This window comes from Pleuronectes platessa, chromosome 8 (assembly GCF_947347685.1).
Source record: "Pleuronectes platessa chromosome 8, fPlePla1.1, whole genome shotgun sequence".
NCBI lineage: Eukaryota > Metazoa > Chordata > Actinopteri > Pleuronectiformes > Pleuronectidae > Pleuronectes > Pleuronectes platessa.
Genome location: NC_070633.1, coordinates 21,254,483 through 21,506,975, shown reverse-complemented (window position 1 = coordinate 21,506,975; position 252,493 = coordinate 21,254,483). Strand labels below are relative to the sequence as shown.

The window sequence follows — 252,493 nt, the reverse complement described above, 5'->3', positions numbered from 1 at the left end:
AATTTGAGTTAAACACTGCACACGATAGCGGGAGAGAGCACAGATATGAATATGAGTTTCCCACCGAGGTGTTTGTATATTGCCGTGTTTATGAGGCTGTTTCTTACATGTCATATTGCCTGTCACATTTGTGATGAAGCTCTGCCCCCAGTTCCTCCTAAATAAATTTCCCTCTTATTTGTGAAACGTGTATCCGCCGCGTGCTCGCTGCAGCCTTTGCAGAAGTTTCTCATTAAACACAGTAATGAACAGGAGTATCAGCAGCAGGCAAGGTGTTTTATCAATACCAGGGGCGGAGAAGTGAAGCAAGCTACACAGCCTCCCTTCTGACACTCAGCAGCGAGCTAAGTGAACATTGGACTTTTCCCCTTATTTCAATACTCCAAGTGAGGGAGATAAACAGTGGAATGAGGCTGCCAGTGTATGTGGTACTAGTGGAGCCGCTCGCTGCCTGACTGGACCATGCTGATGAATTATGAATGAGCAGGACAGAGGCAGTTACCATTTGGAGACAGTTTCCTGATGAATGATTACTGGCTCCATTGGGTCTGTATTTGCATAGGAGATGAAAATCTCCGGAGGAAGACACATGGCTGGTACAGTAGTGGAAGCTGTAATACTTTTGATTGCTGAGCAGGCAACTCTTATAATGTTATAATCAACTAGCATGGCTAGCCATAAGAGACCACACATAAAATAGAATAAGTGAAGATGGGTGAGGGGGTGCATGGGGTGCCATTTCAAATGAGACGTATTTATCTGTTATGCCACTAAATCGGTTGTCTGCTCCGGCAGAAATGTAGATTTATGTTTGTACTAGTCTGTACAGCTGTTCTTATAATAACCACATTCATTACCAGGCGACGGTTATTAACGGCGTGAGAAAATCATGCTCTGCAACTGAGGTGAGTGAGATTTCTCGGGAAACACACACCGGAAGAATAATGAGGTTAAAGATAACGATCGCTTTTTGCTGAAAATGAAACAGAACCAGTTGATTCATTCCTTTGCAGACAGATAAAAACCTGACTGCCACTTATTTTCACTGTAGCCATGCCACTGTGTAGCAATATCTTCGAGTGCAGAAGTGAGGCAGATAAGGATTTCATGGCCATCGCATCTCCTCGCAAGGGGGTTGTGGAGCTGCAAGAGGGATGGGGGGGGGGGGGGGGGGGGGCAGGGCCTCTGTCTGGCGCTGCAGGGGGAGATGAAGTGTCCCTGTCAATGTCAGAACTCCTCAGAGCAGCCACCTATGCCACCACTTCTCGCTTCGCCACTCGGAATCTGGCTCGGTTTGATCAGCTTTTCAAGTTGGCTTAATCTTGTCAGGCCTGACAATGAAGCCTGATCTCCTCTGTTCTTCTTAGCGGCGGAATCAGCCTACAGCTCGCCCCCTATTCAAACAGCGCCCAAGATTCCCTCAGAATTCATAATCATTCCTACTAGGGATTTTTGGACGTATAAAACATTCTCAAGTAAAAAGCACTGATCTGCATTCACCCCTACCATAAGCTGTCCTGGCTGAATACAAAACGGCCCTGCTAAATTCTGAAAGCCACCTTTTTTAAAAGTGCCTAAGATATGTAAGGTGGTGGAATGAGAGAGCGAAGTCATCTTCTTTTCTCTGTCGCTGTAAAGAGATGAGGAGACAAGTGTGTTTTAGTGTTCTCAGGGTCAGATGGAGCTCAGAAAAAGAGAGAGAGAGAGGAGATGAAAAGCATGCGGAAGTGCGAAAGAGAGGGGGGGGGGGGAGATGGGAGCTATCACTGCCACAAGGCTACTTGAGGGCACTTAATGGCAGCATTTGTATTAGAGGCTCCCTTTCACTACGCACCGCGTTTGAAAAGTAAGGAGAGGCTCTCTGTGGCCATAGAGTGGACAGTGAATGATCTGCCGTTACAGATATTTGCATTCTTGGTTAGAATAGAAAGTCAAATGGGTTCTACATTGTTTTGTTTAACAATGTATTGAATACTACCTTTCTCAGCCACAATCTGAACCACTCTGCTTTCCATGAATTTAGCTGCACGCGAGACTTACAAGGACACTTCACCATTGAGTTCATGTGAGACTGTGAGTGAGGTGGTTAACTTTAGGCATTACCGCTGGGTTGCTCCTGTAAAGGTGATTCTACATTTTATTATATTATAGCTACTGAGTCATTCATTGATGAAACTCCTGCACAATTCTTCTCTCATTGCATATTAACCATCGATTGAATATCACGATGTAAAACAGGGCTGCTTCCAAAAAGTGAAGCCGCAGCATCTTAATCACCACCTGGTGGCTGGCCGCAGTACTGGTCATAAACCCTGCCTCCCCATGTTAGTGGATGGGATGTAGTGTAAATTGAACGGATTCTATCATTTCTTTTGAGTTCTTATCATACTGATGTTTGATGGCTATTATTTCCTGAAAATTAGAATAATAACAAAATGAATATAGTATTCAATAGGGTTACGGAAATAAATAGCATAAAAATAACCATTAATCAAAGCCTTAATTGGAATTATTTTATATCATTATGTATATATTACTGTATTATATTATATTTTTTGATGTAAAATCTATTGCATGTATTTAAATGAACTCACCGTGTCCTAAAACACTGGCCATGAAAATCGACAGCACTGTTTTGAGAGAAGGCTTTTTCAAACTTCCAGCGTGTAACTTAATTTGACAGAACATGGATTCACGCTTAAACAGATTCACAAGTGGAGATTTGGCAACAACCAGCAGTAACTCTGCCAAAGCAACTCAAGTATCTGCTGCGCTATTCTCTTAGAGAGCATATTAAGTGAAAAATGGAGCACCTATAGCACAAACAGGGCTGGGGCCAAGGCAAAATCTGAAGACAGAGTACCATGGTGCTGAGACAGGTCCTGTTTTATCCCCAGTCTTCCTTTAAACACAGTGAAGGATTGGTATGATCATTTTGCACTCAGGAGCATGACACGTTTATTGACATCTTTTAGATGCTGCAGCTGCAGGTTATTCACGAACATTACCAGGGAAACACAAACTCAAAATCACATCAGTTCTCTTTTAGCAAAAGTAACTAAGTGCACATCTCTACTGCAGACTCAGTGAGTTAACAGCCATTATATTTTAATTATAAGCACGGGGTCCTTCCCTGAATAAAGCATGGAAAATGGGTCAGGATCAAAAGAGTAATTTAACAAGCTCAAGCTCCTCAGGTGAAACTGGTCTTTTGGTTCTGTTTCGCCTATGTCTTGTTTTAAAGTGAGCGAAGAATGGAAGAAATAAAATCCGAGATGGATGGTTAAATCACTGTTTTAATTTAAATAAATTCATATAATCCAGGTAAATAATCTGTGTCCCCATTCAGAGGCCTCCTCTTTACGTCATCAGCTTGTCCTGCGTCTCTGTTGCCACTGTGTCATAAGCGTATTTGAGCGGCTGCACTTATGCAGCAAAGCCTCCCACTGAGCTAGCTTGTTAGCTTCTTCACTCAGGTGCAATGAATTCTGGGAAAGGATGGCAAGAGAAGGTGTTAGATCAATCATATCTCAGGAATGGAATGACTCATTTCTCGGACATATTTAAAGGAGCATTTGAAACCCGCCTAGTCTTGGAAGGATGCTGCCCCTGAATTGGGACACAGTATATAATATATTACATATAGTACTGGATGTCATTTTAATTAACAATAACTGTTTGAGATGGCTGGACAGAGGAGGAGAGGATACAGTTCCAAAACAAACAAAGTAAAGCCCTAAAAAAAAGTTTAATGAGACTGAAGAATTCAAATAAAAACTCAGTGGGCTACACTTTAATTTGTGCCCTGCTATGAGATTCCGGTGATACATTTCATGATTATTTTTTGGCTTTTTTCCCTAACCGATTCAAGACTTCAACCATAAACACTGATCTTTAAAAACAAGCCCATCAGCTTTCATTAGCAAACATATATCTCTTCCTCAGAGGGTGATTTAGCTTCTTGAACAGTTGGCTCCACTAAGCAGCTGCAACTTGAACTTGCACCACCAGTATCTTTAAAGTAACAGATATATGGATTAATGCATCAATAAGCTGTAGTAAACATAACATTACTAAGAACTGTGGATGTAACATAGACAGTACTTTCACTGAGCTATCTTGTGCTTATGGATTATCAGACATTGTGTAGACAGTGTTTACTGTACCTCAGTCTGCTGCAAACAGACAAACAGTTCTGCCAACACAGCAATGGAGAAGAACACCTGTAACATTAGTGACCAAACATAAGATAGAGTTGTGAACTCAGAAAGCTTAAAGGGCAAGAGTTTAAATAATGCGAACTGGACTAAAATACTTTTCATGTTTTGTTTTGACAAAAAGTGGATTTAGATTAAATAACTGCATGGCCGATATGACTTATATGTTTCAAAAACTTATATATTTTTTTTCCGAAGAAGAAACATAATGATGCCACAGACAAAACTCAAACTCGTGGCAAAATGAGCACGACCCCGGTTTATTCAATGCACGTCTCACGTCATATAGAAGTGGAAATCTGCATGATTAATCCAGGTGTCTGGTGATGTGTCGCTGATACAGCAGTATGACCTCTGATATCAGATATTGGCCTGAACAAAAATAGTGCAATCAGTCTCACAGCACCGACCGTGACAGGATGTGAGCAGTAAATCATCACACAGGGAGCCTCTGATTCATTGTGAACTGGGCCCTGGGAGCTGAAGAGGGGCCTCAGCCGTGATAAAGATGATTTCCTCTCAAAGAGATGGTGTTTTGTTGGACTTACCGAGCGATTACTCAGGGTTCTGGGCCGTCACCTCTCTTGTTCAATCTCAGCTCGTCTAATTTGAGATCCAGATCTGGGCTGTGCCCCCTCTCAGTCCTCTCATCTAGGACAACAAGCAGGAGACAGGAGGATGGTGGAGTAGTGAATAGTTTGGTGGTGGAAGTTCACAATCTCCTTCTCACTGTGAAAGTTTGTTGAATGAGTAGTTAAAGTTTTTCAAGAACCCCGGGGTGAAGAACACCAACTGCCTGGCCATGCTGATGAGGTACAAGTGTCAGGTTAGATGTTGTCGTTTAACTCCGGCTGTACAATACAGACATAATGAATGTCTGTTTTGGTCTTTGCACTGAAATATTGCTGGACCAGCCCTGCATCCCTAATAATTACATCAGTATTGGTTGACCTGCACCTCATGATTTACGAGTTAAACCAATGCAGGAAGACGTGAGTTTTTTTTCACAGCGCGGAGGAAAATAGGAGAGTGGAGGTCAGGGTGGTGCAGCGGAAATTATTTTATGTCCCATCGCAGACCAGCAAGAAAAAATGTTTGGCTGTTTATTTAAATCCTTTCCTAAACTCAATTCAAGAGTTTTAGTTTCCTTTAAATACAAGGTAAACCTGCTGAAAAGGTTGATTGACTTCTTTCCCACTGCCAGCAGAGGAGTTGGACTTTCTTTTCCCCCTAGTGAGTCATGTTCGACATCACAAACACAACGAGAACCGAGGCGCTCTCTCTCTCACCTCGCTGTCTTGCCAGGTAGGCGCGTTCACCCAGGTGTCACATTTCCATCACTGCCGATTGGAGCCAGATCTGATTAAAACCCGTGTCGCCTGCAGAGTCATTTGACCGAGCAGTGAGTGCCGATCACATCCATTCCCGCATCAGACATAAGCCAGATGTTAGTGGGTGGGGAATAAGGGCTGAATATTAAAAATGACGGGAAGGTGCAGTGCTGAGAACTATCGTCTCACAGCGAGAAGGATCCCAGTTTGAATGCGTGGGCTTCTCCTCCTACAGTCCAAAAACATGCAGATTAGATTAATCTGACACTCTTAATCTCTGTGGGTGTGAATGTAAGAGTAAATGGTGGTTTGTCTCTGTATGTCATCCCCTGATATGCTGGTACCTGTCCAAGTTGTACCCCACCTCTCATGAGGAGAAGAGCTACAGTAAATGGATGGATGGATTTAAATGAATCACACAATACATTATATACTGCAATGGGAAAATGTTTATACAATAATCACAACAAAATAGAATAAATTAACTAAATTACGATTAAATGGGAACAGGGAACACAGACTACAGATGCATCTTCATTATCTGAATGTTTTAAATATATTGCTGTGATTGAACTAATTAATAGTCATATGACACATAACAGATGTAGTTATGTACTGAAAAACACATTAAACCAATACAAAGAATTAATTACTATCAAAACAAACAATGGAAACCAAGGCAGATGGTGAGCAGTGAAGATTAATGGCGGAAAGGAAATGTTAATTAACGTGAGTGTGTTCTCTGCTAAATGTTATCTTTGGTTGTTTCCTCTGAACTCCTCCACGTTCTTAAAGGAGCAAACACAAACTCTGAAAGCCGAAGAACACCGTGCATGACTCTGCTTCATCACGTCCGTTTGTGAAACTAAATGTTAATATTAGTTGGCTCGGCTTCACTATTACAAAAACGATGTGGTTTCCTGTTGCCAGTCAACAGATCTTGTCTGCACCCGCTGCTGCAAATCCTCTGATCTGCACAGTAAAACTGTTTCACACAGTCGGCGGAGAGGAACAGGCCTGTGCCACAGGTGATTACCGAAGCTAAGGGGTGTGTCAACGCTTTTCCTTCAACGTTGGCCCTTGTTCTGAAGCCGGCAGTCGATGCAGCGCAAGGGAGTCGACTCCACAGGTTGAGCACCGGGGTTAGAAGTCGGAAGCGCGGGGCTCTTCTGGCTTAGAGGCATAGGTCTGCGCAAGCATGCAAAATTGGCTGCGAGTTCAAAGAGAATCAGGGAGAGCAGGGAGTTGAATAGAAACCTGTTATCTTGCGTTCTCGCTCTCTCTCTCTCTCTCTCTCTCTCTCTCTCTCTCTCTCTCTCTCTCCCCGTCTGTTTGATTCTGACTCTCAAGCTTTTCTCTCTCTCAAGCCTTTTCTAATGATGACTCTATCTGCCTCCCACTGGCAGGCACAGGAGCAGCGGCCTCGGGGTCTGCAGCGTTAGGTATCAGAATCACAGCTCATGCTTTCTTCTAGCTCTGCTTTTCATATCATCCCCCCATTTAGCTATTTAGCCTCGAATATGCACACGTGGAATAATTCAGTAACGTACAGAATCCGAAACTTGGCCGTCTTATACTCACCCTTGATTATCATCAAAAAAGCTTTTTTTTCCTTCCTTCAAAGCTGTCAAGTGGATATGGATATGAATGTCAGACATTTGAGGAATGGCTGATGGACTAAATCTGAGCATAGAGATGAGCAGAATAATATTGAAACCAGGCTCATACCTGAGATGGACGTTTTTATAAAGGGAATAAACTGGCACATGACACACATTTTGATCAAATGCACACAAACATGGAAGATGACATTTATCAAAGGGCATATGCCAACACAAGGTCCATCGACCCTTTTCCTGGAGGAAGACATAATGAAATTGTGTTTGTTTTCTCGCTCCATTCTTAGCCAAGGACTTATTTTGTCTATGACTAATTTTGTTTGCAAAATGCATGGGGGTCAGAATTCAACTGAAATCCAATAAAAATCACAGTATGAAACCTGAATAATTGCGAGGGCTCGTCTTTAACGAGTGAAGGCTGTAGAAGGGAAATTAAGAAGTGCTTTCACTTACAGACAAGCATCACACTCAACTCAACCGAGAGAGATGCTTGAGCCCTTCTTTAAGTCTTTGTGAAATGACCTTGTCAGACTGACAGGCAATATCAGCAGCAGGTTCTGGGTTGAGTTATCTTAGTGGGTAGAGAAACACCTTTATCCTCTTTTCCTCTGTGACCACAGCTATTTGAGGGGGTTCAGGAACAAACAGTTCTTTCAAAAGCTACACCCATTTAACTCCCTCTCTGTGCTTCCCAGGACAGTGTTTTTTGTTGAGCTACAGTAAAAGGATAGAAACTAAGTCAAACTTACGTTAAACACTCATTTGATCTGTTTAACTTGAAAGCTAAAGCCTGTAGCCTGAATTTGGGATAACTTGTTTCACCATACAAAGACTGCAGGTTGTATCCCTCGTCTCTTCCAATGCAACGTGTCATTGATACTACATCGTTGTGCAAATGAAATGCAAAAGCAATGGCATTTTGAAGGAAACTCCATTGTGGCCATATTACACTTTCTGCTAACCTAATTAGTGGTTTACATATTTGGAAGTTGCTAATATGATGATTCTGAACAAACCAGTATGATGCTCACTGACACTCTCCCCCAAAACAAGAGCCGATAATAAACGATTCCTCCCTTTGGTATTACCATGCATGACTTGCAAGGACAACAAATCATTACTTGTGTCAAACTTGACGGTCATCACAGAAATGACTAGTAGGTCTGTGTTTGGTTAACTTGTTGTTTCATTGGAAGTGTTTTGCTCACCGGCTAAAACACTTGAGAAAATAACTTGTCTTTGTCTGGTTCTTGCAACGTCTAACCAACAACACACTGGCTGGAAATTCTCTTTGAGAATGAGCTTTCAGCTTTTTAGCTGTTTGCTCACATTGACTGGGTCAGAATGCCGTCTTGTGAAAGCGTGTAGAAAGAGTATTAACTTTATCTGGCCCTCGATCGAATCAAAGAACTCAGACTCGTATAAAAGAGAAATCGGATTCCTATAATTGATATAGTTTGGTATTGGTGGAAAACATTTCTACTGAACAATACAAATTGAAACACTCTTTTCTCTGTTACTAAGAACTATGAATCAGGTTTTCAGAGACGAGTGTTGTCTTGACTTCCAAAAATATGTTTTTATTTCTATCCATCCTAAATGCCTGTGCTGTCTTCCACTGCACACCAACATATGGACTCAACTCCAGAGACACTGCCGACTTCTCCAGCTCCCTCGGTCTAATAATGAGCAGGAAAGAAAATGGTAGAAACACAGTATTTTACCGCTTAATAATACATTGCTTCCATTAGGGTCATTTGCAGCATATGCAGCAGCAGTTAATCCTCAGAGGCAAAGATAATTATCGAAAGGATTTGAACATGATGAAGTGAAAGGAAGTTATCGCTTTCCTATGTATAATAAATATACATTCATACATATTGACCTTAATACAAGCCATCACACAGTGCTGTGATTCAAACCTTGAGGCCCTATATGCATCAGCGACCGTGAAGAGAATAACACATTCTGAAATGTATGTATCTCTCTCTATACAGTGAATATTTCTTAAACAGTGAAATCCCTTTTGGCAACATATAACACAGCACATGGGTGTACTGTGCAGTACTGTATACGCTGCTGTTTGATGGAGAAGTCCAGCCACTAACATAGCTCACTTGTACCAGCGCCTGGGGAATCTGACGGTATTTCAGGCTGCACTACAAGGGCTTCCAGCAGTGCACCGAGCCGAGCCTGTGTGGTTTATGAACAACATGTCTCTGTATTTGATTTCCTACCGCACAGCACTGGCCTCTCACTCCACATCACCTCGCTGCCCTCTCTCACACTCACAAAAGAAGCTACTCCACCCGAGCTTCTCCGAGTCAACAGAGGTTACGTGCTGCATTCATTATTATTGCTTCTGAGGCAGACGAAGCAATTATGTCGTGAGGGTAACTCATTGTGTTAACAGAGTACAGTGTTACTACAGTGTGTGTACTGCAGAGAGTGGGTGGGTGTCACGGTTGGTTTTGAGGCTGTGATGGCTGCCATCCATGTCTTCCCTCTGAGGCAGTGGGAGAAAATGAGGCCTGGTGCTGGGGAGAGTGGACGTGTTGCTTTGGAGCAAAGCAGGGTAGCTGTCAGAGCCAGTCATGGATGGGATGTTACTGTCCACAGCCCATTAGAGAGCTGTTTATCAATGCAGCTAACAATCAGGCTGTGGACTTCATATCTGCTACCTACAGTGCAAGTTCTGTTCATTACATGTGGCGTCGGCTTCACTCTCCCACTCGTAATGCAATTCTTGTGATGTGCACGTAAAGTGTGAATGTGACAAGACTGCTTTTGTCTTGTCTATGCACATGATAACAGGTGTGTGTGTGTATGTGTGTGTGTCAGAGAAAAAGAGAAGGACAGAGGGTTACAAAAAATACAAAAATAAATAAGTCATCATAATTACAATATAAAAGTTAGACACCTCTTTTTTTCAAACTGACATTTGGCCTCATAATAAAACAAACAGGACACTTTGATGATATACCGTCTTCAGTCTCGTTAGAACTGATTCGCACACGAGACAAAACAATCTTCTGAATCCTTCATTGTCGATGTTCAAAGACATTAACGTTTAATCAACATTTCTACTATTCATGTTGTTGATTAAAGCTAAAATACAGCCTTAGAAAGAATAACAAGTTCTGGCGAAACCTCCATCATTGTATTCTTATAATGATCAAATACTGTGCATGTTGCTGCTGTTACAATTCATTCCAGATTTGCTTGATGAAAACATTGATAAATAGGCTGCATTATAAAGACTCTCCGCGTTTCTATCCAACAACAGATCAAAAATGTAATAATTTTAGGTGTTTAACTAGTGTTGCCTGCAATTTACAATCAACCAGTCAACATGGTTTACTGAGGCCAGTGTTCAAGCCATCAACAACAAAATGAATAGGACTTTCAAACAGTTGTACTAACGCTCATTCATTTAAAGAATATGACAGTTGAGATACATTTCCCCTGCTGATCTGCTGACTCGAATCAAAGTCTGTTATTACTTTATTTTAACGTAATCAAAGCTAACAGCTAAGTAACGTCAATCAACGTTATTCGGTACCGTAACGTTAAATAACACACACACTAACTTCAGCTCCAACATTACTTTAAAGTTTCCCTGATCCTTTCGACACATTTTGGCTTGGCTGATTATTTAGATTTCAAGGTTGTTATGTCTGCAAATATGAGCAAATATATTTGGCGATTAGCTAATTCAAATCCACAATCATTAGCTAGTAATGAGAAGCTTTCGATGAAGTGCGGGATTCACTGTTTCAAGGATTATTAAGAAATCCAGGCTGCCAACATTATCATAAACTCAATTATCTTCTGTTGGCTATATTTACATACGCCAAATTTCTTTGCTAATATATTCATTAAGTAATTGAATCATTTCTAAGAACGCTCAGCAAGGATTCCTATGACCCAGGGGATATCTTCTTTACGGAGAAAAGCTATGACTACATGAGCTTTTCTTACATTGGGGAAACTGACAGGAACAGTGCAGTATAGGGAGAAAAGTCAAAAGAGGTTCGACCGGCGAAAGAATAAAAGGTGAGCACATCGGCTTCAACCGGCTATCGTTAGATTCCATCGCTGCTCGTTGCAACTCAACTTTCTTCTGCTGACGAGTCACTGACGCTGAGCACAGAGTGTAAGCACTAATTGAAAAACACACATGAAATGTTGTTTGACCATAAATATTTTCCTATTTGTGCTTTTTCCACGTCAATCAACCAACCGGAATCATTGAGCCAGAGTGTGGATCACCACCAGTGTACTGTGTTCCACATGCGTCTGGCAAATGAATCTGTCATCACTATCACTTGTGGGTGGTCTAATTACATCAGGGATTTCTTGAATTTCAATTTCTGTTGTTTCTCAGCACTTTGCCGAGTGTAGACATATAAATGCAATCTCAGTGGGAATTTAGACCAGGCTTGCAGTGGTTAATAATTCAGCTCGGAGCTGCAGGCTTGCATTGAGGTGAACTATGCAGCAGTCTTGTTAAACATTCATGTTCTCAGCTGTGCCTCGCCCCTGGAAGGCATTTGACCGCCAGAGCGATAACTCAAAAGGTAAAGGCTTCACATAGACATTAATATCAATTGTATGACTGCGGTGTCAGATCTGCCCCATACTCAACAATATGGCGACCAGTGTCTGTCTCTGGCAATGGGCCTCATGTAGGAAACTACTCATACGAACAATTTTTGGTAAATGTGATTTAGGAGAGCTTGCTAGATAGTATTTTGAATTTATTTTTCAAATACGACCACAATTTACGAGTGATCCAGACCTCACATACAAGGCCCATTCAATTTGTCTGGTGTTATTCCAGTTGGTCACTCATGGATAGTAATGTCACCATGAATTATATTACAACTCTACAGATTTGAGCTGTAGAATAATTCAAAAATTATACTTCTACTTAAATGTTGTGGTGCAATGGCCAGGGGATCCGACAGAAATGACGCAGGAGGCGTCTTGTGCATGACACGTGTTTAGATGTCTGGCTTGAAATGTCAACGTGCAAACTGTTTTCCTATCATTTACTAGATATAGCTTATTAAACGAAAAAGAGGAATTTAAGAGAAGAATATGAAAATGTTCTTGCACAAGCCCAATGTGGCCATATGTTTGCAGCATCAGAAGACTTGAGCTAAGCGACTTTCTCCTCCTCTTTCTGCCACTGTGCGATTTTATCTGCTTTCTCAGCCACTCTCTGGGAAAGTCTTGCTCCATCTCTTAGAAGTGCAGTGGCTGTGGCTGCCAATTTGTCCGTCACAATTTGGATGGGGACCTGCCGTCTTCTGGACTTTTATGCCCGGTCATATTCTCTTTGCCGCAGAATCCCTTTTTGTTCGGACTGAACGGTTTTCTTTCATCCTCCAACATATTCAGTTTCTGTGCTTCCCTTTCTCTGTCGACTTTCTTACTGCCGATGTCGTCCAGTCGATGCTTTAAAGAGGCTCTCTGTGACTCAGCCTTTTGTCCTGCCTGATTCCCTCGCCCCTGTGCATACACTTCATTAAACTGCCTGGGTTGATCTCTCTCCTTCTCTATCTGTCTCTGTCTTTCTCTACTTCTTCTCCTTTACTCGTTCCATCTGATATGCAGCCGCTGACAACTCGAAAAGCCTCCTCTGCCAAACTTTATCCTGCTCTTGTTTTCAGAACATCTCTCTCTCTCTTTTAACTATCAACTTCTTTCTCAAGTCTGCTGTTGTTGCCAAAAAGCAGCAGCTTTCCTCGCCAACTCCAGATATGGCACTGTTGAATTTTCTTGCACCGTAATCCTGCAAAACATTTGACATTTGGCCTTGTTGAACCGGCCTGCCATGACCGAGGGCAGGCCATGTCCGCTGTGGCAAAGAGAATTCAGATGTTTCTCATGCGCCTCCATGTTTGCTGCCTGCACCTTTGAGAATATTGTCTTTCTGGAATATTGTCTTTGCTGTGGAAGAAAACTTTCTGCATGATGAACACTTTGGCCCAAACTTAATTCAACTCCCACGATAATTATCTGAACAATTCGCATTTATGATGAACTAGGTTGTATGTACATGTTTTTCTGTATCAAGGTTGCATCTTTCAATTGTTTATTATTTATTTATTTTAGAGGAGGGGGGGGGGGGGTAGATAATATCATAGTGTGACACCATAAGCTAATACACTTTGTGCTCAGCATCATTAGTACCTGATCCCAGCAGGTGGCGCTCTCCTGGCAGGTATTATATAAAAACAACAGCTGCCCTTCACTCATGTGAATGAGAAATAGTTAAGCTTTCATTGTAGTCAACAACAATGAAGAATCAGCAGGGTGGCAATAGACACGCTGCTTGACTGGAATAAATTCAGACTGTAAAGTCACAAGCGACAGCAACTACACATGATTTCGAAAGGCAGCATTTATCAAATGATTTTTTTCAATGGCATCGGCCAAGAAAAAAACAAATGAGATATTTCTTTAGCCTTTTCCTTGGAAGAACTTCTGTACACATGTAAAAACAGGTACATTAATATCAATAATGAATGCAGTTGAAGAGATTAAGGACCACTTTTTTTCTCAGTCTTTTAAAGATATACTGCAGCATTGTTGAACTGTGTCTCCTTTACTGCAACCCAGAGCATGCTCATCAATCATGCTCACGGTGCAACAACACAAATTAGTTCTTTTTGGGTGGCAGTGATTTATTAGAACGGCAGCTGGATATGCAAGACTAAATTGTTTTTCTGCACTTTCATAATTCATTTAATTCTCCAAACAACAATTTTCTAGCAGGTCAGTGCTGTGCTCAGGGTTTGAATTTTTCAAAGTAGTTGTTGATGTAATTGTTTTGTTTTTTTTACACTCTCGGACCAAGGAGCTGAGCCCGTGGCCACTGGTTACAGCTGATAGTTAATGCAGACAATTTCACACAGTCCTCTTTGTATCAAAAGCAGCTACTACTCCTGAACCAACAGTGAGCAGACACTGTATCCCACAGCCACACGTCTGCACCCAATGGGGCAATAACCATTTTTTTGTCCTTGGTCACACGTAGATCCGATACATTCATATGAGTGAGTGCTCATGTTGGCTCTAGTTGTATAAATAATGTATGAAGATCAATAATATTACGTCTCAATGCAGGGGTTTGTCTCTTTGAAAGGAAACATGAGAAAAGAAAATCAACATTTTCCACCACATTGTGAAACTACAGGGCAACATGGTGTCCTAGAAAAGATGGGAAGCACAATTGGTGTCTTAATTCTGTTAATTTGTGAAAAAAAGTGGAAATGGCTGGTTTAGGTTTCAGTTGTGTGTTTTTGGTAGATCAACAAAATCTTCAGTATGATACGGTTTTGTATTTCCAGGGCAGATATTATGACTCTTGGTTCATGTGGGAAATAAACAGCGGTCTCTCGTGTGAAAGTCCTGTGGTCTGTCGACCCACGCACCCCCACCCTCGTCCTCACACTGACTTTGTTACTAAGTATAATATGTCACCTGACTTACCTTTGCTCCTGTCATAATTACTACTACGCCTAGAGGTCCCCCAACCATAAAACGTGGATATGGATTGCAGTGGCCTCCATTCGCAGATGACCTGAGGGCTCGTTTTTTAAAGGACAGTCTTTCTCGGTGTGAAGATGCCGGCAGTGAACTGTAATGTCCCCACAGAGTCCAGCTGAGGATTTGTGGCACCCTCTTCTCCCTTGTTTCCTATAATTATCCAATAAAAACGGGCAATAAAGTCTAATTATAATCTTTAAAAAAAAGTTTCCACATAATGTGGATTAAAAGCATTACATTTCAGCTACCTTGTATTTGCAATGTGCAAGTTAGGAGTGTATACACAGAATGACTACTACCTGAACGGGTTGTTTAAGGAGGAGAAAGGTTGATTTTCTCTCATTTGTGATTTCAAATTTCAAGGAGGTAGACGAGTGCTTAGTGCTCAATGTTTATTGGGCTTAGTGTCTTCTCCAGATGACCCCTTCAAACTAAGACCTCATCTCCAAGTCCCTACACAAAGCCAGCTGACCCTCCAGCTTGGATTATTCTCTCCATCTTGTTTGCAGCCACTACAGATGGCAATTCGGCTGTGCACATATGGTAGGCGTATATCAGAAATATATTCATATGCATGTTGTTTTGAATCAGATATGACTCACATTTAAAGGATAGCTGTGATGGTATTCTGTAGTTGTCTCACTGATCCATGAAACCTATGGACAGGCCAAACCCAACATTGAATTGATTGAAGGAACTGGTTGTGTCCATGTAGACAAAGCCTCATAGTCCACTCTGCCTTAGACTTCCACTGTTGTCCATAAAGTATTAAAGAATATATCAGTGAGCCACACTGTTGTGTGGGGTGACTGGTTCCTTATTACTATGATCATATGTGGTGTACTTTATTTTGAGTTCATCCCAAGTACACCTTCCTGCTGCAGTACGTACTTATAAGTACTAACCCTATGTATCACTGTCTATGTATGTCTGTGTCTAATTCAAATATATTGTAGCATTAACTTTAGATTGCTTTCAATAGGAACAAATATGGACCAGCAAACAACTATTGCTGATAAAAACAATGCAGATTATACACCAGCCTTACTCTTTAAATAATATGCTGATGTGGCGGATAAGAAATAAAAAAATCTGATAATGTTAAGACATAAAAACCTAACACTGCCTATATTCTACACAAGCTGTCGAGCAGTATTGACTTTCAGGCCCAGGTCCTGTTGGAGTGCTTTTGGCAGAAGTTTGGTATTATAGACATGTAATGATCATCATACTGTATAATGGCCCATAGTTGGACCCTGGTTTTATTCACCATCCTTTTGAACAAGGTTTATGGGGGGGACAGACAATGACTGAGTCCATAACGGAGGACATAAAACTACTTCAATTTATTGTCGTCATCATCATCAGCACCATAACTTTAATTCCTGATCATAGACCTTTGTTTACCTCTTATAAAGTTGTTAAATTTATAATGAAAGCAACATGATATAAAACGTCTATGTGGTTGAATGAAGCCGTTGCAGCATGAGCGACTTTAATATATAATTTACATATTCCACTTCCACACTCTCAGCTCTAATGCATATTCATCATTTACGTGTTTTAGAAGAAGCAAGACACGAGTCCTAAAGCAGAAGCTGTGCATTTTATTCATTTATCCCCTGTTCATAAAAGTAAATGTCGCCATTTAATGAACGGACCTGATCTATACTATAAACATGTAAACAATATATATATATATAATATATATCCCAGATGTTGGCCGACGACAGCATAATTTCCGTCTTGATATTCGAAAACATGTATGTTCAGCTCTTTGCGGCGTGGGTGGGAGCATCTGATGGAAACTGCCTGGAAGCCTGCATTTTAACACCAAACCTGTCAAATCCGGAAATGTAAACATATGAGACTTCACACAGCGACAAGGGCGCGAGGGGGAGAGATGCATCACGTAGATGACACCCCAGGATTGTCTTTAAGCTTTCCTGGTGTTGCACACATAAATTAACCTGAGCCAAACTTGGATCAGTCAATTATGCCGGGGGCGGTGATTAGTGTTTGAACACAAACGTTTTGGAGGGGGGGGATTATCCCTGTCAGCCCAGAGAAGACCACAACCTTCACCCCCACAAGGTTAAAATCCTGACTGAAGCAAAAGGTGGAAATAGAGATTCTGCTCATGTCTTCAGATGGATAGATTAAAAGCAGAGCTCTTATATAGTCACTTTCCAGCTGTATAAGGAAATCACACAACATTACGATCATGTTACAAAATGAGCCCTGAAAACTAAAACCTTTCTTTCCATTTGTTTAAACCAACACATTACCATCACTGAAAAGAATGTATTCCAAGCCCCATTATGCCTGTTGAGACGTTTTGTTAAGTAGTGATTACATATTCAAACCATTAGCCAGTTAAAATTAATTAGAAACAATAATCAAGCAAAAGTCCCAACTGTTCTCTTATCGCACAGATTTGTTGTTTGCTGGATGTTTCACATGATGTTATTGTTATTTTATTGTTATTAATGTTATTTGTTACATCTGTTTTCAAACCCTTGTGTGTTTATCTACAGTGAGTCTGACTGTGCCGCTTCTGTCTATTCTGCTCTCTGTCTGGTTTTCTTTCATGGAACATATCAGTGTTAAACTAGAGAGGTTGTTTTTTTCTTCTTCTTGAGAAACTGAGGAACTATTGAGTTTGCACTTCCTCTGCATGGTGTCATTTTTTGCCATTTGGTGAATGTGGGCAGTGTAGATTTAACACCCTCACTCGTTTCTTCGCATTACTTTAATAGCACAAGCTATACAGTGGAGGCCATCCAAGTACAGTGTGGTAATGACTGTAGTCTCTGTTCCATTCAACTCATGGATTTCCACCAATTACTAAAAGGGTTCCTGTGGCAGATGGTGCAATAATACCAATGTATTCACTTATCATCGCTCTGTTTTCTTCTTTCAGTTATTTGCTCTCACCCTGTCCCATCCTTTCCTTCCTGGCTTCTTCCCCGTCTTACAGTCTTCCACTGTCGTTTATCGTTTTTAATCTATTGTACCTGATCCTCGATCTTCCTTCACATTCCCCCTAACCCTCTACCTGATGCAAGGGGAGGTAACTCATGAGGGTATTAACATGTGAGATGTATTCTCTTTATCTCAAGCACCACTGTGCCGCATAGCGCCGCTCCATGCACGAACCCGTCCGGTGTCGTTCTCACAGTGGGCAAACAAGAAGTTTATATAATTAACTTTCAAAGACATTGTTGAACCAACCCTACATTATAGAGGAAAAGGGGGAGCTAAGCGCCTTTCCCCCTTACTGCAGGGGATTAAGGTAATGACATAGAAAGACAGGAGCAGACAGGTGGTCTGCAAGAAGTCTGCACCTATTTCATACAGTAATGAAATTGAATTATAAACCTCGACTAATCCCTATCACAAAGGTTGGGAAGATATTTCCCCATCTGCAGGTCTGGCTGGCGGAGCCGTCCAATCAGCACAACTCATAACGTCTGACTAGCTACCGACAACAGTGCAGTGCCTCCTGCTGCAAACACAGTGATTCATCTGGGATTTTTTGTTTCTGCAGTTTTCTATGTCTACGTGTCTAAATCCTCTTGGTTTTGACACACGACTTAATGGTTTAAGGAGGAAAAGGTTCAATCAACATTAAAAAGTAGAATTTGTGCATTTTATTGCACATTATAAAGCAGTTTTGTCTGCCCTGCCTTAACCTCCATTTTATATTGTGATAGCTTGCCATGGCAGTGCAGCCTGATTATAACCCTTAGCAACAAGTGATGGGGCTATGCTCCCTCCATACGATAATGTCCTCTCCACAAAATGATAACCATCACCCTCACAAAGCTGCATTTTGTTACAGTGCACAGTGTATACTTTCGCCTCTTTATGCATCCACAGGGGGTTGAGTGTCAAGCAGCATGATTCTCTAAATTTAGTTCAAGGCCGTGCCAGTCAAGGAGGTGAGCTCATAACTGTCAGCGCCCGTGAAAGAGAGATGGAAAGGGACAGGGGAGCACCCACAAGCCTGCAAATACTGGCTGCAGAATCCTGCATGGAGGAGCCCCTCAGCATGTTTATACTCATTCAATGAGACAGCTGTGGGCATCTTGAGCCTGCCTATGCCTGTGTTTCTCCTCGGCTCTCTAAGCCAGCCCCATTCATCATCCTCCAACAGCCCTGCTCTAATTGGGCTGCATCCCCACCTGCTGTCACTCACCACCTCCTCCACATGGAGCTGGAAGAGATACAGATGTACCCGGTCCGGCACAGCCCTGTCACAGAGCACCAGCCTCTGCATTTGAATTGCATATGTGGGCAGCCGAGCGCCGGCACCTACTCTGAGCTGATCCCAGGCTCCGCTCTTTCCTTTCCTCCCCGACGGTATCTCCCTGTCCCTCTAGCCACAGCGCAGTGGAAGCCTGGTAATGATGTGGCGTATCAGTTTAACCGGAGACTGGGCTACAACACTCCAGGGCTGAAGGAACCCCATCTCTGGGAACCTCTGTCCCCCCAAAATGCCAGAAACATTAAACATTACTCTTCCTTTGGGTGCTGCGTCTGTTAAAGTTTTGCGAGGCCTAGTTTCATAATAGCACTCGTCTTATTTGAGTGGAGCCTGCCACTTCAGATAGGAATTGCAGATACCCTTTAGCTGCCATGCACAGCAGGAAGATGGCTAATGAGCCTCTGAGATTTCCTTGCTAAACCTACCATAAAATGCCTGGCTTGCATGGAGACATGGTTTCAATTTGTCTGAAAGGAATTGCAAGGGTTCAAGTTTCAGCGTAATAGACAAGACAGCAACCAAAAGTCTCATTTGCTCAATTTGATTTTATTAATAAATAAAGGATTACCTCTTTTTTTCTACGGAACATTGGGTTAAGGTTTGTAAGGGCTTGGATTTGTCTAGTTGGGCTAACCGAGAGGGAGATTTGCACTTCTTCACCCTGTTTCTCTTCTCCAGTCTCCATGTTGTACGGTTTAATTTGTGAATACATTTGTCCATCCCCATTAGTGCCTGACAGAAGCAAGGAGGGGGGGATTTTATGTGAGTGCAGCACATATAGTTTGTTTCTAAGTGACAGCGGCTGATTCCGAAAGCTTGGGCATGCTCAACATCATTTTATGATGTATGTCCTGTTCTGCTTAATACTGACTGAGCTGCATTTATAGTCGTGAAAAAGGTAGACAAGTAAAATAAGACTTTGACAAATTATAGAATGGCTTCTTTGTCCTGATCAGGGTTTACACAAAACTTGTGACAACATGAAGAAAAAAGTTACGAAGCACTTTTACCATCTTTCATTTCTCCTCAGCCCTGTCCTAAAAATAAAAACGTACATATCCGAACATATTATATGAGAATATCATAATGATTTATTTGATTTGACCTCTTTCTATGAGTTTGGCTTGTTTTACATATGGAACTAAATGACAGGCTTTGAAAAAACGGCAGTGAAGAGACTCAGATATCCATCCTACAGTTAATACTAATACTCCCCCACGTGACCATTAGCTGCTGCCAAATTCTGCCCCCCCCCCCCCCCAACTTTTGAGACAGGAAAGTTTGAAATGTCAATTTTTATGTTTCAGGCTGCACAAACACACACACTTGGCTGCTTCCTGGAAACAACATTATGGTTTAAGTGATCTAACCATAATGAGGCGTCAGCTGTACAGACAAAACACAGGATGTTGACTTTGATTGTAAAAACATGGAGCAGTCACTCCATGTTGCTCTGTATTGATGGAGAGCAGGAGAAGCAGCTGCGTCTCCAGACAGCACGACGATGATCATACAGTGAATCCAGAGTCTGTCCCGTTACCTGCAGTTTGTGGTATTTTTCATTAAAGACATGTTCCTGTTAGGAGTGTATGTAAGTGGAGCATTGTTAGGACACAATAGGGTAGATTTAGTAAATGAGGTAGACTCGCAGCAAATGCAACCTTGGCCCTTTTTAATCACAACAGCAGCTACACAGACTATGTCATTCTTATTAATCGAAATCTTAAATCTTTTGAATCAGGAGAATTTTTCCATTTTACCTAGGTCCTGTTTTCATTGTTGCTCATTCAAAACTACCAGATGTATTTACTTTAGCCCGACCAGTATAATTCTATTGCACTTTTTATAACTGTGTGACATCGAAACCATTAATCACCGGGTTGGTTTTCTGATCCTTGTCTCATCCTGTCTGAACCCCAAACCTCCCCTAATTATACAGAACCATATACATGTGATCAATGTGTACATTTGGAAGAAGGACTCTAATAACAGTGTATGTATTCACACTGAATACGACTCATCATGAACTTAATTTATGTTTCTGTCTTTAAGTTGGTTGATTATTGTTTCTCTGGCTAAACCGACTCATGGATTCACCGGCAGCTTGACTGGTGTTCATATTGTGAGATCGTTTATGCTTTAAGAGTAACAATACATCAAGTGAGAAGGTGCTAAGACCACGAGTGCAGGTGGTAGAATTTATGTTTATACAATGATCAAACGGTGGTAGAATATTTCCTTTGCACCAATCTACATCATTTCCATGTAATTACAGTGTTCAATCAAAACCATTTGTGTGCGTCCGACAGGAAGGTATTTATTCCTGATGTCCTCCATTTAGATTTTGTGCCCAAAGGTTCAGCCAACGTCATATAGTATAATTTATCACAAGTAACTGTGTGTGTGTGTGTGTGTGTGTGTGTGTGTGTGTGTGTGTGTGTGTGTTTGTGTGGGTGAGAGCTATTGTTATTTGATTGTATATAGCCCACTCAAGTCTAAACCAAATTAACTTTGTTATGCGTGTAGGAAATTCAATTGGTCAGTGGTGCAAACAGTAAATACACAAAGACAGCTAATAGTACACAAAACAGCAAAAAACAATACATCATCCAGAGATGACAGAGCTCCTACATGTCTCTTAACACACAGACACACACAGAGGAAAGAAACACAACTGCACCAGTTTACCCCCCCCCCCCCCCCACACACACACACACACATACCACACACACACACACAGATAAAGCAGTAGTGCAAACCAAAACCAAAATTATATGAATAAATGAATGTGTGCCAGTGGAACATATGAGACAGTATTACCAAATGCCGACATCAGACAGTGCGGCTCAGGTGCCAGCTGTTTAACACATGAATGGGAACAAAGAATTGCCTAAACCTTGTTGTTTTGGTTCAGCACTGCAGTGTCCTCTGCGTCTCTGACTCAGCTCTAATTCCTGACGTCGAGCATTAGTGGGTCACCGGAGCAGAAGGATCAGACCAAAAACACTTGCTGCTTCCTCCACCCTCCCGTTGCCTGCGTTAAGCGAATGTTTCAAAGACAAAAATGGAACACATACTTTTTTTTTTTTTATATTAATGCAGCAAATCATCACATCTCCGTCCCGGTCTACTCTTTAAAAAAAAGCCATGATTCAGAGATTTAATTATTACAGGCAGTTCTACTGTGATGTCCCTCTGTGTCGGTTGTGACTTATACCAGACAGAAATGGGAAGGAGTCAGTCAGCAGTGGGAAATTGGACCCTGTAAGAAACTCTTCTATATGAAGTGCTGTTGAATGTGGGCTAGTGATGCACGTTGTGGAGATATGCTAATGAGGACATGCTTTGATTGGTCCACCCACGTCAGTGACTCCGGCTGACAAAGGTGCACAAGGCTGCATCCGCCAGCCTCATTAAAGCCCTGTCCAATTATAGAATAGTAATTGATCATCTGCTTTGTGTGTGTTTCTGCCCTCGCCTCCGTGTCTCCAAAGCATTCTCGAGGTCAATTTCAAATGCATCAAACCTGCAACATGGTTAAATCCCCCACAGACAGTCGCTGGCCTTCCTTGGCTTTTTGTTAAGCTCATACATGCACCTGCGTACTAAGTGTTGTCCCTGTTTCCCCAGCTTCGCCTGCGCCTGCATCGTCATTATGAATGTGTGACACTCTGGCAACCCGAGGGAGAAATATGAAGGGCTCCTATTTGACTGTAATGTAAAGAGGGTAAACCTTTGCAATTCTGTTCCTGGACTTGTGGCAGATGGACTATGGGCAGAGAAGGTTTCTGGTTCGTCTCTGGTTCGACTCCACGGAGAAAAAACAAAAAGACGAACCTGGATTGATCTGTCCCAAAATCCAAGAGGATTCTCCCTGCCCTGTCTAGTGCCCCTGAGCAAGGCACCTTACTCCCCCAACATCTGCTCCCCGGGCGCCCTACATGGTTGCTCACTGCTCTGTGTGTCCTTCACCAGATGGGTTAAAAGCAGAGGTTAAATTTCCCTACAATTGCATGAGTGTGCCTGTGCATGTCTGTGCATGTGTTTGGGATAAATAAATGTATCTTAAAAAACAAAACAACCAGAGGGTGAAATATGAAGGGCTCCTATTTGGCTGTAATGTAAAGTGGGTAAACCTTTGCAATCCTGTCCCTGTAATTGAGACCACGATATGAAAAAGGATTTGCTGGAAATGAAAAATGGGAATAAATGGGCGTTTTGTCTTCGACTGAAAATGCTGAAGAAAGTCAAGACAAGTCATTTGAATTAGAAAGTGGTTTGATAAGAGTGTGTTTATCTTGGTGTGTGCAGTTTGAATCACACGGGGGAAACGGAGTGACTCTCAGTCGACCATGCTAGAACCATATTTGAGCCAATATCCCCCCCCGCCTCACCCACCCCTTTGTTGGTTTGTTGTTTCAAACTGGGAGAAATGATTTGTTGTTTTCTTTTAGATGAGACAGGGTGGCATGGGATCCGGAACTCTCCGGTGCAAATAGAGAGGAATAAACACTGAAGCGTGCTTGTCACAGCCACCGACAACCATCAGGATTCTGAAACAACATCGGCACAAACACACCAGGGCCTTCAGATGTCCATATTTAGATACGTGCGTGGTGTGTGGAGCGCGGGAGGAGGCGGCCGACTGTCAACACACTCACAGAGTCTGGGTTTCTGTATTGACAGTGACGACATTATACTGATTCTTGAATCAATCAGTAGCAGAGGTCTTATTCATCTCTCAATTAGATCTCTCCTGCTGTATCGCTTCAGTCCGTCGTGATTTGTATGCCGACCGAGATGGCTCCAAGGCTGCCCCATTATGAATAGAGACAATGTCTTTGTGGTCTCATTATTAAATAAGTAATGGGATGGAGGAGGCAGACAAATGTTTTTAAGCCTTGTCAGATAAGACGCCACGGCCATTAGAGGCTGAGCATTAACAACGGTAAGAAACAACACAAACCAGATGAGGGCGAGTGGGTGGGTGGGGGGTGGGGGGGGGGGAGTGGTGGGGGTGGTTTTAGAAGAGAGCTGGACAAGAGAGAAGGAGCTGTAATTATGGGAATATTGCCACCTTGTTAGAACAGTGTGAATTGCATGAACTCCGAGTGTAGCTGGAAGACGGAGCCAGAGATACAGTCGGTTCACTAAAGCCTCCCCTCTTTCTACTTCTGTTTCTACAGCTTCTTCTGTAAGGTTTTTTTTTTTATATTATAATTCATTGCTGCATCAAAACAAAGGGATGATAGATGACTGTTAAAAACCATCCCTGGACCTCTTAATGGCGCGGCCATCCTCAATGGAAGGACCGAAGGCATTAAATGCAATATGAATTGTCCCTTTGTTGATGCCATCCATTACAATGATGAAAGCGCTTGGTAATTATCAATTTTGTTTAAGCACATCTGAGAGCTTTGTGTGGCGCACTAATGGCCGCCACCGGTGAAGTCAGTCATTCACATTTGCGTCAACGAGTCATTAGGCCGCCTTTGAGGGAAGTCAGCAATCTGATCAATCATGACAATTAATGAGAGGAAGATGAACTCATCAATTTCACTCTCCCCAGCCCCGTGCGTGGCTCTTAGAGAACAGTCGCTGTCTAATCCTCCCGACGCACTTCGCCTGCCACCATCTTTCACCATCTTCACCTCTCCTCCAGACTTTTTTGTCGCCCCGTAACCCACTTTGAACATCTGAGTCCAACTTTGTCACCCACGCCACTTTGTTACTCTGCCTCTCCCCTTCTTTTCTTCTTCTCTCAATCAATCAATGTGTATTTACAAATCTTAATTTGTCTCATAGGGCTTAACGAGGTGCGACATCCCCTCAGACAGAGCCACATGTGAGGGGTCCCTCTCCCAGGAAGAACAGAAGTGCAATAGATCAGTTAAGTAACAGTATTTACAACATTGATTAAAATAAACCGTTGTTAGCTTAATTTAAAGGTGTTTCAATGTTTAAAGGATTTACACTTAAGAAAATGTCTGATAGAAATGAAGAGAGCAGCAATGACAATCGAAATGGAGGAGTTTTTTCCAGTAACGGTAGAATATGTGAGTCAGCATATTGTATTTCAAGCAGTTTTGTTGTAATCACAGTTCAGACCACAGCATAAAACTGTATGAAGCCGTGCATCTTCTGGTCCTGCAATAACAATAACAATTCTATTAAACAAATGAATGGATTTAGTAAATAGACACTCTAGACTGGTCTTACTTTGAAACAAGTACAGGAAGTGTTGCTGTTATATATATATATAGTGACATATGAGACAGATACAGATGTTGAAGCTGTGGTGAAAGATCATTTTCATTGTCCTTTTTGCTGTGAGGTACAGGGAGAAAAATGGCCGAGACCCAGACCCTCTATAAGAGCAGCACAGCTCACATGTGTGGCTCCTCTAACCTGACAACATAGGCATCAAAATGAAAAGCAAGACGTTCCAGTGACCCGGGCTTCACGGCTGCATGCAGGTCACATCAAAACCTATTCATCTAGCAAATGTTGTTAGAGAAACATGTGTGTCTAATAAAATAGTTTTTATTGTTGAAGCGTTTTTTGTTGAATAATGAAAGGTTTGAAATGTAACCCTGAGTTTCTCTCTCCCCATAAGCATTTGAAAGCAAGACAATAGGCCGATAGAGAGCGTTTTGACCAAGTTAATTTGTTTTCCTGTGTTCATCCCTTTCCTCAACAGCTTTCCTTCATCTACAAGGAAATAAACTGCCTCCAACTGCTTTGTTTTGATATGAAATATCTCTGTGCACTTCTGCAGACTCCCCACACAGCCCGAGCTCAAAGGCAACCTTAATATGCGAATGATCATTTAGCCTTTGAGAATTTTCTATCTACCTGTAACCTGAGGCTGCTCCTGAAGTTTCCATTTCCTCAATCTGCCGTTCATCATGAAGCCGGCTGATCATAACCAGCATTTAATGATTCATGAACAGAGAAACTAATGGAGTACGTTACACGTTGTAATCAAATGAGGCCATTATGGGGAAACTAGGTGCTTACAGGGGACTTTGATCAAAGAGGGACTCGGGGTATGATCATGAGATGCATCAGATGTGGAGAGATGGCACCGACTGACTGACATCAAGCCTTTGGACGGAGGTCTGGATTAGCATGTCTTTGAAAGAGGGGGAGAGCAGGCTGGTACACAAGGTCATAAAACCGGTGAAGTTCTTCCAAAAGCAGACACTTCCACTTGGAAGTTGTAAAAAGGTCCTGATCGCATTAGGGAATGTAATTAAAGAAGAGCCAGAAACGAGGGGGCAAAAAGAGACACAGAACTCAGCTCCTCACTTTCATAATGCTCTGGTAATCCTCTTCGTCACTGTCGGGTTTTCCTTTTTTCTTTTTTTGCAAAATGCATTCTTGCAAATTATCGTCTTGGAATGCACGACCCGTATGAGAACTGGCTATGAGCTCTATTTGAACTTCTACTGCTGGGGTGAAGGCATGTTAACATTTACACGATTAAAACTGCTTGGTTAAGAAGAGAGGGTTTTAATGCTTATGAGAAAGAAGTCAACCCTGACTGTTCTGTTATATTTGCATTACAATATGAAATATGTATATATATAAATTGTTGAATATAAAAAAAGAACTTCTAAAAATCCAACACCAATCCACTCTCTCCCTCTGTCTGTACCATAGACTGTAGATAAAGATGGACAATGTGTCTTCACATCCTCCTGTTGTACAAAATTGAAGCCAAAAATATCTATTTTATTCATAATATATGGAAACAAGTTCCTGAGCACAGTAGTGATCCTGGTGTGGAGCCGCGGTGTCCGGGTCCCGTTGATACACATGCTCGACCAATTGCAAGTCAATCCCAGCTGTGACTCATGGTGTTTCATCCCATTTAAAAAACTTCAAACAAGTAATTAAAACCAAATTTAAAGGAAAAATAACCACTTGAGAAAGAAATCTGTGTGATAAGAACAATCTAAAATGATAGTACCTCTGAGGTAATTCATTGAGGAGGCAGGGTTTGTGACTTTTACTGCAACCAGCCACCAGGGGGGGTGACAAGATGATTTGGCTTCGGACTGACCTATGCTAAGCTAAGCTAATGTGCTGGTAGACATGTAGTGAACAAGTGGAATCTCTTGAAGTATTTCAACAAATGAACAAAGCTGATGTTCGTTGTTTTCTTTCAGGAACAATCATAAGAATTCATCAGAACAGACTCTGCTTTGTTCACTACACGCTCTTCAGTGGTGCCACACATCGTTCTGCTGCTTGAGCTGTCACACGGATTTCAAATGAGAATGTCATTTTGATTAAACTGTTTCAAATTGGCATCAAAATCGGGGATGAAAAAAGGCTAAAACGTTATTGGTTCCATAGAGATGGCTTACATTATATGCTACAGTAACAATTTGTGCCAACATTTGATTTAAATCTTATCTCAACTTTGGGAGGAATCATAGAAAAACATTACACAAACTGTAAATGCCAAACGTCATTCATATATTTTCTTTACAATGACAAACATCATGCCGCTGCCGCACATTTACCTCTCTCTCTCTCTCTCTCTCTCTCTCTCTCTCTCTCTCTCTCTCTCTCTCTCTCTCTCTCTCTCTCTCTCTCTCTCTCTCTCTCTCTCTCTCTCTTTCTCTCTCCCCCCTCTCTCTCTCTCTCTCTTTCTGTCACATCTCTAATCCGTGCACCCACTTCTTGGGTGCCAGCACTTGTTGGAAGGAGAGGAGTGTTGACAATTGTCTTCCCCTGCCTTGTCACCCAACAACTTTGTCACACCTCACTGCCAGCTTAATTCTTAGACGTCCCTGTCAAGAAATGACATTTAATTTTCCCACCTCCTCACTCTGCTATTCTTTCTTCCACGAATTGTATTTCCGAGGACACCCCCCGGTGCATTGACTGACTGGCAGTATCGATGTCTCTGACAGTATGGGAGTCTTTAACTCAAATGAACACTCCCACTATCTTTGTCTCTCTTCCACTTGCAAATGTATTATGATGAAACGTAAGTCATCTTTAAAATAGAATGTCACCTGCACACAGCTACAGTGCATCATCTTAGAGGACATCTTACATCACCCTCTGTCTCAGTGTGCATTAAATTAATAATACAACGAGACAATCACCCATTAATCGCTGTTCTACAGGGACATAAACGTATCCTTCGTCTTCTATTTGTTTGAAAGTATTACATTTATTTTTACACTATGACAACATCTCACTTAAGTCTCATCAAAATGCTTATATATTAGAAACCTTTACTGTATGTGATAGATAGATAGATAGATATAAAGATAGATACATATATATATAGATATAAAGATAGATAGATAGATAGATGAAGTAAGAAAGTATTACACATATAAAAACATAACTGCATAATGCACGGCATAAATTGGAGACCAATACAAATATAGCATATGTATAAAATAGAGAATAACTACAGTATTGATGTAAAATAAATATCGATATATAAAATAACTTTCTCAGCACAGTAAATTAAACAACAAAGACTTCATGTCCTAGTCTGTCGTCTCATCCTCCATAGCTTCATAACTTCCTAAGGTTTTCCATTTTAGCCACGATCAATAGCAAAGTGCTCATTGGCCAAAGTGACTCTGGCCCCTGTGTTCAGTCTTGTGAGTGAGCCATAGTTTGCCAGTGCAGCCCACATGAGCAGAAAATAGAGTTTAGAGATGAACTGCTCCCGTCTACCTGAACCCTGTTTACTCTCCACAAGTTACAGTGGGATATGACAGGTCCTTTTCCCAGTTTAAGTAGGTGACTGCAGGGAGCTGATCCAAATGGCCAAAAACCGCCCAGAGTTCATTATCAAGAGGCCTAGAATTTGAGATTATAGGTGATTACACTCATCCATCCCCTTTTCCCGAAAAAAAAAGAGAAATCTGTTTAATCCCCCTCTCTGGTGCAGCTTCGGAGGGCGCCCAGGGACGACTGGCATCCATCACAGTCCTAAAAAAAGCTCAGAACATACGGAACCAGGAGGAGCCCTGGCTCCGGCTCGCAGGGAAGGAGGCCAGTTGGCCCGGGAACAAGAGGTGCTGGGTCTGATCGGGCAGAGGGAGACGCCACTTGGCCACAGATCACAGCGGTCAGTGGGGACATCGCTGGCCCGCCGGCTTGCGTGGGGAGCTCTCATGGAAAATGGGAGGGGGGAGCTGGGAGTTCATTTTTGACCTTAGACTCTGAGCTGCACTCACCACACAGCAGTGCGCTCCCTCCATCCGAGTCCTCACCATCTCTGACAGGCCTGACGGACAGCTCTCAGAGCGGCTGCTCTCTCGCTCTCCAACTCCTTCTGTTGAATTATCTTCACCAACACGCTGAATGAGAGCGAGGGTAATTCACAGTTAATTTGAAACTCATTTGTTTTTTTTCATGTAGATAATACTTTTTACACACTTTGCAATAAAATGTTTTTCCATTTAGAGGAGCCTAGGCTGGAGAGGCTCACAGAGAAAATCCCCCCACTTCACTAGTGTCCGGCGCTACATTGCTTCTCCTTCGAAACCAGTCCTTTGAATCCATGTGTGCACTTATGGAATGGGAGCCTGGTGAGCAGACTCCATTTAAAGTTTGAATTGATAGAACGTATCGATCACCAGAGAGTTCTGTTCTCATTAAATGCTGCCGATCAGGTCGAGTCAAACAGAGTGCCTCCTTCACAGTGATTCCATCTCATCAGGGCTTTGAGCTTTTCACAACACACACACAACAAGGATCTTTTTTTCCTCTGGCAAATTAGCATTTGTTCCTTCCTTCGACGTTTGCTGTTTCAAACATGTCCATAAGGAATAGAAATCACTGGCATAAGAGAGTGGTTGTACAATAACTGCAAACTGTGCAACAAATGAATAAATGTAAAACTCTACAGTTTCTTCCTTATCTGCTCTCTTGTTCGGATCCAAACCAAACCCTGAATGTGTTCTGTCTTGGCTCATATCATGGAAATCCATTCAGTAGATTCTCCATCCTTCTGCTGACTAACAAACAAACCAATGGTCAGGGGCAAAAACCTAATCTCCAGTTGGCGAAGGCAATGAATGAAGGCGCACTGAATCACTATGTTCAGCTTTTGATAGGAAATCATCTTAGTCAGAGTCTGTATGTTAATTGTTCCTCTCATCTCTCACCTGACTGTAGCCTACAGAGGGTTTGGAGAGATGTTTGACTATAAACAACTGCCTGCTACTGAAGAAACACTGAGAGAGCAGCAGAGAGTCAATACAAGTTTAGTTTAAAAAAAAAATTAAATCAGTAAGCTGAGAGATGCTGTAATGATGCTCTGTAGATCTGCTATGGCTGACAATTCTCCTACTGAGTCATATAATCTGTTTTTACTATCAAAATCGTTATAGCTGCTTTAAATAAAGTTAGACTATGGATATATCCTTGTTTAGCACAATATTTTTAATTTCCTATTAATCCTCTCACAACACCAGCAGTTTTTTGTGTGACCTCTGTGATTTGCTCTAAAGCCCCTGTTTTATGTGACCACCATATATGAAAGCCTATTAAAGCAAGAAAAACACATAAAAACCAGATTCGCGCTGCGCAGAAAAAAAGTTCTGTTTGGCTTCAAAACTTTCTCTGACTTGTCTATGGCCGTGACCGCAGCCCTGTGCAGTGATCACCAACGTAGCGCACATCGATTCCAAAAATAGAACCAAATACCTAAGAAATGTTGCATTCTTGTTGCACTGGCATGTGGTGGACAGAAAACCTGACATTCATTGTTTTCAATAGGAGAGCAACAGTAAATCCATAAAGAACCACCTACTGCTCTGCAGACAGAACCTGACAACAAAAGGTGAGTCCTCCACCGTCGACACGAGGCAGGATAAACAAGGGAGGAGGAAAACAAATCTGACAAACTGTATGCAGCTCGATATGTTTGTGCCGTAGCTTTTCTTCTGCTGACGTCCGATGAAGATAAGGCTGTGAACGCACTGAAAAAGTTGTATCTAGAAATATTAGAGCTTCAAACAATCAAAAACTACCAAATCAATGTTTTAGTTTTCAAAGGAATCGATGTACTCTGCTCTTTATCATGCTATAGACTGAAATTCCCCATGAGCTCAGTGGCGTTGTTAATGAAACGGTTAAATTGATCACACTGTTTTGATGTTATGGTAAGAAATCAGTAGAATGATCGTGCCCCAAGATATGAGCAGCCTGACCGAGACATGCTCTGCAGAATTACTTAAAGATAATGAGGGATCTCGCTGATCTGCAGCACCGATCAGAAGACACAGATCAACGCGTCGTTTGTCCTCCCTTAATTGTCTTGTTATTCCGGCACGACAGCACATGATCAAGACCCAGAGGTGACCGACAAAAGTCCCTTTGGTAGCTCACCGTCTCAAAAAAACAACAACCGCCCCCCCGCTCGCTGCCGTTCCCACCTGTCAGAGTGACACAGAGTGAAAGTCAGGCAGGGGCTCTTTCCGCAGGGCGTCACAAACACAACACAGACGAGGGCCCGACCTCACCGCTGGGACGCGGATCGGCCCTCTGACCAAAATCGCTGCTCATGATTCATTCATTACATCGTTAACAGTTTCCAGAGTGTCAACAGCTTGTCTTTGAAGTGATAATCTTATCATTGAGGGTGTCCTTGAATTTCTTCTCTCCATTAAAATGGTTAATGGGAAATGATTTCTATAACTCAGCAAGGAGGAGCTCCCTGAGCCTCCTGTTAGTTAAACCATTTCTAATAAATCTGTGGGGAGAAGACAGAACATGTGGGCAGATCCTAAAAAGCTGAGGGCAATTCTCCCTCACTTTGCATTTGATATTATGTTGTCTCTCATTATATCTACCACTTGTGATTTAATAGATATTTTAGCGTCATGCTGTTTTATGAATATGATTATGTGTCATGATCAGTACGGCATATTGAGTGAATATTAAGGAAGTTTTAAATCTCTGTGTTCACCTCACAGCAAGAAGGTTCTTGCTACTAATCCTGGTTTGACCGAGGCCTTTGCGTGTCTTCATGTTGTCTGTGTGGGTTTTGGTTAATTGGAGACGATGGTATGAATGTAAGTGTGAATGGTTGTTTGTCTCTGTGTGTTATATGCTGGCTACCTGGGGACCACCTCTTGTATGTCCCTTGGAATAATAATTTGACATTTCCAGTGAGTTATTAAGAGAAATGTCTTAGAAAGATATTAGACATTAAATTGATTGTATATAATGTATTGAAGCAGACCCCAGGTGAGAACCATAACCCTACAGGATTTAGCTGTATACTGTATATAATGGGTGTGAATGATGGATGGTTGAATATGAATAAATAAACATCAAAACAGGTTGTTTTGATGTTGTTTATCTTAATATCAAATGTTTTTACCTTGTCTTTAAGAATCTTTATTTTTCCATTTCATGATTCTTTGCACCAGCAAATTATGGACACTAAAATAGCTCGAGCTGCTTGAATTGAAAACATAAATTTGTCTCTGATGGATGAAACTGTTAGATGTTCTATCTGTTCCAGTGTAACATAAAAATGCTTTTATTTTGTGAAAATATTTAGAAATAAATTCAGAAAGACACTGACAAATTACACCACCAAACCATAAAAGCAACCCATTTATTCCTTTAATTTGAGGAACTTGAAAGCAGTTGAAAGAAATTGATGAGAAAACTAAAAACTTGCAACCAAACCGGCACGAAACACACATTCAGTCGCAAGTCTAAATTAGCCAATCAAGTTGTGCAGTAAAAAGAAACAATGTCCACAAATGTTTTCGAGTAAGTCTGTCTGGGTTTTAGAACAGCAAATGTAAAATAAAATTGTTATATTTGCAATGAAAACACAGAGAAACATTGAGAAAAAGCAAAGAATGAAATCACTGTAATTCTTCAGTCGGCTGCAACAGTCAGACAACAACAAACAGTTTCCAGTTTCCTGAGCAAAGAAACAAGAAAACCCACAAACATCAAGAACATGATCCATCTGCTGCCAGAGCCACTCACAACACGTGTATTATCCCACTCAAACTTAAACTTAATTCACTTTTTGTTTCAGTCCTCGGAGGTGCTATGCGCTATGTTCAGCCCCATTCTGCACTGTGGATTATTGCAATTCGCTTTATTTAAAGGTTGTTGTGATAATTTGTTTGTCCCTTTATGGGTCTTTTATAGTTCTCTATTAATAGAAATAGAAATAGAGTTAAAACAACAAGACGATGGAAAATTAGTCTTGAAAAACATAAAATCCCTACAGACAGACAATAACACTATTGTTCAGTGGACACATGTTTTAAACAAAGAAACAAAAATTAACGCGTCGGGGAACCAAATGTTTTCAGAACAAAACATGTTGGTAGAATCAAAAGGAAACGCGGATAATGTGGGAACATCCAGCTTAAACTCAATCAAATCAAGAAAATCTCTTAATACCGGCGCAGTTTATTTCAACTCTCCAACCTAAAACACTGTTATAATTCACTGTGTTGTTCATTGTATGATTGAAAGCAGCCAAGAGCAGTGGTAACGATTCCCCGCAGTAAGCGTAATCCGAGCTTATTTCAAGCTTATGCTCTGAGAGGGGACTTTAAACACCGGCATATGGTGATAGCTTTATATCATACTTAGTGATCCCAGTGGGGGTCCTAATCAATAAAGCACCAGCTCTTCAGATGTACAAGTCTGTGTCTTTGTACGAAATCCAAAACCAGCGCCTTTTCACTAGCAGCGGGGTCGACGCTGTGTTCCCCGTGTTGACATCCTGGGAACCGAACCGGGCACTGTCACACTGTAGCTTTTGATCATTTTCTTATTTATGAGCCGGTATGTGCTGGGATCAGTTGGACTCAATACTGTCTTGTTGGGGATATATGGTATAAAACGCATTTGATCAAATATGATAAAAGGGGCGAGCGATAGTGATCTTTTATTGTCCCCAGTTTTCTTGGAGATATTTTGCTCCCCACAGGACATGGTGTATGTTTAGTTTAGCTGGAGGTAGGGGCTTGATTCAGAGAGCGAGATAAGCTCTGCTCTTCATAACTGGGCCATTTAGTCCCTGGTGACCCAGCCTCGCTGCCTTTGGCAAACACATCATTTTATTGTGACCCCAGCCGGCAGCCAAACAGTCGGCCTATAAGCCATCAGTAATGAAAAGCACTAATTCCAGCCTAGTGAACACAAACGGAGAGGCTCGGTTCATATTCATGCGCCGAGCGTCTTCCTTGCACTCTGTGTCAACCCATTCATCCGTTCACCGCAGTCAGACAACCTCCAGCATATAGAATCCTTAATTTACTTGACAGGCAGAGTGGCCCCTCAAGGTTTGTCGCCACTAAAACAATTACAGAGCCTCGACTGTCGGATCACACAGGACTTGTATGATTACGCTTTCTCTGTGGTGCAACCAACAAAAACCATCGACAAAACAAAACAATAAACATGTTTTTTTGTATTCTTCTGCAGTTACCACTGCACGCTCCAGTAGTTCTTACATACCCAACATGCCATTCACATACAGCGTGTGGCATTCTGCAGAGGTTTTAATAAATTACTCTTCGTCTCATCCAACTGAGACACTCTCACTTGTGCTCCTAGCCCAAAGCTGCAGATTAAAAAATGAATCTACAATTCCCCTGTTAAGCGATCACACGTTTAAAAGGTATTATGCACCCACAGGAGACTTTGCATGTAATAAAGTGTGTATTCTCGGCTGGGTGCATTTGCGGAGGGTAGACGTGCCAGCAGGGCTTCAAAGCCCACGTCTGGGTGATTCCAACAGCTGTTTGTATGAGCCCGGGGAGGGAGCGTGTCAAGTAGGATGCCTTCTGCTGTCACAAGCTCCTCAAGGTGTTTATTAGGAAAAAATGTAATGCCATCAGCACCACACACACATTGAGACTTGGCCCCTGTGACAGGGATCTGGCAGTACCCGGCATGTTTCCGCCGGTGGGATGGACTGGAAGTGTGTGGCGGTTTCCGACGCCCACACGGCAGGAGGTCTTAGTGGGCAACACACTTCACTGAGGTCCCCGAGGCCATAGAGGGTTCACTTTAGATGTTTTAATATCTCCAGAGCTGGGAAATATTGATTGTGCATCCCAAATGAAAGGGAAAGTAAATTGAATATGCACTTTGACACAAGTTGACACACACACACGCTGTTGACACAAACACACAGTCCCTCTAGTTTTTTTCCCTCTGAATTGCGGTATATAATGTTTAACTCATTTCAAAATTCTATTGTTTAATTCATGCTGAGTGCTAATGATGTCTCAGCCAGACGAACACATGGTGCCACACTGATTCAGCCGTGTCAAGGGGAATACCGAGTCAAAGCACATCTCTGGGTTTCTTCCAAAAACTTTCTGGAGAGAAACATAAAAGTCCCCGTTTGATAAGAAAGGTGGTTCATCCAAGGGGAATATATCACATGGCAATTATTATTTTAATATCGTAAAGAATTCTTCAGTTTTACGCCACAAATCTACATCTAGATTTTAATCTCTTTTCTAAATGCGTATTAATCTTAAACATTGATTTTCGAGGAAGAATGTATATATTTAAAGCTCCCAGTCTGGTTTGGACCAGTTATAAAATGACCTTTCAGTGACGTGTGATGGTTATTTTTATATTCAATGGGACTGTGCTTGTTCTCTGTAATCTTCTGTAAATTACATGAACACTTTATTCATAAGTGGAGCATTTGTGCTGTATGTCAGGCTGAGGGCAAATGATGAATACATCATCAACTGAGCATTTGAGATTTGAAAGATCTTTGACTTTAAAGATGTTTTAAGCTTTACTCTCTGCTGAAATCCCAAATTATGCAGTTGTTTGCATCTTTTAAATTCCGTTGAGATAAATGACTCACGGATGAAGGTCGTTTGGACGTGGCTTTTCATATATTTTTCCATTACAAATTTACCTTTTTATATAAATATAGAATCTGCTGCTAAAATCAACTTGATCAAGTTTGTTGAATTCTGTTTCAGACTTTAAAAACTCTTCCTTCTCGATAATAACGTTAATAAAAAAGACTTGTGTTTACTTCCGTTCTAATGACTAATGACTGCACCAGATTTGGATCCAGATTTAAATATGATGTTGACGAGCACGAGGCACTGCCACGAGCAAAGTCATATCACCTGAATTTAAGGGCTGGGTGACAAGGTACTTGACAGGAAGTTGTCCCCTTAGGCTCAGAAGCAGATCACTGCAGGGCAAGAAAACTGGCTCAACCAGGTGCCAACCACATAACATTCATTCATTATTTCTATCTGACTTCTGAATTATTGTGGTGGAGGAATGCAAGCTTTAATTTGTATAAACTGGTAAGATCTCAGCTGCTAGCACACAGTTCCCATAGAGCCCAGTGGTGGAAAGTAGTGATGCGTAGTGTATATATACACACATATATTATTTATATATCAACAAACATAAATACATTCATTCGTGGCTTTTACTTGACTGTTTTCCTCTGATCTTTGATGGTCTTCTTTGCGACTACTTTTAAATCATTTTGGCTGGTATGTATGGTTTTAATGACATTGTATTAGATTGCGAAGATAAATAGATAGAGGGATAGATAGATAAATAGATAGATAGATAGAGATAGATAGATAGATAGATATTTCACGCTGATATTATATACATATATCAGCCACTACATTAAAATCAGTTTCCACTTTTAATAAACTGTGTGGTAAATGCTCTGCACTTATATATATCTAATCCAATCACTTAGAGCCCTTTACACTTCGTACCTTTCACACACACATCCATACACACACACACTCACTCAATCAACCTTCGGGATTTAGGGGTTCAGTTTCTTGCAGACCCGAGGAGCTGGGCATTGAACCACCGGTGTTCTGATTAGTTAACATTCTGCTCTGTAACCCCTGAGCAACAGCGGGTTGAAGCTGATGTGTATACGTACTTTAATGTGACCAATAAAAGTAATTATAATTAGCAGATCATTAGGAGAATACATCACCCTCCTCAATGGCAGGGTGCTGTATGGGTTAATACGATAGAGAGTAGGAACAAAAAACACACCCACACGACACGCACATGCCATTGAGACATGTGTCATTATTGTGACATGTGTAAATACGCTGTTTTACCACTAATGAGAACAGAGAGTAGGCCGTGGAGTTCTCAGCCTCGTCTTGGGCGACCTGATCGACTCAATATTGCATGGCGTGTTCACAAATGAGCAGACACCCTGTCACAGGTAACATGGAGGGTTCATTCAACGCTGTCTGACTATCAGCGCCGGGCTGAGAGCTATATTCATCAGCCCGCCGTTAATTAATGCCTGCATGATTGAATGCGAGAGGGGACACGCGGGAGAGATAATGCACACCTACAGCTACAACACTGGCTCTCCTCAAAGATACCATGATTAATTCATTCTTGTCTTCCGCCCATGGAAATTAAAATCAGACACGCTGTATTTTTGTGTCAAATGCAATGGCGAACAAAAGAAGAGTCATTCAAAGAGTAATTAGAAGCCTGTGTGAGAGAGGCATCACATTTGTGTCATGTAGACGGCTCCAGGACGCAACCCCCCCCCCCCCCCCCCCAAGAGGACTGGAGACAGACAAACATGAACGCGTGTCGTCCCCGTCTCGGGGCTCTTTGATTGTAACGGACTGGAAAGAAAGGGGCCGATTTGAAACTGGGTCTCTGGAACACCGGCTTTGAGGTGAGGGTTAAATGGGATTGCTCCCTTTGACTCGTTTTGATGACCCACCGCAGCTGAGTCTGCAGGTTGTCCTGCCTGGTTTAAAGCGTATTATGTGCCTGAGATTGAGCAGAACTCAGGGCTTATCACACAGGTACACACACACACACACACACACACACACACACAGACATACACACACACATACACACACACGGACACACACAGTGCATCTCAGAAACTGTCTGGGTGGTTGGTGGCAGTATTAGGCAGCCCTCTAGAGGAAGGAGGTTACTTGGGAAACAAGAATGACATTGTTATTTAGAGATCATTAAAAGATAGTTGAGAGTCAATTACTAGGTTTGCTCTGATCTGTTATATTCACAGACTTCCCACAGAGAACAAATAGGCCGCAGTAAAATCTCTCCTCCCTATCTCCACATGTTTAGGGCAAAGAGTGAGTCATCAGAATCATTGATTTGATGCTACTACAGCCATAGAGCTTCTGTGAAATTATTGTTTTTCTAAACCAAAGACATCAATCGACAAATTCCTGCATTTATATGTTTGAAATTCATCAACATTAACAACAGTCATGGTGTTAAACGCAAGAACAAAACATTATCAGTTCACCACACACACACACACACACACACACACACACACACACACACACTGGCACCACCCCTGATTTTAGCTGTTTAACTCCACATGAGCTCAATCTGTACTCAAAGCCTCGGTTGGTGGCATGTGGCCTGTCCATTATTGCTCTATTAAAAGCTGCGTGTGTGTGTGTCAATGGGTGTCGTGCTGCTCCGGAGCAAATATGCATCTTGTATTCTGGTGGGGAGATTAACAACATCAAGCACAGGGACTTCTTTTAATGTCCGTCTCCCTTTGATACTCTGCGCCTGCACTTGGGCACGATCGAGATTAGATCTTACACAAAGTAAGTGTAGGATGACACTGTTTAAAAGAGGGTGATGCCCCTGATGTTTGTAACCGTGTCTTTTGACTATGACAGCGTAATAACTATTTATTGGTTTGTTACGTTTGTACTTAACAGCATGAATTCATTTATTATTCCTGCCAATGCCCACATACTGTGAAGTAAGCTTATGTTTAAATTCTTCAAAGAAATAATTATGGCTTTTAACAGAACTCTGCAGGAACTCTCCGGATGAGCCAAATGGCCTTTTCACCTCTTATAATAAAAGTGTCCGATTCAACATCAGTAACCACCCTTCTCCAAACCACATATAAATGTATTTATAGTTTGATCCACACCCAATAATCATCATCAGCCTTAAAAACTGCTCCGTCACCCCTGGAGCGAGGTTGCCAGTTCATCGAAGAAGCCCCCCCCCCCCCCCCCCGTCTGACCCTCGATGGGAGGGTGACGGGTGAGGCCAGCACCGAAATAACCCCTTCAGGTCCAACTGATAGCTCTGACACAATGCTGTAGGAGTGGGGAAACTTTCCCTCTGCTGTCTGATAAGCGTTAACGTAGAATACTCTTCTGAAATATTTTAAATCCTAGATAAGTAGAAATACCATCCTGTATGTGACTCCCTCCCAAGCACAGTCAGACAGCAAATGGTTTCCTCTACGGGTTTTAAATGAAGTCTTGTTCTCCACATCAGACCGTGAAAACTAAGTTATACACGGTAACAAAGACATAACATATATCGTTAGCTAGTTAGCAAACACAGTATCAATAATAACAATCAAAGTTAAAGTAAATAACAGACAAAATACCTCGTTGGCTGCATGCTCTGAAAAGGAATCTTCTTATCTTCTCTTAATTAACAAACTCTTAGACATGTGTGTAACTACATCTGCCTGCTTCTCTGTCTCTTCTTCGTGTTTCTTCTTCGTGTTTCTTCTCAAACAAGCAGCTCAGCGGAGGCTTCAAAATAAAAGTCTATCTCTAATTACACAGTGACGCTATATATACAAATACAAAATATACATTGGAAAATCTTTACAACATATTAAAGTAATATACTGGCAACAGTTACGCTGTATCCTGTGGATTGCTCCGTCCAGGTTGGCGGTGAGCTGCTGCCCCGAGTGAAGGAGTTGGGGTCTTGTTCCGGAGCTAAGAGAAGATGGAGTGGGGCAGTCAATGCGGCTTCAGCGGGTTATGTTGTACAAGACTGGTATAGCTGAAAGGCAAAGCTTTACGATTTAGCAGTTGATCTACGTACCAAACCCTCAACTGTAGTCACAAGCTGTGCGTAGTGACCGAAAGAACACGATCTCGAGAGGAGATCTAGACCCCTGGGTATAGATCCAGAACATGCTGGAAGGCTGACATGTCCCAGCCGGGCTGCAAACACCTCAGGATCCCCCAGGAAGAGCAGGATCACGTGACGATGCAGGCTTTACTTCTAAATGACTGATTTTGAGAGTATCTTTTCTTCAATTGAAAGTGGTGTCACGATTTTCAAAGATTGCAGAGTTCAAGTTGGAGAGTAGCAGTCTCTAACTCCGGATGCCTTTAACTTTCCTCACGATCTTTTGAAACATTTACTTGTTTTTCTCTCTTCCACCTGCCACTGCCCTCTGTGTTACACTCAAACATTTCACTTGCCTACCTGCATCCACTTGTAGATTTAAAACGAAAACACTTCACATAACACAGTCCGACCCAAACTGACACACTTACATCCACAGTCACAGGAAAACAGACAAACAGCACCTTTATTTTCCTCTCTCTTTCATCTCCCCCCTGTCGCCCGTTAGCCTATTTTTGCCCTCGCCTGTTGCTACCTGAGGGGCAGCAGAGAGGTGGTAATGGACAGTGGACTGAGGCCTGTCACTTCATGCTCCCTCACCCCCCCCGGGACTCTGAGTGGGAAAGTAATGGCCATGCCTTCCAGATGTAGCAGTCACTTTTAATCAAGTGCAGGGCTGTCACGCCGCCTGCATTGATCGCGGCGATGTCCCCGGGCAGCCCGCGATCGGACCGTTCCGACGCCACAACAACTTTCCTCTCACCTTACACACAGCTCCCCGTGTGGCGGCAGCTTGGCCAATCATAATCCAGCTCTGCCGCGGAAAAACAGCAACAACAGAAAACTAGATCCGACGGGTCATCACCCCTGCATTTACTGTGTGTGCGTTACTCACGCGCCACCTCCCCTTGTCTGTGAGCGAGATGCAGCATTGCCATGTAATTCCTGTGTGTGTGTGGCTCTACTCATGCGTGAGTTTGTGTATCTAAAGACAGCATGCCTATAAGTGACACAAGCTGAGCACGTTAGGGTGCTCGAGTAAATCCCTGGATCTCCATATTGTTTAGATTAAAGGTTTTTCTTAAAAATATTGCCGAGGTGAAGCGGCCTCTGTGAATCTGTTTGATTTGTCTTCCTCTCACTCTGCAGGAATGCGTGAGAGCGGGTGAGAGTCAGGATTTGGCACCTGGCTCTCCTCCTTTTTTTTTTCAGAGATCTGTTGCAAGGCTCTGGTTTTATTGTTCATTTGCTGAGGCCACAGGGGCTGACTATTACTGGGTCATAACTCGGCAGGGTGATGAGGGATGAATTCTAATGTGGATCCATCACAGATAGGGATGGGAGGGAGGCGGTGGGAATGAGAGATTGAGGACTCGTGGGGGAGATGGGAATAAAGGGTCATCAGCGCACACACGCAAACATAGAAGCGCACACGCGCACATAACCACAAATGGATTAAGGTGCATGCACTCCTGTAAAATAGAACTATGTTTATGCAGACCAGCCTCAGAGAATCAGGTCTCGGTCTGTAGCTTCGACTCAGAGGAGGCAGTGTAGTGTGGGGGTCACTCTTCTTTCATGCTAAAGTGTTTGCTGTTATTTTCACTCACGACCAAAGCTCCACTTGTGTGTGAGGATCATGGCTGAAGAGGAGAGCAGGGAGAGCAGTCGCAGAATAATCTCTTCCACCATCCAGACACGTGGTTGACTCCATGTGGTAAACCTCAGTGACAGATGCTTAGAGTAAGAGTAAAAGGAAAGGTGTTAGGCAATGACATGTGAAATAGAGGGCAGTCTGTCGAGCCCCCTGCATTGCAGATGTACTCCACTGCACCACAGTGGACAGACAACACTGAAAGAGGCACTGCGAAGACACACTGTTTGAGAGGATTTGGTAAAGGAGGATTTCTTCTGACTTTTCATACAAACTTGTCTTAAATCTTCAGGCTTCACGTGCAGCAGCAGCAGTTCATCTCATGCATGGAACATTTGTACAATAACACAAGAGAGAAGTATGAATTTAAAATGATGCTGCAGTGACGGCTGCAGCTATAAGCGTATCTCACCCAGGATGTAAATTCTCTGGCAGACTTTATGACACCAAAATGATGATTATTTTATGAGCATCGAAACGCAGGTTGCTGCAACAGCGACTCACCATCATCCCCATGCAGCCTTATATTGGGGCAGAATAATTTTCAAGTTGTAGATTTATTTAGTTCAGTTTAGATTAATCTTTAATGATCCCTGTGGGGAAACTGGGTTGTAGCAGCTGAGGGGAATAAGATATAGCTAATAATAATACAACAGGGAATATTGGGTATAATTCAACAAGTCGCCCACAGCTGAAACTGCACAGTGTAATGTGGTAAATGAATAACAATTCTCTGCATTGACAGGTTTACAGGCTGGTGTGGATGATCAAGTACACAATGCTACATATTCCCATTGCAGGAGAACAAGTAGGGAGAAGTGCAGTATATTTAATGCATCCTCATTTGAAAAAGACTTCCAAAGCAAGACAGAGATATCAATTTCCAAATATAAATTTGCGCTGTACGCTTTCAGTCACACCTTTTTTCCTAAAGAACGTCTTATGTGAAGGATATTTCCAGCATATCTCCAGCTCCAGCACAATGCAAGCTATCACACGTGACTTCAGGGAGAATCCAGGAGAGGGGGGGGTGTCTTTGGTATTTGCAACTGAAGTATCGAGCCCTGTTTTCTTACAATACCCTCTTGCAGAATCCGTCTCAATCTCCCCCTTCATGGTGGAACAAAGATGTTGCGCTGCAGCTCACATTTAGTCGGCAGGAAAAAAACAACAAAAAGACATGGCTCCTCCAGTGCCTTCAGTCTTTTCTGCAGGAAACAGACCGATGGCTCTATTAAAGCTGCAGTCCCGTGCACCCAGGGTAAAAGAGCTGTCAGATTTGTCACTTTCAAATGACATACCTATTAGAAGCTAATAAAACCCCAGAGCTAAGTTGAGCCAGCCGGCACAAGTCAAGGATACGATTCACAAGCAGAAGGATGAGGCGCTGAGGTGAAAGAGAGAAGAACATTTCTTTGCTTTTTGCGATCAGCTTTTGTTTGCCTGTTCAGCCCCTGTCAAGTTAGACAATGCGGCTCCCTGAGAGTCTAATCGATGCTGCAAATGTCAAAGACTGGCTATGGTTGCATGAGGCCAAAACATGGCTCTCAGTGTGGTGTTGTTATATGCTGGACATATACTGGGACAGCTGATATGAAGTCCTGGGGTCTGAGCGAGCATCTGCAGATAGTCGGACGCAGATAGTCTCCTCATCCACTCAAAGTCCACAGCCCTAATAGGAGAGGTGCGTTTAATCAGGGAACTCTCTCCACCAGCTGCTTTTCTACGTGAAACACACACATGTGATAGGAGACGGGGGGGTTTCAACAACTGGCAGGTACGTTGTTGTTAGCGCATCATCTGACAAGTATCAGATTTACAGTTTTAGAGCTTGTAATTACTGCTCAGACACAAGTGCCTTCATTACACTGGTAATTATGTTTGCTCTTTGAAACCTTCATCTTATTGATTTGTTTACATGTGCTGAAATGCACACACACACACACACACACACACACACACACATGCGTACACAAAGCCATTGTAATTCAGGGAGCATCTACAATGGAGATTGCATTGTCGTGTCATTAAGACAGACCCCCAAGGGTACCATTATTGTACCGATGCACAGTAAAATACTCACCCACACACACAAACACACACACAGTACACAGCCAGGGTACCTTAATTGGCCTTTCTCCCACAAGAGAGTTGTATTTTTAAAATGCATTGGGTATTGAAGACCAAAATTGAACTCCCAAGCCTTCACTGTTGTGACGTAGTTCCTATATCATGGCAGATTTTATCACTGCTATAAAAGCAGATTGGTCACAGTACACTTTCTTTCCCAAAGCAAATAAAATTTCGGCAGTCTAGAAATTATAATGGGACGTTGTAAATTGAATCAATCAATACATTGATTAGCAGTTATACAACGGCGGCAGACCTGAGCATTAAATGTCCAAAGTGCTAAAGAACAAGGACATGAAAACAGAAGATAATCCTCCACTCATCAACTGCTCTTACAGATTATTACCCTGCATGATAGTGGTACATTTTATTCTATATTTTTAACATGTATCTATGATTCTGTCTTACAGTTTAAACTTATTTTGAATATTTCCACAAGTCGTACCGATTTAATGTGCCTACTTCCTTTTTTACGATGCACTCTTTGTCAGCAGGCCTGAGCTGGCTCCAGACATGGATGTGAAAACTGGTCCTCTGCCAGCAGTGGGTTCCACCAGGAGGGCACAGCACCCGTCCTGCAGGTACCAAGTATCAGACCAGAATCCTTACAACCTGCAGACACACAACCACTTGTGCCTGTTCGAATCGTAGACTGTAAAGATAACCAGGATAGGATCATTGTCATATTGGGTATTTGGAGCCAGCGTCTAGGCCATAGCAGCCAGGTGATGGAGTTGCAGTAGCAGTAGCAGCTCCATCACCCCGATCCCCTGATCGATCAGGGGTTTCAGTTAATGGTTCGAATTCACAATGTGGTCTGTGATTTTGTGAGTTTTCTTGACTGTGTTTATTTATCTTAATTTTACCAATAATTCAAAATTTTACAGGTTCTTCTTCAGAGTGGTGCTCCTTAAAGGAGGGTCCTTGCTCTGCTCAAAATTATCTTTAAAAAAATGTCTTTGACTCCGTTACTTACCTACTCCCTACTTATTACAAATACTATAAACCATATGCTCATGTATGTGTCTAAATGTAAGCCATATATTTTCAGAAACCTTGCCTCAGGATTACCAACTACACGGAAACAGCATCTATTGTCTTCTCTCTCTCCCAGACTCCCAGCGCCGCGGAGAGAAACAACCGGCGTGCTGCCATCCATCTCTTCCTGTACTGGAGGGGCTCTAGGTGATAAATTCCACTCTTACCAAAGCCCACTGGCAAGTCACCAAGCACATGTTGTCCCAGAACAAATGCTTTTTAAGTGTATATTGTTCAGATTTTAGTGCTATGTTCAGTTTCTGATACCTGCTTCAATCACTAGAGTGTTGCATTATCATCTGTCATTGTTTCCCCTGTACTTCAGGCTGGCTGATTACCCCGTCATGCTGCCACACATTTCTCACGAAACTGAAACTTTTCCAAGGACCCACAGATCCCAGTGCTTCTGTTTGTCCCTTTAACACAAAAAACAGCCTTCGTTGGACCAAAGATTTATAATGCACACTTCACCAAGTGTTTTCGTTTATTTTTTACTTTGATGTCCGATAAACAAAAGAAATTAAACATGTTAATTAGCAAATATTAAAAAGTGGTGGTGTGTGCGTGTGTGTGTGTGTATGTGTGCGTGTGCGTGTGTGTGTGTGTGTGTGTGTGCATGACGATGGACAAACATGGCAGCCCCCAAAAAAATGACTGCTACATCTGGAAGACCAAAGAGTCTCAACTATCCCCTGGCTGGCTGCAGAAAATCCATCTGCTCTTTGTCAGTTGATGGGACATGGATGTGCTCATTTTTCACACAGATTTTTCCAGTGTGACCAATTATAGATCAGTATTGATTCCAAATAAACTATTCCTCCAAAAGAAGAGGATTCCCCCCCGGGTCAAGAAAGCTAAATGTGGACTAATCATTTTAACTTCATGTGTTAAAATACAAACAGAGCAAATCATAAAGCTTAAATTACTTTATCACATTTGCTTATTCTGGCCGTGGCCGAGCATATTTGTACATGAGACTTGAAGGAGCAGCCGTGGCATTAGTGTGCTGAACCACACACAAGCTTTTACACAGAAGCGTGTCTAGCTGTGCCTGCACTTAAGCCACCTAACATCTGCCTGATGTCTCGGTGAGCAGACCTTCTTCTCCCTTGTCCATCCTGCAGCAACCTCTCAGGAGACCCCTGGCCACCTGTGACACACACACACAGAGACACACACAGACAAACACAAACACACAGACAACACACACACGATCTTCCTGCCCCACCCTTCCACAACATGAATAATGCATAATCAGACGGTCGGCAGTGAGCTAATGAGTCAATTGCTTCGAGAGCCTGGAGAGACAGACATCCGTGGGCTGTGATGGTTACACCAAGACGTCCCCTTTCTCAGGTTGTACTCAGCACCAGATGTCCAGGGTTCAGACTGATGAATTGTGGGCTATGCCTCTTGCCCCTATTCTGCAGTGTCACCACATTAGGAGGAAAGAACATGTGGTTGTGTGTGTGTGTGTGTGTGTGTGTGTGTGTGTGTGTCAGTCTTTGCTCAAAGATGGTGAAGCATTTATATGCACATGCTATGGAAATGTTGGGATTGTTTAACTTTGATGCTTTCTCTCCGGCGAAGGCTTAAGAAATTCGCCTTTGTAGCCACGGTCTATGTTCTGCTCTGTGAGCGTTTGTACTGCAGGGCATCTGAGAAAAAAAACAGATGTGCTGGTGATATAATAAGGAGCAAAATGCAATCTGCCAGTGAGCATGCAAAAAGAGGGGAGGGGGGCACATGGATGAAAAATGCCTATGAAAGCAGATTTAAATGATTGTTTACACATGCATGTGCGAACAAACTGAAATGTGAATATGTGATCATCTTAATGATGTGTTTTGGTGCAATGCAGTTTTCTTTCATCCTTGAATCTATGTCTTCAGAGGACGTTGGCAGTTTTTTTTCAAATCATGAGAATGAGGACATGGATTTGACAATTTAAATAACGGGTCTTGCAAAAAAAAAAAAAAAAGTGGCTAAAATTTCTCAAGTGATATCCAGCATCTATGATCTCATGATGAGCATGTCAAAATAAAGCTACCAGGCATAAATTACCGTTGAGAGAGTTCAAGTCTGACCAAAGCATTCCGAGGCGGTTCTATCTAAATCACAAGCTCTTGTTACAATTACAGCCAACTCCCTCTCCCAAGTCCACTCAGCCACTTTCCCAGTCTCTCCGAGCAGAGAGAACTTCTTCCAGTGTCAGAGTGAAACACTGGGTAAAGAGCAAGATTTCACTAATAATCCTTTCGAAAGTGAAATGTCTGCCTTTGCAGTTTTAGCGTGATCCAACTGACGGTGAGGGCAGACTTGCGAGGCCCAGTTGTATTTGAGGTGCTTGAGCCAGCATGTAATGCTGCTAGAAACTGTTAAACATGTTTAAACGTGGTCAAGTGCTGTGAGCGTTCTGTTGAGAGATTTTTTTAAACATACAGAACATGGTTCACCGCAGTGGTTTCCCATCACGGTTCAGATTTTTTTCTCAATCTGTGTTTTTTACTCACAATTTCTGTAGCTTTCACAGACAGAGCTGCACCACAAAAAAGGGGAGGAGTCTGAGGCAGCTGTTTTTGAAAATACAACTCGTATATACTGGTCTTTTAATTCACTGTAACGTAAACAATCTTTTCCTGATTTGTTATACTTCTGTCATCTCGACATCCTTCAGAGAGGATGAGCAATCAATCCAATTACATTGTAAAAGCATCAGTGAATAGCATTGACATGGCTCTGAGGATGACCACAAACAGTCTGTCTAATGGCTCCACCATACTCTAACAATTAGTGGAGAATCTCCTCTGTAAATATTCTCTGCGCCAAACTGTCTGGCTCCCCCTGACAGATTTTTATTAGCTTTAGGTGCCAGGAAGATGTGCCTATTGATTATCAACCGCCTCAAACGTCTCCATCTACACTCGTCTGGTAGGAATCAGGAAGATGTACCCACTCATCTTAAAAAATATGTGAATATTTTCTAAACATTGCCGCTGAAATATTCAACTGGACTTGGTTATCCATAAATTTAAAAGGATGTGCTCACCCTGACCTCTTTCTGTATTCCTCTACGTTGCCAACATTTCACAAATTAATTTAGGGAATTGTAAAGGTTTCTCTACAGCCCACATAATTACTCACTATTTGACGAGATTTTTCTTATTCAGCAGAGATTTTCTGTCTCCGGTGATTTCATTATGCATGCACCAGTCATTCAAAACTCACACAATCAACACGGCCTTTATATGTCGACTTGCTTTGATTTTTATAAATGGAGCTCTTGATGCTCCACCACTCTTCACTCTGAGCCTAATCAATGGTCGTTAACGTCATGTGATTCATGGCTCCACTGCAGAGCGTCATCACAGAGGGTACTTTATGTTGCAGCTTCATATTTGTCCTGTACTCAAAGGAGTAGCCAGCAGAGGGGATGTGTCAGTCGTCTCGCACATGGTCGGTGAGAAGTAACACAAAAAGAAGTCGAACCTATTTGCACCACTGCTGATAACAGCAATCTCTAAATTCAGAACTCCAAGTGATCATACAAGTAACAGGTTTGTTTTCAGATATATATATATTTCTGCGTACTTTATACTCGGTCTGTCTGAAAGCAGCATGTAAAGAACGGATATATATTGATAAAGTGTTTTTTCAGTAGTTTCAACTAAAAGATGTGGCTCAACAGCAGGTGAATTTGCAGTGACCTGTTCTTTACTCTTGGTTGATTCATCTTATATTTTGTCGGTGAAGAAAAGATGAATTAATAAATTTGTAAAGCTGGATTAAGAGAAATCTTGTATGACCCCAAACTAACAATAAGAAATGTCAGCTTTTACAGCAATTCTGTGGCTCAAAGTACTATAGAGGCTTAACCTTAACTTTGAAAAACCTGTACAAAGATTATATCATATAATACAAATCATACGATAAATATCACCACACTCTATCTGACACTCTATGAAATTAACTTCACTCTACCTTTGCTGCAGCACTAAGTCTCGGATCATTGAAACTTTTCTGGAAGTATGAATCTTTGCCTTCTAAGCTTTGTTCATCTTTCCAGACCAGCGACCCTCGATCATGCTGCTGCTCTCTTTGTTCGAAGCAAGCTATTCAGTTTCCAGCCATGTGGATATTTGTATTTTATAGCTTTCATGAAAGTTAACTACACCATCCAGGTTATAGTAAGCCTTGCAAAATTGAACTGCTTTACTGTTATTACCTGCTGTACAATCGCCATTGAGGTACAGCCATGAGCAAACTTTGGGCTAAATGATAATGCTAGCATTTCAACATGCTAACGATGACGATGCTAACATGCTGATATTTAGTTGCTTAATTCGTTTTCTAGGTTAACCATTTTATTGTAGCCTGTTTACATAGAATGCTGTGATTTGCTAATCAGCACTTAACAGTAGACAACTCTTGAGGGAATGTCAATATTTTTGACGAATTAGCATTTTGTAATCGATGATGGCGGGTTGGGGGGTACATTGCGATATTGCATACGTTCGTTGCAGCACCAGAACATCCGCTCGCCATAGTTACGCTACGTGAACATGGTCTGGAAATCTGGGATGTTTGGTAGCAATCTATCGTATGGAAGGCGAAATGTTTAACAGGATCCAGTCTGAAACGTTTGTCTCCTGGTTGTGCTACAGAAAACGTAGAGGAATCAAGGAAGTCCGATTCATGAATGTCTGCACTAAATTCAATGGTTATCAATTCAGTCGCTGTTGACATGTTAGTCTTGACTTAAGTGGTATTCTGACTGACTGACAGTTCTATCCTCAGAACCACAGGGTAAATGTGGTTTGAAAGAAAAAAAAACCACAGAGGAGCAATACAAGAATTTATTCTGTAACTCTGTGATTCCTCTCTCGTTGCTCTGGCGCACTGTTTTCACAAAATTGTTCCTTGTGGGTTTTTATACCATCTTTTGCAATTCTTTGAAGAAACCACAGCAATTGGTGCAGGGCATGGATCTCCAGAGATAATCGACAATTAAATTGTAATGTTTTGAATGAAAAGTGCACATTAATACAGAGGGAGAGAGGTATAAATGGATGATTGCAGTAACCCCGTAATACCACTGGAACCACATGAAGTGAAAAGTGTTTTGAATAAGGAACTCATGAATGCTAAAATGTGAGACTGTCCTCCAGTCGGTAAATGTTCCTGAAGTACTTTTTTCTTTTAGGATTCAGGCAACAGATGATTCTGGGTCAATACTTGCCTCTAGCAGTAGAATTTTTGTCATATTTAATGACTTGAAAATAAAATCACTTTAACCAAAAAGTGGCTGAATGCTCTAAACTGCCTGTAAATCTTTCTTTGATATGCCCACATGCTGCGGGATCCAGCTGAATCATTCATGATCAAATACAAACTGAATACAAATGGACATTTCTATTCTCTCTGTCAATTCATCAGTTCATTTCATCAATCATCTTCCACGATGAGCCGTCACTGATGCTGTGTTTTGTATTGCGCTTCAAAGAAGTCGCCTCACGACAGTATTGCCAGTACTTTGATCTGACTCACCACTCCCAAACAAATCAGCATCGGCTCCTTGCCTGAGATTATGAAGCAACCAACAATAATAAAATGGCCGAATTTAAGCAGAGAGCGAAAGAGAGACCATAGGGACAATAATATCAACGTAATTACACATCCAGCATGGTTTATGAAATTTATAGATAACTGTAAAGTAACCTAATCCATAACTGCTTAGCCTTAAGCAATTACATGAGGCAATATTACTGAAACTTACTCTTCACATGCGGCACAAGTTCGGTCAACACATGTTTCCACATTTAAACACACACCTATGATAATATAATTTTCTCCAACTTCACAAATGTTCTTAGAGTTTAGTTTTTCAGATGTAAACCGCTTTATAGTCAAAGCTGCATTTGAATACTTATTCCCTCCCACAAAGGAAACGTGTAATTTTCTTGTCAAACATTCAAATAAACCGATCTTCAAATCGTTGCTTCTTTTGTACTGACGTGACGCCATGCTATCCGCGACAACTTAAAACCATTTTGATCAAAAGAGTCATCTGTACGAAGCTGTTTTCAAGTCAGCCGTGACACACGCCACCTGATGTTTTTCCTCATTTAAGAGTTTATACACATGCTCAGAGCAGCTCTTAAATAAACTATTTATTTTATGGGTGAGACGATGTTAACTTTTCCAGCAGATCAAAGGGATTTCTTTTCACTTCTCTGTCCCCGTTTCTTTGATCTGGTTGTCGGATGCCACCGCCACCATGCTGAGATTTGTAGAGATGATAGTGGCTCGGTGAGGCAACCTGGTGAGAACATAAGTAAATGTTTCATGTCACAGGTCTGATTGTATCTTAATACTGTTCGAGTGCTTTCTCCTGGAAATAACTGAGTAATTGTGTAATTATCACAGGGAATTAGAGACAAGGCTCTGAGATAGAAAACGTCTGCACCATCTCACATAGTGGAGAATAGAAGCGTAATTGAACTGTGTATTTCCTATTAAGCTTTACAACAACAAAAGAACATTGCATGTTTTTTAAAGACACTGGTTATTATGCTCACAAGTATGTATCTTGAGTTATTTATGTGAGGTAGTGAGACAAAACAGTTTTTTCTAATTAACAAATTACAATCCTATTGATGTGCATGCCTGATAACACATACTTAGCAGCTGAGGTCTTAGCAATTCTTGTGAAAAGGGGCTAATAAAAAAATTAATTTTAAATGCAAAACTGTTGATAAAATTATTGCAAATCATAGCCAATCATGTTTGTTTGCATCTTCTAATGCTGGTTAAGGAGGAAATGTCAGGTTTCCGCACTGAAACACAAATCCAGCCTGTATTGTCTGCTCCCTGGTTTCTTATTTGTCGTCCAAACTTACCAGCTTAATCTTTACTGAAAAACACTTACCTTTTCTGAGTGGAAGTCTATGTTACTGATTCATATAACAAAGTTGCAAACCAGCTCATGTCAAAGCTTTTTGGTAAGCTTGTTTTTTTTTGGAGTAGGGAATGTGTTTTCCTGTCCATTATGTCACAACACAATGGTCCTGTATGCAGGGGATAAATAATTATTAATGAACTGACAACAGCAGTGTCTTAAGAAGTGAATTAGCCTGAACCACAATAATTGCTTCAGAGACAACCACAAGTATTTATAGAAACTCAAACCTTAACAGAAATTAGTGGAACAAGCATTACTGTACTGACACAGTGCACAAAGTCTCGCAAATTATCATTGGAAAAATCTCAATAATCACATTAAGTTTTAATGCCATCAAAATGAGATGCTTTCTAATTTTGAATCATTAAATCTCTCATTTATTCCAAAGCAATCATTTTAAGTAATGGAAATAAATTGTTCAAAAAATATTGCTGCAGTTATGAACTTTTTTTTTGTAAAATTACATAACAAACAAAACAACCTGCTAATAACCAATTTATTTCCAAATATCACTGGTTTTCACCATTTGCCTCCACAAAGGTTATGTGAACCAATCATCATTAAATCTGTGTTTTTTGTTGTGAGAGATTCTTCTCCCACCTGCAACACATTACATTTTTTGGGTGAGAATCATCCAAAGTCACGGAGCAGTTTTAAAACTCCTTTGCCACAGCGGTGAATAAAATTCTATTTCATCCCTTCCTGACCACTAGAAGCAGTGATCACTATCAGCAGGGTTAGAGGAAATCATGTTCAGGCTGACGTTGCTGGCCCTTCACTCTGACATGCTATGCAGAGCACCAGCACTGATAGTGAAGAACCTGTCAACAGTGCAGAGTGAAGCCTGAGAAGCATCACCACACACACACACACACACACACACACACACACACACACACACAACAGCCTGTCTGCTAAATCTAATCATAACTTACTCTTTTGATTTGTGATCTATGCTCTAATGGCTGTGGAGTCCACTAAGCTGTGGAACTGTAAGTTGCATTACAGATGGAGCGAATGCATCTGGTGCTAGTGGAGCTGATCATTGATATTTAAAGCCCATGTCAATTTAAATGTTTTCAAACGCCTCCAAAGTCTCTTCTGGTCATTGCCGGCAGCCCTGCCTCCAGGTAACCTCCGGCTCCTCTGATGTGAGCAGCTCATTCATATACAGAGCCCGGGACATTAATACATGGATGGCTCTCAGCTAAGCACGTTTGCCATTTCTGATCTGTGCTCTTCTTCCTCACATTGTTGATGAGCAAGGTCATATTCTGCCAACTCATTGGCCTGATTGGCATGGAGGGCAGAGCGTCTTTTGGGGAGGAATGAGGAGCTCCTGCACATGCAGACTTGGCTCGTGAACAAGGTGTGGAGCTTACCCACATTCTTTGCTGAGGCTTTCAGGGAGAAGAAAGGCCATTTTGGCAGACGGCCCCTTTGACTAAGGCTTCCCCCTGGGTTCAAAAGGGAGCAGACAAAGCATTTATAGCACTCAAAACCTGGCTTCAGTACAAATCCCACAGTGGGACTCACAAGGCATCAACCATTGAGTCCCCTTTAGAAAACAGATAAGAAGTCTGGGAGACCCTGCACTTTGGTTTCACACCCCACCATGTGGCCCATGATGGTGGTCACATGTACCTTTGAGGGGGAGGCCGATCTATTACCATCCAGCAGAGAGTGCAGAAACTGCAATATGATTATCAAACTCTCAGGAGCAGGTCCAGCTCTTTACAGGCCAAAGGCCTATCCGCAGAGAGTCTGGGTCTGGATGAAAGGTTGCTGTCTCTGTGCAGGAGCAGGTCTGAGGGGAAAGGGACATGTAATATAGGAAATCATCTCTGGCCAGCAACAATCTGTAATGTTGTCAGTCTCTGTTAGAGAGCACTGTGGCCTTTTGTGGCATATTACTAGCAGGATCTCATTTGGCTGTTAGCAGAGGTATAATAGCAATTCTGCATTCTTGATTATAAATGTAAAATTTGTACTGAGTCCCTGAATGATTGTTATTGTCAAATCAAATCAAATCAAATATACTATCGTCCCCATTGGGACATTTTTCTTGGACCAAAGTGCTTCAGCTGCTGCACCACAGTACATTATGCATCAAACAACCACAAACAGCATGCAAGGACGTATCATGTATCTCTGTTTTGATTGCTTTTAAAATCAGCCCCCGACCGGTGAGTGAGACGGTCCAGGTAACTCACACATTCATGAGATGCACAAAGATGTCCACAATCCAGAGAATCAGTTGTGTCCTGTAGACGCTTTTACAGCAGCAGCAGCAAACAGAGGCCATCGTGCTCGGTCTGCATACACAAACTTCGACCTGATGTCTCCAGATCATGTTTAAAGGGACTGAAGGAACAAAGAGGACTAACTTCAGCATGGGGGGAGTTCTAGAGGCGAGATACCCCCGGAGGGTTCGGCTGCACGATGTCATCCATGGTCACCCGTGATCCTTAATAAACTCTGGACCTGCAGGAGGGCAGACGATGAATAGTACGCAGTGTTAAGAACTGACCACAGCGGTGAAGACTAAATATTCCTGGTGTAAGAATGAATGAGTTGTAGCTTGAATGTCCTGCTTATAATGAACTTGAATTCCATGGTTTGGCTGTCTTTGTAATTACCAATTAAATAAGTGAAAATCAACTTTATGTTAAACACTTAAAGCTTGTTCTGCATATCTGCAAGCAATTGGTGACGAGTCTTACAATATTTAAAAAAAATGCATTTTGGTTGATAAGGCTTTAGCTAATTGTTATTCTATGCATGTCTCTTTTTCAGTGTTGTTTATGGTTTTATTGTCTGTTGGAATTCTATGCATTTTGTCTGATAACGCGGATGAGATCCTTACTTTGTTCATCTTACCAATGCAAACTCTGTTACATTGAATTTAGAAAAAACCTGAAACTCAAACGAATTGATTCAAGTTAACTGAACTTGGGAGAACAAGTTGTTTTTGTCAGCTGATTAGTTCCACGTCGCTGTCGGCAGATTTGCATCAGTTCTTTTTTTTGGCTCGCAGCTGAAGCTGTTGCTTTCTTCCAAAATCAGTTGAAAGATAAGGCCATTGTGGTTTCTTTGTTAAATCTTAAGTGGAAGGGGCTGGGACTGAAGTCAATACTAACCTTCAGCGAGGTTTTTGTTTTTTATATGATGAAGAGAAAACCCTGTGACTCCTTTAAGCATGCTGGAGACAAACAGCGAGTTTCCGTCATGAATGGGTTCTTCAGACTAAGTTCTTCAGACTTACATCGAGGGAAGAGTCTCTGGAGTTTTAACTCTCCAACAATGGAAGCTGCTAAAATGCACATTTTGTTTCTTTAAAAAAACTTTAATTTTACCAGTTGGCTGAAGTCAGCAGTTCACTCACTCCTAACCCATTTTCAAACTGGAGCAGTCTTCATTTGCAATGCTACCCTTCGTTGAGATGCTGTAGCTGTTGGGTGAAGGACCCGTGATTGACTCGACCAGTCCTTGCACTTCTTCTCCCTGGTGACTGGTGTGTTGGCAGCGTGTTTTGCGCCATCGTCTTGCTGCAGGAAGAAGTTCCTCCTGATTGGGATGAATATTTCCTGCAAATTGGCTGACGCAATGTTTCTGTGGACTCCTGAATTCATTCTGCTTCTTTCATCATGAGTAACCATCAATAAAGATTAGCGAGCCTGTTCCAGTAGCACTTCAAGCCTTGACACTGCCTCCACCACGTTTCCTCTCTTTTTCACCCATATTGGCCTTTTCTATCACTCTGTGGTTTATTTCTCTCATCATAAAAACCTTGTTCCAGAGCTTTGTGAATTCCGATGTGGCCTTCAGATACCTGCTGCTGATGATCCTGTAGTCTTCTTCAAAGGCTGGATAGTGATGCCTTCACCCCTGCCCTGTGGAGGATAGTGACAAAGTCTCTGTCTGTAGTTTTGTTCTTTTTTCTTCACAGCTCCCACAATGTTTCTGTCACCTGCTGCTGTTGTTGTCCTTGGCCGACCCGTTCCATGTCTAGTGCTCAGTACACGAGTAGTTTCTTTTTCAGGACATTTTAAATCTGTTGTATTGTCTACTGCCAATGTAGCTGCAACGGCCCCCATCGATTCTTCCTCTGCTTCAAAATGGCCTGCTTCTCCCCCACAGACAGCTCTGGTGTCTTTGAGTTGGTTTATCCTTTTTAACAACAAATGCAGTCTTCATGGACGAATCTGAAGGCTGAAACAATGAGTGGATGTTCAGAGCTGTTCAATGTTTAAACAATAAATTTCTAATGCAACACCTGGGCAATATGAAACACCTGTCAATCATAGCCCTAGGATTTTTTCTTACTTGAAAACTGGGGGATTAAAAAATGATGACCTGTCCCAAGTTGCTAAACACGTCTTGCTGTAATTATCACATATTCATCTTTTGATCCAAACTCACGTCTTCACGATTCATCTTTTCAATACTTTTTGAAGAGACTGTATATTACAACTATTATATTAGTAAGGTTAGATTTTTATTGGTGGCTACCCCAACCAAACCAAACCTATTTCTATATTAATCTACAATGCAGCGTTAATTGTTACATCTAAGACGTAGCAGTTGTGAGTCAGCAATGTAGAATGTGGGACTGATGACATCTTGTAAAAACAGAACATGTTGGCAGTTTCTTGATCTGCAAAATGAAAATAAGTTTACAGAAGATGTGTCAAAATACAGTGGCATTTAACCACATCACCAGAGCAATGGTTTACCACATTCAGCACAGGCATGTGGACGCTAGCATGGATGAGTGTGTGGGTGCATGTGTGTTTGTCATTTGCTTTAGAAAAAGGGTAAACCCATAAGGAGAATTGAATTGGTTCAAAACTTTATTCAGTATACATTTTGAAGCAAAGCCTTTGAACTTACCATCATTACAGACGCTGCATTAAGGTGCAGCGAGGCAGCACTGCAGCCTGGCAGCCTCACATTTGACTGTGAGTCTTCCTGCCTGTAGTAAGGGTTAGTAAGGGGATGCCATGAGCCATAGGTTGTGCAGGACACAACACGCCAGGATAATTCTGCACATCTTCTCAGGTGTATAAAGGAGCTCGCCCCCTGCTGTGTCCAAGCACGTCCAGCGACCCTTGAGCTGCCCACATGAGCTCTCTATCACGGCTCATGCATGGGCATGGATTTCATATATAATATAATTGTGACACCAAAAGATGGGGATGGAAAGCCATCAATTTCATGGTTATTTAGTTATTTAATACATTTAGTCAATGCATTAGTAAATTAAATATTAAATGGTGAGGCTACATTGCTCAGCAGCTCGATGAAGGCTACAGGATCTACATATTGTGTGTTGTGTTGTTTTTGTTGAGTCTGGCCTTCTAGCTTCTCCACCTGCTGTGGTCATTCCTGATAACAGTGGTATTTTGCACCGTTGCTTCACCCTTGCTCCATCACACACACACAAACACATTGACAACAGATCCATCCGTCATTGTGCGACTTTCCATTGTGAGGAAGATGGAATCACTGGGGCAGGGGACCATCAAAAAAAGCTTTCACTGCGCATTTGTCCGTGTTCTCTAAGTATGACACCAAGAGGCATTTCTGATCAGATGCCTTTATCAGCTGCACAGCGTCTTTCATCTGTGCCTTCAAAGACCATTATGATTCACTGCTAAAAAATGTGTAGGTTTTATAATGCCGCAAGTCTAAGTATAAAAGTATAAAAGGCAAGCAAATACTCCTATTTAGCTCGTTAAGAGCTTTGATGGCAGCGTCAGGATTCCAGGGGTCAGAGCGGGGCACGCTAGACACATTAAACTTTACATATACTCTCAATTGACATGTATAAAGAGCATTAAAATATGTATTCAGGAATATGTGGCACACAGATTGTTGTCAGGGATTGGAGCGCTGTAATGCAGTGGAATGATATCCCATTAAATAATAATGCTGAGCACTGTAATGGAAATGCTCGCAGGCTAAAGTGCCACAGTATAAAAGTTGGGGGGCAGACACAGAAGTACTGTAGGAATGTGTCAAAATGCTAAAAAATAATAAATCAAGCAGAACACACGGAGCAGCGGAGCTCTTTCTTTTCTCACTTTCTTCTTGTTTTAAAGGATAAGTCTCGTTCTCTTCTGGCTTATTTTCATAGTTTTCGCTGCCACGCTTGTTTTTATTTCACTGTACAATAGCACTCAGCGGCAGAGAGGGCTGCGCTCCAATACACACCTCACAGGGTCAACGCAAACTCCCGACAGATAAACCCCCAAAAGCTATTAAAACAAACCCTTTCAACACCATAAGACTCAAGGCTGATTTCACTGCAGTGAGAGTGCGGCGGCGGCGGCCTGGCAGTGAGTGAAACCGCCCGAGCGTCTCCAACACGTCGCTGCAGGGATTGAAAACCTAATTTGTACATCCCACACCTGTATATTTGTTTTTAACCCAATAGAGTCTTTTGTTCACTGCGGATTCATATTGTTAAGACACTTTTTTTTCTGTTTATGTGACCCGCCTTGTCTTAGCTGCAAAAATGTGCTCTTATATGTTGTTGATGTTAAAAATGTCATTTTTCTGTCAGTGGGACTAAGATTAAGTGTAGGTGTTGATTGTTTGTGACCTTTTCCCTTGTGTTGCTGTATGTATATAAGCATGTTTATTTCATTCTTATCTATTTTCTCAATTTATTAACTATTCCTTGTACCCTCGGCGCCATTGTAAATGAGGGTCTTATTTCTCAATGTGTTTTCCGAGGCTTAAATAAATAAATAATCAAACAATTGACATGCTGTGTTTGTCTGTTTACCTTCTGAGACGACTGCATGATGAGAGATCTATTGTCACAAAGTCTTAAGTTACAGCAGGGGGACGTGATATTCTCTGTATTTGTGTTCACATCAAGCAGCCTGCAGAGGTCCGTGCTTATTCTCACTATTATCATCCCTGTAAAGTGTGACCACTTTAATTCCCTCCCAGCCAACAAACACTCAAGAGATATCTCTTTCGCTATCAGGCTGTTACAAAACAAAATTGAACAGTAATCACAACTCGGATAATGACAATGATAATGAAACTGTCATAGACTTTAATCACCTGCTTGCAGCGCTGTGCGCCTTAATATCGGCCGAATGGCGTAAATGGGCTCGGGCTACAATCTGGGCACTTTTTGGTTGTAAATTATTAATAGTGCTATGATCTAAACCTCTTTTTAATGCCTTATTTCTTAAACAGTTAGCCTACAGCAAACATTTTACAAATCAATTTTAATGCACCGCAAATAATATATTCATAGCCTCAACATGGTAAAATTGTTTTTCTGCATTTAACAAACACTTTTGTGTATCGAATTGAATGCATAATTAATTTTTAGTGTCTATTGTCTGATCAATAATAATCAACAGCGGATCTATTTTGTAGCAATAAGGCCGGCACACTAAGGCGTCTGCAAACTCCCCTTCACAGTGTGTTTGCAATAACAAGGCTTCAGAGCGAGGTGGCATCTGAAGAATTAGTCCTTGGGCTTGTCACAACCCAGTTTAACCATAATGCATCCCTCTATCCATACAGCTACATCGTTACCATCCTGTCTGCATGTATTTTCTGGCGGGAAGGTTCAGCAGAAAAACTGTCCTGCCTTGTTTTTAGGGGGGAATATTAGATTAGAATTCCAAGTTTGACTATGTAAATTACAGTTCATTTTGCAAATACGTACAGCTAACAAGAGGAGAACGTGCTGGAAGACTTTTCCTCTGCCGCTTCACTGAGTCACGCACCGTGAAGCTGCATAAGTTTTAAAAGTACTGAAACTACTTGGGGAGGGGGGGGGGGGGCGTCACAAGATCTTAGTTCTTGTGCCTGACTCCTCCACTTCGCCCACCAATTCCCTACAAGGACTAAATCCTTTTGGCTTGGTCTAATTTATTACTGCTCTAACGCCGTCCCAATACATCACCGAAATGAGAGTTTTATTTTTTATTTCCCCCCCCCCCAGCATTTGAAAAGGCGCTGCTGTGATGCGGCGTGGCAGAGCCCTTTCTGACACCAGCAGAGGTGACATGTTCTTCCTGGAGCCGAGAGGGAGATTGCTCAAGTTGGCTGTAAGCGTTCGCCACATTAAAAGTCTATAATGTATGCTAAGCTGTGTCTTTATGAAGGCAGTATTAATGGGTGGGGTCGCTGTAACTGCCTTAAACAAGGGATTAGCCTGTCGCTGATGAGTCGGGGCTCTGTGATGGGATTATTTACATTGCTCTGGTGGCAGGGCGCAGGTGTCATTAGAAATACAAATCCCCTAATAAATTTCTGAAACGTGGGGTGGGGTGGGGGGGGGGGTTCTGAAGTGAGGCTTGGGCTGCAGAGAGCGCTGCCTGGAACAATGATCGTGTCTCGCAGAATTTGAAACGTTAATCTGGCTATATTACGAAGTCGAGAGTTTAAAAGTTTTCGCTTCACTTTATCACACAGACTGCGTCTTGATTGGCTGAAAGGGCGAATTAACAATGTTCTAATCAGGGAACATAATAGCCTGTGCTCCCGTCTGCTGAGGCACCTGAGTTACAAACACTCGCTGGGTAAATACTGTAATCCGATCAAAAGGAGCCCGAGTCCTTCTCCTGTTCTCGTAATGCTCTGCTTTTTCGCCAGGCGCTGGCTCAGCATCACCTCCTTTGGTTAAATGCATATATTAACATTGCTTTAATCCTCAGCAGAGGGGTGAGGGTGGCACACGGACACTTTCCAGAGAGCACTCACCCTGTTTTCTCGAGCTGCACCGTCATCGGCTTGATTACTTCCTGACAGTCCACTAATTAGATATAATGGAGCAACCTTTGTAAGATAAGCATATTTATTTGTTGCATTATCAGCTCGTATTACAACAATTAGTTAATTTGTCTCCCCAGAGCTCATAGCTGAAAGAGGTGGTTGTGTCATTACTGGGTTTTAACACAGTTACGTCACTTTTGAAATAAGAAAAGAAATAAAAGTTGTACTTTTGTGTTTTTTTTTTGTGTTTTAATGTGCATTGTAAACACCACACTTATAATTAATTCTTATAAACATAAAACTAAAGTGATGTATTTATGTCCTGCTTTAATTCAGGTCAAATCAGTTATGAGCATTATTTGTGAACAGATACAGAAATGCAGCTGAATATTTGTTAAATCAGTTTAATTAAAAGTGTCAGGAAATGGGTAAAATTAAAATGTTCCCATCCAAGGTAATGTCCTCATGATGTTTGTTAAGTATGAAAGAAACACAAAATATAATTTTACTATTATGTAAGGAATAAAATAATAAAAGCAGCAAATACTGACATTACAGGAGCTGAGAATTAGCATAAGTGAGACATTTGTGGCGACTTACAGCCACCACCGGACTGAACAGGCTTAGTGACAAGATGGCGACTTTGCCTCATGTAGAAAATTGAGTTCCACACTGACACCAAATGTTCTTAGTTTGCTCTTAAGGAGGTCACGGCTTATTAAACTGCGAGTAAATAAATGGTTGTGGCATCCAGAAAATCACCACGGAATAAAATGCAGAATTCTGTGACAACAACATTTCCACCAACAGCTCAGGTCTCTTGTTGTGTCGCCGCCGCGTTTCTCCACTTTCCTGCGTCCAAACGGGCTCATAACTCAGAGACACAGTGGGAAAGTAAACTCACTTTGCCGGGGCACCTCATGTACTGTGGCAAAGAGAAGGTGGGGTGTCAGGGTGTTTGGCAGGTAATTTACTTCTTTGTACACAGTGTCAAACTTCACTGTGAGAATGGCTCAGACGTCAGTGCTGTGAGTATTTTCCCCTTTTTTTGCAGTTCATGTTTTATTAACTTCAACTCTGCATTTTCGTCCTCTGCACCGGTTGATTTAGATCAAGTCGTCACCGATCCTGGCAACTTAATTGACCCGTTGGAGTTCTGACGATCAGACCGTGCTGGAAATCCTGCAGACTCAGCGCAAAGATAATTCAGAATCATGTACAGTTCGTAATTTCCCGTTTTCGTCAGATGTATCATCCAAATGATCCACAGAAGCTTGTATTAATCAAATGTCCACTGATGGGGAGTGAATGGGAAGTTTAATTAAGCTCTACAGTGAAAAGTGGGACAACCTGATAATTAATCAGATCTGACAGAGGCTCTCATATGAGCCATGAAAATAATGGCTTGTACATGTAATCATGGATTTTCTACAAACATATTATGTTTCCTGGTAAACTGGGATCAGATTGACAGAGTAAAGATTTTGCAAGTTGTCAACACTAGAGTATTAAAATTAAATATCACTTATGTAACATTTAATAATATTAATAATAACTTTATTTGGACAGCACTTGTCCTGAGTCAGTCTCAGCTGTCAATCAAGACATGTCACCCCGTTTTGAGTACCAGAAATGACTGAAAGATTGTTCTTTGACTTTTTGTCCCATTCACTAATATGAAGGAGGTGGGATTCATGACCGTTACCGCAGCCAGCCACCAGGTGGCGATCAAGACGCTTTGGCTTCACTTCTAGGGAGCCTCCACGTCGTCCATCTTTAGTTACAGTCTGTGGGACCAAGAAAGATGACTTACCAGTAAAGTGCTCAACCGATCATGAATCAGTCTTAGCTGTTTCTTTCACCCTGTTCTATCAAATAACTTATTAAAACAAAACTTACTGGGAAAGGCTTTGGATTCACTTTAGGGGAATTATCAAATGAGATAAAATACAGTCTAGATTCATGACAGTATATGTCCGATAATAATGGTTTTCCTTACAATTAGATCAGATAGATAGATAGATAGATAGATAGATAGATAGATAGATAGATAGATAGATAGACTCGGTATCTTATGATTTCGTCCATCCCCCTCCTCGGCTCTTTCCTTGATATTGTATCCACGCTGTCAGTTGCCATAGAAACATAACTTTATTATCCAACTACCCTTTACTACCTTGTGGAAAATATATCTTTGTCTACTTACACTCTAATTATGTTTGTATGAATACTAAGTTGGCTCTTGAATGGTGTCAGACAGCATATATGAAAACTTCAAAATACATTACGGAGAAATGGTGTGTGTGTGTGTGTGTAGAAAGACACTTGTGTATTCATCTCCTTTTCTGGCTCTATCATTTAGGTTTTACTCCACCGGACTTGTCTTATAATTGTAATTTGATTGAGCTTTGTTTTTCTCACCGCGCGGAAGAGGCTGAGTTTTGGTGTAGTGCCACATCTGCTTGTTTTCGTAACACGGCGGCCAACTGTGAAAAAAAATTACACAATACGGCGCAAAGAAATATACTGCACACATTCGTGTTTGCTTCTGCCTCAAAACACAACTTCCCAAATCAGGCAAACACACACAGACTGATATCCAAAGTGTACGGTGGCCCCTAAGGACTAAACAAAAGTTAAAGCAAAGACGTTAGCATGAATTCACTGCATAGCTAAAAAATCCGAAATGTTCAGAAACATGGAGGAGGTGAAGTGATGGACCCAATGTGACCCAGCAGCAGCAGCAGCAAAAAGAAGGTTCTTCTATCGATGCTCATTGGCAGTCAGTACGAAGAAACTCGGGGCAGGAAGCCAGAGGTACACAGACGTCCCAAGAGGGCAGCAGAAGGCAGCTCCACGCCATCTCCTCTCTGAGGCTTGACTGCTCTCTGCTCTGCTCAACAACTGGTTCACCATCTACTTACCACAGCGATGTGGAGCCAATGATAACATTCTGTTCCCACACACCACAGAAGAATATTTTTCAAAAAGCGTACCAACTCCGAGCGTTTACCGAGGAAATACGGGGAAGGAATGTGCCACATTCATGGCAGGTGTGTGTGTGTGTGTGTGTGTGTGTGTGTGTGTGTGTGTGTGTGTGTGTGTGTGTGTGTGTGTGTGTGTGTGTGTGTGTGTGTGTGTGTGTGTGTGCCCAAGTCCGAATACCTTTATTGGAAATTGATGGCTCAGCGAGAGACAGGCTGGCTTTTTGATCAAAGCGCAGCAACTGACATCTCAACATATGCCGGATGAATTATTAAAAATACAAGTGACCCCTTGTGAAGAAATAAATTGCTGCTCCTCCTGCATCCGCATATGCAATATGTCAGCTCTGCAGGCAAAGTGGAGGTTACTTTTTATTAGCTTAAATCAGGATGGCAGCCTGTCACTCCGAACGGATGTGCCATGGAAGGCTGCAGCTTGGCTCCACATCTGTAAAAACCATGTTCACTCACTGTGGGGAGGCAGGCGGTTCAGCAGAGAGAGAGAGAGAGAGAGAGAGAGAGAGAGAGAGAGAGAGAGAGAGAGAGAGAGAGAGAGAGAGAGAGTTACAGTGCCTTGCATAAGTATTCACCCCCTTTGGACTTTTCTACATTTTGTCATGGTATAACCACAGATTAAAATGTATTTCATCGTGAGTTTATGTAATGGACCAACACAAAATAGTGCATCATTTGGAAGTGGGGGGAAATATTACATGGATTTCACAATTATTTACAAATAAAAATCTGAAAAGTGTTGAGTGCATATGTATTCACCCCCTTTACTGTGAAACCCCTAACAAAGATCTGGTGCGACCAATTGCATTCACAAGTCACATTTGCAAGTCACATAATTAGTAAATAGGGTCCACCTGTCTGCAATTTAATCTCAGTATAAATACACCTGTTCTGTGACGGACTCAGAGTTTGTTGGAGATCATTACTGAACAAACAGCATCATGAAGACCAAGGAGCTCACCAAACAGGTCAGGGATAAAGTTGTGGAGAAATATGAAGCAGGGTTAGGTTATAAAAAAATATCCAGAGCTTTGAACATCTCTCTGAGCACCATAAAATCCATCATAAGAAAATGGAAAGAATATGGCACAACCGCAAACCTACCAAGAGGAGGCCGTCCACCCAAACTGCAGAGTCGGACAAGGAGAAAATTAATCAGAGAAGCAACCAGGAGGCCCATGGTTACTCTGGAGGAGTTGCAGAGATCCACAGCTGAGGTGGGAGAATCTGTCCACAGGACAACTATTAGTCGTCTACTCCACAAATCTGGCCTTTATGGAAGAGTGGCAAGAAGAAAGCCATTGTTGAAAGGGATCCATAAAAAATCCCGTTTGGAGTTTGCCAGAAGCCATGTGGGAGACACAGCAAACATGTGGAAGAAGGTGCTCTGGTCAGATGAGACCAAAATTGAACTTTTTGGCCTCAATGCAAAACGCTATGTGTGGCGAAAACCCAACACTGCCCATCACCCTGAGCACACCATCCCAACAGTGAAACATGGTGGTGGTAGCATCATGCTGTGGGGATGCTTCTCTTCAGCAGGTACAGGGAAACTGGTCAGAATAGAGGGAAAGATGGATGGAGCCAAATACAGGGAAATCCTTGAAGAAAATCTGATGCAGTCTGCAAAAGACTTGAGACTGGGGCGGAGGTTCATCTTCCAGCAGGACAATGACCCTAAACATACAGCCAGAGCTACAAAGGAATGGTTTGGATTAAAGAATGTTAATGTCTTAAAATGGCCCAGTCAAAGCCCAGACCTCAATCCAATAGAGAATCTATGGCAAGACTTGAAGATTGCGGTTCACAGACGGTCTCCATCCAATCTGACTGAGCTTCATCTTTTTTGCCAAGAAGAATGGACAAACCTTTCCATCTCTAGATGTGCAAAGCTGGTAGAGACATACCCCAAAAGACTTGCAGCTGTAACTGCAGCGAAAGGGGGTTCTACCAAGTATTGACACAGGGGGGTGAATACTTATGCACCCAACAGATGTCAACTTTTTTGTTCTCATTATTGTTTGTGTCACAATAAAATTTATTTTGCACCTCCAAAGTACTATGCATGTTTTGTCGATCAAACGGGAAAAAGTTTATTTAAGTCTATTTGAATTCCAGTTAGTAACAGTACATAATGGGAAAAAGTCCAAGGGGGGTGAATACTTATTCAAGGCACTGTATACTAGAGATGGAGCTCACCAAGTTGAAAAACATTAAATCACAGTAAGAGTTTATCTGATACATTTCCGCCTAAATTTAAATGATTAAAAACATGTTTGGAAAATAAAAAAATATTTGAACAGACGTGAATTTTTAAAGCCTGTCACCATCTGTCAGTTCATCATTTATGACTCGTGTTTGCACTGATGATTTCTCCTCACTTGCGAAGCGGCAAACGCGTCAATAACAAGACAAACATAGTGACACTGATTCGGCTTTAACGATTTCACACCTGAGGATAACTGGTAAAATTTACTGGCGGCATTTTCAGCCTCAATAATCACATTAAAGCAACGTTAAACTGTAATAAGATATTCTTTGTTGCCCCTTCAATTATGGCGTCATTAAAAGTCCATTCATCCCACTTTTACTTTATTTAACAGTATTATATCCCAAATATAAAAAATAACAGCACTGTGATTGATTTATAACAAAAATAAGCGATCTTTTTATTTAATTGGTGAATTTTTGACTCTAAGTTAGTTGATAATCTAATAACGACCTCCAGGATGTTTGGTCTTTGACTTGTTGGTGAAGCGGCATCACATCATTTATTCAATAAATTTCCCTTCATGTGTTCGGAGAGAAACATGAAACTCAGATTCCATGGCTTACTCATATTTGACCCAATCAGCATGTTGAATTTTATTAAAATCTATGATGGCGCAGCTCCAAAGTGTGGTTTGACCCATAGTGACCCCAGAATACTGTTTAGAAGATGATTTCATATCACAAACTAGCTTTAAAACATCTGAGAACATGATGACTAACAGTAGAGATAAGTGATCCAATAATGTGGGAAACACTTCTGATGCTGGGTTGTACACAAGGTCTATATTTGCATTATAAATAAATCTCCATGTTTATTATGTTATGAATAATTGAATGATAAACATTCGACAAATCCTCTATAAACAGCACATTCTTCAAGTCAATCTCCACTTTATTTAAAAAAAAGATGAGACGTTTAAGCAAATATATATTTCAATAAACTTACCGTGCATCACCTGTTATGAAATGAAAGAAAATGTGTTGCAATTATTACACATGTTCAGTTTCAGGTGCTTGTTGCTTCATCGCCTACACTTCACAAACATCTGCTTTAAAACATCTGTGCAGCAAATGATGGAGTCTTTCAGGACGGGTGACCTGCAATACGTTAAGGATCAGTTGAGCGTTGAATGATAAATGCTGAACAGATTGCTCATAAATAAAAAGTCAAATCAAATCTGGTTTTTATCATGAAGTCAGATTGTCTAAAAAATAGTTTGGCTTTGCAATTTTGCTGCATTTGTTTTTGAAACTTAAGAGCAAAGGTATCCGTTGCGTCAAACTTTGTTGTTATGTCTAATTTATTCATTTGGAGCGTCATGTGTACTGAGCTAAATTTGATTAATATTTAATGTCTTAAAAACTAAACCCTAAAGAGAATATGAAAAATATAAATACCTGTATTGTTAACCATCTTTGTGACTTTAAAAATAAAATATTCTGCAGTATAATAAGCTGATGATTTTTGAAACAAGTGGTTGTTACACCGGTTCCACATTCCTGCTTAACTGCGTTGAGAATAATAATAATTATTGTTTCGGAGCCACAGCTCAACAACCAGAGAACCAAGCGCAGACATATTCCAAATACCCAACATGTCTCGTGAGGTGGGAGCACACAGTTTGAATGGAGAAGGCGACCTCCACACACACACGCCACAAAACTCCCGTGATGCCGTTTGCTGTGAGGCGACTGTGATCCAGAGTCTGTTTATTTATACGCTCGCCCCGTGAGTGTGACTTCACGCAGAGTGGCGCTCTGCGGTGAGGTTCGGGGGGGGGGTCTCATTTGGAAAAAGGCCAGAGATGGAAACAGCAACAGAGAAGAGACAGGGAGTTGGAAATTTCACTTACAGCAACTGTTCAGACAATCACAGGTTGAATTCTGGAGATACAGAAAGATGTGTGGATGTGCTGCAGATGCGCTTTGGTCAAAAAACCCACTAACATCTGGCTTTCGTCTGCAATGGGAATGGATCAGATTCAATCCCGCGGTAAATGACTCCTCCTTCCACACTGGTTTCTATCGGCAGGGCCTCCAACCAGTAGTGATGGAAACATGACATCTGGGTCAATCCTCCACTTTCCTCTATTTCTTTATTTATTTGGTCGGAAGCTGAGATTGACATTACGATTTAAATCGAGCTTCTGAGCTTCTTTTTTTTTTTACATCTGGGAAACAATGTGCAGCAGCAATCTTCCCTACATGTGGTGCACGATCCAGTGCTGGCATCGAGGTGAGAGAGTTCCCCTTATTCAAGGTGGAGAGAAAGTTCAGAGGTTGATATCAGGCAAAGTCCTCTCACTGGAAATGTGATCAAAGTAAATCGCCTTCTCATAGTAGATTGATTTGCTTTTAAAAATCAGTGAATACCTGGTAATGTGTGTGTAAAAGAGAAGTTTATTTACAGTGGGATTCTCCACTAGAGTCATCAAAATAGCCAATACCAAATACTCCAGTGAGAAGTGATTCATGCTGCAGGTAGGAAACACATTAAAAAAAGAATCTATCAGGTCAAGTATAATTGCTGATGTTGGTCTGAGACAAATAATGGTGAAGACACCTTTTCTCAGCTCAGTAAATAAATGTCTGAAACTTGATGTTATGTATTAATGACAACACAAGTAAGAGATCCACAGCACAGGCAAAGAAGTATACCAGACTGTAATTTATGCAAAGTAAAAAAAAAAATTACCATATGTCTGCCATAAGAGCAGTGGTGGATCCTGAGCGTGCTCACAGAGGGAATTGATTGGCCTTCTGTTGTTAATCAGCAGTTGTTTTAGAGATGTCAGATGGCATAGATTCTGGCTTCCTGCTGGATTAATGTGAGTGAGCATAAAGACGGCGTCATAATCAAAACCAAGTGAACCCAGTGAGAGGATCAAAAGCAGCATCTGGTTCAGGGGATGGAGGAGCCCTCACCCCCGCTGCCTCTGGCTGCTTTTTAAAGGGGTGGAACCGCTAAAAGAGCTCCTGACAATACTTCAGAGGGAGCTGCCAAAAGTGCACCTGTCTCAGCCGAGGCGGTCGGACTCCTCGCAGACAGTAGACTCCCCGAGATACGGGTGTAAGTGGGTGCAATTTGTAGCCTTGACTGCCATTAGTCCAGAATGCATCTGAAGCCTCCATCACAAATGATCCGGCTCAAGTCGTCAAATCAGCTTCAGAGGCTGGGAAACCAGTGTGAGCTTCTCCCGGGGCCTCCGTGGGAGGGAAGGCACTCCAACAAATAGACGTGCCATAAATTGTGCGGAGAAAAGGTCTGACAGATGAACAGATGGGTTCAGTATATTACTCTCTCTCTGCCCGTCCACCTTCACCTGATGGAGTGAGGTGAGCGGCGGGAGAAGTGGTGGAGGGAAATGATCTGTGTCAATGCATTAGACCAAATTGGCCCTTCACCTGGACATACAAATGAGGCCCGGTGGCGTGAGCGGTGTCGGAGCAATTAGAAACGCTGTGTTTAGAGGTTAGAGCTCTTCCTGCCTCTGTTCTCTCCTGGGTGCACTGACACACACACACACACACACACACACACACACACACACACAAACACACTTTGATCTTTACTGTAATTGATAAAAGCAGCCCTATTAAACCAAAGGACTAAAAACAAATAAAAAACTTTGCCCAGTTCAGAATACAAATAATTCCGCAGACCGAAGTGCATTTAAACTCCGTGTGACATATTGCAAATTATTTTTATTTATTTATTTGTTTTTTAAGAGGGGGGGGGGGGGGGTAGCAGCTGTTTGCAATTTAATTCTATCAGCGTCTCACTTTGCAGCTCCGGTTCATTTCTGTTTTCAGCCGTGTTTAAAGATTTTTTTTTAGTATTAAAGCATGTGAGCGATGTCGCCGTGTACGTACTTTATTTATTTTATATCGCTGGGTAATTCTTTTAATGCACTGGCTCTTGTTTAAGTGGCCTTCCTCAGGCATTTCTCAAAGAGAAATGAAAACAAACATGCATATACACTTACAAAGAGCATTAACTGACCAAGCAGTCAAACATCTATTAACATCTGCCAGACGGGGAAAACATCCTTCAGACCCACTGATGTGAATTGATGACAACGTGAAGGCCCGACGGCAGCGGTGGAAGAAGGAATCAGATTATTCAGTGTTAGAAGTCACAAAACCACAGTTTAGATTAGGCGTCCCAAATAGAAGTACTGCTTTTTAAATCTTATACGAGTTAAAGTAAAGAAGCACTAACAGTTACATTTATTATAATGAATATCTTACAAATTTCAATGCCTTTCTGTTAAACACAAGCTTGGTGCTTCGATGAAAGTACAAGGTTCTCTTTGGAATTGTAATGAAGTAAAAGTGTGAAGCAGAAATACTCATGAAGAAAAATACAAATAACTGTCCTACAATTATACGAGTTGAAGTACTTACGACAAATCCTAAACAGGAACATCTCAGTCACTGAATAGGATGTTCCAATCAGGTTGAATGTAGACTCACATCCCAATCATATATATCTACTGATACCAACCTGGCAACCCTACACTTACATTAACATGAATGTTACTAAATATGGATTGACTGCTGCAGACTCCAAAAGAAGTTGATGAGCTTGATTTGTATGAATGAATGAAACTGACTGAGGAAAAGAAAATCTGTGGGAGTTGTTACAACAATAAAATAACTTTATGAATCTCGTGGGCTACTTTGGTTCAGGGCAAAAATAAGATACAGACATGTACTGACAAACATCCATTAAAACATTAACACAATAGAGAAGCTGTTCAATGCGATATATTGGAACGTCAAGTGTCCGCTCACAGATGTCGTGAACAACAAGCACAGACGACAGCCAAGCTACTCACGGTGTAAACGTTAATTAGCATCAGTGGATGTGACCGGCCTGCGGCAACATTTATCATTTTAAAAGCAACAGTCAAACTGTCTGATGCTGCTCTGCTCGCTGCTTATACTGCAGAGTGAGGGGAGACTGAGCATTTTGATTCCCGATCGGTTCGCACACCGGAGCTCGCTGCGTGTCTCGCCACCACTGGTGTCAGAACTCACAGGGACTTGCAGCATGTTTGCAGGGACATGTGTGCACAGGAGGTCGTCCCACAGGAGAGCGGCTCCGCTGCAACACGAGCCGGCTGAGTACAGTCAGTGCCTGGATCAGCTCTGAAATCCCCAGGAACAGGTTGGCTCATCCCATCCTGTTATAGGCAGCTTGATGAACACAGTTTAGTCCTGTTCTTCTCAGGGTTAAAGTCTTTTCTATTATATTTGCTGCACATTAAGACTGATGTCATCGTCTCGTTTCGTCTCGAGCACAGCACACGGTGGTTAATTGCCTTGCTCAAGGGCACCTCAATATTTGCTGGTGAGAAAGTGAGCATGTGACTTGTTCATTCCCCCCCCCCCTTCGAGATGTTGCAGGGGTTTAAAACCAATAACCTTCCAATCACGTCTGTGCTTTGGGCTCCAGCGGGCCCCAGAAATCTCAATTTCAATCACTGGGTCATGAAGATGTGTCTCACAGGATTTAGAACCGGACTAAATGTGCCTGATTTCTCTATATTTGTCACATCATTCAAATATGGAATCAGGCGAATTTCATGTCATGTAATCTGCCTGTTACAGTTTGGCTGATGGGCTTTGACAGGGAGCAATGTCTTATCTGTAGCTGACGGAACGGGTCATCATCCCTCGTAATGGATGGTAACAAACGGGAGGGGGTGAGGGGACGCTTTGATTTGGCAACAGGTTGAGAATGTTCAACCTTTTAGAAACAAGTAAATCAGCCCTGAGGGATGTTGAGGTGCCAGTGAACTGAACTCTATAATTATAATCATTTAAATGTTGGTTATTACACAATCTGTTACGGGTTCTTAGATAATGTTGTAAGCTGCGAAACTTCATCATAAAGAATAAGGTAACAAGATGATTCACAATCCTCATTGTGACCGAGCGACAGGTTGATCTTCTGATATTTCCCTTTAAAACTGACAAGTAGCTGTAAATTACGACGTTATCCTCATAATATTTCTTATATTATATTTTACCCTTTGAGTGGCACCTCTGTCGAGCGGCAGGCCGCATAGTTAAAGGTACATTTTCCGATCTTGTGGAAAAAGGAATGTTAAACGACAAAATCAAAACGATGACTTCAATCACTTTGAAAAGGGAAGCGTGCCGTCTCAGTGAAGCTCTGTGCCTCTGAGTGATGTCGCAGGTAAAGTGGAAATGAATGAAACAGTAAGTGTGCGTGTCAAGTGTAAACAAAGGGAGGTAAATATATGAAGGTGTCCACGGCAGCATTGTCTGTCATGGCCCAGCAGTCGGTTATGACGGATCCAAAGCTGAGTGATAAGGGGGTATCGAGAGCGGGGGGGCAGAATCCAGCGTACGCCGCACATTGTGTTGTTCCTCTCTGACATGTCGGGTCTCCTCGGCACTTATCCGGCTGCCTTGACAGTGACAGTGACAGACACCTGATTGTTGAAGTTACCTTTGAACAGAGAGGACGAGGACGGATCCGTGGCATTTTTATAATTTCTACAGCAAACTGTCATTTCCACCAACAAGGTCAAGGACTGAGATAACACTCGATGTTTACTCACAACACAACGATGAATCCGAGGACAGTGGCTCAGTGCTGCAGCTGAATCCACTGTGCTCCGTGTTGAATATTCAATTTTAATCATCTTAACAATCATACAATAAGACCCGTGCAAACATGGGATACACACGTGATCTCCCAGTTGAGCCCTGGCAAGCCCTTAATTATTTCTCTCCGTCATTACCATAGCAGATTGATACAATCACATGCTCTTCTTAATATTCAGTGTACTGCTGTATATATCTGCATGTCATTGGGTAATGTAATAAGAGTCCTTGGAAATCACTTAGCTGAGGCAATAACTCAATTTCGTAACTTAATATTGTGTCTGTGCTCATGCTCAACAGGGCCTCATAAAAATCCGACGTTTAAACATTAAACGCACACACACACACACACACACACACACACGTAATGTGCAAGTTATTAAATTTGTTGGTTTAATGGCTGAACCAGGCAATGACATGTAGTATTTTCAAATTCGCATGTGGCAGGCGTAATGGTAATTGCTAAATTATATCCGGTATTTTCCTCATTTAACACAAGATTCCCAGGACCAGAGATCATTTACTGGCATTTATATGTGGCTTTGTTGGGCTAAAACATATTAATTGTTCTAATTGCAGTGTGTGCCCGTCAGCTCTAATGAATAACAGTGCGTGGATGGGAAATGAACCTTGGACCGTGTTGATTTCTTTGGGTGACATTTACCTAAATGCCACATATCTCACGGCTTCGTCCGTGAGATATGTCGTATGTTAATGTGATTTCTGGCAAATATCACTAAACAGGACACTTTCCTCAGGTTCTTCAATTGTCATTGTGAAATTGACCATTAGTAAGCATTGTGTTGATGGCCGTCATTGAGACAACATTTATTACTGAAGGTAAAACTGCATTAGTGGTCCCTGGTGTTTCTTCTGCAAAACACAACTCTACCTCCTGACTAATCATCAGTTTGTCCACGTCTATGATTTCCAGTCAGGTCAGTCAGTTAATTCATGTTTAGAGTATTTATAGTATCATAAATGTATGGTTATAACTAGTTTTTTTAATAAATAAAACATATTTATTGTGTTTTACTGCATTATCTTGAGACAGGAGGCGTTATACTTGTAGACAATTATATTAATAAATAATACTTCATGTCATTCTGTTTACAGCTACGTTACTATTCATCAAATATTAATATATTGTGTAAATGCGAATAAGGTGGGTTTAAGAGTCAATTGTGAGATTTACCTCTCAAATAATTACGCTTTTGTTTTTCCATCTGCTGTGCCTGTTAACCAGTGAATGACACCTTGGATTAATTTCTTATCTCATGAGGCCTCACGTTGGATCAGATCCTTTTACACCAACAAAATATACAAGAATTTATAAAGTAAAGACACTAGAACAATTGTTACTGAAAGATTTTGCAGATACATATATGTGTGGTATTGTTCAAAGGACTGATTACCTGAAATAAAACAACTTGTGCAAATTCAGATTTATAACGTATTTATTTTAAGAGAAGTACTCCCATTTGATTCAACCCCACACGGACACTCCAACGGCTCAGCTGACACGCCGCGCTGCACCACCTGATGGCCTTATACATTTTTATTCGGCTCCAACCCCCGAGCCAACCGAATAATACGCGGTTAAATGAAGTAATCATTTTTACTGGAGACATCACTCACGGGGAGATAGCAGGTAGGTATATCACTTCCCACCATATGGTCATGGCTGTCAAACGTGAGCCAATCAGGAAGCGACAATTTGCCATAGTGTTCAATGTTGTGATTAAATAGTTCCAAGGACGGCTCTGGCACACGGGAAGGCTCTTTGACCGGACTGATATTCATCTCCGGCTGCAGATTGGAAGTGGTGGTGGCACAGCTACAGTATGCAGCTCTCTCTGTCTGGATTTGTTATGTTATTCTTTCCCATTTCCCCCCACAGGCTCAATGTGCAATAGACGGTTATTTTAGTCTCATGAATATAGAAAATTTCAACATGACTCTCAACTCTGTTCAAGTCATAAAAAAGTACCGAAATGAGGGAGGTATGAATATATTTCCAAGATGGTAAATTACAGAGAAGTGGGCTGTGAATAATGGAGTCCCAGAAACACGGGCTATTATACCAGCAATAGTTACAATTCTTTTATGTAATAGAAATGATTAAATCAATGACGATGTTTTACATTTTTACATATCTTCCCGTGGTTCATGTATAATGCAGTGTGCATGTTTGTGCTGCATGTGATCAACATTGGACGCTAATATGGTAATATGCAATACCATTAACTGGACAAACTGGTTTCTCATGTTCAGACACAAGTGTCACTGTCATGAACCTCAAAGACTCATCCTCTGCTTCTTTGTATCAGAGGCAGAAAAATAGCCGGTGACAAAACATTTCACAGAGCAAATTTAAATCCATTGCTATTGAGAAAAGACATCAGCGGTAAAGGCAGTGACAGTTTAGATTAGATGTCTAAAAAAGATGTCTTCTGGTTATTTACCCCTGAATAAAGAATATATATTTGTGAGATTTGTCAGATCTTCATGTATCTCTACCTTTTCAGTCAATTCTTCCAAATGTTACTATTTCATCAACGGCTTACTCGTTTATATTTCAAGTTCCAAATTGACATTATTTAAATGTGTATATTTACACTATATACATACATATGGGTGTATCCCTGCAGGCCGGTTTCACTCCCACCACTCACATTGTGCTGTTATCAGTTGCCGTATACGCAGGCAGCTGTTTACCACGAAAAAGCTTTGTGGACTACACCTTCTGAAAGAAAGACAAAGTTAGCAACGAGCTAGTGAACCTTTCGAAGCATTTTGCAGGTTAAGAGACAGATATTTCCCTCAGGAGTCTGTAGAGACCGTAAAGATATTGAAAAAATAATCAATATTGGCCTTACATCCGACAGGTGGGGCTCCAAAACACTACTGTAAATGAATGATAATGTTGTTCTGTAACAGAATGTGCTGATAAACACGTGTTTTCTGAGTCAGGTTCGCCATATTAACCTAAATGCTGATGATAAGTGAAGAAGTATACAACTTCTCACTTAGTATGTTTAGGATGAAGGATGAAGAACCAGTCACACATCAGTTAACATCACCTAATGATCATTTTATGGTACAAATAAAAACAAACACGGCACCACCAAGCCTCTCTTGAAACACAGCCACTGAATACTAAAAAGCCAGATCACTGAAAAACACAGATTTAGAAGTTTATGTTCACTTCATAGAAAATCAATTCTCGTATCAAACACAGGACTTACACGGCTTTATCCCTACATGCTCAGCACCAACACAACACACTTCAAGGCCTCGTTATACAACACAGCCTCAAAAACAAACAGGGATGAAGAAACACTCACAAGCAACTCACAGAGAGACTCCTCCAGAAATCACAGACCAATGAGGACAAATTGGGAAATCCCACATTTTTGATACATTTGAATCCCCCCAATTTTTCCCATGATACATCCCCATTCTCTTGTTGCTGTTGTTTGTTTACAGGATTATTCGTCGTTGCAACAACTGACAAAACCAACGCATATGTTCACGTTTTTCGTGTGTAGAATTTGCTCAGAGTCAGACAAGACTGGCTTTACAATTAAAAATCATTTTAACCAACTTTATCTGGCTTTCCTTTTCTAAAGTCAACATGACAGACCATAATATAAGAGCACGACTCCGTGTCAGAACGCACACAACGCTGAGATTCACGACAAAAGAAGCGTGTAAATTGTTAGTCTGTTCGCATAAGAGTAGCTGACTTTAAGTAGTCCATTGAAAGTTGTATGAACGATTCTATTTTTTTTAATGTTAATTATTGATGCATTTTCTCTAAGCATCAGTTTAATGTTTCAGCTGTTGCAAAGCAGAGACTACTTTTAATTGCTTTATATAACGCTGGATAATACATCACAGTTTATTTGTGGATTCTATTTTGTATTAATAATTGGAATCTGCAAGTAAAGCTGTCATTTACAGTGAGAGTTATGTGCCAATTAAATAAAGTACAGGATGAGACAGTAACATAAAAGCGAAGTTGTCTACTCTTCAGTAAAGTATTAACAGGGGACCTGTAATTTGTAGCCCACTTAACTGCAGCATTTGAGTAAATGTACTTAGTTACGTTCCGCCTCCGGATACCTTGGCCCCCCCACGATCCAGATCTGCCACAGTTTTATATATCTGCCTGAGATTAATTCATTCGTCAAACCCCACTCATGTGTTTGTCCTGAGTGCCAGATGATGATTGGTTGCTGTATGCAAATCGGTGTCTTATTTCCGAGGTGCCGGGCTTATTATTTGAAATGGATGCACTTGTGTTTCCATGTTATTTCAGTGGCGGCTGCGTGGTGCGGTGGAGACACTGATAAACGCTGCACAGCCCCCAACATTTTTTGTCTTCTGCAAATAAAGAGCCTCCAAGTCACCGAATGCCACCTCGCTGCTGTCATCGGTCTTTTTTACCACCCACGGTTAATAATCTTGTTCATGTATGCGTTCGTGTTTTAACATCTCTCAAGTCCACATGGAAATGTCAGAGTCATGAAGCACTCCTACAGTGCACTTGTCACTGGAGGGGGGTGCTGCAGGCACAATATCGTTACTCAGAATATCTCTCAGCTTGAATACGACATTAATAGTGAAGGTTTTCCTCAGTTTATCTTTAGTTCAGAAAGTCTTTGTTATAATTCTAAGAGTTTTGTGTTTTATGCGGCACTGCTGGTGCCTTGAGAGACATTAAAAGTTTTAAAAACACAAATTTCGATTTGTCATCTTAAAGGTTCAGTGTGTACGATTGAGGTGAAAGGGATTTGTTGCCAGAAAGTGAATGTAAAATAAATGTTTCATCTAAATTGTACGAATTGTTGTTTACTTTACCCTAGAATGGGCCCTTTATATATAACTTCTTTATATCTACATCGCCAGCAGGTCTTCTCTACGAAGGCCGCCATGTTGTTTACAGTAGCCCGGACTGGACAAACTTAACACCTTTTGAGTTTTCATGACTACTGACGGTTTCCAGAGCTTCTCTTTAACGTTTGAAAGTGTAGGGTGAGGTGAGGGGTATTCAGCTGCAACATGAAACTTCTCCACTAGAGGTCACTAAATTCTACACATTGACCCTTTAATGACTTGGATTTGGTTTGGATTGTGATTTTATGTTCAAGCTTTAGCACCAGAAAAACCTTAAGAAGCATACTGTTAATGGAGGCGACATACTTCATCTTGAAATGCAGTTCAGGAACTTGATTAGAAATATTTTTAAAAAGTAAATTGTGTCCAATTTTTCTCAGCAGCAGGTATCTTCATGTCAACATATAAATGATGGGAGGTCATTCACAAGAACACTTTACTGTTATGGCACGCATAGTAAATGATAATCTTTGAGCCGGTGGCAGCTTTACAGTATAAGAGCACATAAAATATGACAGGATGAAAATCACTGGCTGGTATAATCATTCTGTGAAACCCAGAGATGAGATAAGTGATTTACTAAAAAACTCTTCCCACTGTGTGATGTTGGTGTTCCCACCCAATTTCAATCTAGTGGATTTTGCAGATAAATGGGGGAAACCGCCCCCGACGCTAAGTGAAATGATTTAAGCTTTCATTGGGGCAGTGAGTGAGCATTTAACCTCTGCAAAGACCTTGCTTAATGTTTTAGACCAGATAAGTAGCATTAGCCAGGGACAGCTTAAGAGTTCAGACCCATGCATGTTATTGGAAATCAGTTTCAAGATGATAGGGCTGAGCGGGAATATAGGGATACTGTATATATCTTATCTGTGAACCTCGGGTGTTTAATGCGCTGCATATAGGATTATCGCTAGCCTCAGCAGATGTTCATTTCCAAAACATATGTCAAGGCTTAAGTCCGGTGTAAACACTACCAGTGGACAGAGTTTATCAGTTTTGGAACAGGCTCCATATTTGCAGCCCCTAAGCAGTTAAGCTGAATATGTCAGGGGCACACAGGCCTCTCCAACAACCACCCTGTCACCTTGGCAAGAGTGGGCACGGGTGGGTGAGGGCATGATTCATCAACACAGACTTGTGTATTTGAAGGAACAAGTCTGGTTCATACCGTTGATTCCAGGCGAATTAAGCACGGTTCAAGAATGCAAAAAACATCTATACCATTAGGGTTTTTTGAAGCCAAAGTCATGGTGCAAATGTGTGTATTTGTGTATTTGTGTGTGTGGGCACATGCCGGCTGGGGGTGAAATACCGTACACACGCTCCAGTGAAAGGCTACAAATGAATCATACGACTGAGGACTGCATTTCAGAGATTGCTAAAACCCCCAGTTTCAGATGTTTGCACCAACACAGCCACCTCGGTGCTCGGTGTCATTAACAGAGTTGTTGTTATGTGTGTTTCTTGAAAACCCATTTGTGATACCACAATCGCCCAAATAAAAAAATAAAAAAGAAGCACAGACGCTCTGCTCTCTACACAGAGCCGCTAAATGTTATGGGGTAACCTTTAACGACCACTCAGATGGATGGTCTGGTCTCTCACCCTTTCTCGCTCTTTCTCTCGCTCTCCCTCTCTCTCAAAACCCAGCTTAATAAACACATCTCCACAAAAGTCTAGCCAGTTATAGTAATAATAGCCCATAATGAACAGATAGAGTGTAAGAGATGTACAGAGGTCGCCATCTTAACAGTGGAAGCATTTACAAGCTAATTGTGGCTTTAAAAAAATACAACATTGAACAAAAATGCACGACAATAGATGCAGACCGAATAGCATCTGTCAAAGCAGACACATCACAGGTTGATGAGTAGGGTGATGACGTCGTGAAGCGGCGTGGGATCATGGGAGTTGTTGTCTCCACGACTAAGGACAAACCAGATTGAATCTTCCAATAGAAACTGAGGATTTTCTCCTGATCTTCTCTGTGGGTTTGAACATTGTTGGAGACAGTTTGGATAATGTAAGTAGACAAGTCATAGGTCTAGTTCTTTTTCGACATTTGAATAAATAATTGCTACAAATGATATCTTTTCACCCTGAATCTTAAAGAGATACTTTGACGTTTATTTTTATAGCCAACGTTTCACTCTTGCTGTTGGCTTTTCATTGTCACAGTTCTAGTATATGTCGCTATTGTATTTAACCTCCTGATTTTATTCCATTACTGCAACCTCGTCTATCACCTTTGAGACTGCAACAGGGTTTATTATTTCATATGCTCCCATTCTGTATGTTTCATATCAGGGCCACGACAGATACACAGTTAAGATTAATTCAAGGAGTTTTTTCCTGCTAAATGCATTAGTGATGTCATCACCACTTCATCAGTATGCCATTTATAAACACATATACATTCATTTTGGACATTTAAAGGTCACTGCTTGCATTGATGGTATTAGTCACAGATACACAGATTGTCCTCCACAGCAGCAAAAGACTGCAAATGCTCTTAGTGAAAAGGTAGGAGCGCTTTTTGACGAACCCGAGCACAAACTGTCTCCTGATGAGCACGTCCTGTTCTGTATGGAAACTCCCTTCCTTAGACACTTGTCTTCCAGCTTCATTACGTATCATTCGATGGTTTCTTTACCTTTTCTGTGGTGGATCATGTTTGTGAGAGTGGTTTCCTCACTGAGGTACCTGAGCTCAGAGTCCAGGAAGGAGCTGTCTGCCTGAGGGCGTTTTCACACCAGAAAATCTGAACTAATTCGAATGAAGGTTCATTTTATACATTTGATTGGGTTATGAGAGCGCTCCTAAATTTTTTGTGTGGAACCAAAACTGTTAATATAACAAAATAGGTTGTGTCTAACTATTCCTGACATTCATTAGTTTGCAGAAAGATGTGCGTAGGATGTCGGTGTGTTGTAAATTTGGCACCTTTCGCACCTGCTTCATACGCAAAGTGGGAAGATGCTGAACACACAAAGTAGGTGTGAAAGCGCCTTGAATTCACAAGCCTGTAAAAAGAGGAAACTTTAAGTCAAAGGAACTCTACAGCGAGCATAAATGGAAAACAGCAAAATATGTACTTGTTTTTTACATCAAGAATCAAACACAAAGGTCGATCACCATCTTTATTCTTTATTTTTGTCATGGTTGACAAGTCTTGTGTGTTGCCTTGAAAATGTTATTGCAGCCAATACCTGGTACAGAGTCTGAGCTCGAGATCACGTCAATGAGCCACAGTGATTACACTTGATTTTTGCAAAGTCACCAACCTGCTGCTGTAAAACACTCACCAGTACATCATGTGAATTAATCCACTACTGAAAAGAGACCCCAAAAAATCTTCTTATTAAATTCAGTTCGTGAAATATATCCTGAGATTTGTTTTTGAAAGAAACAATATGTCAGTGGATCAGTTTTAGATTTATGTGTCCAGAAGGAACCAGCGAGCTCATGGCTCAGAAACACAAACAAAAGGTATCGACAGACTGACTCGCACATTGGTCTTTTCATGGAATTTTATCTGGCAAAAAGAAAAAGAAAAAATATCACCTAATCCTGTATTATTGATTTTAAATCACCTTTTGTTCAGACATATAAAATATAATTCAAAAGGTCCACTCCTCACGGTATTTGGGGGCATTTCTCATGTCTGAATTCTAATTCAAAAAACGTATTTCCAAGAATGTCTCACAATTGACAGCTTGACTCTCAGACTGATGAATGATGCAGACATAAAGAATCTTCAGAGAGTGATTCAGATGCCCATTGGGAGGCGTGAGTCATGGTCAGTTTCAACTCTGACTCTGAAGAGGAAGGAGGAAGGAAGCGAAGTTGTCGAGGCCAATGTAAAGTGATCCCTGCCGTCGCTGAGAAGATTAAAACCCAATAACACCAGTGTGATCATGTAGGAGGTTTTCTGTACGATAGAGTTGATGCAATCAGATCAGCTCTGCGGTACAGAGCGGTCCCTTGACTATGCGTTGGTGTTATCGCTCAGTTTCCGTCTGTCACCAGAAGTGTATGTTTCTGTTAGGTTTTTTCTACACGTGATCAAATTATTTCTTTAACACGTTTCAAGATCCTACCACTCGGTGGATTTTAGTGTGAGTACTGTTGAGGCCCCGGGGGCTGCAGGTTTTCATTCCAGCTCGATGCCACCCCCACCTGACTTCACTAATGAGCAGCCGCTTTTCTGACAGAAGGTGTTTAGTGTTGGCATTGAAAGCAAAGCTGCGTACAGGTGGCCGAGGGTGTAACTTGGGGCTGCACGCTGTCTGGTGTGAAAGAGAATATAGTCTCACTTCTTTTACTATTTCATTTCTCATTTCTCTCTCTGTTCTGTTTTGGGAGATTTGCCTCGAGACAAGGAGGTACTGTCTTAAGTGCTGAGATGGAAGATTTTAAATTTCAAAGGGGTCACTCCAGTGGGATGAATCCAAAGTGGAGTATTCATTTGGATATTTCTATATGAGGCTGGAGACGACTGAAGGATCAAAGTCTCGCTCATTCACTCATGTTAAATGCCAAAAAAGAATGAGAGCATCTAATAGCTCTGTCTCTCTGGTGCATTAAGTGCATCAGGATTTGGTTTCTGCTCAGACGCGGGGTAACAGCTCAGTGCAGCATCTCCTCCTCATCACTGAAAACAAATATCTTTGTCTCTGTGCGTCTCTCGCTGTGGGCTAAAGTACAATTCCCCAGTCCTTTATATTGTGGTTCCTGAAATGGTATCCTGTGTAATTTGTTCCGAGAAAGACATAAAACAATGTAATTGTATATAGTTATTAATTTAAATTATGTTAAGCATTCAAATCCCATCCCTATCCCCAAATGTATCCTCACAATACACGTTCCATTGCTTTGTACCCTCAGGGATTTAGCTGGTTCCCTGCCAGTGATATCACAGCTAGTTAACTTGGTTTTGGATAAATTGCAGCAACAAAGAAATCTTCTTTCTCCTTTTTTTTTTTTTTATAAACACACATTTTTAAAATGAATCAAATTCCATACCTACCATGTTTTTTGAAATATCAAAACCACCACAATCTGAGAATTCAATATAACAAGTTGACCATTTAACTGAAGGACCAGCTGAGCCCCAGATACTTCAAATTGGCATTTAGTATATGACTCCAGGGGTTTGTCTTCAAACCTGCTGATGATTTTTTATTTTCCGAAAGTTACGAAGTTATGGCTATCAGGAAATTATGCCACTGCTAATTCTTGTCAATGACAGATGTTCTATAACTAATTTAAACAGAGACACCATCCCCTATGTACGTATAGCTGCCTTCAGACATGCACTGAACTCAAGTCAAGTACATTTCCGGATGAGTTGAATGTGAGAATGCAAATGTCAGAGTCAGTTGTTACAGACTTTTTACAGAACTTTTCCTACCAACCCCCTCGTCAAAATGTAACCGAGCAAAACCGGAACAACCCCCCCACACAAAGATGACAAATGTCTCAGGATGAAAAAGAGAAGTTAATGAGGATGTCAACCTGATCGTTGGTGTGATGTGCTGTAAACTAAAACACATCATTTCTGGAGCGGAATGTATTGATCACATCCTCCCTCCCACATGCTCTTATAGGCACCACCCCTCACCTGCCTGTTCCGGATAATTCCCTGTTGTTGTGAACACATCTGATGCAGACAATCTCCTGCTTCGTTCTTACAATTCGTAAAATCAGACATGAACCATACGGAACATTTTGCACAGATCATGTTGGAAAATGGCTTTTGCTTGTTTGGCCCTTGTTGACCTTCATCACCTATTTACATGAAAATGGGATTTAAAAGTCCCCCTCACCAGCTCTAAGTGTTTGATAAGGGTTGATTCAATATGAGATCTGATGTAGCTCACATGTATTGGTGCTGTCAAACTGTCCAGACATGTCTGAAGTGATGTGTTCATTTACCGACGAGTGTCTTTAACCTTGGGCAGCCTCTCAGCCAAAGCAGTGATACTGATTCATTGAAAGAGAACCAGCCGGATTCACAATGAGTAGATGTCTACCTCCATGTGCAAACTGTTGATGTCTTTTTTATCAGCCAGTGGGACAAAGTGCATACATTTTTAACAATTTAATTAGGCTAAAAATACTAATTCACATAAATTAAATGGCTCTGTTCGTATCCCTCTTACCCTAAATGTGTCTCTGATGTTTGTATTATTCCATGTCGACGAGTTTTATATTACAGATTCATGTCCTCCGAAGAAAACTTCAAAAATATAGAATATTTACTCAGCTTCACGGTGATAGAAATCAAAGAAGGTTTTTTAACTTTTCTTTGAGTTTACGCTACTATAATCATAAACTGCTCTTGGGAAAAAGCAGGAACATCTCATTTCTATTTAGAGAGGAAATTAAACGAACTAACTAACTGACAGTTTACTTATACATCTAAGAATTAAGAAAACATTTCAGTTTTGATTCATTTGAGCAGATCAGTGGGGGAAATCTCCCGGGCTCTCTCAGACTAATGCTCTCTAATGACGGCCAGTTCGGTCTGAGCCTAAACTTTTAATGCCAGTGATCCGCTGCCTCTGAGTGAGTCTGGGTTCCTCTTCTCCCAACACTGGTCTTTGTTCTTGGATTTCAATGCAATTTCCTCGTCCGACTTAAATAAGGATAAAGAGACGTTTAAAAAAAACACATCTCTTCTGCTTGGTGTTGCTGTTCAATACCAGTTCAGAGCTAATCAGCAAGTGTGGCTGGATGATTATTCCAATTCACACGAGTGTGGAATTGGACAAATTGCAGAGTCCTTTCACCCGGCTCAGTGCTTCTTATGGTGTCAAGCTAAAATTGAACTACTCCAAGGCTAATTATGTAACAACTCGGAGCGCCGGCACCCGAGAGCTATGCACAGAATTGAATGTTACAATGGACAAAGACACATAATGACAATCAATTCCACAGCGAAAAAAGTAACACATTCAAATCAGAGTGAGCTGTGGAAGATGACATCCTCACGAGCCCCTCTGATGCTCTTCTATTACAAAACTGCATTAGCAAATGAGAATCTCTCATCAGGATCAATTGTTTGTTCAGTGTGACTTCACACTTTCAAATTAATTCTTCATTGTCACTTTATTCTTGAGAAAGACAAAGGAACAGAGCAGAAACAGTTATTACCCGTAATGCCATGTACATTTCAGCCATGCCTCAGATCTCCTTACATTCGTTTGCAAGGACACAACTTTACTTTAAAGTAAAAAGTCGCTTGAGGAAGAAAGTCAAGAAAATGAATTATCTGGCACGAGGCCACAAAGTAAACAGGAATAAGTGGAAAAGTAAATTCAACCTCAGTGGAGTGTTACTGGTCCATTATCCACCGATTCCAATACAGTGACCAGGAATAGTATGAAACAGGAAATTACAATTTACTGTATAAATACAACATCAGCTATGTGAGATTATTGACTAACTAATAAATGGAAGATGTAGAAATTCTTTAAACCTTAATCATATACCATATCTCCTCCATGATGGTGGACATGGACCAAACTAAAAGGCTTATGTTGAATAATGATTTCTGTCATTTAATGCAGCTCCATTCACATCAATGTATTTGCAAGTGTATCAGGGATATTTTAGCTTAATGTTTTAGCAGTGGAGGAAGTGGAGATGCATCTTCATTTACAATCTATGCCACAATATCACATGCTTCGAATCAGGTCTGATTGCATATTACTACTGTGTAGTCCACATAACAAGAAGTAGCATGTATATCCTCTGTTCTATGGAGCAAATCAACAACTTGTTGTGCAACACAACAGTTGCAGCAGTGTGTGTAAAAACTGTGTTGCCATTCCTTACAGTCATTTGTGCTGTCATATTAAATATTGAAAAAAGAATCTCTCATCAGGATCAATTGTTTGTTCAGTGTGACTTCACACTTTCAAATTAATTATTCATTGTCACTTTATTCTTGAGAAAGACAAAGGAACAGAGCAGAAACAGTTATTACCCTTAATGCCATGTACATTTCAGCCATGCCTCTGATCTCATACATTTGTTTGCAAGGACGGAACTTTACTTTAAAGTAAAAAGTCGCTTGAGGAAGAAAGTTAAGAAAATTAATTATCTGGCACGAGGCCACAAAGTAAGTGGAAAAGTAAATACAACCTCAGTGGAGTGTTACTGGCCCATTATCCACCGGTTCAAATACAGTGACCAGGAATAGTATGAAACAGGAAATTGCAATTTACTGTATAAATACAACATCAGCTATGTGAGATTATTGACTAACTAATAAATGGAAGATGTAGAAATTGTTTAAACTTAAATCATATACACTATCTCCTCCATGATAGTGGATGGGACATGGACTTAACTCAAAGGTTCAGGTTGAATAATGATTTCTGTCATTCAAGGCACCTTCATGCATCTTCATTTACCATCTATGCCACAATATCACATGCTTCCAATCAGGTCTGATTGCATATTACTACTGTGTAGTCCACATAACAAACTAGCAACACAACAGTTGCAGCAGTGTGTGTAAAAACTGTGTTGCCATTCCTTACAGTGATTTGTGCTGTCATATAAAATATGGAAAAAAGACAGTAACGGAATAAGGGTTCATCTGCACATTTTCATAGACAGCTTCAAATCCAGCCAATAACAATGATGGCGCTCGCTTTAAAGGTGGCTAATCATATCTATAATTGTATAGAGGCCTGTCGATGTGATTCACTCAAATCTGACCCTGAGCTCCCCCACTCACGTGTCAATTCCCCTGCAGTGTATCAGCCTGAGAAACTAAACCGCACTTAAAAAAAACGCAGAAATTATGTTAAATTCGTCATTTAGATTTTAAAGCCCATTTTGCGATGTTTTAAAAAGCATGGAACACAATGCATACTGCTGGTTGCCAGGCAATTTCAAGTGCTGCAGTCTTTCCTGCCCACAGAAAGAGAGTGTTGTGTTCTCAGTCACAAAAAAATGAATATACCACTTTCATGCTATTTCCAGTTCTAATTTGAAATTTCAATCCTAATTTCTGGAACAGATTGGCTGTAGAACATATTTATACCATCTTAAAGTTGATGTTCGAGAGGTGATATTACTTTCACCTGCGGGTATTTTTCATCCATCTCCGGTGGTTAATTCATTTTTACCAGCATCTGTGCCGTTATACGTCCTCCGTCTCAAAAGGAATCCAGTCATATCCAATCATTGACTGGCATTTCTATAGAGTGAGATTATATTTGCCTTCTCTGCTTGGCCAATATATTATTAAGGCACGTCTCCCAGAGGACCACTCCGGCCATAAGGTTTCTATGGCTACCACCATTGTGCCAATACCTTTTATTAGTTCTGCGGACGTCACCTCCTAATTACTTTCCGAGAACAAATCCACATTTCAAATATACCAAGCTTTATTTCTAATCATAATGGGAGATGAAAAAAGGTGCGCAGCATCAAAGGTGGGTTGTAAGTATCACAAAACACAGTGCGGCCTGTGGCTGCGCTCAGAGGGGAGACCAGGAGTGATGCAACTGGAAAGAAACTTCTCAGGATTACAAGCGCTGGGCTGTAAACTGCCCTTCAGACGGTCAATGTTACATGAAGGATCACAGCAATGATGCAGCACAGATGATGTGTCCTGTGTGACAGGCTCGTGAAGGGGAGGCTGAAGTCTGCACCACTCCGGTTTACACAGCTTCTCCTTCTAGTAAAACTCAGCTGCAGGTGGAGGGGGGGGAAACATTTTCCTTTTCCTCGTCACACCCACGATGACCCAGAAAAGCAGATGGATGGCCGTGATTGAGTTCACCTGCACCTGTTCCGTATTCACCGAGCTTTTTTGCGCACCCACGTGTAATTGCCCCCATTCATACACACCGCATTACTGTGACACTTAATAGAGATGGAATTGAGCAGTGGGAGAACGAGTTCATGTTTTGCATTTCTCATGGTGATAATAACTTTCACTTCCAGGGAACTTTCAGAGGGATCTTCTGTATTTTCCACATCGTCTCAAACTGCATGGAATGATACAAACGACGTATCCTGCTAATATGTAAAATTATAGTCATACAGCCTAATATAGTTTATTCTTCTGTGACATAGAGATCCAATGTTTCCCAAAAACTGTTTATTCAAGATTTTGTTTTGCATGTCTTTGAATCGACAGTTAATATCTGTGACCAGGTTTTAAAGATCTGCATCTTCAGTAGGAACCACAGCTGAGTACCACATAAATAAAACCAAGAAACCTAACGTAGCTGTTTAAGATAAACACCCCTTTAATGCCCTGTGTTTGATTACAGCTGGGAGCCGTACGCATGTCCTCCCCCTTTCTTCTCCTCCTATCAACATTATCTATATATCCACTGTCTCTGTTGCCGAAAACCAACCCATAAGAGTGAAATAAGGCCCATAAATATAGTGTGGAAACAGTAATTTGGTGAGAATAGTGGAAGTGCAAGCAGGCAGTAGTAGTTGTTGTAGTATGTATGTATTATTATCATTAATCACAGGGAGCCGACTTTTCCTCCTGGGAGAAGAAACAACTGACTCTAAAACATAATCAGCTTCTAACTCAGCTGGGTCAGAACCAAACTATATTGCTAATAATTGCCCCATACAAGATCATTTATTTCACATCCATAACAGCGGAGGTCACAATTCTTTATATTTTTATGTTAGCGAGGGAAGCCAATGGTTAACCTCCTCTGAATATTGGTATCAGGTCGGCTGCCAGCACTGAGCTACAAAGTTCTGTCGAGATCTGCTGACTGTGCTAAACTTTGTAATGACTGTTTCGTGGGGCTTCCAAGTGTGATGGTTGTGTTCTGGCCGTTGGATGAAGTCTCTGACTGGTTCTCCACCGTGCACATTTTGCTTCATAGCCCCACAGTCTTCTCCGACATAATACTGGTGTCACCACTCATACACTGAGCTGCCAATCTCCCCTGTCAGAGCGTTGTTTCAATTAGGATTTTCATGAAAGCGTGGTTGTTCCAGGTGGTGTTGAACCATGCGTTTGTTTAGTCATCAGATTCTCCAGAATGAGTGAAAATCAACAATCAGCATCTTTTAATTAACAGACACATAATTGGTGTGAACTGTTGACATTTGCAGGTGTTTACATGTTTTTCACTCCTGTAACACTTATCAAAATAAAGTTTCAGAGCTGAGATGGAGCCTGGTGATGTATATGTCCCATCCCTCCTCCACCAGGTGTTGACACGCGCTGCAGCTGCCTCTGCAGCTGGGCCCTGGTGGTTGTAATGAAGGGAGACAACACTCCCTCTGCGTCTTCTCACAACCTCATCAGACAGAAAGTCAATCAACAAAAACCTCACAGCTATTAAGACTTGGTTCATGCATTTGCTGCATCTGAAACTGCCGCTCATCACCTGAGAATGAAGAGGTCCGTGTGGTGGACAAATAAACTACAGGAAGAAGGTTCAGGAACCATCATGTCTGTAGCTGAAGCAGGAGAACAGAGCTCAGCAGCAAAGTGGCACGAAGTGATGTCACTTTATTCTGTTTAAATTTGATCCTGCTAGTTTTGGATAAAGGTTGTAATTTATGGAGCGGACTAAAGACTTTTATATGACATACGTACGTCATGTCGTCATTATCTATGAGGGCTGATCTACCTCCACTTGACATTGATTGGTTTGGAGATGGAAGTGCGTCTGACATTAGCTTTGACATTGTCTTTCCAATTGAAAAGAGGAAATGAATGAACTGGTTCACTTTGTTAATTTCGCTGTTACGGTAATATCACTTTGATATTACGACCAACAAAATGAGAATCCTTGCTAAATATTATATAATCAGAGGTGAGGACTACAAGCTGCAGTCTGGCACCTTTCACAACTATTGTCTTAAATTGACATGTTTCAAACCAAACACACTGCACGCTGCAACATGCAAGACGTACTGAAATTTTCAGTATTTCAAAAGACACATACTCTGCATATGGATAAATGTGTTTTATAACCATAAGCCATCACATAACCCCAGCACCTCCATCTTAGTCTGCCACCATCATCACAGCCAGTAGCTACTGCCCTTAAATGCCTGCAACTACTAAGTCAATCACGTGTCATCTATGACAAATGACAATCACTGTCACTTCAGATGAAGTACTTAAGCAGTAATGAGCTACAATCAGGATTTGGTGCAATCAGGCAGCATTAAAGAATCATTTACTTTGATTCTCATCTCCAAATGGCCATTTAGCCTCTTGCACAGGAAGAAAAGATGTAGAAAACTGTACAAATGTTAATGTACAGATAATTATATTCAGAATCCAGCGTTACTCCTTACTGTATGTTATGTTTGTTTTATGTTTGTCATCATAAAAATGTTTAAATAACTAAAAGTCTTCTAAAGGAATTCAGGAAGCAAACCTGCCTGTGTGTCATTTAAAAAACATTTCACAGAAGCAGAACAATTTGACTTCCTCTCTTTGTGCAGGGTCGTCGTCTTGAAAACAAATAACAGATTTCATTCAACACAGAATAAAGCAATGGAAATTTAATTTTAAAAAGTTGTCAGTATTTACATTTATCCTCTGGTTGTTTGCAGGTCTTGTATGTGTGTGTGAGTGTGTGGGTGTGGGTGTGGGTTTGGGGGGGGGGGGGGGAGAACAAAACTAATGAGAAATATTTGAAATTATTATTACTATGTGGGGGCTGCGCCCTTAGGGAATGATAAATAGTCTTTGTAGATAGGTTCAACCTGCTACCTGGATTCTTAAAGAGCCCGGCCCATCTGCATGCGCAAGTGGACACTTATAACTGGCATATAATTATCGACCAAGGATATGGCAACCTTGCCTAGGAGGGTGCATGCTTGGAAGATGCGAGACTTGTGAAAGTCAAACAGCTACTTATGGGCTGAAGGTGTGTGCCAGCTGACATGAAAAATCTGGTTTGTTGGCCTGAGGGCAGCAAAGAATGTTGATGGGGGAAGCTGGAGGCTTGTGATTACTCCCTGAAGCTTGCAGCGCTCTGCATGACGAGCTCCCTCCGCAGGACTCGGACATCACCAGTGACCTCTAGACAATGGTCATACGTTAAGGAGCCGCCTCCGCGAAGCTGCGAGACAGAGACGCTCTGGACAAGAGGGAGGAGGGAGACGTATTCTAACAAGGACATCAGTCAGAAATGTGTGCAACTCCACACTCAATCCACCTCCACATGTCCAATCAATTACTGCAACTCATTCCCGCTGCACCTCAGAGGGTAAACACAGAGCAGCGGGTCCAGCAGCTAATGATGGTATCTGCAGGAAAATGAAAATGTTCTGCTGCTCAATATTCGTCTAAATTTTCATCATTATTTTGTTGGTCAGGGCATTAACACATGACCCCAGCAAAAATCTACAAGTTTCTTCAGAGGGGAAAAATAAGTAGGCTTGTGTTGAATGTGCAAAATTCAACACAAATAAGTGTTTGCAAAACTAAATCTCCGGCCTCTTCAAAACTCAAAAAACTTCAATCACTGTATGTTATTTTCCTTTCTTACTATATTTATTCCATTTCCCTTAAAGTTGCTCAGATTTTACTGCCAAATCTTACAGGGAATATATCATGTCATGGTGATATTGATCATGAAGGCAGAGGGAAAATATTAATTTGATGGAATCTTTCAAACACCCTCGCCTTCCTGTGTGTTGGAGTTTCATCATTTAAAGAATGTCTTTCTTTGGTATTGTCCAGTGTGATGGGTTGCTCACACAGGAAATAACTCAAACGAGAAGGTGCAGGGATGCGGTCGGAAAATTGGGTCTCAGGAGAGTACTTCAGATGCACCGTGGAAGGATCGGGAGGCGCGAGGTGAGTCGATTTCAATACTAAGTTTTTGACAATGTGATGGATGGTGCTGAAGTTGCTGACAGTTCCCATGAAGACGTCACTGGCCACTTAAAGAGCCTCACTGTCATGTCGACCTCCAAAGAAAAACCTCTGGTCGGCTTTAGGCAAACGAATAACCTACGAGCTGTTCAAGTATTGACAAGATAACACTAAGAAAAGTCTAGAGCGGTTGAGCTTTAATTACTAGAGTTGTGATGCTTGGACTCTCGGGACACACAGCTTTATTTGCCAGAGTGAAAAAATATCTGAGAAAATGGAGGAAGAAAATAAGAAGAACGCCAATAAATAAAGCCAGTGTCTTGCTAATCATGGTCTAATTATATCATAGAGTGATTACACAGCAATTACTATTTCTGAATGAGCACATTTAAAAGAGCAAATACATATGAGTTGATTAAAATTATAGATTAGGCGATTCAGTGAGGAAATGTTGTAGAATAAATCCTTTGTCCCTTTGCATAAAATATAGTTTAATCAGTTTAGTTCCAATTGATTAAATTCCCTGATAAATTAGCAGCATGTTACTTCTCTCATGTTCCCGCCCTGTCTTTGTGCTCCTGCTGCACCGCTGTAAGAAATTAACCACTTACAGAGCAGCTGTTACACCTGCTACTTCGGCACAAGCAGCACTTCAAGGTTTGGATTTCTTTCAGGTGTCTTATGTGCTGTACATTATCAATCTGTGCATAAAAGCGTAAGCACCTTGTGGCTTTCATTGAGTCCTGCAATGTTTATGGGTCTATACAATCTGCTGCAGGCCCGGTGAGCTGTCAGCCAGCTGCCAGGGAAGTCATAGCAAAACAACTACAATGACAGAGAGCAGGAAGAAACACATTTTCGGAGCTCCACATGCATTATGAGCGACCTCGTTCAAAAGCATAGCCATCATCAGCAATGTGGTGTTAGCTGTTGCTTCTTTTCCCCCAGCTCGATGGGATGCAGGATGCTGAAGCCTAGGGTCGGATCCTTCATTAAAAAGAGTGATGAGTGTCAGTTGGACACTTGACCAATTGAGGAGGATGAGGAGGGCAAGACTGGCAATAAACTTCCTGCCTCGAGGCAAGAAGCTGTGAACTGCAGCTTAAGTATATTCAACAGTATTTACAAGTAAATGTTTGATTTCCCTATTACCATGACCTAGTTTCAGTCAGTTTTACAAATATAGTATTTCTGCAAAGTCTCACGATTGAATCTGCACAGCATTTTCTCAGTTTCTCATTTTGTCTATTAAAAGTCTGCCGGGAGCAGCAGGGTGTCTCTAAAATGTTAAATTGCATCAGCTAGTTCAAAAGTTAAATATATTCACGAAACAATCGTACAAAACCAACAGAGACAAAGATTAAATCCTCATATTAAAGGTTCAGTGTGTCTAATTTAGTGACATCTAGTGGTGAAGTTGCATGTGGCAGCTGAATGCCCCTCACCTCACCGTCCCCTTCCAAACATGAAAGAGAATTATTATTTTAATTATTAATTATTTTATGAACCCTGGAAAATCTAGCAAGTGTTTCTATATTATATTAATATAATAATTCTTCCTTTAAACATCCAAACCTGGTGTATTAAGGAAAAGAGGGTACAAATTCAGAATTCAATCATAAAGAGAAATAATATTTGCTGGCCACAGAAAGTATTCGTAATCTGTGATATCTGCCAAACGGGCTATAGGGGCTTGGTTGGTCATTGTTACTCAGCACTGATTTAGTAGGTGCCCAAACTTTTCACTCCTAATCTTCACTTGGAACTTCATGTTTCTAAGATAATGATGTTCTTCTTTTTTTATCAGTGTGAATAACCGTCTTTTCTTGCTTCTTCTTTCCTCAGAGTGTTGCATCAGTTCAGATATTGGAGAAACACCGAATTTTTGGTTGCTGTTTCATCACCAGCGTCTACTATTACTGCCCTTGTGCCATCACAGATACGTCTGAACTGTATTAGCCTCTTGTAATAGCTGGAGGAAGGTCGTTTTGATAAAATATTCATAGCCAGTGTGCATTCAAGTTCAGGTAACAGTTGGATACTCTTGGATTTAGCTTATATTTGAGGGGACAAGAATCCACGATTAAGTATCAGACTATTTGTTTCTGTTGAGCTCAGATCTGTGTGTGTCTCCAAAACTTGCAGGCGCCAAATTATTTATGTTTGTTGGGATTTCAAGTGAGTGCAAGTAAAACAAATAAAAACACCTTGAATGTCTGTCGCGAGCATTAGATGAGATGTTTTCACCTGCTTCAACCTTAAGTGCGATCTCCTTCTTCCAGTATAAGTGAGCATAAATAGGAGAGGAGCCATTATTCCATTTTAAGCTGCGTGCCCAGTCAAAAGTGATGAAGTGAATTATGTTCAATTAAAAAAAGTAGTTATAGCATAATGTCCCAGTGTTCGTGTGATGAAAGGGGGAGAAAAGAGACTGCATTCACATAATTCTTTGAATTAGGGTTTTCAGAAAGTAAAGGTCCTTTCTAATTTTAATTTAATAAGATGCATTTATTCTTCCCAAACACAGTCATGCAAAGGCACACTCATGCAGGTAGGGAAATTTAATCTCTACTTTTGACCCATCTGGTGCAGGACACACAGAGCAGTGAGCAGCCATATACGGCGCTAGGGGAGCAGATGTTGGGGGAGTAAGGTGCCTTGCTCAGGGGCACTAGACAGTGGTAGGGAGACTCTTGGATTTTTGGACAGATCAATCCAGGTTCGTCTTTTGTTGTCTCTCCGTGGAGTCGAACCAGAGACCTTCTCTGCCCATAGTCCAAGTTTCTGCCACTAGACCACCAGAATACCTTGTCTGTGGAAGCAAACCATGATAATTAAAACAGTAACTGATGAATAGGAATGTTTTTTTTCCCAATGCAGATAATGAATGTTTGTTTGGTGTTTCTTCCACTTCATGTCCCGAGGTTTTAACAGAAGCGTCTCCCCCATTGACCTTATTCCCCAAAAAAACGTTAAATTGTTGTCTTTAAAAATGTGACTCCATGGTGACTGCAGCACAGACCCTGTTACAGTATGATATTTTATATTTCAGAGGAAATATGACCATTGCTTTGAATCTAAAAAATATAGATTTACACTCCGAGACCACACTGCATTCTCTGGCGGTGTCAGAGAGGGTGTGCCGATGAAACACCACCTGTGGTACTGATCGAGCCGCAGATCAGGGTGGAAGAGTGTGTATAAGCAGCTTTAGGTGTAAGCTCTTTGCCGGACAAATCAAAGTTTCTGCTGATGCTTCCATTCAAAGTCGCTGAGAATCCTTCAACAGATGCTCTCATAAACCGTAGAGAAAAAAAAATTCATGGTGTGCTGCCAAGGGCTGGGCCACAGTCGGAGCCTAAAGCGCAGCGTCCACAGGACAAAAGTGCAGTATCCAGGAATCCATAAGGAAAATAACTTGTTTGGTTATAACACCTCACATGTGTCTCGTTCAGATGTTTCTACGTATTTTACCCCCCTGTCTTTTTGGTAGTTTTTCCTTATTCTAGTTGAGGGTTAAGTTCAGAGGATGTTTCACCTTGTTAAGCCCTATGAGACACATTTTGATTTGTGAATATGGGCTATACTGTATTGATTGATAGGCACCATACATTGGGACCAACAGATTTCACATAAAAATTAAAGGAAAGCTAATTTACGAACTCAAAATTTGTCTTTGAAGGAAACATGCTATGCTTTTTCACATTTTCCATTTCCTCTAGTGGGTTGTATGAGTTGCATTTAAAAGGTCTGCAAAGTTAAAAAGCCCAAGGTCTGAAATAAAGAGAGCTCCTCCCTCCTCCCTTTCAACACTGAAGTTCCTGAAATTGCTCCTCAGTGCTCTGGCTGATTGCTAAATACATAGCGGCTAGTCAGGCACACCCCCCAACAAGGCCAGAACAAATGTAGCAAAACATTCCTCAAAGCTCAGAAGGACGTTCGGATGGCACCTTTTATCTAAAGGGAAGGTTCAGCACACTTTCTTATCAATGAAGCAAAATACTTCGACTACCCGTCCTGCTTCATTTTATTTAAATGCTTTAAAAACATGGCAGTTTGTGGAAATCTCTTTAGAATAAGTTGAGATTAGAATGTTGTTTTTTCATCTTCCGTTGGCACGAACACAGAGAAGCAGCTGCCACATCAGTAAGGAACTTAGGAATCCATTGTGTGCAACCTTCAACCTGGAAACGTTTGAAGCCTGAAGGTGCCCCAGGTAAAGCAGCAACAGAGAACGACATTTACTACATGTGTTGGAAGTGGTTGAACAGAGCGGGCCAGCCGACCAATCAGAGCAGACTGGGCTTTATCGGGAAGGGGGGCCTTAAAGAGACGGAAGTTAAAACCATGAGTTTCAGACAGAGGCTAAAAGGAGGAGCTGCAGCAATGGACAGTATGAGGAAAGTGATGATTTGGAACATGTAAACCTTTTTAAGCAATAACCCAAATTTGTATTATAAATCTGAACATGAGCATCATGTGACATAAGATGTCTCCTACTTCCTTTTCGTTTCTTTGATTCTTTGATACTGAGGTGGTGGAGTGATCAGACAGGTCAAATAAGGTCGAATTTAAACCTAGTTGTTTGTTCCCCCTCGTGTGTTTACCCTTGAATTCTGCAGTAGCAGACATCTCAGCTTCATCAACAGAGCCAGCCTCGTAAATCCATCTCTGCCACTGCTGTTTGCTGCTCCTCCACGTCTCGCTTACGTCACTTTACCTCCAGGGACCTGACTCAACCTCCGACTTTAACTTCACCTATTAAAAACAGACCCATTTAAAGGGTTTGTCACTTCGACAATATCCCAATCGAAAGCTGCAGTATTACTTCGGCATTTGCAACATTTTCCAGCTGCTAAAGGCTGAATTATTCTTCTGTGTACTGGCTGCATCCAGTTTTAGAGGAAATTCAAGACGCTGAAGGACTAAATGAATAACACCGCTTGATTCTAATATGCTGTAATTCAGCCAATGTGCTTGTTAATATGTATTTACTGCCCAGGACAGAAAGCCATTTGGAGATGAGGGGGGTTAATTTTTGTAAAAGGCCAATTTTCAATACAACCTCTGCAGATCCCTGCAGCGACTGAGCAATAGTTGCTTAGGAACCACTCCCCTCTTCCCGTGGTGCCCCTTTGCAGGAGCTCTCTGAACAGCCGCTATTTATTCTGCTTTCCCTAAACCCTGCAGGCTTTAATGTTCTGTTCACCTTGTACTATTTTCATTCTTTTGTTTCTGGGAGATTGTTAGCATCATTTAGCTAGCAGTTGTTTACTTGCGCTTGAGATCCAGATGGGTCCTCTGCAGGGGATTAAGAATACAGGTTGCAATACATGTGCGTAATCCAATTAATGCATGTTGTCAGATCATGTGTGCACACTCGGTGCATGTGTTATCGCACTGTGGAGCCTTTTGTTCAAAACGAATGACAACAGACTGCCAACAAGCTGTGTAATACCAAGTTAGATCTGAGATAAATCTCATTAGCCAGTACTGCATATTGCTTTAATGCAACGTGTTAGATCACGGTTCGACACGTGTTAGCTTCTACACAGAAGCATGACCTGGGCTTAACGGTTATATATTAATGGTAAATGGTCTCTTTTTATTTGGCGCTGTTCTATTCTTGATTACAATTCAAAGCGCTTTAAATTACAGTTTTTATCACAGCAGAGGTTTTTCTCTTCAAACCATTTCATCTTTGTTCTCTTCAGTAGCTCAGTGCTCACTTTCCCCTTTTGTGCCAGTTGTGTCACATTGGTTTATGGCTCTGACCACATCTCACACGTGTGAGAGTTTAAAGCGGACAAAAGCTGCTGCACTTCCAATGACTGCATGAAGCTTTTAAAGTTACTAACTCAGGTGTCTGGATTGTTTCTTATAACGTATTGCTCTTAGTCTACATAAAATAAATTCACGACAAACCGTCAATTGAATTCAAATTTCTACAGTCTGGAAATTGTGATGTTAACCTGCAATGTAAACATGGTACAGTCGCTGTTGCAGTAAAACATGTAAACGTTTCATTAACAACAGTGAGGGAGTTTATCACTTGGTTGTCAAAGAAATAACCAGTCAGTGCTGAGTTTACCGCAGCACAGTGACAAAAACTCTGTATTTACACATCCTGCACGAACACTTCAATATTATCATTTATTTGTCAAATATAGGTCCAATATTTACTCCACCTTTAGCTCTAGGTTTTGGTCTCCTCCTGCTCCTGGGAAGAGAAACCCTCACTGATATGCTGTTGCAGAGTCAGGGATATAAGTCACTATCAAAGACCTTTTTAACATTCCACATACAGAAGTCATTCCATCCACTGTTATTCTAAAATATTAATTATAAGCGCTTTAAGGATTTGCACCGCTGTTAATCTGAGGGAAATCCATTACAACGAATCTTGCAATAGGTTGTAATTGCTATAGTGATCTTCCCCAAGTTCAAGTGCAAAACTACTGGAGTTAAATTCCTATGGAAAGTCAGCTTCAGCATTGGAAAAAGCTACTTTGAGAACGACCCACGAGCGGTTCACTTTGACTGATCTCGTATCGATCGCTGCTGAAGGGATTCATTCTGTTTCTATAATTTTATTCCCAGACGGATGCAGATGAAGCAGCGACATTCATAATTAATGGCTCCATGCAATGAATGAATCATCGCTATTGATAGTAATTAATATATGAATATTTAATGAGTGACAAGAAAAGGTTCTCGCACAGCAACAAGCAGGGGGAAGGTTTTAAAGCAAGTTTTAGAGGGTTCAACTTGTACTTCATGTAAATTATTAATAACTAGTTAGATTGATTACTCTTTTGTTATGAATAAGTATCAATATTTCCTAATGTAATGAGTCTAGGTCGTATATGAGCGTAGGTCATTAGTTTGAGCTTTTTTCATCACCTGTAATTAGGACGCTGTCTCACGCTAATTTATCAAACTGCGGTAAATGAGTGTTTGTTTTTACAGCATTAAATCTGTAATGTCAGATTTGACTAAATAAACTTGTCGAAGTGAAAGATTATGATTTGATATTGTCTCACAGACTAATTCAACTTTTCGGTGTAATTTCTGAGTCTTTACAAGAGGCACTTGTTTGTGTTTGTTGAACAAGACACTGAGCAGAATAACAATCAGTAAGACATTGTTTGTCATGTCACTTCCTGCACACAGAATATCCTCAATCTTCTCTTTTATACCAACAAATGTGCATTGGGGTTTAATTATCATTCATCGTGAGTGACTGCCTACATTTTTAATGACCAGCTATGAGCTCAGAAGATGAAATATTGCGGGGACTTATTCAGTATAAATACATTACAGGTATTCTCAGTCAATAATAAATCATTAAGTAATGGATCACAGTGCTACAGCTGTCCACGAACAACAGAAACTAATGGGATAAGGATGCAGCACGACTGTGAGCAAAGATTCCAGCACTGACTGTGCCCATAATAACTGCAAAGAATAATAAGAGCATAATGAGTGAAGCATATCTTCTGCCCTATATAGAGAATTTCTTCTCCCTCTTCACCAAACAAAGCGTCTGGGGCTGGTGGCTAATCACTGCCCTTTACCTGTTGTCATTCATCTACAGGAGTCAATTGGTCTGCTTCTGCTGGGTGCAGAGGTAATTACGATTTGGCTACGACTGGTGTTTGGCTCTATTGTCTGACTCTCTTGCACACGCGCTGGGAAACCGGGGACTTGAGGCTCAAAGCTCATTCGGGGAAAGTTCCACTCGGACTACACCACCCGATGTTTCTCCAGAGAGTTCCGCCGCTAACTAAACAAAGCTCAGCCGAGATGAGTCCTGATCGTCCTGGTGAAAAAAAAGTACCTGTGCCTATTTTTATCTTCCATTCAGACTTGCTTTATTTGGCGAAATACCATTATCAATGCGGGGGAAAGATATTTTCTCTTTTCGCTGCTCCTGCTCCATTTATGGCTGATTGAAAAAGTTGCAAAGCAAGAAGAACAATTTCACAATATTGCTGTCTAGATAATTTTCACAGATCTGCTTCTCCTCAAACTCGGAATTGTATTAATATTTAATCGCATTATAAATTGGATGAGGAATACAATTATGTAAGTAAATACACCTGTTCCATCAAGCAAGAAATTGAGAAAATCCCCCCGGCAAGTAGCTTTACTCTCAAGGTGAGATTTGGGAAATGAATGTATAAACTTGGGGAAGATTTGCAGCGCCATAATCCAAATTCCTATTCATCTGCTCCCCAGTACTCCTTGGAGATGGTGCATACTTATCCCTAAAACTACTGTTTACAGTCCCCTCCTCTACCATCAGGCACAGACAGCTGGAACCAGTGCGAGAGTGCAGCTAAATTTACATGTACAATGAAATAACCCCATTTTCTGAGAGATGAGCGTCTGGATTAATTGATCTATTGTTAAAATCCAATGCATTTGGATCAATGTGTTATTTTTCTTACCTGCGGGCGACCAAAGCGATCAATCTCCTGATGTAGACAAATTACAACAAATTGGTGAGGCATAAAGCATGAATAATGTGTGTATGTGACTTTTTATTTTATTTAAAAGTACCTAAGCATCATTATTAACGATAAATACTGTGTGACGCTGATCTGAAGTCACTGTATGTTCTGACAAGCGGTAAGAGCAGCAGCTGTGAGTGCTGCTTCTTTCGCTGGGCCTCACTCAGTATTTTGCGCTCAGGAATTTGCAGCAGTATATCAACAGTATGTGTCAGGACTTCGCCACAGTCTGCTGATGAGCCGAGCGGCTCCTGGGAAACGAGGCTGCGTGCACTTCCTGTGCAGGGGTACACTTCCCGCCGTCACCGGAGCATGAGGAGGATCCTGAAAAGATGACGGATGGAGACTCTCAGATCTCTCGTCTAGACCGAGTCGAGATCCGTGACTGCCTCATGATGAGCACGTCGCCGCCTCCGACTCTCTGCTTCCCCCCGGTAATGAAAGACTGAGGTGGTGTAGCTGCATCGAGGCAGCAGGCGGATAATCAAATCACACAGGATGGTGTCGCGTTTGACCTGCATGGACCCGGCTCCGGCTCTCAAAAGTGGGATTCAATCTGCTGAGGTGTTTTTTTGTCTGCCTGTGTGACAGTGGGAGGGGGAGAGACAAATAAATTCTCAGTCCTGCTCAATTTTTTCCATTTTTTCTGCATTTCTATCTCTCTGCCACATATTCTTTGTGCATATATTCTTTTGCTTTAGCTGTGACAGTCTCCCTTCATGTGGGAAGGGGCTGCTAATGAATGTGGATGTGGATGTGGGAAACGAGTGGGTTTCCACCACAGCTCCCTCTGTGAGTGACAGAAGCTTGACGAAGCTTTAGAGGCTGGCTTAAGAAAAAAAAAAAAAAAAGAGCAAACAAGGAACAGCTTTTTTCCAGATGGCCACTGCAAAATAGAGCAATATATACTCGGCAAGTTTGGGAAAGCAATCAAGTCATTTTGAGCAGAACTATCGTTGTCTGATGGAAAACTGTTCTTTTCATATAAAAAAACAACACAGGATCCAACTTTAGTCTATTGGATTTGTAATGGGCCTCGCTGTCGGCCTCAGTCGGTGTTTGCAAAAATGACAAATACAAAAGAGGGAAAAAATTTCTATCACAGATATCGGCACCTGAAGCATGAAGATGATAGAGCAAATGTTTATTCTGCGACTCTTCCCGGTTTGCTACAGCTGCTCCCATCAACCTCTGCTCTAATCTGCCAGTATCTTGTATGCACTCCAGACTAAATTGCTGTTTATTCTATTCTGTGGGTGTCAAAGCACCAGCCTGGCCCTGAATGCTATCAGGGGAATGAGGGTCCCAGGATGCTCAACACTGCTGCTGACACAAACACTATTTCTGAAAGACCTGTCGCTTGATTTACCCAAGCAAAATGTCACGGTAATTGTAAAGATTTATATCAATGGGAAAGAGCTGACGAGGTCCCGCAGCTATCAGATCTGACAGACTTTAATATGTGCTCAAATGTTGTCTGCCACACTAAAGGCGGGAAGGTTGACCAATTTTACCCGGAGCGTTCCACCTCACATGGTATTGACCAAACCCGTTAACCGAGTGTGAAGTGGAAATGTTCAGGTTGTGAAATCGTGGGTTTATTAAGAAAAGGAAATCACTTCAAAGCATCTTATCGAGCTATTAAGGTTTTGCCTTTTGTGCCACCTGAGATGATGTGAAAGAGGTGGCGGTCGGAAAGAAATGGGCTGAACAAAGGTGGTGGCTTTGAAACGTTGTGTCCTTCACTCTGTGGCACAAAGATCAGCCCGTGTCAAGATAAAATATGAAATGTGTGTTATGTTTGATGAATAGGCAGCGTGCTATAAAGGCAGCGTCGGCTCTGCAGCGTGGGAACAAAGTGATGTTCTAATAACGCTGATATAATGACACAATGAGTAACACTTTCCTCATAAGGTACACTGAATACTGAGCTGAGAGGACTTTTCATCATCACTTACTGTGATCCAGGATCAATGTGTATATATTCTCTGTTTACATTTCATTACAACGCACCATGTCTGCTACATTTATCAATATATGAGGATGTGCAATTTCCTCCAATATGTGCAATGATTCTCAGCGTCTGTCTACATCTTATTCATCGACTCATTCAACAAGTGCTTTATGCTCCAGACCTACTCATTCCCTTTCATTACTGAGTCCACCTCAAACAGTTCTGTAATATACTGACACCTTTCCTTTGGTGCGTGCTGGAAGTTGTGCAGAGCTTTATAGAAAAAACTGGTGGTGCAGAGTGAAGTTAGGGAACTTTGCAATTATCGTACCTGGTTTATCTTCATCAAATGAAACAGAATTTGCTTTATCACACATGTGGCTCATTAGTATTCCTTTTTCTTTTCTTTTTTAACTTTAGACCTTTTTTTTATACCTACTTAGGAAACACAAAGCATCTTTGAGGTGGATGCTACATCATTTTGTTCTCCTGACGATTGTCTTGTTTCTGGTCTTAATGACAATAATGTGAATCTTAAATCTTACACGGTGGATCTATTCTGCATAGTTGATAACGATAAGTTAGTTGAGAACAGACTGTGATACGGTGTTAATGAAACATTATATAATGATCGGTCCCTTGATATGTGTCGTTCCACGGACTGACCACTTTCTTAATGAGTTCAATCTCAATCAGCTGATAAGCGGCACAGAATTAATGACTTCTCATGAATTTTTTATTACTTAGATATCAGGTACTATTTTTGTGAGGGGCAAATTGCTCCTTCATTCACCCGTTCATTTAATATTTATTTAAACACTCCAGGAAGGTCCATGGAGAACAGTTTACCCTCTTTTTCCTTGGGCTCAAAAGGACAATTAAAGTAAAAGCAAAAATACAACTAGACAACAGAGCTGAATACTTTCAAGGCTGCGAATGAAAGATAAGGGTAAAGTGCTGGAGGGGTGTAAGAGGGCATCAAACCAACGTTAAATTACATTTCCACACAGGAATATGGGATATAGCCTCCTATAGTTAACTTTAATGATACAGTTTATTCCACCTGAACCGAGCAAAGGTTAATTTATGTATTCGACCTGTTTACTTCAAGATGACCTTACTAACCTTATCTTTTATGATATGGCGGTGAAAACTTCTTTAAATGTGAGTCCTGCTATTTTGGTTCGTCAGTGAGGAACTCGTCACTAGTTCCCATAAAACACTCCCATGTAGGTCAGTGGAAATAAGTCATCAATAATATGTCTATCAAAAATAATGTCTGTTCTTAAATGTTTCAGAATGTTTTATTAACATAATATATGTTGACTGGGCTGATTTTTTTTACTCTGCACATGTTTGGAACTGGGGAAGAATTAACAAGGACCATGCATGTCAGGGAAAGGCAACACAAACTAAATGCAGCTCATATTAACTGTATCCATGAGTCGGGTTTGGACTAAAGAACAGGTTGTCTTTCAGGATCCATTCATTTTCTTTTGAGCTCGGATTGAAAAACCTTGGCCTGAACTATCTACCGCACTTTATTGTGAATCAACAATAAATTGTTAATGGTCCATTAGGTTACTTTTTTAAAAGTTTTATTGAGACTTCGCTTACAACGGACATGTTTTCTTTCAACTTGTAGATGTTTATTCCTTCAGTTTGGTCCATTTGAGAATTAAACATAGAGAACTATCTAACATTGCATGACAGTCGCAGGAATGAGACTGTAATGAGAGAATAACACAAAGCTTTCACAAGGCTTGACATCAGATAACCAGCAGTAACTTTTTGGGAGATATTACCCCAGCATGCTGTGAATTACTTCCATATTGGATGAGTCCGCAGCTCACGATTTATGTGCAGTGCCGATGGAGGAGCAAGTGTGCCCTGTGTGTAGTCAGGCAGAACATAAAGGTCAGTTTGTGGTCTAATTTATGTGTTTGTGGACAGAACCACTTCTGAAGACATGTCGTCCGACCACAAAATCAAAAGAGTTTATGGGAGGCCGCAATCTGATTGGCCAAACTGGAAGGTGGAGATAAGTTTTCGTAGGGGGGGGGTGTGAAACTGTCGAAATATGGAGATATCGCTGTGTGTTCCCAGATGGTCTCTCCAGGAAGACGTTAATATTGTTGCACTCAATTCTTCATATGAAAAGTGACCCAATGAATAACAGGTAACAGGTGTTGCATTGATTCAGGAGGTTATAGAAATGGTTAAACACACAATCTACTGTGAAGCTGGTGTAAAGGTGGGGAAGTCAGATAAGTGGATTAGTTCTCCTTTAATGGAAGATACCAAGGTTTTCATCCCATCACCTGACATTAACGTTTTCCTTTTTATTAACTGTAACTTCACTATTTCTTTGACCTTAACCTTAAGTGTTGCTGTTTGAAGTCACTTCAAGAACCTGGACTGCAAATAATCCTAACCCTAATCCTAACCCTTTAACAGTTGAGATTCTAATGTGATCCTGGGTTCTGCAAAATCGTTTAATAGAGACGAGTTGGAAAAATAACCCCTAACTTTGTTGTTCTTTCATTATGTCTCTGTCGACAACACTGTCTTTAACACCGGAGGAGAAGATTTAAATAGCAGGATGACGATGTAGCAAATTTAGGGTAAATTCAAAAAGACGCGCACTGGAAGTAATTAGGAAGGAATCATTTGCAATGGTTTATGGGAAGTGTAGTTCGTTCACTCTTAAAACCATTATGTACACGGTCATTATGTACAATCTGAATCAAATGTTTTATGGTGACTATTCTTTTCGTATCTAATCGGCCTGGCTCCAAACTCTTTTTATGAAAACAATTTGAAACATTGAAGTAGAAAATAAAAGGGAAATTTACTTCCGGAACTAGAGCCCTTCTAAAAGTGGGCGGCCATTTTTACATGTGATCTTTGACATCCAGTATTTTCTGTCTGACTTTGCTTATTACTATTGCAAATTAAACATAGTACAAAGTGCAGAGTGGTCTCTATATTCTTCTGTTATCAGCTGCAGAGGCTGGAAACCTTGACTCAGACTGACAAGCTTCTGGGAGCCACGGTTGTTAACGAGTCATAGTTCTAGTTAATATTAAAGACGCTCAACCTGAATAAACAAAACAAACAAAAACATGTTTAACTCGCCCCAGCTGTGAAGGAAGAGAAGAAACTGCTGGGATCTGCCTGTTTCTCACCACACCAAAAACATTAATGCCGCTGTGTACCATAGATGAGAGAAATAACCGGCTACCATTGGAGGGCATTATTACGGTTGCCAAGAGCTGTGTAAAGTTCTTTGGGTGCCAATATTTGAGGAGCTTTAGTTACTGCCTGTGTTATTTAACTCCTCCCTCGTGGGCCCCTAAAACTGGTTCAATCCTAATTGCATTCACAAAAACAACTGAGAGGCTTTCCACGAGGAAGTCTCAGCTGGAGCCACGCGAACATAAACAAAGAAAAACATGTAGCGCAGGGTTTGGACATTCAAGGTTTTAATGATCGTCTTGATGTTGTGTTGGCCCCGTTCCCCATGGAAGCAGCTTTCGATGCAGACACAGCAGTTTGTGATTGGCTTCTGCAGACGACCTCTCTTGGAATATCAATGTCTCCCTCACTCCAAAAACTGTTTTACATATTACTTCTTATTTAACTTCACGTGGATGTGTGAGTGTCACTGTGCAGAATGATCGTTTTAAAAATGGAATTCTTATTTCCTATAAGTCCTCCAAACTAGTCATATCAGCAGCTTGTCCCTAAAAGTAAAAGTAAAGCCAAATTGTCTAGAGCCCCTGGTGACTGGCCTCGGTGCAAGTAAAAAAAATCCAACCTCATCCATGTTAGCATATGGGACGTGGATGAGAAAAAAGAAGTACACGTGACATACATTTTTGTCAAAGATGGAGTATTCAAGTTTTGATTTTTGCCGTTAGCCCAACATTTTTTAGGTTTAGTAAGAGATCGTAGATTACGTCCATGCGATTAGAGACATTCATCGAATACAATAATCAACACAGTTAATATTGTAGAAGCTAAATGTGGAAAAAGTTCTCCTCCTATCAGGGACTTACTTAACATACTACCTAACTTACTGCTGCCTCTAGAGGGCGCTTAGCAGTAAAATGTAGCCACGTGTTGTAAAAAGCTGCGACAACCTTTGGACCACTGCTTTACAGACTTTAGGGAGTCAGGGAAGTCATTCATTTATCATCTCCAGGTGTTTTATTGTCTGTATTTAGTCACAGTTTTCTTTTCTTTAGATGACAAACAATATTTTAGTTTTCATATTTAGTTATAAAGTTTAGTTATTATTTTATAAAGGTGAGTAAGAAATGTCTCCTGCCTGACCCTCCCCCACGTGACTCACTGAAGTGCTCCAGGAGACTCTTATAAAGCCAAATGTGAATTTCTCTTTTATTATTTCACCCCCGTGTCTCATTTATTTCTGTCTATGTGCACGAGTTCAAGTTCTCTTGATTTTAGGAGGCTGCTTCTTTCATTATGCTGCTATTCAACCATCTCAGCTCTTGGTTCCTATTCTGATTCATTGTCAAGTGTGAGGACTGAATAAAGGAGGAACTACAGTTAAAGGAGCCGCTTTAAACTATTTTTGATGCCGAAATAAAAAGAAAACAGGACTGAAAAGATGAATACCTGCAGAATATTTTGTATTTCACATGCAAAACTTTGAATCCTCCAAACAGCACTTTCTTGAAAGTTGTGAGCCACTACTGTGTTTTAGATTCAAGCAAAGTATGTAATTTATTCAACAGAGTCGTTGTCTTTCAGTCCAAATCCGTTTGTGTTTTTTTTCCACCTTTGAAAAGGAGAGCAGACCGGCAGGAGAGACATCTGCCTTGCTTCTAATGGGTATAACAAATGTTTCAGTAATTCCACTCCATCTGAAACTTCCCTCCCCTTCAGCACACTCCCAAATTACAGCAAAGGAATGAAACCTTGCTTTGCAGAGCACTAGTGTTTTCCCCCAGCTTTAGAGTATCGGAAAGATTCCTCCTGTGGGCTTGCATCATGGAGACCTGCAGTCAATCCAGCAGTCAACAGATTCTGTGGAAAGATGTGAGTCCATTATTATTCTGTTTGATTTAATGCACTTGACTTTATTGCATATCAATATAAAATAAATTCCATAGAATACTGTCTTTATAAATGCTACATAAAATACATTATATTCTACACCTTAATAACTTTAGTGTAGGTGGCAGCAGCAGTGGGTTAAAGGAGGGAAAAGGTGTGTGATATCTGAGACTTCTATAAAATGTGCCAGAAGTGTGACTTTTGTGAAATCAGAAAAGAAGTGCTTTTTGATACCTCGCTGAGTGATCTCAGTTTTTCTCAGTATAGTAATTTTCCCATCTAATTCCTGTTGGCTTTTCACCTCAGCCTTTCTTCCTTTATTTCCACTCTTACATTCGGTCTCACCTGAACCATTATATTTTCTTTTTATCTTTATATCCCTGCTCCCCACACACAAGCAGCATTCAGATATAGACCAAGAAGTGTCTTTATTGGAGCTTTTATTGTTGAGGGGAGGGGGGAGCACGGATCTTTGGCTCTGAAATCCTTCTTCTTTTTCTTTCTCTCATATTTCAGAACTTGTGAACAATAGAAAATGGGTCCATTTAAAACACTATATTATATTTCAGACATTATTTTATATACTGTGTTTTTATACGTATATTGAAAAGTCAAAGTAAAGAAAGTTTTCTAGTAGATAAATGGAATTGGGGCTCATGCATGGAGAACGAATATAATCAAGAAATCATCTATTTGTGCCTATTTGAGAATTATTATTATTTGAATTTTTTTACAGTTATACCATTTTTTAAGTATGCAACCCAGAGTGATAAACTGCAGCCTCTGCTTGTTGGTTATTTTGGCTTTGCTTCTGTTTTTTCCTTTCGTTTTCTTGAGAAAGCATTGGTTCCATGCATGATAACAGCAGGGGGCTCCAGGCGCTCTTCCTCCCAAAGCTCAAGAGGAAATGCCAGGCTGACTCTGAACTCCTAAACCTTTAAACACTAGTTGGCGGGCGCTTGCACACTCAGACTGCTCACTCTGCCCTCCATCCTCTGCCTGATTTCTGTCTCTCAATCCCACCTCCTCCCTTCGGAGTATTCGATATTCAAAGTGCAGGCAGGGGGAGGTTTGTCCTCTAGTTAAGTTTCCACTGCTTATGCAACCTGCCATCGGAGAGCAGAGGATTTCAGCCACCGTTTTTTTTTTTTCTCTCTTCTTCTTCTTCTCTCTTCCTTCGCTCTGAAAAATTTACAGTGTGTGGAATTTCTGGCTCTTTGATTGTGGCCAACTGTTTTTCATCATGTCTCAGGAATGTAAAACACTTTCATGTGCCTCAGGTTTCTCTAGATACTGTGTCTCATATATCAACTGAGGGATGGTGAGAATTTAGATTTCATTAATGCCGAAGGTGTCGTTAAAACTTTTAGGGGGGTATCTTGAATAATGAGTCCTCTCCACATCCCTAACACCATGCTGCTATTGCACTTACCAACCCGAAATTGAATCCATATTAAAAAAAGACAGTCTATTTATATGTCATTATTCCTAAATGATATTTCTGCCACCTACGTACTACATTTCTAAAAGAGAAAGAAAGACATCAGCTATGTTTTCAGGACTATAGTTCGGGTAATTATTTTAACAGCATACTAAGTCTAAAGGTCACGAAAAAATCATGCAACCATTATTCAAACATAATTCCTACATATTCTACAAAGGAGTCTGCATATTAATAAGTGCTGTTCAATCTGCCGCGGCTTAACCACTGTAACAACCTCAGGCACAATGGAGAGGAGCAGCCGCTTAATCGTTTTTAAAGACACAAAGATAAGCAAGACCGTTTTTTGCTAAGTGAAGTTGGTTCATATCTGCTCTGCTGTTGTCCTCTGAGACCTTGAAAAGTGCTCCAGTATGAATGAGAAGCTTTCCTTCCTTTCTTTCTTTTTTTCCACTGCCAAATCCGCGGTGGAACAAAAGCCTGTCTTTATTAATTTGTGACCGACTACAGCAGGCAGAGTTTTAATTTGAGGAAAAGTTTAATAAATGTAACCTTTCTGGAGCACTTGCAGCAGCGTGTTCCTCCCTGAGCTCGCTGCGAGGGGGGGGTTATAATTCAGCCTCTCCGGTCGATACATTTTGCAGCGACAGAATCAAATGGCATCTAATACAGATAAAGAGGAACACAGAAAGGAGGGAAATATAAATTAAATTTTGAAATGATAAATCGAAGGAATACCTTTACATTCTGCAAACTGTGCTCCAGGTGGCTATTACACATATTTATCTAATTTATCAACTGACAATGTGCTCTCACAGATACGAGCCTGTGGAGAATCGTCATCTAAATACGCAGCTCCCCTCAGGTTTGCAGAGCTTTTGAGTTTCAACACACTGTTTTGCTGCCCAGTCCTAAACTTTATAATTTACTTTCACTCTCCTCACTTCATTACACAGGTTTGAGCAGCAGCATGGACACACATAAAAAACACAAGTACCTACCCACACTGCCTTTTCAGCACAGACACAGTGAGAGAGCTGGTGAACATAAAAGAAGCATTTAGCAGCTAAAGAGTCTGATATTCCCCGCAGGAGTCTGTAGATACCGAGTACTCCAAACACTATACAGCGAGAAGAGAGTGAATAGGTACATTTAGTGAATATAAACTCCAAATGAATAATATTGTTGCTCCATAACAGCTGGTTGTGTGACCAATATGATTTGTGAAGATTGTGCTCACAACTTCTTTACGCCTCCACGTGGCCAAAAACTAAAAGACGGTTATCACAGGTCTGAGCTTATAGGTACATGACAAGATCAATACCACAGTCACATCTGGAGGATGAATATAAAGCTGCTGCCAAGAAACAGCTGGTGAAGCTTAGAAGATTGAAGAGACAGAAAAATCGGCCAACCACCACCAGAGTTCACGTATTCCCACTTCCTAGTCGTCTAATTCTGTAAGAAAATTACAACTTACCTCATATAACCCCCCCGTAAAACCCCAAACTGTGACTTTATTACCTTCTGGTTGTAACTTTCTACCTAGAGGAACATTTTTATAGTTGGGGAAATATACTTTTTCACTTTCTTGACCGAAGTTACATGAGAAGATTGATATGACTCACGTCTGTAGGCTAGAAGTGAAGCTACGGGGAAATTTAGCTTCACTTGGACTGGAAATAAATGTGTGAAGGTTTCAACATCCTCCCACCAGCACCTCGGTAGTTCAACGTGTGCTGGTAGATGGGTTTTGTGACCTTGGTTGCTGGTCTCTAAACGACAACAATCACATAACGACAATATTCACAGTTTCAAACTATTTTTTTGTTAGTTTTCATAACAATGTGCAACGTGTGTGATCAATATAACGATAAAGAGAAATAGGGTGAATTGGGGTAGTCTGGGCCTTTTTATACATTTGATCAACATATTATACCTTTTTCTAATCCTTAACATATTTTCTAGCCCCACCAGCTGAAATAATGTAGATATTATACTCATAGGAAACATGACACAGCTTTTAGTGTTCTATTATCATCTGGGACACTTGTATTATGCATTTTTGTTAAAAGCCAAATTCACCTTGATTCAAGAATGCCAAGCTCAAAAGCAATTTTTTTAAACATTATGAATAAAGGACAGGAGTTTGAATAAGAATATGTTTATTATTCATGAAATGTATTTCGTTTAGAAATGTCATTGATTCATATTTAAATTTAAAAGCCCTATATTTCATAAAGAGCCTAAATAAATAAATTATAACATTTATTTAAAAGATTATATTAAACGTTCATAATTTTTTTTTATAGTCAGTCAAGCACAAGTAACAGTAACAGATTATTCATTCAATTCATTCATTGGGAGGACTCTGGAAACAAACAGTCCTCGCAGGTGAGAGACTCTTCATCATCGGTTTCCCTGATGTCTTCTCCACATGTCTGCTGAACCCAGTGGCTCCACACTGCAGGACAGACCACAGGACAGACCACAGGACAGACCACAGGACAGACCACAGGACAGACCACAGGACAGACCACAGGACAGACCACGGGACAGACTCCTCTGTGCTTTTTGGATCATCTTTGTCCTACAGAGAGCAAACTGATATGTGATAGTTATCAGTTCAAACAGACAGGGAAAGAATGTATTCACCATTAACTCCTGACAAGAGAACATATGCTACATCTCTTTAGTTTATCTCTTTTTTTACTTCAGGAAGTGCCTGAATGTATATTTCCCCGTGTAGAGAACTTAGATGACTGTCCCAGATTATCAATCATGTTTGATAAAGTGACTTAAAAATGTAGAAAAATAAAACAAAAAACATATTTTCATTAACATTTTGTTGCTTGATACATCACAAACATAATTTAATAACAACTAGGAACATTGTCTTATAGGTGACAGATTTATATCCTTTAACATTCATCTCATTGACCTTGTCCTGCCATTCCAAGGGGGAGCTTCTGATTGACACCTTCCCCGCCTCTTTCTGTGACATCCCCCCTTAAGTCTTTAAGACAGGAAATAAGAAGCTTAAGGTGTCCCACATAACTCACCCAACACTGGAAATAAAATCTACACTCTAGATAAGGCAGTTGTCTTTCTCGCCTCTTTCACATGAACGTGGTTGGATTAGCTAGCGCCTGACTGTGAGTTTTTGAGGAAACACGATTTGATTGACTGGTGCTTCCGTTCCCAGATGAAAAGTTGAACTATCTGCTTTCATCTGCTCCTCGAAAGGTCCAAGTCGTGAAGTCAATCCGACTTCTCCAACGCTTGGCATCTCTACAATTCAAAGTGAAAAAGCACTTGGTCGAAGCCTCCAGCGCTAGTCTTGGTAATATAATCTTGTTTTGTATGAGAATCGTTTTTTTTATATTGAACCTTTGTTCTTTACAGATTGAGGCAGTGAAAGAGAAGAAGGCCAGGTACCATATCTACCAGCGAGTGGCTCTCTCTCTGGTTCTGGTCTTCCTTGTTCTGGCTCTCTCTGTGTTCAGCCTGCGGTATCTGTGGAGCCCCAGTCTGGGGAAGGTAAGACTAAACTTCACCTCGCCCCCCCGTTTCCCAGTCAACAGACTTATTGCCACTGTGCGTGGAGAAGTAGTGTTGACGAGAGACAGACGAAGGACACTCTGAGCATCCACATAAGCGTAAAATAGTTACATCAAAGAAAGAAAATACACAGGTAAGGAAAACGGATGGCCACACAAAGAGCCAGAGGCAGTCTGTGCAGCCTGCATTGCATTCTGCAAGATTAGAAGATGTGGGCCAAGGAAAAGACAGCTGTGTTACGCTCCGCTCATGTTTTGTCTGTCAGATCTGTAATTTCACGAATTCTTGGACAAAACCACAAACCGCTTTTTCTACGGTTGCAAATGTCGGCTTGTTGCACTACATCTACCTTCTGCTCACATTGCAAACATTTTCTCACCATGACGACTCCTGATAACTCAAACGCTGACCCTAATTGCTGTTGACCAGAGTGGCTGCAGCAGGACTGGAACCTCTTGGCAGTGTAATTGGGATAAACTCTTGTCCTGGCAATTCATCTTGTAAAATCCAATTCAATCACATTTGATGGAGAGCATTTTCACTCAGCTCCTTTCCCCCACGATTTTCCCAAGAGGCCAAAAAAGCTAATTTACCAAGGCTGGAAGGAAAAATGCATCAATAATTTCACATTCAGAGAACTGGATGGTGTATATGTTCTGTGCACAGAGGGAATGTCTCGAAGGAAGTGATGGTTAAAATCGTGCAAATACATTCTGAACCCCCGAATGCATAATTCTGCTTTGTCTGAGCCGTACAAGCCACGAGGACGGATATGCAGCTTGCAGAATTTTGTTTGTTTATCTGTTATTGGTGATAAACAATAATTCGGGAAGAATCTTCTTCCACTTCTGCCAGCAGTCCCTCCTAAGCTCAGGTTAACCAGGGTTCATCTGCACTTCCTGTGTGGACGGTAGTGTCCACGTTCTCTCCTTTCAACATAGATATGAATCACCTTTGAGCCATCTCCTTTGTCCTTGTTAAATATTTCATGCCGGAGGTAGAGCAGTCATTATTTCCACTTTAATAAGCTGTGATCATTCTCACGTGGCACAAAATGTGTTGATGGCAGAGGTTGCCCGGGCGATGAATATCAAACCTGCAGACCCTGGCTCCTGCTTTAATGGGGTCTTGAGGGGGAGGCTCGTTCTCTGGCCTCCACATCAGTGAGTGAGAGACGGAGCCACTTCAAAGAAGCATCACCTGTCAGTCAGATGGGGAGACGGCTCCCGCAGACACAGCAGGACAGTAAAACTCAGGTGTGTAGCCTCAGCAGAACGATGGAGGGATTTCACTGAACGTGAACAGAAGGACTGACACCGTGGACAGATAGATATGGATTTCACATCCTGCGTGAACGTGGCAGCCGTCGTCTTGTTTGGCTTTTTCCGGGGGAATGTGTGTAAAGCACAATGCAGAGGGACACGTCTTGACTCACCAGCTAATCCCGAGCAGCGTCTGGCATCTACATGTATTGACTCTGGGCAGCTGAGCACATCGACTGAAGCCAAGGGGAGTGTGCATAATTTATTTGTGGAAACAGTTGTGTGGGTTTTTTCTTTTTTATTTGTGCTCACAGATATGAACATTCTGGTAACTTCTCAAATTGAACTAAAGCACGGTGCTTCCATCAGAGTCCTCGAACATTGTGAAAAATATGTTTTTATACAACTGAGACACAGATACACTGTGTAACCAGAGGGAAATCATTTCCCTGCTCATAGTCCATGTATGCGTGGTCTATAAGCACAGGAGTGGGTCTTTCACTTATGGTAAAAGAATCGATACCTTCAAAATGTTCAAACATTAAACGCATCACAATATTAACACTTGAAAATATACATAAACTGCCCAAAGCAGAAGTGCTAATCATCCAAAATACACCATTTCAGAATAATGTTTATTATATCAATCAATTAGTCAATTATTAATGCATATAAATTTACATCCATCAGAGTCCTCTAACATAAGGAAAGAGTCTTTGTACAACTGAGACACAGGTGAACTGTGTAACCGGGTATTATATGAATCAAGTAGAATTATTAATGCATTCAAATTTACAACGTTGCAGCTCAGTAAAAGTGGAATTCATTTCAAATGACTTACAGGACATACTGGATGGTAGCTTTTGCATTTCCTTCTGGGGATCAATAAAGTCTTATTTCAGACCACAATAATACACCACGATCGTATTTTGTATTATTAATCTGACTCTGAAGAAAGTGTAGTTGCTTAAATCATAAGTTGCTTTGAATTGTGAATTGTAGAGTCTGGCGCTGAAGAATGAAATAGCAGGAGCCAAAAAAGAAGAAGAATAAATGATTACTGTTTCAAAGCACAGAGCACTCGTAAAATCCTTTGAGTACCGTTAAGCAGGTTTAAATTATCTCACAACACAGGCAGTGTAGAGTTGTTCCAGATGGTTTGAGAAATTAAATCTCAGTATAGTTGACAAATATGGTGGTGAGATGAAGATTTGTTAATCGGATCAAAGCGCAATATTTCTTTCTGAAATGAAGCAAGTACAAGCTGCTCAAAATTGAACTTACTGATAGAAAATCTTCCATCATTAGAAAATTCCAGTCAACTCCCCGGATTATTCAAACTGATGGACGTGGATATAGGAAACAGTTTAATAACTCGCTGTGTAAAATGTACAAGACGATCATATGTCACCGTTTACAGCATGTTGTGCCACTCCAACTCCACAGGCCACAAATCTGTTTGTCGCCATAGACTGTAAATAAAGATGTAGGAGGCATCTCCACCTCCTCCCATTGTACAGAAATGAAGCCAAAATAACCAGGAAACAGCGGCATTCGCCATTTCGAGCCAGAGTTGGCGCAGTGATAGATGTACTCGACCAATCACGACTCACTCTCAGCAGAAAAAATCTTAGGGGAATGTCCCATTCACTAACATGGAGGAAGTGTAGTTTGTGACCCAGCCACCAGGGGGCAATCCATTTTAATTGGCTCATGTTTTAGGGAGCTGTCATGTGGTCCATATTCAAAAAGCCTCTCTTGGTCACACTCACAGCTCAATATAGGACCATTGGGTGGAAAACTACTATTTCCACCCTAATAGTAGCGTTACTAAAGTAAAATCGTCAAGACTAATAATAGGCTACATGAGTAACAGGGTTATTTACAGCTTCATTGTGGTATTAATCTTTCTTTTTTTGGAAACACTCCATTTTAAACTCTTATCTACATTAAACTCAACATTTACCGTTTTCTGGATCAAACTAAATGATCCCTTCATCCTTAATACGATGCAACTTTAAGCTGTAAATGTCTGTTTGAGAATAACAAATGCCGACCTCTTTCTGAGCAGTTGACATTTAGATTATTTTACAGGTATAGTTGGAACTAGCATTTCTGTGCCAGATACAACAGCGATTGCACATACAGAATTCAATAAATCAGCATTAATATAGACTCACCGTATGAGGGTCTGATAACTCACTTCCACTCCCAGCTTATCGGTCTGGGATGGCACTTAATGTGGCGACCCTCCATGTGAATGCACAGACGGAGTGGATGTGGGAAGGGAGAGGAAGTCGGGGGTGGTTGAAAAGTGGCCCTTATGTCCTGGCTTTTCTTCAGTCAAAGCGTGGGGGGAAAAATGCACCAAACAACACTTGATTGCAAAGGGGTCCATGGTACATGTTTAAGTGGTAATCACCGAGTGCATGTGGGAACAGATTTAAAAGTGAAAAACAAGCTTGTAGATAAAGTTCCTGACGTGGTCTCCTCTCAGTTTGAAATCAGTTTTCCCTGTTTCCTCCCGCTGCTCTGAGAGACTCTGAGCTCCGGAGAATGTGAGAGGTGCAAACTGGCTGTTAGCCTCAAATCTCTCTCGCAGTTTCACAGTTATTAAGTCTGAGTCAAACGAAAAAGCTGGAGGGGCACGTTAGGGAAGTAGTCGAACGCTCCTGAGAAGGTGTTGATGAACAGTGTGGAGCTTTACTCCCAGGTTTAATGCAAATTAATACTCTCCAGGGGGATTTTTCAAGAAAACGATATTTAAAGCAAAACCGACCAATCTGAAAACCCACAAATTTGACGATGACAAGGCAAAGGAAGGCCTGATGCAGCCTTCAGTATATTGAATATATTTTAAAGTTTTCTGCTCAGTGAATTAACCTTTGCACTGGAATTACCAAAGAATCTCTATTGTGATTACCAGTGCTTTGTCTGTGGCTCTGGACTGAGAGGCCACGACGTCAGCCACAGACACCTCTCGTCTGATCTCACACAGATCACCAAAGCAACGCGACCCCGTGCACCCGGCTTTGTATAAATAACCACAGAAAGGTAATTTGCTCCGTGCATTGTATTCCAGCGTGACATGATAGTCGCTCGGGATCTTCTTTTAATTACCTGCAAACATATGTTGTTACAGAGGCCTGGGGAAAATACTTTGCCATCATTTTTTCTCTCGCCTGTGTGTGTGTGTGTGTGTGTGTGTGTGTGTGTGTGTGTGTGTGTGTGTGTGTGTGTGAGGGCATGTTAGTGCTTTTATGCATGTGATTATGTATGCATCAGTGTGCGCTGTGTGTTTCGGTGTGTAGATTAGGTGCCTCCGCATTCTCTTTTGGCTTAGGGCAAATTTGTGTTTACTGTGGGATCATTATTGTTCTGGGCCACAAGTCTCACTGGGGGTTTCTGCCTCCTTGTAAATTAATCCTCTGTTATTACCAGTTTACATCAGCAACTCCGTGAAAGTGGAATCTGCTCGGCGAATCCAACGGAAAAGTGAAAATAATTTCGTCAAGGCAAATTATTTTCACTTTTCCGGTTTGATTCGCCCAGCAGGTTTATTTAAAAAAAGAAGTCTGCATTCTTTCTTGTGGGATGTCTGTAGTGCAGAGCAATTCAAAATCAAAATGTTCCTATCGTTAAATTTGATATATTTGGTGCTATTTTGAATTCACGAACCACTTTGAGCGAGATTATCTGCAGACTAGCAGCCGGGCCCAGGATCATTGTGGACATGTAAACACTGTCAACCAGCTTTTCCTGGGGAATCTTGAAAAGCTCACAGGTGCTGTTGTGGCTGTGTGGCAAACCTGCCCGGAGAAATACATGAATGTCAGACCTCAGGAAAGTGCTCCATTATTCAAGCCGAAATTGCATTGCTCACCTTGATGCCTTTCCCTCTCTGGTCCCAAGGTAGCTGCTGAGTTGTCGCTCCTGATGGCCTCTTAAAGGGCCCCACTGTCAGGACTGGCTTCTTTAATGAACACTGCTGCGCCGGCTGCTCTCCCACCGGTCACAGGTGTATGGCTTTTCAAGGCCACGGGCCCTTTGCTTATTTATTGCCCGTAGACGGTGTGTACCCAACAGTTCCCTCAGTGTCCAGATGTCAACATGCAATTAGGGAGGGAGAAACACGATTTCTTCAAACAATCTGATCTTCCTGTCGCGCGGATGCTTTTAAAAAAAAAATACAATACAGAGCTTACTTTTCATCTTGCACGGGGGAATTATTATTCTGGGGGAAACAATGGGGCTTATCTAAACAAGATAGGAGGTCTGCCCCTCAGTCTGTGCTCTTATCTGATTTTACACATCAGGCTCATTCATTCACTCATTAGCAGCCCAGTGTCCGCCATTGTTCCTCCCTGGCTGTTAAAGTAGTGCGCCATGGGCTGCCTCCACTCTGGGAGCAGTCATGATGAGGGGGGGGGGGACGCAGACTGGGAACAACAGAAGAGAGCTGTGTGGAGAGGAGCGCCTGAGGTGGGAAGGCTTCGTGGCGGCTGTGGCACGCTGCCCTCTTCTGAGAGGGCGGCTGCTACAGAGAGCGTGACAGCACTGCAGAGCCCACCGGAAGTTATTTATTGTGCCATAAAGCATTTTAGTGTGTCTGTGATTTTCTTTTTAGAAGCTAGATTACATGGGCGCAGCAAAGATCCTGCACCTTAATTGCCAGCACTTCGTTGTGCCAATGCACCGGCAGCTCACGGTATATGTACAGTTCGGTGGGTAAACAGACACAAATGCTCGGCTTCTTCCCTTTTTTGTGTGTGTGTGTTTTTTTGCTTTGCAGGCGGCGTTTCTCTCTCCCCTCTGTCTCACCAGTGTGACTGCCAAGTAGACTCCTCTGCTCTGTTGTACAATTTAGAATGTGATTGAGCTTTCACATCCACTTTCACTCTCCCAGTAAGTCTGCGCCGCTTATAGCCTCGCCGCACATTCACAGACACAACGCCCGGCGCGGGGAAGTGAACAGCAAACTGGAAATGCTCAGTTCATTCGTCTCAACACATTGGAGCCTGCACATCAGAAATGTTTGCCATGATGTTGCTATATTCTCTGATGAATGATGATGAATAAATCCCTATTCTGGAAATGCCCGTGTCAGTGTGTTCTGCTATATATCTGTCAGCAGCTGAAAGGTTGCATTGACTTTTTGTTAGTTTGCCCCATTAGTCACCTTGCTCAATATGTGAGGAGAGAGGCGGCATCTAAATCATCCCTGCAGGTCTCTGTCTGCTGCTCAGTCTAACACTTCATGTTAAATAACCTCAGTTGATTTGCTTTTTTCAAATTCCAGAAAATGAGAACTTGTAGCAGCGCTCAAAGTCGGAATGTATTTAATTCATCGGTATGAATCCATATCTACCAGACTTGTGTATATTTTTTCTCAGTTAGTTGAAAAAACAGCAAACATAACACTTTTTTTTTCATCTTGTGAAACGTAAAGTGCCTCCACAGGAGACGAGCAGGGGAAGCCTTCGTGTTTAGAGCCGTAATCAACCTCGTCAATGATGAGATATTTGCCGCTGATTTTATGAATCCATAAGTGACTGAATCAAAAACGACACGCTGACATGATGGATATTGCAGCTAGCGGGTCGTCCCACTGTGATTTAATGCTGCTGTCATTTCACTTTCATATGTGACCGGCACACAAGGAAAAGGCAAGGACATGTCACTAAAGGAGGGGACACAAAAAAGGATAAACACGGCATTAACAACGCTGCAGTTCATAAAACACTGACATACGGATAAACATTTTTCATGCCTTTTTCTGCCTCTTCTAGTAGAAGACGAGATGCAAACAAACCAGTGAACCTCTCGTCAAATCGTTGCTCCATATCGCCACTTGTGGTCAGAAACCTACAAATAATTCCCATATAAGTAAATAGTGCCACTGCCAGTAGGTAAAATGTAAAATAAGACCAAAGTTCAAGTGACCCTTTCCAACAGAAAACACATTCAACCTATTATGAGCTACATATAAGTGCTGCATTGTTAGGAATGCTGGAAGTGAGTCGCCGTTGATACCTATTCAAAATGTCTATGGTAAAAAAAAAGGCCAATGATTATGACGCATTCGAAAACGACAAAGAGGCAAGAAGTCTGATGTCAGTAATAATGTCGAGGCTCGAGTCAGTGGGAGTTTAAAGATAGAAATAACAAGGAAAGATAGAGATGGAAAGTGGAGAAAAGAAAAGTTTTTGTCAGGTAAATAAACACAGAACAAACCTACGGAATAAATAATCATATATCTAATTTATCCTTTGAGGTCGTGGTCTGTATAGCTTCAGTGTTTTGTGTCTAAAAACTGTATACGGGTGTAAAAAAGAGGGCGAAGGAAGAAACTGTGTTAAAATTACTTAATAACAACAAAAGTGCTAATACATGCAAATAAGCATAGGCCTATTGGTCAACCATTTATACAATAGACTGCATATGAAGGTGCCACCATCTTGCACCGGAGCCAGAATCTTCGCAGTAGTGATAATGGTGCAGAGCCGTAGTATCAAGGTCAAGGTCTCAGCTGTCAATCAGGACGTTTCACCAACAAAATTGACCTTAAAGTGAACATAAACATCAGTGATGATAGAAACCATCTTCGAGGGAAATGTATCTAACATGACTTTGGAGTTTGATCCACGTCCCATCCACTAACGAGGATGAGGTTAGAGCTTAAGATGTATACTGCAGCCTGCCACCAGGGGGTTGATCAAAATGATGTCTACGCTTTTGTATTCCGTCTATGGTGATGGTCCAGTCACACAAAGAGACACTTGAAATGGAAAACACGTTACATTTCGAACACCCGATGCTCTGAAGTGTCTGTGGTTTTCTTTCTTTCATACTGGATGTGTCGTTATCCTGCACTCATCACCACAAGTATGATGGATGACAGCTGCTGCTTGTCTACTGTGTCTCATTTGCCCGGAAAATGTGCCTCACTTTGTCAAACGATGGCGACAGAGCTTGTCGAGATCTTCTCCCTGGTTTCCACGGTGGCAGCAGGACTGACCCACCGACCTTCACGAGGCGCCACAGTTTGGAGAGTTGAAATGGATTTGGACTCTTTCAAATCCGCCGCGTCCTCTGGGCCTCTGTCGCTCACCGAGATAATGTGGGGCTCATTAGATGGCTGGCAGCAACCAATAATAGCTTAGGTGAAATGTGGCAGGGTTTAATTACCAACAATGCTGACATACGCCACATATTAATTTCAAAAGTCGCTCCTGCTGAGAGACAGATTTGTAGTCACCTCAACACATAAGCACATACTCGATGGCATATGTAATTGTAGCAAGGTTACAAATTAGGAAAGTCTATATATAACACAATGCTGCAGGGGGTTGTGCTCATTGGGATTTCAGGTATTTTCAAACCAAACTATAACTTTCACCCCTGTTCGTTTGTGGGCAAGATTACACAAGAAAAAAAAAAACGATTCTCTGAGAATAATTAATTGATCTGATATTCATGAGTGTGTGCAATTTGGTTCAAATGAAAATCAAATCTGGATCTAGTGAATTTAAATGTGGTTTCATAAGGGAACTGTTAGTTATGGATGTTTTGTAACCTCCCAGTGATAGATGAAGAAAAAGTTAGCTTCTGTACCCATCATACAGTGGGTGATTCAGTCAGTGCAGGGTTTACATCTTCATAGGTATTCTCAGGATCCTTGAAACGTCTGCTTTCAAACCAGAATGTTCAAATGGTTGCACGGCTCGAAGCCAACACTTAAAACCAACAGTTTTTCTATTCTGCTCCTGTTCATCGCTGATAGCTTCCCTCCAGACACCTGTGCCATCATGGACATGCATTTCGGAGGAGTGTACGGGAGGAGTCTGGGTTTATCATGTTCACAGATTTGGAATATATGAATGTATAAGAAGGTGTAGATCATATTTTATCAAAGGGCCGACCCTACATTACATCCACTCCCTCAGAAAAATACAATCTCTCTGTAATTATTAAGTTACCAACACTTATCATTGCAGATAAATACTTAATTAGGCTCCGATAAAATTGTATTCAAATGAATAAATAAATAAAGTGCAGTGGCACACAAGGATTGCACAAGGATGGATACTAATTTTGTGCATTATGTATAAGGAGATATTGAAATAAATGTACACATAAATATGCATTTATATACAGTATATAAAGACTGTTCTAAGTACATAGGTAGGTATACAATATGAAGATGAGCATACAAATGGATGTGTTGCATCTGTATAAATAAGATAATTTTACAGCAGTACAGTAAATAGTAGTATAGTGTAAAAGAATATAAACATTTTATGTATATCCATATCGTATTGTATACTGTAGGAGCAAATGTCTTAAACCACATGAAAGAAATCCTGTTCCCTTTTCTCATCAACAGGATGAAAACATCAGCTGCCCCCTCTCTTAATTGTCTGGTCCCGACCCAGTTGTAATAATACTGACGACCATTCATTTGTTAATTCATTGGCTGCTCAATTTGCATGTCGTTCATCGATGGCCGACCACGACGGGACACGTGGGCTTGATAATGAACTGTGTCCGGGAAGCCGAGTCAAATTATGACGTCCCTGTTATTTTCTAATGGCATGAGACAATGTTAAGCTGTAAAAATCGCAGACCCACACCGCTGGGAATAGAGCGCGCTGTGTTCCTCCAATGGGTCTTCAAAGTCTTTTTTCAGTGTTATTAAAAAGAAGGGCAGACTGGCGCTGACATGCAACCCACACAGGGGCCATGGCAACAGACCGAGAGCTTCTCATCAGTACCCATAGTCCCAGTGTGATAGCCCAGTGTCTCTGCATAGGACTGTCAACCCTTCTTTTATTGTGTCTTCAAGGCAGGAGCATGGTGTAAACAATGTTTGAACAATTATGAGGCTGTATGTCTCCCAGCAGCTTTGTTAGGAATTGTTCTAACAGTCCACCTTGTTACAGGCACGGCTGGTTTGTTCTATATGTTCGAAAGGCACAAATGAAGTCGTGATGAGGGGGGGGGGGGGGTTATTCGCTGCTCTGATCATGAAAGAAGAGAGGTGGTCCCACTCCCGTTACAGCAATTTCCAACTTTGATCACAGAGCCTGAGACACGTATGTCTGCCGAAGCCGGCGTTATTGGCGTTTGTAGCAGAAACGGTTTCTTGGCATTTACGCAGCAGGCGTCAGGTACACCGGCTTCTATTGCTCTCCACGCACTATTTTATATGCATACGTTGGCACGGAGGTAAATGCGCCACACGCCCAACTGATTAATAGCAAGGCAACTATCTGTTGTCATCATGCGGTGTATTGCCCTTGAATCTCAATGTGTCACATCACCAGTACTGAGTGAATGTGAGCAAATGGAAAACATGTTCTACCTTTTCTGAACCATAAAGAAATCCAGCCCTCACTTACTTCAAAACAAAATGTTACTTAGACTTGTTTTCCTTTTAGTGGCTTAAAAACTTTGCAGTTGTTGTTAATGTTGTTCATCTGGCCAAATTATTGCCTTGCATCTAAATGATCCAAATCGCAGCCTCACAGCTCTCACAAGCTGTTTCTTAAATGCCACTTAGCTGCTGGATCCCTGAGTGTGCTCTTGTTGATTTATTAGGAGGTGGAATGGCTGAAAACCAGCCGAGCGACAAGGAGACGTCTCCACTGTAGAGGTCACTTCCTTTGTGACGGCCTGCCTCGTAGTTCAGACGCTGGCAGACACTGCTCGCAGTCTTTTGTCTGCCGGAGTCTGTTTCAGATTCTGAGATATGCATCTGAATGCGTCTGAATCTCCAGGGGATACCTTTGATGAATATTTCATAAACCACAACGGCCCCTTTATTACAGGAGACTGGTCGTATTCAAATAATGTGTTCACCTCAACAATAAGCAACAGGATTCATTCAGCGCCGCTGACAAGGAGCAGATTGTTCCTCCGCTCGGCACAGTGGTTACTTGGCAGCGGAAGGCATGAAGGGAAGATGCAGCACGGAACAATGACAGGCAGGGAAGAAAAAAACACACAACACAGTCTCAGCCAAGGCCTTTTGTGTTGTTTAACTTCATTTCATTTATTTTTTAATACTTTTTACTGGTTGTTGCTGCTGCTTTGGCCATTTTGATCCCACATCGGCTTGTGGAATTTGCTGCAAACTCGTTTGTCGTGTCCTGAAAAAGGAGGTTTAACAGCATCTTTAAAGGCCGTGTGAAGTCCCTCTGTTCTCGCCTCCAGTTGGCAGGTGAAGATGAAAAAGTACCTCTTGGACATTTTGGAAGCTCGTTTTTTTTCTCCATGTTATTGAGGTGAGGAAAAATAAGCCAGTATTTCCTCTTTCAGGTTTATCTAGGCTTTCGCTAAAATGTACAAAAACAAATGTTGAAAGAAGATCAAGCGCTGGTTAAATGTAAGTTAGCGACATTTCATTTTCTGCCAGGATAAGGTCTGTGTCACATTCGTTTGAAGAACTTTGTATCTTGACAAACCTCTGTTGCATATTTATAGAGCAGGCAGTGTACGTGTGTGTGTGTGTGTGTGTGTGTGTGTGTGTGTATGTGTGTGTGTGTTTGTGTGTGTGTGTGTGTTGAGGATTTTGTAGCAAAAAGAAAGAAAGTATGTACTTTTTAAGCAAAACATCCAGGGAAATATTGTATTCCCTGAACTGTGGTACAAAGAAATTCAACTCTTTGTTGTCTTCACTTTGATATTTCCTGAGATCATAGAAATAAACAACACACCGACCAACAATATGTCCCGGGCCGTGAGTCTGATCACAATAGTGTGTTGACCAGAAGCACTGAACAGCTCCCCAAGTTCCCCTTGCCCTCCTCCCTCCAGGATGCAGCTCTATTATGGGCACAGTGGCACGTACCAAGGTGATTTATGGCCAGAAAGAGCTCAAGTTGTTTAAAATGACTGGTGTGATTAGTCATATATGCTTCAGAGCTGGAGAACGGGGGTGCATGGTGCTCCCGTGAATTAACGGCAGCTGCAGACGGTGGTCGACCACGGCATGGTGGTCAAACGTGGTAAGCGGCAGAGTCGCCAGGGGACGAGGAGAGAAAGTGGGTCATTACACCCTTTCAGGTGTGAGTAGGCCGACGGTACGGAGAGGCCGGCGACATCCAAGATTCAGGGGCTCCGCGGTGAACTGATTCAGGCAATAAAAATAAAACAGGAGAAGTATGATAGTCTGCGAGTTCTGCCAAAATTCCACTTGAGTTACTGCCCAGATTTGCTCCACATATCCCACAAGCCCCCAAATATCGCCACGCTCCATTATTCCAAACAATAAGCTGCACCTGGACAAACTGTTTTTTGTTTTTTAAAAAGCATTACTTCCCCTTTTCCGGCACTTTTTTCTGGGGCTATACAGAGCTCACCAGAAAATGTATTTATATGTGTAAAGTTGAGCTTTTGCTGCCTTCAAACAGAGTGCGACCAAATAACTATTTTCAATGGAAATGTAGTGCGGGTGAAGAAGAGTAAAACAAATTGTTTGGCCTTTTTTCGCTTATTCCACATTTTTCACAGTGAAATGAGAGGCCTCGTGCTTTGCCTGTCAACGGTACGATTCTGTCCGGACCTTCTCCGGAGTTTTCATTCACACATGACCATCCCAGCAGGAGATTCTCTGATCAGACTAATTCATAATAACACAGGCGTCTCCGGGGTATTCAGGTGTGTGGGGGTGGGGGTAGAAGCAGGATTTAAAGCATTAATTCCTCCTCAGAGGTTCTGGTATTTTCGTTTACATGGACACTAGCGTCTGTCTTGACATGTTCGTCGGTGGCTTCTGCGTGTATCGATTTTTCATCCTGAGATATTTGTTTTTCTGTTTGTTTGTTTTTGTTCATATGCTTGTGCATATTTGTGCTCATTCGGACATTCTCTAGAGTTCTCACTACGAGACTCCAGAGAATATCAGGGGATTATCTGGAGTTCAGTGCATTTCTGAAAGCAGCTATGAACTGAAAAAATAAATAAAACTCCCGCTTGGATAATTCTTACCAGAGTGCTGTTGTGATGAAATGTCACAATCCACTTTTTTGGTAAATGCACTTTCCTTTAACCTGTGGCAGCATCACATTCTGGTCTTTCGGATTTTCTGTCAGCAGGGGATTTGTTTTATTCCTTTTCTCTGTCTACAGGGGATTTCTGTGATTGTTGAAGACCGGTGCTAAATGGTGAGAAAAGAAAGAAGCTTTTTGCTCTTTGCTCCCGTGAGACTTTGTACAAAATCTGACCTTAAACGCTGACGTTTTAAGGTCTTTACGTGTGTTTTCTGTGAAAATGTCTGAGTGACACATCACACTTCTCGAGTTATTTGCTAGAATAAGAAAAATACACATTGGCTCAGGAGGGGCGTACATCGCCAGTGGCTGTTTGTTTTAACAGCGTTAATGTGGTTGGGGAAGATGGCTCCATTAGGCCTTTGCTGCTTGACACGTTCGAGCTTATTCTTTGAAAGGCTAATGACCTTAGCATTTTCTTTAACTGGCCTTTGGCATTGGCAGCTGCAAAACATTTTTAACATCAAATTGATGCTGAAAGTAATTGCTTGGGTGAATTCCCAAAAGCACTCTAACCTCACGCCAACCTAATTTTATCTTTCCATTTAATGCAACATACACCGCGTACTCAGACTGTGAATTTTGTATGCTTTCCAAAAAACATTAAGATGCAGTAGAGATACATTAGTTAAAGCTCAAGTGTGCAGCAACGCCATCAATTTCAGCGAGATCTAAAGAACTTAACTTTTATTTCAGTCGACTCGAGTTCAAACATCCATCGCTGTGTGTGTGTGTGTGTTGCTGGTATTCATAGAATTTCCTGGAGATAAAAAAAGAGGTGTAACTTTAGCGCTGTTACTTAATTGCTCGCATCCAGCTATTTACCTCCTCATATAACAGAACCACCAAAAGGCCTGGTGCTAATTACAATGCAGAAATGTCTCAGTGCCTCACAAATGTTTATATTTAGAGCCGGCATTTGCGTCCTCTCATTACACCCTGACTGGGTACAGCTTCCAGACTAAAGTTGATACTGAATTCTTTGGCTTTATATTTGGAACCCAAAAAAATCCTTATGAATTTGCTGCCAAGAAAGTTCTGTGGTCGTTGATCTGAGAGTTCCGCATATTCTATTGACTAAATATATAAATTTGCATAGTTTAACATCAGATAAACCCTTGGTCTTATCTTAAATATGAAGTAGACGACTCAGAGCTGTTATGTATGTTTACAAAAAATATAAGTGGGAAATAGAAACTGTTTTATCACCAGCAGTTCACAGTTGAACATTATCCTTTACTGTCACATAGACTGTAAATAAAGAAGGACAACATGACAGCCAAAGCCTCTTGATCACTGGCTGCTGGCTGCAGTAGAGGTCATTAACAATGCGTCCTCCATGTTAACAGATGGGACGTGGACCAAGCTAAAAAGACTAAATAGAAAACACAAAAAGATGGTTTCTGTCAATTTAGCTGTTAAAACGGAGTTAAACGTAATGATTGACAGTGACAGAAACAGTTGTTGGAGTATATATATATATATATCGACTGAAAACCACAGCGCCACTTCACAATCTCCACTGCACAAACTCGGGCTCCAAATGACATCAAACAAATTGTGTCAACTGACCCTTGATACCTTGAAACCGCCCCCCCCGATCACTGCTACACAGACCCGAGTGGCACCTGCACAAGGTGTCATCCTAGATATTTCTGCTTGGAGACAGAGCTGTTGTGTCATCCCTCTTCACATACTCACTGTAAACATGATCACATAGGCATTCGTTGGCATATAGTGTTGAAGTTTTCTCTTTTGTTTCCGTTCGCTCAGACTTGAGGTTTAGAGGAACATCCTGGTCCACATAGAAGCAACGCTTACTCAAGAGAAAAAGCGACAAATCCCCTGACTCCTCACTAACATTGATGTAAATGACAAGACTCCGAGGTCTATTTCAACCGTTGACGTCTGCCGCCTGATAGCAGCTGCTACGCTAAGCATAAAAAGCAGAGGACTGGATAATCGCAGCCTCGGCTTGTGTCTCTCACACTGGTGGTGTTATCATCATTAAGCCAGATAAGAGCCCAAAAAACACAGTCAGACATGAACGAGATTTATTCTTCTTTAGCGGATGTAAACACAAAACACTGGGCCACGACAAAGGAGCCGTATTTAGAGCATAACAGGATGTTCAGGGCTGATGAACATTAACGTTAATAAACAGAAGGGACACAGCTACACACACACACACACACACACACACACACACCAGAGATCGTCTCATAGCAGAGCTGCATAGTGATTCTCAAAGGACCATAAATGTGCTTCTAGTTACTGTCAAACCCACGACAGACTCTGTCTGGCAGAGAGAACGGAAAGTCCAACAGTATCTTCTCATGGCTGGTTAGGTCTTTGTCCAACGCTACACTGAGCAACAGTCCCCCCCCCCCCCCCCCCCCCTTGTCCCCCTGACCCTCCAGGTCACACACTATGAGGCCAAAGCTCCAACAGTCACTGCTCCATCACTCCTCTTCCTTTTTTAAACTCCCTGGGAGAGGGCAGATTGTGCAGCTGAATATTGATATTGTCAGGCCATCCATCATATATCCATCATATATCAATCATATATACATAATGTGTTGTCAGTTCATCACTAACCAAGATAGTCATTGCTGTTTGAGGCTACTATTTTGATAATACAACTTTCTCGGTAATTGGTAGTTCAAAGTTTGTCTGTTTATTTTTTTTCAGTTTCTTATTATTAGTGTACTTTGCAAGTTCAAGAAAATTAGAGTAGAGATGTAAAAAGCTTTGGATTCACTACATTAAAATATCTGTGCAATGTTGTGTTGTTTTCTAGTCCACGCATTTACATGTCCTCACTGTTGAAGAGGCTGAAACAGAGGATAATTCAGTCTGGTCCTCAAATGACTCATTTACAGCCACATGCTGTATTTCCCACATTTGCAACATGTTGCACCTTCTGTGCTCTGCTTCCTGTCAGGTCGTCTTCACTGAGATTAACGTCATGCGCTGCCAGTGGGCTCATTTTACCCTGTACCGACTAAGTTGATGATGCATTAGAGTCTGACCGGTATTTCCTAAATTGAATTTTCCAAGCTGGGGCCTGTCCAGAAACAACTGTCTGCATTCAGCTGGCATCACCAAACAGCAACCTGCATGTGTCTGGCAACCGGAGACCATTCTTACTTCATTTATCCAAATTCTCCAGGCCTTGGGAGTTGACAGGCTCGGTAATCAGTGTCCACAAGCATAATCCCCATGGTCTCAAGACACCACACAATCAGATCCCCCTCTCCCTCTCCCTTTCCCCTCTCCCTCTCCCCTCTCCCTCTCCCCTCTCCCCTCTCACGTCTTATAAATAATATCACCTTGCAAGTGAAAACACCTGCACAAATATGCAAACTGTACAGTGTCTGCGTGAATGACAACATGTGTCTGCGTGTATGAAAACCATCTGCACCACTGGGTAGAGAATCTATACCTGCTATAATTATTTCCCTTGTGGATCCTAGTTTTCAAGCACTATCTCCATAGGAACCTGCACCTGCTTGTCTCTGAGCTTAACGCGGCTGCCAGGTTTGTTTTCATTACCTGAAATGTTTCTCGTGAAACTCGCAGAGCGTGTGTGTGTTTGTGTGTGTGTGTGTCTTTAATTGTCATTATTCAAGGGAAAGATTAATTAATCCGGCAGAAACAGTGTGTGTTGCCATTTGTGAAAGGTTACACCTCTGCAGTGGCAATTTCCTAACTGTCTAACAGAGATGTTCCATTTCTGCTCCTGAGAAAATGAGAAACTCTAATGACAAAAAAATCCTGACATCGCCAACCAAGAGTGCAACCAGAGTACTTGGGAGACATTAGTTGTTCTCGTGTGACTGCCCATGTGAAGAGACATGAGCTCTGAAAATAAGTCTGCTGCAGGACAAGGAGCCAACACGAGAGACGAGGGACACGGAGAGGAATAGAGCTTCCTCTGCATCACTGGCAACAAAGCTGAGTTGATCGTGGCCAGCTGTTCTGAGCTAGAACTCTGAAAGTGTTTGCCTTTTATACCTGGGAGACAAACTTTATTACAAAGGCATTTTTCGCATTTTTGGTTCTGTAACTCACTTAGGAGACACTTGACACTTGTGCTAGATTTCACCCAAGATAAATGCCAAATACTATAATAATAATAGTAATGACCACAATACCTCACAGATGTAATTCCTGGACAATAAACCACATATAAAAGCTCTTTAGACAAAAACAACAAAATCTTAAACGGCCGATACCTTCTATGAAAAGTGCATAGAGATAATAATGATTTGGGGCTGTACAAATTAATTGAATTGAATTAATATCTTTACTAGTTTGCCATTAAACAAACAATTATCTTACATCTGCTTCTTCTTACTTACATATTCTCACACACAGCCCCTCCAGAGAAACTTCAGGAAAATGTCCGGAATTCGGCGCAGGTGGGAAAATAGCTCTCGACACATCAAACTCTGAGTGACTCCCGGACTCTCTGCAGCTTCCGTGTCAGTCCAACTCAGGAATCTCCTGAAATTAAGACTTTTTAGCTTCTGGCCATCAATTATATCTAAATGTGTAATTCAGCGTCTATTTAAAGAAGCTCTCGAGCTGGTGCAAACCGCAAAATATGATTGAAATGTGAGCCCACTACCAAGATTTTAAACACAGTAGTAAACAAAGCCCTATAATTTAAATTAGAGCCAGTGGAAACACACACAAAAAAACATAATTAAATTTAAAAAGGCAACCTGGGGGACTGGAACATTTTCACTTGCCATAGAAGAAAAAGTGAAGAATAAACAATAACAAAGCTTCGGTTTTACCTAAATGTGTCAGAAAGTCGTTACAGTGAATCAGTGTGAATGATATCATGGGGAAGCAGATAAGTGAAACTCACCCATCGTTCATGTTATTATTCAGACCTGCACTTTAGGTCTTCATAGAAAAAGGCCTGAAATAAAGTGTGGATACTTAAAGGTGTTCACATTTTGTACAAAGGTACAATATGTATATATGTATATATATACAGCAATGATATGAAACTCGTGCATCCCTCCCCATTATACCTGTGACTGTCAGTTGCTCAAATACACATACATATATATATATACTCTGTGTTTTAAAACCAGCAAAGACCTTAAAGTACTAAAACTAAAAGGACTGGGTGTTCATGGTGTGACTGTCGAGGCTGCTGGGCTCCTCCATTCATCACAGGGCTGAATATGGCTCCCCGGAGGCCTGATGCACTGCAGCGCTCACACCACCTTTCCCCTTCACACCACCCATCCTTCCTGCCCCCGTCACCAGAGCAGGGGACTAACACATCGCCGTAATGGACTCTAAGAAACATATACGAGTGACTGCATTTAGTTATGGCTACAATTTATAGAGCCCAGTGGGTCATCAGTATGGTTACATTGTTTAAATCAATAGATAATATATAAAGGGATTTTGCCATGTTAACATTTTTTTAAAGAAGACAAGTTGTGGTTTAGTTGATTGTTTAGTTTCCTTGCTGGTCAATTTTCCAGCCTTGTTAATTACCCACTGAACCAAGTTGCCAGACAAACATATCAGAGTTAGGTCATGCAAGCATTTATTTATTTATATATACAAGGCAAGTTAATTCTATTCCATAATATATATTTCCTTGAATGTGGGTGACATTTTAGACTGAAACTGAAATACAACCTTTTGATGGCTGCGTCACTCTGTGCACCGCTGGAGATCTACATTCATGCCAAGATGTGTCGGATTATTAAATGAAAAAAGAGTAAAAACAACGTTTACACATAATTTAACTCTACTCATTTATCACTGGTTTTAACTCTAACATAATAATGTAGAAAAAAAAAGACGAGAAATGTCCTCACACCAGTTAATGGTCTGCAAACCACTGGATATGCATGCTTACAAATACTTTCTCAAGGAAAAGGTAGGGTCCTCTTCCTCTTTGCCCGACTATAGTCTAGGAGCAGTCCTGTGTGAGAGACAGATTTATTCAGAGTTACACGCAGTAATAATGTTGAATTCATTATATTATGTATTTAAAAATACCGTCCAAATTAAATGTAGGGGCGTGTGCTTTGTAATCTGTAGAGAAATACATTTGAAAAGTAACCTGCCTGCCTCCCAACCTCCCCACTCACCGCCTCCACTGTCACCCCCCCCCCCCCTCCTCCCTCCCTCCCCCGTGAGTGACAGGCATCTAGTTCCGCCCGACTGGGTCCTCCATCTTTTAACCCTCAAGGACAACTAAGAGGACATATTGTCATCAACTCATCTCCCTCATTCCCACGGCCGCCTCCTTCATTCGATGCACAAACGCACACACGCTCCCCGTCTCTCCGCACACACTCAGAGCATGAGCAGCATGAGCAGCAACCCACTCACCTGTAACGCCGTCTACATGACCTTTGCTTAATGTCCTCGGGTGCCACACCAGAACCTATCCACACAAACAACCCCGCGGATCCGCTTGAGCCTTCCGCCTCTCAGTAACACATTGCGAGACCGCGTTTGAAGCCATCTAGGTGGAGGTTGTTAAGAACCACTTCATACAGAAACCTTGAGCAGAGGAAATAAACAAGGCATTGTCTGTGAAGGCCCCAGATCACCTCACACTCCTGAGCTCGAATGTTTTTTTCCGAGCTGTGGAGATCTGAATTCTTTATTTCATGCCGTACATTCATCTGAGGCATCTCATGCTGTGAGGGGAAAAAGACCAGCTGCTCCAGAGGGATGTGGGACTTTGTGTGAGGCAGTTTTTTTTAAATAAATAACAAGTTTGTATTCGTGGAAATGTTGCTTTGACAATCAATGTCCATTTCACGGTGCCGTTGTTTGCAATGTGACCTTTAAGTGATCGAATGCGCTGTTAAAAATAACAAAGACACACGCAGACATCACTGTAGTGTTGTTGCTGGTTTGCTTTCTCATAAACTAACTGCTCTCACTCCTGTGAGTTGTGTTTTTGCACTTCGACGTTTTCTTACAAGTTGTGAAGCCGGCGAGACAACAGGGAGCTGTGCTGAACCTCAGATTGGAGACTGTTAGCTTTAGCTGCAGTCAGGAAACTCTTTTGAATTTAAAGAGAAATGTCAAATCCCAGAAATCAGGAAATGTGATTTCAGAGAGCGGGGCAGTCGTTCAAAGAGTGTCCACTTGTATTAACAGAGACCGACTCCTCTGAAACACTGGTATTCAGAAGACAGGCAGAGGGCAGATGTTCCAAAGGATAGTTATTTTTTAATAAAGTTAAATAAAAACAAAGAAACACCTTGTTATATGTATACTTTAAATGAACCTCGCCCTCGAAGTGTGAAGCTTACTGATGTTCCAGGAGGCAATGTTATTTATGTTCTGCCGTCAATATGAACATGAGAAAAAATGTCACTTCCTATTCCAAACATAAAGGGTTTAAAAATAAAAGACCCAAAAAAGGCATTATCTAAATAATGTCTGGCAAGAAAAATAAACTAGCTTATTGATGTATACTGCTGCCAGATTTAAGATAATTATTTGCAAGTCATTACAAATCATTCTGTTAGACTTAGTAGTATCAGTAGTAATCTGGATAGTACAGTATGTACTATCCCTTCTGTGTTTATGCCTCTCTTCTCACATGACTTAGACACGAAAGTCTCTCCGTCTTATGTTTCAAAATAAGAGCCCTGTGCCTTGAAAAGAACTGCTCCATGTACACTTAATCGACACAGCTTTGAACCGCTGGTATTAAGCTTAACATCCCGACTCTGGTCACAGTTTCACATGTATTAAAAGTCTTAGTATAGTGTTTCTGAGTTGTTGTAAGTAAGTGTAACTTAAATTGGAGCTGTTCTTATGTTGCTGGCCTTTTTATACCAAATGGGAAACCAAGTAACTTTCACAGCTCTAACTTTTTTTCAGCCCAGTGACTGGTTCAGTGAGTTAATACATCATAAATGGTAAGAATTGAGTAAATCATGAAAAACAAGTTCTCATAAATTTCCCGGTGAATGCTTTTAGGACGAAAATCAGCACAAGTCAAGAAATTGTAATAATCAATTCCCATAAATGGGGCTAAATATTGTCCTGTGTTCTAAAATCCACCCCCCATGGCTTTGAATCAAGTCGCACCAATGTACTCAAGCATCTAGAATGAAAAGAGGCCGTGCAGAGGCCATTCATTTCTATTTTCAGAATGCCAATTATGGTGCACAGCAGCAGCTTTTGGATATTGAACCAGTTGAAGTCAAACTGTTGTAATACATTATTATCTATTTCAACCCGGTGCAGTGGGGAGATTCTCACGGCTGGATTTTCATCAAAAGTGATAGCTTGCTGAAAATGTAATTCACTGTTTTAGTATAAATCAATAAGCCTCCAGAGTCTATACCCCCATTGCACCTTTATGTTAATATTAAAGATATGCTCAAATAGAACTTTAATTCACCACACAGACTCTCAGACTGTTTAATAGCCCCAATTTGATCCATAACTGCTCAATTGACACTTAAATTTCAAGCCCATCTTAATTTGCCTTCTCCTGACGATTCCAAGTTCTACTTCTCTTTGGAGCAAAGCTACTGTCGCCCATGTTAATGGAGATTTATAGGGCTGGTGCCATTTGAACTGTGATCCTCTATTAAGAGTTATATCCAATTCCATCATTATTACTCTGTTCTTCCAACTCCCGGCTTCGTGTGATGCAGCGTTCTAAATGTTCTGCATCTTCATGTAAGAAAGAAGAGAGGAAACATGCTGAAAGCTGAACGTGTAGACGAGTTAGAAGTAGAAGCTAATTTTGTGTTGGAGCATTAGAGGACATGCAGATGCTTCTGACGAGGGGTATAAATCCTGATGGACTCCCATCCGCGTGTTTTCATTAATCATGCGTCTCATTGGCGAGGCTCTGATTTGGCAGAGAGACAGATGAAGATGAACTCAGCAATATATTTCTCATCATAACACAACCCTCGCATAAATATTAATAGCATATTTTCAGCTGTGGGCAAGAATCGTTTTTCAGACAGGGAGTTTTAAGAGCTACCCATGCATGTCCGAGAACAGCGCACGAGCAAGCGGCTGTGATAAACAACACAGCTTTAAGGCGCCGGTGGAGAAAAGGCTTCAGCAGTGCTGCCGACTCGAAAGGTCTTTATTTTATATACTTCATCAGATCAACTTCCATCAGTACATTGTCTTACTTAACCTTGTCAACACACATTAATTGCATTAGTGATTGTTATTACTCAACGCAGCACTTTAAGCAGATGATATGTATTAGCAGGCAATGAAGAACTGAAAGCAAATATCCAGCCGCAGATAATTAGAAGCTCTTGTAGCAAGTAGCAAACCAGCATGAAAGCTACTGGTTTCTGAAGTGCTGTTTGAGCCAATTAGCTATCGTTTGATGATGCATTAGACTCTTGGGGCAACAGCCAATAGCTGATATCCTGGTCGAGACTTCTTCTATTTGCTATATGCTGTTCACAGTCCAACGAGTCTCCACAAGTTGAATATTTCTCTGCAATGGCTTCACTTATTGGACCCTTAGTCCATTTTCTATGTTGCATAGTCAATTTATTATATTAATGATGCATCAAATGACTGTGTAGGGGTCACTTTGATAATTATCACCCAGTGGCCCCCACCTCTCCCCTCAGCCTAGCTAAGGGATTTTAACATCTTTGCATTAAATCTTTTAGGTTTTTTACTGTCGTCAAACTTTTCTTAGTGTTTTGATCCGCCCTCATCAACCGCATTCAAAGATGCAGCACGGAGCTATTTCCAGCTTTATAATAAAACTCCAGTGAACGCCACCTGCCCAGCAATAAACGGCAGACAGGCAAAGGTAGCCACTAGTTGGTGAACATAGTGGAGCAATAAAAGAGCCAGATATTCCCTTCAGGCAGAGCTAGAAGGACAGTGAATATTGGACTTACATGCGTTCTGTTGCCCACAAGCATGACTCCAAATACTAATGTAGCTGCGTGTCTGCTGGGAGTATTAATAAGCAACTGTTCTCCATAAAGAAACTCAGCTGCCTGCAAGTGGTGAAAATAAATAAATGAATAGTGGTTTAACATATTACACATTTCTGCACATCTTCAATTTTATATTCCAAAGTAGAACTTTTCTCATCTTGTCTTGTGTGTGTCTGTTGATCACACCGAGCTTCCATTTTGTTTCTCCTCATTATTCACCCTGACACTTCGTCAGCTGTTTTCTGTTTGTTTCCGTCGTCATTTTGAGTCAATCTGTGTTTCTGGGTGCCAAGAGCAATTAACCATGTCAGGAAAATAACACACACTTTTGATTTAAGGGTTGTTGTTTCCGTAAGTTGACTTATAGCAAACCTGTGGATCTGTGTCATTCCCGCTGTCATTTGTTACACTTTGTCATTTTTGTGGCTTTTTCTGTCGCTGTTTGTCATTGATGTAGCAAATTTTGTTTTGGCTCTGTCACAAAAGGATGATGTCTGGAGCCTTAATCCTGCATAAACAAAGAATTGTGTCTTTTTTTCTCCCAGGGAAACAGCTGTCAATGAGAACAACACCAGACCTGTTTGACTAGTTGGAACAAACTGAACTATGGAGAGTGAATCAGGAGGCTAATCTAATGATCAGTGCAGAGCTCCGAGACGTTGAACTTTGAGTGAACTTAAAATTAAGAGAATGAACCCATTATACTTCTATCAGATGCACCAGTCACGTTGTGGTGTTGTGGTTTGTGTCGTTGCAGGTGTATGACCATCAGTACAAAGCCGTGTTGGATGGCATCGAGACAGAGAGCGTGTTGGAGATCGACCCGGGTCAGCGAGTGGAGATCTTCAGAATGGGAAACGGGAGCGAAGAAGTCATCGAGGTGCACGACTTCAAAAATGTAAGTGAAATCAAACGAGGCCATTTAGGTAATTCCTCTTTTCTCCTCTCTCAGGAAGGATAATGTTCACATCTTTGACCCTTTGACCTGCCTGATGGAGATAGCACGCTGTCATGGACATTAGTGTCACGTCTGTCATGTAGCGTTGCCTTTATTAGGGTTAGGGGTTCGTCAGTAGATAGAGAGATGATGTCGCATGAAATGACATAAGCCATTACATTTAGGTGAGAACACACAAAACCAGGCATGAAACCAGGCATCTTCTACATCTTCATATTCTTCCTATGTCAGGTCCATCAACACGACCAGTCATTTACTGTGACATTTTCCTGCTGTAGTCTCACATGGGCTCACTCTGACATTTTACAGACATGTTATCACAGGGCTGACAGGGAAAGTTGTGGAAAATGTCCAGAGCAATTTACCCTGATATTTTCACTCTCGCATGCAGCCCCTCTGAAAAATATCAGGAAAATATCCGGACTTTAGTGCAACGTCTGAAAGCAAATGAATTGACGCTAAAGCAGCAACTGATGTTTTGTGTGTTTGTCAGTGCACACACCCTCAGAGAGAGAGAGAGAGAGAGAGAGAGAGGGATCTGTAAAACACTAATTCTATACAGTAACGTCTTTGCAGTGCAGAGACAAAGCCCATTAAGAAGCACATCTCTGTTTGTTTCCTTTTTTTTTCCGGCAGTAATTTTGTCGGCAGCAGAACTCATTAACTTATCTTTCATTCCTAAATCCTGTTTGAGTGAGCAGGAGGTTGCACACGCTGCACCTCCGAGACGGGTGTGTTCTGCTTGACTGGGTAATGAATGCTCTTACTCTCACACCATTATTTACTGTATAATGTGTGGGTGCAAGGCGGAATGTTACAGGATACACCTCGTCCCCAAAAACAAAAGAAAATGCAGCGAGTTAATTGTTTTTGTGACAATGGATCTTGTGAATCTAAAATGGCTGCATGATGGAAACCAGGCACAGCAGCGGGAAAAACCTGAACCGCTGAAATCACCATTTATTTATTTCTCTCCTCCTCAAGATGCCCAGTGTGTGTCTGTGAGGGACATGTGGGACACACGCATGTTTGTACAGCTATCATAGTAACGACACTTAATGGCAAAATGCATTCCCTAGCCTCCTAACCCTAACCATCCAACTAAATGCCTAACCCTAACCCTTAACTTAATTCTAACCCTAAAACCAAGTCTAAGCCCAAAATGTCACTCCGTGGGTTGTAGGCTCAAACTGTTCCTCACAAAGATAGCCATACAAGAGCACACACACACACACACACACACACACACACACACACAGAGAGAGAGATGCGCCTGTTGCTCGCTCCACTTCCGGTTAGAAAGGCGAGTCCCCTGAGGAGACTGGTTTGATTCAGCGCTCCACCACGGACAAGTAAGAAACAATTCCATGAGCAGCGCAAATCAAACCATATTGTGATTTTATAAAACAGGAAGGAAACCCACGCAAAACTTACAATGAGGTTAAACTAAGTGGTGGCTTGTGCACTGATGTTAGAATTGATTTTGTTTTTTTTAATGGAACGCTACGTTTTATTACAGAATCAAAAAATTCAGGTCTAAAACAATCTCCTTCAAGCCTGAGGGCTGTGTGAGGAATGGAAAATGAGGGGATTATGCCACAAGGACTGTGGACCACAGGCGAATCCAGCTCACTATTGTCTCAGAACAGTACTAGGCTCAGTTAAGCAGGAGGGAAACGATAATGAAGAAAGAGAAACGTCCTGGGAACCACTAAAGTAATTTTTACATTAAAACAAAGGAACAAAGGAACATTGGTCCTAAACTCGCTTTATATATTTAACTTGATAAAATGACAAACTGTTCCAAGCTATTCGATGATAAAATCTAATTACAGTTATTGTTGATATAGCAACAAACAAAGTTAACTAACACCTATCGGAACACAGTTTCACTCCTGATAAAATCTTTTGCTAAATGTCTCTTTCATACTGTGAACTGAGAGAACTGAGATCACAAGAGTCAAGACCTTAAACTGTAAATAAAGATGGGCGACCAGCTAGAAATCTTCTCACTATCAGGAAGTGAAGCCAAATATATTCAGGATCTTGCACGTTTGCAGCCAGAGTCTTTGCAGCAGCGATCGGAGGATGGAGCCACGTTAGCGAGGTGGAGAGGTGTCGTCCATCTTAATATTTACAGTCTTTTGATTGTAATGTAGAGTGTAAGTCTACTTTATATCTGCATCACATACAAGTAAATGTCCCTAAAATACCGAAAGTTATGTTTAAAGGGACCAAACTAATACACGCTCTCATTAGTCTATCTCTTTATTCACAGGGGCTTGAATGACGCATGCACTTTGTTATTCTTTATTGTCTTTAATAGATGAAGATGAGCATCTTGCACATGGATGCACAAGTGGATATTTCAACACAGCCCTGTTAAAATGACATTGCTTTTCCATTTCTCATCCCTGTGTTAATGCGTCTTTCTTAATTTTCTGGTTGACCAACCCCAGTAATCATTGTATCTCATCACAACACTGCCCTCTCCTCCTCTGCTACAAGTCACCGATACAGTAGAGCCAAATTAAACAGAGACTCATCACAATCAAGCCCAGCATCAACATTATGCTTTTGTGCTGGAGACTATTATTGCCCCATCCCTTTTCTGCGCAGATGAAATTACATGCAGTAAATTACGGCAGATATCATGTCTTGTGCGGCTGGTATCTGGTTTTCGGAGTGACAGCACCAGGGAAAACGTAGAAATAGCGCGCACATGATCAAGTTAACCGATTCAAAGGAGATGTCATAGCAGACCGTGTTACCGTAATTAAATTTAGATTGAATCATGTCCATTTCCACGGACCCACTCGCACGAGTTTCAGTTGATACAATTTGAAAGCAGCCGTGGCAGATGTAGATCCTGCCGTCTCTTCTAATACAGTATGCTGAATGAGCAGCTCGACTCTGCAGCTACAGTTGAAACAATCTGATCTGATGAAATTCTTTCAGACTTAATCTAAGATATTTAACCGGAGTATTTTAGATTAACATGGAGTGGCAGCGAGGGAAAATGAATAGATCTTTCTTGCCTTTCGAGGCTTTGTGTGTCAGAGTGAATAGAGCCACAGTCCACATGGTGGAGGATCATCAGTGGAGCTGAAGAGAGTGACTCCACACTTGACTGCGCAGATTAAGAGAGTGACAGGGACCTATGACTGGCTAATTCAATGGGGGCACTCTCTGTAGAAAACACTTCATTCTCAACAATGTCACTTGGCCCTGCTGTGCGATATATATCCCACTATTCAGTATTATTCAGCCACCATGAAACACACTTTTTACCTCCATTCAGGCTAAAAGCAAGTCCTGCGTTGTGAGGGCCAAGGAGTCATCAATTTTATATACCACGCAAAAGGAAAAGATCAAACCACACCTCACTCATTAGGTTTTAATTTCTGACTTTTTAAGAGCTTTGATTATGAGCAAAAAGCGGAGCGTTTTAAAACGATCGCCTCAGAGCTTATGGGATACTCACATCAGACAAAACTGATGAATGATACATACATCTGAATTTCTGAGCAACCCTTCATTTCTTTTTCTTTTTTCAAAGGGAATCACTGGGATCCGCTTTGCCGAACATCAGAGGTGCTACATCAGGACCCAAACTAGGAAACTACCCACGGTGGCAGAGGTGGAAGCTGAGGACACAGAGTTGCTGGTACGCCTCCTCCCTCCGCCGTCTGTACCTCCAGCCTCTCTAGTCCGACAGGGGCTGTCATGCATAGGGAGATAACCGGAGTAGAGCACTGTGAGCGCCACACAAATCCTCAGCCTGTCCATCTTATCCTTTCACCCCCCACCCGTCTCACTGAAGAATAAACTGGGTTTGTGGTGCCTGTGAAACCGTCAGAGCTACCCACAAACCCACAGCCGCTTTGTGGCTCACATCAAATAGTGTTTGCTGTCAATCTTGAGCCAATATTAATTTTTAATCATCTCCTCCAAAGGCTCAACCCAAATAGCCTAAAGGGGGAAGGGTGCGAGAGAGGTCTGAGTGAGAGGTAGGCCATTAAAATGTTTTTTTTTATTACAAAAAAATATGTTTTCTTTGTAAGAATTCACGAGGCTCCAACTATAGAGCGATTCATTTTCCTTCCCTGGGTTCATCTAGTTGCATGTGAACTTAAGCAAAAGGAATGGGAGAAATTCAATCAATCAAAATTGCCAATTTTTCAGTGTCACAGTGCAATTCACTGAGTGAGCCGTGTGTTCAAAGAGAAAATCCTCCTCTCGAATGTCTCTACTGCGAGCACACTCATTTACATTTCACATTGCAGCTGGGAAGAAGTGGCTGGCTCGCCGCTTCATTTTAAAAACAGAATAAGCCAGTTGTCAGTCCAAGCGAGGCCCACTCTCACACCCAAAAAAAAACAACAATGTTATTTTTTTTATTTCCTCTCATCTTCATAATGTCTGATCCGTGTTTACAGATACTAATTGCCCAGACAGCACCATATGTCTGGGCCGTTTCTCAATTCTTCTACACATTGAAGCCTAAATGCCTTTATTCACAGCTCCAAAGTGAATCATCGAAGGCCGGTAAAGTGACTTCGACTTTAGGGTTCATATCAAATGTTCCGGGACCCTTTACTGTGACTGAAACCGGTTAAAAGATCAGTCTGCACCTCGTTCAAAGAGATATTAATTCAAAGGTTTCATTTGTTGTGAAGACAACAACTCCCATGATTCCTCGCTGCTTATCAATGTCAACAAACCGGGTATTTTGTTATTGTTTTAATTGGGAAACCCCTAGCGGCCAAAACTACATAGGGAACCTTGAAATAACTGTCAGGTGAAGTCGTGAGAACCAGGCACCAAAACATGCAACTCAGTTTCAACTTGGTCCCTTCTCCTCCTGAAGAACAAGGAATAATAGACAACACATGTGGAAAGGTTATAACTCTTATAAAACTCCTGGTTCTGAACACAATAAATAAATAGGGTTTAATGAAGTTATTGCGATACTGACTGATTGACACCTGCGTTGCCAACACAGAAAAAGAAACAGACCTGAAACGTTCAAGGTTCACTCATAGTTGGAAATTTCGTTATCTTACTGATTTCCCCATATTATTTTTCCTCAAAAAAGAAAGATTTCACCCAGATCATATTGCAATATATATGATGTAAACAAGACCGAGCTGAAATGCATATCCAAAAATCCAATATGTAAACTAAATTACGAGGGTACTACACAAAAGATTTAGATATTCCTAGATAAATGTCTACTTATACTGTTCCTGCTTGAGCGCAGCCACCTGGAAGATGAACAAGCTCATATCTGTGCACAGGGACCTCATCTGTTCATAAACATGACACAGTGGGAATGATCTTCTCATCTAGTTCTCTGCAAGAAACCAAATAAATGCACCTCCCAAGAATGTTGAACCAATTATTCAGTTCAGGTTTTCAAAATACAAAACAAATACCATACATCTCCCCTCCATCTCCTCTTAAAAGAAGATTATTTTTAGCACTACTCCTGCTTAGGCAGTACACCACTGTGTGCTGCTGAAAGGATATTTTCACTACAAAAACAATGGAAAGCACAAGAGAAATTCAGTCACTATCAGGGAAGAGGGGGGGGGGGGGGGGGTGGGGGGGCATCGAGGTAATAAACCGTGACCTTGGCCTGACCTCACAAAGGTCTGTCCTCGCAGCCCCTGATCCGTCCTCTCTGAAAATCCACGCACGTGTGACCCTGGACAAGATCAGCACAGGTTCCTCCTCAGGTGGTGAAACACAAGGAGCTCACAGGGGTTAGAGCCAAGTGTTAATGGTTCCTAGCTTAACCCAGCCACAGGCTTTTAGGATGGAGTGCTCAGAGGAGCGGCTGCAGGCTTTAGAGCCGAGGTGAAAAAAAAACAATGGGGAAAAATCGTGGAAAAACTGCAAGCAGCTGATAAGGAAATGCAGCCCCAGCGAGGGAGAACCAGGTGACGAACATGAATTGTTTGCCAGGATTTTGTCCTCCCTTTTCAATTTGCCTTCCTCTATGAAACATCTGAGGGAGTAATCCCTGAGCTTCATTCCAGTTCCCCCAGTCTGACATGGAAATCGCCATCCTCCTCCCTCACACCCTTTGGCATTGTCGATGGAAGCTGCTTGCACCATTAAACAGCTACTTAATATGGATGACCAAAGCTCACCCAGCAACCCAGAAACCTCCCACTCAGACTGCCAACAGAAAAACAAGACACTGAGCCGCAACGCTGCAGCAGAGGATGTGAAAACACCAAAGTCCTGTAAGAACACAGCTCGGTTTAACTCCTGTTTGTCTGCATGACGATGTGAGCTGAGTCAGTGGCAGGGAAACAATTCTGAAAGTAAACAAACTGAGCATTTATGTTGCTATAGCTGCTGACAAACTTGTTTATGTCAGTCACACAACTTTGCAGAACTCGTGTTGTGCAAAGATTGTAGTGACCGTTTATACTGTAAACTGACTGATGACTTAACTGCTAAAATGCTACTCATGTTAATGTTTGTTAGCTGCATTTCGTGTCTTTGCACAATTTATTTATTGACTACTTTTTACAAAGCTGTTTTCACTCTGACATAAGCTACAATAGTTTCTCGGCCTTTAGGGCCTGGTCACACATTTGAATGCAGGCAAATGTCAAAGTTCATCCAAATTGAACTCGTAGACTGCACTTTACAGGGAAAATTTGGCAGCAATATTGATAGACAACCCAGCAACCAATGCAGAGTTTACACATGTGTTTTGATAGAGGTAGCAAAGCTAACCTTAAAGACTGGTTTATACTCGCTGTTGGATCAGCTGGAGGCAAGAGGCTGTGAACAGGTCCGTCTCTGAACTATGGAAAAACCTAAGCAACCCTTTAGTCAAAGCAAAGACATACGTAAACCCCCCCCCCCCCCCCGAAGTGTTGAGGTCACAGTTGGGTTAGCGATGACCAGACCGTCAAGCACAACCTCGGCTTTATCAGTGCAGAAGTGGACGTGGTTTGATTTGTGCTTCTGTGCATTCAGTCTTATTGAAAAGACTAAGTGATCACAAAGAGTCCTACTGTGCACATGCTGAAGTGTCAGTAAATGTAAATGTGTTGATGCCATAAATTTCAATTGCCCAATAGAAAAACCACTGAAGAATCTGTTGGGTTTATAGATTTCTGCCATGACTGAGGTTTCACTGCTCTTAACACTGGTGTGACCAGGGTTTTAGAGCCCTGAAGCGAGTACCAGCTCCGTCACTGAACGTTGAATATGGGTGTTAGCTTGAATTCACCGTCTGTTACTATGTATAACCCCCCCCCCCACCACCACTCCTGTCGGTGCCGGGCTGTGTAAGAAAGCTCCAGGGTATCGTGAGAAACTCTTAGTCGATCTGTGGCAAACATAGCAGCACTTTAAACAATGTGTCACATAGACAGTGTGTGCCCCCCCCCCCCCCCCCCCCCCCCGGGGGGGACACGGTGGCGGGAGAGGCTAAATTCATTAACCAGCACAACTGCTGTGTAATTAACTTGTGCACTGTAGGCGTAAAGCAGACATACACCACGAGCAGGCCACACAAAACAAATGACCATTGTTCCCAAGGTCCAATACTTGATAAAAAAAAAGTTGCTTGCGTCCCAATAATACATCATTTGTCAAATGCAGAATTTGGGAAAGCCTTTCAAAAGTCTGTATAAACTGGAAGACCATAATCATGTTGTCTTGGTGCTTGTCAACTGGCATTTAGAAATCCCTGCCCCGTGCTAAATTTCTGACCTTTACTATTTCCCCCCAGGCGCCCGCTCTGCTACAAGTTCCTGGAGTCGTTTCTAAACTGCGAAGTCAAAGTCACGCTGTGAACCCCGTGTCGTGACCTCCATTTACTTTCCAGAGAAGACTCACTTGGCTTCAGTGGTTAAGAGGTCCAATTAGAGAGTGGCTGTTTGTGTTCCTCAAGTTTGATTTTAAATTTTTGCCACCACGGGACCCGTGAGTGCGCCGGCTCGATGCCAGAGCAGCCGCACCGCCACAGCGCCGCCGGCCGAAACGTCTCCTCCGAGTCATCATTAGTCCACCGGCCGTCTCTTAAAATTGAGAAGTGTGTCAAAGGCTTGGTTAAGCACCTCCCGCGCCGAGCACAATCCTGGATGTGACAGGATGTGTCTGTCTTGTATTATTTTTCAGGTCACAACTGTGCCGCTCGATGACAAACAACCAGAGGAATTCTAATTCGGGCAAGAGTGACAGTGGTGAATAGTGGGGAGGGGGCACGACCCAATATTAATGATGCTCGCTCCGACTATAGCCCCAGGATTCCACGTCAAGCTTAACTAATGTGCAATTAAGCTTCAGACTGGGAGAAAATCACCTTGTAAAAACATTTGTCAAGTGAGCTGTTTTTCTGTTCTGGGGTTGCTAATTAACAAGGGGATGGGAAGAGCGGTCGGTTTGTGTATGTATTTACATATACATGAAGAAAATAAATATGTGCACTGTTAGGGGAGGGCATTACAAAATCCCCTTCATACGTCTCTATTAGACAACACTGACATGTAGTCCCTATCATTAAGCCATAATAGTTTACTTTACAGCTCATGAACTACAGTATCAACAAATTAAGCCCACTGATAGTGCTGGCTGCCAAGTGAAGCATTGTGGCGGAGGGGGAGGCCGGGCGGGAGGGGTGGGAGACGGACTGGGGGGGAAGGGAGGGAGGAGAATGCAAGGCTTTATTGTGTCTGTCACATTAAACGATATTGCAGCCACACTCAGAGTAATGAAGACCACTTCTAAAGTCATTTAAAAGTCAAATCATCACTGTCTGTGAATTTCAATGATGTATAATAGAGCGAGCATGCCGGAGGCTTGAGGAGAGGGTGTAAGAGAGAGAGAGAGAGAGAGAGAGAGGAGGGAGTCAGGGCAGTGGGAGTCAGGAGTCAGGAAGTTGCCACCCTCTCGAAGGACAGGGAGGTGATAGATAAAACGATGAGGCTGGAGATGCTGCACGGCTCGAGGGAGCGGAGTGCAAATGCAGGACTACGCTTTGTGTGGGCCCGAGCGTTTTAGCAAGCTCTGACATGCTATATAAAACAGTGTGCGGTGTGTGTGTGTGTGTGTGTGTGTGTGTGTGTGTGTGTGTGTGTGTGTGTGTGTGTGTGTGTGTGTTTGTGTGTTTGTGTGTGTGTGTGTGTTTGTGTGTGTTTGTGTTTTCCAGCAGGTGAATGAGGCCGAGGTGGTGGACATGAAGGTGGAGGACTCCCATGTGTGGGTTCTTGAAGAGGAGCCCATCGTTAACCCGGACTTCCTCCTTGACTCCAAGATCTGGGAGATTTGCCAGAATCTGCCCATCCACTGGATCCATCCCTCCCCTCTGAGCGGTGAGAGCAGGGGGCACCTGTGCCTCTAAACGCAGACTATTAACACCCTCGCTGGAGGGCACCCCCACCGGCCGGCCGCAGGTCCGCCGAGGCTGCATGATTTCCCGACCATATGAGCATCCCGCCTGTGTTTCTGTCTCTGTGTGTTGAGAAAGTTGAGAGACTGATGGTCAGTGAAGAAAAAAGCATTCAGTTAAAAGCATCACTAACACAGTGTGAAGTAAAAGTTCAGGTCAGCAGAATGTACTGAAACATCTCATGATGCAGTTTGAGGCTATAAACAATTAGATAATTATCCTCAATTTGTTTAAACTATACATGGAGCTAACTTTAAGTAATTATGATTATATTATGATTATCTTATCTTTCTCACTTCAAAACAATACACACCTTCCTATAGTATAAATTAATTAGCTACTGAATCCTGTCTGTTTTTCTCAAATCACACTTTTAAAGCAGCTGTTACTAATGTTTTTAAAATCATAAATGTATAATTTGACAATATAAAAACAATGTGATAAAGGGATCATAGTGATGAACACACAGAGAATCATTACATTAATTTAGTTTAGTTTTATTATTTATCTCACCGGTCTGCAATGTTTTGCTTCGGTCGATTATAATTTTTAAGTTGTCACAGGATGCCAGGCTCAGCTAATCCTAGCTTAGCATCAAACTGCAGGTAGCGTTAGATCTGTAACATAATTGGAGCATTGAACATGTAAAAGTCTGATATTTCCCTCTGGAGTTGTGGAGGAGACCAAAACAGAGCTAAACTTCCATTAATGTTGTTCCATGACTGTTGGTTGTGAAGTTAAGTAACTGTTTTCTGATGAGATGTAGGTGTTTTTTAAAGAAGTTATTCCAGTTTAAAAAAAAGAGAGAATAAGGAATTGGTGCTTTTCGACAAACTTAAAGGAAAACTTTTCTTAGGACTGAAAAATAGAGAGGAATGAGGAATGAGAGGATTTTGGGGATTTTTGCATCGTGTTCAAAAAAGTGAAATGTTAATCTCCACCGACCGAGTGGAATAAAAGGAAAATATTTCTCTTTGAAATGTAGAAGAGTGAAGGTATATCTGTGTCTTCAGTAAATTAGAACTACCTAATTCTACTTAACTACAGTAGTTGAGTAAATGTAATAAGTTACATTTACTAATTAGGTTTGGGTTGTGTGATGTGTGTGCAGCAGGTTCATTCTTTGACGGAATGTTGGAGCGAATTCAGCGTATTTCTCTTTAATGAGAATCTACAAGCTTTCTCATTTTAACATCACACAAGAGGAATAAAAAAAACAGTTGCAAGCCCATAAACATTTCTCTTTCTTCTGTGTTCAGACGATGAGATGGAAAATGTGGACACGCCCGACGCCGAGGTCACAGGCCAGCGCTTCGCCCGGGACGTCCTGGACCACCCTGCCGTCAACGACTATGTGAGTGCAGGACCCTCTGTGCTTCGTCACCCCCCCCCCCCCCCCCCCCCCCCCCCCCCCCGCAGCACCAGATACAGTAGAGCGACTTCAATCAGTCCCGGCTCTGCCACAACTCTGGCTGCATATAAATTGCTCACTAATTGATGTTAAAACTGACTTTGTGCACCAGAGGGCAGAGCAATTGCTCTATATATCTATTTAAGTAAGGCCAGTTCATTGAAGACTCCCTTTATGTCTCTCCATTAATTGAGAGGAATATCCAGCCTTTCAAAGGAACCAACTTGTGCCTTACAGCAGCCGTTAGAGCCTTTTTTCACTTCCCCCCCCTTTTTCTTTTTTTGTTGAGGCGGTAGAACGCACTTCACAAAGACGCTCTCAAGGTCACTCACTGCAGCACAGACAAGTTATTTAGAAGGTTTTAATTATCAAAACCTGTAAAATGAGCCGAAAGTCCTGGTGGCGTGTTTTGGTGTCGTGCGTGTAAACCCCTCGGTATTGTGTGATTAATTATCCCTGACGGAGGGACAATCACATAAAGCCGCACTTTACGCAGGAGTTGTGCTCCTCAGCGACACGAGCAGTTGCACGGTAAAGATACCACGACCGAACGCGTCCTGCACAGACATCCCACGCACAAGCACGTACACACACACACACACGCGACACTTACAGGTGAATAGCCTCTAACGCTAAATTCAAGGATAATGAGTCGGCTCCGGTCTGCGAGAGACATGCAGAGGAATGAGACGTCCTTTAATGTTGACATTTATCAGACCCGTCTCAGAGACACCTCCCGCTCAACTCCTCGATTTCCCCTCAGCTGCTCCGTCCTCTCCCTCGTCGTGTGCACCATGCAATTAAAACATACCAGAGGATGAAAAACCTGGCTCCCCCTTTTTGAAACGCTCTGCCTCTATATCAGCTGAGTAATGCATACCGCTGCAATCCATCCCAGCCACACATCCAGGCGGTGTTTGTGGGTCCGGCGATAACAAAGGCCTTTGTGGCCAAGCGGAGGGCAGGCAGCAGTCTGTAATTGGGAGTCTGAACTCTGGCCGGTGCCAGTAGGACGGCACACGTGTTAGCCAAACCTCAGCTCATGTAAATGTGACGGCACACACGGGCTGCTGCTCACACTTTCCCTGTCATCCCACATCCTCCCTGATAGCACACGCACACACACACACACACACACACACACACACACTCACAAACACACACACACACACACACTCACAAACACACACACACGTAGACCCATTAAAAACCCGCCCTCCCTTCATCTGCATTTCTTAATTCTGAATTTCAAAGTCACGCCTCCATATGGTGCTCGCTCACGAAGCGGCACCATCATTCGAGTCCTTGTGACAGGGGCTGACAGATATATGAAGCTGACCTTTGCCACAGCTGCCATGTCAGGGTGCCGGGTCTATCAAAGGTGGCCCTGGAAATTTCAAACTGAATAACTACCATGTGACACGGCTGACACGATGGCGCCACTGTCCTTGACTCATATAGCGGGGCTGGGTTTCCAATACGAGTTAACCCCCGCACACATACACATGTTAACAGAGTGCGACTTCCTGCCTGCATGTAGGTGTTGGTGTCGTGTGAAGCATTCTCACAAACCTGTGGGAGAAATGTTCAGGGTCGCACTTCGTTCAGAGCGGAGGTGCTAAAAGCTGAAGGACTCAAATCCGTGAATGCAGGAGCTGTTTGTGCCTCCGGAGGCATCTTCACACTCAAGCTAAAGCTCCTTATCACGGTGGTAGAGCAGCAGAGTTTACTGAAGTACACGACTATCTCCTTATTCAATTATGTCCCATTTCATTGTCATTCCTGCTCAGTGTAGAGCAGCGAAGCCAGATGGAAATCTGAGATCAGGACATGAAGCAGAGCATTTCATGTGAGCCACTGTCCTGTGTGTCTAGAGAGAAAGGAAAAAAACCTGTTTGAATACAAAGCAGTGTAGGAAATGTTATCGCTACAGTTTGGATCCCAGAATGAACGTGATGAGCTCTGCTACCAGATTTAATAACACAAGCAGGCATGTGCTTCAGGCTCATGAAAAGCGGTGATCAGCGTGTGTGAAATAACACCAACAAGTGTGGAGATTAGAGGAGTCGTGCTTTGATTCGTTACATCTTATTGAGCGCCTGACGCGGGGCTTCTACTTTGCCGACTCATTCATATCCAGAGCCTCACATTATGCGCGGGGGCGTCTGTGCGTGCGCGGCCGTGTTTGCATGTGCACACGTGAGCCGGGCTGTGTGATGAAATCAGATGCAGCGAGGAGGTAATGGCTTTTTGCTCTTCATTAATGCTGCTTGTTTGTGAGTGACTGCCTCAGATTTCCCAAGGTGAACCGTTCTTATCACCGCGGCGTCCCACTGGAGACGGCAGCTCAGAGCCGGAGTGATGAATATGGAGCCTCCGTTTTAAAAGGATAGCTCTGATTAATTGTCTTTAAGGTACAATGCTGCCCATTGGCTGTTTGTTCCCGATAAACACTGCGTCATTTGAATAAAGAATTTTTTCTCATTTTCCGCGGCTCCAGATTCGGCGACGTCCCGGTTCGGGCTGCGAGGAGCAGATAAGATTATCGTCGGTCCATTGACAGCTTTCGTGTTGTTTCCATAACAGATTGTTGCCTGGGAGCTGATGACCTGAAACTTGACTGGAACAATAAATCATTAAAAGCCTACCTGTGCTTGTCATAGTAATAAATCAAACCCCGGCTCTCCCAGATAGCATCTGTCCCTCCCTCCCCATGTGTTTCAAGTATGTTTCCCGAGTGTGTAATTTTACTCAATACATCATAACATCAAATGCATGTGGTTACTTGTTGTCATGCATGTGGTAGATGTGTTGTTTTGTGGATACATACAGAAAACAAATACTAAGCAGTAGAAAAGCAGCTGACTTATAGAGTAAAAGCAAGAAAACCCCCAATTCCCATCCTAGTGTAGCAGGGGACGAGGGGGGACTCAGCCATGTGCTCCTGCGGGTCCTGTCCTCTTAAACAATTCCCACACATTTTCTTTTCCCCACAGTGGATGTGTTTTGTTCTGCACCGCTGCGTGGAGCTGAGTCATTGTGAGCGCTGGCAGAGAACTGTGCCAGTTTGTTCTCGGATGTGAAGTCAGCACCGGGCCGTCGTCTCCTGGAGCCGAGCAGTTTAACGAGACAGTGCGGGATTGTCTCCGAGGATTCATTCACTAAAAAGAGATTGAAATGTGGTCAACTGCTCGCTGAGGGCAGCGGCTGCCTCCGCTCGCGCCGCCGAATTAAGTGGCACTCCTCCGAACCCCTATTTCGGGGGGTTGCTCTTGATCAAAGACGTGGCACTCAGCCCCCCCCCCCCCCCCCCCCCCACCGTGAGTCTACGAGGGCATGAACCAACCGGCACAATGGAAAAATCCGAGGGCCATTAATTCTACCCAATTTACCTTTCGTTTAGGTTTCATCTGGCCTCTCGATAAATTCAGAGGCAGCCAGCGAGAGCAAATGAAAGAATCCTTGTTAGCCGATCATTACTCTGCTAATTGCTTCAGGAATGTGCCGTGCACTTAAAGTCAAGGTCAGTGGGAGGACGCCGGGGCGTGGGGAGGTGGAGTTTGAATGCCCTGTCGGAGGAGGGGCGGCCGTTTTTGGTGCCGAGCGAGGGCTCTGGTCAAGGAAGGAGGTCAGAGATGAAAGAGAGAGAGTAATTATGCTCGTAACTACAACATTAGACCTGCTTTGACTGAATACAGCTCCTGAGCAGAGGCAGTGAATGCTGGATTCAGGGATGAGGCATTGTGCGGCTGCCAGTCGTGCTACCTCCGCTATAATAGAAAGGTCAAGGGTGTTATATCATGTTTTATGCTCCTCCAGCTCAAATCACGCTCGCCCATTCTCCCCGCTATCTCAATCTCTGTGTCACAGTCGTCGAGCAGGACGCGGCTTTTGCATTTTCACAGACATCTCTTCTGATCTTTTCCTTCTTGCTTGGGTTTTATGTATATTGTGCTGACACACAGCCAGAGCAGCCTCATCAATCCCCCCCCCCTCCCCCTCCTCCTCCTCCTCCTCCTCCTCCTCCTCGTCTTCTTCCTGCCCTTGCCTGTGGAGGACTGACATTTGTCATGTGTGAAATGGTAACCCTGCCCCTGCCCCTGTGTCCTCTGCAGAGAGAAGTCGGCTTGGAGCTGGAGAACCACCTGGACGACAACGGCTACTGCTGCCAGCACTGTCGCCGTGGTTACCGCTTCTGCCGCCGCTACTACGAGCCACTGGGCGGCTTCAACCAGTGGCCCTACTACTACCAGGGGGGGCGGGTCATCTGTCAGATTGTCATGCCGTGCAACTGGTGGATCGCCCGTATGCTGGGCCGGGTCTGAGGATGTGGGGGGGGGGGGGGCGGGCGCCGTCTGGGATTTTAAACTGTTTGTGTCGTTTGGAAGGTGCAAATTTCTCCTCTTTGACAAAGGTACCAGACCACTGGGACCAGAGCCGCCCATCGCACACGATTATTATCCAATCTGAAAGTGGGGCCCATCGAGCATTAGTCAGTCTAAAGCGTCTAAAAGGCAATTTAAGTGTTTTAGGGAAGGTCTGTGGTTGTTTACAGCTGTCTCCTCTTCTCTGCTTATCTACCTGTTTGGTCTGCTCGCTGGTTGATTCTGGTCAATCGGTGTAATTTGCTTTAGAAGGCGTCACCTTGAACCAATCTGCTCTAAGACTCTCTGTCTTCCCTCTGTTGTGCTTCATGTTTTATTCTATAGGATGTTTTCTACATATTCTGCAGTGTATCACCATGTACATACAGCACAACTATATATATTAAACATAGTGTGCGGTGCTTTCATATAAGACATTAAACTCATTTTTTGTGATATGTTTTATTCTTTACTCTTGCTATTCCTCTGTTTACCCACCACTAGATACACACAAATAATAAAGTTGTGACAGTAACTTGCTGAGTTCACGCGGCACTTCCTCGCCGCACGCTCCAATCGTGTTATAAATTATGTAAAACTTAGATACAATGTGACACCGGGTACAAAAACATAATATTATACTCGTAAAATATGAGAAAAATATATTAAACGTGTCAAACATGAGATAAAATCAAGAAAAAAGTAGATAAAAAAAAAGAAACAATACTTGACCAAGCCTGCATCATTATAATTCTGTTCCCTCTCCTCTGTTCCTGGTCTCATGTTACACTGCACACGGAGGTACAGTATGATTAAATGTGCACAGACCTCAGTTGTCTTCTTTGATGCACTCACTCTGTTGTTTGTCCTCCGTTGTGTTTCCATGCTTTACCTCGTGAGTCTGTTTCTCCTCTGCCGAGACCGTTTACGTCTCTACCACCACATCTCAATCTGTCGCGCCGGGAAAAAAACCACTCATATCTGTAACTAACAGATAAGCAGGTGAGGAGGACGTGTGTAACTGATGCTGTGTCATCATAGGGAGACGCGTAAATGCCCGAGAGTATTCGAGCCAGATATTCAGAAGTTAAGACAACAACAACAAAAATGGAGCGCTGCTGTCAAATGCTGCTTTTGTTTCTATCTCTCTCCGGATTTTCATTCCTGCTAAAACTTTACATATGAATCATCTCAGTTGTCGTGTGAAACAATGACACAAACTTGTTGCCCCCGAGTGTTCGTGTGTATTTGAATCTGACTCATGTGATCGCATGAGTCAGATAGAAAAAGACAAATGTTTTCGCCCCCGCTCATTAGCAAACGTATGTTAAAAAAGAAAACATTGATTTAATTGTTTACATTTAATAACCTGAGACTCTCTTGTCTCTAATGCATAACAATGCTTTGTGTACAGTGATAAGGAAGCATCTCGCCTGCTGAGTAAACCTGGAGGACGACTGGTGTTGGTTCAGTGTGATAATAATGTCGGTAATATCAATAATATTTGGCAGAGAATTAGATTTTGGGTGAAACATATTAGCGTATGTAAATGTTTTATGGATGTGCTCATAAATGGAGTTCAGCCTTCGCCCATATTGTTATTTTTTAAATCAATAATGCCAACGGCCCCAAGCAACATGTCAAGTAAAAAAAATAGTGGCATGAGTTAACAAATGCAATAATTGCAAACATGCCTCAAATAAACTGACAAGTGCGCTGCAAAGCCCCGGAGGCAGTTCTAAAAAGTTCATGATAATCAGTGTTTATAGAATTGTAGAATTTCTTATTATTTCTCACATCAGAAAGTCCTGTGTTTATTAAAAAGGATGCAGTCAGCGTGTCGCTCTGTTGATGCCGAGCTCCCGCACACCGAAACATTTGGAAATAGTGTAAAGTGTTAGTTGTCTATCTGCCGAGGTCTCTGCGGACTCCGAGGACTCTTTTGTGTAGTTGTGAGAGTAAATTGCAGTGGAAGCCCTGAGAGTGGCTCTGAAAGGGGATGGCTCACCCTGACTGGAGTGGCTGATACAGATATTACCGCCGGTTCCCTGAGAGCTCCTCATGCCTGTTGGGATAAAAAGTCCAGCATTAAGCATGAAAGTCAAACTTTGAAAGCACAGTCGTGTCACAATTAAAAATCACCGCGGAGTCGACCCAGAAAGATGCTGGGTGGTGTTGAGGCTGCCACTGGCACGAGCACAGAGGGGCCTCAAAGAGGGGCATCCTCCGGTGTGCCTCCTGGAGAGAAGGTGCCCTTTTTCTGGGTTTCATAAATAAATAAATAAATAAATTTGTTTTTGCACAGAGCCAGCCCTGCCTGCAAATGAAACATTTTAAGTCAAAATCTAAAGTTTACGATTTCAGGTCAGGAGATCAGTGGTCCTGGGCGAGGCCCTCCCTCCATCCTGCCCCCTGCCTCCATACTGCTTCCTTTCCAAGGACAGACATCCATTCCAGAAGATGTGCGGAATATTGAGTCCAGGAGTTTGGCTTTCACATATGAAGAACACAGCAGGAGATTGTGCCGGTCAGTAGACGTCCGGGGATAATGTCTGAAAAATGCCAAGTTTACCTCTGGAACATGCGAGAGGCCGGAACTGACGTATGAATCCTACTGAGCAAATCAGTTCTCTTTGTTCAGAGCACACAGTCACCCCAAAACTCTTGAATCTCATCTCACTTTTTCCAATTCGACGTCTCCGTTGGCATCTTCTGCATTAATTCTTTTGGGGGTTTTCTTTTCAGTTTTGCGTCCGTTGTGTGTTATCAACATTTTCCAGCTGCATTCTCACATGGTCTCATTTGAATGTTTTCAGATATTATATAACGGGGCTGCCAGGAAAAGTTCAGGAAACTTTCAGGAGAAACTGACTCGGACATTCTTCTTCTCACATACATCCTCTCCAGAAAAGTTTTGGGTCTGGACCTCGGTGTTTGTGTCTGAAAGCAGCCGCAGCGTGATGAGTGGACATCGTGTGACCAAAATCTAATCATTTCACTCTTACATCGATATTGATGAGGAATTTGACAGTGATTGGCAACGAGGTCCAGTCTATTTGCTGGAACTAATCCTCAGATTAAATGAGTGTTACGTGAGGGCCTTTACCAGTAATTTGAAAATCAATGTAATGTGCTGCAGATCTATTTGTCCCTTTAAGATCAGGCATGTTGACCGGGCTCCTCTGGTGTCTATTTGTACGTACAAGCTAATGGACTTTAGCAATAACTGCATAATGTTGATTGTAGGTTCCTCATAACTGATCTTAATAACCCCTCATTCTACTGGACTGTGATCAGAGGGGGGGGGGGGGGGGGGTCGTAGATCACCATCAGTGACAGCCCTGCGACAGGCCCCCTCCCTCTGCTGTGACAGGAAGGCTGAGCAGATTCATGGTTGTGAAAAATGAACAGTGTATCTAAGTCCTTGGGAGGGGGGGGGAGTCGTAGTTGTCAGAGTCGCCTCAGCAAAGGAGCAAATGCATCCCCCCCATTATTTAGTTTGGGGGGGGGGGGCATACTTTCTCTTCTAATGTCTCTGGCGCCACTTTTAGTCTTTACAAAGATGAACTTAGCGTCAAGCGGTTTTCAAACGATTCTGTTTGAGATTGTGTAGAAAAAGATGATCTGCTGTTCACGTCCTGATTGTTCACTCCAGACTAATATCACAACCACTACACCAGGTGCCTGCTGGGAGAATAAGCACCACTGGAGCCTGCGCGTGAAATAAATAGGTGCGTGGCCTTAGCAGACGGTTGTAGCGAGGCCGTTTCTTTTTACCCAAACTGTTCGCAGTGCGATGTTGCAGATTTTGAAAACGGCCTTGTGGACGTGGAGTGCCGCCGCCATCAGGTGTAATTATCCAAATCATATTGTGACGAGTACTAAGGTCGATTCATTTATATGAAATATTTGTCCTCGTTTCACCGTGAAGACCGGCTGCAGCCTGCGACCCGCTACTTTTTCAGACTTCATAATATTTTTAGACACGGAATTTCAAATATGAAATATCTGCTCTTATAATAACTATTTCCTGCCCTTATCCACCCAATTATGTACTTATGTTGATGCGTTCTGGGTTTTCATACCACTCTCAGTCTAACAACCCCCAGACCCAACACCAATTATATATCTCTTCAGAAGAAGAAGTAATGGTTGTTTTATTACATCTGCAAAGGAGGTTATGTTTTCAGCCCGGTCTGTGTCTGCAAGATTGCACAAAAACTAGAGGACAGATTGTCACGATACCTATTGGAAGGATGCATTATGGGTCAAGGAAGAATCCATTTAATATTGGTCAAGATCCAGATCAGGTGACAGATCCCATAGTAACATTGTGAGAATGACATTTTACCACCGTATTCGTTGATTTCTCAGAGAATAGCTGATTTGGTTCAAATTCAAATAAATATCCAGATCTAGTGAATTTACGTGTGGTTTCATAAGGGGACTGTTGGACCTTGGTGGAGGTTTGCACTCTATACAGGTACATAGAGCAATGGAAAGCTTTGCATACATAGGATGGTGAACCTAGACAATGTATGCTAGTAAAAACAATGATTAATCTTAATACATTAAGCAGTTAATAATGTAGCTTGTATTGCAAACATACTCATTCCAAGGATATCTTCATTAATCTTAATGCCTTTTTAAAATTGAGCCTCTCTATCATCCTCCACAGGTCCGTGCTGCTGCACATGTGTGACAGAACAAATTGTATCACACGCATGTTAAAAAGAACGTCCATGTCTTGGTACCCAATACACAAATCTCCAGAGGTCATTGAAAGCACCTTGAGGACAAAAGTCGAATGGAATCTACAGCACATAAAAGAAGCTGCCGTTATCCACGCGGTTTGCAGCCGGAGTTCATGGTTTGTTTCCCCTATTCACAGTCTCACGTGATGCAATAAAAAGAAGAAGTAATATTTAGCTGATTAGTTTATTCAAAGGGATCTTTGATGGATTCTTTTAAAGAGTGTGAGGACCCAAATGTGAAATTCCAAGTCAGAGATTTTTTTTCCTTCTGAGAATGCAAAACCCTGAACTGCTCAAAATCAAATCATCTTTGATTATTAATGTCTGGCTTTTTAAAAACCCATCCATCCACATAAAAAGGAAGTTTATTTGCATTCCTCCAATGGATGAAGTGGTTCAATACTGTCTACATTAGATATGAAGCAAATCTGCCAGAGTGATCTACTCTCTTCTAGGCTGAGTGAAAGAATATATCATTTCAGATGAAGCCCTGCACGATCGTCCACATGCATTTTACCCACTGTCGGGGGAAATCCCCCCTCCAGCACTTGTTTATCGTGGTTTTGATGAGAAGAGGAACGACTGCTCTACAGGATAAACACCGAATCGGAGCAGATACCGGGTTCAGCACCGTTCAGAGGGTTTCGCCTACCAGGGCTGAAGAATGGTGACCATATCATCGAAGTGAATTAATTTCATTTGTTGCTAAACCAAAAATACACAGGGGGGACTTCACACCCGGCTGCTTATTTTCATTTCAAACAATCATGCTTTCTTTTATAGATCCATGAGTTGCTATTCTGGGTGGGAGGAGAGTGAAAAGCAATGCACGAGGAGTGTCTGTATTTAGATGAGTGACCTGAAGAGATAGTTCTCTCCACTGCAGACGGAAGCTCGGGCCCTGCTGGAGGACGCATGTACTACCAGTGCCATCTAGTGTGCAGAGAGGAGCACTGCTGCAATATCAGAACCAGATATTGTTGCAATTTCACATTTTCTGTCTTTCTTTGTTAATGCATATTTTAAAAGCAGGCTGCATCTCCCATCCTTAAATACATTCACTCATCGAGATAGCGCTCACGTACTGAAGGCGTCTGTTTGAATGTGAGCTCGGCTGCAGGTGGTCAGGTGAACATGCTGCATAAATGCTGCAGTGGCCGAGAGACTGCAGTCATCGACTCCCCTTTCCTCTGGAATGCTGCAGTCAGTCTGGTGACCTGATGGTTAAATAAGCTCTCCCTGTACTGTTCCTGCCACAGGCTGCAGGCACAATAATGTCAGCCGTCATACTTCAACTGGTCCCACTGAGAGAGGCAGCGTGGCACAGCAGTAAACACTCGCGCTGTGTCAGTGGCTGCAGGCGACACAGAAATAGTCCTCCTCTCCCCGGACCTGGCTCCCGCTCCGTCTTCAGGGTCTCTGACTCACTAACCAAAGGAGACGTAGCAGCTGTTAGTAGCCTTTCATTATTTTAGTAATCCATAACAACCTGCGCTTACCATATGGCAGGCGATCGATGAGCGTCTGAAGTGAAAAAGCTGAGGGTCTGTTCAGATGTAATGGAGGGTTGTTTGTTGCTGAATGTGGAGCCGGAGCAATGATTTCAGACTCATGTGAAACTATTTTCCCATCTGCATAAAACTCGGGAGGATGTTTGTAGAGGAGCGAAGAGGCTGGCCTGGTTTTTTCTTCATGTGTGTGTGTGTATAACCCTATGGCAAGAATGGATTGTGTGGTACACAGCTGTGCAAGTGGGTGTAGACGGAGCTAGGCACAGTAGGCAATCCCTGCTGCCAGACAGCTTCCTCAACCACCACTAACCCCCCTCCTCTACCCTGAACACACACACACACACACACACTGAACATATCCTCTAAAAGGGAATCAATCCAAGTCAGCCGAAACCTCTCAACTTGCAAACAACAGCCTAAACACACGCACACACTCTTGTCTCCCAGTGAGCTGCGATGGACTCAGCTGTCTTCAGCTCTGGCGATGTCAGTCACATCATGCTGCTGGATTCACAGCAGCTGGAGGAGTGTTGCTCTTAAGTACAGTCCAATCAGTCTTTGGCCTGATAATGGCTTCATTATCCAGCTTCCCGCTTTTTCTTTCTCTTCAAACACCATGTGGCTGAACCAACAATACGACTCCACACTTCAAGTTTCATTATAGAAACAGTAGAAAATTAATTACATTTCTTTAAAAAAAACGTATTTTCTGTGACATGTTATCTGCGCCGCGCAACATTTCCAACACCACCATATCTGCAGCAAAACAACAAATAAACAAAATATTCAGTGACAGGGATTTGTTTTTAATTAATACATTGACTTTTTTCTTAAAAATCTATTCTATATTCAGCATAAGGGAGGCCATAGACAACCCAAGACAAAAGAAGCAACAAAACATAAGCAGTGGACATACCTCAACCTCTCACAGACAACAGTGCTTTACGGAAAAGGGCCGGGAGATGCAAGAGTATATATACAATGCAAATAAAAAAGCAGCAAGTTCCCATTCGAAGAGAGATTTCAATGCAATAGAAACCCAGTGTAATTATTGATTGTCCAAAAAGAATTATACATTCAGAGTGTCTTTGCAGAGCACTTTGGCTGATGTGGGGCCGTGAAGCAGCACTTTAACTCCTGTCCTCAGGTGCCAGTGGAGATGGAGGTCAGTGTGTCTGAATGTCCTCACTCTGCAGCGTCGGTCCAGCTGGAAAATACAACCAATTTAGCCGTGATACCACTCAGGATCAATGTGGCTTCATCCCCGGGCCGAGCTGACGGGCCAATCGGACAGGAGGTCCTTAACAAAGTGGGACAAACAATAAAGTAGGCACAGACTCGACCGACCCAGAGAGGAGACAAAGGTAGAGAAGGAGAAGAGAGAGGAGACGAGGTGAAGGAGAAGAGGACATGAGAGGAAAGGAGGGAAACTAAGAGCACAAGCAACTGAAGAAACTTCTGATATGATTTCAAAGAGATATTGACTGATACATCTGACACAATGAATCACACAGAACTTAAAATTTGCGAAGCCTCGATTGATTGACTGTTGAAAAAGGGTAGAGAGGTATGTCCGCTTAAGAGAAGAAACCCAAAGCACATTCAGTACATGTTTCAATCAGACACACAACAGCGGCTATCTACAATAACAGAAGATAACAGTGCAATAATGATGCTGCACTGAAAAATAGCTAAGCCGATAATATGGGAGGCTGTACAAATGAAAAACATCGGTCTTACAAAAGAAACAACCAAGTACACTTCCTAGCATTAATGTTCATATTCTTTGTATTTTCCCTCATGTTTACGCATGTAAATAGAAGACAAATGTGTCTTTTTATACAGAATTTAGACATTCAGAAAATAAATAAATTTGCTGTGGCCATAAACTTAATCTGAATTGTGTGTGTATATATATATATATCATATATATTCAATTTCATATAAACAGGGGTTAATCCTCTGAGCCTCGGCTGATAAAAATCTGTGTTTTCTTCCTCTCTATTTGTGCCTCTCAATGCTCGCTGTGCCTTCACTCTGCAGCTCGATGCAAACGGTTTGATGTGGAGCTGTCCGTGCTGCTCAAGAAAAATGCCCATTTCCATAGTAACACAGTGATTTAAGGCCAGGAGTAATAGAGAGCATATGCATAACTTTTTGTGTATATGAAAATAAATGAGTAATAAGCTCTTAAATGTCTGAAAAGCCATTTAGTCCATTTTTCTTTCTTTCTTTTTTTTTACTTCCTGTAGGGTACTCTTCGCTTTAACTCTTGAGTGTGTGTTTATTTCACCGTACTGGACACATCATCCACCCCCTTAGCCGTGGGAAAAGAAAGTTGAGTGTGGGTTTAAAAACACACATATTCACTCTGTGTGATTTTTGAATTGTGATTTCATTGCACCATTTGGCATTCAGTCCCCGGATTTGGTTTGCTGCGTTCTCCTCTTTGAAAATACAAATCCAGTGAGATGGAAATGAAGACAATCACTAACTGGCACATTTGGTAGACAGAATCCCTGGTTTATCCAATGGCTGTTCTCCTAGATGGGGAGGTGTTTGGTGTTTGGTGTGCATGTGTCTGTGTCTGTGTGTGCTGGGGTTCATGTCTACAGATAATAATACCAAATCTCGAAACTGACTTCTTAGAAAAAACGAAACACTAAAATTTGATTTTTTTAAAATTAGGCACATGGTCACAAAATATGTGAGTAAACAATAAATCCTGAGGCTGAACTGACCAACCTTTAAGAGCAAAGCGCTGCAAGATCCCTCACTTCTGATCTCTGATCATTGTGGCGGGAAAATAAAACAAAGTCCGTGGTCAAAATGGATTGAATTGTTGTTTTTGGTTCAGCTTGTGTGCTCGAGTCCTGCAGCCCTAGACCTCTGCAGGTTCTGCCTTTATCTGGATAAAGTTTACAGGCAGTTGAAGAGACATTGGCAGCTCCTGCAGGCCTTTGTTTCCCTGCTCAGGCTGCAGGGACATCTCCCCACGCACCTCCAGCTCCTCCACAGGGGTCAGGCCTTCACTAGGGCTGCTGCTCTGGGAGTAATGTCCATTAATTATAGTTTCACTTGCATATTCCTGGCACTGGTTTCCACTGGTATCGATGATCACAGTCCTGTACTGCAGCTCTGCCTCCCCTACCTCCATCTCTTCTTTGTCAAACGTATGTGCCGCCAGTGATGGATCGCCGTTCACCATCGACTGAAAGTAGCTGGGGTCCAGCATCTCCTCTTTGACCTGCAGCCCAGAGAGATCACTGGATTTGAGCACCGTGGCAATTACTGTGCCAGGCTGCTGTGCCACCATGGTCTGCCCGCAGGTGGTGTTGATGGCGACCAGGCGCGGGAGGCCGTTGAGGTTGGAAGCGGTGGAACTAATGACTCCTGGAGGGGAAGTGCAGGAGGAGGAGTTGGAAACGGCGGAGGAGCACAGATTGGAGACCAGGAGCTGCTGTGGGAGGCCGTCCTCCAGGCAGTTGGCTCCACCTGCTAGAGAGGCTGTTTGAATGGTGAGCATATCTTTACCACCTGCTGTGGTGGAGGGCATGGTGTGGAGAATAACCCGAGGGGGGGAGGAATGACTGGTGTCCCCGTTGGACAGAACAGACTGGAGAGAGCCAGAAGACGTCAGGACCATAGGAACTGATCCAGGAGCAGTGATGGTCCTGAAAAGACAAAACAAACTGAGTGTGTACTGGTGTCTCTTCATCTTCTCAGGCAGAGCCGCTGTAATTGAATATTCAGTTTGTATCCTCGCAAATATAGACAAGGATTATTTTTTAATGGAACCCTGTAGAGAAAGTTACCCAGTGCACAGCTATGATCCTAAACAGCAGAACTAATGCCCTTATTAATATAACAAACGGCGTTGTCAGCTGTGCCGCAGAAATCATTATTCTCCTTGATTCCTAACTGCACACTATGTTTAACTGCTCAGGAACAACACCAGATGACTGATGACACATTAATAACACAAGCAATACAAAAGCAAACAGCAATACTGGAAACAAATCTCAACAACCACACACGAGCAACGCTGGTGAAACCCGCACCTTTCTGACTTGAACATAAACTGAGAATTACAAGGTTCTGATTCACTGCAAAGCAACTGGATACGATAAAATTGGATTGTGACATATTGTTTTACTGTGTCTGTGCATGTGTTTGTGCTGCATTTATAACTAATGTTGTGTGTGCATCTCAGAAACTGAGAGGACATTTGCTATAAAAAAACTAGTTATCTTTGCTTAGATTAGCTTAGCATGGCTAACGAACAGGTTATGATGTAATGTTTTTATTTTAGATAATGGCCTCATCACACGTGAGCGTTTCAGAGAAACTGTGAGAGCTAGGAGGCGAATAAAAATAAAATAAAAAACTCAAGATATTCACTTTGCATCTGCATATGTGTGACCGGGCCCCAACAATCATCCTGAACACACTCCACCCCAGAAGGTGGCAGTAATGCAACAAGTTGTTGTTAGCCAAACACCTTATTAAATTCCGAAGAAGCATTTCCATCACTGTGTGCAGAGTCAGGCTAGCACAAATCACAACATACATTATCTAAAGGTAACTTTACAAAATTGTAGAAAAACCCAACAGCTCCCACTACGTGCAAACCCAAGCAATGTCCTCCTATCCCCAGTCTTTATGCTACGATAAGCTAAGCTAACTGAAATTAAAGCAGCTCTGGTAAAAGTGTGAATAACTTCGGGTATTTGTTTTCTTCTCACCTCATAGCTTGTGTGAGATCTTGGTCGCGCGAGGCGTGATTTGCTTGAAACACGTGGACAGACTGAAGGAACTGCCCATTGTGTCCACCATTAGCTTCCTGGTAAAGATATTCATCGTTAGGCTCCTTCTTCATTTGCTTCACTGAGACTTGGTGTTGGCCGTGAGCCCTCCCGTGACCTTTGGAACCGCCGCGGGCCGCAGACCTCCCGTTGCTAGATCTCTGGTTACCGTAGCCAGAGTTGGCGTCGGGGCCCATGTCTTCGTCTTCGATCACCACCAGATCAGTTGGCATCTCCTTGAACTGGTACACCAGCCGCTGGCCCTCCACCTTAGCCAGGATGCCTCTTTGGTAATAATACCTAGAGGAGAACGTAGATGAGGAGCGGTCACGGCCACGATCATCATTCACATCTGAGAGTATCGTAAAAAATGTAACTGTCATTCCATTGTGTTGCTTTGAACATGTCAGTGGATTCATGTCTCCGGGGTTGAGACATAACGGGCTGGACAACGCTGCTGCATCTGTGCGTTCCTCTTACCTGAGAGCTCTTCCCATGGTCTCATAGTTCATGTCGGGCTTGTTCTTGTGTTTGCCCCACAGCTTTGAAACAGCTTTGGAGTCCACAAGCTTAAAGATGCCTTTCTCCCGCTGGGTCCACTTGATGTATTTGGGACAGGTGTTCTTATCCTGCAGTAGAGCCAATAGGAATTCCCACAGGTAGATGGTGTTGCCTGCAAACAGGAGCGCGGTAAATTAAGTCATGTTTTTCACTTTCAGGCACATCATACATTCATGGTCGGGCCTTAGAGCCTTGATACACACATCAATAATTTATTTTTGTAATATTTTACTTTAAAATGTTGTATGGCAGCTGCGGGGGTTACAGGGGAAACTGTTCTTTTCTCATAAACATTGTTGTCAGTTGTGTTTGTGTGTGCATGTGCGGCTGGAAGGGAAATTAATTATACAGAGCCCGGGAGTAGATTACTCCAATTTGTGAGATAGTGCAGCCAGAAGTGGTTAAAAACAGCAACACTCCCAGCAGTCACTTGAATCCCAGACACCGTGACAGGGTGATGTATATCTGTGCACCTGGACCTTCCGTCTCCAGCCCCCCTCCTGTTTGTGTCACACACTGTATCGTGCAATGAGGGCTCACACACCGAGCAGCACGAGTCTGCTTCTATCGGCAGAGCATCAGTGTGCCCTCCGGCCTGCAATCACTTCTGTTTCCCGGTGAAACACGGCACTGTGAGAGCCCCTCATCCATTAACTGGGCCGAATTCAACCCAGCTGGACTGCAGGGGTGGAGAACTGCTGTTTGCACACTCCACCAGAGGAAACAGGGCGCCCACAGGAGGAGGACAGACCTTGGTTTTTATTGGCTCGTTAAAGGAAAGCGTTCCAGTTAGTGAGACTTACCTTTGCCCTCTTTGCTCTTCTTCCTGAGTGGCAGGTTAGGGGTGGTGATTGGGGAGCAGGGACGCACCGCCCTCGGCTTCCTCACTATGATTCAAATGGAGAGGGTGGTGCATTATGAGGGGAAAGGTCACAGTGAAATCATCCAATTACTACAACACTGACGCTTTAGTAAAAGAGCTCATTCCTGTGTTCTAACAAACGGGAGAAATAACACCTACCTTTATTCTTTTTCTGAGGTTTCAAGGGACACTTCTGAGGAATCTCATCCATGGATGAAGTGTCCTCGTCGAGGGACATGTCAAGGGCACTGCTGTCCATCTGGTCAGGCCTCAGTGGGGTGTACGTCAGGTCCGACTCCAGCAGAGCGCCATAGGTGTGAACTAAATATAAATAACACACACACCATGAATAACCACTCAGTATCAGTTTCATGCTCCAGGTAAGAATGATGGAGGATTAAACCTGGAGTAACAGTAGAGTATGAACAGTGCAATTAACTTACTCATACGCTTCTCGTCCAAAATGTTGTTTGGAGACTCCATGTTAAGAAGAGCTGCTGCGGCTTCGCTCGTCTCCATGCTGTCCTCTCCATCCGACACTGTTGTTTCTGAGACAAACACAAATTCATCCATATGAGATTTCTGACATGATTTTATTCTGAAATGCTTCGGAGACACAGTGTTCCTGTTTTCTAACCGCTCGGATTTAGGCCTAAAAATGATTGGTCACATTTAAGTAAAATATGTCTACCTGAGAGGTCCACACCTCCCACCAAGATGGACGGTGCCTCCACCACATGGAGGGTGGTGTCCACCATGATGCCATTGGGCACCTCGTCCGAATCGCTTCGGAGACACAGTGTTCCTGTTTTCTAACCGCTCGGATTTAGGCCTAAAAATGATTGGTCACATTTAAGTAAAATATGTCTACCTGAGAGGTCCACACCTCCCACCAAGATGGACGGTGCCTCCACCACATGGAGGGTGGTGTCCACCATGATGCCATTGGGCACCTCGTCCGAATCCAGGCCCGAGTAGACCTGCAGCAGATCGGCCGTAGGCACCTGCTCAACAATCACCGCTGGGAACACTGATGGGTCGTCCAGCTGAACGGAAACAGAACACACACAGGGAGAAAGGTATGAGGTTTTGCAACGCGGGAGCTTCCACTGGGAGTAGAGGGACAGACGGTCTTAGCGAATACATATGTGTATATGCAATAAAAACATCATTAATTCCTCCACTACACATCATAAAGGCAATATAAAACCCCCAGATGACATCAGATTAATGTTATAACCCGATCTGGTCTCTTATTTTTATTACCTTGTAAAATATTGTGGATTCATACTCAATTTCAGCTAATATGGAGGCACACGGCATGAAGGAGTGCTCATTTCTGTGGTGTTCCCGCGGTCCACAGGGACTCGCTGAAGAAGACAGGAACCAGCTGTTTGATTTGGCCTACTTCTCCTGAGATGTTAATCTAATGCTCAGAGATTATATAAACCCGAATGAATGTTAATGGATCAATCATGAACTGCAGGCGAGCACCCCCTTCATCATGTACTAAATGTGCTTGGGGAATTCTGACCCTGGCCTCTCATTTCAGGCATGGCACAGCTTGATGCGGGCAAGGAGCAGGGGCAGTTTGGAGAACAGCTGAGAGACACAACATGCATGAGAGCTCATCACACACAGGCCGTGTGAAGGGTGCTCACTGAGAGCTCGGTTCCTGTCAATAAGAGGGACCCAAGGATTTACCCAGTCCTTTGAATAACAGTGTCATATGGTCCTCTAACACTCCTATTCTGATCCCTGTCTGGTAGATTAGGGTTATTTGTATACAGCAGGGGGGGCCCGATTTTGAAATATAACGTTTGTTTTCAGCTTTTCGTTGTCAAGTTAAAAAGGTCACCTCTGGTTGCAGTTGGATGCAGAAACACTCAGCGTCAACTCACCACCAGGAGATGGCAGCAGACTACACTTCAAAAAAAGCTCTGAAAGCATTTCTCCTTCATGACAGTGCCAAGCAGATGGTATTGAGAATCGGCTTCTGCATGTAAAATGTGTCCAAACCACACTCGAACAGAACAATAAAAACATGTTGATGAGTTTGTTCATTGAAACAGCACTGATTGGGTTCACCAGCAGCAGCAGGATTTCATCTTCCCTTGAGACGCAGTCACTAGCAGAGACGTTTTCTCTGCGATTGTTTGCATTATTCAGTTATTGATTTTAATTTCTAACAGTGTAGATCAATGAAACCACATTCTTTACAGTGACAACCTGGTTAAAGGGGGGGAACAGATGGACAAATGAGTGCAGTTAGCGGAACATGAATAAAGGCGTATCTGTCTCTTAGCACAAGTGTCCATTGTTGGCTTGGACCTCGAGGCATACCAGGTGTGTGGACCCTTAGTCGTTGGGGGGGGGGGGTTAATTGTTAGTTAGCTCCACTTCCATTCTGGCTACACTTTAACCAGAAAACTAACAGACCGGCTCATCATTTGGACATGGTGTGGAATGGTTAGGCCTTCTTAGCAACAACAGCAGTTATTAGCCCAAGTTACCATTACATTGATCATATGCGCTGTGCATACTGTCTGTGAGCGTAGAGGACGTTGATCACAACTTTGAGGATGAGCAGCAAACATCTGGTCTCATCTCAGCAGCGACACCACAAGGCCTCCTGGGTCTAATAAGAGTTGTGGATATTGCTTTGACTACAGGCACTATCAGTGTCTCACTGACATACGCTGGATGTTTCCCATGTTTCGGATTCCTTGGTAGACATATTATCAGAGAGCGAGACAGGGAGGCTACCACCTCTCCTCATCTGGACTTAAATGATGCTTGCTGTCCTTGAGTGAGAGTGTCAAGTGTGTGAGCAGAAGGCATTTGAACTATTGGGCTACAGACCACCCCCCCCCCCCCCCCCCCCGTCAAACACACAATGCTCACGCAGTTTGCTGACAGAGAAAGAGACGACTGAGGACGCCGTCTCCACACTTGTTTTGATGTTTACTGGATCCTGTTTATGATGGCAACATCTTCTTTGTGTTATCATGTAAACCGGATGAAACACATGTTGCAATGTGCAGGATAATAACAATGAGCAAGGTGTATAGAAATGTGAAAAGGTGGGGCACTCAGGAGAAGCAGCTCCACACTGTCCGATGAATAATAATGAACAGTATAAAGGTTTTAAGAGCGTGTTCCTCTTTGGTGACTCGAACAGTGTTTCTAGTGGGGAAACTGTAGCGATAAGAATCAGGTCCATTTGCATTTTTGAGTTCCCCATTCTGCCTTTGACAGCGACAGCATCTGTGCAGGCTGTTCCCTCCCAACACTCTCTTCTGCTTTACCTGCCCAAACACAATGGACTGTCTGCACACTTAGTTTATGAAGTATAACGGACTCCAGCGTGAGATACGATCATGTTTAAAAGTAGAACCCTACCTTTTAGTTTTACTTTATGTCGGGAGGGCAACATTCATGGCTACCTATAGTTGCATCAGCGATAGATAGTGCAGCTTAATACCTGCAGGCATTACATGATACTCTACCAATATAGTGGGGCTGATCATTAATGATTCCACTCAGCGCCAACAGCTTTATTGCGGCCAAAATAAATCTTTACACCAGCCAGCAGAAACAAAATGGCCACTGTGGCAAAACGTTAATTCATTGTTTCTTATAGGGGTATTTCGAGGATTGTAAATAGGGGCGTACTGCTTGCATAACAGGTTAAGTGGGTGCAGCTAGGAACAAAACTGTAGCGCTGGAACAATGCAAGACCTTTCAGTGTAATCATCCCATCCCTGACAACAAGCCTTATAACTGGTCTGTCAGGTTCGGCCTGAACCGGTGCTATTCAGGGCTCAAGTGACAATGTGTCACTCTAGATACACACATACAGATACTGGTATACATGAACACACACAGACTTCCACACTTACAATCAATCCTGCTCCACAGGATTCAGTGACGGACATGGGGATGAGATAACTGCACACCTGACCAAGCAATGAAAAGACACATAGGCAAAGGTTCACATCGTATGCACACACAGTAACCTGTGTGTCGTAAACACATTCAGCGCCAGGCCCCACCCTTTCCCTCCCACGCAGCCTAAACTCGCGGCAGGTTTTTCAGTCTTTCCATTTCTGTTTCTCCAAAAGAGCGCACACCCCTGTCTGCAGGCCTCCTGTCTGCTCCATCCTCCACCTCCGTCTGCCTCGTTCCCCGACATGTTCTCAGAGTTAAAGATCCCGGACCCTGGATAATCCTGCCCTACTAACCATGCTGTTTTCTGACAAAGCTTTCTTTGTTCAGCTTTAAAAAGTCGTACATTTATCGAAGAGACCGCACACAATACACCGAATAAAAAAAGTGAATTACAAGCCCAGTTTAAAAAAGGTTAAATGGTGGCTTCTTCCATGTGACATGTACCTGATTGATTTCATCCATCCCATTGCTGGCGAATTCAAACACCAGCTCAGTGGGCTGCACTGCAGTCGTCATGGCGGTGGAGTTCAGAGGGCAGAGAGCAGCCTTAAATATCCTGGCTATGACTACTCCGCCTCCTTCTCAGCACAGTGAGATGCCTCACAAAATGGTTACCCTGTCGTCGTCCTGCTCCTGTTCTCCGACCTGGGTGCTCCGAGAGAGAGCGAGAGAGAGAGAGACCACGAGCCAAGTTTCAGAGGAGTGCTGTGGCCCAGGTGGGAGCAGCCTCTTACCTCTGTGACACAGAGGCTGGGTCCCTGGTGCATCAACACCTGGCAGAGACAGAGAGAGAGATGGTGGTTAGGAGACATACTGTATTAGATCAGTTTACTGTTGCTGAAAGAAACGAGAGGCAGAGATAGTATGTAGAAAAGCCCTGGTGCTTTCTGAGGCCTAAACTCACCATTGGAACAATAACAGACGTACAAAGTTTAAAAGCAGGCAGCACACAAGCTGTATCTGGGCCATGTCTACTTCTGATGTCCAAAGCCATGGAAACCACAAGTTTCAGGAGGGGAATGGGATCACTGGATAATTCCTGCCTCCCTGCCTTACAACTCCTAATCAAGATCAAGCTAAGAAAAAAAGAGGTGCAAAGGGCTATTTTAGCTTTTACTCTAAATCCCATCTTCAAACAAACTGTTATTTCCAATCCGTCAGTCATTTTCTCAATTAACCGTTTGGTCTATAAAACGTGAGGAGTAGTGAAAGATCTTGATCACACAGTATCCTAAACCACAAGGTTGCATCTTCAAATATCAAACAATCCCAAATTTATTCAGTTTCATATTAACTATCATTTAAGAGCTCTACATTCTCACATCTAAGAAGCTGGGGTCATCAGATGTCCGTTTCTTTTACTCTAAAAGTAACTTGGATCAATCTTCACAATGATTTCACATTAATCTTCTGTCTGTAAACTTGTCAATAAATTATTTTAGGATTGAACTAAGCACAACACTTCAGCGTAGAGTCAGCAGGATCAGGAGGAGAGCACGGTTTATTTTGATTTAATCTCAAACAGCTCTAATTTCATGGCTCTGTCCCTGAATGTGAGAGACTCCTCAGCACATCATCAGGGGGCTGGTATTAGGGTCATATGAGGGGGATCTGTGGAAGAGAGGGTCAGCACAAACTCTTCCTTTATACAGAGTTACACACACACACACACACACACACACACACACACACACACACACACACACACACAGGTGAGAGATCAGTCATCTGATGGTGCTCTGGAATCCCCTCTGTGCTGACCCTCAGGGAGTGACTGTGATCGCAGGTGGCGGGGGAGAGAAACCTGAGGTCGTTTGCTTGTTATTTTGTGTGTGTGTTTGTCGAGGTGTATCTCAACAACCAGATACCCACAGGCAGGTTTGGGGGCTAAAGGACGGGGAAGGGTTGAAGAATTCATGGATTAGGAGACCCAAGAGCCGCAACCCCCCCGCCCTCTTCTTTCCCACACACCAAAGAGCTGGCAGCACTTGAGAAGTTAGAGATGGCAATGTTTACTCGCTTTGAAATCCCTGTGTGACTAATGAAGTTGCATACTAGGGCCAGTTGTATTAAGCAGCGGGAAGGAGGGTGTAACAGGGGAGGAGGCGAAAGAGAAGGGGGAGCAGGGGACAAACAAATGTCGAATTTAATGCTGTGATGTAGTTCATCTTTCTGCTGAGCGTCCAGAGAGATTATCAACATGTGGCCACGGTCTGGAACGCATCGCTTGGGAGACAGACAACAGACGGGTGTTTCACTACAGCCGATTGTCGCCTCTGCTGGGCTTGATGCTGCCGCCGTACGTCTGGAGATCTTCGTGATCTCCGTGGCGTGTTTGCTCCAGGAGAGGGTGACATTAACGGACTCAAGAATAAAAGCAGGGCTTTACGATAAATCAGGTAACAAAGGACAAATGAAAAAAATAAAAACGAGGGTGGACGTGTACTTGCCTTCTCACACATGGACCACACACTAACACATTTACAGCAGATGCCCTCAAGTGCCCTCTGTGAAGCTGAACCGGGACACCCTACATGGGATCAGACAAATGTGCAGCGGTCCGCATCACATGGGACCACTCTGCGATCGCCCTTCCCATCCCAGATCTGAGGAGCTGCTCGCACTAGACCATCAGGCGTTCTCTGCACAAGAGCCTCTCAGTTCCCCTTTCGAACCGTCACAGTGTCAGTTATGTTTATGGACAGTTGTGGAGCTATTGGTGTGAATATTTCCGCTTACGAGCTTGCAGGCTGGACTGTGGATAAAGGATGAGCAAATCATCAGCATCCAGCCATTTACGGGTTATCAGATGACAGGAAACGGACTGTTATTACATCATGTAATCAGATTGAATCAAGACGTCACAGTGTTTCCTTTAATCGCCTTTCTTTTGTTGTGTTTCATGCTACAGTGTATCAAACTGTGTCAGCGTTTGTGTGCACGTTTCTTTGCCTACATCCCTCCTGTCAGGGCTTCATTGATCTGGATGGCCCAGTTGGCATGGTGCTAGCAGCAGACAGGGATACAAGAGAGCCAGCCATTAGTCAGACACAGCCTGCACATTATCCCCCAGCACATCACAACAGCTGCCTTGTCCCAGCACAGGGGCTGGGCTGTAGCTGCACTATACGTCATGAAGAAGAAGAGGAGGAGGAGGAGGAGAACAGCGAAGGGAGGGATAGAGCGCCTGTGACTCGGACTGGGTGGGGCCTTTCCTCTGACACAGGGTATTTTAGTGTGGTCACCAGGCGAGGCATCTCGGTGCGGTCTGTAGCATGAAATGTGCAACTGCATTTAAAACCAACCACACAACCGAGCAGCCCCCCCCCCCCCCCCCCCCCCCTCCTTCTTATTCCTACTAGTGCCTGCTGTTAAAAACTTTATGAAGGCAAAATGCCATCATGCACTGGAACAATCAGATGATTAACTGACAGACATATAACTATTCTAAAGACCCACTAATCATTGCTTTTTGGGCAGTTGAGGGCAGCACTGACATATTGGGAGCATATTGGGAACATTCACCTGGAGGATGCTGCACATTATCATAATTCATAATTCATTGTGTATAACTCCTATATTCAATTTCTTTTACCTCTGTTTTTGGTCTCAACCCCCTCCTCTGGGAAATATCTAGCTGATGAATGTAGTTGCTAACTTGTCATCTATTTGTTGCTGAGCATGCAGAGTCTGTTTTTAGGGATATTGCTGAAAACAGCTGCTTTCACCGAACAAAAACAGTAACGCTGCAGGTTATGAAATCAAAACAAAGCGCTGAAAGATGCTAACATGTTCAGAAGACATGAGGAGAACCGCAGATTTGATATATTTCTGTGCCTTCTGTCAATTTCATAATACACAATATAAATATATATATAAAAAATATCGATGAGTAATCCAAGTGTAATCCCTGCTGATAACCCCTGACCCTTCTCATAACAATCTGAATCCATCATAATGCCTAATCAACTTATTCAAAACAGTTTCTTTTGTCCAGGAAATGTTTCTTAAATGTGATTTGTGACAACTATTTGATTATCAGAATACCAGCTCTAAAGATAACCATCATGTGGTCAGCTGATGGTATGGCTCCATGTGGCCCTTATCATGTGACCGTGGTGAATCTCCAGCAATTAGGGCTGTCTGTTACGAATGGCAGCCTGATGAGCTGCAGACTAGGGGGGGGGGAGTATAAAGCAAACACTGGCCTACCTCGCCCCTACAGTATGGTGACTGCCAGTCGCAATAACAACCAATTAGAGTCAGGATTCATGAACAAATGGAGTATTCCCAGCAGGCCTTACTTCCCCCGCTTTACTCTCCTCAGCTGAGCTCATTGTTGACCATGAAAGGAGGTAATTTAAGCCAATTGAATGACTATGCAGTGACTCACCCCGAATGTGGTGAGTGCAAACATTGTGAGATACCAGAGAAAAGGACCAGGGCAAACTTTACTTATCAGCCGGTTTCAGCTCGGGTTACAAATATGCAGATTTCCACAGGTGACACGATTGTTCAGCATGTGTGTGCTGGGAGGGTTGTGATACGAGATGGTCTCAAAATGAGAGACTCGTTCTTGGACAGGCTTGGCTTGTTAAAACTGATGTAAATAGAAGGTCGTCCTACACGTGAAAAGGTTTCAAAACTGACAGAAGCAGTGATCGTGTGATCGGAGAGACTCTTCAATACCAACAGAGGGGATTCTTCACAGTACACAAGTAGGGTTTGGTTTTCTGAGCTCAGCCGTGCAGAGAAACACAGATGTGCAAGATGGCAGAAAATGCGTGGGCTCACCACTGCCATGTTTTTGAATGGTTGTCAGCACAGACATGGGGTTTTTGCAGGATCCTCTGGGTTCCTGTAAAGGAAATGACTCAGTGATATGGGGCTGGAGCCCATTCCTGGAGCCCTGTGATAGCCCATATGAGGCACTGCAGCATCCTGGTCATCATTTATGGAGAGCAGCCGTTTCAGCATGCTTTACCCAGATGTCATTGAACTAACCATCAGACAAACAACAGAGAAAAAAACCCCACACAGATGGTTTTCACTGCAGCACAGTCAGCACCATAAAGACTGTTATGTATACAGTATTTTCGAAGCATTCACTTTACTCGCCATGCAGCGTTGCGCAATACAACATGTCTCACCCTGTTTCAAACTCCAACTCAAGTTTATTGAGCTGAATAAAAAGGAGTGCTTTCCCCGCAATCCTGAGGTCACACCATGCATGGTGATAAAATGGCAGAAGCGGGCACAGACACTGCGTAACAGCACGCAGCTGCAGAACACAAGGCATCAGAAAACACAGACGAGAAGTGAGCACGGGCCCAAACTGACAGTGTCTGTCTTACAGGGGGCACTGGGCGTCACCTCAAGCACCGGCTTTCAGAGGGAGAATGGAATTTAATCTCATCTCGTGCAAACCTTGTACTTTTCCACTCAGGCTTCGGGCTCTGGGAGAAGGACCCATGCCTTCCTGTGACAACTCTTGTTTGTGCCAACTAACTCTATCAGATGTAACATTTGGGCGTTTAATGGTTAGACAGCAGTACTAGTAGGATACCGTGGCTTTGAGGACAGGGATGAAAGTGCAAACATTTGCTGAGTTAAAAGTTCAGAACTGTACCCAGACGTCAGATTCCAATAGTCACTTAAATGTAAGTGACACATTCTTAACTGTTACTGGCTGCCGTCACAAAGATTCACAAACTGACCTGTGAATCTTGCGAACAGCATCACTGAACAGTCAGTTCTGCTGCTTCCTGTCTGTTAAACCACACTCAGACGAAAACGTATTCCTCTGTGTAAGAGCGGAAAGTTCTAGACTCCCCCTCCTTCCTTCTCAAACATCACGCAGCGACTCTCGTAGATGTGACTCGTGTGATACAGGTAACATTTCCATGCATGAATAATGGAGTAAACATCGTCCCAAGGGATGTTATGGACATTAATGTGTTCAATTGGACTGTTCGGAGATGGTCGATAAACCTTGGGCCTGTTTTACTCGATACACTCACCAGAAAACATGTTTTGCATTAAAAAATAAATAGAATTCTTCAAATAGGCATTTTAACGCACCATTAAGTAGATCAGATAAGATATACCAGCAGAAAATCTCTTGCATTCTTACGTCTAGAAGTCTGCAACACTCAAATTGTTGAATGACAGTGATGGTGAGTTTACAAGGATCACAACAGGACTCTCAAATCCACACCTGCCATTTGCAGACACCTCTTCAACACAATGCTGACACAAGGCGTGCAAACAGAAAAAGTATTACTAACCCCTCCACACACACACACACACATACACACCACACACACACACAAACATCTGACTTGGCCCCATGAGTCGGTTTCACACAGATTCTCAGAACAGCTACAAACTTCCTGTCACGCAGTTTTAACTTATAGGTCAGAGAAAAAGTTCACAGATGAGCTGTCTGTGCAACTAGAGCCCACCGAAAAAACCTCTTCATGAGCCACCACGAACATCTACATCAACGCACACACAAGACATTCGTTAACAAGAAATCCCATCTGTTAATAACTTCTGCTTCTAGTTGATGTGAACAAATGATGAGCCTGGAGATATCCTAGCACAAATCCAAATCACAATCAAATCCTTCAAAACTAAACATGTGTCACGACGGGTGTATTGTTACCATGTTACCAGATGTGTGATGAAGTATTGTGACAGAGAGACATGTCTTAACTTAAACAGATGCATCAAAACAACAGCCTAGTTCTATCGTGTGGCAACAGGACACATGTCACAGATAGGAAGAACCGATGAAGTTGTGAAAACAGGACAGGAAATTGCAGCAAATTTCTAGAAAGGACATTTGAAACTTCTAAAAAATCAGTTTGATCTGCTGATCTGAAGCCAGCGTGAATCTATTAAGACATCTGGACATTGTTAGTAACATGTAGGGCTCGTCTGGTCTGGTGAGGTGCATCAATGACGGGGTGAGTGTCATGTTTGATCAGGGTTACCACTGAAAGCAACCTAATCTTCCTCCAGTAATGCTTGACATTTTAAGTGGTGACACAGCCGGAGCAGGTTAAACGTGGGAATACAACTAAATGTTTTTTACATCGTTGTTTGCTATGACAAAAGGATAAGGCAAGGATAAGGCAAATCCAAGTATTTTAACAATCCAAAATGAGACTACAATTTTTTGGGCCAGGCCAATCTATCCATGGTCATAGCAGCGACCTTACCACTAAATAAATCCTTAAATATAATGTGTAAATACATATTATAACAAAGAAAGACACAACGCTTCATCTATTGATGATAATCATCGTGGGTTCTTTATAATTTTGGTCTAATCCGAACAAAGTCATTGCCGATATGTTTAAATATTATTTATTTTAGATTAAAGTTGATCGTAGACAAACCTGCTTTTAAATGGAAACTCCTCATTATAGGTGTATCAGTAACAATGTCCCAGCATTGTGAATGTAGGTGCCGCAGGGAGAAATTCATGTCAGGAAATGAAGTGACACATTTCCTGATACAGTCCCACCAGCAGGACCACGTCCACTTTCCTCCTTAACTGACAAATGTGGCGTCTGACCCATCAGGCTCAAAACAATATGGAAAACCTGCCAAATACAACCCTGTTCTGAGTGTTATTAACATTGACAGTTATCTTTTAAGTCATTTCTGACAACAGTACGTTCGAGTTCTATTCTATGACTATGGGAGGTAAGAGCAGGTCGTCTCACTCCTTATATCCTCTTGGGTCTCAACTCATTTGTCATTCCATTTACCTCAAAATCAATCCAAGTAAAAAAAAAACACAAAAGGTAAAGGACATAAAACATGCAAGCCTGTGCGTGACTCGGCTGCCTCGAACTGCACATGATGACTCCTTTTTCTTTTAGACATATTTCAAATGCTTCATCCTGCTGTTGTTTTGGCAATTTGATGCATGACTAGACTGGAAATGCTAAGTTCTCTCCTTTTTATACAGTAACCAAGCCTCCCCTATAGGCATCAGATATAAACAGGAGGCTGTCTATAGAATAAAAGATAAAACAAGTCCTGGAGTGTTTCCATAAGAACCAGTGAAGAACCAGTACTGGATACCAACGTGCTGACTCACACACCTATCTCTGATGTGTTTACCTTCATACCAATATTAACATGTCACAGCACAGACATACTGCAGGCAGCAAGAGAGGACATCATACCCAAATACCAGCAGCATACCCACGCTGAACTGAAAAACAAGGTGAAGGACAAACCAGCATGCCAATGTCTGTGCTAATGGCATTCATCTGATTATGTAACTTCCCACAACAGCTAATTTTCTCAAAGGGGGGAAAAAATTCCACTTGCTGCGTTTCTACTTTTGTGAACTTTGCCAAGATACTTTCCACGCCAGCCTTGCAGCAAACGACTAGGTAATCTCAGGGCTCCGAGTCTGAGTCTAGGCTGGGAACAGGGGACCCAGCTGTTGCAAAGGAGGCTGCATACCAAACAGGTCTGGACACAAGCAGGGCTGATGTGTCCACCCATAGTCAGGCATGCAGCAATATGTAGGAGACAACACGCCTGGAGAGGTAGGAGCATCAAAGAGAACTGGAATCAACTCACATTTGGGATGAAGCTGCAGTTTAAAGAATAGCTGAACATTTTAAAAACACGTGCACCATTGTTTTCTCAGTTAGATGAGGAGATTGACAGCACTCTCACGTCTGTTTACATATGCAGCTGGAGCCAGCAGCTGTTAACTAAGTATTAAATAGAAAAGTAAAAGCAGTGAGTTTTTTGTCTGTAGACACAGGCAGAGTCAGGGTAACCCCCCCTTGTTCCCAGTCTTTATGCTGATCTAAGCTAACTCTCTCCTGGCTGCAGCTTCATATTCACCACACAGACCCAAGAGTGGTATTAAATTTTCTCATCTAAATTTTCATCACAAGAAAGAAAATAAGCCTATTTCCCACAAAACTACTTCGTTCAAATCCACCACTAAACATTATTTGCTGAAGGACATACAGAGATGAAAATGACTACACCAATACAGTGTCTATTGTGTATGCTGACATTGTCTCTGTTGGAAAAGATACAGCGCCGTGAAACAAGCTAATTTGCAGCTTTGGCAAAGCTGCTTTCAAGATTTTGACAGATCAAGCTCGGTTTAACAGCTAATAGCGACTAAATCAGCTCTTCTCATCTGATCCCCTGCAAAGCCTCACAGACAGGACCACTCACAGCTTAGCCCCTTCAAGACAGCTTATCTGATTTCACACAATTGGATCCTGGGGTCAGTGTGGTATTTGGTATCACTGGCCAGTGTTTTTATATCTAATCTCAGAGCCGGCAAACGTGTGCTCATTCCTTGATCTCAGGACAGAGGTGCCGGGTCGTTACTTTTTACTATGCATACTTCAAGTAGGGTCAGAGGGAAAAACTGTTAAGCTTCGTGACTAAACTGACACTCCCATGAAGTCATGGCATACTTTGGGCATTACAACACCACTTGTTTCTTGTCACTATAGATCTCGTCATCGTTGGCTGCCAACTACTGTGTGCCTGCATCAAGGATGTAAAAATTAGGCTGACTACACTAATACCAACCTATTTAATATCCTCCATATATTCCAACTGGTGCAAACATCAATCAAATGTTCATTGCACTTTTCTGAAGCCATGGTTGAGCTCAGTGCAGGAAGCATAAGGACAATCTGTCCTGCTCGGTCAATATTTGAGAAGGCTTTATGAAATACACTAATTTACAACAGTCGGGCCGAGGGGAAGGTGTAGCATGGTTGCAGGAGATGAGGACAATAAAGTGCCTGGTTATAGACAGATGTGCTCACTCGGGTTATATAACGAAATATTTGCATGGTGTTATTATTTAACTAAATTAGAGATTGGTATTAATTATACGAGGGAAGTAGGAGAAGATAAGCCTGTGAGTTTAATAGAGATGGATCTAACTCTATTTCTCTCTGAGGAAGATACACACATCCAGCTGCGGCCTTAACAACACGGTAACCATTGCTTTAGCACTGCTTTGCCTAAAGAGGCCGTCCTATCTGTCCCCCGGGCGGCCGGCTTTATGTTGTTCTGACGAGAAATCACAATGCAAAAACGCAAAGGTAAACAAGGAGTGGCTGTTGCTTGGGAACAAGCAGAGGGACGGGGCTCGTAAAGTTGACGTGGTAGAAGACAGAGAGATAGAGAGAGAGAGAGAGAGAGAGAGAGAGAGAGAGAGAGAGAGAGAGAGAGAGAGAGAGAGAGAGAGAGCAGCTGGGCCTCAGGCAGCTCAGCAGAGGCCCGGTGTGCTTGTGGCAAAAGGACGACAGGAATAAACAGACGACTCTGTGTAGTAGACGTCTGTTACTGGACTGAATCAAAGAACTGAACTGAACAGGGAATGGTTCAGCACTGTCGTAGCTACAACCCGGTTCTCACTGATAAACAGCGGCTGCGTAGTCCGGGTCCTCCGCAGGATACAGCCACTGAATTGAGACACAGCTCTTGTGTACGTTCATCTGCTTGTGGAGTATTTCCTCTCAACTTCACTTTAGCATCTTGTTGATAGCTAGCATGGGATGTTAGCTTGAAAGCCATATTGTGTTTGCTGCCATTATGACGACTGTGTCAAGCATGACCACCATCAAGCGTTAACATGCTGTGAGTCCAGAATAAGGTCAAACTGTTTGTTTTGATGTGAATGGGGCATCCGCATTCTCAAAAGCCATTAAGCTAAAATGCTAGCATTTGCAATGTATAGCTACAATAATTGAGATTTGCTTAATGGATGAATTATGAATAAATGAGATGTTTCTGTCGAGTTACCATCCCCCAGAACTCAGTCATTTCTGTAGTCGTACAAGATAAAAATTTGTTTGAGGTGAAGATTAGTGTAGGGGATTGTTTTGTGTGCACCTGTCAAACCTGTGGTTCAGCCCTTGTATGTCAGCTCATCAGCCACAACCCATGACACTCACACACAGAAAAAACAACGCCACCATCATGTATAATATAAAAGCAAATCATAAAAGTCAAGGAGGCAAGGTTTCAGAGAGAAATGAATAATTCACGATATAAATAAACCCGGCCTCCAGAGCTAAGACCTTTCCACTCAGACAGCAGTTCGGCAGATTATTTGAATGCCGGAGTCATTATGGGCATTGGCCAGTTCTCAAAATGACAGCCTGCTGCTGGAGCTTCCAGACATAGACACCACTGCAGATGGGTGTCTGGGACCAAAGCCTCTGAAAAACCATGTGGGAAATCAATTTCCCTCCGTGCCTGGGTCAGAATGCCTCTTTGTTAAAAGTGATACAGCGTTAAAACCAGCACAATGTTTAAATTAGCCAGGGGGAGTGTGAGGGAGTTGGCATGAGACACCAGCTCAAACTTACTTCACAGAGCATGTTGGTTTTACGTTCGCAAAACCATCTCACAGCTGGGAGCCTATTTTGTGCATGATGTCACCTCATGCAGGGTGGAACCCATATAATTGGGAAGAAAAACACCGCTCAGGCCGCTGCAGTGTACGGTGCTCACAGTTTACAGCAGTAAGGTGGCTGGTAGGAAAGTCATACGTGTATCATATTCCTGTATTTACAAATGATATGCTCACAGATGACCGAGCTTCAAACACAGGCCGAGCTCATGGAAACGTTTATGAGCCTCTGCACAGAGTTTTTATCTGGAACAAAATAATGCTGCACCTCAAACTGCCTCCACCCACACAAGTTCAGTGAGTAACTAGGACTATGACAGATAGACGTTTATCATGATACCGGCTGAATGATCAACATTTCCATCATAAAGTAATTCACTTCTGTCTATTAATAAAGTTTAAATTTAGTTACATGAACTGCAATTAGGATTTCAACAATATAGGTAGTGATTGTGTAACAATTGCAATAATTCCTTCCTGTTGGTATACACTGAAAAAAGAAAATTGTCGGACCAACTTTAAAATATCTTTCAGCTTGTTCAACTTATAGTTAACACCTTATATAAACGCAAGTTCTATGAAAGTAGCATTCTATTCTGAAGCTGGTCAACATCGATTGCATGGTTTCGTGTTCAAACATCTAATCAGAACTGGAATAACTGCACAGATGTCAGATAGATCTCACTTAGTGGAATAAAACCTTTTGTAAAAGCGGTTTAATTAAGTTCAAACGTTGAGTTAATGAACTCAGCTTTCCACCACCGAGCATGATGCACTGTGTTGAACCTGCGATAAGTGAACCTATTTGCAGGCCATATTAACAGCAGACAGAATCTGCACCCTGACCGGCACTGTGCGTTGCATAACCAGGAGTGTTATCAAAAGGTGTGACCTGATATTTCACATATCATCTCTCTCTCTCTCACACACACACACACACACTCTCTTTCTCTCTCTGCATCTGAAATGATCCGCTCTTGGCTTTGACCCATTTCAGACTCATGGGAGTCTCTGATCTGCAAACTTGTGGATTTCGTCTTTGCACAAACAAAATAGGGTAACAACTTTGGGCTGGGAGTTTGTGTCTTTGACAGTTTGAATGTAAGAGTAAACAATTTGTGGATAGGTTTTTATCAAAACTTGTATTTATATGGTTTAAAATTCATTCAAAGTCTTGTCACTTTACAACTCATCCTCAACCAAGGAAAAAGTAAAGAATCAATAAAATAATTGGGCCAACCTCAGTCAGTACAAGGAGGAGTTTTACAATCACTGAAAAGTCCAGTATTACATCACATCCTTCCCACCAGTTATCAGGAAACAACTCTGAAGAAAAAGAAGAAAAATACATCACTGTTTCTTGGGGGGAGGGGGGGTGGACTTTTTTGGAAAGTGCTCAGATATGATGAACACAGTTTTGGTTCGACACACGTACTCCAGAACGACCCGCTGCCAGTCCCAGCACGCTCCAAATATGAGACAGTTGCAACATTTGCAGACAATTGCTTCATCTATTTGACTTTATTTACCAAGGGAGTGTTGCAGCAGTGCATTAGTTGGCGTAGTTAAGTTTAAAACACTTGGAAATACGGTATGTGCCTTGCTCAGCGGCACCATGACAGTAGCGGTTGGGACAGAGGAGAGGGTTACACATTAACTTTCCCCGCCCAGATTTTCCCAGCACACATGGGGCTCGAACTTCCCGTCACAAACCTACTTCTCTAACCTTTAGGTCTCCATCCATCCTCTCCAGAAGAAGAGAGTGTTGTGGAAATTTAAGTAGTAAAGAAGAGATGGAGAAATTGACGTGGAAACATGATGCCAATCTAATCTTGATTTAATATTAAACAGCCGAGTGAAACCATCAGAAGGGAACAGGAGCCCTGACTCTGCTTTCTCACTTTGCAGCGCGGGTTTATGAAAAAGATAACGACCTGTGGGTAAACAAGACGGGCATCTAGTAGTTTCACTATGAGTCACCTGGTTCTCTGCATCCTCTTTAATAAATGGGACAATTATTCAGAGGGAGGAGACTTAAAAAAAAAGGTGATATTTCAAGTAATCTAGTAAACATGAATTTACTTACAAAAGGGTAATAACTTGTCCCATATCCATTAATGTGAAAAATATTTTACTAAAGATGTAATTATGCCTCTTTTTGGTTTAGAACATGATTTTAAATATAAAATACGACTATTTCTCTACTTTGCAGCTTAAGGCCAAACATTTTGAGTTAAAGCTTGTTGACTTCCAATCAGTCCAATACTAAGTCTGAACAAATGCATCATATTTGCATTACTGCTGCCAACAGATAGGATGTATAAAGTACAGTGAAATACTGTGGATCCTTTTTGTGATAAAGAACAGTTTGTACCCAACGACAGGAAACTGCTCTTGATCCATTCAAAGCAGAAGAAAACAGATTGTACCTGAACCATCACGGTTGTCTGAGTAGTTATTAACTCCAATGCATGTTCCTGAAACACGACTCTTACATTTTTACATATCTCAGCATGCTGGGGCTGCGAGTAATAAATGCCACCTCGCCATACCGCTCCTTTCCAACGCCGCCATCATCTTGCCTAAGACTAATGATCTAATTACAGTCTAGGACTTGTTGACTTTGTATTGAGAGAAGAGCAAACCTGACACTAGTGTCAATCCCCCCCCCCCCCCTCCCCTTCCCTCCCTTGCTTCATGACAAACAAAGCTTCACTAAACAGCAGCTTCAATGTGAGTTCCACCTCTGAGACAGGAGAGCCTAATTTACAATCCAAATCGAGGTGGGCATCGAGTTTAATGAAAAATGTAGGTCAAATGCAAACTCATCCCAACTCCACACAACGGAGCCATTGACTCACAGAGTCACGTGTCAAATACTGATACAGAAAAACAACTTGTGTGCTTTCCCAGTGCAAAGCAAACTGATCCACACCCAGTCATTGTTCAGTTAATGATCCAGTAGAGAAATTCTTCTTGTATTTCTGAAGCAATCTCTTCCCAGTCTCCTGTCTAAGGCCCCAACTGAAAGTTAGGATTAGACATTACATCAACACAAATCAATTCTGAATGCCAAACACGTGAAACAATCACAAGCTTAGGTATTTTGCAAATAACTACAACAAAAAAAAAACTCGGACCAAACTTGGAGGGAAATCTTCGACCTGCAGCAACATTTAAAGACAGATTCACCAGCAAGTGGGAGTGGAATCCAAATGTTGCTTTAACCAACTGTTTATTCTGTGAAAATGTACGTGCACATGACTCCTGTGGTTCACATGGTGCAGAGTCGGTTTCTGATGAAACAGGAAGTGTGTTTTTTTGTGTGTTTTTTTTATCTCTGCTGCACTGAGCAACTTTTAGAAACAGATACTCGACAACATCAAACAGAATCATTTAACAGGTAGATGGTGAAAAAACTGACGTTAGGGAACAGCAGCTAAGAATAATGGCCATAAAAAAGAGGAAGCAAAGTGTTGTGTTCAAACTTCCCTTTGAGCTGAATGAGGCCACTCTGATCCCCCACGTTACAAGATGAGCAGCATTCTGTTCTGATGAACTTAAGATGTTGATGCGTGAGGCGCTGCACAACTGACTTCATGTACAAGACAGTGAAGAGCAACAACAGCTTAACTAGTGTGAATCTTTCTCAACTAATGCAGCGTTTAACAATTTAAACAACTTCACCAGGTCTGAAAAGCAATCAGGGATCAGAACTGACATGATGTCTAATTACTGATTACCACACCAACAAAAATACATGTGGGCTTGGTCAAGGGGGCTTGCAGAAGACTGTTCCCGCCCTTGCTTCAGCACGCCATATAAGGCAACAATTTATAATAGAAAGCAACAGACATATCAGCAAAAATAAGAACATTGTGATTAGTTTTTTTTAAAAGGAGAAACATGAAACCCACAAAGCTATTACGTGATCTCACACCGTGTCAAGCCATGAAGTGTCAGTGGAGTTTTAGGGGAATTGTTTGATACGTGTAACGAATTACAAGCTTTACAAACTACCATATTCATATGTTTTATGAATTTAGCTGCTGTTTGGTTGAGCTACATATTTGATACAAGTAGGTTTTGAAGTAGCTAGATGGGGAGGGGGGGGGGGGGGGGGGGGGGGAGCAGGTATCTCAACTGAACCTGGATGACAGGTTACAGCTCCATTGCGAGAATTTTAAAGTGCTAATGAAAACGCTAAAACTAAAGCAAAGGTGAACCTTATGGCAATCTATCTACCCAGCTACCTGTTCACTTACAAACACCACATCAGAAAACATGTACATTAACCCTTTAATGTAATAATATTGATTTAAACATTTCATTTGTTCCCACTAAATAACCATCTAGATAGAGAAAAGTGTGGAGAGGAGAAGAAGTATTCATCACTAACCTCAAAGACACAGGATTCGGGTGACACTGTCCATAATAGCAACCGAACAGGTCTCGGTCTTAGTAACCAATGAAAATCAAGAAGAAAAATGGACAACAAAAGGCAAAGCAGGGAATAATCCAAGGTGCTTTCCAACGGGAAAGTGTTTCTGAAGGTGTGGACCGCTGCTCGGCGGCACACGTCTTTCTCACAGCGGCAAAACAAAACTGAAGATGCGGTGGGGGAAAAAGACAATGCAATGGCTGCTGTTTGAAACAGAAAAAGGAGAAGTGTAGTGAAGAAACTTGTCCTCTCCCTATGAGTCACCCAGCACTGTCGCCATTGGTAAGAGAGCCCTGGGGCAGAGTGCTTTCACCTGGCCAATCAGCATCGAGTATGGGCCCTGAATGCAAATCCTTTCAGGTGAGCTGTTCGGCGGCGGCGATTGGTCGGGACTCTGGCGGGGGAGGGGAGAGCAGAGAGGTCCAACCAGGGGGCCACACCTTAAACAACACGAAAGACGACAGACGGGTTTCTCCTGCAGAGGCGGAGGAGTGCTGGAGGTGTAAGTAAACAGTTGGACAGGTATGCACTTACGTTTAGACTTTGACCGTACAATATGGGCCCCGGCATAAAACCTGTGTGGCAGCTCAGAAGTAAAGTTCCCATCTCCTTGTCCCATTACAACACTTACAATGAACTGTGGGTCTATCGGCCGTGTCGTGGAGCCAGTTAGGCTGCTGACTTGTGGGGGAGCTGTTCTGCCCGAGTGAGAAAGCCCCATAAAACAAATTCTACCAGTGTGAGGTGGAAAGGGAAGGAAACAATGAAGTCAAATGTGTTGAGGCGGGAGCAAGTGCTTCAACGCAGGTAGACAAAAACAGAAACACAATCTTTCTACCCCTCCTCCTTCTCCTCCTCCGTCTCCTCCTCTTTGAGAGTCAGTGCTCTTTCTGGGGACGGGAAAGCTCCTGTTTATAACAATCATCACAAGCCGGGGTTTAAGTCAAACAACTGAGTATTCATGTGTCTGATTTTACATGCAGGTGCTTTTACAATGTGCAGAAAGTGTCAGCTGAGGAAGGTGACGCACATCATTTCTACTGACATGTATAAAGTTAGGATCAAGCTGAGACCTGATAAGACTCTTTATCAGAAATGAAAATCACACAAACAGGAAGTGGTGGTCTGTGGTTTGGGTGGAACAGGCTGTGTCTTCACACTTGTCTGTGCACCAATGTATACACGAGTTCCACTGAATAGCCCCGTGTAGTATATTCAACAGAGGTCAAATGTTTAAATAAGAGAAGGAATGTTGAAGAAGAACATGAAGATAAACCACTACATGTCTTCTGAAGATGTTTCTGTAAAAAATGAAGCCATAAAACTCAGCTGCGACTGTAGCTGGGTCGGTTTGTCTCAAACCCCCGAAATCACCCTCTCAATCTCCACTGAGCGCTCTCATCATCACATTAATTCTTCCCGGCCTTGGCTCAGTACAGTTCAGCTCAGTTGAAAGCAGCTGTTTGCTTCAGAGCAAATTGATAGCCTTGCTGTGAGGGAGAGGTACACCAAACAAGCTCCATTTATCACTGCCTGTGGAATTATCGTCCACAGCCCCAAAAAGCCTTTGTGGAAACTGTGCACTTCTTGAGATATAAACTCTTCAGAGTAATGCACTGCAGAGCTGCTGAAATCCAGCACAACTATGTAAACACACAAAAACACGAGCAAGTTTAGTTCCTATATGTCCCTGTGTCTCTTTTACACCAGAATCAGTGGGTATGTGAGGCATTTTTAAAAAGGCGACTGACATCATTCAAGCGACGGAAGCCTTGCACTCCTGTCAGCGTTGGGCCTATTTACGCGCCACTGCCGAGAAGCTCAATGCACGTCACAACTTTGCGCTGGAAGAGGTGCGGCTTCCGCGTCTGGATGTCCAAAATACATAAGAAGAAATTAGCACCTTGATCCAGGTGTCGTGTTTCCATCCCTGCTGAGTCATTCGACCTGGGAGTGAATCCAGACTGTGTCCATTCGCACTACAGACCAAAGCCAGGTGTCGTGGGTTTTGTGACCACTGGGAAAGAGGCTTTACAGATTATCAAAATCTCTGTTCAAGCACCAGAGAGTTTTTAGAAAAGTATCTGAAGCCTGAATGACAGCTGCAAACATTTTTTTTACTTTGCCATCAATGTTAATGATGTGTTGAATTGATTTGATTTCATAGAGTGAAGGCAACAGACTCATGTTGTTGCCACTTCATCAGGGTAGTTTTTCATCTTTGGTTCACCCTTATTACAAATCTTATAAATCATGAAATTGAAATTTGATTCATATATTCAGACAGATTAGCTACTCTCAAAGAAAAAAGCATAAAAACAAATGAGACGCTCTGACTCAAGCATATTGTGGGTAAGCAGCTGAGCCCAAAGACCTTTCCACAAACACATATCTTTAAAGTAAATACATGGATAAATTAACACGTTAATTAATATCAGCTATAAAATAATAAACGCTGGGCAGCCAGTATCTTTAGCGTGAGACAGAGCGTTGTCAGTTTTTATTGAGAGGAACAAGATCGGAGCTAGAGGAACTACATGTATGAAATCAATGTCCTGTCAGCATCTCACTAAGAGAATCTCTATCTGCCCAGTTTTTTCAGGCAAATAAATTGGCTTTTTGAGAGCCTAACATGCTCGAATCGTTACTAAACTTTACACAAAATTAGAAAGTGGTGAAAATGTACGTATTCTGGAGTAATTCTGAATGGACGTCGCGAATGGCTCAACAGCGCCCCCTGGAACGCAGCCCATGAGTTCACATTGACTGATCGTCACAAAAATCGATACACAGGTGTATCATGACCAGACAAACAAAAAAATCCCAAGGAGCATTTTGAAAAACGCAACAGGAAGCCCGCCATATTGTATTTAGTGGCCATTTTTCTAATTTTTTACTTTGACGAACTGGTCCCAGGGCTTTCATAAGATCAACTTCAATTTGAGATGAGTGTCATCTAAACAAGATCAATTTTTCTACACCCGGTGTGACCGTGGTGTGTCGTCAAAGTTTGATTACAAGCCATCAAAACAAGTGGTTCTGTATCTCGGACAATAGGACCATGAATCCTTTGATGCTGATAATGCAGTAGTGGAGATGTTTGCTGAGGCTCAGCATCAAAGGTACCACCAAAAACAAACCTTCAAACCTGTCGAAGAACTGTGGCAGCTGCTGATAAGGCTGTGATATATGATGTGGTGATATTTGATGTTGTGATATATCATGATGAAGGCATTTCTGGTGCCAAATGCTTTTTGTATTTCCCTTTTGGGACTTTTTCAGGGCCTAGCCATCCTCAAATTCTCACCAAAGCATGTGCTTGGGCCCTTATTATTATTATTATAATACTAAATATTATTAATACATTTTTATTTTTATTTTTTCAGGCAAAAGAAAGGGCTTTTTGAGGGCTTCAACATGCTTAAATCGTTCCCAAAGTTTGAAGAAAATATGAAAGTGGTGAAAATGTACGTATTCTGGAGTAATTTTTATTATAATTATAATATGAAGTGCCCGCTAAATATATACAGTCACATAGACATGTAATGACAAAAGATGTGACTGTTAGAAAATCCCTGTTCAAGGGTTTAAACTAAACTGGATAACAATAGAAAAGCAGCATTTCATTTAAAGTGATAGAAGATACACATTTTGATAATAGTATCTGTTTCTGATGCAGCAAATGCATGCTCATCAAGACTAAACTGTTTAAATTCATGTAGATAATGTGTTATTATGTATTTTCACCTAAACAGAGCAAAATAAATTGTGTTTGCACTTCTTCTCTCACGGATTTTACAATCCCTCAAATTATCTTTCGTAATGCTGAACTCAAACCCGCCCAGATTAGCACACACTGGGGAAACACCAATTAAAGTGAAGATGTCGAAGTTGCTGTTGCTTTAGAACGTGACAGTGGAGCAACTCAAATTCAGATAAAGTCTTAGGCACAGTGCACCATGTTCTATCTTTAATGCTACACTGGGGGAGTGTTAACTAAAGCAACAAAAAAAGCCTTGGTGTGTGATGTGTGCGGAGCCATGTGACCCTGCAGACAAGATTCTTCAAAAGAACAGGGACACTGGTTAGTTTCAAAGCTAGTTCTGCATAACAGAAGCCAACGACAACAAATTGCAGACCTCAAAGCCCCCGTTTTCTGTGGCATGTCCCCATTAAGCTGCTGTGGTTACGGCCTGTGTCAGTGAATTTGCTTCAACTCAAAGGAAGGACACTAGATCACTCACAGGGTAATAAAACAACAGGGTGTACTCTTGTAGGATGTTAAAATTCTTAATTTAAAAAGTCTGTGTCATCCTGAGCTGCTTGATTCACATATTAACACAGTTAGAAACCAATATATGCAATAAACTTCTGACATTAAACATTAAAGCCAAAAATCTAAACCTAAATGTTATCTGAGCCTAATTTCATTAGGAGTATTTTAGTGTAACACAGCCGTGAAGTACAACTAGCACTCACAACTTTAAATATTGAGGCATGCCCTACATATTTGTACCCAACATATACCTACTCCGCTGAGATCTGTATTCAGACAAAGCAGGTCGCTCTGTAAAGAATTATGTTGGAGGACTTCAGACTCATTAAGCCAGACAAACATTTAGAAACAATCCTTGACAGCGTGAGATATGGGAGCCTTTGGATGACGCACAGAATTATTTGGAGGTCATCTGATGGCTGCTCCAGCCGCTGAAGTACAGAGCAGGGGACGCTTTCAGCCGAGGCTGTCAGATGCTAGTTAACAGGACCGAAGTAAAGGCCAGTGGGGAAACCAAATGAGGTCAACAACACGGCAGAAAGGCATTTTAATTAACCCCACTGAGAGAGACAATGAATTATAACATCTGTCAGGTGTGGACTGGTTATGCACAGTTGGAGACCACAGAGGTGATATGCAGATATTACAGTTATTTTGGCCGGCAGGCTGAGATCTGACGTTCTGTTGGAGTTTGCTCAATAAATGTACAGCTCATAGCTCTATGAAAACATGATTATTCTCTGATGGTGACTGTCCTGAGCCAGGACATGATTCACTGTGCTGACCAAGTATGAGTACAGATACAACAACACAACAATGAGCTCGGGAGGTGCACAGCTACACAGACGATGCTCTCAGGGATCTGAAACAGCTCAGCACCTGTGAGCAGAGAACGAAGCACAGACCGCAGGCCTGAGGAGCTCACGGTGTTCGGTTTACATGAGTTTACAAGGGACTAATATGTGATGTGTAACATGTGCACACAAGCAAATGGGTCCTTAGAGAGATACTGTAAACAAGAGGTCTCAAACACTCCTACATCTTCCTTCGAGGGGGCTGCTACAGAACTCTAGAGAGAAAAAAAACTCTGCAACAACATTTGAACTGCATACACTCCAGAGCAGAGCAGTGTCTACTGCCAGTGAGATCTAGAAAAAATCAGCTTCCTGTCTGCAGAGGAGTCCGGAGGCGAAGTAAACCCCAGAGAAAAGCTCCAGGTGAATTTTTCTCATTTCAGTGTCAGGTGGCAGGTGACTCACATGTGATCACAGTGGTGATTGTCAAATTGTTCCCAGCTTACAAATTAAATTACCAAGTAATTCCACTATTTGCTTTCTTGTTGAGACGATTGAATCATTTTAAGAAGTCATGTTCTCATGTTCATGTTTGTACAAAAGCTACTAAACTGATTTCCATTCAACTGTGAACATGAATGGGCCACAACCCAAGGAAAAACCCATTACATTTTGGAGCGGATCTGGATAAAGGTGCAGATACATGGAGAGATCTGCACACTCTTCTATTAGTATCTGTTTATTAAATATGAAGCTACAGCTTATTAACTTAGCTTAGCAATAAGCCTGGAAACAGGGGAAACAATTAGCTTTACCTTATTGGGTGCCTGAACAAAACAAAGACCTGCTGCACATAAGGTTGAATCATCATATATCCCTCTGGTGGGTTGGACGAAAAATAAATAAATATGGAGCAAAAACAAAAATATTTTTTTAATACAAAATCCTTTGCATCAACAGGGACTAGCTGGTGTAGTATCAATAGGTCTAATGCTGCCCGAGCTCCACACAGACTGCACCTCATCAAATATTAAGCCCACACTAGAGCCGGCCAACCATCCTGATCGTTCACATCACACCTCTGTCAGCTATTCCAGCAGAAAAGGTTCACATGCGTGTTCCACTGGGGCAACAACAACTAGCAGTTCTAAACCCGAGAGTCCCGGTTTATCAGAAGCTCATTACTAATAAAATGAGGCCCTAGGAGCATATTGCTCTGTCACTCAGGGCCTGGATTATAATACCCATTGGCTACATGCGGTTAAATAATTCAACAAGCCTCGAAGCTGCCTGTCACGTTGAGATTAACCCAGAGGAGAAAAATGACAAAATGTACTTATGGTAAAAACAGACAGCGGCCTGTCAGCTGACGCGATGAGTGGCCAGAGCTCAGCGCAAATTCAGTTAACTGTGTCTGTGCTCATATCAGTCACATTCATTTGCTGAAAGTAAAATGATCACTGGGCTTTTTTGGGGGGCAGAGCTCAGAGCTGTAACACTGAGCTGACTCAGGCCTCGGCGAGCCACTCACTACTACCTCATTAAGTCCAACAGACATAAAAAAATGACAGGGTGTAATGTCGTTATGAGGCAAAGTTGCAGACAGAGCCAGTTTCTATTTTTGGGAGGAACTTCTCTGTGTGGAGAAACTACAGTGAGGGGAACATTACTGACCAAGCCCTTCTTAAATGTAATTACACATACATCAGTGCTTACTGCAGCTTACTACACTGTGTGCCTACACGGACCTCAGCAGGCACCATAAAAATATCTAAGTAATGTGGTTAAGTAATCTCATGATGTCAACACGCTGCCAGAGTGAACACTAAATACTCTGATTCATCCCAGAGTACTCGCTCCTGCAGATAAAGCGATACACTGACACTGAGATTATGTGATGGAGGCCAAATATTATATCATGAGAAAGTATGTGAGGGTTTTAACTTTTTTTGGCTGTATATAAACTTGTGTGGTGTCTACAAAATGTTTTGGGGAAAAAGGTCAAGCTATTCCTTTGAGTTAATCTGTGATGCTTTTATTTGAATAAAAACACAAACTCAAATACTGTTATCGTCTCACTTAGTAATTTTATAACCCCAGAATTTGTTTTAAATGACATCACCTAGGACAGCATTACAATGATATCTCAGAATAGAAATGTCTATTGTTTGCAGAGCTCACGTCACAGTTTCTTGTTAGACTAAACATACCTGAGGTGTCCTCTTTGACTTGCTAAAAATAGTTTTGCCTGTAACACTGGATTGCATCATGACAATGCAGAGATTCGGTGAGAAACTGAGGCATAATGACTCGTTCCAGTCACATGCTTGTGAGCCAGAGAGCCAGGAATGAGGTTACAGGTGGAATTTCCCTGGTATCCCGTTTCCCTCTGACGTCATGTCCAGCCGCAGCAGTTCACTGCCCTCGCTGCTGCTGCTGCTGCTGCCGCTGCCTAACACTCCAGCCTGTTTTACAAGGTGATAGCCGGGTGTCACAGGCCAGTACGGGTTAAACCAGGAGTGTAGAATTAAGGAACTTTGCAAACAGCAGTTCCCCTGCGAGCCCTCAACAGAAAACTGACCGACACATGTACAAAAAAACAGGAAGTTCAACAGTTTTATTTCTCTTTTCACTTGGTTCCTGCATTTGTGCAAGTCATTTCAGGTTGCAGCCATGTCATGTGATTGTTTGTTTAGTCAGAGCATATGAACATTGCCATCTTGTGGTTATTTCTATGGCACCAATACACTAATTCATACCTAGATAGGTTTTTTTGTCTTGAAGATTGAGGCTTTATGGTCATCAATCTGTTTTTAAGCTTTTAAGCAGCTAATTCTTTTTGAAGGTGCATGCGTGGGCCACTCACATTAAAGCTCTGGGTAAAACTATCTCACATTAGCTCCCGGAGACTCAAATATCTCCGAACAGGAATGTGAACCACTGGATTTCCCTGTCTCTTGCAAGATCACTCTGAAAGCTTTTGTGAAACTGGAGTGCTGCCTTTCTAAATAAGATAAAAGCTCCGTTCTTCTTTTTGTGTTGCCAAATCAATATCCAGAGGCCCATTATGGCAGCCGGGTACATCTTGGACAAGGAGAAGAAGAGACTGATGTCTGAGGAGTCACTAAAGAGATCAGAGCCGCACAGAGCAGCTCTCCGTTGTTGTCCCTGGTCATCATCACGCTCCGTCGTGGCTCAGACCACTGATGGAGACGTCACTGTCACAGGATAAGAAGGCTACTGAGAACTGTATTATCCTCAACCACACTGTCAGCAGTGCACACACACACACACACACACAATTGGACATAATCACTCAAAGACTGTGCAGCATTAAAGCTATCAAAGCAGTCAGTACGAGGGCAGAGGAGAGGCTGGATGTGTGGGCGGGAGCATGGCAGGACGTCTCTAAAACAACGACACATGCTCAAAGCAAACAAGACGACTCGGCAGTGGAATATGTTTGGAAAGTCTCTTTCTGGATAATTGCTTTCAGTTGGACTGAAGTTTTCCAATTATCCACGAGCTTTTGACAGTGTTCCCACCATGGGAAGACTGGAGGGGAGGGCAGAGAGGCTGGGTGAAGGGTTGGTGGGTCCAGCTGGTCTCGTCTCCAGTGGCCCTGACAGGCTTTGAGCCCGTTCCTCTTCCCTCTGCGTCACGGCCGCCTCCTCTGGGGGGGAGCAACTATGCTCCTCCAATGAGATTGTGTCCGTCTGTCCCATGACACACGAATCTTAGGCCCGAAATGTAAACATCTGGGAAAAATTTAGACTTGCCACAAAATGGGGTTGATCAACAACTTAAAAGAAAACATTCTGTCAAGCATTACAGACATATTTGTAGAGGCAGTAAACATTCATTCATATTTGTCCTCTGAAGCATCCCAGTGAGGATTTGAGACTCTCTCTCTCCGCAGCTCTTCTTCATTTTAGTGAATATTTTCAGGCTGAGGTTCTGTCATTGGAGCAGTGAACACACTGTAGTCAGATCAGCTATGGTTGCTGTAATATTTCATATCCTGAGGAACAAAATAGGCCCATTTCTTATTTCTCTGATTGTAAACTAAGATGCTTTCAGACACGTTCTGAGGTCAAACCGCATCAGTAAGTGAGTAAAATCTCATGAAAATGTCAGAGTGAGCCCATGTGAGAGACAGCAGGAAAGTGTCTAGGCAAATCAAGAGAGTGGACGTTTCTATAACATGCGGGCAGACGCGAAATTGAAAAAAATAAAAAACAAAATCAATAGAAATATGTCAGGATGTAAAGAGGTGCCACACACATCGGTGATGCTACGGAGATTTCAAAGATCGGTTTAAAGTTACCATATGTGTGGATATACTTCTCAACTACAAGGTTTAACAAATTGTATTCATTTGTATGTCAGTCAAAGTGTGAGAAATGTAAGTTGGTCCAACACTTTTCATTTTTAAGTGTGGAAGACAATAAAAGCAGCAAACATCCACATTTTAGAAACTGAAACCTGAAGGGTGTTGCCGTTTAGGCTTGAAGTTGTCAGTTATAATAGGGGATCTCAAATGGGGGTCCACGGAGCCCAGGGGGGTTTCCAGTTCAACCATTAGAAATGATGTCTTTCCAAGACATTTCTCTTTTGTTGTTGAAAATGGCTATGTGAAAGTTAAGGGACATACATGAAGGGGGGGTATAACATGTTTCTGTCTTGTTAGGGTTCCTCGGTTGAGAATAAAACTCAAGTTTCCCACATGTTCTCAACACAATCCTCAGCTAACATCACTGACCTGGGGTCAAGACTAGGTTTCTGATGATGGAGAACAAAGGACAAAAGGAAAGCTCTCTTTCATTTCAGTGTTAGGGTTACAAACACACACACACACACACATACACACACAGTACCAGTGCAGTCACATGCCGGCTGACTGACACAAAGGCCCGTCACAGTAATCTATGGAGTGGTAGGCAGAGCACAGCCTGCAGCTCATGTATCCCAGCGGCAACAACACACCATGAGTCCAGTCATGCTTCATGTACTCACTTAACTGTGCACGAAGTGTTTCGTACAGGCAAAGAAAGGCCTTTGGAGTATAAACTAATCTGATAGTACATCAATTAAAGTCCTGGTTATTTCACATGAGAAGCTACAAAAAGAAGAACAATATCATTTTAATAAAGATCAACGTGATCCCGCAGAGATGTGACACTAATGCAGTAAAGATGTAAACGTATGGTTTCGTTATAATTAGTAGAAAAAGCCCAAAAGACGCTTTACCACATATAATAGAGACTCACCCTGTTAGCTGGAAGTTGTCATCCGCACACAGGCAGCGAGGGGTCGGTCCTCGGTGTTAGAAAAACATGCTGATCTCCGGTGCCAGCTGGAGAAGAAGCGGCACCACAGCTACATCACCGCGGGACGGACACACAGAGCCTCCCCCTGCCCCGGCGCTCCCTCCCTGACACGGAGCCGCAGTTTTCTCCGACGGGGGCTGACGCGTGGGGAATTCCTCGCAGTCACATTTTCCTGGGAAGTGATTGGCCCCGACCGGAGTTTGGCTGGAGCCGGCTGCTGCTACCAGACATGGAGGGACGATGGTGGAGCAGGAAACAAGTTGTTTAGAGTACTCGGTACAAAGTACACAAGGAGGAAAGATCCATCAACAACCACTACTACCAGTGTGGTATCTTGACGTTAAACAGAAATTTAAAAAAAAAGGTAACGTGTGTCGGTTATTTCGTCAGTAGCTCAAACACAAGTGAGTTCAAACTGACGTCGCTTCGTTTCAAAGCTGTAAAGTTTAGTTTGGAGTGTTTGGCTCCGGCGGGGTAAGGAGGAGATGAGATGAGAGGGAATCTTCCGGGAACAAGCCCCTGGCCGATGGGAGCAGATGAGGTGAGAGGGCGGGGACTGCGGCGGCCGATTCCCGGGAAGCGATGAGCACATACGGGTGAAATGTCCAAACACTTACCGGCAGCGGTGAACGGTTGTGTAGAAAAGTGGTGAAACGACAGACAACACAATGAGCTTTCACTTTTTGTCAGGTTGCAAAAGGGTAGTTCCCATACCGGGAGTCGAACCCGGGCCGCCTGGGTGAAAACCAGGAATCCTAACCGCTAGACCATATGGGACCAGTTGGCATGAAATGATATTTTTTGATAGTTATACATGACAGAAGTTTTCAATTCCCACAGCTCATTTGTTCCATGACATCACAGATTCGTATTTTTGACCATTTGGTATCTTCATGTTTCAAGGAATAGATAAAATCTTCCGTTTCTGCCAGAGCTGAGTTAACAACTTGGCGAAGGGATCAGTGAAAGTCTTGATGTGTTCATTGTACTGCTTTGCTCTCATTGTAACCAGTACTGCCGTTGTTTATCTTTATTGGTTTTCATATTTTTCTTATATTCTCTAATTTTATATTTCAAGTTGTACTCTTGTCAATATCCATCTATCTAATTATCTATCTATCTGTTACATACACCCAATATAAGTTTATTACTAACTACTTACTATCACTAAGGTTGATTCAACACCTCTTGAGCAAAGTTATTGTTGTTGTTGTTGTTGCTGTTGTTGCTGTTATTGTTGTTTTAGACCTTTTTTTCATGGTACCCCTTGATTCAATGGATTTATTTATTTATGAAATAAGTATCTTTTATAGATATTTCCATACAGATATATGTTTAGCATATTTTTACAGTCCCCATGAGAACATAGATCATTTATTTTGGATCTGTTGATATTCTGATGGATTTTGTCAAGATGTCTGTCGTGAAAAACTTTTACCTATAATTGATTTAATTATATTATTGGAAAACATACACACACACACACGCACATCCATATATGTAAATTATTTAACTGCAGACACTATTTCTTTATATTTAAAATAAACAGTACAGTCAAACAAGGGAGTACTATAAAAACAAGAACACTTAAAATGTGACACTTTGGAACTTATTTTAAATTTGTTTTGTCTTTTGTGTTGTTTTATTTGACCGATAGAAATAAAGATGAAATCTATGTTTGCAGGACACATTTCAGGTGCTCGTGTTAAAACTGGGTAAAATGTACTATACCTGGGTGCTAGCTACCATCTAGTGGCCATGTTGTTTACTTCTACACAGGATGTCAGCCTTATATAAATACATTGGTACAGACCATGGCGGGGGGAAACGTAAAGTAATGAATTGAATAGAATCGAATTAAACGTTAAGTGGATTGATACAAAACGGAATTTCAGGAGGAAGAGGAGGGTGACTCCTCAAAGACATAGATCTCTAACTAAACATCGGGGGCAAACATATGACGTATACTCTCTGGAATGGTACAAGTGTAGAAACGGGGGTCGCCGCGCTACAACAACAACTTCTGGCTTTGTTGACAATGAGATTGAATTTGTTTGTATAATTAAACGTAACTTAGTTAAACGTATGTAAGACGATACGAAACTCAGTGATACTTTTTAGTTCGTGTATGTGTGGTTACATAGCCAGCTGATCTGGAGCCACTCGACGTCTGTGCCCCCCCCCCCCCCCCCCAACCCTTGTAGTGTAAGTGGTAGCGTCCTTGGACTAGCATAGGCAGCCAATTATTTGTCAAACTAGCATTCGTCGGCTAACCAGCTCCAAGTTAAACATTTTACCGTGAAAAAAACATTTCCTCACAACTAAACCGTTCACGTTCGTGCCGAGGAGTCAAGTTGGCGCTTAAACAAGATGTCAACCCCAGCGAGACGACGTTTAATGAGAGATTTTAAACGGTAAGCGACAAGGAAACCCCCACAGAGAAGTAGCCGCGGCCAACGCTAGCTGCCTGTGGCTAGCTTGAGGAGCTAGCCTACATTACACTGTGAACTACGCGACCACAGGGACGTAATAGTCCACATGTAAACAACGATCGGTGCTAATCGTGTGTTTCTCTTCTCGGTGACGCTAATTCCGAGTCGTGCTAACAGGGTGGATGCTAACATATTGACATGTACCGGTGGTTGTTAGCGTTAATGTCAGGGCGATGACACCAGCGTTAGCCAGGCAGGCTTGAGTAGCGACGCTCCTTCTGTGTAACTTGTGTTTACTGCGGCGGTTAGTGGCCTCGGGTCTGTTTATTTTTGTATCTAACAAAGGCACTTTTTCCTCGTGCGTTTCCCCCAAAGTGTTAATGGCTGTGACCGTATAGTAGTTCTGTGGGCTGCATGTGTAAGTGAGGAAGCAGCTGAACGTCCAGATGGCCCTGCACTTGCCAGACGGAACGTTTTGGGTTAATGTTCAGTGTCTTAGTGCAGCCTGATCCAAAGGAGCTCCTCGTATATCACTTGCCAAGCCCGAGAATAAGCAACCATCTGCCGGGCAGTCAGTAAAGAACCTCGCAGACAGTCTGCTGTGGCACATGGTTTCTTATCCCGGATACTCAGTGTTCTCCAACTCCACAGTACGGATCGTCTCAGAGTCCAGGACACTATCCTGGACTCTGCCAAACTCAATCAATTACAGTGTCTCTTGACAATGTGACCGATGGATTCAATTGATAAACACTCATCAAGAAAGCTCTGATCAAGCAGGTTTATTTTTAACTTGTGGAAACAATGACGATTATTCTGCTTCACTATGGTTAATCTAGGATTACGGAGCCTAAAAGTTCAGATGAATGATTAGGATCATATTGCATGTGTGCACAATGCCCCCACATGTCAAAGTTTGTTAAAAAAAAGGGAGCTTCAGGAGCTATCAGGGAAGGTCTCACATTTAATTCTTCTTAAACTTATTCTTCTTAATTTATACTTAATCCCACCAGACCTTAAATCTAGAAAATGTTTTTGTCAGTGGTTTTAGCTAAAACTAGACATTCCTCAGACACCAAACCTAATGTAAAAACTGTATAGAGACCTTTAAATAGATTTACTCATTACTTATCTCTCCTGTTTGTCCACTTGTAAAGATTTGATTATCATGAATAATAGGTAAGCACAACTGGAGATTTCTGACAAAGTATTTACCTCTCCACAATATTGCGTCAGTGGGATTAAATACGAAAATAAATATGATGACAGAACAAATTCCTTCGACCTCTGCCCTAATGTAACAAACTATACATAGACCTTAAATTAATTCACTTACTTATCCATCCATTTTTGTTGGTTTATTGGTTACATGCAGCCGAGAATCTCTGAAAAACTGTGAGGGAAGGTGAACAAAAAACCTGTTATCTTTCATAACCTGAAATAACCATGAAATGAGTATCAAATTACATTCTGTATGGTTGTAAAAAATCTTCAAAAGGCCTTTGCTATTTGCTGGTTTATAAATAAGCCTAATACCACTTTAGAATTGTATTGATTACCGGCCCCGTTGTCCATTTAACATGGGCATAGTACAATAAATCTTAATAATGGTTAGGATTTCTCTTGTATTTCTCTTGTCTATATTTAGTTATATTTTAATATATGCCATATTTTCTTTTTCTGGAACTGTTAGACTGCAAGAGGATCCACCAGCTGGAGTTAGTGGGGCCCCTTCAGAAAACAATATCATGGTGTGGAACGCTGTCATTTTTGGGTAAGTTAACTTATTTGATAATCACTGTGATCCAAATATTTAAATAAATAATATGTATTTACAGTATGTGATTTGTAGAAGTATTCACTGCTTGTGTTTGGACATGAAGTGGTTAAGTGGTGAAGCTTAGTGTGTGTTAAAAGTATTTTAAAAGGTATGAAAAGTTCATAGTGCTTTTTGCAAGTTGATTTACGACCTATCTGTTGTCTCTCTTTTAGACCAGAGGGAACACCTTTTGAAGATGGTAAGTTACTCCAGCCATGCTCTGACATTTAGTCATCAAATATTCATTAGAACTCAAAGCATTGGAAGTTAGATTATATCGATTTAATATGGTTAAATGAGAAGAACTTAGGTGGTGCCTTTTTAAAGTTTGTTTTTCCTGTAAAGTACAACGACTGATCAGTTCATAAACAATGATCCGATGGACTCTGTGTTTTTGAAATCATTTCTTAACCTCTTATTTTACTTTAGTGGACTTTGTCAAATTGTCCGACAATCCTGGCGTTACTTGTCCAAGAAGAAAATGTTTTATCTTCATCAACTGACTCATGTAAAAAAACAATTCTTAAAATTTCTCTGGAGTTTTTATTGAACTTTTCTTTCATTGGCACCATTTAACTACACGAGTCTGGTCAAGTTGGCAGCTCAGTTACAAAAATTATTTAGCTTTTCTTGTGTCATAAAATCATCAAAACTGTCATATTGCTACATGCCTTCTCCATTTGGCTTTTTGACTTTAACGCCCTGTTTCCAGTCTGCATACTTCAACTCATACCATTCCAACACTTCTCTCTTTTCAGGAACCTTCAAACTTACCATTGAATTCACAGAGGAATATCCAAATAAACCTCCAACAGTGAGATTTGTCTCCAAAATGTTTCATCCAAATGGTATGTGCTCCCCTGCCCGGGGGGGTAATTACAATGTCCCTAACAGAAATAAAAACTTGTTTTCTTTATCATGTTTAAAAAAAAGTTCATATCCTGCTTTTTGTTTCAGTGTATGCAGATGGAAGCATATGCTTAGATATACTTCAGAATCGTTGGAGTCCAACCTATGATGTCTCTTCAATCTTAACTTCAATACAGGTAATTTAACAAAACACATTATGTCCAAAATTCAAATTAAGATCCTGTTTTATAGTGAAATAATACAATATCAAGTGATGACTGTCCAGATCTCAAGGGACTGTTATAACACAGAACTTTATCAGAAAGCAACTGACTTTCTTCTTTTGTGTATTTAAAGTCTTTACTGGACGAGCCCAACCCAAACAGTCCGGCCAATAGCCAAGCAGCCCAGCTATACCAGGAAAACAAGCGGGAGTATGAGAAGAGGGTTTCCGCTATTGTTGAACAAAGTTGGCGCGACTGTTGACCCCTGTTAGGGTTCGAGTATGAACAGTGTCCAGCCCAGAATCAAGAAACCACCAATCAAGACAACTGATCTCACAGAAATAAAATGACACATCTTTAAAGTCCCTCTCGATATATTTGTCCCATAACTGTTGCTCAGTTTGTACGCTGTTGTGTTGTGGCATTCACTCCTGCCGAATGCTATTGTTGGGCAATAGCATATGTTTGTTGAAAGTTAATGTACCTTGTTATATCTGGGTTACTTGCTACATGCCCCAAATCTTTTCTTTTTTTTAAAAAAACAGGCCACGGCCGGTGTCTCAGTTGTCACTTTTCTACCTGTTGTTTTTAAACTGGCTGGATGACACGTGACAGTGAATTAGATGTGCTTGCTGTGTGGTTTGCTGTGTTGATACAGTTCATATATTTACAAACAGGAAAAAATACTGTTCATGGGTGTTTCTCATTCTGTGTCAGTGCTTTCACTCTTTTCTTTGGTTTTATTTCTTTCTGCCATTTGAAAGCCTTTCAGTGGGACAGAGAATTTAACCTGGCATGATGCCGTTCTCTCTCTCAGCTGGACCTGTAAAGCCAAGCCTTGGATTTTAAATACATTCTAGATATTGGTGAACAGGTGACGTCCCTCTTAAAGACTGAAGCAAGACATCGAGTTCCCACTCTGGGCACTTGACTGTTTCATGCAGTTTCATAATGCTGACATTTTTATGCTATTTTACAAGCTGATTACACTGTTAAAACAGGATGGTGTCTGTATTCAGATTATAAACCTTTGCACTGGTAACCCATGTAATAACTGTACATTTTCTTGTAAATAAAATAAATATACAACACGTGTCTTTTGCTTTTTACACTCTGTGGAAAACAAATATATGATTGTGCTCAGCTTGTTGATCAGTTTTTAATTTATTCAGATTTTACAGCTGTGAAAACAAGCAGACAAGTAAACTGTACTCACACAAACCAACACATCTGAACATAGATCACAGCTCACAGTTTCCATGTGGAGGTTTTCTCCTGTTATAGATGTGGTTTCTATTTGTAGGATGGTCTCCAGCTGTTGACAGAGCGAACAACATTGCAGGTATTGCTGATAAGAAATATCACTACAGTGAGACTGGTATGAGTAGCTAGCTACTGTTTGACATAATGCCTTCAATCCTTGTCATGACCCAAGGGTCCACAAACGAGTAGTGACAAGCTGCATATTCTGCCAAGTTCCTTCGTAGCCATGGAACAAAAAAAATATTTCGGTGACTTGTGGTCACTTTTTGATATAAATGATGCATAATTGGGACATGACACCATAAAAGAACTGAACACAAGCTTGTGCATAAGTGAAACAAATACAGGACGTGGAATGGCAGGAGATAAAAAAAAGTCAGTTCATCCTACAGCTCCTGCTAAAGCTCAGATACTTTACATGGCAAAGGAATGCAGAAACCACAGGTGATATCTGAACGATTCTCACTGGATGAGTGTTGTAACTTTCCCACACGTTTAAAAGAATCAGTTTATATTAAATGTGATTTATTCTGAAGTCCAAGCCAATGATGAGTTTTTGCCTTCCCCCCCCTCATTTTGCTTTGCTTGCAAATTAGTGAGAGGCCTGAGGTTTCACGAGTTCGTATCGTCCCACCTGTCCTTCCTGCAGAAGCTGACCAATCAGCTGATCTTTGTGTACTTTGCGACTGACAATGAGGAAGCGCTGCCACCCCTGTCCGTACGACTTGCTCCGCAGGCCGTATTTCTGAGATATCTGGTGGATCTGTTTGCGTTCGTCGTTGGTGAGGTCGGAGGAGAAGCGGAGATCATCCTGACGGTCTGAACCAGCGTAGGTACGAATGATGTGCTCAATGTCACGCTTGCTCAGTTGATTTCCTGCTTTGTCCATGTCCATACCGAACCCTTCTCTGGAAAACTGCTCCTTCACTCTGATTGGTTCCGCGATGCCCTCGCCATCTCGACCGAGGCCACCGCCTTTCCAGCCCATCTTGCGGAGCAGCTGGTTTCCGATGTTGTCTTCTTTTATCTCCTGTCTTGTGGCCTCCTGACCAGAGCGAGCCAGGATCTGGGATCTGGATATGGCGTCGTTGTGACCCTCTTTTCTTAGGTTGGATTTGACCACGGCCTGCGTCTGTTTCAAAGTCCCCAGAGCCTCGGTCGCTGCAATGTGCTTCACTATCTTCTTGGACCCAATTCCTGCAGCCACATACTGTCCTTCTAAGTAAACTTCACACCTCCAGCGATGATCGGGCAGGACAGTGAACTTGTAATCAGCAGTCACTTTATTAAATTGTGCTGTGTCATTGATGATACAAATAGCATTGTCCGAGTTCTCCAGGATAACCAACTCGCTCAGATGCTTCTTTTTGACGCCCTGTTGCCCAAAGCGTCCTGCAGAATCTGACGGGTTATTTCCTCTGGCGTACTGTTGGGGCTGCTGTGGCTGTAGTTGCTGCTGCTGCTGCTGTTGCTCTCGTTGTGCCTGGTTCATGCGAAGTTTCCTCACTGCCTCGGAGGCTGCTAAGTGCTTGGAGCTCTTCTTTGTGCCTGATGACTGCGCAACCAGCTCATCCTGCACAAAGACGCTGCACAGCCAAGAAGTGTTGGGGAGGAGGTCGTACTTGTAGTCTATCTTCATGCGATTAAAAGCTGCAGAGTTGTTGAGAATGCAGATGGCGTCGTGGGCATTGTCCATCACCACAAACTCTGTCCAGTGCTTGCGTTTGTCAGGCTCGTATTGGCCTTTAGAGCTGGGCGTTGGTTTATCCTCTGGATTGCGGAGAGCAGGCAAAAAGGGCGGAGTCGGGCTGTGCATCTGGCACACAACTATGTCATTGACAGTCGAGTGTCTGAATTTGCGCTGCGTAACACGAACTTCAACTTGTTTCAGGAAGAGTTTTACAGCCTGCTCGGACGCTCGGTCTCTCGCCCCATTTTTACTGCCAGAGTATCCAGTAGCGAGGAACACACCCTGACATCGCAGTTCACAGGCATAACCGTCCGATGGTACTTTCCTGTTCTTGGGTAGGTCCGCCTGAGGAATATCCTTCAGATTGACATAAATATACTCTGGGTTGGTCTTGCAGGCCTGAATGCTGCGGCTCAACATGAAATTATAATTTGGTGATTCACTTCCGGTCATATACACGGGGTCCCTAGCAGCAAAAACCAACGCAGAGGCTACACTTTGAATTAGCCTTTGCTTGTCATCCAATGTTGACTGAGCTATAGGAGGAGGCTGTGATGCAGGGCCCAGCTGTGACGTGCTCGGACTGCTTCTGCCTGGACTGTTGTAGACTCGGGTGAATGGTCTGCTTGAGGACGGCCGGTCTTGATAACCGAATCCCGAACCCGGACGTCCTGAATCCCACCCTCCTGATCTGCCCGCTCCACCATATCCATTATACCTTTGGGGCTGAGAATAGTCTGCATTTCGAGAGGAGTGGGTATCATACTTGGCTGTATAGTCCTGCTGTGTTTTTGCAATGAAGTTTGTAGAAGACCCACGTCCTCCATAGCCTATGCCAATCGTACCACCTAAAGAAGTGTCCCTGTCTCTGTCTCTATGGGAGCCCCAAGAGTCAGACGCGTACGACGGCACTCTGTCAAAAGCAGACCTCAGGGAGGAGGAGCCCTGTGCTCTGCTGGTGCTGCCGTAGGAGGAGTGCTCAGTGTCCCACTGTCTCATTCCGTATGACTCACTCCTCCTGCGCTCCTTGTCGTTCTCCTTCTCGTCGGTGCCAGGTCCTCCACTGCTTCCACCACTGACAAAGTGAACAGGCTCGAATCGAGGTCTGGAACCAAATTTTGACACAGGCATTTTCCTCATGGGCTCGTCTCCTGCAATGACACACGTAAACAGTTCATCTCAGATGGGCACAACAGGGTCATTATGATAGAAGTCCTAGGAAACCTGTCTTAGAGTGTACTTTCACTACTTTCTTCTAAAAGGATTTGCAGCGGAACTTAATGGTCTGTAGTAGGCCTGCATGTTAAAGACTGTTAAACTGGCACCAATATTAATGACTAAACAACAGTTTCCTCCTGCGAGGCAGAGGTATGTTATATCTTATCCTACCTGTCAGGCCATGAAGGTCCATGCTTATGAAGGATGAGTCCCGCCATAGACTGCATTTACCTTAATATCAGAAACTGTTGTCAAAGCGTCATAAATCTCATTCCTCTGTTATATAGGACTCCATTGTTGTCCCAAAAACCGCTAAAAACACAAGAGCCACAAGGTTGCACCTGGTGACATGTTCCTTCATTTTGATGAACACGAACAAAACTTTCAGCAGCTTAAAATAGTCCCTAACAAATTCCTTCTTTACTCATGTTTGCTAAAAATCTACAGCACCCAACTGTTTTAAGAAAGTTTATATTTCTGGCACATTTTTAGACATTTACATCTTGAGTAATAAGGAGAGCTACTAGCAGACTGAAGATGTTGGGAGGTATGAGGAGACTGTTGCTTTTGTTTTGTTTTCATGGCATTTGTGGAAAATAACAAATGATTCGCCAGATTTGATCTTTATTTCTAGTTATTTTGTATTTTTGTGTCATTGCCTTTGATATTTGTCCTTTCCTATATGGTTTTATTTTACTTTATATATTACTCATTTATATTTTTTTCAGAATAACTTTTTCCTTGATTGTTTTTCTCTTGCATTAGAGCTGTCCTGTCCGTCGTCTTTAAAGAGCTTTGAAACGCACTAACCTTTACACAGCTAGATAAACCTCTGACTCCTGTTGCTGCTCGCGCGCCTAAGCCTGACACACCTTCGACTTTATCTTGTTTCGATTTCCCCAAAGTCAGCAAAACAAAATACATCTTGCCCAATCATTGACCTTTGCGCACACACCTTAAGACACGTTCTAGAAATGTGAAATAAACATTTCCGCGCCATATTGACTTGTGAGGATGTAAATTGTCAGTGAAAACATGGAGTCAGAGCGACACTCACTGCCATCAGAAGAAGAAGGTCTCTTTTTTGCTTCAGAACTAGGACTTGGGTCAAAGGAGGGCATTTCGACACTGTCTCTCTCTTCTGCCATCACCAGCACCGTCAGAATCAAACCCAGGCCATACCTGGTGTTAAGGTACAAGTCAGACGTTAGCAGCATGAATGGATGAGGTAAACAAGCACAGACGTCAGCATCGTAATGGGTCGATGCTCTTCACCGCCTGTGGAGGCTAAAAACATTCCCTGGAAAGCAGACAGCACCTCACAGCCGCATGCAACCCCCCGACGCACAGACTACACATCCGGATTCACACGTGTTACACTGCCACACATCTAATGGGTATGAAGGGAGAAGTTGAGAAAACAGCTGGATTCTGTTTCAAAACACAAAGCCGGAACGCAGTGACGCAGTAGGCCGACAGGATGCACCTCTCCCGGGCTAACATGTTTAGCATTTGGCTCCACATTAAACTTATCTTAATTTAAAAACCTCGGTGTTGAGCGGTGTTGTGTTCTCACCTGCAGGTGCAGCCGCTCCCCCGATTTATCTCACTTTCATTCAGCTGCGCAGGGGAAAGCAGGTTTATTTGATTTTAGTTTCCCGGTTGTTATTGTCGTGCTAGCCTAGCCTAGCGACTGCTAGCATTAGCCTGCTAGCACTTGGCTACCTACAGCAGCAACAAACTGCTCAGGCTGTTTTCTACTCGGCTCCTCGCAGTGAACCGATGCCCGGGTTCGTCTCCTTCTTTCTGGGGTATACAGGTGAATCCTCGCGGCGGAGAAACACACGGCCGCTCAGCTACAGCAGGAATCATCCATTTTCTGCTCCGGCTACGGTTGAAGTCATGGCGTCTGTCAGCGCACTCTCCCAGAATGCTTTGCGGCAGCAGGGTTCGGAGCGTCGAGCGGCCTGTTCCATTCACACAAGTTTCTATGGTTTTACTCCAGTGATGCTCACACATGTGTTCAAACAGACATCTGGACATGCAGGGCCGGCCCTGGCAATGTTGGCGCCCTAGGCGAGATTTCAAATTGGCGTCCCCCAACATCTGTCATGCATCCCCAAGAAAGTTTGGACTGTATACAGATGCACACACAGGCAGACCAAATTATAAGGACATCAACTTCATCCATCTCTCATGCTATGCCTTGATGTGTTGTTTCTCCGCTTCCTTTGGACTATCCCCCCCATTTGATGAACCTTCAGAGTATCTGGTCGTACCTCAAAACCTTCTGGAGCTGTTTGCTGATATGGCGCAGAAGCACATTGTATGAATACTTAGATTTTATAAATTTTTTCAATTTTTTTAGAGTGAAATTAATTTTCGATGCGACCCTACTTATAAACTGTAACTCGCTTTACAGCTGACAATGATGTATACAATACACTGTTACACAAGTACAGTTTTTTTAAACCCATTTTCACATTTCATAATTCATACTTGGCCTCCAGAAAGTTAGTACAGATTCCAAGTGATAGGAATCTGAAGCTGTTTTTCAAGACATAGCACACCTGCACTTTGACAAGTGCATGTTTTATTAAAACTATTTCAGATAATTGAATATCTACTGATGCATGTTGAAATGATTTAATTCTTTGCTTTGGGTTTTTAAGCTATATTAGGATTAAGGTGTAAACAGAGACAGTTTCTCTGTTAGAGAAGGAAATTCTCTTCTTCTAATATTAATAGTTTATCTAAGTTCTTCTAATAGACCTGTAGTTTATCTACTTGACGGTTAGTTATGAACGAGGTAGGTCTTTTAACAGCTCATTTGTTTTGAATACACAAGTATCTACCATTGCTACAACTGTGTACCCATCATCCATATTGTGTTGTGTACGACTTTGAAGGAAGTTTTCTCCTGTCAGTACAAAACTAATGTGTCGCTTGTACTGTATGCAGTCTAATTAATTTTCACCCTGACACTGTATGCTTGTTGCACACCAAAGGAGATGTGTTGATGGTAACATTTAAACCAGGATGCTGTGCTCTCAACGCATACTGCCTGTGACTATATGGAGGACCATACATGACTTAAGTAAAAATAAATAAATAAATAAATGTATAAATAAATACAGAAATAAATAAATAAATATGTTAATACCAAGAGAAATGTCAAAATAAATGTTTTAAATATATTTGCACATTTATTTATTCCCTGATACATTTCCTTTTCATTTGCAGTGTCCTTATGCTAATGAGAAAGGCGGGCCTAACCGCAGTCTCATGCAGGATTGGTCACAGGAGTGTAATGATCCAGCCCTACTACTTCTGCCTCTCAATGCTGGTGTCCAGTAGCTGTTTGCAGCGTTGAGCCAGTTCACACTTAAAATGAACTAGTTCAAGTTCAGAGGGTTAGTTAAGGTTATTTTTTATTGGGATGATTTAGCTGTCAGTAGTCCTGACTGTGAGCGTCACGTCTCGTGTTGTACTGAGCACAAGGAGCGAGCCGAGAGGAGAAGGAAACAGAAACTCCAGCTCGTTACAAACCACCTGCAGCCTCTGCTCTGATCATGAAGCCGCTGATCTCTGATCAGATGTGACCATGTGTGTCTCTTGTGCCGCCCTCTCGGCATGTCGCCTGTACCAGGAGCCGTCCCTGTGGACATGCAGCTCACATCCTCCTGCAGCAAACCATCATCCAGGGAGAGCACGTGTGACCACATTGATTCAAACTGAAGGACTTTATCATGATTTAATATCAGTGCAAAGGTGAAAGTCCATCAACTCTGACATGTAGTGAAGTCAAATGTCAGCCTTTTAAAGGGATAGTTCACCCAAAAATGAAAATTCACTCATTAAACCCCAACTGGGATAATTTAATCAAGTTTTCAGTCGAAACGTTCTCTGCAGCCGTGTTTGTGTGTGGATCACAGCGGATGTTTGGCTAACAACATGGTGTGAATGACTCCATTTTGAGTCTAATTTGAATGTCGGGTCTAACGGACACTTGGATGACACCACAGAAGCAACATGGAGGCGTTTTCAGTTTTTCAGGTTTGAAGATGTGGTCACCACTACTTCAATTGTATTGGATTTGGCTGCAACGTTTACTGTTTACTGGAACTCAAAGTGTTTTGTGGACTTAAACACTTCACCCAATTCTCTCTTTTACAGTATTCAGAGTTCTGACCGCACATAATATTCACTTGAGGTTGAGTTTCACAACCCATTAAAGCAACAGTGCTAATGTCCCAAAACGTTATAAACGATCTAAACAGGGTCTTACAACACTGAACAAAAGACAAGAGCTTCACATGTTTGGATCATATTTTTTTTATTGAAAATTTACATCACTGGAATCAAACTCAGGTAAGATATTGAATAATTTGTCGTATGGGAGATTTTCTGAATACAAGAGGTGATGACTGATACTAGAAAAATGTATGGCAATGTCTGACACCAACATGTTACTTTACACTCAGAGACACGTCCAAAGGTCATAGGTAATAAACAACAAGTCTCCACTTCAATACACAAAATATATCCTTATAAATTATATAAATGCAGGAGTATTTTTTTAATACTCGATTCTATCTGGGATTCAGTTTAACTTCATCTTATTCTAATATTTGGCAAAATGGGAGCTGATAAAATATACATTAATCATTTGCACCGTTTTAAAAAACAACAATGAAGTTGCAGTAAACTGCAAAACTTGAGTTATTAGGGGATAAAAACAAGCAGGTAAAAGATCACAGCAGTAACCGAATCAAAAGATGCATGCAAACTATAGGATAGGCCTGTGAATATTAAAGCACAGTGTGTAATTAAAGGCCATGACATGTGACCTCCATGGTATTCAACAGTGACATGTAAACATGGGCACCTTAAAATGAAGTGCTAGGTACAAATATTGTTTTGGCATTAGCATGATTATGACTGTAATTTAACACTGGTGTTTAATTTTCCATTTTCAGAAATCCTGGAAGCAGGAGATTTGAATTTTTAACCAGACTGGGTGAGAGAAAACAACACGTCTCATTATTCTGTACATTATAATCAATCAAATTTTATTTGTATAGCCCATATTAACAAATCGCAATTGTTTACCAACTTAAAAAACACATTGATAACACAATCCATAACTTAAATTTGAAATAATTTAAATTGATGTGTTAACAACTGAAGCACGTTTTAAGTTGGCAAAGACATTTTCTGTTTTCAGTGTGCGTTAAACTCTAATATTAACTTTTTATTGAAGAATCCTACGAAGATGAGTGCTCGGTGTCGGTTAATGCAATTTTTCTTCAAGTCCTCCAGTCCTGTAAATGTGTAAATCCCCTACTGGTGACTTCTTTGAACTACAAGAGTTGCTTTATTTACATTAAGACATAGCAGATTTTAACTAAATTGTGCCCGGTTCCCTAAATGCCTCAGTCTAGATCTTCATTGGGTGGTCAGAAATACCATGAGAGTCCACATAAGGCCATATTTAACAAAAACAGATGGGATGGCGGAGAAAATACAAAAGGTTGATACAGCGAGAGAAAACTGGAAGAGGTAAAGGGTGCTTAGTTCTGGCCGAAGCTGCAATCCCCTCTTCAGGTGGCCAAGACAGATTAAAAGAAGCTGAAGAGACAAAGAGAAAGAAAGCCGGCAGTTAGGAGAGGTGGGCAAAGCAGGACAAAAACGTGAGGGTCAAAGCTTTAAAAGTGCATTAGATATCAGGAAGGACAAAGGTGATCATAAATACACAATCAGGCAGTAAAGTGCCTGTGATTTGTCATTTAACAACACGAAATGTGAATAACAAGAGAATATTGTGCCCACAGACTATTTTTTAAAGCAGTGAATACATTTTTGTGCGCCAATTCCACACGAGTATCTACTTGAATGTGATCCGTGCGTAAGCCAAAATCAATGTGCTTTCCAAATACTACAATCAAACAAGTGTGCACGTAATCTCAATCACAACCCAAGTGGAAAAGGGTGTTAGTCTCAGCAAAAAACAGGACACGCACTCACACATAGAAGCAATAAAGCAAGGTTCAGATGGCCTGAGGTGAAGTTAGAGTAGCAGTGAAACACAAATACACATGAACCCATCTTAAAGCAAGAGCAGATAATGATTAAGAAAACCCTGAAGGACGGAGTCCAAAAAGCCTCTGGTCACATTTGAGGTGCTCAGAACTGACAAAGGCTGGTTCCCCAAGCAAAGCTCGAAGGTTGAGCACCTACTCAGTGCAGAGCCAGGGATTACTGCAAAGGAAAGCGACACCACACACAGTGAGCTGAGGGTTAGCAGGAAGGAAAGGGTCTCCTCTCAGATCACATGGAAATCAAAGTGTTTGTAATGCAGTGGTGGCGTCAATTCAAGATAATCCTCTTATTTTCACCACACAATAAAAGCAGCAATGAACCCTGAGGTAGCGAAAAATCAAAGAGATGACCTGAACGGAAAAGAAATAAACATACCTGAAGATTTTAAATTCGTTGCGATGAGGAGCAACAAAAACAATTTGATTTTGAGTTGTTAATCAAAGATGTGAGGGAAAAATGTATGTACGGGCTTAGAGGCATCATCATTCATTCACTGTGTACACACGTTACCCACTGAGGTTCAGATAATCTTCTAATTTACAGCGACATGTGTGAAACACAATGACTCTGGTCACAGCTTTAACATTTGGTGAAAAATTTGCCTTTATTTTCTTTTAAGAAATTTGTTTTTAATGCGCAACACTGATACAAATAACATTGGTCCCTGCAGGACAATGGACGACAAGATGAATGACTTTTTAAATGTGCCTTCATAATAACTAAAATAAAAAAGAAAGTTACAGTTGCACTGACAACATTAATATATATATATTTATATATACTCAAAGAAATTATCACATTTGTGTGTTAAAATAAAAGTGCAAATGTGAAAGCTAATACAAATATGCACATAGCACATGACAATGAATGAGGTATAGGAGAAGTGGCAAAGAGATGAGGCTCACGTTTACTAGTGCATCAGGCTGAAGTAAAACAGCATCAGCAAAGGGACGCTTACCAAAATAGAAAAATAGATCTGCAAATGCACATTGTTGCTCTCTGAAGCTCTATTAGGCATTTCTTATGTATAAATACTTTAAACATTGACAACATCAATGTTGTAAATACTGCACTTCTCTCCGTCCTGGGAGAGGGATCCCTCATATGTGGCTCTCTGAGGTTTGGAGGGTTTTTCCCTTTTAAAAAAGTTTTTTAAAAACTTTACTTTTTTTAAGTAAATGCTTCTATACAACCAAGTGCAACACAAAAATCTAAATTTGATGGATCAGATTGTTTAGGCACATGATAGGCACATGATGGACTACTCAACCACAGACAATGAGTCATTATTAATTAGTTATTAACTAACTAAATGTTTTTACTGTTTCAGATTTATATAATCAAGAATCACTAAGCTGAAGATGAAACAGGTTTATATAACATTAATTTATCAACTCAGTTGTTAATCGTCTTAACCATTTGTCCCTGTCCCCGTGTCTGATGCCTGTTTCCCTTCAGCCTCACTACATTTCTGCCCATCACAACAGAAGTCATGTATGTTAATATTAAAACAAGCTCACTCCGTCATGCAAAGAATCACTGAATATAAAACGAATATGGAATGTGTCGACGTGTGTAAAAAGCTTATACGAACCAAATAACAGACAAGCATCATTCTGCAAAAACAAGTGATGTCAGACTGTTAGCAATGGCGAGCGTCCTCCACAGAGCAGTGGAGGGAGGCGCGTGGAGGGATGAGTTACTGGGGGGTGGGTGAGGCTGGGGAGGGGGTATGGTAAAGGAGGATGGGGTGGAAACTCATTCACAGCAGGACGGCCACAAGGGAGCACTTTTTCTACAGGGGTCCTACGCTGGAAATGAGAGAGAAGGGCGGTTATTGCTTTCTCGGAGTTAGAATATCAACACGACACACACTGTTTCACATCGGTGACATCACATCGACATTAGTGAGCGGATGGTGTTTAGAGGAAATGGTGCTTTCAAGGCAGCTCAGCGGGTTTGAGTGGACAGAGTTGAGGCTACAGGAAGAGTGAGCTATTTCTCTCAATCTGACTAACACTGTTTTTTTATTCTTTTTGAGAGGTTATTTCCTGCCTCGGAGTTTTAAACAGTGAGTCTGATTGTCGTCCCCACGGCTCAGTGTCTCCGAACAGCAGCTTGTTCTCATCTGTTCAAACAGTCTTGAGGAGTTTACAGATTGCGAGACAGATGTCTTCCTTCACTTCTACCCTCCCCAGTGGTTGAGTCTCAACAACATCTCCCTCTGTGGATTTCGCCTTTATATCCACTCAAGAGGGAGCGGTATAGAGGGGGGTTGTCATATGGCTGCGAGATCAACAAAACATGTCATCTCTATAAACAGAGATGGAGCCTCGGGGCTGTTTGCTGCTCTGGTGTGACCTGTTAGTCTCAGTCCGGCCCTGAAAGGCTCTTTGTGCACGGGCAGGAACAAGTGGGGTAGGACTTGGGAGAGCTACAAAAGGAAGACTGTTGTGGATTCAGGGAGGCAGATGGGGCAGTGCATCGAATGGCTGTTTGGGGATCTTATAAAGTGGTTGATTTAAAGGCTGGCACAGGGATGGTAAACACTGCTAGCTCAAGGATTGGATCCACACAGATGCTAAACATCTGAAACACTGTAGCTCGGCTGAAACATCGCACCCATGTCTCAATCTGTACCACATTAAAACAAATTAAATGCATGTGAATTCAGATTATATTTTTAGCAGCTGACAAAGACTGATTTATCTGTGGTAAATTTTTTTATCGAATTCAGGAATCCAGAAAGGTACTTGTTTCCAGGCCGATTAGTTTCAATAAATTGATGTCATAATTTGTTTGCTCTAAAAATGTATTAATCTTGTGATCTCTTCTGTCTCACCAATTGATGATTCTTCATTATTATTTTAAACACCATTTTTTGGAGGTGTAACTGAAGAAGGGAGTCTTACCAGAAAAGGTGCCTCATGCAGCATGCAGCGAGTGTGGGAGGAGTTAACTGGAAAACATTATGGAGGCAACATAGGTGACACATGCACTCACAGGAGTCACAACAACAAGCAGTGATCAATGACTGTGTCTCATGGGAACTGAAGAAAACACAGACTTTAACCCGAAGGTTAACACATTATCATTATTCATTTCACATTTGTGCAAAACCTCTATCGTCGGTTTTAATCAGTGACCCGCAGACAAAGCAAAAGTTGCACAGCTGGCTCGTTGGAAGAGAAAGTGTCCAGGCAGAGGAGAAGTGGCAGTGAGGAAAATAAAGTGACAGGAAAGAAAATAAAAAGCAACAAGAACCTTCTCAGTGCAAGTGTCGTCTTCCTTTTTCTAACAGGCACGGAGTCACATCAGCTTGAACACACAACCAGGAGTTTGTTACCAACATGAAGGGGCCGACAATATCAGCAGCACATTGCGAGCATACCTGAACACATTTGGCTTCTCACACACAAACACGCACACGGACACACACACCCTCCTGTACAGTCATGATTTCTTTAAAACCTATTTACATCAACTTTTGGAGAGAACAGGATCAGTGTCAGAAATACCTACAAATGGAGAGAATATATAGATACATCAACACCAGTGTATTGGTCATTTAGACAACAATGGAAGTGATTGGCAGCACGAAATAAGCAATTCCCAGCTGTGATCTGAGAATATGAAAATCATTTATCAGCTCTTTTTGTAATTATTAAGAGTTGTAATAATGTTGTTTACACAAATCTGTGGGGGGTATTAGTGTCATGATCTGCTTTGCTTAAGCCATCAGCAGCGTATGATTGCAGAGTGATGATTTCAGGCTGGAATTCACTCACTCTGCTGACAGTTGGCTACTGCTCAGCTATTTATGATAATACCCACACTCCCCCTCTCTGCTCCTCTAGATTTTCCTCATTGCTGATGGATGATCTTCTGGTCAGCTCTCTTAGTGTGGAACAATGTTCTCTGCTAATATACGGAGGGAATCAATCTCAAGCGGGGGCTTAATGCATGCAATAACATTAATCTCAGCTGGTTTATTGAGGAGTGGTGACAGAAACAAAAAGGTGGCCAAGAGAAGAATGACCTAATATCTGTTTCAAGTGTGCATAAATTAAAAGCTTCAGGAGTTTGCATATGTTGCTGGCAAGAAACCAAGTATCATAAACAACACATTGACCCCAATGGCATAGAAACAATCTATATCCATGTACTGAAGCCAAAGATAAAACCTTAAAAAGGCCACTCTCTGAACTGTGCTCAAAAACAATTTGGCATAATATCAACATCCTGAAATGCTTGTGAATTATGTAGAGCCTCGTTCTAGCCAGGCTCACAGTATGTTTTTCCAACTCTCATTCAAGCAGTAAGTGGTCTCCTGTACCTGTGGTGTAAGGACAAAAGACACGGGGGAAGAGAACAATACTTACTTTTTCCTCTCTTTTTCCCTCTTGAGTGTGGTGGAGCCCCCTGCCTGCTGAGCTTGATTCAGCAAGAGCTCTGCTGCAGTCTTTTTCTGTTTGAACGTATTGAGTTCGTCGTCCAGGGACTTCCTCTTATCCTCCACTTTCTTCTTCTCGTCCTGGTGGAGCTTCTTCAGACGGTCGAACTTCTCGTGCAGCTACGTGGCAGAGGCAGAGGAAACAGAACAGTTGTAATAATCAAGACAGAAGTAGAAACCCCCAAAAAGGATTTATAACCTTATTGAGTAAACGGTGTATCAGGATATGAGGAGACCATGTGAACCAACGATACCTCTTTCTCTGCTTCTTTAAGCTCGGCCTCCTTCTCTTTGACTCTTTGAACAAACATTTGCCTCATTTCCTCTTCTTTCTTCTGCAGCTCACCCATGAACTCGTTCCTCTTAGCTTCATACGTTTCCTGCAGACTGGCAGAAGAAAGGGGGGAAAAAAGGGGTTAGGGTTAGATAAGCTTGAGTTTGTTTCTATATTTCTAAACGATGCATAAACCTTGAAAAAAATATTTTTGAACAATGCATGTAAATATTTCTGAATTATTTTGTGATTTCTTCATGATGTCATTTATCATATGATGTGGAATCACTTTCTGATCGATATAAGCTTCAAGTTGTTAGGAAAACGTGTTTACCCCACCAAATCTTTGTTGACCTCGACTTTTGATCATCAGCTTCAAAGATCATCATCATCAAATCATATTCCCACCAAGTATGGTGAAATAACACCCATACATTGTTATTCTGTACACCCAAAATATCCTTCTGCAATGCAGGGTAAAAAGCAGATGTAGGTAGAAAGCAAGACGATAAAAGAAGAAAGGAATCCACCTGAAGGGCTTGCAGTCGGGGTCTGTGTCCTTAAATCCCATCTCCTCCAGTTTGCAGCGGCGGTACAGCTCATAGTGGCGTGTGTGAGTCTGCTCTCGCAGGTCCTCCATGTTCACTCTGATCAGCATTTCTCGCAGTTTGACGAAGTCACAGTGATTCTCATTTTCCACTGTAATGGAGACATCAAAGTGACAGATGTCATGTTTGAGCCAGCACATTTGAAGGTATCCTAATCAGTATGGGTTAAATATACAGCAGCAGAATCAGAACTAGCAACACTAGCTTCTATGAACGTTTACATTGTGTCACAACTGATCATTTAATGTACCATTATTCACAAGTACATTCGTACCAGCAGCACCAGTAAAACAGCAGTGTGGCTTCTCTATTTGTTTTGATATTAGACTGAGCTCAGCACCATGTTCCCACACAAACAGTTTATGACATAATGCAAGTACACATGCATGCAGAGTCAGTGTGTGTTAAATGGACCCGATGTCAGATAAAGCCTCCAGACACAAACACTACACGGTCTAGTTCATAAGGCATTAGGCAGCATTAGGACAGTGATGTGTTTTTCAGTGTTTTGACTGTAATCTAGCACAATGAATTTCAAATGAAACAATAATTGTGAGGTTTAAGTGCTGACTTGGACCTTTAGGGGTGCCGGGGGGTAAATACAGTAGAAATCATAGTCCTGTTTCCCTCTTGAGTTCAGTATAAAAGGGCTACGATTGCTACACTGATCATTGGATGTGGAATTTCAGGTATTGCAGCAGCCCAAGCACAGAAAATAAATGCAGTATATTTACACCGTGGTTACCATTTCACCTTCTTTTTGTGTTTTACATCTTTATCAATTTTTACATTTCAATATGTCACAAGGAACTTTGGGGGATTTTATATGAACATTGAACTACTTTGTGGGCATTTATAGACCAATCGACTAAGTGATAACTCAAGAAAACAATCTGCAAAATAGATTTAATATGTATTTATGTTCCTTGTGCTGCATAGCATTACAAACACCAACACACACATCAACACAAAGCATCTAAATGATTAAGAGAAGATCAATGTCATTATTCTCACATCTCATATACCAGCGCTCTTGTCTATTTGCAATATCTTACACACACTCCATTACGGACAGATCAAGTAAAACTATAAGAGACCAACTATAAGGTCATGAGTGACAAATAAAAAATCTAAATCTGCAGGAGCTCAGGGCTAAGACCTGCCAGATCTCTCACATGCATTAAAATGGCAGAGAGAGTGCTCCAGTTAAATGAGCTTATGTAACTGGTTATCAACTAGTTTGCAGCAGCTGTCGGAGCCAAGGAGAAATATTAGGGGAGGGAGCAGCTCTGATGAGAGAGAGCACACTCTCATATCCTGTAACGTGACCCTGACTTACCCTGCACTGTCCCCCATGGGTACTGCCGGGCCTTCACCATCTTGTTCCCGATCTTCACTTCCTCTGTGCTCCCCACGACTGCAAACGGCAAATGGCTCTGTAGAGCAGAAAGAAAAAGCTCTGTGGGTTCACCTCAAATTCACTCCACGAACCACTGTGTATACCCAACACGTGTGCATTTCATATATAGTGAGAAACAGCTCTGACAAGAAAAAGTAGAACGAGGTCAGACTGCACAACAAGAGCCGAGGGTCAACAGTCGAACACAAACACTTGGGGAGAGTGAAGGCATTTTCACAAAGGACAGGTCATGAAGAGCCAAGTGAGTCCTGGCTCATCTGTCAGGGGACACAGGACCTTTCCCACACCGCGGACTTCCTGCCGACTGAGCTGACTGATTGTGAATGTGCTTCCTGACAATGTGAGCAGACAAAGACGATGCCAGTCCTGTCTCTACACACCATGTTATTTATGCCTGTAACTCATTACAGAATTCACTTCAAACATAATGACAAAGAATTTAGCATGACTCGTGTTTTGACTAAAGATGGAAAAATTTAGATTGAGTCTTAAGAATGTTTCAATCAGTTTTTGCTGGTCGAGACAAATCTTTTTGAACCAGGTTCAGTGGAATGTTCACAGCACAGTAACATTCACATAATGTATTAAGCTAGCCAATTTATACTTCTGAGATTATTTGTGCTAGCTACTGTTATCACATATCAAGTTTCAGTGAACTGTGAATTCACCACTTCTAAGCAGAAGGCGGCGCTAAACATGGAAGCTGTCTCCATCTCTCTCAGACTCCACCGCTTCACGTTCGTGTAACAGACATCTCCACCATGCGGATAAGGTGGGTGGAGGTAGTGGAATGATTTGACTCAGAGAGTAGCATGAATGTAAAGAGTGGTCACTCTGCAGCTACTTCTGAGAACCGAAATGTCCCCCGAAGAACACACTACACTGACTCACCAAAAAATGCTCCACATAAAGAATCTCAGTCGTCAGGGGGCAGCCCTTCTATATTCTGATTAAATGCGTGTAATGTGGATAGAAGTCTTACGTTCATGGTGGAGTTGATCTCTGCCACAGACTCATCGTCAGTGGGGAACTGGTAGATCTGCACTCCGTTGCTGACCAGCTCGCTGGTGATTTTGATTTTGAACTTGGCCAGCTCGCTCTTGGAGATGGCGTCTGACTTGGCGATGATTGGGATTATGTTGACCTGCAGTGGAAAAAAGATGACTGATACAATGTGGGATAACACAATGACACGGTGTAGACAGCACTTTCAAATAAACAGCTTAAAATAGATCAACTCCTCTCTGTGGCAACATTTCCTCACTCCCATTTCAGTCGTCTAAAATTAGAAAAGAGCTGATGTATTTTTAAAAACAAATCTTTTCTGTTCTGTTAGAAGAAGTAGCACTAATATGAACCACACTGAGGTTGAGTCACAGAAAATCATAAACCATTATTTCCTCTAAATACAGTTACACAATCTTAAGCACAGTTTAAAAACTGTGCAGGCAACAAAGGGAACAGAAGGCTTCCATCTTCTGCTCTACATTACTTAACATTCTCGAAATACAGCATCAAGAGTCCGACCCAAACTATTTCGAAAGCATCCACGTTATCTGTATAATCCAAACAGATTAAAAAAAACATCCACAGCGATAGAAAGGGAGGGAAAAGGGTCAGGCAGGGTCATTATCATATATAAACTTAACATGTGGCTGAAAAACAAGACAATCTCACACAATTATTTTTGGCAGAATCATGGCACTGACACAATCCCCAATTATTTATCCTAAGTGTGGACCCCTTTAATTGACAGGAAGCATTGCTGAGGGTCATGTGAACCAAAATACGGGACTGTATCCCTTGGTCTAGTGAGGAGCTTGCTCAGGGAGGATTGTTTGAACCCCCCCCACGAGGTGAGTGTGTAAACACAGAGGGGGCTTCTTCTCTGGATCACACGGTTAGCGAGTGCTTGCTGAAGGGTTCAGCTGCTCTGGCAAACACTGAGCTGGGTCTTTGTATAAAAGCCAAGAGGTCCATGCAAATCAGCTACTGTGGAAGGGCTTCCACAAAAAAAAAAAAACAGGAAGCAGCCACTGAGCCGACTACATTTCACAGCTGACCTACACCGACGCAGTAACACATCTGCCAAATCACATGCAGGCAGATGCCCTGGAAAGGTTTATGACCCATGAACAGAGCAGAGAGAGAAAACGCTTCGAACAGGAATGCAGTGCCAAAGGATTTACCTACAGTACATCTATGACAGGCTAGAACAAATCTGTCCATATTTTTTGATATTGGAACAATTTTAAAACATCATTTTGTTTAGTAGTAACTCATTCAAAACATCAATTTATAAATCCTGCACAATTGAAAGTGCTTCATCTCTAAATAAATTATCCTCTAGGCAGCTTCCACGTCAATAACATACAATTTCTGCTGATGGGAATAATTCGATGAAGTGAAGTGAATCTCACCTTGCTATCGAGTTTCTTCATGGTCACCAAGTCGAGAGATTTGAGCGAGTGTCCCGTGGGAGCGATGAAGTACAGACATGCGTGGATGCGGGTGTCGTGGTAGCTGTGTAGCGTGCGCTTGATTTTCAGTTCTTCCTGCAGATATGCCTCAAACTGGGCATCAATAAACTCCACAATGGACTTGTAGCTGTCAGAAAGGGGAAGACAGAAACATAGAAGGTCTAAGCATTAGTTAAGCATATTAACAAGTCTGGTTCTGCTTCTATTTTTATGAAGTCATTTGCATCTAAGCAAAGCATCACAGCTAGTTTGTCACAAACAACATAAAGGGACACATTGTGCATTGTTAACAGTTGATCTCTGCAGATTTCTTTTGATCAAATCTAAATGAAAAAAGGCAGTACTGTGTCTGCTCATTCTTTGGAGGCAGCTATATCTGTTAATGCATTGTTGCTTCTTTTAAATTCTTAAATGACGCAAACGACAATCCTCATGAAGTCCTACATTTGACAAATGTCATGAAACCACTTTGGTTTTAGGGTTAGTTATTTATGTTCATCCATGATAAGACAAATTAGGTGTTCATTGAAATTAAACAATTCATGGTAGATATGGGTCCAGCATAAATTATTTGCTTTTGCACAGCAATTGAGGCCATTTCCAACCCCTGCATGTTACAGATGATAGATCATTTTTAATGTTCTACTTGTTGTTATGCTAAATTTGCATAAGCAAATAAGTACTCTTACTGAAAAAAAATATATATGACCCCTCGAATTAAGGACAAGTTGGAGAAAGTATCCACCCTTCAATCCCAAACGGGGACAGTTATTAAAGTTCAAGTTATTTCCTTTGTGAGAGGGAATTTCCTAACGAATGGAGTAAGAAACCTGGAAACAACCGCAGCTCTCCCATTACAGAAAACCTACTGAGGAAGTTCACATGATATCCTTCTCTCGCTAAACTCACCCGAGGAGCAGAGCTTGGAATGACATTGTGGAGAACAAACTTGGTAACAAAATCTGACGGAAGTCTACAGCAGCAGCAATGTCTTTCACACCAGGACAAACCCCAGTGCTGGGATATGAAATTACAGCCATGAAAAAACATCAATATCTGATTTATGTTTTTTAAGTTAATACTATAAGATGAGGACTAGATTTCACGTCCTAAGGGGAATGTTTGAGATCACGACTTAATGAAACATGAGACCTGATAAGACTCTCTGCTCTCATTGTACGTCAGGAGCCATGAGTCCACTTTTATCTGTGGATTTCTGACTACAAGCTGTGATACTGTTCACAAAGATTAATAATAAAGAAACCAGTTTTGCTGAGATTAGACCTTTAAATCCATTGAACTTTGGAAAAATTTGTTCAGGTCTTACCTTTGTTCTTTATTGATCTGGTCTCCGAAGCCTACAGTGTTGACAACAGTGAGCTTGAGGCGCACGTTGCTCTCCTGGAGTTCGTAGGTGTTGGACTTGAGCGTGACTCCCGGCTGGTTGTGCTGAGTGGGCTCGCCCTCAAACTTGGTGTTGAACAACGTGTCCATCAGGGTGGACTTCCCCAGACCTGTCTCCCCTAGAAAGATGGAAAACGCATCATGTTAACAGAATCCAACAAATCCTGATCTCGTGCTTGTGTCATAGATTGCTTTTCTTAAAATTACAAGAAAAAATTGTCATATTGACCTCTTTTTTTTAGGTCAGCCATGATTTATTTTCTCACCAATGGCACTCCAGAAAGAGTATAGATTCAGTGCAACTTTTTTAAGAAGCTTCAAATATATCAGTTGTTTTATTTGTGTAAATCCACAAAAAGTATCTGCTGATGTACTCTGACATCAATTCCCCTGTCATATGACTCAGATACAGAGCTCCCTCTGTATGAAAAGCTATTTTTATTCATCCCAGCCTGACCTACACTCACAGCATGTTAGCCTGTTTTTGCAGGTTATCTTGCTGTGTTCCAAATTTCCAATCGTTCCTTCAGAGTTTAAAGTAAATGATGCAGCGAGGGTCTCATTTTCTGTTTCTACGCTCAGTTAAAGTCACTGTGGAGAAGTCACTCATGCTTAAAAGGGAACTCTGTATCTCATTTGGAGTAGCTTCAGGCTCACATTGCAAATGACAACACGAGTTATTCTCTTAGGCAACATTTCCATGCAAATCCTCTGAAATACAATGAGCAAAAAGTCTGGAAATGTCAAGTTTTTGACCCAGTGGAACAACCCTAGTAGTGAGATTTAATTCACTCTCTAATTTAAGACCACAACCAAATTAGAAAAAAACAAGTAATGTGCGTATGACAGTCAGAAATATATTTATGAGTCACACAAGCACAACAGCATAAGATAGTTTGTTTACAGCATAAGCGGCTGCAAGTCTCCTGCATCATCTAAACTTCAATTGTATTCCCTATGTAAAGTACCAATGTTTGTCCTGAATTTAGAGGAACTCAGATTGAAAGGCACAATAATGTGGTGACTATGTATTAAAAGAACTGTTTTTTTCTTTCCACTTTTCACTCCTACACAAATATAAATGGACTCAGTCTTTCCACAAAGCAGCAGAGAGGTTTTCTACTTGGAGAAGAATCAAAACCATGCCACTAAAAATGGCCGCCAGGCATTTCCGACCAAAATCTCAGAATGGAGACACTGATTGTGTTAATGTTACTAGACCTCTAACGTGTCACAAAACATAAATAACAAAGGTCTTAAGATACAGAGAAAGCAAGAAATCTATACTGTGATCCGGGTAGTCAGATAGAAAGTAGATAGTGGTAGAATGCAAATAGAAAAGAAGAAGGCGGAACTAAATCTGCTCCAAAAATCGCACAATTCAATCTGTCCTCTGCAGCAGTAAATACAGACCTAAACACTGGATTGTAGCTTAATCACACAGACATAACTATTTTAAATGTGCATCTGTATATTTCTGATTAAACCAGAGCATAAAACCTATACAACAAGTTCCTGTTAGCAAAAATTTGACTGAGCTTCCTTTCATTCACGTATAACAAGTCAACAATAGTTAACGGCTATAACTGCCTCGGTGTTAAGACAATGATAAAGAAAACAACACGTAAACATAAGTGTGTGGGCAGAGCTGCAGGACTGAAGAGGATGTAGCCAGAGAGAGACATGTGTGATGGAAGTGAGCAGAGTGGGCTGCACAGTGCTGCTACACTGAGTGGATCATTACAACACAGCCACATCAGTCTCTCTCTGATGTTCTCTCTTTTGTTCAAATCGAGCCACCGGCCCAAATTGTTCATCAGCCAATCGAGAAAATCACCGGCTCACCACATTAGACAAAAGATTGGAAATGGGTCTGATTCAACACAATGTATTCAAACTGAACCAGAAGCTATAGCCTCTGAAAGTGTAATCGATACGACATCAACAGCTTTTAACTCAACCGAACATTACATCCTCCACAAAGCTCTACTTTATTGGACCTATGGGACTGTTTTATTGGACTGCACTTCTAGTTTATTTGGGAACTGTAAACTGGCAAGTCATTTGTTTTATCAATATATATAACCAAATGTGCCAGCAAACATTTATCACTGTCCATAAAATCCTTCAAAACATTTGTATCCTGCATGAAATGATACATAAACGAATAGATAAGGCTGCTACCAGTAGTGTGCTGATGACTAATATCCTACTATAATTAAATAAAAGCCTGCAGACGTTTCTGTTTGTCATTTCCCATCTGAACCCAGAGCATCTTACTCATCATGGTAACCTGCCCTGAGGAGACTGAGCAGCTCTAATACAGAGGAAACTGCCATGTATTTTGTGGGAGTGCCCAACTTTCATTGAAGCAAATAAGTCGTCATTTAGCCCCGGGGGAGAGAGTGAGAGCATTTCACGCATGATACACTCACCAACACAGAGGATGTTGAAGCAGAATCCGTGGTTGACAGACTTGTTGACCAGCTGGTCGGGCATGCTGTCAAAGCCGACATGGCCTGCCAGAGGGACGGCACGAGCACCTTCACCCTGAAAAACAAAGAGGAACAACATCTAACATCTGGTACCAATTTCTGTAACACCTTCTGCCGTACCGTGCCCTGTTGAGAAAGCATCCTCTCAAAGCTTCAACCGTGCACAGGATGTCCTCGAATCCTTGATGATTCTTGTTCTTCACGTTACCAAATGACTAGAAACTATTTCCACCACACCAGGCATTGTTAGATGTGGTGGAAGTGACTTCAGGTGCACTCTAACTCACTTCCTGTTTCCTGAGCTGCAGTCGAGACAGTTAGAAACCATGTACATATATGGAATGGTGTTGCTGTTCACGTCTGGATCATTGTAAAAACAACAAAGAGCTGTGAGAATATATATTTAGTTTGATAGCTGAGAGTTTTGACAATAAGTACGACAAAGAAAAAGGACTAAATAGGATAAACTTGCACAACCGTCTGCCCTGTGCCCCCATTCCTGTGTTTTCACTTTGACTTGAACCCGCGACTACCTATTTTTGGCCCATTGCTCTACAATTCACTCTACTATTGCACTGTTTGTACGCAGCCTCTCTCTGGACTGGAGTGACATTTAACACCGGTGAGTGTAAAACCCCGTTTGTTACATGCGTGTGTGGGCGTAATGCTGGCAGTGAGCCTCTTCATATCTGTGGATCCGATTTCTGCAGCCTGCGTCCCCGTTGTGAGGTGCAGGAAAGCAAAGAATTTAGATTATATGGCAAAAGCAAGAGACCTCAAAACGACAAACCGGCCATTATGTGGATCAACATAACACTGTGTTGCTTTGGTCTGCGGTGAGGCATTGAAGGAGGAGGAAGAAGAAGAAGAAGAAAATGTGTCTGGGAGTCAGACAAGCAGATGGTAGTAAACAGTTGGGGATTATTTGGATAGTTGAAATTGGGGTTTAAACAGCTGAGGGTTGGTGTTTGGTAAACTAGGGGGGTGAGGTGGAGTGGGGGACGGGAGATGCGACTTGACAAACAAGGGTTTTAGTTTTCAGCTGCAAGCGAAACATTCCTGAAACCATTCCTGCTTTCCGAGACACTAACAGCCAAGTTACACACTGTGGGTTATTGGATTCATTGAACCGCAAAGAGGACATCACATTGCAGAAACCCTGGTTATTCTGAGCTCTCTCTCTCTCTCTGGGTGTGATGGCCTCATTTTGTTTAACTCAAACCCAACACAAATCAGTCACCTCAACACTAGATCCCTGCAAGGATCTGCTGTTTGTCTTCATACTGTGGACACATCAGACAACGCCCGACTTTTAAGTTAACGGGACCAACGAGAAGCAACATAACGGAAACGATAGCTGTGCAGAAATGGGGGGGCGTTCGGAATGAATGGGCCTAACGACGGGCTGTAGCTCATCGTATGAACCGCGAGCATCTATCACATCTACTGAACCGTGTGTTTACGATACGTGACCCGGAAAACAGCGTTTCGTTTTTAAAAAAAAGGTCGATTTTAGCTCACGGTGCGCACACAGGAAATCTGCGGGCGGTAGCTTGCGATGACATGAAAACGAGTGGAGGAGAAACATGTTAACATACAAAGCTACGAGTGGCTAGCGGCGATATTCATTTGCAAACCTAATATGATAGAATACTTTATATATAAACTATCATATTCTGGATGATATTCAGTGACTGCAGCGGGTTTAGCATCGCTGCGTTACACCGGATTTCGGAAAGGAATAGCGGCAGGAACGAGCCGGTGGCGACGGGCATAAAAACCGCCCGGAACGCGACATTTTAATTGTATATTTGAACCAACGCTGAACTCGGGTTAAATATCCCAGTTCACGTGTCGTGGCTGGGACAGAGGCATCCCGGGAAATGAGGCTACTCACCGCTTGTCTCGCTATCTCGGTGGACGCCATGGCCGTTAGCCTTTAGCTGAAGCCCTGTGCTGCTCCGTAGTGAAGGAGCCCACTGGAATGTACCACTCTCACACGCAGCTACTTTTACGCGCTATTTATTAAGATATTCACACGACATCGTGCACATGGGCATTTTTTGTTAAAAGGTACTATTTGAATTAAAAACCACATCAGACTCTCTCCGGTACGTGTTATTTTAAATGACCATGATTACACGAGCACTGGCCACTAAACCCCCCCCCCTCCCCTCTCACAGGAGGCCATGATGGTCTCGTCCTGTGAACCACAGTCAATGAACTAATGATTATTCAGCAGCAAGAAGCCAAACTGAAAGTTGTTGTTGTTGTTGTTTAGGGTCAGATGGATATCACATTCAATCTCATCTAAACTTCTTCACAGACAGAAGTTGGTTGGGATTTGTTTTTACACTATTTTAGACCATGTGCTTTATTCATCTGTCTGTGCAGTAGGCTAATGTGCAAACTATTCACTGCTCGTATTCACACATTGCACATATTTTTTATGTTCAATAAATGTTTTTCTATATGTTTTGTGTTTATCGTGGAAAATAGAACATATGTGACAGTGGTGAGTTGACAGGGAGAGTTTATATTGACATCAACGTGATTAAATGATTTCCAAAGTACTGAAGCAAAACAGATTGAGGGACACTGCAGCATTGACAGATATTACACCCAGTGGAAATAATTTAGTGATGCCCCAAGCATAAATAAAAATTTAGAACTTGAACCAATATATCCTTATAAAATCAAAATTGCAATGAAATAATCAAAAGCAGGAAACATCAAGGCCTCTGTGACAGCTTCTTACTCCCTTTTAGTAACCCTTTTACTCAAATGGAAACCGCCTCATTTCACCAAAGGTTACGGGAAAAAACTTAAACAGTTTTTACAGAAACAAATAATTTGTTTCATGTATTTTCAAGGAAGAGTGTTATTTTTGTATAATCTCAGGAAGACAAAAGGACATGAAATGGTCCTAAATATTGTATTAATTAAACTAATCTACCTTTTTAAAAATCTTTTAAAAGAAATTTAATTCATCCTCAAAGTAAAAAAAAAAGACTGTCAGTGGACTGTCTGAAGCCTTTGAAAAACAGTACATTGCATTAGCAAATTGTTGATTAATATTTGACTTGTTCTATATTGGTAAGAAATCTATATTGTACAATTCCATTATGGTTGTATATTGTTTATGTTGTTAGTGAAGTAGATATGTCTGTAATGCTCCATAAACTGCAGGATTATACATAGAAACATTTGTATTTACCTTTGTAAGTTGTAAGATTGTTTAATAGAGGGAATATAGTTTTTGAAACGCCCACTTGAGTCACATGTGTTTCAGCGACCAATAGAACGGAGGCAGTGAATTTAAAAGCGAGCCGCGGTTTCCTGATTCACTGCGTCACATGAAAACAAACCTCTGGTCCATCAGCAAGGAACAAACAGCGACTCACAGAGAAGGTAAAGTTTACTCGTGTGAATCCAAGTCACTGCTGCGTTCATCTGCACTTTCGCTCCTTTCACTTAGTTTGACTGCGAAGACGCGACGTGGCTGCTGTGAACCAGCTCTTAGCTACAGTGAACCAGCTAACTGATACTGTGCTTGAATCAAACTGACTCTAAGCTAATCGACTGTAGCTTGAATCTGGTCATTTCCGAGCAGTTTAAAAAAACAAACAGATGATAACATTAAACGTCTCTTTACCTTAACCCTAACACTGGAGGCAGCAGGACAATAAAGTGAAATAAAACTGTATCAACGGGGTGAACACAGGGAGAGAAGCCTGTATTTCAGCAGGTGAGAAGCTAACCACTTTTAGCCACCTACAGTTCGAGTGGACTGCCTGGTGAGTGATTAGCTGTTTTTTTTTTTCGAACCCAATCCTGGGACCGTTTCTTGAAAAAATCCAACCACTTAGAATAACTCTTCTTGGGTTGGCTGTTAGTTTATTCTGTCGGGCACAGTTGTATGTAATAAAAGTGATTTTTTTTTTTGGTTAATTAATAGTAACTCCGGTTGAAATTGGAGCTTAACCTCTACCTGTCTTGATCAGTGAAGTCCCAAAGTCAAGAATAAGCTCAGCAACCTAAGATTGTTTTGCCAATTCATTTCCCAGTTTAATTGATGTAGTTGGCCTTGAAATGATAGAAATGGTCCAGTAGCACTGAAATGTCCCATGAGCCTGCACTGGCGCCCTCCAGCTGACCAAGCTACACTAACTTCAGTGTAACAGCTGAGCTTTTTCCTGATGCATGTAAAACTGTCTCTTCAATAGTGACCGTGTTTTACATTGTTGTGCAGTTATTAATATCTGCTTGTGTTTTCAGATACAATGGACACCATAATTTTTGCAGAGCGGGAGAATGCAGGTGTCCATGCGCCCTCACTTAAGATGCGACAGCGACTTCAGTCTGCTCCAGGTATGAAAATGCCATGTTTGTTATTAAGTAGAGATGCATGTTATATATTGGCCCATATATTAATTTATTTTGGAGACATTTTCTGCCTTGTAATTGTAGTTTTCTTCTGTGTAGAAATTACTATAACCTGTTGTTCCTGCAGAAAAACTCCTGAAATCTTCTATGATTGCCAAAACCTTCCACACGCCTCTGCCATCTGGTCGAAAAGCCTTCGGTGCCGTCAACAAGAAAATATCTACCCCTGCCGTCAACCCCCAAGAGAAGCAACAACTGAAGCCTCAGGTTGGAATAGTTCATAGTCGAGTCATATTCTAACTAATGTAAGACTCTAATAGCAATGAACCTCAAGCTATAAATTTACCAATGTGTTCCCCCATAGGAAACTAAAGTCAAGCAGGCTTCTGGTACCGACTTGGAGGAATATCCAGAAATTGAGAACTTCTTCCCTTATGACCCACTAGGTAACTGAAACCCTGTGACATATCTTTTTTGTTTCAAACGTCACATTTTACAGCAATATAAGTTTTTAGACTGTAACAAATTACACTTTCAGGTGAACGTTGTGTTTCTGTGGGGGGGTTTATTTGTAAATACAATTGCTGCATCACATTGGCTTTACTTTCAGGGTTATTATCTCTGGGCTGGGGAACAGTGACACTCATCTGTGTTTGCTACCCAAGAGCTTGCACATAACAAAACTGTTAATGATTCAATGTAAAAGCCTCATTCTTTTCTTTTCTTCTAAGAGTTTGAGAAGAACATCATACCTGAAGATTTGGTTCCCCTCAGTGGCCTCGCTCTGCCTGGCCTAGCATTTTTCCCACAATGTCTGCATGTGAGGAAGGAATCCCTGAAATATGTGGACCCTCTCCCAAACATGTCCCCTGTGAAGATGCCAACACGTTCAGGTATAACGGTTCAATTGGAGTTTACCTCCTTTATTCAGTCATTTGTGATGTTAATTGTAGGATCTCAATGTTAGACATGGCCAAAGACTCAGAAAAGCATAATTGTTTCCCATTGTTGGTATTTTATCTCAAAACTAGGAAAATGACAAACTTGTGTTGTATAAATTTAATAGAGTGTATATACTATTCCATGTGATCTCTCTTTTTTACAAACACCAACACTTTGAAAGAAAACTTCACACTATGTTCCTACTGTTTGGTAACTGTAATGGCAGCGGTTAAGTGTGGGTCACAGGTTGTAAACTACAATTATCATTAACTACAGGTATCATTAACTTCACTCTATCTCTACCTCTCCAGATGACTGCCTGGCTCTGGAAGCCTTTCTTCAAACACTGGAAGAGCTGTCTGTTGAACTTCCTCCAGAGTCTGTTACTGACTAACTGTTCATGAATGTGCTTTGTTGTGACTGTTCTTTTATCTGAAATAAAGTGGTTTTATCTGTTGCTGGCTTCGTCTGCGCTCTAGTTAAATTTGTGACGGGCGGTGAAAGTAGCAGGGAAATGTTTAGTGTTTCACTTCCTGCTTGTCTGAGTCCATCACTGGTCACATGTGAAGGATTCTTGCCATTGGTTTTGCTCGAGATTAGAATGAACTTTGGCTCAGTTCCTCTTGAGAGAGAAACTGAACGAGTCTGTGGATCAGTGTTTGTTAGAACAAACATCCTGTCTTTATTGATTTGCTCATGAATTTATCAGGTGATGCCTGTTATAGTGTAAGGGCTTCTTTAACGAGACTGTTTGCGCCTTGGACACAGAGCAGGTGAGTCACAGTGGTGGGGCTGCAGTTTTGAAACGTGAAACAAAGCCGTCAGTGTTATTTAAACGGGATTAGTTAAAATACTGGACATATATTAACATGCCTACAAAATGAGGAACTTGTTCGTAAGACGATTGCGTTTAGATCCAATAATGAAATGTTTCAGACGTTAATGTTGTAAACCAACCTTCCTTCCTCCCATGGCACAGATAATGGCCCCAGCGGGGAGCAGTGAATCAGTTTATAATTTGACACTCATATCTCTGGGGTGTAGTCTAAATAAAAGGAAGTAGCCTTGATCATCGCGCAGTGACAGACGAGCAGCATGAACGGCAGCGGATCGGATGATGCTGGATGCGACTCAACTGGATCAGAAGCAGCTGTCGGCAGCAATACCGACGCCCACGGCGGCCGCTCGACCACACAGGGCACCGTTGTGGCGCGGCTGTCGCGGTATGGCCTGCAGGTCCTGCCCGGGTCTTTCCAGAACCGTAGGTCGCGGTTGCAGAGACAGCAAAAAGCTGCAGCTGTCGGCGGCGCGCCGGGAGGTCCGCTGCCGAGAGAGGCTCCGGAGAGGGGGTCGCTCACACCCGCCATGCGTAAAAAGTACCTGAAAGAGTTGTTCAGTAGCGGGTTCAGCAGCGCACTGTCCTCCCAGACCGAGACAGACAGCGTGTCCACCGAGCCGGAGGACGCAGACTGGGCTCTGTGTCCTATGGAGCACGCGTGGATGCTGTCTGCGGTGGAGGGGAACTACGACACCATCCTGGAGTTCATCTCCGAGGAGCCGAACCTGCTGACCAGGCGGGACTTCGTGAGCGGGTACTCGGTGCTGCACTGGCTGGCCAAGAGGGGCCAGGACGAGACTCTGCTCAAACTTCTGCGCTACGCGGAAACTGCGGGGGTCCGCGTGGACGTGAACGTGCGGGGCAGCGGCGGGCTCACCCCGCTGCACGTCGCCAGCATGCACTCTCACTACATGGTCGTCAAACTGCTGGTGGGGGCTTTCAGTGCCAACGTGGATGCCATGGATTATAACGGGAGGAGAGCCTGGCAGTATCTGAGGGGAGACGCCCCGCTGGAGATGAAGGAGCTGCTGGGGACCTGGGACGAGGAGCACAGCTTCGGGGCTGTCAACGGGAATATCAACAACAGTGCGAGCTCCGTGCCCTTGACCCCGGGTGGCGATGAGGTGGACGACGGACAGAGTGAAGGAGACTCCTTTGACCGGACTAAGAGAAGCGGCAGCTGGAGATTTGGCTCCTTTAAGAAAATGCTGCCCTCGTTTTCTTTTTTAGGAAACAAAAGCTGAAGTTAAGACAACCCTCCAAATATCTGCGTCATTTCACATTTTATACACTTGTGGTTTTTAACCTGGATCAAAGACATTGCAGTTGACCGAAATTCCCTCTCCACTTATAAGTTGTTTCATTACACTAATCAACTAAGATGGAGTTTATTAAAAAAGGGATATTTTCTTGTCAAATACCTTCTAACTGAAAGATAAAATCAAGCCTATAATTTATAAAGGAGTCACCCAGTATACATGTATTTTAAATATGGGACTAACTGGTTTACTCCCAGTATGAATACTGCTTTTCATTGATATCATAATTGTTCATTAGTTACTGAACCTGATTATAATAAAAGTGTATAATCAAAGTGTATAATCTTTCTAAACTTCTTATTGCAGCTGATCTTGTTCCGTCTCAACATTTCTAGGAGCTGACGTGGCCACGTTTTCCTCAAGTTTGAGTACTTTAAGTAAACACTTCATAGTTTGTCTTGTTACTACTTTAAGCCTCTTGAACAGCGGTACTTTCTGCAGAGCTGTGTCAGCAGTTCCCCTGCCCCTGTGGTTTGCCTCAGAAAACACTCGCCCTCCTCAGTAAGGAACAGTTGAGCTGCACTTTGAGGGGGAAAAAGGCAAAAACAGCGACATTTCAAGTTTGATCACAGATCTTTTATTATCAAACATGACGAGATAACATGGCTCCCTCCCTGCGGTCAGGCACAGCAGCTGGAGATCCTGGCAGACGTTGGGGTGGAGGGGGGGCGCTGGGATCCAGGGACCCTTGTGTTTACAGGCCAAGCTTGGTCCTCCTCCAGTGTCTCCTCTTGGAATTGTACCTGAAATTCAAAAATTTAAACAAAGTGTCAGGAGAGCATTCAAAGGAAAAACAACCAAAATAACAAAGGGCTTCAAATTCATACACCAATAGTGCAGGTATTTAATACTAGCCATTTGTTCATCTTTGAATCTTAGCAAATCAATAACTGGCAATGCTTTCTTAATGGAGACAAAGACAAACACTGAATTTGATTTTTTTTTAAATTGGGTATTTTATATTCATCAAAAGTGGTATCAGTTAATTCTGAGATTAGTTACAAAATAAAAATTTCTACAAACCCCAAATGAATCATTCCCCTACATGTAAAGACTGAAGTAACAACTACACAAACAGCACCAACACACATTTTGAATCAGGCAAATCAAAAGGCAGGTTCAAGGGTTCAGTTGTAACATGCAGATGCTGCTCTAGTTTCAGATGATAGGACTACGAGACACACAATATAATAAATATTCAATCACTGAAGTCCGACTCCTGGTGATTATTTAGTGAATGAAAAGAGTTAAGAGCCTAATGTGCAGCTACAGAGCTTCCTCAGCACACACAGTGATGAGGAGTGAGCGCTCTGCAGCAGGAAGTTGCTATCAGCAGGATAAATGACAGCACTCTAAAGAAATCAAGTGCTGTAATTGCAGACCTGCTTTACATGATACAAGTTATTCTTCCCTGGATTAAACATTCATATCAGCACTTAGCAATAATGTAGATAGCTTAGCGATGTAATGCAGCACTGAGGTGAATTTTAAATGTACAAACTATAACCTCCACATCCCCTAAAACTTTCGAAATTTCTTCTTCTTGAAATGCATGTTCAAACTTTACTGTTGCAACTATTTGTGAAATAAAATATTGAGCAAATGTAAAAGTCAGTCCATTGGAAAAGTGGTGAGTAGATAAGAGTACATGTGCATTTTTGGGTGAACTATCCCTTTAAGCATTATACAGGAAGGAGGTGTTGCAGAGTAGTTTTATCAGACTGCTTCGGTTTAAAATACCAGTTTGTTTTGCCCAAGTTTAGCTAGAAATCAGACAACAGAACAAATTAAGTGTTGTATAGCTACTGACTAGTTTAAATCAATATACAATTAAATTTACAGCTCATTAGAAGTAGTTTTGGAAAAAAGGAGTCAGCTAAATGACATACAAGTAATAATTGGTTAAAGACTTGCCCTTTAAGAGCCTGTGTATCAATTACAAATCAATGCAGTTATGAAATACCAGTCATGATTTAAATACATTTTGTTTTTCATTAACTCTTGTGTTTCCTGCCACAAATCAATGAGTAATAACCTAATGTCCCTCAGACCAATTTAATGAAAGTCTGAAAACCAATGTGCAACCAGAAGATAATTAAAAACGTATCATTAAGAGGAAAATCTCAGTTTCAAATACTATATCATTTCCACACGTAGAGACTGCGTGATGCTACAACTGGCTCATGTGGAGGGAGACACGCTGTGAGGTTAAGGATAAGAGTGATGATGGTCGAACTGGACTGATGTGGTCATGACTCCTGGTTCAATGAATAATCTGTTTCATGTTTCTAACTTATTTTCATCTGGAGCTCCGCACAGACCCTGAAACTCACCTGATCTTGTTGCCAGTCTTCATTCTGATCCACTGAGGAATCGGCCTGTTCTGCTTCTGCTTCTTAGCGAGGAAGCGCTTGATCCTGAACGTCTTGTGGGACGACTGGGAGCAAACAGAAAAAGCTTCGTTAACACACACAAACTAAACTTCGTCCAAAAGCTCCATCTGTCTGAGAACTGACACGTTCAGATCTCACACAGCAAAACTGTGCCTAGCCTGTGTAGCCCTGCAGGATGCTACTGGCTAGCATGGCTGCCAGCTAGCATCGCTAACAGCTTTAATCTGCTCGTACAGAATGTTTACAGTAAAAATAAAGGTTTTAAAGAAACCACTGAGACACGTGTTCAATTTTAAAAGTATGACTGCTGGTTTAAAACAGTTACAGATGAAGATGTTTAAAGATTCCGTGTTTACCATTTTGTCCACAATCCTTTCCCCACTATGGCGGAGGACGAAGAGAAAGAAGGAAGTGACGTTCACGCTTTTATCCAATAGGCGTCCGGAGAACAAGCTGACCCGTCTGCTGACAGCGACACGTGCGGGACGTTTCACATCACATACACTCCTGATAAAAAATTTAAGACCAGTTAAAAAATTGCATGAATTTGCATTTTGCACTGTTGAATCTTAGGAAGGTTCTAAGTAGAGTTTCAAAATGCAAAAAGAAGAAATGGGAACAAGAGACCAAAAGTTGTGAGCAGGCAATTTATTGAAAACAACAATTTAACTGAAGTAGGCTGTTCATCAGCTGATCAAAAGTTTAAGACCACAGCTAAAAAAGAACAACTCCTAAAACAGAAATTAAAGTGTCAAAAACTGACTCAGTAATGAGTAGCTCCACCATTATTGTTGATCACTTCAAAAATTCGTTTTGGCATGCTTGATGCAAGTGTTTCCAAAAGGCTAGTGCGAATGTTGCGCCAAGTGGTGAAGATGGCTTCACGAAGGGCATCCACTGTCTGGAACTGAAGACCATCCCCAAATGTTCTCAATTGCATTAAGATCAGGGGAACACGCAGGATGGTCCAAAAGAGTGATGTTATTCTCCTGGAAAAAAGTCTTGGTCAGACGGGCATTGTGAATTGGAGCGTTGTCCTGCTGAAAAACCCAGTCGTTACCACACAGACGAGGGCCCTCAGTCGTGAGGGATGCCCGCTGCAACATCTCCACATAGCCAGCTGCTGTTTGACGCCCCTGCACAACCTGGAGCTCCATTGTTCCATTGAAGGAAAAAGCACCCCAGATCATGATGGCGCCCCCTCCACTCTGTCGCGTTGAAAACATCTCAGGTGGCATCTCCTTGTCATGCTAGTAACGTTGGAAGCCATCAGGACCATCAAGGTTAAATTTTTTCTCGTCAGAGAATAAAACTTTCTTCCACCTTTGAATGTCCCATGTTTGGTGCTCCCTTGCAAAGTCTAAATGGGCAATTTTGTGACGTTGAAGGTGACGTGGCCTTTGAAGACGTTTCTTGTTTTTGAAGCCCTTCCTTCGCAGATGCCGTCTGATGGTTATTGGGCTGCAGTCAGCACCAGTAATGGCCTTAATTTGGGACGAGGATCGTCCCGTGTCCTGACGGACAGCCATTCGGATCCTCCGGCTTAGCGCCGGTGAGATTTTTTTGGGTCTACCACTTGATTTTTTTGTTCCATAACCCTGAGGATCTTTTAAGAAATGCAAAATGACTGTCTTACTGCGTCCAACCTCAGCAGCGATGGCACGTTGTGAGAGGCCTTGTTTACGCAGTTCAACAATCCTACCACGTTCAAAGACGGTGAGCTTTTTTGCCTTTGCCATCAAGAGATCTTCACAGTGTGATTACTTGACAGGAAATGACATGGAATCCAAATTTTTGCACAGATTTTGGCTTTTAAAGGCTGTGGTCTTAAACTTTTGATCAGCTGATGAACAGCCTATTTGAGTTAAATTGTTGTTTTCAATAAATTGCCTGCTCACAACTTTACGCTCTTGTTCCCATTTGTGCAAAACAGTGCAAAATGCAAATTCATGCAATTTTTAAATTTTGATCAGGAGTGTACATGCTCAGCCGGGATCCTTCGTTTGTTTTTAACAACTATTATTTTTTCCATATTTTACATGATGATGATTATTTTTATTATACGTGTAGCAGTGGAATAAAGTTTTGTTTTCAGGAATGAGTTTCTTAGTTGAGTAATTGCTTCAGTTCTCTGCTGCATTTACAGCAGAGAATTTTGACATTTAATTTGGGATGTTAAATCTTGATTTGAAAAGTTACCAGTGCCTCAAGCTGAAGAATAAATGTCGTTCAGCAAAAAGTACACTTACCTCTAAATTTTAGTGAGAAAAAAATGAAGCATGAAAAGAAAATACTCAAGTCAAGTACATGTAGTTGGTTTCTTTCCACCGTGCTTCCTACCTTCACCATAGTTAGGTGATGGAGATGGTGGAGCTGCCATGGAGGACATGGCGGTTCAATTATGCAATACTTTAAAAACCAGAAAGTGAAATTTATAGTGTTAAAAATAATTTTTTTATTAGGTATGCCGCTATTGTTCAGGATTGTTACATATTATATAATTTTTTTCTATGCTATGCAAACAAAATGACAGTGAGGCCCTATTGAAATTGTAATGAATTGGCTTTTTGAGGGCTTTAACATGCTCAAATTCTTTCCAAAACTTGCAGAAAATTAGAAAGTGGGGAAAAATTTGCTTTTAATTTATTTTCTGTTATTTTTTATTTATTTTTTATTTAATTAAAAAATATATATTTACCTCCTGCGCAGAAGTGGACTGCATACTTCCTATGCAGAATTCTTTTAACTTAATTTTACTCTATTTATTTTTTCAATTTAATAACAAAATTGTTATTATATTTTTATATTTATATTTTTTCAATTTTATTATTATATTTATAAGCTATTGTGCAATGAATGGGTGGTTGATGAATGTAGATCGGCCCAATTTAGGGGTTCAGTATCTTGCCAATGAAACTTCAGCATGCAGATGGACAAGAGTGAACCGGCCATCTTCTTGTTGGAGAACGCCCACTCTACCCCCTAGGCCAAACGACCACTCTACATCCTAGGCCACACCGCCTTTATATTAACATTAAGGATTGGATTACCTGCTCATTCGAGAAACTAAGCACAGGAAGAAGATGGACACATTATTTTTTGTGTGTGTGTCTGTGTCATTCTATGCTTTTTTTGATTCATATTTCAGAAAAAACCTTGTATTTTTACTTTACTACATATATTTGACAGCATTACTCAAAAGTTACTTTTATATTTTTGGATTTTAGATACTGGATGATTTCATTTCATTTGAAACTTAATGGAAATAACAAAAGACAAAGCTCTTAATATTTGAGTTTATGTTTTGTCGTAAGCAGTTGTTAATTTTAGGAGTAACGACTTTAAAAATGTCTCTTTAATCACAATTTCCCAAAAATAAATACATAAACGTCCAACAATAGTTAGTTTAAGGAAACAAAATAATTCTTGGACTGAAGATTTAAGCATCTGTGGTTAGTCAGACCTTAATCATCTACCAAGTGAGTGTTGTGAACAACACTGAGCTGCTGCAACGCTATGAAATAACAGAAATCTGGACTAAGACTGAGCACCTTTCCACCAAAGAGAAAAAAGAGACAGATTTAACAAAGGCCTTTTATTTCAAGTCAGAAGTAGCTCCTGTATGTTAGCATGATATTAGCATCACCAGCACTGATATGTTTCCATGCTGTCTTCAGTTAAGTGCATCACAGATTAATGTTTCGAGGCAGATTCAGATTAGAAAAAGGGGGGAAGGCCATAGGTTGAACACTCAGACTGAAGTCTGCAAGCAGGCATATGGGTGTTACACAGCAGTCAGGTCAGAAATGGCTATTTCTCCTCAATAACTGTATGAACTCGTGAACTTAGGTTTCTTTATTGTGCCTGTGAGACTGTAGTTAAAGACCAAGGAACGTTTTAGTAAAAGATCTGCACACACATGTGGGTTTTCAAGCTCTGCAGGGAGAGTAAGATAATGTCCATGTGTCCACTTCAAGCAGAAAATGCAAATAGTACGACAGAAATCTCTCTCAAGACACAGAAACAATATAAATGAGTTTGGCAGAGTTTACAGAGTGATTGGGTGGGATATGGATAAGCAAATTAGAAGCCAATGTATGCAGAGTCCATCAGAGAAACAATACTGAAATAAGGTCACTTTGAGTTCACGATTCAGAGAAAACTTTGGCTTCACCTAACGTGCCCTGCAGCCAAACTCCTCAAGGCTGACTGTATTGTTCCTAACAAATTAAACTAACAGAGGGCCACATTCAGGCCCTAAGAGACTCCAGCATCACTCCTGCCTCTGAGACTGGGAGAGCCAGATGTAGCCCTGCATCCTCTGCAGTGCAGGCGATACCCTGAGGCATCACATCCCTGCTCCGAGCCTCACAGGTCGATCTCTCCTCTCTTCACCAAACTTAAAATGCCACAAGTGCAAATCTGCTCAGTCGTCTCCCTTGTCTGCCACTTTCTTGGTCTCAGGTTCTGGCTTCCTGTCGGCAGAGTTGGAATCTCCTCCTCCTGCAGGTCGAACACGGTTCCTGGACCCCGGCTGGTACAGCTGGATAGCGGGGCGGTCCTGGAGCACAAACAAACAGCCCAATTAGAAACACTAAAGAAGCAAAGAATTGCGAGAAATGACGACTAAGACCAGAGTCGTTACCTTGTTTCTTGTTCGCTCTCTTTTGTTGATTTCCTCTCGCTTGTCTCTGCTGAGCTTCTCTGGCCTCTCGGTGTGAGCGGAGTCTACGTGGTTTTCACCCCTTTTCTTCTCAAAGGCACGCTCCCTCTCTTTTTTCCCCTCGTCGTCCCGCTTCCTGCAGGAGTTCTCTCCATCCTGTCGTTCCCTCCTCCTCCGTCGATCTTCGTCCTGCCGCCGGATGCGCTCCTTCTCCCTCTGCCGCCGCTCCTTCTCCCGCTCTCGGTCCCGCTCTCTGTCGCGATCTGTGTCACGCTCCCTGAACTCCTTCCGCCCGTCATCGTCACCTCTGTGAAAGAAGCACAAGGCCTGTTTCAATGATCTGTTCATAGTGAGTGATATGTTTGATAAAAGAAAAAAACTGAAGCAACTTACTTCCTCCCTCGGTCTTCCTTGTTCTCAATGTTCTGACGCCTCTTGTATTCATGGTTCCCCATTGGTCGGTCCTCTTTATTTGGCTTCTCTGGTTTCTTTGCCTTTTCCTTGTGCTTCTCCGCATCAGCGTCCTCGCTTCTGTCTGGTTTCCTCAGGAGCTGCACGGATGAAAATAAAAGAAATTCCTTAGGACATATTGGAAAGTAAACATGGATTAAAACTGCCTTAATTCACTGCAGCACACACACCTTAATTTTTGGCTCTTCTTTAACTAAGTCCTTGTCTTTCTCCAGCGGTTTGTCGAGTCTCTTCATCTTGTCAGTGTCCTTACGCTTCCGTCTCTCCTCCTCCCGCCACTTGCGTCGCTCCTCATCCCGCACACGCTTTCGTTCAAGCTCCCGCCTCCTTCTCTCCTCCTTCTTTTCCTCCCTGATTCTCTGAAAAGCCAAAATTACATTTTGACAGTTATTTCGTGTTTATCGCCTATATAGTTTAATTAGTTTAACACAATAGAACATCAAACTGTTGTGCTACTGTACATTTACCTGCTTATTTTTCAGGAAGTCCAGCAGGGGAGTGGTTCTCTTTGCTTCAAGGAAGAAAAATAATATGTTTAAATGAATCCTCCAGCGACATGTCTGTTCTAACATATATACAATGATGTTTCAGGTCCAACTTTCAAGTTAACTAACTGTTCACATACCAACAAGTTCCTTCGACTTTGCCTCGATCTCTTCCAGCAGAGTCTCAGGTGTTGACGTCAACTTCTCTTCGTCTCCGTTGTAAGCTTCCAGAAACTTTTTGTAATCTGGATCTGAAGGAAAAGATGGACAGTGAAGCCTCCATGATGCTTTATTCAAACTACATTTCTATATGAATTGATCTTAGATGCATGATGCAAACACCAGAATCAAATCAAGGCCGTTGTTTCTTACTTTCCTCATTGAAAACCGAGTCTCATTTCTTTCCTACAATGGGACAAATTATCTGTGTCTCCTAAAAATATCTGTATTTATATTTACCTTCTTCAATCGTTCCACATTTTGCATCCCTCTTCTTGATTCTTTTCTTGGCAGTTTTTTGGAAGGGGGCAAACTCTACGATGGCAGGATACTCCTGTCCTGTGGCAAATAAGCAGAATGAACCGTTACAGAGAGAAATCCTTGAGTTTTGTTTATTTCACATTAACTCAATTCCCTTCATACCTCTGTGATCAATGAAAACATATCCATCAAATCGATCCCTGAACAGAACGATATCCTCTTGATTTTTGAAGTTGAGGTAAGCCCTGGCGAAGAGGTGCGGGAAAAGGCTGAAAGAGCAGAACAATGATGTCAAGTTAAACTGGTCCTGGCACTGGCAGTTACTTGATACTGACATGTGTTTAGATTTGTTTTGACCTGGTGTCACTAGAGAAAAACTCCATGTAGTCCAGCTCTGGCAGCGGCTGCAGCTGCTCCTCCAGATCCTCCTTCGTCAGACTTGGTGGTAATCGCCTGATCACAATCTGGGAATTGAGTTTTGACAGGTTTTAGATGTGAGATCAGTGACAGAGAGGACAGTTTGTGTGGTTGCAAGATAAGATGACATCAGTTTTTATAAGTCCTACACTGGCGACATTTGCAATCATACCGCAGCAAAGTCCAAACAGGCATCAGCAGAAATTAGTAATAGTCAAGTGTGACGATAACAACAAATAAGTGTGGGAATATAACAAAAATATAGAAAAATCTGAATGGAATGGGAACTAATACATGCAGTGTAAAATCTTGTATTGTTTAAAGATTGCACTTCATCTTGGCTCTGATTAAACACAACTACTTCAAACCTGCTGCTATTTCTATCGGAAGTGTTAGCAGCACTGGCTAAAGCTAACGTAGCTAGCAAAGCTTCACCTTTGTCATGCTCTCTTTCTTTTCCTTCGGCCTCTCCGTTCTTTCTCCATCCTCGCACCGTATCTCCACCCTTCTGTCTTTCGGTCGAGTGTTTTCTTTGTCTTCCTTCATGGCGGAAAACAAGCGGGTTTGTCTCGTGCTGGAATCTCCTGCTCACATCGCAGATTGTTTACTTCGAGTTCGTAGCAGTTTAGCCGGAGAGCTAACAGCGAACCGACTTCCTCTAAAGGCCTGCAGCGCAGTGTTAGCGCAGCAGGGGGCGCTGTTACGTTACATAAATGATAGTATACCGTTTGGTTCACATTGTTGTTTTTATTAAAATTAGATATATGTGTTCTATTAAAACATTTTCCATGAGAGTGTTGTGTGCTTGTGTTGATCATCTTTTTAAGTGTTTCCATTTAATTACACTCTACACTTTTACCCTAGCCAAATCTTTTATCTGACAGATACACCCAATCTACCAAAATGTAATTTAGGATACAATTTAATTAAGGAATAAATTATTATATTTATAATGATAGTAACAATAACTAATTTTAAGGTTGACTGTTGACAGCTCATTTCTCTTTATTGTTTGTTGTAACTTCGTAAGGGATATTTTTCATAAACTTTTATACAATGAATCTTGTATCTTATAAATTGTATACATTTATTCAGCATTTTTAGACTTTCTGCCCCTTTCATCATTATTTTTTTAATACTTGTGCAGGCCCAATGTTGATACATAATGCTTCCAGCTCAGATAAATAACGTTGGCTTGCAGTTTGTCAATGTTTTGTCCACATAGAAGAGTATAAAACTACAACCCTCTCTCAGGAGCAAAAATATGACTTTAAACTTTGGATTAATATGAAAAATCGACTCAATCACTCGGTGTTAAACTGAATTGAAAAAGCAGCAGCAAACAGCAGATGCTTTTATTTTGAGGTCACCAGACAGGAAATGATTTTCCCTGCTCACCGGAAGAGGAACACAGGTCATCGAAAGTGAGCGGTGGACATTTTGTTAGCCTCTTAGCAAAATAAAGGGTGGAGGTGTGATTTTGTGTCGGTGTCAGTGAACCAGCGAGTCTCTGACATCATGTGGTATGAAATCCTGCCGGGCTTCGCCATCATGACCGCGTGTCTCATCATCCCCGGAGTGGCCACCGCTCAGATCCACAAGTTCACCAACGGGGGGAAGGTGAGGACGCAGAGGAGGAGGAGGCTGCTAATGCTAATGTAGCTAATGTGGCTAGTGTGTCGGGATGCTGTTGTTTTTTCTCCTTGAACCCACTTTGTTATTAAATCCTCCTCGTGTGTTGTCCTGCAGGAGAAGAGGGTCGCCCGGGTTCCGTGGCACTGGTGCCTGATGGAGAGAGACAAGCGCGTGTCTGGATCAGGAAAGTACCACGACTCCAAGGTGAGAGTCCATGGGTCACAACAACACTGCGAGTACATGTCGTGTTTCCCACAGAACGCACATAGATACGTGTATTTTAAGGTATTGTCTATGTGGTCGAAAGCTAAGTTAATTTGGTGGTTATGTTAATTTACTAAGAATGTGTTTATAATGTTGACTGTGAAGTTATTTACATGTATAGGATAGGACATATTTAAGGGTTCAAAAGCTTGTTTGAAGATCAAACGGAAGTAGAGCACAAAAGTAAACATTTAATTGGTAGTATTAGTAGTATTTAAGTGTTCAAGACGAGAAATGAGTACAAAGAAAATGAAACAAAGCATTAGGAAATGATTGTTTGCATGATAACAGTTAGATTTAAAGTAAACCAGAAAGCACGCCTGTACCAATACAAGTGTTTCTTATTTAAACTGTTATGGAGAAATTTGCCCTGTTACAGCCGCAAAGACGTGGGGGTAGTAAAACACATCAATAAAAGTAATAAGTGAACTTACATTACAGACACAAAGACTGTCATGGGAGGAAGTGTAACTACACAGTGAATTTACTTGTGTGGGGTCTTTAAAGCTGTCGACATGTTCCCTCTGATGGATTCTCAGTCTGTGCAGCATGATTTTCACACAGAGATCATTTATAACTAACACCAAAAGATGTCTTGAGTCAAAAGAAAAAGCTCTAGCGTGGTTTAATTGGTTTTAGTTGTCTGATGTAATATATGAGAGTCCGCAGGTAAGATAATCATTTCTTCTTTTCTCCCCGACAGGGACTTGAGAACATCCACTGATGACCAGGACTATGAAGACGATGTGTGTGATGAATGACATTAAAAGATTATATTTAACATTCATCTGTTTGTTATTTTGGTCGTCTGTTATCGATTAAACTGTTCCATACTGGAAATATTTTCAGACAGGAAAGTGGGGTTAATTGTAGATGTCACAGCGTTGAATTGGAGGAGGTACTGTCTGGGATCGTGGTTGTCATGCATGATAAATGACACAAGCTGCATCAGTACATCTAGAACTTCTACAAATATGAATCACTAGCTGTACCAATAATACTTTTGGTTTCTATAATTAAGAGTTTGAAATCTTCTAGCTTTTCACTGTTGATCAGACAAAACTGAACAAAAAGGAATTTGAAGACATGACCTTGGGTTTTGAGAAGTTGATATTTTTCATAATTATCTCACATTCAGCTTTAGTTGAAAAGCTAAAAATACTTTGATGTCCAAAATATCACAATATGAACAAGCGTTGAACTTGAAACCTACTTTAACTGAAAGTAATGGAGAACTCAAGCTACTCCACTACGAGTGAACTATACTGACAATTAACCAGCAGAAATCTTTATAGTATCAGAAGTTTCCGACGCTAAATAATGCAGAAAAAATTGACATTTTCCAATTTTTTGCTTTTCATAAATGATGACATACTTCATGCCTGAGGACATCATCAAATAAACTAAAATGGGACCTGGGTCACAAGCCACTCAAAGTTAGGAAACACTGCTCTCAGTGAAGACTACAATAATTATTTTTATGGCAGAGTAGAATTGCCCCCGAGTAAATTGAAAAGAAATTTGAAAAAAATCACTTAGCTGTCAAAATTTATTAAAATTTGAAAACAATTTACACAAGAAATTAATGGCTGAACATCTGACAAGGAAGACGAGATCCGGCAGGTCAATAAGATGGAAACAAACAATATAACTGACAACTTTTCCATCAACATGTTTCTCTAGTTATAATCCTCCGTCACACTGTACATTTCCCCCTACCCCCCCCCCAAACCAAAGTGTATTTTCCTAAAAAAAAAATAGACATCTGAAGTCACAGGATAAAAAGGTGAAGGTTTTGATAAAAAAAATAAAAAGAGGAATCTGACATGGACGTTCACTTGTCCTCCTTGCCCTTGGTCTTCCTGTAAACCATTTCCCTGAAGCTCGACAGGATCTTGCTCTCCCTCTTCCTCCTCTCCTCCTGGTTGAAAGACGCCAGAGCTCTCTTCTCGTCCGCACTGTAGATCTGGTTTTCCTTTCTCAGACGCACAGCCTCCATACGACGATGTCTGAGGGGGTCACAGGTCAGTGTTACATACAGAACAGATGGATGCTTCTTTGGTCTGATTTACATCGACAAATATGTCCCTATATAATAATAACAATCACCCTCATTTTAGTGGAGTTATCTGTGGTTTAAAATAGAACATTTGTTTGATTATGTATATTTGATTAGAAATCACTGCATTGTACTGACCCCTGAAACACTGAATTGCTGCTGTATAAATTGTATAATGATTTAAGTGGAAGTTTTTAGTCGGACTTCTGCGCTTCATGTACCTGCTGCCGCTCATCACATAACCAGATACCTCGAAGTTTGCAATCTCATCGCTGGTGAGACCGATCTCTCCTCTTCTCGGGATACGTTTACCCGCTTGCACATACTGTGCCATGGCAGCACCTTCACCTGGCAACAGAGCATGACCGAAACTGGAGGAAAGAGAAACATGCACTTGTTAAAAGAGTAAAATACATTTCACTTAAGAGTCATATATGTAGAGAAAAGGCATTTTGAAACCAAACAGACAATGATAACTGTAATAAATTCATATATTTCAGAGGCTGGAACCATTTATATTAATGATTTAATGAACTAGAAAATTGCTGGCAATTCAATTTTCTGCCCATTTTCCTCAACCATCATCTTATCACATGAAATGTGTTTTATTTTTCACTATGACAAATAAACCTGAAGCACTTACTTGTTAAATGATTGCTTGATCAAAGATAAACTACTCATCAAAAATTTCCATAAATTATTTACACGTTTGTGTAATTTTGTTACACAAGATATTTGAAGACCTCACTCTAGGAAACTGTGATCAGCTTCTTTCAATATTAACAAGATTTATCGATCATTATCAAATGACCAGTAGCAACATATACATAAACAGTACACATATGTATGATCATTGACAACTACACAACAGAAACTAAAGTTGTTCTGTCTTAAGCTTTGAAGCAACTGAATCCGGAATTATGTTGAAAACAGTATTTTTTTTGCTCTAAGCTGCACTGACACACAAAAGCATCACAGCAGAAACTTTGCTTTTTAGCATCACCGACAAAGTTGACTTTCAAACTGAATCTTTGGATGTTTTATAACATAGTGCAGCTTTTTTTCAGAATTTCCCTAACTGAATCTAACTGCACCAGTAATGACGTGAGAAATGCAAGAACAAACGTGACCGTCAGGCAGACTCACTCCAAAGGCCTGTCGTCCTGGGACAAGTGGGTGAGCGGAGCTTCGGGGCCGACCAAATGCTCATCGATGCAGGTTTTCTCCACCCACAACACTCCATTGGGATCATCTTCCTCTCCTGCAGCTGCCTCCTCCTCCTCCTTGCTGGAGTTGCTCTCCTTATGAATCTTCTTCTCCTTCTTCTTCTTGGACTTCTTGGATCTGTCACGAAATGAATGTAATTTAATCGTCATGTCCGTTTCTGTGAGACTGAAGTAGGCATGTTGCTGACTAGTGGCACTTACTTTTTGCTCTTCTTTTTCTTTTTCTTCTTCTTTATTTCTTCTTCTGGAAGAAAAACACATCAGCTCTGCTTTTAAATCTGATTAAACAGACTATATTGAGCTATCTTAAAATGCATATAATTATGTTTATGTCTTACCATCTGATTCTGATTCCAGCTCACTGTCCTCCGAATGCTTTTTGTTCTTCTTTTTCTTGGATTTCTTCTTCTTCTTCTTCTTTTTCTTCACCTCTGTTAATGACATTTTGATGAAATTCAAATGATACAGCATGTCACAGCCACTTGTTCATGTTCAAACAGCGCTCGGGTTCTACCTTCTGAGCTCGACTCTGAGCTGCTGTTTTTCTCGTCCTCTTCAACTGGTGTGAATTCGTCAGAGCTGGAAGAAACAAAATAAGAAGAATAAATCAAACCTTCTGCCTCTGTACACACACAGAGATGATCTCTGCAGTGAAAACGACCGTTTTTAACCAACAAGTCTCATATTTCATACAGCGAACACAGTAGGTAGAGATTATTGACTTACTCTGGTTCTTTTACTCTTGGGGAATATCCCCAAACTTCAGGAAGACCTGTCTCCCCGATCCTCTCCCTTTCTTGCAAACGCCTGGAACACACAGACAAACAGATGGAGTCATGTTATGGCTATGATATAATATGCATTTATTAAATGTACCAGGAGCTGAAATCAGAAAATAATAGTAGTGCATAGTAGAATAAAAGTATATAGTAAAATACTGAGTAAAATACATTTGTTGGATACAGGGCTGAGCAATAAAACATTATCGATAAGGTATAAACTCGTCTTTCCACTGTTCCAATGTATATTTCATTAGATCTCACCTCTTTTCCTTCAGTATGTACAACTTTTCTTTCGTGAAGTTCAGTGGAAGTTTCACACTGACTAACAGAATTGATGGTGCGATTGATTATGGATCGATGCCGGAGAGGATGTGTGTCTGTTACCTGGCTATAAAGACCTCTTGTCTCTGTCTCTGAGCGTCGTCCCGGTGTTGTTCGTAGTGATAATCATCCTTGAAGCTGCCATATTTCCCCGGAACGTCTCTCTGCTCGGACCAGTGGTTGTAACTGGTGGTGTTGCTGGTGCTGCTGTTGACGCTGGTGGGGATGGTGGTGCTGTGTCGTTCTCTGGATCTGGACCGGGACCGGCTGCGGCTTCCCATGCGGATCCGTTTGATATTTCTCGCCTCTCGGAACCGACGCTCCCCATCTTCGCGTTCCCTTTCCCGGTTCCGCGGCTTCGGGAGTTTGGGCCCGAAGCTGTACGGGGACAGGCTCCGTTCGTGGCTGCCGCCACGGTTACGGCTACGGGAGCGAGTCCGAGGTCTCCGGGCCCGAGGACTGCGAGGCCCCCCGCCGCCGTCAGAGCCCGACCGGTCTGAATGAGGCATAGCGACCCACTGACCGAGAATGTAAAAAAGTGAAGACTATTTGTTTATGTTTTAAACCAAACAAGCGAGTTCAGTACAGACAACAAACCGCGCTCATGTTTCCTGTCTCAGCTAAGGTACGCACTCACAGCGTAGGTCCGTCCCCGAATACATTCCGGGTTTTCGCAAGCTTGTAATAAACATTGGTTCCGCTTGTACATTATTGTGAGAAATGCTAGTTTGTCGATAATAATAACAGTTATAATGATAGCAAAACTAACAAAAATAATAATAATGAATATTAATAATAATGATTAAATGTATACGCAAACAAACAATAGGCAACAGTTCAAAGAAAAATAGGATTACATAAAAACTAATTTTCTGGCAATTTTGGTAAGAATGTTAGCACGTTAAAGCCCTCGAAAAGCCAATTAATTTGCCTGGAACGTTATCTCAATTGAATTTAGTTTTATATCGAGGCTTACCTCATTTTGGCAGTAGATGGTGCTATCCCTAATCTATACCTTCTGTGTAGATGTCAACAGGCCGGGTTTCATGTCTTACATGTCTAGTTTGGACTCGATTGGACAAAATATGTCGAGATACAGAACCTCATGTTTAGGGCCCGGTGCTCGGGCCCTAAAAGTTAAAAATATTTTTAAATCAATTTGAAGATCACACAGAAACTGAGCACAGACACCGGAAAAATACAATTTAGTGATGAGAAAAGAGGGGGAAAAAGACGAATAAAACGTTATAAAATTACTCAAATAGACATTAAGATTAGATTATTTTTTGATAGATGATTCAATAAATAATGAGAGGATGATCACAATGACGAATAAATAAGTAAATACAGGCAAAAGAGATTTCAATCAGGTAGCTTAACGTTTGCTCTATATCCCTTAAAATGAAAACATGATTTACAAAACAATTGTATATATTATTTTACATTTACTATTCTCTTTTATTTGAATACATTGTGTTAAATATCTGGGCACTCTTAAATTAATATTCTTCATCCGACTCATTAGATTTAGCAGCTTTTGAAAACCTCTTTACTTGATCTGCTGTTCCCCACCTGACTTGGACTCTTATCTTGTCCCCACGTCTGTATAACATTAACGCTCATTACATTACATTGCACATTGCATATTGCACATTCACATTGCTCTCCTGTTTTGCATTTAGCATTTTACTTTACTTTTTATGTCTTTTATATATTTTTATTTTATATATTGTTTTTTTTCTTATCTGTAGTACTTATTGTGTTTTTATGTTTGATGTTCATTGTTTGCACCTATTTACAAAAGCGTATTCCAGGTAGGTGTAAACCTACTTGGCAATAAATACATTCTGATTCTGATTCTGATTGTGTTGAGAGAGTAACCCTAACCCTCTATGCTTTTATTTTGAAGGTATTTTCAATTGAGTCATATCATTGTTGTGAAGTTGAACCGGTAGTGATCTCGATGATGACAGATACATAGATTTATGCAGACAAATTATGTCTACTACAATAATGTTATTGTTGTTTTCTCTTAACGCATGTTTACATGATATGCATCACAACATCGTGTTATTATAACGCTATTTAGTTCCAAATGAGCTCGTCAATGTTGCACCACAGCGACCCCTGGTGGCTTAGCGGGGAGCCGGGGTGCAGCAGGAGGCTGTCTGTTGTTAGCTTTTGTTTGTAGCCACTTAAGTTTCCATCTAGAGCTGGTGGCGGCTGTTCCTCTCAGTCTTGGCTCAAAACATCCAGGTTGCAGGTAAATTAGATTTATATCAAGTGATCAAGCTTTTGGAAAACGTGGTGGATTCTGTGCGGGGCTGTGTAAGCAGCTAACAGGAAGCTAGGCCGCGCTGTGCAGCTTCTCCGGAGATGAGGAGTGGAGCAGCTAGCGTCTCCTTTTGTTAGCCTGCTAACAGCCGTGTTTTTGTTGTTATGGCTCCTCAAAGTAGATATAAGGCTCACGCGCGTTGTTCTCTGTCTGTGCGATGTCACGTGAGTCTAATAATCCGGCCAGTTACTATACGTTTGTGGCTAACTAGCATTTGGCTAACGTCAGTAACGTTATTGTTTTGGTTTCCTGATTCCCACAACGCTCATTGATGACATTTGTTTATTCGCGCTCTCGTCATGTTCTTCAGATATTTTCCTGTTAGATCCTTTAAAACCATTTTTCTAGTAACATTGAGTTTGTAGCTGCAGCTGAACAGAAGCCGGTTCATGTGGCACAGTTAGATGATGCTGTTGGGATCAAATCGAACAGCTCTGCATTGGTTAATATCCTCATTAAAGTGCCAGATTCAACTATCATTATTCACTTATCATTATATTTTCTATCCATCTTCATCAATGTGGATGTGCTGGGTAACAAATGCATGAAGTTGTAATGCAGGACAGTTCACCAACACCTCTGTCAAGCAGTTTCAACACAAGCCGAACATCACAACACTCTCCATGGCAGGTTTACTGCAGGACAACTGGTGGGGCTGCACTGGTTTTCGTTTGGTCTCCATACTTAAACGTAACCACTGGGAATGTGATTGTGTGATGAATCATCATTTCTGAAGAATTTCAGCCAATAAATGGAATGAATGAAACTAAGGCAGAGGTGTTTTGAGTGTACAGGTTTTAAACAAACAATAGATTGTTGAACTGGAAAAACCAGATATGGGACTTTGAGCCAACTCTTTAACTGCATATTTTGTTTCTCTCTTACTTCTCTTAGTTTGATTCTGTATGTCAGAATAGTGTGTGTAATGTTTTTTCTACATTTAGATCAGTTAAATCTGTCGTCTTTTGTTTTTCTTCTCTCTTCAGACATGCCAAGTCTAAAGCTGATCTCTGCGACGGACACACAGTACTCAGCGACTGTGCTCAAGTCCATGAATGAGCAGAGAAATCATGGATTGTTCTGTGACATCACCATCGTCATCCAGGACAAGAAATTCAGGGCCCACAAAACCATCCTGTCCGCCTCCAGCACGTACTTCCACCAGCTCTTCACTGTAGCCGGACAAGTGATCGAGTTAAACTTCATCAGGGCGGAAATCTTTGAGGAGATTCTCAATTACGTGTACAGCTCCAAGATCGTCCGTGTGCGCTCTGACATGCTGGAGGAGCTCATAAATGCTGGAAAGATTCTGGGAGTGAAGTTTCTCGCAAACTTGGGATCTCCATTGTCGCACGTGAAGGGGCTGCCTGGTTTGTCCAAAGAGCCTGAGAACAAAAATGAGACGCCCGCCGAGGTGATGCCGATCATCACGGAGTCCTTCTCGATATCTGCAGAGGAATTCAATCAGACGAGCAAAGCTGCAGAAAACGACGAGGACTCGGACGGAGACGTTATGTTTGTCTCTCAGACGAAGGCCCATGCAGCGAATCAGAATGCCGACTCCTGTGAGATAATTGATGTGGAAAAAGCCGGCGCAGAAAATGTAGCAGAAGTGAAAATTATAGAATCAAATCATGCAGCTGCAAAACATAAAGATAAACCCACAGCCTCCCTGAAAACACAAGCTGCTAAGAGTCCCGGTGTCAGTGCTGCTAAGCCCAGTTTTCCGGACAGCAGCCCTCTGCACAGCCCAGACTCCAGCTCCAATAACCTTTCTTCCCCTGCTGGAGTTTCCACAGGAAGTGCTCCCACAACACCAGCCAGGCCGAGCAGTGTCACCCCCGAGCCCTCCAGTGCCGCCCAGTCCTCCGAAAACAGCGACATCATGGGAGTCCACAAAAAACAAGTCTCTACTTCAACTCAGAAGGGGAATTCCAAAATAAGGCTGTTGGATGTTTTCGAAAGTCCCATCCAGCCTAATCAGGCTAACAATCCCAATTCAGCAATAGCAGCAAAAAAGACGGTGACACTCAATACAGCCACAGAGATTGATTCCTTTTCTTCAGGCTGTAAAGTTTATGCCAATATTGGAGAAAATACTTATGACATTGTCCCAGTGAAGGAGGATCCAGGGGAGGGAGGCTCTAAACTCAGTAAAGGGAAGAGGTCATTGATGGCAACGCCTTTGAAATCCTTCGATAAAATGCCGTTGTCCCCGAAGTCCCTCCCGAACAAGAAGAGCAAAACCGAGCTGGAGGATCACTACGAGCTGATCATGGATGGGAAGACCTTCTACGTGTGCATCATCTGCAAGCGGCCCTACGTGTGTCTGACGAGCCTCCGCCGGCACTTCAACACCCACTCGTGGGAAAAGAAGTACCCGTGTCGCTACTGTGACAAAGTCTTTGCCTTGGCCGAGTACCGAACTAAACATGAAATCCACCACACAGGAGAGAGGAGGTACCAGTGCTTGGTGTGCCAAGAAACATTCCTGAACTACCAGTTACTGTCCACCCACTGCAAGCATGTCCACAACCAGGACCCCAGCGGGAGGAAGGAGAAAGACGACACAGACAACAACTTGTACCGCCTGCTGCCGTGCAAATCGGTGCAGATGAAGCCGTACTCGTGGGCGACTGAGGGGCCGGGGGTCCCCTGCATCTCCGAGGACGGCAGCGTGCACTCCATAACCACCGGCAGTGAAGACGTGCACTCTTCAACCCAGAGCAGGATGTTGAACTGGGACGACATCTTCGTTGAGCCCAGTAGGCACATGCCGCCTGACGCCCACGCCCGGCCAGCGTCGACCGTGAACAACACACCCACACAGGCAGCTTCAGAGTTTGACTTTGTTATACCAGAGAACTACTGAGCGGGACATGCTGCTCTGTTACCTGTGCCTTTTAGGTGCCCCACACACGTTGTCCTCTTTGGTTCCATGTCAACAATAGATTGAACCCAAGGTTCGGACACATTTCCGTTTAACAAAAATGTGTAGTTTAATATAACTAAACACAATAATGATGCAGCATTAAAGGGGCAAATGGTTGCAGTTGAAGGAAGTTCAATGGGACCGTAATTGTTTTCACATTCTGCTTTTGTAATAGCCTTATTCGTCGGTATCATTGGCGTAAATGATAATGACACTAGCAAACAAACATAGGAGTGGATCAGTGCGTGTGGTTAAAACATGACTCAATAGTTGTAATAAAGATCTAAAGCATACAGCCTCAAAATCTGTATCAACACAGAAATTAAACATTTAAATTATGTTTATTTGAGCAGATTTTTAATCTTAAACTCAATTTCGAGGATCAGATGTAACGTTGAACAGATTTGAGACCAAACTATGCGCGAGAGAAAATGATCTGAAACGTATTCTTTCATTATGTGATTGTCGGCGATCCCACATCTGGGTCATGCGGCAGGGAATATGCTTTTTTAATGTTCGTTTTCAGTGGTTGGTGAATAATGAGGTTTTATTCTTTTGTTTGTCAAACTCTTATTTTGAAGCACCCTGTACATTTTAATTTGCTATTATGTCAAAGTTTTTTTTTCCTATGTTAGATATTATATTTTTAGGCCAAATTCTGACGGCCACCAAACGTTGGCTGGAGATTTTTGTATTCAAATGTGATGATTGGAATCTTTCAGTCCATGGAATTAGCACTTAGTGTTGTAACACGCTGCATTTGTTTGTTTGATGTTTTGATTTTTTCACTCTTATTTTTGACACCGTGTCAGAAGGTAGTGATCGGTCAGTATGAGTAAGGAAGTAGTGCCATCATGTGAAACTCTTTAACTTCATGTCGCTCAATAAAACCATGCAGATTGTTGTTTTTTTTACAAATTAACATTGGTGTGTGTGATGTACAGTATATATTTGTGCTAACTTTTTTTTTTTTACAGCTTCAGATTTATTTATTAGGTTTATAGCGTAGATAAAATGAAAATTGTTCTTTAACACGTTGGTCTGTTGGCATTTTTCCAGAATTTCCCTTTTCTGTCAATTGGCAATGAGAATTATGTGACAGTAAATAAATTATTTTTAATTACTATTTTCACATGACTGTGCTGCTCTACCGGCTTGTAACTATCAGCTGTTTCATTCAGCGGGTTGTGAGACGTATTACCTCCGTCAATGAGGTTAGGTTTTCATCTTTGTCTGTTGATTTGTTTGTGAACAAGAAAACACAAAAACAACTCAACGGTTTTTCACCAAACTTGTTGCCAGGATACAATGTGTGTCTGGGAAGAACCCATTTCATTTTTAGCAAAGATCGGATCCGGGTGCAGATCCAGGATGATTCCCCAGTTATTCTGCATCTTAATTTGGAAAAATCGGGCACATTTGAGAGACTAATATCTATGAGTGGGCGATGTGTTGCAGCCTGATTGAATTGAAGGGGACTATAGGGCCTGGCCAGAGGTATCAGCTCCACTGAGTGACATTCTCATTAACAATAAGTGTCTGTCACAATGACAATTACACTGTGGGCCAGTTTATTAGGTACACCTTCAGTTGTTTGAATTGAATCCAGTCTAATCCCCACAGACTGTCCTGTGATGATTCCTGCCTTTGAGAAGGTTGTAATCAGTTTTTAAAAATTAAACTGATGGATTTAGAGGCTGTGGGCTGAGGAGGCCGGAGTATTGGATTACAGAGCATCAGTTTTAACTTGGTGTTCATTAGAATGAAGTAAATAAAGAAATGCTACAAAGTCTTGTTTGTACAGCTCTAGAAAATGTACTAAAAACCTGATTGTTGATATTCTCTGATTGTTATTCTCTGATCGTTGCAGGAAAATTAGTTTTTACTTGAATCTCATGATTGTCTTGTAATGTGTCTAGAACGGCTTCGTTATTAATATAATTAGACAAAATGTGAATATTGCATTGAGGGAAATGGTCAAAGTACAATTTTCTGTCCCT

The 252,493-nt window shown here is 42.0% G+C and overlaps 12 protein-coding genes and 2 non-coding genes across 36 annotated transcripts; 6 read left to right on the top strand and 8 right to left on the bottom strand.

Moving 5' to 3' along the window:
• Positions 1-106,495: 106,495 nt before the first annotated feature.
• Positions 106,496-151,551, top strand: tnmd (tenomodulin). 2 transcript variants are annotated; one of them, XM_053428266.1, is made up of 7 exons: positions 106,496-106,656; positions 111,521-111,655; positions 135,699-135,839; positions 139,459-139,566; positions 145,084-145,243; positions 146,580-146,674; positions 150,847-151,551. In XM_053428266.1, the coding sequence occupies exons 1-7, from the start codon at positions 106,609-106,611 to the stop codon at positions 151,054-151,056; spliced, it is 897 nt and encodes a 298-aa protein (XP_053284241.1). In that variant the 5' UTR covers positions 106,496-106,608; the 3' UTR covers positions 151,057-151,551. The 2 variants fall into 2 exon arrangements, with proteins under 2 accessions (XP_053284241.1, XP_053284240.1); XM_053428265.1 differs by having other exon boundaries at positions 145,081-145,243.
• Positions 151,552-158,145: 6,594 nt separating this feature from the next.
• On the bottom strand, positions 158,146-183,768 carry elf1 (E74-like ETS transcription factor 1). 2 transcript variants are annotated; one of them, XM_053428264.1, is made up of 10 exons: positions 183,373-183,768; positions 167,984-168,312; positions 167,491-167,547; positions 164,460-164,634; positions 164,032-164,136; positions 163,748-163,909; positions 163,530-163,613; positions 162,646-162,838; positions 162,106-162,465; positions 158,146-161,034 (listed from the first exon to the last, which is right to left on the bottom strand). In XM_053428264.1, exons 2-10 carry the CDS (start codon positions 168,053-168,055, stop codon positions 160,242-160,244), a joined length of 2,001 nt encoding a protein of 666 aa, XP_053284239.1. In that variant the 5' UTR covers positions 168,056-168,312; positions 183,373-183,768; the 3' UTR covers positions 158,146-160,241. The 2 variants fall into 2 exon arrangements, with proteins under 2 accessions (XP_053284239.1, XP_053284238.1); XM_053428263.1 differs by lacking the exons at positions 164,460-164,634; positions 167,491-167,547; positions 167,984-168,312; positions 183,373-183,768 and adding an exon at positions 164,280-164,377.
• A 10,751-nt stretch (positions 183,769-194,519) lies between these two features.
• Positions 194,520-194,591, bottom strand: trnae-uuc (transfer RNA glutamic acid (anticodon UUC)). Its single transcript has one exon. It is a non-coding gene; the product is annotated as a tRNA-Glu (tRNA).
• Positions 194,592-196,027: 1,436 nt separating this feature from the next.
• Positions 196,028-200,229, top strand: ube2a (ubiquitin-conjugating enzyme E2A (RAD6 homolog)). Its single transcript, XM_053428571.1, has 6 exons — positions 196,028-196,228; positions 197,940-198,020; positions 198,239-198,264; positions 198,824-198,913; positions 199,023-199,111; positions 199,272-200,229. Exons 1-6 carry the CDS (start codon positions 196,185-196,187, stop codon positions 199,398-199,400), a joined length of 459 nt encoding a protein of 152 aa, XP_053284546.1. The 5' UTR covers positions 196,028-196,184; the 3' UTR covers positions 199,401-200,229.
• Positions 199,677-205,235, bottom strand: nkrf (NFKB repressing factor). Of its 4 annotated transcripts, XM_053428566.1 has the most exons (4): positions 204,886-205,235; positions 204,367-204,491; positions 203,481-203,540; positions 199,677-203,242 (listed from the first exon to the last, which is right to left on the bottom strand). In XM_053428566.1, the coding sequence occupies exons 2-4, from the start codon at positions 204,455-204,457 to the stop codon at positions 200,994-200,996; spliced, it is 2,400 nt and encodes a 799-aa protein (XP_053284541.1). In that variant the 5' UTR covers positions 204,458-204,491; positions 204,886-205,235; the 3' UTR covers positions 199,677-200,993. The 4 variants fall into 4 exon arrangements, with proteins under 4 accessions (XP_053284541.1, XP_053284542.1, XP_053284544.1 ...); XM_053428567.1 differs by lacking the exon at positions 203,481-203,540; XM_053428569.1 differs by lacking the exon at positions 204,886-205,235 and having other exon boundaries at positions 203,481-203,621; positions 204,367-204,472.
• Positions 205,236-207,628: 2,393 nt separating this feature from the next.
• septin6 (septin 6) lies at positions 207,629-224,521 on the bottom strand. Of its 15 annotated transcripts, none has more exons than XR_008339472.1 (12): positions 224,443-224,521; positions 222,486-222,600; positions 219,974-220,169; positions 218,587-218,773; positions 217,149-217,310; positions 216,086-216,182; positions 214,669-214,837; positions 214,119-214,251; positions 213,794-213,984; positions 212,676-212,729; positions 212,324-212,370; positions 207,629-208,940 (listed from the first exon to the last, which is right to left on the bottom strand). XR_008339472.1 is itself a non-coding variant. In XM_053428165.1 (11 exons), the coding sequence occupies exons 1-10, from the start codon at positions 224,470-224,472 to the stop codon at positions 212,367-212,369; spliced, it is 1,284 nt and encodes a 427-aa protein (XP_053284140.1). In that variant the 5' UTR covers positions 224,473-224,521; the 3' UTR covers positions 207,629-208,940; positions 212,324-212,366. The 15 variants fall into 15 exon arrangements, 8 of the variants coding, with proteins under 8 accessions (XP_053284140.1, XP_053284133.1, XP_053284135.1 ...); XR_008339468.1 differs by lacking the exon at positions 207,629-208,940 and adding an exon at positions 209,997-211,222; XR_008339470.1 differs by lacking the exon at positions 207,629-208,940 and adding an exon at positions 209,997-211,217.
• Positions 222,873-228,330, top strand: pttg1 (PTTG1 regulator of sister chromatid separation, securin). Of its 2 annotated transcripts, XM_053428168.1 has the most exons (7): positions 222,874-223,167; positions 225,838-225,956; positions 226,824-226,916; positions 227,059-227,198; positions 227,296-227,377; positions 227,663-227,824; positions 228,185-228,330. In XM_053428168.1, exons 2-7 carry the CDS (start codon positions 225,902-225,904, stop codon positions 228,265-228,267), a joined length of 615 nt encoding a protein of 204 aa, XP_053284143.1. In that variant the 5' UTR covers positions 222,874-223,167; positions 225,838-225,901; the 3' UTR covers positions 228,268-228,330. The 2 variants fall into 2 exon arrangements, with proteins under 2 accessions (XP_053284144.1, XP_053284143.1); XM_053428169.1 differs by lacking the exon at positions 225,838-225,956 and having other exon boundaries at positions 222,873-223,167.
• An 88-nt stretch (positions 228,331-228,418) lies between these two features.
• Positions 228,419-231,240, top strand: sowahd (sosondowah ankyrin repeat domain family d). 2 transcript variants are annotated; one of them, XM_053428167.1, is made up of 2 exons: positions 228,419-228,646; positions 228,918-231,240. In XM_053428167.1, the coding sequence occupies exon 2, from the start codon at positions 228,969-228,971 to the stop codon at positions 229,953-229,955; it is 987 nt and encodes a 328-aa protein (XP_053284142.1). In that variant the 5' UTR covers positions 228,419-228,646; positions 228,918-228,968; the 3' UTR covers positions 229,956-231,240. The 2 variants fall into 2 exon arrangements, with proteins under 2 accessions (XP_053284142.1, XP_053284141.1); XM_053428166.1 differs by having other exon boundaries at positions 228,853-231,240.
• rpl39 (ribosomal protein L39) lies at positions 230,585-232,895 on the bottom strand. The gene is made up of 3 exons (XM_053428170.1): positions 232,780-232,895; positions 232,364-232,467; positions 230,585-230,773 (listed from the first exon to the last, which is right to left on the bottom strand). Exons 1-3 carry the CDS (start codon positions 232,780-232,782, stop codon positions 230,725-230,727), a joined length of 156 nt encoding a protein of 51 aa, XP_053284145.1. The 5' UTR covers positions 232,783-232,895; the 3' UTR covers positions 230,585-230,724.
• Positions 231,289-231,419, bottom strand: LOC128446581 (small nucleolar RNA SNORA69). The gene has a single exon (XR_008339631.1). It is a non-coding gene; the product is annotated as a small nucleolar RNA SNORA69 (small nucleolar RNA).
• A 3,108-nt stretch (positions 232,896-236,003) lies between the features above and the next one.
• On the bottom strand, positions 236,004-239,610 carry upf3b (UPF3B regulator of nonsense mediated mRNA decay). Its single transcript, XM_053428607.1, has 10 exons — positions 239,375-239,610; positions 238,880-238,986; positions 238,685-238,791; positions 238,502-238,600; positions 238,183-238,293; positions 238,025-238,068; positions 237,728-237,916; positions 237,480-237,637; positions 237,069-237,393; positions 236,004-236,984 (listed from the first exon to the last, which is right to left on the bottom strand). Exons 1-10 carry the CDS (start codon positions 239,483-239,485, stop codon positions 236,850-236,852), a joined length of 1,386 nt encoding a protein of 461 aa, XP_053284582.1. The 5' UTR covers positions 239,486-239,610; the 3' UTR covers positions 236,004-236,849.
• A 718-nt stretch (positions 239,611-240,328) lies between these two features.
• On the top strand, positions 240,329-241,625 carry ndufa1 (NADH:ubiquinone oxidoreductase subunit A1). Its single transcript, XM_053429469.1, has 3 exons — positions 240,329-240,559; positions 240,689-240,778; positions 241,542-241,625. Exons 1-3 carry the CDS (start codon positions 240,458-240,460, stop codon positions 241,560-241,562), a joined length of 213 nt encoding a protein of 70 aa, XP_053285444.1. The 5' UTR covers positions 240,329-240,457; the 3' UTR covers positions 241,563-241,625.
• A 937-nt stretch (positions 241,626-242,562) lies between these two features.
• On the bottom strand, positions 242,563-245,869 carry nkap (NFKB activating protein). 2 transcript variants are annotated; one of them, XM_053429467.1, is made up of 8 exons: positions 245,290-245,869; positions 244,850-244,930; positions 244,638-244,702; positions 244,462-244,554; positions 244,325-244,367; positions 244,044-244,241; positions 243,119-243,268; positions 242,563-242,847 (listed from the first exon to the last, which is right to left on the bottom strand). In XM_053429467.1, the coding sequence occupies exons 1-8, from the start codon at positions 245,733-245,735 to the stop codon at positions 242,673-242,675; spliced, it is 1,251 nt and encodes a 416-aa protein (XP_053285442.1). In that variant the 5' UTR covers positions 245,736-245,869; the 3' UTR covers positions 242,563-242,672. The 2 variants fall into 2 exon arrangements, with proteins under 2 accessions (XP_053285442.1, XP_053285443.1); XM_053429468.1 differs by having other exon boundaries at positions 244,325-244,364.
• Positions 245,870-247,190: 1,321 nt separating this feature from the next.
• On the top strand, positions 247,191-251,619 carry zbtb33 (zinc finger and BTB domain containing 33). The gene is made up of 2 exons (XM_053429283.1): positions 247,191-247,489; positions 248,548-251,619. The coding sequence occupies exon 2, from the start codon at positions 248,550-248,552 to the stop codon at positions 250,431-250,433; it is 1,884 nt and encodes a 627-aa protein (XP_053285258.1). The 5' UTR covers positions 247,191-247,489; positions 248,548-248,549; the 3' UTR covers positions 250,434-251,619.
• The last annotated feature ends 874 nt before the right edge of the window (positions 251,620-252,493 follow it).

Bases quoted from the DNA above. Each gene is read 5' to 3' on its own strand.
- tnmd (XM_053428265.1), top strand. From the start codon at position 106,609: ATGGAGACCTGCAGTCAATCCAGCAGTCAACAGATTCTGTGGAAAGAT. The intron at 106,657-111,520 runs GTGAGTCCATTA...TGTTCTTTACAG, and splicing joins AACAGATTCTGTGGAAAGAT to ATTGAGGCAGTGAAAGAGAA. The intron at 145,244-146,579 runs GTGAGAGCAGGG...TTCTGTGTTCAG, and splicing joins CCATCCCTCCCCTCTGAGCG to ACGATGAGATGGAAAATGTG.
- elf1 (XM_053428264.1), bottom strand. From the start codon at position 168,055: ATGACGACTGCAGTGCAGCCCACTGAGCTGGTGTTTGAATTCGCCAGC. The intron at 164,635-167,490 runs GTAAGTGTGGAA...GTTTCCGTTCAG, and splicing joins CCTGTGGAGCAGGATTGATT to CTGGACGACCCATCAGTGTT. The intron at 164,137-164,459 runs GTAGACATATTT...TGTTTGTCTCAG, and splicing joins GGGAGGTGTGGACCTCTCAG to AAACAACAGTGTCGGATGGA.
- ube2a (XM_053428571.1), top strand. From the start codon at position 196,185: ATGTCAACCCCAGCGAGACGACGTTTAATGAGAGATTTTAAACG. The intron at 198,021-198,238 runs GTAAGTTAACTT...TCTCTCTTTTAG, and splicing joins TGGAACGCTGTCATTTTTGG to ACCAGAGGGAACACCTTTTG. The intron at 198,265-198,823 runs GTAAGTTACTCC...CTCTCTTTTCAG, and splicing joins GGGAACACCTTTTGAAGATG to GAACCTTCAAACTTACCATT.
- nkrf (XM_053428566.1), bottom strand. From the start codon at position 204,457: ATGGCAGAAGAGAGAGACAGTGTCGAAATGCCCTCCTTTGACCCAAGT. The intron at 203,541-204,366 runs GTGAGTGTCGCT...TCTGATATTAAG, and splicing joins ACCTTCTTCTTCTGATGGCA to GTAAATGCAGTCTATGGCGG. The intron at 203,243-203,480 runs GTAGGATAAGAT...GTGTCATTGCAG, and splicing joins GGACCTTCATGGCCTGACAG to GAGACGAGCCCATGAGGAAA.
- septin6 (XM_053428158.1), bottom strand. From the start codon at position 224,472: ATGGCGTCCACCGAGATAGCGAGACAAGCG. The intron at 218,774-219,973 runs GTAAGACCTGAA...CCTTTCTGACAG, and splicing joins CAGATCAATAAAGAACAAAG to CTACAAGTCCATTGTGGAGT. The intron at 217,311-218,586 runs GTGAGATTCACT...TTTCCACTGCAG, and splicing joins TGAAGAAACTCGATAGCAAG to GTCAACATAATCCCAATCAT.
- pttg1 (XM_053428168.1), top strand. From the start codon at position 225,902: ATGAAAACAAACCTCTGGTCCATCAGCAAGGAACAAACAGCGACTCAC. The intron at 225,957-226,823 runs GTAAAGTTTACT...TTGTGTTTTCAG, and splicing joins AACAGCGACTCACAGAGAAG to ATACAATGGACACCATAATT. The intron at 226,917-227,058 runs GTATGAAAATGC...TTGTTCCTGCAG, and splicing joins GCGACTTCAGTCTGCTCCAG to AAAAACTCCTGAAATCTTCT.
- sowahd (XM_053428167.1), top strand. From the start codon at position 228,969: ATGAACGGCAGCGGATCGGATGATGCTGGATGCGACTCAACTGGATCA.
- rpl39 (XM_053428170.1), bottom strand. The intron at 230,774-232,363 runs GTGAGTTTCAGG...TTTGAATTTCAG, and splicing joins AAGACTGGCAACAAGATCAG to GTACAATTCCAAGAGGAGAC.
- upf3b (XM_053428607.1), bottom strand. From the start codon at position 239,485: ATGAAGGAAGACAAAGAAAACACTCGACCGAAAGACAGAAGGGTGGAG. The intron at 238,792-238,879 runs GTCAAAACAAAT...CTGCTCTTTCAG, and splicing joins TTTTTCTCTAGTGACACCAG to CCTTTTCCCGCACCTCTTCG. The intron at 238,069-238,182 runs GTATGTGAACAG...TCTTCCTTGAAG, and splicing joins AAAGTCGAAGGAACTTGTTG to CAAAGAGAACCACTCCCCTG.
- ndufa1 (XM_053429469.1), top strand. From the start codon at position 240,458: ATGTGGTATGAAATCCTGCCGGGCTTCGCCATCATGACCGCGTGTCTC. The intron at 240,560-240,688 runs GTGAGGACGCAG...GTTGTCCTGCAG, and splicing joins AGTTCACCAACGGGGGGAAG to GAGAAGAGGGTCGCCCGGGT. The intron at 240,779-241,541 runs GTGAGAGTCCAT...TCTCCCCGACAG, and splicing joins GAAAGTACCACGACTCCAAG to GGACTTGAGAACATCCACTG.
- nkap (XM_053429467.1), bottom strand. From the start codon at position 245,735: ATGCCTCATTCAGACCGGTCGGGCTCTGACGGCGGCGGGGGGCCTCGC. The intron at 244,555-244,637 runs GTAGAACCCGAG...TGTCATTAACAG, and splicing joins CTCAGAGTCGAGCTCAGAAG to AGGTGAAGAAAAAGAAGAAG. The intron at 242,848-243,118 runs GTACATGAAGCG...TGACCCCCTCAG, and splicing joins TATGTGATGAGCGGCAGCAG to ACATCGTCGTATGGAGGCTG.
- zbtb33 (XM_053429283.1), top strand. From the start codon at position 248,550: ATGCCAAGTCTAAAGCTGATCTCTGCGACGGACACACAGTACTCAGCG.